Consider the following 257,778-nt stretch of genomic DNA (forward strand, 5'->3'; position numbering starts at 1 on the left):
ACAGTGGCCAACCAGATGGCTGTGGGAAGCCTGCAAGGAGGACCTGAGAGATACCTGAATTTCGGGTTGCGTATTGATTCAGGGAATTTGAATTACATTGGTTCCCATTAAAAGTGAACCAAGCAGTCTTCCCTAGGGAGATGGAGCCAGCCTAGCTGATGGGAGGCAAACTCCCACAGAAGAAGCCCTTAGCGCAGCCTTTGCCAACCTGAAGACATCCAGAGGTTTTGGACTACAATAACTATCATCCCCAGTTAGCACACGCTGGTTGGGGTTGTAGTCCAAATCATAGCTTTAGAGAGGGTTGAACTGGAGCTCACAGCCTCCCAAGGACGATTTTCCTCTTGCGTTTCCTTGGAGCTTTCAAAGGGAAAGGCTGGATCTTTGTTTTCAAAGCCAATGCCCATATCCCCAGTTGGAACCCTGAATATCTCCAAGCATCCAAGTCATTCATTGAACCAAGAAGGGCCCAAACTCCATCTAACCTCAACGAGATTGTCTTTATTTGCCACCGGTAAATAAATAAAATAAAATCAATAAAAAAATAATAAAAGCCGCCACCCCCCCCCCGCCAAAGAAGCCCCAAACCAGATCCATGCGTCATCAACCACAGGAAAGAGAGAAAAGAGAGAAAGAGAGAGAAAGAGAAAGAAGAATTCTGTTTGCTTTATTATGTAGAAATAATGGCATCACGGAGTGTTTTCCCAGGCCACTGAGTTTGCAGGCCGCAGTGCTCCCCCACCTCCCAAACCCACAAGGAGAAGAGAGAAAATGAACAAAAATGACAACTGAGAGAGAGAGTTGAGGCCTCTTTGCTTATGGGATTATAACTCTCCTGAAGTCTTGATGACATGGAAAAGAGTCACGTTGTAGATGACCTGGTGGCCATTGTTCCACGTATAGAGGACCCTCTCCCGGGGGTTGTAGTCCAACATGGATATGTGGGAATACTGATTGTGGAAGGGAATATCTGTGTACTCATAGCTAGAAGTGTTTGTGTAGTAGGCAAAATAGATCTTAGCCCCAGCCAGGTGTGAATTGGTCACATAGAGGGTCCCGCAGATGATGAAGGATTCACCTGCACTCCGCTTGGGGTAGCCGGTGTCCCAGCTACGGAGAATCTCCAGCGTGACAGGGTCCATCCTGCTTACTACGATGTTGCCAGCATTCTGGTTGGTGGTGTAGACTGCCCAGAGCCCATTCTCATCCACCATGAAGTCGATGTCTGAGAAGCCACCCCAGGAGTAGGGGAAGGTGTTGTTGTAGCCAGCGGTGTTGAGGCTGCGCTGCACGACCACGCTCCGCGAACGGAAATGGTACTTCACCACTATGTTGCTCTGGTACTTGTTGTAGTAGAGGGACCCATTGAAGACCACATGGCCGGTGCCAGCCCAGGGATGAGGCAGCAGGTGCTGGACAAAGTTTTGGCCTGTGATGAAGTCATTGAGTGTACGGTATTCCAGGACACGACGGCCTTTGTAGTAGCCATCCATGTACCAGACCTAAGGAAGAGAACAAGGGGCATTAGAATGGGCCCTGATGAGATTACTCTGTACCAGGTCACTTCAGTGTAGCTATAGGAAGAACAGGTATTTTGAGGTCCAAAGCTGAAAATCTAAATGGAAAAAAGAGAGCATCATCTACCCCACTTAAATTTCCAGCCCAGACCCTAAGATCTTCACCAGAAGCCCTTCTCTGTGTGTCCCACCCAAGGGAGATGCGCAAGAAGAGGCCTTTCTAGTGGTGGCCCTTGTTGGAAGAAAGCAGGCACATTTCCTTTTCTTAAGCTTCTAGTTAATGCATGTGTTGCTTTAAATGACCAGAGGGCACTGTAATCTCTCTATTTAATTTGACTCCTAATTTATTAATGAATGGGGGTCTTGAGGTGCAGCTGGCCAATTGGAGAGTCCCGCTAGCCACATGCACTGGAACCTTCTCCCTTTCAGCAGCTCATTAGGTGGGGTGGGGGTGGGGGAGTCAGAGGAAGGGCGTCCTGCAAGGGCTTCTGCCTCCCCTTCCCTAATTCCTCAGACCCCAAAGGGGCAGCTCGCAAGAGGTGCCCTGCTCTGCTCTGCCCACTTCAGCATCAAAGATGGGGTGCGGAAGATGTCTTGCGCCATCCCGAGCAGGCTCGTTTGGATGTTCTGAACCAAAAGCAGAGCAGGTAGAATTTAGGAGGAGTTGCATTTCTGAATTCAGGATTTTGCCCCATCAACACCCTTTCTGGGTTGGCCTTTCAGGCAGAAAGATAACAAAGTCCCTTTAATCCAGCTGTTCATTGGACTGGGGTGGTTGGAGGCGCAGGTATGGGTGGGGGCAAGGACAAGTCTCCCCACCCTGCGGTAGTGGTTACTTGAAAAATGGACGCTTTTCACATGCCGTCCACAATTAAGTAATCAATTGGAAATTAGAAGCTAAGGTTCGAAAGCGAAAGCCACCCAAAGGGGCAGGCAAAAATGCCATCCATGCCGCTGTTAAAAGACTTAAAGGATGGTGTCGATCTCCTTCCAGGGTTCTAAGTGTTAATACGCTCTTGAAAAGCTCTTTATTAATTGGTTTCATCAGAAACACTTGTAAACACCATGTCATCCAAAAATTCACATTTCACATAACAACATGTGGCTGTGCTTATGTGGTCATTGGTGACTGCCTACCTGGATGTAGTCCACTTTTCTTCAGCTTTTGGGTGTTTTGAGAGCCAGACTTAGGGCACACTTCAAGCACACCAGCAAGAGCCATGGCAGTGCCAGAGGGAGGAAATTGCCCCAGCCCCAAGGATACAGCCCTTCCCCAATTGGCTCCTCAATTGCTAGACTCCTGTCCTTAATGCATACTATTATTTTTTCTTTGCAAAATCATAACATTCGGGCTACAACTTAAAGATAAATGTAAAGGGACCCCTGACCATTAGGTCCAGTCGTGACCGACTCTGGGGTTGTGGCGCTCATCTCGCTTTACTGGCCGAAGGAGCCAGCGTACAGCTTCCAGGTTATGTGGCCAGCAGGCCAGAGCAACGCACAGAAACGCCGTTTCCCTTCCCGCCAGAGTGGTACCTATTTATCTATTTGCACTTTGACGTGCTTTCGAACTGCTAGGTTGGCAGGAGCTGGGACCGAGTAATGGGAGCTCACCCTGTCGTGGGGATTTGAACTGCCGACCTTCTGATTGGCAAGTCCTAGGCTCTGTGGTTTAAACCACAGCGCCACAACTTGTCTACCTGTAAATAAAATTTGCCCTTCTGAGCCCCTCATTTTTCTGGTATGGCCACTGGCAGCAGCACCCATCATTTTCTAGTATTATTGTTAGTATTATCATCTTAGAGAAGAGGAAGAAAGTGAATAAAATATTGGGGGGCAGGTAAGCCTCACCCTGCATAATCGATCACATGATGTGGTGCATGCACACCATTTGAATGGCAATGCCCATCAATTTTAGATGGCTTGGCTGCCTCAAATATTTTAGGGGGGGGGGCTGAAGAGTTGGCTCCTATGGCCTACATCCCCCCCATCCTTAAATTTTGCAGTGCAGTCTCCAGCCAAATATGTACAAAAATGCATCATTTAGCAGAAAGTGTGCATAAAAATGCTTATGGATTAGCAAAAAGAATACATCAAATGCATTAGACTGCTAGCAGAGATGGGTACTGTTTATTACACAAAAGTTGCATGCTAAAATGTGTATATTAGAAAAGGCTCTAAAAGCACTAAAAGGCTCATGAATTTTCATGAGTACTTTTTAAATGTGAAGAACATAACTGAAGAATGCAGTAGGTGAGAGACCCAAATGGCCAGAGGTGCCTGTTCCTAAAGCAATGTATTCCCTGAATGCAGCAGGTGAGGGAAGAGGCTGGGAGCACGGCCTTTGCATGGGGAGCTGCACAGAAGGTGCCCCCAGGCACAAAGGAGGAAACCCTTCATTGCACTTCTGTACTTCTGTACAGCAGCTGTGTAGAAGAAAGAATTTCGATACATGCAGCTTTTCATGAAAGGTTGAGAAAAACTGCTAGAACTGCCACACTTGGGCCAGTTGAAGGATCAGAAGTGTTTTGCAACAATAGCAAATGGGAAGCAAAGCTGCAGACAGCACACAAACAGTTAAAACTTCAGCTCCACCCCTTGGGGAACCAGATTAGTAAGAAGCCTGGAAGGCAGAGCATTGCTGCTCAATGCTTTGCAATCCTGTGGTTGTTGCACACTTCTAGTATCTGCAATCATTCCCCTGGTTCCTTCTTCACACTCCACCCTCTTGTTCTATCTTTCTCTGCACTGCTTCCACAGGGTACCTTGAGCAGTTCTTAGTGTCAGAAAGTTCTTCCTGAAGTTTTGTCAGAATCTCATTTTTTGTAACTTGAAGCCATTGGTTCAAGTCCTACCTTCCAGAGAAGGAGCAAACAAGCTTGCTCCATATAACAGCCCTTGAGATATTGGAAGATGGCTCTCATATCTCCTCTCAGTCTCCTCTTATCCAGGCTAAACATATCCAGCTCCCTCAACTGTTCCTCATAAGCCTTAATCATTTTGTTTGCTCTCCTCTGGACACCTTCCAGCTTGTCAACATCCCTCTAAAATTGTGGTGCCCAGAATTGGACACAGTATTCCAAGTGTGGTCTGACCATGGCAGATGGCAGAAGAGAGTGGGGCTATGACTTCCTTTGATATGGACACTAGACTTCTGTTGATGCAGCCTAGAATAGTGTTAGCTCTTTTTTTGCTGCTGCATCACACTGCTGACTCATGCTAAGCTTGTGGTCCACCAAGACCCCTAGATCCTTTCCACATGTACTACTGATATCTGCTCTAAGATTTTGTTGCACCCTGTGCGCAGACCATTTCACTTGAAAAGGCCCTGGGCATTGTGCAGACCCAGATCAAGGCCTTCTTTCTCTCCCTCTGATCCCCAGAGGGTGCATGAGATTGCTCCAGCACAGGACACTGGTGCACCTGTGGAGCAAGCTCCTCCTTCCAGATAGGATACTCAACTACCCTTGGTGCCACATGCAAGATGGCAACCATCTCTGAAATGTGACCTCTGGGCAGTCAGCACAAGCGCTGATCACAAGCCGAGTCACCCCAGTGTAGATCTCTGACATCCTGGGATGGAGCTCATAGTCACAATGCAGGATGGGGAATGTGCAGGAGAGAACAGGTTCTGCTTAACCCTCTCTTTGCTTGCCGAGTCTTTCACTGTAGCTTGCCTTCATAGCTCTCTCTGTGTTTTCCCTTCGGAGAATAAGCTTGTGGTGGGAGATGGTGAAAAATAACCTGGTAGCAAGGGTTGCAAGGGGCAGTTAGCTAGTGGGACCCAATGGCAGTCTCCTGCAAATGCCCTTTGCCTTCTGCATCACAGCAACTTGGCAAGCACTTTTGAAGCCCAAGCAGTACATCCTCCCAATCTCAGCTCATTGTCAGCTGCACAATTGGTCCAGACCATTAACATGCTCATCATCAGCTCTCACAGGCCCTGACCAGATGCCAGATTGGAGAGCTCCACTGTTTGCTTCAAACATTGGCAAAGGAGACAGGAAGCCTTGAGTGTATAAACTTTGCCGGAGGCTTCTTTGCTCTCTGCCTAACACGGGGGCTCAGCAGAGCAGCCCCAGGGATCTGTGCCTTTCTCTTCCCCTTTCATTCTTCTTTAAACAATTAAGCCCATTTGATGGAGCAGCTGACATCTCCCTGCATCGGATTAGCTGTGTTTGGTGCCTAAACTGGATCCCTCCCCCTCCCCTCCTCTCTTTCTCTCCAAAGCTCAGGGCTACCTTTTGAAATTTAAAATATAATTCACTCAAAAGGAAAGGCATAGTGGGAGGGGGAGAGATACAGCCAGACATATAACACGCAGGCTTTCCAAGTCCCCTGGAGCCAACTGTCAACTAGAAAGAAGACACTGAGAAAGTTTGCATTATCACCAGAAGTTAATCGGATGGGACTGAAGACTGAGAGTGCAAAAACTATGGTTTGCAGCTTGATCATTTGACTTGATCATTAAAATTAGCCTCCTCAGCTCCCACCTCCCTCAGATAAAGCCACTTCCGGGCCTGCCCCAAGGAGGTGGTGTTGCGGGCATCACGCCCTTCCCCACGTGAGCGGGGGCTGGTTTCAGCCCCCGCGAGAGCAGGGGAATCCCATCCGGCCACGCCTCCCGGCCAGCCAATCGGCTGGCTGGAGGGGGCGTGGCTTGCCCTATTTAGGGCCGGAGCGGAGGGGGCTCGCCCTCTCTTCTCCGGCTAGCCCCGCGTTTCTCCGACGACCAGCTGATCGCCCGTCGTTACCACGTGGAAGCCTTGCAGGAGCCCTTCGGAGCGCGCCTTTGCAGCAATCGGGAAACCATCTCAGCAGGCATCAGCCTTGGGAAGCGGTTACCGCTGCTTTTCTCCCTAGCGAAATCACTCTCAAGGAAGTCTTTACTCCCTATCTGCTTGCGTGCTCCATCGCACAGCAAGTCAAAAAGAGCTGAAATCGTCTGGGGGGAGGGTTTCTGCTCGCAGATCTCCGGCAGCTACAGGAAGGATCGCTCGTCGTGTCGGCAGCCCTCCGCAAGTCGGGGCAAGTTCAGCGCATCTGTGGTTCCTGCAAGGTCGCCGCTGCGGCGAGGTACGCTTCCGCCTTTATCCCCACGTGTCCGCTCCGCTTCAGCAGCCGCCGGCCAGCTGATTGATTCCTCGAGCAGCCTCCCTCCTGTGGTTATTCTCGGCAGCCTCCCCCTGGCAATTTCTCCTTCTGCAATTTCCTCCATCTCTCCAGCTCCGTTGCGATTCCCGGGAACGGGTTTTCACCGGATCAGGTTGTATCTGCTTCAGTTTGCTAGGGGCTTAGCTGCTGGTATTAGGAGGGGGGTCCGTAGCCTGTTGCAGGGGTATTTCCCCGTTGTCCCGGGTGCTCCTTCTCACTGTGAGTTTTCGCCTTGGGAGCAGTCACATTTGGGGGTTGCTGGCTGGTCTTTGGAAGGGGGGTCCGTTGCCTGTTGTTGCTTAGGGAGCGGTTGCTTTTGGGGTTGCTGGCTTTCGCTTCTCAGGGCTGCAACTGGGGGAGCCTACGCCGTTGCTAGGCAACGGGATAGCTTTGCGGCCGCCATTTTGGGTGACCACGTGGCCCTTCTGGCGGCGGCCATATTGGGTGAGGCACGACACGTGGGGGAAATAAGCCTCCTTTGTGCCTAATAGCTATTCAAAGTAGGCAAGGCTTTGGTAGAAGGGCTGGCCTGTTAGATCCATTGCTTTAGGGCAACAGCCTGTGGTGATTGATCAACAGGAATTAGGTTGACTTTGCTACCACGTTTAAACATAATTAAATTAATCGACAGTACTATTTAAAGTGCTTGAAGTGGGAAACAATTTATTCGAGGTACTTGGTTGTGATCTATTATTTCATTATTATTGTTTTCTTCAGTTCTTATTGGTTTTTTCCAGCATTTCATTCACAAGGCACCTCATCTCCTTTAAATAATAATTTAATAGTTTAATTCAACTCAGGCGAGCCACCTCCGAGCGTTTATTGATATTCTAATTTGATTCTAATTTAGCGCAGGGGGATCTCATTAGCAAGTTAAAGAGTGTATCAATTTGGCTGGTTGGTTTAAATTCGGAAAGATTCATAGGGATTTAATTGCATAACTGAATTAATTGCTGGGATTTTAACTGCATAAGGTGCTGCATAAATTAAGGTTCTGCATAAGGTAGGGGCCATTGTAATTACGGTTATTGCTTCTTTAAGGTCAGTTCATATTAATTTGGTGATTGCTTGAAATTCATTCGGTGAACCAGGTGCAACAGCAGTTTAAGTAAAGTGCTTTAGCATCTCACGGTCATACTCAACATATAGATATATTAACTTGATTAGGTGCTTGCATTGAAAATCAACTCATTTGGCTTTCACAAGACAATTTACCTACCTGCTCTAATTTAAATAGAAGTCAAGGATATAAGAAGCAGGAGCCTTAAGTTCCAATATTTTTCATTGCTTTACTTGCTCTTAACGATTTCCAATCGCGACATAGTTGCAATCTATCTATTCGTCAATACATTGAAAAACAAATAAATAAATAGTATACATATATAGTAAAGCGCTCTTTGGTGGGTACCCAGGGAAGACAGTTCTGAGCAATTGGGTTGAGTGCGGACAATACTGAGCTAAAGTCATTGTCTGGTGTTACTGGTGTGCACAGTATTGAACAGGAGTGGTTGGGTGTGTTAACTATCATTCCATTAAGGTTTGCTAGTGCAGACGATACCGAGCTACGCGCATTGGCCGTACTACGTGGTTGGTTTCTCATTGATCAAGATAAGCAAGCATCTAGATCGCATCATGTCCGGTCAAGGTAACCAAGTAAACTCCACCGCGGCTGGAGGGCCTCAGGGGAATCTCGAGGAGCCCCAACCTTTCATAATCCCAAGTAACCCTCAAGCCTTGGCAGATTTTTTCACAGCATTTCAAGATTTCTATAGGCATAGATCTGCAGGACAAGGGGCAGCGACACCGGCAGCTCAAGTGACAGCGGCACCAGGACTGGCGCCAGGGGCACCATCGACAGCGGCACCGGTGGTGGCGGTACCTGTGGCCGAGGCACCAAGAGCGTTCACACAGGATTTCATTCCAGACACACAACTTAACGAGGTGCAACTTCCCGGCACTTCCGCAGCCGCGGTGGCAGCGCTGAAAGCAGCCAAGGAGTCAGCACCACGACCCAAAAGGAATACCCGGGCACAGTCAACCGGCCCAGGCAAGGCAAAAGGGGCCCCGAGGGGAGGCAAAAAGGGTAAGGCTTGCGTTCATTGTCCTGGGGCTACTAATCTGCAAAAGGATCCAGGCGTTCCAAGTCTCTTTCAGAGCCCACCGCTGCAGTCAGCACCAGCCGAGGGTGCCTCAAGTTCTTCTTCCGATGAGGAAGCCCAGGGGACGCAAGCAGCGCAGGCGGTAGCCGCTCCGGATCAAGCCATTCCTGAGAGCCACTCGGGGAAGAGGAAAGAGAAGAGGAAGCACACCTCAAAGAAGAAGAAGAAGTGCAGGCATTCGGATTCAGAAGATGATTCAGGTACCTCTTCTTCTTCCGATTCAGACAGCGATGCTCCTAGGGTGGAGTACTGGGGCCACGGGGAGGACGTTATGGGCCTTCCTTTATGGGTGCATGAGAGGAGGGCCAATTCCTACAGGAAATCCTTTAACGGGACCCTCGAGTGGAGGGATGGCGCATTGCTGCAGGATGTTAAAACGTCCACTAATCTCTCTACTGATTTTATCGTAGGCTCTCATTTATCTCCGAGAAAGAGGAATAAGATCCTCAGTGGTGAATTTATAGATATTTTCAGACTGATACCACCAGCTAAGCTTATGGGTAGAGGGGAGAAAAAACACAAGTATGGTAATCGCAAGTACAGGACACCCAGACCCGAACGTACTTTTGACAACTGGCTTGACGGGTTCCAGGTGTTTATGGGCGTCGTCAGCGCGGCTTATCCGAAGCGGGCGATGCATTTGGTTGCGTATTTGGCTCATGTCAGGAGGGCGCGGGATTTAGCGGGGGATGTTGCTGCCCTAAATTATGATGAAGATTTCCGCAGAAATGCATCACAGCTGTCTTCCACGCGCTGGGACCTGAGGGACCAGAATTACTGGTCAGAACACGTGGGTCCCTTCGTTGAAAAGAAGCCCCAGGATTCGTCAAGAGCTTGGAAGACCGCTCCAAAGCAGAGGCGGCTGTGCTGGGAGTACAACAAGGGGGTTTGTGCACGGGCTGTCTGTAAGTACAGCCACGAGTGCGAAAAATGCCTCGGTAACCACCCGGCCACTGCCTGCACCAAAGGAAGGCAGCCCTTTCGGGGTGGGAGAGGCGCCTATAACCAGGGACCGAGAGGTGGCCATGGGGCACCATTTGGACCCCACGGTGGCAGACAGTAATTTCAGCCTGGGCTTAGCCTGGTCCCCTATCAAGTTGTCCCCGCTAAAAAACCTCTTAGACCTTTACCCTAACAAGACAGCAGCACGATACCTATGGGAGGGCTTTAGTATCGGTTTCAGGATCCCAGTAGCCTATCCCCCCAATTCAAGCGATCCTCCAAACCAAAAATCGGTGAGGGAAATGCCCGAGGTTGCCCAAAAGAAAATTAGTAAGGAAATAAAAGCAGGAAGGGTAGCCGGCCCCTTTTTAGTACCCCCAATTGAAGGACTCCATATATCCCCGCTAGGCATAGTCCCCCAAAAAACGCCCGGTGAGTATCGCATGATCCACAACCTCTCTTACCCAAAAGGGGGGTCCGTCAATGATGCAATACCACAGGAACTCTGCACAGTTAGATATGCCACTTTTGACCAAGCTGTACAGCTCATACGCAAGTTCGGTAAAGGTGCACTGCTGGCAAAATGTGACATTGAGTCGGCCTTTAGACTCTTGCCAGTTCATCCGGAAGATTTCCGGTGGCTTGGATTCAAATTTGAGGGGGCGTATTTTGTAGACAAAGCAATGCCCATGGGCTGCTCTGTGGCCTGCGCAGCCTTTGAGGCATTCAGCACCTTCCTGGACTGGGCGCTTCGCTTTAGAACCGGCGCCGAGGGCGTGTCGCACTACCTGGACGACTTTATCCTCGTGGCCAATAGCAGGGTTAAGTGCTCAGAGCTCCTTGAAGCCTTCATATCACTAGCAGGAGAATTGGGGGTTCCTCTGGCCGCCGACAAAACTGAGGGTCCGGCTACGACCATGGTTTACTTAGGTATCGAGTTGGACACTGTCGCTCAGACCTCAAAACTTCCCAAGGAAAAACTCATCGCGCTTGGCGACTTGATTCGCCAGCTGCTCCCCCTAAGAAAAGTTACACTCAGGCAAATCCAGTCACTGTTAGGCCACTTAAATTTTGCTTGCCGCGTGGTTTCCCCTGGCCGCCCATTTTGTGGCCGCCTTGCGAAGTTGTCAGCAGGGCTGCGTTCCCCTCACCATAGGGTACGGCTATCTAAGGAAGTGAAATCCGACCTGGAGGTCTGGTTGAAGTTCTTGCAGAACTACAACGGCATTTCTTTATGGCAGGACAACCTGTCACTGCAGGTTGACTTCCAGGTCCATTCGGATGCGTCGGGCTCACAGGGGTTTGGCGTTTACTTTAGGGGCCAATGGTGTGCTCAGCGCTGGCCCGCAGACTGGCAAGGGGGCCCCATTACCAGAGATTTAACATTCCTGGAATTCTTTCCGATAGTAGTGGCGGTGCACCTGTGGCCGGAAACCTTTAGTAACCATAGGGTGTGCTTCCACACCGACAATCAGGCCGTGGTGGCAGTACTCTCCAGGCAGGCCGCGCGGTCACCAAGGGTAGGCGTCCTCCTGCGTTCCTTCGTTCTCCGGTGTTTAGAGCTCAACATCCACTTCTCTGCAAAATTTGTGCCTGGTGTAAATAATGACATCGCGGATGCCCTATCTCGCTTTCAGATGGACCGCTTCCGCTCGTTGGCACCGGATGCACAGCTTCTGCCGCAGCCATTCCCGGAACATCTGTGGAGTCTTGGGGACCTGAGGCATGGGGACCAGAGGCCTGGGAGCCAGAAGTGATTCAGGGAGTAATGGCCTCATTGGCACCTTCCACTTTGAGATCGTATAAGAAGGCTTGGTCAGATTTTTTAAAATTCCGTGACAAAACCCGAACCACCAAGGGCAATGCCCCTCCCGTCAAGCCTGAGGTGCTATCTTACCTAGTTTACCTAAGACGCTTGGGCCGCGCCCCCAGAACCCTCAACCTTCAAGCCGCAGCAATTTCATTCTTTTACAAGGCGGTATTTTCCACTGACCCTTGTGACGATTTTGTTATACGAAGGACTTTAGAGGGTTGGCGCAGGCTACAGCCCCCAAACTGCGATACAAGAAGGCCGATATCATTCGACATCCTTTCCCAAATCCATAAAAAATTGCGTGCATTATGCTGGTCAAAGTACGAGGCCCGCCTATTTTCAGCAGCGTATTCCATTGCCTTTTTCGGAGCGCTGCGCGTAGGTGAGGTAGTTTATGAAGCAGGTTGGCACGGTTCCTCCCGGGGCTTGCTTTTAAGTGATGTTACCCTGTCACGGGAGGACCTGGTAATACGAATACGCAGCTCCAAAACAGACCAGCACGGGAGGGGGGCTCTGGTTCAGCTGATGGCCACAGCCAGGCCTGGCCCATGTCCAGTAAAAGACACGAGGCGCTTCTTATCCCTGAGGGTCACCTCGGCAGGGCCTCTATTGATTCACGCAGATGGTTTACCTTTGACGCGTCACCAGTTCACGCGGGTCATGCGCTTAGCGCTAGCAGCATGCGGCATCCCCGCAGCAGAATTTGCAGCACACTCCTTCAGGATTGGAGCAGCCACCACGGCAATGCACCTGGGTCTTACAACAGAAAGGATTAGGGATTTAGGTCGTTGGAAGTCTGATGCGTACAAACGTTACTTGAGAAAGAATTTGTGATAGTGATTGACCATGGCCTTTTATCTCAATTTCCTACAGGTGACATGGGGGCGCGCGTCTGGATTATCGGGCACAGTATTGTGCATTGGGCCAGGGTCCGCGCCATTAATTCCGGTCTCGGGCCATGCCTGGGCTTCCCACCTGACATCACCATTTCCTGGGTCTCCCGGAGGGGAATGCGCTGGGCCGAGATGCTTCCGGCAGTTATGGCCAGAGCGGCAGTAGAGGGCCCCCCAGACGCTTTACTTATACAATTAGGGGAAAACGACCTAGCCTACAGGAAGGCAATTGATTTGCAGTGGCACATTTTTAGCGACTTCGAGGAGCTGAAGGCAGCTTACCCGAATGTCACAATTATTTGGGCCTCGCTGATGGAGAGGCGGGTTTGGAGAGATTGCAGGTGCCCGATAGCTATAAATAGGGCTAGGAAAGCCTTGGATCGGGCGGTGGCGCGTAGAGTGGCAGCCCTGGGGGGGATGGTCATTGGCCACCCAGGCATTCGTTTCAACCTTGAGGCCCTCTACCGGTATGATGGCGTGCATCTTTCGGATGCTGGTAATGATGTTTGGCTGATGGATATTGCTAAGGGGATAAGGGAGTGGATTCAGGCATGAGAGTATTGGCGGCGAGCGGCTGCTCGGTGGCGGTAGGCATTGGTAAGAAGGGGTTAAGAGGATGTGTGTGGGGGAGGAACGCCATCACCTCCCCCCAGTGAACGAAGGGTGGTCCGTTAGAGGACTCCGGGGGGGCGTGGCCCTGTCCGAAGCCTATGGAGGTGTGGGCCAAAGGCACGCCCCAGAGCGGTGACCCGGGGGAGCTCTTAGCCGACGTGCCTCAGCGGGAGACTCCCCCGATCAGTGTTAACCCTTCACCGTGTCTCCAGCAAATGGGCTGGAGCCGGATAGTCGTTAGGACCAATGCCTAAGCCAATGCCTCTCATTCCTGAATTCAATAAAGTTGTGGCCTAATTCGCCCAATTAACCTTAATCATGGTGTCTCGTGTGTTTATTTATCTTGGTGGGGGGCGGGAACTCGCCACGCAAAGCCACTTCCGGGCCTGCCCCAAGGAGGTGGTGTTGCGGGCATCACGCCCTTCCCCACGTGAGCGGGGGCTGGTTTCAGCCCCCGCGAGAGCAGGGGAATCCCATCCGGCCACGCCTCCCGGCCAGCCAATCGGCTGGCTGGAGGGGGCGTGGCTTGCCCTATTTAGGGCCGGAGCGGAGGGGGCTCGCCCTCTCTTCTCCGGCTAGCCCCGCGTTTCCCCACCCTCCCTCCCTTTAGTTGGGATTTAGGTAGGCTGACTTTGCTATGGGCTTCGGCCTGTCGCCGCAAGGGGCATGGTAGGAATTTTTCCCAATCGGCACTTTCCAGCCTTTTGGTTTTTCGCCTACCTCGTAGCAACTCGTCACAACTCTTCGGCATTGGCGGTAGGCATTGGTAAGAAGGGGTTAAGAGGATGTGTGGGGGGGAGGAACGCCATCACCTCCCCCCAGTGAACGAAGGGTGGTCCGTTAGAGGACTCCGGGGGGGCGTGGCCCTGTCCGAAGCCTATGGAGGTGTGGGCCAAAGGCACGCCCCAGAGCGGTGACCCGGGGGAGCTCTTAGCCGACGTGCCTCAGCGGGAGACTCCCCCGATCAGTGTTAACCCTTCACCGTGTCTCCAGCAAATGGGCTGGAGCCGGATAGTCGTTAGGACCAATGCCTAAGCCAATGCCTCTCATTCCTGAATTCAATAAAGTTGTGGCCTAATTCGCCCAATTAACCTTAATCATGGTGTCTCGTGTGTTTATTTATCTTGGTGGGGGGCGGGAACTCGCCATGCAACTGCTGGGGATCCACCAGTGTTAATTCCTCCCCTGTGATCCTAATGCTAGGTCAATGAACCACCATTTTAAATTCCCCATAATGCCCTGGAGCAACCTTTCCCAACCTGGTGCCCTCCAGGTGTTGCTGGACTCCAACTCTTATCAGTCCTAGCCGCCCTGCTCAATGGCCATGAATGCTGGGAGTTGTAGTCCAACAACAGCTGGAAGGCATGAGGTTGGAAAAGACTGCTCTGGAGCACCACTTGCTTCAGGGGCACTGTGGGAAATTTTAAATGGTGTCTCAGAGACATCTACTGCAGTTGATAGTGGCAAGGGGCCCACCGATGTTGGAGGGGGTCCAACAGGAGCACTTGCTGAGAGTCCCCTGAAACCTGGAGCTATTGTTTAACTGTTACATATGTCAGGTTTTAGAATAGTGTTCCTGGTGGAAATATCTCAAGAGAGAGCTGGTTAAATCCAAAGAGGCTATGTAGGGTAGTAGACAATGTGGCCAGCTCTGCCTAAGGGGAAACCCTTTTCAAATTCCAGTTCAACCAGGAATCCAGTCTCTCATGTAACTTCCCAGTTACTGATCACATTTCTATCTTGCCTTCTCCTTCCAAGGACTGGTGTATCCTCTTAGTTTAGACTATCTTGACATTCCAGTTCTGGGGCCTCATTTGTGACTCATCTGGGTGATAAGAACATACAAAGAGTCCTGCTGGATCAGGCCGATAACCCACCTAATCCAGCATCCTGTTCTCACAGTGGCCAACCAGATACCAGTGGGAAACCCACAAGCAGAATTTGAGCACATCAGCATTCTCTTCTCCTGTGGTTTCCAGTAGCTAGTATTTACAAGGTGTCCCCTTCATGCTAGGGTATCTACACTGCCAAGACAGACATGAATTTGAGATGGCAGTGGAAGTTGGACACGAAGCCTAGATTCCATGTGATCCCTAGCCTATGTCCATGTCTAAAGTGATCTGGGCTACTGGCCACAACTCAGCCATTGCAGCCATGGGAGATCTGTCTTCATGAATTCCAACATGCATTGGTCCAGGACATAAGTCCCCTACCAACCAGTCTATGGGTAGACTGCCCAGTCAGCTATATGGTTAGCCTGTCCTTGTGCAGAATACCTGCAATGTTCTTGGTGATAATCTATAAATCTATAAAATCATGTGATACAACCCTTTTTGGAGCATGCCATTCTAGAATACAGAGAACCAGCATCTCTTGGAGAAAGCTAGTCTGGATTCCTTCATCCTCACACCCTGGAATCCCGGGGCTGCCAACCTGTATTATTAGGCCCATGGGTACATTTTATTTTTGAGCAAGTGCCATGGCTACTACTCACTCTGGTCACTTCTAATTCCCATCCCCAGATCAGAAAAGAGAGAAAGTGTGCACAAACACATCACTTTTCCAATGGATCTGGGAAAAAGTCATATCCAGAAGAATTAATCTGAGTCTTGAAAAAGCACATAGAGCTGAAACTGGAAGTGGGGAAGGTTGTCACTCTTCCAACTTTCACCTTCAGCTCTATGTACTTTTCAAGAGAAAAATGGTAACCAAGCTGACCACCTCATAGCCATGAGGGCAATGTGTGGCTTGGGGGCTCAAGGTCCCATTGGGCCAAATGGGGTGCTGCTCCACCAGTTTGCAGCCAATCCTGGAGGTGGCACTGACTGTCAGCTTCTACTTCCTTTGTCTCAGCTGGGAGGAGGATGGAGACAAACTAGAATTAGTTGGCTCTGCCCATTACTGGTTTTGCCTACTGTTGGTTCTGCCCAACCAATAACAATGGGCACCAGCCACCAATGCATACATACGTCCCCCCCCCAGCCCCACTGCTTGTATTGAATCAGATGATTGGGCTATCAAGCCCATTCTGTTACCTATGTTCTATTAACTGAAGATACCAAGTCTGTGAATGCTGCTTGTAAACTCTGGCCAAGTAACTCATTCATCATGGGCTTTCTGCCATCCAAATCTTGTCTCCCACTTGTTTCCCTCTGCTTTATCATGCCAAAAAGCTCAACTGCAAAGACTGAGTAAACATATCCCAACCTTTATGGATGATTTATGCTTGTATTATTAAATGTTTTCTCTCCTTTAATTTACAGAGTTAAAACACATTTTCACTCTTTTTCTGCTGATCAAACGCTCGAGTAGTTTTTAATAACTGAAGAAGCATTGTGATAGCAAGAGGTGGGCAAGACTGATTTCACACTTGGAGGATGATCAAGCGAAGTTCGCCTCCTTGGTCTCTTCTGCAGAGCTGGGGTGGAAGGGAAGGGAGCCTGTTTAGATTTCTTCTCAATAAATCATTTTTCTATGGAGCCACAGGACTTTGCCAAGTCCTTGAAAACTGGGAATATGTGATCCTGCAAAAGTTTATAAGGGCTTGTATTGACTGAAATTGACATCAAGCCTCGGTTAACATAGGAGCCCATGAAAGAGAAGTCTCCAAGTGATTGTAGCAGTTAGAGCAGGGGTCAGCAAACTTTTTCAGCAGGGGACCGGTCCCTCTGTTCCTCAGACCTTGTGGGGTGGCTGGACTATATTTTTTTTGGGGGGGGGGAATGAATGAATTTATATGCCCCATAAATAACCCAGAGGTACCGTACATTTTAAATAAAAGGACACATTCTACTCATGTAAAAACACACTGATTCCCAGACTGTCCAAGGGTTGGATTTAGGCAGTGATTGGGCCAGATCGGGCCCCCTCCAAAATCTCGTAGACTCACGAGAGTGTCCGAGAGGCACAAACAGGGCAGGAAGAGAAGGTGGGGGTTTTCCTGTCGGGGAAAAAGGGGGCAACTGTGCTTTCTGAGGATGACGGAGATTAGCGGAACTCCGAATGGGACCTTTTGATTTGACTAAGAAATCTGGAATAATTAACTGCTGGAGTTGTCTTGTGTGTGTGGGAAAGACCCAAGCCACTGCAAAAAGTTTCCAGTTTAAATGCTGCAAGGGATGGTATATTTTTAATTCTGCAAATCCAGTGCTATAAATCTCACGTGAAACTGGAGAGACAAATTAAGTTTCAGCAGATAAATTAAATTTCAAATTCAGCGGAAAATCTTTTACTCATAATTTTCATTATACTCAATTTACTATAAATCTCATGATAAATGATGACACTAAGATTGTGGTCCTGCCCTATCTCCTAGAGGAGCACAGGGACAGCCACACAACATCACTTAATCGGCTTCACATACATGAGGGTTTAAAAACAATGCATCTCTCTCCTATGCTTAGGCTTCTTATTACCAGACTAATTTCCAACCGTTAACATTTCTGCTATCCCATTTTTCAATTTTTGCCTACAATAGGGATTCTGAACTTCCTAGGGACCACATTGGCCACTTTCAAACCCGTACATTTCTCACAGAGCATCAATTAAGCTGAACTGCAAAACCAATGTAAATTAAGTTATAAAAGATGCTGACTTAGTCATCCCATACTTTTGTTGGAAAACTGTGTGTGTTTGTTTAAACAGCCAGCTTCTCTGTCAGCTTTTGGTGTGACCAGGAAAAAGAGCTAGGGGTCCCTTTACCTTTATCTTTTAGACAGGAGGAAGCTCTGTTTTCCAGGCCACTCCCAAACCCTCTTTTACAAAAAGGTTGATAATTGGGGATGCATTGGGAAGGTGGAAAGATAAGAGATAATCCTCTGACTACTCAACAGATTGTATAAATCTTTCACCTTTTCAGTTGAGATAAGATCTCAATCCAGCCCAATACCTCCACTGCTGAGCCACTAGGCCATTTCCCCCTCTCAATTTATGTCCGCACCATACATTTAAAGCACATTTATACCATAGCTCCCCAACAAAAAATTCTGAACTGTAGTTTGCTCCTCACCTCACAGAGTGTTTGTTGTGAGGGAGGAAGGGAAAAGGAGATTGTTAGCCGCTTTGAGACTCCTTAGGGTAGTGATAAAGCGGGATATCAAATCCAAACTCTTCTTCTTCATTGAGTTATAATTTGCATCACCCTTATCAGACCACAAATTCCAGGATGGGGGTGGGGAACCAAGGGTGTTAGTAATTTAAATCCTGGACGCTGTAGTTTATACCTCACAGAGCTATGATTCACAGCACCCTTAAACTACAGGTCCCAAACTACAGGTCCCAGGATTTTTGGGCAGGGAAGAAGAAGAAGAGGAGGAGGAGGAGGAGGACTTTGGATTTGATATCCCGCTTTCTCACTACCCAAAGGAGTCTCAAAGTGGCTAACAATCTCCTTTCCCTTCCTCCCCCACAACAAACACCCTGTGAGGTGAGTGGGGCTGAGAGACTTCAGAGAAGTGTGACTGACCCAAGGTCACCCAGCAGCTGCATGTGGAGGAGCGGGGAATCGAACCCGGTTCACCAGATTACGAGACTACTGCTCTTAACCACTACACCACAGGGGGAACCAGGCCTGTACAAGTGGCATAAAAGTGCTTTACATATACGGTGCGGCTGTGACTCCAGCCCACCACCAGAATAATTTGAGGAACAGAAAAGGAAAGGGGTTCTGGGCCAGTTGAGATTACTGTCAGAAGTAATAGAGCATAATACTCCCATACCCCACCTCTAAGTCCAAGTCCAATGTCAAGTGGTGGTATAAGAATTTTAAGGTCTTAGATATGTAATAAATGTTCATAAATGTACCAAGCAAACACGTACATAAATATATAAACCACATGTCTGAAGCAGCACAGGAAGACAGTCCTGAAACCATTTTGACTCCCAAGCTAACCAAATGTTTCTCTGCAAGGAGGGAGGAGGTGAAAAAACCGTCCTTGTTGCAGGAATTGGGTAATCACCATTTCAAAGGAATGGGCAGACTACCACAAAAGGCAATCAGATAAGGCATTATCAGATAACCTGGCAGACAGGAAAAACAACAACATTCAAATTTCTGCTGTAGACCGCCTTTTCTGTGATGTAGGTATGATGTATGGAGGGGTGGTCTTGAGCTCCAGGACAGGGAATTTAAAATGTCTATATAAGGGCAAGCCCACCTTTGTTCTGGGTCCTCCTCCTTTCCTGCGTGTGAGGGGAGCACCCGGTTGCAACAGATCAATAAAGATCAGGCTTACGAGCTGCTTTGCTTCTCAATATTCTCTGGTTGGTCTCTTTTATTTTCTCCTACCGATAGGGAACCCATGTAAGGACTCTATATAGGCTCTTGGATACCCCATAAGGGGAAAAGGGCAGATTTTGTTTACAACAGTGGCAAGAGTTCTCCTTCTCTCTTCTAAGATGTTAGGAGGATAGGAAGCTGCTTTATGCAGAGTCAGACCATTGGTCCATTTAGCTCAGTATAGTCCACACTGACTGGCAGCAGCATTCAGGATTTCAGGCTGGGAATCTCGCTCAGCCTTTCCTGGAGTTGCTGAGGCTCAAACCTCCAATCTTGGACACGCAAAGCTGATGCTCTACCCCTGAGCCACACCCCTTCCCCTGTTCATTAGCACCATTTTCTCCCCTCTGCCTTTTGCTAATCTTTTATCCTACAATCCGGACAGATGCCTTTATGCCATGTGTTTGGTACAGTCTCAAAACTTAGAAGGTTTTGTGCTCATTTAGTCAGGTTTCACTCATTAAAATCAAATAACCTGGAGAAATTCTGTGAGTTTAGTCTAATTTATATTTGTGCTAGGTTTAAACAAAACATTAACCTTCTGGGTTGTGGGCTGTTGACGTACAAGCCAGCAACCTCACTTACGAGCCTCTCCAGAGTCTCCTGAGAGCAATTCATCCTTGATTCTAAATAAGTGAGCCTAGGGGAATTTTGTCTCTCATGCACTCACCCGGCTGTCAGAGCTTGGGGCCATGGTGTCCGTCATCCAAGAGCCAAATCTGGAGCCTGATGCCCGGATGGTGATGGGGTTGCTTACCCCTGTAAGCTTTCCACACCCTGAAGTACAAAACAGAGAGGGATGAGAGGCTTAGAGGACATGTGAGAAGGGAAAAGCTGGAAGCAGGTCTCATTGGCCAAGGAAAAACAATGTGGCCCACCAGGAAGATTTTTGTCTTGAGACCCGAGTTCAGATTCCTCTTTGGCTATGGGATCCCTGGGCAGCCCTGGACAAATCACTGTTCTTTTGTGAAGGGACAAAAGTTTGTTTGTTTGGGCCCAATTGCAGTGCCACCCCCAACCCCCCGTGCAGTGGCTAAATGTGAATGATTAATAAACTCAAGCAGGCAGTCGTCTGGATTAGAAAAGGCCACAACTTTATTGATTACAAATATAGATGGATTTTTGGCTCAGGCATTGGGTGTATATCCATTCCAGCCCCCACAAGGGGGGGGGGATATTTAATTTTAAAAGGTTAAGGGAACTCAGTTCCCCTGAGTTTCTGCTCAAAAAATCCCCTGAGCCTTACTTCAGCACTGATATTACTGCATGATCAACACTGTTGGCTTAACTTGAACAAAACATTTTTTTTTCCAATTTAGAAAACCACAGCCTCTCAAAGTTGAATTCCAAAAGCATTCAGAATTCTTCAGTGCCATATCTGAATGAGTTCAATATGTCCAGACTGTGCACTGTATGCTCTGTGATAATTCAGCTCTCGGTTAAGCAACCATACCACTGAATCAGCAGCAGAACCCACAGGCCGCAAATGAAGATGCACATTTGCCCTGCGGATTCTCTTCCACCCATTTTCCCAGCACTTTGCAGTAATGCAGTAAACGTGAGATGCATTGCAAGCTGGATGTGTGGCGACTCTTCTGAATTGCCCCTCTGATAAGTGCACCCTGGTGATATTCTGACATCTCTGCATCTTTTATTTTCTGTTCAGCACAGCAGTAAGGCCCACATGACACCCAGATTATTATTCGCAAGGTATCAGCAGTGCAGCAAAACAGTCTGAGCTCACGAGCCCAAGAGAGCTCACGGCAGCTGCTGCCTGGAAAAGAAAAACATATGGTGTAGCAGCTAATAGAGGCAAGAATTTGCTCCAGATACCCCCATGGGTTGCATTTAGATTTCAGCACACAGAACTGGCTTTGCCCTTTATAAAGGTTCTATCAACATTACCCACATTACATCTGGCTCAAACATGCAGCATCAGTATGTGGTACAGCCCTTCCTGGGCTGCTCCACTTCCAAGTGCAGCTGGAGGAGTTCCTTCACGGGAAGAACTTCCTGCCCAGGGAGAGAGAAGGTTTTAACCTAGATTTCTCCCTGGCATCTCTTCACGAGTGGGAAATTTATACCTGCGGGGGAACATTCAGATGTATGATTTCCTCATTTTCTGCCATAAGTGAGCTTCTGAGGCTGGGGTACTCTCTGTCATGAGCCCCATATGAAAGTGTCATGAAGGAGGTAGTCTGATCCTGAGGAATAATGGGTGGAGATCAGAGAGGTGGAGTCCTACTGGAATGGAGGAAGTGTTGGCAAGACCCAAAGAAATCCAGGAAATGGATTGGCAGCAGTGTGTAATATGATGAGCTTGATCCAGCCAGTTGGGGTAGCAGAGGATTGTTCTGCTCTGGTGCAACTGGACACCCCTAGTCTGATCCCTCCTGACATAGAACTGCCCCCAGTGCCTCCCCCTGTCAGGGATGAGCCCCCTTCCGAGAAGGAGTTCAGAGGCTGAGCTGTTCCACCTCATGAATAGACCTTACAAGCTCAGCCCACTCAGAGAAGTACCTGTTTCCCTGCCCAGTCTTGGGGCACAGGTTGTTGCCATGCTAAGTGCCATGTCTTCCTCTCCTTCAAATAGAAGGTGCAGCCAGCATATTGCTTGTTGGCAGGGGCGTAGCATGGGGGTGAGGGAGGCTGTGGTCCTGGGTGCAGAATTCTGAGGAGGCACAACCTGGCACCCCCACGACAGGCTCCCTTTGCCAAGGCCACATGACTGCCACCTTCCAGAGCTGCGGGTAGGTGAGCTGTGCTGGGCCAGGCCTTTGGGGCTGTGGTGGCATCCCCTTCTCCTAACAGGCAAAGGGATGTTCCACCCCAGGGGGAACTCCTGCTGGCTGGAGCCCTGACATTTCCTGGCCTGCACCAGTTCTTCCCCAGGGTCTCCGTCCCAGTATGTGTCCTTCGGTGAAGTGCACACCTCACAGAGGGAGCACAGAGAGGAGAGCTGTCTGCTTGCCCAGGACCCACCAGCACCAGCCCACACACTACATGGCCAGGAAAGGTGGCCAGGGAAGAGCTGCACTTGGTGCCTCAGCCTGCTCTCTGGGTCCCTCCTCTTAGACCTGCTGTAGCTGCTAAGCCCACCAAGGAGCACCAGCTGCTACTCCTGCTGGGAGCTCACTGAGCTGAGAGGGCAAACGTGGCCACTGGCAGGCAATCTCCATGAGAAGCAGCCACTGAAGGTGCAGCCAAGTCTGCATGTTGCCTCCCGAACAATGCCTGCAAGGGGGTTAGGAGCCGCAATCCTTGCCCTGCCATGGGTGCTGCCAACACATGCTACACCACTGCCTGTTGGATCAACAACTCAGCATACACCTAGCCAAGTACCTAATCCTCTTGCGCACCTGGTATACCTTGTAACCATGCCTTGCTCATGTACCTGCACTGATTTAAGCATTAAAGTCTCTGGCAGAAACTGAGCTGGGAGTTTGAGTTCTATGTCTGGTGGTGAGAGCCTAGATGCCCTCCCATCCAATGACAGGCTTTTGCTCATCTGGGTGTAGCCTTCCACTTCAGGTCTTGGTTGCTCAGGTGCAAAGGGAGGACCAGTTTTCCTCCAACATTTAGCCAAAAGCAGTGCAAGGAACAGGCAACTCTGCAGACACAAAAAATGGCTCCAAAAAGGTTTGCCAGGTGGTATCCGATGCTGACAACAAGTGAGGAGGGGAGAGGAGGTGGAGGAGGCACAGAAAATACCTCCATTGCTCTGGCTGGTAGGGAAGTGGATTGATACATGCTGTGCTTAGTTCATCTTTATTAAATGCATTTGCCGTCCTCTCGATCGCTGGGGTGCACTCCTGTTGTCTGCTATTTGGCTTGATTGCAGGCTGTGAAATTCAGGCTTAGGAGAAAATGCACTTGGCTGATGCTTCCGTTTTCAGCCAGGTGTCTTTTCTCTCCCCTTTGCTCTTTATATTGTTACAGATGTATGTGTTATCATTCTCCTAGTGTTAGAGTTTTCCGAGCTTACAATAGGGCATTACTTTATTCAAGCTTGTAAAGTGTCATTGCACAATGACTGCTTTAACAACATCTATAATAACAGAGCCTGAGTTTTCCTACCTCAACTCTGCTGCAAGGCAGAGAGAGGAAGCGGTCAGCCACATGCAGCTCAGAGCTGGCGAGCTCTCAGTCTGCTTAATCTGTCAACCAGATAATCAGCTCACAAACAAATCTGTGTGCAAAGTGCTGTCAAAGTGCCTTCATTTTCTCCAGATTCCAGGATCCCAGTTCAAAGCTATGCTCTCCTCTGACTGAATTTTCCCTCCAGGGAAAATCAGGCAAATACCTTGAATGTGCCTGAACAGATCTAATTGCCAGTTCCTGTGGGGCAATCTGTATGTCTTGCCAGAATCTGAGGTTGATAAAATGTCAGTATCTCAGGATGTGGTGCTTTACCTCTCTCAGCTCTGTCTTTTGGATGTTCCAACTCTAAAGCCAGGGGAAGTTAATAACATTCCCTAAGGAAATCTACCTTCCACACTCAGTTCTGTGAGGGACTTTTGCATGCAGACTGCAATGCAGATATGGCAGGGAAGAAGTACTTTCACCCTTCAATCTTTGACTTGGACAGTGGCTCCTCATTGGCAAGATGGTATGGGAAAGTTCTATCAACAGACAATGGAGCCTCCATTTTCAGGAATAGTATGCCTCTGAGGACTAGATGCTGAATACAAAGGAAAGCAGGGGGCTATTGTCCTCATCCCCTGTTTGAAAGTTTTACAGAAGCACTTGATTGGCTACTGTTAGAAAGAGGGTGCTGGACCAGGCAGACATTTTGCCTAAACTAGCAGGGGAAGTTCTTCAGACATATTGGCATGGGAAAGATTAAAATGGCCACTACTCTCTTGCTGAGACAATCTAAGCTGCCATTTCTTTCTTAGCCACAATAGGAAGCATGAGCAACAACTATCCTTTGTCTTACAAACAAGAGCAATTCTATGGTACGGTTGGGGGCAGCTCTCCCAGAGTGGCAAAGGCATTAGAACATTGTTCCTCAGCCTGAACTCCCTGGACGTTGTTGAACTAAAACTCCCATCATCCCCATCCTCATCCTCATCCATCATCCCCATCCTTGAGGTTGAAAGCACTGCTCCTGAGCAAGGATGAAGACCCAATTGGTCTTCAGAGGTTGTTGGCTTTCACCCACCATCACCCAGCCAACTTAGGCAATGGTCAGTTTTAGTCCAACAATGTCTGCAGGAGCCCAAGTTCCCAAACTCTGAAATAACAGGCAAAAAGAGGATTGAATACATCTACCACCTCACTTAGAGGGTGGCTTGTGAATCAGTCCACAGAGGAAGAGAGAAGAGGACCCACAAAAGTACCCACCTAGCTTCTGCATGCAAGCATGCAAGCGAGCTTCCAGGACCAGCACACGCTGTTGGAGCTCCTCGTAATCATAGGCTCCCATCTCTTCCTGGATCTGCAGCAAGCTGCCCGAAAGGTTCCTCACTTCTTCTTTCAGCTGCATGATGGTGCGGGTGTCTGACTTGTACTGGTCCAGCACAGGGATAAGTGGCATCAGCTCTGCCATTTTGTCCTTTAGTTCCTGCCGGTGGGGAAATGACAAATCAGAGGGGAAATAAAAGGACACTAGCAAAGGGCTTTGGAACCTGTGGCCCTCCAGGTGATGCTGGTATACAACATCCCATAATGACCATCTCTGGCAATTGGCCATGCTGGTTGGGGCTGGTGGGAGTTGGAATGCAGCAGCTGGAGAGCAGCAGGTTTCCCATTCCTACCCTAGCAAACCAGTCATTGGCATTCTGCTACCATGCAAGGGCTGCAGGACCTTAGGACCACCCCTCTTTTCACACCATGCCATGTGAGAGAAGCAAAGGTAAAGGTAAAGGGACCCCTGACCATTAGGTCCAATCGTGCCTGACTCTGGGGTTGCGGCGCTCATCTCGCTTTATTGGCTGAGGGAGCTGGCGTACAGCTTCCGGGTCATGTGGCCAGCATGACTAAGCCGCTTCTGGCAAACCAGAGCAGCGCACGGAAACGCCGTTTACCTTCCCGCAGGAGTGGTACCTATTTATCTACTTGCACTTTGACGTGCTTTCGAACTGCTAGGTTGGCAGGAGCAGGGACCGAGCAACGGGAGCTCACCCTGTCGTGGGGATTCAAACCGCCGACCTTCTGATCGGCAAGTCCTAGGCTCTGTGGTTTAACCCACAGTGCCACCCATGTCCCTGAGAGCAGCAAAGCATCTGATAAATTCCTGCAATTACCCAGAAACTAACTGGCTGAGATAAGTGAGACCTTTTGGTTTAATTCACCTACTTGCCTGTGCAGCATTAGTTCAGAACATTGAGATATCATGAATGAAATCTGGTATGAATTTCCAGGAAGCAATTCTGTGCTCAAGGAAAGAACATTTATTGAAAAAAGCAAGCACATGAACTAATGTCATATCTAGCTTGAAGATTAAAGAATTTATTGATTTTTATTTAAATCATTTATTGCTGACTTTACAGATGGAAGGCTTCCAGAATGGCCTACAAATCAATAAATAATAATGCAGCTCCTGCTTTCAGGCTTACAATCTAGAAGACATGGCAGAAAAGGAAATGGGGAGGGGGAGGGAAGAGGAATGATGTTGGAATGAGAGCTTGTGGGCATTTTCAGGACACCGTTCTTCATCATGTGATATTTCCCTTGAGCATTCAAAGGCACAGAGACTTGTTTTGATTGTTTATGACACAATTCTTTGAAGGTTTAACACCAAGTTTATTTAGTATCAATTCTCCAGTCAGAACAACAACAGGAAAATATCAAAAGAGCAGATTAAAACATTGACAAAATAACAACCAACAGAGAGTTAGACAGTATTAGAATTCTACAAGTATTCCCAAGGAAATGTAAGCAGCAGTGATCAGACAGCTGACAAAACAAGAAAATTTTCAATAAATGGCAGAATACAAAAAATGAGGGAGACAATCTGACCTCCCAGGACCTTCCACTTACTAGACACCACTGCAGAAAAGTTGATCTCCATTATGCATCCTATTTTGCAATGTGATCCATGAAATCTCTCAGACATGTTATTTTCTAGTTTAAACTAGAGAAAGATCCAAGGTAAAACATCATGTTTTATGAAACACAAAAATCCAGAAAAAGAGGTGCCAGAACTTGTTCTCTTAGAATGGCAATGACACTCACCTGAGAGGTGCCAGAACTGAGTTTTGGCTGGGGAAAAAAAAAAAAGCCCTGCAGAATACTAACTTTTGTCAGCGCATCTCAGATTAATCCTTGTTCATATTCATTGATTGAATTATGATTCAGCAGCTAATTCCTGCCTAAAAGAAGTGTATACATAGCATACAAAATAAAACTGTAGCAAACTGCTGTAATTGAGGAACTGCAGTGCCATAAAGCAGGACTGCTGAAAAAGGCAATAAGATACAAAAAGTCCTTGCCTGTATATGGAGGCCTACCTCACAATGGATAGGCAGTCTTAAGTGAAGAATGGAGGCTTGGCTTCTCTTCTCTGTGCTCAGCAGTGACAATCACTGGGTCTTCCAACCTAACCATCTTCATGGGATTCTGTGAGTCTATAATAAGATAATCCTGAGTTCTTCAGACAAAGTGTGGACTACAAATGGGAATCCCTGGATCTAGGCAAAACTCACCTGTGGAATAGTTATGCATATGATAATCACAGAATCATAGAAGTGTAGAGTTGGAAGAGACCATGAGGACCATCTAACCCAACACCTTGCCCAATGTGGGGCTCGAACCCACAACCCTGAGATTAAGAATCTCATGCTCTACTGACTGAGAAGGTTCCCAGCAAAGCGCTGTTCAATGGGCTTCCTTACCTACAATGGTAGACCCCAACCCTGGGATTCATGGGGGAAGGAGTTATTTGTTGGTGCTTGCAGCTCCAGCCAGCACCCTGCCTCCTAGAAGGACACTGCTTGAGGTGAGTAACTGTCATCACTATAAAGTATTTAGGTAGCAGTAGCCATTCCTCCCCTCATCCTGTTCTGTAGGCTCTTAGAAGAAAGGGATAGAGTCAGGGGTTGGCAAAGCTTACTGGGCATGGGCTGGATCACTCCTGCGGAGATATCCATGGGCCGGACCAGCACAGCACAACGCCAGAAATCGCGTCTGCGCCTGCCCAGATGCTGGAAATCGTGCCTGCGCAGAAGCGATTTCTGGTGCCGCGGACATGTGCAGACATGATTTCCGGCAACTGGGCATGTGCAGAATCCATTTCCAGAGCAGCGGAAGAGAGTCCCTGTGCCGCACTGGTTTAGCACAGCACGCAGGGACTTGCCGAGTGGGTTTGGGGGCAGGTCATGGGCCAGCTAAGCGACCCTCATTGGCCGCTTCTAGCCCATGGGCCTTATGTTGCCAACCTCTGGGATAGAGTCAGGCCACATCTCTTTAAGCAAGGGTCAGGGAAGTCAGAACCATGGGCAGCTCATAGTGGCCCTATTGCCACCTATAGCATCTACTGTACGATATCATCTCAGTAAAGAGCAGAAGCCTTGTCTAACCTGAAAAGATCTCACCTTTTTGTAGGAGCTGGCTCTGTTTTTAAAAAGGCTCTTGCTTGATTTTGTATCCTCTGGCTTCTGCAAGGCTGAGGAAGTGCTGTTGATGACTCCTGAGACGAAAGAAAGGGATCCTTCTTCTGGCAGGGAGGCCATGGGAGAAGGTACTAATAGATCTTCCTTGGATGAACCAGCCTGTACCTTGCTCTCCTCTGAGTCTTCCTTGCTATATTGGGTCCTAGGGGGTGTGTGAGAGGAAGTTGACACAACATCTGGGCCATTGTGTGGGAGTGGGAAATGAGTGCCCCTTTTTTGTGGCAATGGCCATTTCACCTCAAAATAGCCAAGAAGATGAGTCATCTTCCAAGACAAGCAGAGGCTTGACAACCATATGTCAGGAGTGCTCTGATGGTGTTTCCTGCTTGGCAGGGGGTTGGACTCGATGGCCCTTGTGGTCTCTTCCAACTCTATGATTCTATGATTCTATGATTCTATGACACAGTTGAAAACAGAAATGGTGCCTGGAAGCCTAGGAATATGTCAGCAGTGGACCTTTCTGGGGCTTCAGCAACTGCCTGGAGATACCAGGCACTGACAACATCCCTAAATTTGTGTGCTACAAAACAGTAGTATATCATCAGCTAGTTTCTCTTTCCATTCAAGCACAGAAACACTGGATTGCTCTCTTTCACCTTCCCCTAATGAAGATCAAAGGCTTCCTATCTTGTTTACCACAGGCCTGTTAATGATGACAGAACTCCTGGAATATGGTTAGGGACTCATAAATATGCACAAGGCATATTTTGCCTTCCAGATTCAAAATCAATAATAATGCTTATGCTAACTCTGGTTCATTCCAAGCACTTTAAAAACACTACCTAATTCCTCACTATAGCCCCAAATAACACCCCTCATTATTTGGGATAGTGAGCAAGACCTAAGCAAGGAAAGCTGCACCCACAGTTTGAAGGAGGGGGGAACCCAGCCCATTACAAAGGTTTGGTATGGGAATCTTGTAGATGTTTACCAAGAGAGAGCAAGCTTCCTCCTGTGGACAGATGCTCCATGCCATCAAGAGCTACATCATACACACTCTAAACATAACAGAATAGCCCTGCTGGACAGGTCGGAAGCTCACCAAGTCCAGTATCCCATGGGAAGCCCAGAAGCAGAATCTGAATGCAATGGTACTCTTCTCGCCATTCTCAGCAATACTCCCTCTGACGCTGGAAGTAGGACATAGCTAACATGGGTAGTAAACAAGCTGGTTCTAGATAAGGCTCAGTTCCCCACCCCTGCCAGGATGAGAGGTGGCAAGTATCTGGAGCAGAGGGGTCAGATGACTGGAGGCATACACAGCCAAAAGGCTTCTCAAAAGAATGTGGTGGCCAGGCTGAGAACCACTCTAGATGTAGCTTATGGAGGACTTTTCACACTTTCCTTCATTGCCCTCTCAGGTGCCATACCTGCCTTTCTTCCTTCTTGCTGTATGTAGCCAACAGCAGCCGCTTTAGAAAGAGGAAGGAATATTTACATTAGGAAAAGGGCAAAGGGAGAAACACTGTTTCCCAGAGCACCCCCAACTTTCAAAGCAACCACAAGGGGCTACAAACTAGTAAAAAAAAAGAGAGAGAGAGAAAGGAGGGTGCAGGAACAGAACAAAAACCCATAGAAAATCAGAAGTGCAGTGTGACATATCCACTTTGGTTCTAAGAGAGTGCAGCAGATCTTAGAGTTGTATAAACAGGCAGCACCATGGAATTGGCTCTCTGGAATCACATGCTTGCCAAGAGAAAGAGGACTCTGGCCTGCAGTGTGAGTCTCCCAGCACTTTCCTTCTTCAGTCAGATGTCCTTGTGGTGAAGCGAGAACTTGCAGGGCAGATCCCAAAATTCTGCCAGTGGAATGCTCCATGATTCCAAAGAGTACAGGCAGGAGCCCCTCTTGAAGGTGGGTGACCTTTGGGTGATAAAAGTCCCAGTGAGAGGCTAGGAAGAGACATGTACAAGGACATTCTTACAGACCCATTTTGAGAATGTGTGGCAGGAGCCACAGGAACATAAGGAAAGGCTTATCTAACCCAGCATGCTGTTCTCACAGCAGCTAACCAGAGGCCCATGGGAAGCCCAGAAGCAGGGCATGAGCATGATAGCAATAACTGCACATCAGAGAATCCTTTGGGATTCTTTGAAATATTGTTTCAAAAGCCCTTGGACTGCCAATGTAGGTTTGCTAGGAACCCTCCTGAAAGTCAAATGACTTTCTTAGGAAGGAAAGCAAGAACATAGAAAGTTGGTCTTGTATTGAATTAGACAGTTGCTCCATCTAGTATAGCACTGCCTACTCTGGCAGTGGCTCTCCAGGATTTTAGAGGGTGGTCCTTCCCAGTCCCACCTGCAGATTCCAAGCAGGGGTTCTGCAGCTGAGCTATGGCTCTTACTTAATTAGTGTTAATTACATGATTTACTGACGGTTTCCAATCCTTAACCCCACCCTGAGTACATAAACCTGAAATCCAGGATGACACCCCATATTTTTCCTCAGCCCACAAATGTTAACACTTTCCCTGCCCACTTTTAACGGAACAAAAGGTACGATGGGCTGGAGAAGTGAACTTTCACCAGCTCAAGAAATCATTGCCTGGCACAGGCTGCTAGTAGTGGCAGAACATAATAGCTAGAGAAGCGTTTGCATTGGGAATTAAAAGAGGCCTGTGAAAATATGAATAGGAACATAGGAATCTTCCTTACACTGAGTCAAAGCCTTGTCCATCTAGCTCAGCATTGTCTACACTGACTGGCAGCAGGCTTCTGCAGGGCTTCAGGCATTCCCAGCCCTACCTGGAGATGCCATCGGGGATTGAACCTGGGACCGTCTGTGTGCAAGGCAGATGTTCTGCTTCTGGGCCACAGTCCTTCCTCAACAGAGTGGGCAATGTAGAGAAGCAGCTCTCTCCCTTTCTTATAACCATTGAATATGAGAAGGGTCACCTTGGTGGAAGGACCAGGTGGAAATGGAGCCAGGCTTCCTGCCTCACAAGCCTGCCCACCTGCAGCATATTAAGACACTGCACAGAAAGCCTCATGCTGGTGGTTGCCTTCACAGTTCAAGCAGGTCGACATCCAAAGGTGAGACACAATGCAGGTGCCAGTGCTGCTGGCCTTTGGCAATCCTTGCGTCATCTTCTGGGCTCCCTGAACTTTAAAGGCCAGATCTTACTTGCTGGGGAGGGCCAGCTGTGTGCAGCCGATGGCAAGCTGAGAGACTTAAAGGTGGGAGCGAAATTGCTGCTGCATTTTTTATGACCCTGGCTGAGAGTGAAAGTGTGTTTGTGAAAGAGAGGGGGGAGGGGGGAGGGGTCATGAACAAACAGCAGCAAGGAAGGTGGAACCTTTGGAAGAGAAAGTGTAGGGGATGTGGAGAAGGCGGGGGAAATGGCTGAGCTTGCTGACATTTGCACATAAAGCAAGGAGAAGAGGGCTCCAAATGAAAAAATGGTGAGGGAGGGTTGGAATGCTGAAAAGAATGAGGGCAATAAATATGGTGGGGGTGCATGCAGTGCAGTGAAGCAGGAAGCACAGAATGTGTTGGAAGTTGCAGAGGATGGCATAAGAAAGAGAACATGCAAGTTAGCTGGGAAATCTTGGGTTGTTGCTGACGCAAAATATGGTGTGTGTGTGTGTGTGTGTACAAAGAACCGGATATCAACTGCTACACTTACTGAACAGTGCTGGCTCCAGGGTTTTGTTAGTTCCGTAGACTGAGACACTCTCCATGGAGCGTCTTAATCTGGAGCAGGTTGGTGGAGCAAACATAATTCTCTCAAAAGGCCCCTGACCTCCTTGGGATAACAGGCCCTTTGGCAGCTACTGAGCCCTGGCAAGGATCACTAAAGATGGAACCACTGCTTGAAATAAAAACAGATAGAGCAAGCCTTGTGTGGGCTCTCCTTACATCACTCTTAGAGCTTTTCTCTCTCTAAAATTCCGGCTGGTTGAAGTGGTGAATCTTTCCCTGCAGTTACTTAAATCTGCAGTTGAGGATGGAGGAAACTGTGTGCAGTATTTTGAATGCTTCTCTGTGTTATGTGTCAGGGACTACTGGGGCTAGAACTGGGGGACTTTGGTTCTGTTTGCAGCATCCCCACGTGGTGAGCTTTTGGAACTGCAGCTTGGAACAACTTTTTGGGGGTGGTTGGAGTACGAACTCTCAAGCTTTCGTCTGGCCCCACCCTGGCTAATGGGGTGCTCCTAGGCAGGAAGGGCTATCAAATGCCTCCCATTTGGGCCTGAGCAACAAGGTCTCCCTGGCTTTACTGCATTCCTCAGCTCCCATATGATAGCTGCTTATAGGTCAGCCCTGATCCAGAACACACACACACACACACACCCCAATATGCAAGCAAGAAGGCTATGCTGGGTGCTTCCTCCTGTCCTGCTGGCTTTGGTATGCAGCATATGGCAGCAGAGTCTGGTAACTCTTTGCCAAGGGACAGCAAGCCCCCCACCCCCCACCCCCGGCCAGGCTTTTGTTCGAGGAAACTTAAAATTTGTGATTCGCCCCCAGTTGCAGCCTAACATGGTGCAGTCTAGGAAAAGCTTTAACACTTGACTCTTTTGAATGTATAAATTGCACTTTTATTAACTGATTTTAATTTTGTTCTTACTGAGAAGCTGCAAAAAGTAAGGTGGGAACCCTTTAAAGAGCAGAACAGTATCCTGTTTTTCTATTAGTGACCCCCACATCAAATGCTAACATTGGCAAAGTAGGCTCTACTCTACCTGATCTCAGGGTGCTTCTGTTTATGGCAAGTGGGTGTCCAGACTAGCATTACCCCACCCCCAAATATGTCCCATAACATACCAACATTACCTGGTTCTCCCTTCCCATGTCACGTCCCCAATTAATGCCACTCTTCCATATCTGTTTTTGTTCTCAGGAAGGTAATACCAAACCAAAAATACAATAAAGGCAGATGGGTCTTGAACCAGGAGCTTCATGGTCTCAGGCAGCAGCCTAGCCTAGCCTATTATCCAGAAGTGTATGCATTCAGTATCTTCCGCTGGCTGCATTCCAGATCCCCTGGAGCTGAATACTCAGTCCAGATCTGATTCAAGATATGAGAAGCCAGGCTCTGACACTTACTATAGCTCAGCAGAGCATATGATGGTCCCATGTCCAACCCATTGGCATATCCACTTTAAGAAAAAGATCCAAAAGCAGGTAATGTGAAAAACCACTTCCTGTGCCCCTGGGCAGCTGCTGCCAGCCAGAATAGACAATACTGAACCAGGTGGATATAAGAGGATGACCTGGTACACAGCAGCTTCCTTGTGATATTTGGGAGCCTGCACTCAAAGTGAAGATCTTTGCTCCTTGTGCACAAGGACATGTAGTTAGTTGCTGGTTTGCTCTGGGAGAGGTTCAACATTCAGCAAGCAGCTGCCACGCCTAGCCCAGGATGGGTGTACTTGTGAAGAAGCACTCAAGCCTATTTTTCCAAGAAGCAGGCTGACCCATCTACCAGGCAGTGTATCGACCTGGGCATAAGTGCTCCAGTCTGCCACTTGACATAGGACAGAGACAGATAATGGGCTAAAGGATCCAGGCTAGCATTCATAATGGCATATTTGAAGTGTTTGTTCTGCATCACTTTTACTATTAGTAGCCAGCAGGGACATCGCTTGTGTGTGGAACGCAAGCTTTACTAGCAGAAGGTCCCTGGTTCAATCCCTGGCATCTCCAGGTAGGGCTGTGGAAAAGGCTCCTGTCCACCGTGAAGAGCCACTGCCTGTCAGCATACTGTAGACAATATTGAGCTAGATGGGTCAACTGGTCTGACTGTGTATAACCCTGCTTCCTAAATTCCCACATTCCTACAGTGGAACAGTCTCCCTTGGGAGGTGGTGGGTTCTCCTTCCTTGGAGCCTTTTAAGCAGAGGCTCGATGGCCATCTGTCATGGGTGCTTTGGCTGAGATTCCTGCGCTGCAGCGGGTTGGACTAGATGACCCTTGGGGTCCCTTCCAACTCTACAGTTCTATGATTCCTAGTGAAAATGGTGTGTAACCTGTGGAAGTGCTGGGCCCTAAAAATGAGCTCAGGAAGAGGACAAGAGTGAACAACAGGATAGTTTTTTTGGGGGGGGAGAGAATGCAGGAAAATATAATTATTATTATTAATTGCTTTAAAAGGAATACCTATTCTTGGGTAGAAAAAAAAGACTCTCTGGCTATACACGTGTGCTCTCAAAAGGAATGGATGGCACAATAGCTGACAACATAAAATGATGAAAAATGGAGTAAACTGAGTAGAAATTTCAGTCAACTTTCTTTCCTCTCAGATACCACACAATGCTGGAGGGGCAAAGGGATAAGCTGACCCATTCACTCTGCCAACCCCAGAACAGTAGTCTATTTTCTAAACAATTTAGTGATTCCCCCTTGCCCAGGGCAAACAGAGAGCATAACAATGAAAAAAAACTGGAGCATGTCTGCCATACACGAAAAAGACACTGGAGAAATGAAACTGCCTACAATATAAGCAAGCAATGAAAGCTGTATGGTTTAGAATTGTTTGGGAATGATTTATTTTTTATACATGTTAAAAAGAAAACTAAGTTATAATATAAAGAAAACAGAATTAAAGAAATAAGGATATTAAGTGTATTAGGTTTAGTGGATTTTAGAAGAGATAGGATGCTTGAATAAATGTACAAAAAATAAGTCATAATCAGAAAAAGGCAGGACCAGCAGCCCAGTGCTGCAGCGTATTCTGCTGACTTCTCAATAGGTGGTCTTCTTTATTCAGGGGTCCAGGCAGCCATGCCCTTGTTCACAATACTTCTTTCCCCCCACCCTCCTTTTTTTAGCCTTTGGTTTCTATCTGACAAGCACCATATTGAGACTGGGATGGCTTGCTGTTGTGGGGTTGGTTTGTTTGCTGGAGGAGGGTTGTCTAAACACTTTCAGATGGATTCCCCAGCACTCATAAGCACTCATAAGAACACCCAAAGAGCCCAGCTGGATCAGGCCAATGGCCCACCTAGTCCAGCATCCTGTTCTCACAGTGGCTGACCATTGTCCATTGGAAGCCCACACATAGGACCCAGGGCAACCATGCTCTCCCCACCAGTTAATTCCTAGCCACTGGTATTCAGACTGTGGAGGCAGAAAACTCTAATACTTCCTTCTTGCTTCTTAGTTGCTTCATTTTGGCTCCAATTCTGCTGGCACCCAGCGCCTGTGTTTGCTATTAAAGGGAGTGATTCACTGCAATGTTCATTTCTTTTGGCATATGTTGATGAAAGACTATCTATTTAAAGATAAGTAATGGAATTCTAAGATGGCTACTGCTCCAGGAGTCACAGACACCAAATACTGGAGACAAATGAATATACCAACTGCCAAAGAATTGCTGTAGTTTACTTTCAGCCAAAAACTATAAGCCGATCTCGCTCTTAAATAATGATTAAAAACTTTATGCTAATATCTTAGCAAAGACTAAAAATTGTATTAAATGACATAATCCACCAAGATCAAGCAGGCTTTCTTCCTGACCAACATATGAAAGACAACATAAGGAATATAATAGACATAATAGAATACCTGGAGGCCAGGAATGACAAGCAAGCAGCTTTGATGTTTATTGATACGGAGAAGGCAAATGACAATATCTCATGGACTTTTATGAAAAAGACTATGGAAAGGATGGAATTTGGAGGATCATTTCTTAAAGGAATAGGCGCTATATACTCTGAGCAGAAAGCCATGCTGATTGTTAATAATGTACTGACTGAAAAATGTGATATTACTAAAGGAACTAGACAGGGTTGTCCCCTGTCACCATTATTGTTTATTTTACTCCTAGAAGTCCTTACAAGAACTTTAAGAGCAAAAGAAGGAGTGAAAGGAATTTTGTTGGGGAACAGAGAATATAAATTGAAAGTCTTTGTGGAAGATCTTGTAATAACATTTGGAGAACCTTTGACTAGCGTACCAAAGGCACTAGAAAGGATTCAGGAGTTTGGACAAGTTGCTGGTTTTAAACTTAATAAGACAAAGCCATAATGTTGGTTAAAAATATGACAGTACAATGAAAATAATTGTTACATCAGATCACAGAAAAAGTGTGGGAGAGTCCTTGCCAGATCTGAAGTTATATTATGAAGCATCCTGCCTTTGCTGGCTTTGGGACTGGATTTTGTTAAAAGAAACAGATCTGTTGGATCTGGAAGGACAAGATAATAGGTTTGGGTGGCACGCATATTTATGGTATGAAAAAACAAGAGTGCATAACGGATTCTTGAACCGCCTGGTAAGAAAAACAATCTATGAGGTATGGGATAGATACAAAAATCTGTTGGAGCGGAGAACACCATGGTGTGTCAGGGATCAGGTTGGGGAGTACTACTCTGATGAGTGGTGGGAACCCCCCTCTCCCCCTGCTCAGAACCAGGATCCTGGGGCTCCACAGAAGCAGGAGAGTAGTATTGACCTAGAACAATGGTTTACTGAGAGACACAGTTCGGAGGATGGGAGTTGGGCAGAATTGGGAGGCAAACAAAAGAGGCAGAACAGAAGGAGAGAGAGTTAACCAAATCTCCCTCACTGGAAGTGCACATGTGAAAAGGATCTAGGAGTCTTGGTTGACCACAAACTTGACATGAGCCAACAGTGTGACACGGCAGTTAAAAAGCCAATGCAATTCTGGGCTGCATCAATAGGAGTATAGCATCTAGATCAAGGGAAGTAATAGTGCCACTGTATTCTGCTCTGGTCAGACCTCACCTGGAGTACTGTGTCCAGTTCTGGGCACCACAATTCAAGAAGGACACTGACAAACTGGAACGTGTCCAGAGGAGGGCAACCAAAATGGTCAAAGGCCTGGAAACGATGCCTTATGAGGAACGGCTAAGGGAGCTGGGCATGTTTAGCCTGGAGAAGAGGAGGTTAAGGGGTGATATGATAGCCATGTTCAAATATATAAAAGGATGTCACATAGAGGAGGGAGAAAGGTTGTTTTCTGCTGCTCCAGAGAAGCAGACACGGAGCAATGGATCCAAACTACAAGAAAGAAGATTCCACCTAAACATTAGGAAGAACTTCCTGACAGTAAGAGCTGTTCGACAGTGGAATTTGCTGCCAAGGAGTGTGGTGGAGTCTCCTTGACAACCATATGTCAGGAGTGCTCTGATGGTGTTTCCTGCTTGGCAGGGGGTTGGACTCGATGGCCCTTGTGGTCTCTTCCAACTCTATGATTCTAAGTTAGGTTTATGTTATGATCTAACATGTATCATACCTTATTATGCTCCCTAATAAATATTTTTCCAATTCAAAAAGGCAGAACTTGGAGGGGGGGATGATAAAAATTATGTGTGGATATCTTTAAAGTACTCACTATACTTTAAGGTGAACCATTTGGCATGATGCTTCCACTTCCATGTTTACGTGGAATGAATCTGCTTTTAATACTGAAAATGGAAACATCTTCCACTGCTTTATGCTTGTGCCAATGTGGAAGAGTGACATGGGCTGGATAGAAGCATAGAATCATTCCATGGAAGAGTTGGAAGGGACCCTGAGGGTTCTCTAGTCCAACCCCCTGCAATGCAGGAATCTCAACTGAAGCACCCATGACAGACGGCTCTCCAACCTCTGCTAAAAACCTCCAATGAAGGAAAGTCTATAACCTCCCAAGCGAGTCTGTTCCACTGTCAAACAGCTCTTACTGTCGGGGTTATAAAACCTCTTTGAATAGTATCATTGTGTAGGTTGTTATTTCAACATCAGAGGCCCCCTTGACTTAAAGTGTCCTGTTAAATGCTTGTTAGTACATGAGAGCTAATTAGGATCCTAACAGCTTGATACTGTGGAACATCTGCCCAATGGCTTCATCTCCACCTCAACCTGCCAGAAACTGCTCCACTTACAGTCAGCTTGGGTCAGAGGTCATTCCTGCGATCTCAGTGGCAAATGGCAGCCATGACCCAGTGTGTTGGCAGGTCAGAAAGGCTCCATCCATTCTACCGTAATTAGACTAGCAACGCCAAGCCAGCATTGCTATGCAGGGGGCAAGGGGCGGAGGCTGAGTTTGGGCACATCCAGTGGAAGGAAGTCAGTGATTACTGGCAATGCCTAGGGAAGGGGTAGCTGGCCTCAGTTTCCAAGAAGAATTGTGGAACAAAAAGATCAACACCAAACAAAGACAATAATGGGAGTTAAAGAGCAAATAAATTGGGGTGAACAAAAAAGGGGGAGAAATCCAGTTCTCTGAAGCAAGAAAGCTAAATTAAAAGTAAAGCAAATTCTACAAAGAGAAAGGCAAAGCATGTGGAAATTGTCAGAGGTGAAAAGGGCCATCCTCCAAATGCAAATGGTGTCAGGTTCAATCCCTGGTGTATCCAAGTAGGGTTGTGAAGGACTCTTGCTTTCAAAGATGGAGAGCTGCTGGTAGTCAGTGTCAACTGTATTGAACTAGGTGAACCAATTGCCTAACTTGGTGTAAGGCAGTTCTTGTGTCCCTAAGAGATAGGGGAAATGGAAATGTTTGAGCTAAGAACAATATTTATACCTTTAGGTGTGTGAAGAGAATGGGGTATGAAAATATGGCATGCAGGTGGATGGATTGCAAGAGCAAAGGTGTGGGCAACCTCACATTCTGGTTATTGCTTCCTCTTTTGCTAAGCAGATATGAATTATCTACCTCAAGCCATGGCTATAAGTTATTTGTTGCATTAAAAGATAATAATCCAGTTGTGGGGTGGGCACTAGGTCCACTGCCCCACTCCACTTTGAGCACTGAGTAAATATGATTCTTAGGTAAATATATCACAGAACAATTAAAAAAAAACCTTCTGAGTTCAGAGAACTGAGATGTTAATGGAGTGGTGGGGGTTGGGGAGAGGGATGTGTTGCATGTGCCAACCAAACTGGAGCGTTAGCTGTGCCTCAGGGCATAGTGATGAGAAATGACCTTGGGGTGAAAAAGTCATGCAAAAATATACAGTGCTTTTCACTGTGTGTGTGTGTGTGTGTGTGTGTGTGTGTGTGTGGTAGGTGGGAATAGAGTCTTATTTTGAAAGGCCAGGCTCCATATCTGGCTATCCAAGTGGAATATGTTTTCCCAGGCACCTGGGAAAGAAAGAAGAGGCAAAGATAATGAGAGTACCTAGTATCATCAAGAACGTAAGCCCTGCACTGCTGAGAAGCACAGGAAGCTGCCAGCTTAGACAGTGTCAGACTATTGTTCCATCGAGCCTAGTACTGTGTACAATGACCAGCAACAGCTCTCAAATTTCAGACAGGGATCTCTCCCAGCTCTACCTGGAGCAGCCGAATTGTACCCAGGACCTTCTGCATGCAAAGCAGATGTTGTACCACTGAGCTATAGCCTTTCCAAAGGTCTACTCATCTAGGATCCAGTTCCCAACTATGACTAACCAAAAGGTTGGGAGGCTCCAAAGCAGTTATGGCCTTTCCTTCTTGTTCATCCCCAGTTTGCAGACATCTTGCCTTGGAGCATGATGGGTCCAATAGGCTATCATGAATGTTGGCCTTCAACAGACTGATCCTCTTTTTCTTTTTTTTAAGCCAAAGACCATCACACCCAGTGTCAGGAGTCTGGCTACCATGTAGCCATGGGGAACAGAATATGGTTCCACTGATGTCAACATGGATGGGTCAGTAGAATCCACCTGAACAACAGTTTCATGGGACTAGACCTTGGGCTGGGTCAGCATAGTTGGGCACCTGCTGAGACACACAACCTTCTGCCTAGGGATCCTTTGCCCTCCTCCTCCTCCTCCTCCTCCTCCTTGCTTTTGCTACCTATCTATCAGCATGTGAGCTGTGCCAAGACCAAGGAGAGAGAGCAGCAGCCTTGCCCTCTCCTTCTATATAGGTGGAAGTGCAAATCAGACCTAGGGGGAAAGGACAAACAATGGGCAGTGTTGAGCAATGGTAAGGAGGTGAGCCCAGGGAGGTGCCTGGACCAAGGGCATCTTAACCAGTTTCCCCCACCAAAACTGGAGCCAACACTTGGTGAAGTAGCACTCAGGCTCAAGGGGAAAGCCTGTAGCTTAATGGGTATAGCACCTGCTCTGCATGTAGAAGGTCTCAGGTTCAATCCCCAGCATCCTGGGAGAGAGTTGGGAGAGAACCTTACCAGAAATCCTGGAGAGCCACTACTAGCCAGTGTAGCCAACACTGAACTAAATGAATGAATGACATGGCTCAGTATAAGGTAGCTCCCTATGTTCCTGAGGATAGGAAGATAGAAAGTGAAAGCAGCAGAGGGAGTAGGTTAATGATGTCTAGGTAGAAAGGATGACCCTGAAGTAAAAGATAATAAGTCACTGAAGCAGCATAAGCTAGAACTTCAGTGCAGGCTGAGCTGGCAAAAGGAGTTTATATAGGTTTAGAGACCAAACAAAAGGCTGAGCTGGGCATCAATCAGGCACTGAAAAAACCAGTTGAGGAACTGGAGAAAGGTCAGAAGACACTCTTGCTGACCAGGTCTCCACTCTTGAGGTGACTTTGTTCAGAGAACCAAAGCCACTATCTTTATAAACATAATGGGCTCCAAGCTCTGGGGCCCAAGAAACCGGTACATTTCCCCCCACGGAGCTCGGCTTCATCAACGTGGCCCACTGGTCAAGGGCTAGCCCTGAACTGATCATAACCCAGCATGCGCCTGGACCTATCAAATGTTGGCACATGGATCTAGAAGGGAATCATAGACCCCAGCAGGCCAGCTGTCTAATCAAGAGACCTTCCAAGGGGCCACCCCCATCCCAGCTGTCTCTGGGATGGCATGGCATTCTCTGGCTCACTGCTGCACTCTCAAACATGCACACACACCAGAGGCCCATTATTCTCAGCAAAATGTCTCTAATCACTCTGGCTGGGGTTGAAAAATTACCAAGAAAGGTAATTGAATGGCAAAGGGCCCAGAATATGGATGGCCTGGGCTCATTTATCAGGAGCACCAATTCCTCCTCACAGGTGCCTGGAGGGAGGCAAAGGAGGCTTGTTGATTCGCTTGGTTTTTTAATTGCAAATGTGATACTCCTCTGGCTGATTCATGAGTTACGTCTGCGAACAGAGAGTACCAAGAGCAACCAGCTCCAAGGCAAAGCAATCAGTTCCCTGGCTCACCTTCTGCAGCATATGCCCTGACTCTGGGGAAAGGCCAACGTGAAATTGCTGCCGCCAAGGAAAAATGCTAGTTGCTTCTAAAAGACCCAGAAACAGTCAGTAACCACTTCTGGTGTTATTCAACCACTTCATATCTTTCAGGTGGGCATTTGAAGAAGAAGAGGAGGAGGAGGAGGAGGAGGAGGAGGAGGAGTTTGGATTTGATATCCTGCTTTATCACTACCCAAAGGAGTCTCAAAGCGGCTAACATTCTCCTTTCCCTTCCTCCCCCACAACAAACATTCTGTGAGGTGAGTGGGGCTGAGAGACTTCAAAGAAGTGTGACTAATTAAATGTGTAATGGGCAAACATGGCAAATGCATGTCTGCAAACAATCAAGGTACACTAATTGGAGAACAGTGACTGGCTACCATTCCCCCTCGAGCATGTGATCAGTGGTGAATGTGGGTTTTTCTCTGTATAATACACAGAGTAGTCCTATGGCTTGCTAAGCATCAGCCATGAGACACGATAGACACAGACTTGTTCAATAAGGCTGCCATAAGACTGCATAGGAAATTCTTTTGGGAGTGAGTCCCATTCAGCTCAATGGGATTTGCTTCTTAGTAGATGTGCAAAGAATTGCATTGTAAAGTGGTCTTTTTCTTTGCCACTGACATTGAGCATCCATGGGGAAGAAAATGAAAATTGGTTGGCTGATTTGCTGCACTGGCATACCTTGCCTCAACTTCCGTTTTATTATTTATTTATTTTTAATGTCTTTTTTTATTAAAGATTTATTGGTTTACAAAAGTATGTGCAATGTCTCTTTTTTACAAGTTACATTTTCTACAGATCAGTTTCATTTGCTGAGACAGCTGCCTTTATAGCTTGGCCTCACTGGACAACTTTTTACAGTCAGCTTTCCCAGAGTTCTGCTGTCCATGGTGCTGAAGTGCTCAAATAACTGTGGCCAGCATGGCTGTTACCCTTCTCAGGTTGTGGCTGGAGGTACAGCCTCATCATCAGCCCAAAGAAAGAGGTGTTATGGAACATATACATCTGAACATATTAACTTCCCAGCTGCCTCTATGCAAAGCACAAGTTTCTTTTAAATATTTATGTTATGTAAGGTTTATCTGATGATGTCACACTTGACAGTTCAATATGAACTTTACGAGCCACAATACAAACCTTACCAAGGAAACTGGCACAGGCAGTCTGGAGTCTTAGAGGGATAGCCTATGGCCGCTTTCCCCAACCTGTTGCCTGGGGTTGAAAAATTACCAGGAAAGGTAATTGAATGGCAAAGGGCCCAGAATATGGATGGCCTGGGCTGTGTGGCCCAGCAGAGCACATGCTTTTGCATCAGAAGGCCCCATTTTCAATCCTTGCTGTCAGGTGGGAAAGGCTCGTGCCTGAGACCAAAGAGAGCAGTTGAGAGTCATAATCTGTAATGCTAGACTAGATTAACCAAAGGTGTGGTTCTTAGGCATGAACTATGATCCTCAACCTTTACTTAAACAATAAGTTTCTAACATTTGTAAGACACAAGATGAGTCAAAATGCACAGATACTATTCTCCACATTGTAATGGTGATTTTTACCATTTCCCCAAAGTCCCAGATAGCCTTCCCTTCACAGCAACTTTCAAAACATGGTCCGTACCCATCTCTGCTGAGGATGTTCTAAAGACAGGGTGGTTTGTTTGTGGCTGGCTCATTCATTGCATCTCTTGCATTTCTTTTATTGTTGCACATCAAGGAAAACTCAAATCCTAGAATACTTTTGATAAAATACTTTGACACGGTGTTTCCTGAGCTTGCATTCCTTGACTAAGTGTATGCATGTGGCAATGGGACCCCGGAAGAGCCACTGGCCATCCAGGGGCGGAGCTTCATTTTTTATTTCTATCTATTTATGCATTGAGAGGTGTTTTTCTTTTCCATTTTGGATAAGTCACTCTACTTCTGCTTCTTCCCAAAAGAGATGGGGCCGGACTATTTTCCATCAGTGCTTTAATAGAAATCACCACTCCATTTCTGCCCTCTTCATTCTCTTTTAATCAATCACTTTATTATGACCATTTTGTGTAGCACTTGGTCATTCCCCCAAACTGCCACCTCACTCTCCAGCAGCTGCTGAGTAGGAACCATGCCCAGTTTGCCCCTCCCTCTTTTGCCATATTTCTTCTCACTGTCCCCTGATTTCCCAGCGGGGGTGCCTGGGCTGTACTCCTGATCCATTGGCTGGGTTACCAGCAGCCCCTGGGGCCCCACTGCCTACACACTGTGACTAAAACTAACCAAGCTGTTGGCTGCTGCTCTGATATTTAATCAATGCCTTGGCTGCTGCAGCTGTCAGGCTCAAGGCCACACAGCTCCTGCCTCTTTCCTTTGGCTACACTGTAATATAAAGCATATTTTGTGCTATTTTCACTATTATATGCACTGGTATGCATAGATATGCATTTATGTCCAGAGAATTGCATGGCAAATATTTGGAGAAGTGCAAATTTCAATGCATGCAATGCATGCAATGGAGTAGCCTCAGGTGGCTGTGAGACTGACATTTAGAAGACATCTGAAGGCAGCCCTGTTCAGGGAAGTTTTTAATGTGTGACATTTTAATGCATTTTTAATCTTTGTTGGAAGCTGCCCAGAGTGGCTGGGGAAACCCAGCCAGATGGGCAGGGTACAAATAAATTATTAATTATTATTATTATTATTATTATTATTATTACTACTACTACTACTACTACTACTACTACTACTACTATTATTATTAAAAGGTGTGTTTAATCCTTCTTCCACCTGATTTCCTACTCAAAATCATTCCCCTCCTAAGCTACAATGGAGAGGGGAATACATAATGTGCATTTTTGTTTTTGTTTTGTTTTGCTACTTAGTACCAATCTAACTGGGATGTGGGCGGTGCTGTGGTCTAAACCACAGAGCCTAGGGCTTGCCGATAGGAAGGTTGGTGGTTCGAATCCCCATGACAGGGTGAGCTCCCATTGCTCGGTCCCTGCTCCTGCCCACCTAGCAGTTCGAAAGCACGTCAAAGTGCAAGTAGATAAATAGGTACCGCTCCGGTGGGAAGGTAAACGGTGTTTCCTTGCAGTGCTCTGGTTTCACCAGAAGCGGCTTAGTCATGCTGGCCACATGACCTGGAAGCTGTATGCCGGCTCCCTTGACCTATAGAGTGAGATGACCACCGCAACCCCAGAGTCGTCCACGGCTGGACCTAATGGTCAGGGTTCCCTTTACCTTTACCAGTCTAACTAAAAAGGGAAGGCTGGAAGTTGAAGGCTGCAAGCTGAATTTATTCCTCTTTGTTATTTTATTCTTCCCCAATGGGAAAATTGCACCCCTCTGAATGTTCTTTGACTCCAACCCCCATCAGCCTCAGCCAGCATGGCCAATGGTAAGGGATGATGGGAGCTGTAGTCCACCAACTTTGGAAGGGCCACCCCTGCTTCCATCAGGCATATGTGATAAACACCATCCAACACCTTCTCATTCTCAACTGGCTTTCAAACAGCAACATTAGCAATTAAAATAATACTCTAGGAACCCACCAGCATCAGAAAACCAGTCCACAAACAACGTCCCTCCAGAGATAGTGACTATGTAGATCAGGAAGGACTTGGCCAAGCAGAAGAGTTACCTGGAAACTTTTGGCATTCAGATTTTTCTGACTCTCTGTGGCCACTTTCAGCCTGGAGTCCAGCCCCTTTATTAGCGACTCAGTATTGCGCACATACTGCAGGTCCCGGTAGGTCCGAAGGTCCAGCACCTCCATGGACTGGGAGATGTTTTGCACCTGCTCAATGAAAAAAAGGAAAAGAAACTTAAGACACACCACCTAAAGGATGTTCAGATTGCAGAGTATTATACATGGGAATAGATAGATGGAGGAGCTTGTGGTGGTGGAGGCAACCAGGGAGTGGGTCTTCTTCTTGAAGGTATCCCTGACATAAGAATCAGAAACCCGGGGTAGATATTTTGATTCCACGATGTTTCAAATATTAATGGTACTTAACCTTTAGAAAGATAGAATGCATCACTGACATTTTATAACATTTTAAAACCCCTGTGCTCTCTAGGCTATAAAGAAGAAACCCCATCTAACCCTGAAAGTGGCACAAATGGTCATTAAAGATGTTCTAGTTAGTATCAGGGTGTAAATCCAAACATCTCCTTGAAGCTTCCTGAGATAGCTCAGGGAAGAGGAGAAGTGAGAGACAGAAATGTCAACAACCCCGTCAAAGGTCTGGTTGCTAAGGAAACACTGATAAAGTAGGACATTTGAGACCCAAATGCCTGGGCACCTGGGGCACCCCAAGGTAATTGTGGGGGAGCAGATAGCAGTATGGAGCCATACATGTTTATCATCCCATGACCTGTAACTTTTCTTGATGTATGTAGAATAATGTTTGAGGTTTTAGGACTCTTTGTTTGCTGTGTTTTGAACTACAACATAAGCTTTCTTCTGATTTGCTTCTGGGCAGTCTTTTCTAACTGGTTCTGTTGAGCAACTGGTTGGCAAGGCTGACCTATTGCAATAGTTAATAAACCGGGTCCCTAACTGGATCTGCTATAATTCTCTTGGTTCTGTGTTTTATTTAAGAGGTGTCCCCTCAGCTGAGCCTCTAAAGAGGTCAGAATGGCTGACAAAAATTAGGGAGATTGCTTTGAATGCAAAACTAATGAGGTTTTCGTGTGTGCACACTTTTTAAAATCTAAGCAAAATGAGCAAGAAAATAAGTGTTTAGAAAATTGGTCCTTATTTATTAACTGCTGTAATGAAGATAACTACAATCATATCCAATCTTGTGTCTCTCCCTCAATTCCATACTTTAAAATATTATGGCCACAATCCTGTGGTCTTAAAAAGAAATCATCCCATATATTCTGTATTTTATGTTGCTGCTATGTTTTTAAAAGCAATTTGGGGTGCAAATGTTCAGGTGCCTCTGCTGGAACTTGCCGTTTCCAGCCATGAGGTCAACAATATGGCATATAGATGAGGGATGAGGGGACCTCCAAATCCTATTGGACTCCAATTCCCATCAGCCCCAGCCAGAATAGCCAGTGGCCAAAGATGATAGGAGCTGGAGTCCAGCAACATTTGGAGGGCCACAGGCCCCCATCCCCCAGCATCAATCAACAGACAGAATGTGTGAATATGAAAAGCAAAGGCAAGCCAGGTCCCTCTATCCAAGTATTCCTGAGCACCTCTGTCACATTACAGACTGCAATTGATTTACAGTCTTGGTTCGGCAGACATACAGTGGAGTCTTCTCTTCTGGGACTTGAGCTGGAACCGGCAGTCTGGTGCACCAGCTGGAATTCAAGCTCCTTTCCCCTGCTTTGCACCCATGAAATATGAATGATAATGTAACCAGGCTGAGTTGAATACTTATTAGAGTTGGGGCGGGGTAGAGAGGAAAGAGAAATAAGCTATCAAAGCTGATCTTTTAAAGTGAGGTGGCTGAGTAAGGCTGCCCTCGATGGGGGGGGGAGCCCTCTCTGTATGTAGCCTCATCCCATCCTGTATGTAGCCTTTAGGAGAGGGGCAACACACTCACATCTGATAGAGCTGTATCATGCACCAGTCCCTCTGGAGTCTGCTGATGAGGAAGGGGAACACGCTGGTCTCAAAAGCAAGCCAGCCACCACCCTGAAGTGTGAGGCTACCACTAAACCAGGAGCTGTGCATTAGTTCATCTTTTGTCCTGATATCATGTTCTGGGTTCCACCCAGATCAGTGTGCCCTACATTAGTGGTGGGGAGCCTGAAGCCCTCCAGCTGTGGTTGGACCACAACTCCCAACATCTCTGGCCACTGGTCAGCCTGGCTAGGGCTGATGGGAGTTGGAGGAGCCTACCAACTTCTGGAGGACCACAGGTTCCCCATCCCAGAGGTAAAACGTGAACCAAGCAACCTCCTTCCTCCCTAGATGAATACACCTCTCTTTACCTGAGATGTGTAGGGCCCCACTCTATTCACAACTGTTTCCAGCTTTTCTTGCAACCTGCTCTGGGATCTGCTGGTGAAGGGCTGGTAATAAATGTAATTAATAATGATATTGATGATGATGATGATGATGATAGATGGAGTCAGCCTAGTTGAGAGGAAGCAAACTTGAACAAAACCCCCTTAGGAAGGCAGATGTGTGCAGCAATGGGGTCTGCACTCTCTCAAGAAGGAGATTTTTCTCTTGTGCTTTTTTGGAGCTTTCAGCAATCTATAAAATTAGCAACCACATCACTTGTTATCCCAGCTGGATATCAGCTTCCACCACCCCTGACCACTGGCCATCCTGGGAGCTGGAATCCAGCAGCATCTGGTGGGCCACATGCTCCCCTCCCCTGATCTCCATCATTGGCTGCTGATGGCAGATGGTGTGGAAACTCAGAACATCACATCATGGCATGTGTGTGTTGCAGGTGGGGAGAGGCAAAGGCCCCATGGTGGGTATGATTCCCGCCTGTTACTGTGGCTGAGTGGTTAGAGAATAGCCCTATGCTGCTAGTGGTGTGTCCGAGTCCTGGGAGCTCCCTCTTTTTCCTCCGAGATGACTAGTCATACAAAAGGCAAGTGGAGTCATGCTTCTCCTTCCTCTTAGTGGAGCTCAAATTCATGCCTGCTGCTTCCCAACCCCACATCCTATGCAGGGAGCTGCTGTGGTCAGTGTGTAACTGTGGTTTGCCTTGTTGCCTGACCTGCTCCCTTGTCAAAGGATGGTTTTTCCTTGGGCTGTTTGTACTTTCTGTATGTCTCCTGCCCAAAGAATCTATGCAGCAGGTCTGCATTGTTTGGCTTCTCATTTCCCTACATGCAGTGCTTTTTTCTGGGGGGGGGACGCAGGGGGACGCATACCCCTAAACATTTTGTGAATCTTTGTACTTTGGTCCATTTACTGTATTTATTTTTCCAGATTTGAACTACAAAATGGTAATTTTCTTGAGTCAAAATGAGAGTACCCCTAAACATTTTTTAAAGAAAAGAAAGCACTGCCTACATGTATTTTGCTACACAATGGTGGTTGTGAGTGTCATAAAGGGACTCTTTCAGGAATGGGGCCATAGCTTTCTTTGCCACTGGGGCTGCAGTAGGGGCACTTAGGCATTGGAATGTGGGTTGTGCAATTCAGGTGTGCTGGGGGGGGGTCTTTATGGTCATGTGCCCACTGGCTCCAATCTCATGTCTGTGTTGTCACATGCAAAAACCCCAATTGGTGGGCTTTGACTACGTTTCTGTGGCTATCTCTGCTGATTGGGGATTTTCCTCTGTGCTTTCCCATCCTATCTCAGGCTGAGCATGTACAGGGTGCAGGAGCCATAATAATAATAATAATAATAATAATAATAATAATAATAATAATAATTTATTATTTATACCCCGCCCATCTGGCTGGGCCTCCCCAGCCACTCTGGGCGGCTTCCAAAAGAATATTAAAATACTATAATACATCAAACATTAAAAGCTTCCGGAAACAGGGCTGCCTTCAGATGTCTTCTAAAAGCCTGATAGTTGTTGTTCTCTTTGACATCTGGTGGGAGGGTGTTCCACAGGGTCTAAGGCATGCCCGTGGCTATGAGTTGGGCCAGACTTATTCAAGGACAGCCCCATGGAGGCCATGCTTTCCACGAAGTCCCGAGTGGCCCCTTGTAAGGTCGTGTCGGCATGGATGTTAAAATCCCCTAGGACAATCAAGCTAGGTGTCTCCAGGATAACATCTGCCATGACCTGAAGCAGCTCGGGCAGGGAATCCTTGGTGCAGCGGGGAGGTCGGTACACCAATAGGAATCCTGTACTGCCCCTATTGCCCAACTTCCAGAACATGCACTCAGAGAACTGGGTCTTCCCAATAGGATGCCTGGTGCAAACTAATGACTTCCTAAAAATCACTGCAACCCCCCCTCCCTGCCCACAAGGCCTGGGTTGCTGTGCGTAAGAGAAACCTGGTGGACAAGCAGCGGCAAGGACGGGCTTCATCCAACCAAGTCTCTGTCACACATGCCAGGTCAAATCCTCCATCCACAATCAGGTCGTGGATGGCAGTGGTTTTATTCATCATTGATCTGGCATTGCACAGCAACACTTTCAGGTCATGTGGGTTTCCCTTGTTGATTCCAGTATCCTTCCAGTCAGGACCAGACCTGGAGGCAGGGATAGTCCTCAGACAACAACTAAGCCTGCTTCCTCGGTAATGACATGGTCTGGTCTTAGCGTAACTCCTCCTCCTACCCATGATCACTGAGATCGGTTGTCCGAGTGCATCCCCCCCTGTGGAACCTGCCCTAGCCATTTTGTTTGCTGGGACCCACTCCCAGGCAGCCCTGACCCCAGGCCCTTAAAATCAAATTAAAGCCTATACAAAAAACAAACTAACAGAACAATAAAACTATAAAAACAAAAAACAAAGTTACAAACACAACATAATTAAATTAAACAAATTCCCACACCCAACTAAACACCCACCCCACCCCACACACCTGAGGCCTCCCTGGAGCCCCATAAGCTGCGGAGGTGAGTATGGGGCCCACCCCCAGGCCCAAGGTGGAGAATGGGCTTGCAGGGGGAGCAGTCCTCCCCACAAACTCACGGCAGAGCAGCAGCAGCAATGTCCCGAGGCCTCCTTGGAGCCTTATATGCTGAGGTGGAGTATGGGGCCCGCCCCCAGGCCCAAGGTGGAGAATGGGCTTGCAGGGGGAGCGGTCCTCCCCACAAACTCACGGCAGAGCGGCAGCATTCCACCAGTGTGGAGGTGCTGCATCTTCCCCACTGGGGTAATGTGAGTATAGGATTGCTAACCTCAATTCTCTTTTATAGCTTCCTCTAAAGAAGGTTGAGTGGTTACTTAGTGACAGGGGGAAAAGATCCTGTCATGATGAAAGTCATTAGGGGTGTGTGGTGTGGTGTGGTGTGTGTGTGTGTGTGTGTGTGTGTGTGTGTGTGTGTGTGTGTGTTAAAAAGCCTTCATTAAGCCAGCAGAGGGAGGCAATGCAAGGAAGAACACTCAAGACTGAAAGTAGGCCAAAAAAATCATTTAGAAGAAACTGGCCATCACTTTGTGATCCACTATCAGGGAGGGCAGCCACAAGTAAGCAATGTGGATTTTATGTGATCAAACTGTGATCAGAATCAATTTTGTGTATCTGCATATAAGAATTTACACTGTTTTATGCCTCTGGATCTAGGAGAGATGCAGACCCCTGAAGCCCTGACCCTCAGTCCTGTTTGCACATATGCACCCTAGGCATTGGCATCCAGTGTTGCCCACCATCTTGGCAAGCTGATCTCTGAAGATACAGATCCCAAACTCCCAAAATATTGTTTTGTAAAGAGCACAGTTTAGCAAGAATCTCCACAATCCTCAGCCTGAGCTCTCCTAGCAGCATGATTTCAGCAGCTTCCCTGATCTAAAGAAAGACATGTTCACATTCAGTGTAATCAGTGGGGAAATTAGTTATGTGACTGACCTAAGTCTCGTTGCTTTCGAATGGGACTGAACTGTGACTAATCTTCTCTAGATGGGGGCTAGGAAATCAAGTGACCTTGGAGATGCCAGCTTGAATAGGTTTGGCATTTTAAATTCCGACAAACAACAAAGTAATCTCCATGCTCCATTGTGACCTTCTGGTCTATGAAGTACTAAATCAATACTACTCCATTCACTTCCCCAAACAACAATTGATGGAGTCCCTCTTGCCATTCCACAATATGTCCAGACTCCACAGCTGCTTTCATTAGAGAATTTGCCAAAGGTGCTCACTGTTCTGCCAAAGGACAAGAGGCATCAAAATGGCAAGTCAGATCAGACACCTCCATATCTGACTCCTGCCAAGTTGTGCATGCTTTTGGAGGGGTTTGGCTTCTATTACCAGAGAATAATCTCATCTGTGGGACTTGGCCCAAAACATCAAAGGAAACCAGCTCCTCTGATAGGTTGGCAGATTTTGGGGTGTGATCTGCTGCATGCACTTCTGCAACTCCAAAACTAACTCAAATGTTTGAATGTCTTGGTTCTCTCACCTCCTGCTGGCATAGGTGAAGGAGGAAACCCAAACCCCTCTGATCCCCAAATAACCCAGGACTGTATTCCTCCCAAGCATCAGTTCCTTTCTCATCTCGTCACACGCGGCAGCACAATGTCCATAGCCCCAGGTTAAGAGTCGTTGCGTGGAGATATTTTGCAAATGCAATTTGCTTGCTCAATGGCTGTGTGTGGTGTCTCGGCTGGTGCGTCAGCCAACTGCACCAGTTCCAGCTGAACAAACAGCTAGCAGAGTTAGTTGCAGCAGTGTGGGCACGGATGAAATTCCTTGGCAGAAGACACACCTACTGTAGGTCTGGAGCCCAGATTTATGTAGAACATTGTCAAAACAGTTGCAAGTTCAGGGAAGTATTCCAACAGCAGTCCTTAGGTACTTATGCTTGCAAAAGCTCTTTTATCTGCCTGATATTGCAGCTTAGTTCCCATTTAAGTCATAGTTGTTCAGGGTTGGATTCAGCTAAATAGTTGCACTAGCAGGAACCAGCACAAGTCCCATTAATGCAATGGGGCATTTCCCCCTCTCATCTCCTCTCATCCCTCCACCCCACCCCAAATTGGCTTGGGGTGGGGTGGGAGAACCCCCAGAACACTGCTCAGGAGGAGAGGAGATCATTCTGACTGGCAAGCAGAAATGCTCGCATTGTTGGAACCATCAAATTTGTGTGATGTTGAATTCCATCCATGCATAAGTCAACAACACTGAGTTAATGTAAAAAACAAAAAACACCACCCTGAGGGTGAAACCAAGGCATAGGTTGTCTTAGTATTCAGTGCAAAGTGGATCACAGTGGCCTTACTGAAGCTAAGCAGCTCTAAGTCTGGTCAGTGCCCAGACAGGAGACTGCCCATCCATGCCACTTGAGGTCCATGATGGGAGAAGCACAGGAAATAAATGTAAGAAGGAAAGGAAAGGAGCTTCTTAGTACCACTTGGGAAAGTGTCCACAGATGCCTAAATGGGCCTCCCTACATCCCTTGGACCCTCACCACCTCCTTTCCTTCTCTCCTCTGACTCTCTTGTTTCTGAGTCAACTCTTCATTTCTTGGCTTACTATTTGGAGTGGATTTTGGCTACTTTGCAAGCCTTGCAACCTTAAGCATCATTTATTCCATTACACTCGGATACCAGCCCTCTCACCCTCTGCTGGGGTTGCAAAGCATATTTAGGGCAATTATGTAAACATTGTCAGGAACAGGCCTCCCTTAGCACATTCAGCATTCAAAAACGACACGTTCTCTCAACTTACTTCCAGCGATTATTTGCTTTATTCCACCACAAACACCCTAAATCACTCAAGTGCACCTTCCTATACCCAAACCAGGCACTTTCCTCCCCTTTCCCAGCTTTTTCAATTTCACCCAGCATAAACAGTAAAGTAATTTTATTTTGGGGGCTTTAAAGAGACTAGATTGCAGGTAGTGTTCTTTCGATGGTTATTTATTTATTAACATAGCCCCTGCTGGTACTTTATGGCTATGGCTGGGGCCTCTGAAGGGAGCTATTTAAGAGGCATTTTGCAGCATGTTGTAATAAAAGTTTAATCAGCTTCCAGCCTCCCTTTTCTTTCTTTCTTTCTTTCTTTCTTTCTTTCTTTCTTTCTTTCTTTCTTTCTTTCCATGCACACTTGTGTACAAAAAGCCAAGAGAGAAAGAGAGGAAACACAGCTTGCCCAAGGATCCCTTCTGTGATACAGACAGGAAACAAGCAGTCATTAAAACACACAAACAAATGTCTAAAGTAAGAACAACTTGAAAGTGACCTTGAAATCCATATTGGGGCAGAGGATAGGCTGGCCTGCTTGTTTTGTGTCCAAGCCTTTTTGGAGATGCTAAAACAAGCTTTATTTCAGCTGGGACTCCACACTCCCCCCCCCCAGCACCCGAGGCTATTTGATTGCCAAGGTGCCACCCAGAAAGTAAGAAAACCACATGTGTAGACAGAGCACCTGTCCCCAGTAAATGCTGCATCTGCAGATAGAGTCCCTCTTTCACAGAACAATTCAAGGTGCAAGAAACAGGGCTGAAGTTTGCGAAAAAGGTGAAATATCTGGGTGTAAATATGATCACAAAAAAAATGAATTTGTACAAAGATAACTATGAAAAGATATGGAAAGATCTTAAAAGAGATTTGGATATCTGGACAAGGTTGAAGCTATCTTTGTTGGGCCGAATTTCTGCAATAAAGATGAATGTATTGCCTAAGTTGTTACTTTTGTTCTAAGTACTTCCTATCATTGATAAGTTGAATTGTTTTAAGGAATGGCAAAAGGTATTATCAAAATTTATCTGGCAGGGGAAAACCCCAAAATTAAGTTTAAATTATTAACAGATGTGAAAGAGAGAGGGGGCTTCTCCCTGCCACATTTAAGGATTTATTTTAAAGCTGCAGCCTTTTGCTGGTTGAAAGAATGGTGTTTATTGGAAGATACAGATGGTTTAGATTTGGAAGGTTTTGATAATGTATTTGGTTGGCATGCATATTTATGGTATGACAAGATAAAAGCTCACAAAGGATTTAAAAATCATATCATTAGAAAATCTTTGAACAATGTTTGGATAAGATACAAGGTTTTGTTAGAAAGGAAAACCGCCAGGTGGATATCACCATTGGAAGCTAAGACCCATAAAAGTTTGAATATGAAAGAAAAGTTGAAGTATAATGATATTCTGATGGAAGTAGGGGACCAATTTAGATTAAAATCTTATGATCAGTTGAAAAATAAATTAGATGATTGGTTCCAGTACATCCAGATAAATGAAGTGTTTAAAATGGATAAGAAAACCTGATCTCGTTTTTTGACAGAATTACAAGCCTGGTAGATGAAGGGAACGCAGTGGATGTAGCCTACCTTGATTTCAGCAAGGCATTCGACAAGGTGCCCCATGATATTCTTGTAAAGAAGCTGGTAAAATGCGGTCTTGACTATGCTACCACTCAGTGGATTTGTAACTGGCTGACTGACCAAACCCAAAGGGTGCTCATCAATGGTTCCTCTTCATCCTGGAGAAGAGTGACTAGTGGGGTGCCACAGGGTTCTGTCTTGGGCCCGGTCTTATTCAACATCTTTATCAACGACTTGGATGATGGACTGGGCATCCTGATCAAATTTGCAGATGACACCAAACTGGGAGGGGTGGCTAACACCCCAGAGGACAGGATCACACTTCAAAACGACCTTGACAGATTAGAGAACTGGGCCAAAACAAACAAGATGAACTTTAACAGGGAAAAATGTAAAGTATTGCACTTGTGCAAAAAAAAATGAGAGGCACAAATACAAGATGGGGGACACCTGGCTTGAGAGCAGTACATGTGAAAAGGATCTAGGAGTCTTGGTTGACCACAAACTTGACATGAGTCAACAGTGTGACGCGGCAGGTAAAAAAGCCAATGCAATTCTGGGCTGCATCAATAGGAGTATAGCATCTAGATCAAGGGAAGTAATAGTGCCACTGTATTCTGCTCTGGTCAGACCTCACCTGGAGTACTGTGTCCAGTTCTGGGCACCATAATTCAAGAAGGACACTGACAAACTGGAACGTGTCCAGAGGAGGGCAACCAAAATGGTCAAAGGCCTGGAAACGATGCCTTATGAGGAACGGCTAAGGGAGCTGGGCATGTTTAGCCTGGAGAAGAGGAGGTTAAGGGGTGATATGATAGCCATGTTCAAATATATAAAAGGATGTCACATAGAGGAGGGAGAAAGGTTGTTTTCTGCTGCTCCAGAGAAGCGGACATGGAGCAATGGATCCAAACTACAAGAAAGAAGATTCCACCTAAACATTAGGAAGAACTTCCTGACAGTAAGAGCTGTTTGACAGTGGAATTTGCTGCCAAGGAGTGTGGTGGAGTCTCCTACTTTGGAGGTCTTTAGGCAGAGGCTTGACAACCATATGTCAGGAGTGCTCTGATGGTGTTTCCTGCTTGGCAGGGGGTTGGACTCGATGGCCCTTGTGGTCTCTTCCAACTCTATGATTTTATGATTCTATTCTAAGATTCTATGAAAATTGGTTTTCAAACAGAGAAATCCAAACTGGAAACGGAATTATTAGATCAAAAAACCTATCTAAGATGTATAACTTATTTCTGGAATGGCATATGAAAGATGAACAAGTGAAATCTGTAATGATTGAATGGGCCAGGGATGTGGGGCACAATATCATGATGGTGGATTGGGAGAAATTGTGGGAAAAGGGAATCAAATTTACAGCTTGTAATGTATTAAGAGAAAAATTGATGAAAATGATGTACAGGAGGTATTTAACACCAGTGAAGCTAGCAAAAATGTATCATACTCATGATAATAAATGCTGGAAATATAGAGAAAAAGAAGGAACCTTTTACCACATGTGGTGGACATGTTCTAAGGTAAAAGGCTTCTGGGAAATGATTTATAATGAATTGAAAAAAGTGTTGAAAAACACATTAAAAAACCAGAAACCTTTTTACTTGGTATAGTGGGGGATGAAATCCCCAAAAAGGATATTACTTTTTTTTCTGTATGCCACAACAGCTGTGAGAATATTGTTAGCGAAGAATTGGGAGAAACAAGATTTACCAACTGTCGAAGAATGGCAGATGAAGACTCTGAGACCAGAGAAAAGAGATGGTGGAAGAAGACTTGAAGAAGTTTAAGAAATATTTGCAAAAATATGTTAATATTTAAATCTTAAAATAGCTTTGGAAGTGGATATAGGTTGTAGGGTTAGAAGTAGAAGATAGGGTATTTTAAAATAGTATTATTTGTAAGTGATAAAATGTGAAGTTATTTTAAGTGTGATTTAAAAAAAAAAGAGGGTTAGAAATTATGATATATGTAAACTGCTAAAGATGAAACAAAATGAAAATCAGATAGGAGGGACTTGGGGAAGCCCACTTAACAATGTTTAGAAAAATAAGGATATGACAAGAATTTGTTTGTATTGTTTGTTTTTCTGTTTGTGTTCTTTATTTGTGTTATAAAATGAATAAAAAAATTGAAAAGAAAAGAAACTCTTGTCGTCTTTCCAGCTGGCACCCTGTCTTAAGGCCATCAGCCCCAGGTGGAGCTTCTCAGAGCTGGTTTTGGTTCTTGTTCCTTGGGAGTCACTGTATCGCTTTGGAAAAATACCATCACCCTGGGCCCTAGCAGCTTTAGGAGGTCATTGCCTCCCCTCTTGCATTCCTGCCTCCGGTGATTGGTCCCTGACCCAATCCGTGTCCATGTGGGAGCTGGTGCAGTTTACCCCAGTGATGGCTAGCCCCAGTGGCCCAAACCACGCCAACCCCAGTAAGCTAACCTAGGGCCCCTTGACCATAATCAAGTCTAACTGCTGCTTCTGCCCTTGATATTGTACATTGAAGGTTCCCACCCCCATTGTGGGGACTTTGCATTTTTGGAAGTACCAGAGGGTGAATGGGGCCAGCCTAAGCTTGGGGCCACCGCTGAGACACAATTTCCTTAATCTCTGTGCCAAGATTATGGACAGGGTTGAGCCTGTATCAAGCTCTATGCGGCTTGGGGCTCCCTCTATCTGTACCTTAATGTAATTTTTTTTTTTGCATTGGAATGAGGTAACTAGTATACCTGACGGTCTGTGATCTCCATTGAGTTGCCTTGGTGTGTTGGACCGTGGGGCCTGGGACTCTTGGGTCAGCCATCTGATGTGAGGCATTGGCCAGGCCGGGCACAACACACCCGGGCGATGTGTCCCGCTTTTCTGCATTGTCGGCATTTTGTGTTGCGGAAACGGCAAGTCCTCCACTAATGGCTCTCATCACAGCTTGTGCAGTTCTCCTCTTCCGTCCGAGGCTGTTGTGGTGGATATGCAGCTTGTGTGTGCCGCTGCACTCAGTGTACATCCTCCCTGTTGGATTCTGAGTCGTCGGTGAGGTCCTTGTGGTGGACCCTTGGTTGGGACGACGAGTTCGGCAAGAATCCTTGCACTGACCTCTCGGCAGCTTCAGTTGCCAGGGCCTCCTTTGGGTGACCTGGAACATCAGGTCCTTCTTGGCACAAAGGTGCCACTGCAGCGTCTCGTCCCTCAGGCCACTGATGAGGCAGTCGCGGAGCATGTTCTCCGGCTCTGTGAAGTTGCAGAGCCGGGCAGCCTGGTGGAGGGAGGTCACATACCCCGTTATTCTCCGGGGGTCTGCGGCTTTGCTTAGAAGGCGTTGCGACATGCTACCACTGAGGGCTGTGGCGAGAAGTGCCCCTTCAGCTGTTCCATTATCATGTTGTAGGGAATGGTCACAATATTTGCGGGTGCAAGGAGAACTTGGACGATCTCGAACATTTCTTCTCCACAGATGCTGAATAATGTCGCCCACTTCTTGGCTACATCAGTGACGTCCTTTGCCTTCAGGAGGAACTGGAAATGGGTGGAGTATCCTTCCCAGTATCCTGAGGCTGGGCTGAATGACGTGAAGCTGCTGTCTGTTGCCATTCTGGGTCCTTGGGTCCCAGTAGCCTGGATGCATGGTGCAATGCAGCGGTGTTGCCAGTGGCGGCTGCGGTGCGGTGTGCGGACAGCTCAGCGGGATCCCACCTTTGTTGCCAGTGAAATATACTTGGAGTCGCATAGTGATTTCATGCTCTTTATTGCAGATCGTAAAACAGTGAATGGATTTCCCCCCAAACCTCAAGCTTTACATACATTATTTACACAATGCGTCCTGTCTGATTGGATGATTCTGCTTCCCTCCTGGAGCCTGATTGGGCTGCTCCTGCAGGCCAATCAGGTTGTTGCATTCTAGGATCCTGCCTGCCTATTGGTCTAGGATCCAAGCTTAGTACATAACAACTTCCCTTTCTTGTCCGCAGACTTGGGCAGCCAAACACTGTCTATGTGCAGCCCATAGGCCAGCCTGATTCAGAAGAGGTCAGAGGGCTTCTGCACATCAGACCAATCATTTTAATGAGTGGGGAGATGGCAAAAATCCTCCTCAGATGATTTGCATAGATCAGCCAAGGGTGTTGTTGCTGTGTGTGTCCCATGTGTATACGTGAGATTGTGTGTGTAGGAAAGTGGGGCCGTCACACCCACTGCTATCATGCAGCCCCCAGAAGATTGGCCAAGGGCGAATGCAGTCTTCAGACCAAAAACTAAAATTAAAATTAGCTCGTCCAGCTCTATTGCTGGTCCCTGTCATGAGGCTCGGCCTCAAGCAACGGATTTTGGGTGCTGCTACAGGGCAGCAAGCTGTGATTAAATTTAATTTAACTCTGATCACCTGCACATGCCACTCATTCTGCTACATAAAATGTAACGATTTTGTGTTGTAAAAGTGATGTTTAAAGAGGCACAGAGTGTGATGGAAATAAATGGCTTTTTAAAAAAGGAGGGCGGTGTCTGTTTTCGTAAGGCTGAGTTGTCGAGGAAGAGACATCATTTGTGTTTTCTGCCTCTTGCACCCAAATGGTCTGGGCCAGCCGTGGGGACTTCTCTGTGTAAACAAGAGGTGAGGACTGAGGGGACTGAGGACATAAACCTTGAATCATCATCGGCATTTATGGCATCCTGATGGTATAAACAAGCCAGGGTGACCCACCTGCACTATTCCTCTGAATTGGTAGCAGCTCAAGCTGAGCTCTCTGCTGTGCAGATCTATGAAGAAGGCAGCTTCTGACCCATCCCTCTTCCCTTCCAGGTATTTCAATCATCGCCAAGGTCAAGCAGTGACCTCACTGTCACCTGAGCCCTGCTGGTGCTCAAGGGAAGATTTATAGCTATGTTATGCTGCATCATCAGGAGGCACGTTTTTCTCACTACTCCCTGCTATGAAGAAATGCCTCTCTGACTTTCTCCAAGGAGGGCTGTGCATGTCATCTCAAATGATTTCTCTTGGGCTAGACAAGAGCCAACTGCACACTGCTGCCTTTTGCTCAGGCTTGATCTTCTACCACAACCACTACTCACACCTGAGAGGAGGAGTTATTAGAGAGTATTTCTCTCATCAGTACCAAAATGCAGCAGACGACAAAGGAAGGGTCCGTACCTGGCGCCTTCAAGCAAATAGATAACCTGTGACTCTCCAGCTGCTGCTGAACTCCAATCTCAGCCAGCAAGGCCAATGGCCAGACGTGATTGGAGCTGCAGTCCTGCGACATCTGGAGGGCTGCAGGTTCTCCACCTCTGAAATCTGGCAAGATGTGTGTCTTCAGAAGGGGTGGCCTCACCTGAAAATTTCATTCAATTCTACCCTAAATGTTACAGAACTTCACTTTTTTAAAAATGCAAAGGTGACCAGCAAAAATGCCCCTGGGCCTATTTGCCTGTAATATGGCAAGAGCAAATATGCCTGCAAACGTCATCCACTTCTGTCAAAAGAAAATAAAACATATAGCTGCTTTTTTATCTCCTGATAGTAAATAGTGAGGAGAGAACACTTACAACCCTTGGGTAAAATCAGGCAGCCTGTGAAAGTCCATAGCAGCCTCTCCCAGTTCCTACTAATCTAAATAAAGTATTCCAAAAGGATCTCCTGCTCTTGCCCTGCTCTATATGAAATGTCTTCTCTGTTACTTCTCTTTTCCTGAAGATAACTTGCTTTAAACCAAAGCATTTGCATCCACAATAATTAAAATGAATATTTTGTCATGATTTCACTGAGGGAAATAGGAGTGGCAGGGGCAGGAAAGAAAAGGGTTGTATGCTATTGTATAGGTCAGGAACAAACAAATTAGAAGAAAATAAAAAGAAAATATGTTACAGGGAGAGAACAAAGTATTGGATGTATTGACATTCAGCACAGAGAGTGTGTGGAAAGCGGAGGAAGTGGCTGCAGAGAACACGGCACAGCTCTTTTTATGATGAAGCTAACACGTACAAATTGAAAGGGAGGAAGAGAAACAAGGTGTGCATTAATGGGAAAATAGAATCACTTTTGTTATTCCCTGATATCTTAGCTACAGCCAGAAGGCTCCTTCAGATAGGACACTTCTGGCTATTATGTGAAATAAGGCCTGACGTGTGAGAGTGAGACATTTCACCAAATTATGATTTATTGTTGTGGGGTGGGGTGAATATGTATGTATGATTGTATGTATGTATGTATGTATTTGTGTACACACACACATGATAATAATCAAAGGAATAATTTGGCTGGTGTGCAAGCTGCACCCTCTCCTAGGGAAGGGGAAAACTTGCCACAGTCTTCCAGACTGTCTCCCTCACTTCCAAACTAGACTCCTGCAAATGCCAGGGCTGTTTGTGAGAAGCATTTGGCGGGAGTATAGTAGGAATATAGCTGGTCCCTCCCAAACACAGCAGTGAGATTGTGTAGCAGGACTTGCTACTCTATGAGACACTGCACCTAGGTACACCAGGCACAATTAAAATGTTAGGCCTTTAATGGTCTGGGTCCAGGATAACTAAAGTACTGACTACTCCTATATGCTGAGATCATTGTGAAGGGCTCTCTTCCTCTTACAAGCCAGTGTGGTGTAGTGGTTAGAGTGTTATACTAGGAGCAGGGAGACCAGGGTTCAAATCCCCGCTCAGCATGAAGATCCCTGGGTGACCTTGGGCCAGTCACAGCCTCTCAGCCTAACCAATCTAGCAGGGTTGTTGTGCACTCCACCTTGAGCTCCGTGAAGGTGAGATATGAATGCAATGAATAGAAGCTCCTCTGTTAGATGGGTAGAAAAAGGTGGCAGAAACAGGAGACATAATGCGAGTGATGCTTAGGGTCAGGAATATTCTCTCCAGAAAAGCCCATCTAGACCCTTTCCTTTTAGACACCAAATGAAAGCAATTCTAATTTAAGAAGAAAAGGGGGAACAATAACTCCAGGAAGCTGTTCTACAGTTTTGCATTTGCATGATTTGCTTATTTCTTTATTAATCTCAGCTAGCATAATTAATGGTCAGTGATTATGGCAGTTGGAGTCCAGCAACACCTGTAGGGCCACAGGTTCCTCACCCTTGCTGTACACACTTACCTCGCAAGGTCCTGCTGAACTCAATAGAATCATAGAATTGTAGCATTGGAAGGGACCATGAGGGTTGTCTAGTCCAAGCCTCTGCAATGCAGGAATCTTTTGCCCAATATGGGGCTTGAACCCACAACCCTAAGATATATGGTTACTTACTTCTGAGTACTTGACCTGCAGAGAATTGTGCTGTTTCATTTGCTGCAGCAACAGGAAATCCATGTGGCACCTTAAAGACTAGACACCACTTAGTATAATTCGTCTTTTGACTAATTAAAAAGATGCTTCAGTTAATCAGGTAGCAGGTTTTTAAAAACACTGCCACCTTTAATTTAAGTATTTAGTACCTTCTTAGAATGTACCTTCTTAGAAGAGGCATTTCTCCTCCTTAGGAACAAGGGAAGAAGTTGCCTTTTACAAGGTCTGACCACTAGCTCATCTAGTCTAGTATTCTCTACACCAGTGGGGGGGGGGGGAACGACGACGGACTTTGACCCTCTAGATAGATGTACCTGGATAACAACTCCCACCAGCCCCTGCAGTTATGGCCAATGACCTAGAATCATAGAATCATAGAATCATAGAGTTGGAAGAGACCACAAGGGCCATCGAGTCCAACCCCCTGCCAAGCAGGAAACACCTGGGATGATGGGAGTTGTAGTTCAATAACTTCAGGAAGGCTCCCCAAGCCTACTTTCCACTGACTGCCAGTAGACCTCCAAGGTTTCAGGCAGGCTCTTTTCCAGCCCTTACCTGGAGATGCTGGTGCTGAACATGGACCTTCTTCAGACAAAGCATAGGCTGTTCCACTAAGCTACGGACAATCCTTTCTCTCTCTCAGGAGGCAGTGACTTTTCTGAGATGCTGCCTTCTGCACATATATGCACATAATCTAAAGCACAAAGCTTGTGTCCCCCCCTTTAGAACAATGGCTTTATTCATAGGCAAATGAATGCAGATGGAGGCCATTAAAACTCATCAATGAATCAACTGAGATCTCTTAGAGTTATAAACTAACTACGGTACGTGCTAAAAGTTTAAAACAAATGATGAAATACAAAAATGGGGAAAAGAAAAGGCAATACCAGAGGGACCTAATATGTTTTCTTGGGGCAGTGGGGGAGGGGGGGAGGAGAGGGCAGAAAAATCTTTGAGAAAAACAGGTCTCTCCGGTACTGATAATCTGTGGTGGGGGCATTGCAGGCTCGTGATAATAAATATTTGTTTGTTTGTTTATTCATACATACCCCGCCCATCCGGCTTGGTTTCCCCAGCTGGACGGGACTGGACTGGGTTGTCACTGGGGTACGGGGAGTCTTCAGCTTTGCTGCCTGGAAGATCACAATCCTTGCTCTTTGAAGATCACTACAATTTCCTTCCTTAAGACCAACCACATTCAGAGGTCCATGAAAGGCTTCTGCATTAATCTGCAACCACTGCATTTGCTTGCTATGACCACAGTCCCAAGAAAGCTCAATAGACACACAGGAGAGCCAAGGGCTTAGGCTGCAAGATCTACCCTACAGACCCCTCCATTCCCCCCCCCCCCAATTAGGGCAAGCTGAGACATTCATTCCAGGCAATGAATCAGGACAAGTGGTGACTGGTGCTCCCTACCCAACCTCACTACAGGACTAACCACTGCTGCTGTTTGGTCCTCCACTGACAATCCATGTGCTGGCTGCTCTCTGCTACCCCAATGTCCCCCTCCAGGGAAGGATCCTTTCTTAGATCAAGGCATTGTAAGGCGAGCTGGCCCTGGAGAATCTCCATGCCACTGACTCACTACTGTGGCATACACTCTTTAAATATCTGTCACTATAGCAAAGTGGTCACAGAGATTTCTGAGGCCATTCACCCCAGTTGCTCCAGTGCCTCAGTCTGGCAAAGAACTCTACAAACACAGGGTCCTTCCTCAGATCAAGGTGTGAGGGAGATCCTGCAGGCTGTGCCCATGATCCTTAACTATTGGGCATGCTTGCTGGACGCTGATGGGAGCAGGTGTACAGCAACACCTGGAGGAACACAGGTTGCCCACCCTTGCCTTAGAGCATGAGCTGGACAAACAAGCTCCAATTGGACACTTCATACAACTATCCCTGAGTTAGGCCCGGCCCCTGCAGTTGTCATACACACAAGAATTCTGAAGAGCTGTCCTTTGGAGTTGCAGCTGTCCCTCCTTCTGCCTTCCAATACACTGTGATGTGAGTCTGGTTTAAAACACTAGGAATCAGGCTGAGATTACAACCAGCATTAAAAACTATCAATAAAAGCCAGGATAAAGCCAATGTGCCGTATCCAGGGCTTTGTGAGCCATAAAGGGTTTTAAAAGGCAATTTAGTGGGGGGGGGGGGAAATAGGTATATTTAAGACAAATCCTATGTTTCTCATAAAACAGGGAGGGAGGGAGAGGGTTGGCACGAAATAGCTCAAAGAATTGGCTATTTGGAAGTCACCATGTCTCCTTGCTTTCTATGCCTCCACTCTAAACTCAATTCTTTCTGGATCAATAAAAACATATGAAAATGGAATCAAAATAGCTAGAGGTGCTTGTGGGGATAAGAACTAACACCCTTCCCTGTTAAGGATGAAAATTAATTCTAACAACACCATCCTGAAAAGAAAAGAAAACCACTCCCAGAATGTATTTTCCTAAATAGTTAGCTAACTGGATACCAAATACCCAGATTACAGTGTACAAGGATCACAATAAATGCAATATAAAAAGCAACATTAAAACCACAAAATTCTCAAACTCACAGACCTTGATTCACTAGCAAAAAAACAAAATAAAAAACAGGCCAGCAATTGCATCAATCCGTAAAGGCCAGACAGAACAAGTTTGCCCTCAGCAGAAGTTGAAGAGGCATCAGCAGGGGGGACAAGTGTACCTTTGGTTACGACTGCCATATTTCAAACACTGAAAAATCTGGACAGAAAAGTTGTTGAGCTTTTTTTTGCAAAACCCCAGAGAAGGCCGTACAACGTTTAACCGGCCCACTGTGCTAAACCGGCATCGTGTGGGGGCTCCAGAAATCGCTTCTGCGCATGTCCAGATACAGAAAATTGCTTCAGTGCAGGCGCGATTTCTGGCATTTGGCCATGCACAGAAGCGATTTCCAGCACCGCAGACACGCACAGACATGATTTTCGGTGTCGCGCTGCGCCAGTTCGGCCCACGGAGGATCTCCGTGGGACTGATCCGGACCATACCCAGTAAGCCTTGCTGACCCCTGCCCTACAACAAGTCACTGAAGCCATGGCTGTAGCTGGGACTCTCAGCAGGGCCTATCTAGGCACATTTGAAAGAGGTGTGTCATCTACCTGTGCAATATAAACAGTGCTGGGGAAATGGTGTGCTTGCAAACAGTCATGCCCAAAAGGATGGTGGGAAGTATTTCATTTCTCCCTCAAGACATTGTAGAAAGAAACAGAGCAGGTCTGGGCAACCTATCAGCTGCAGCTGGACTACAACCCCCATCATTCCTGAGAGTTGACCATGCTGGCTAGGGCTGATGGGAGTTGGAGTCAAGTTATTCCTCTTGTCCAGTTTCTGTTTGCATCTGACTTTGCCATCCCTAGGAGCCCTTCCATCCTTGACATTTGAAGCCTTTTCTTCACTCTGTCCAATTAAAAAGGAAAGGGAAACCTGCAGGTCAGACCAAACCTCATTAGAAGTGTCACTTGCTGGAACTGAGGATGCTGAATGTGTTGTTTTCTGAAAACTCTGTAGGCCCTGCTCTCAAATGGCTCCAAATCTATTTGCCCACTCTGATAATTTACAGCCAAGGAAACAGCAGCAGCAAGTAAGGTGGTATTGAGGCATCTGATCAAGATCTGCATTTTAAAATGAGCTTAAAAATATATATATATTTGTAAATGTTTTGTGTCTCTCATGCCAGGCAGAAACCAGCTGGGTGCTTTGGCAGATGTTTATCTTCCTAAACAGGGCCCCACTGATCTATAAGCAGGAGACGAGCACTTCAGGGTTGTAAAAGGAAATTACAGGCTGGGAGCAAAAGGTCACACTGACCATACAAATTACAGAATACAATCAAGCTGCAAAGACACAATTAAGAGTTGGTAAATAGTAAGTTTTATTGTTTAACAGAAGACTCAAGCCATATTTTCATAAGGTTAAAAAGGGCAAGAGCTAATGGGAACAGCAGCTGGCTGGGAAAACCGAAGAGGCTTCTCTCTGAAGTTGCTTCTGGAAACTGTTTTTATTAAATTCCTTCTCTTTGAAAAGGCCTTTCCTAAAAATCTATCTATGTTATGTATGAAATATATTGGCTTAAATGTAAGTATGCAAAGGATTTAGAAAGTAAGAAATGTTAGATTCTTATGTTAGCTTCTTATTTCATTGATGGTGTGTGAGAAGGTGAACCCAAGATCTCTGTTTAAGATAAAAATTAAAAACCATGCACCATCTGTTTTAGCCATCTGTTTTGGAGTGAATAGGGTAATAGGGCCGCAGGGGCCAAAGGTTATCTGGTAATTAAGGTGCCTGGTCGAGGCAAATGTAAGATATATGGCTACTTGTTTGCCATTTATAGATAGAAGGAAATATAGCTCTTTGTCTCCCATAAAAGGTAATAGGAAATGGGTGTATCTTTTATGATTGGTTCTAGCAAACAGCCAATAGGAATTTCAACCAGGCTGATTGGACAGAGGCAGCCAAAGGAGGAGCAAGGGGGCTGGGCTGAGGGAATATAAGTGCTGGCCATCAGGGCTGAAGTGGGCAGAGCTTTGGTAACTATATACCACTGTGTCTCTCATTTATTTGTCTGACAAATAAATTATTATTTTAATTTCTCTATTGCTGCGTTGAATATTTCATTCCAGCTAAGCGTTAACCACAAGCAGGGTGCTCCAGTATGTGGGCAGGAAGTCCAATTTTTCAACCCACCAGGAGACGATAATCTCCAGGCTGCCATTACTCTTCTTTCCTGATCCCTCAGTGTCCCTCCAGCATTCATGGCTGTCCACAGCTCTTTTTCCTGCCTCAACTACAACCTCCTCACCGGAGTAGTTAATTAAATATCAAATGTTTCTAAATGGCAGGAGCAAAGAATACATTTGCGGCGTGAGGGGGTTGGGGAGAAAGGATCATTTATACATTTGTTTGTGACTCACACTGGCCTTGCTGCCCAATCCAGGCAGGATGTCCTTGGCTTCCCAGCTGGAAATGGAAACAGCAATGCATAACCCTTTGCAACAAAAGGCTGAGATAAAACAAATAAATATCAAGTGCAAGAGTTTTCCACTCAGAGCATCTAAAGGTCATTGTTTCAAAAGTGCATTTTCGCAATGCACTCTTTGCCACTTGCTTGCAATTCAGAACTTTGGGGGAGGTAAAGAGGTGGGGGGGGATGGGACGGCTGGGCAGGGGTGCCTCATTCTCCCTGCTTCCCTCCCCTTCTCAAGAATATTTTATGTATGTGTGCATGTACATGCAGACTCAAACAAAGGCTGAGTGATGTCATAAGGCAGAGTTTCCCATGATGCCACAGGGTTGCCAACATTTGGAAGTCTGAAACCTGACAAGAGGGTTGAACTTGAGAGTCTGTCTCAGTACAGCTATATATTTATTTATAAAAATAGTTATATACCATTCATTAAAAAAACATCAGAGCAGTTTACATAAAACCATACCATTAAAACCACATAAAAATGTTAAAATCAGGGATCAGCTAGCTATTATGAAAGATGTATTCTTAATTGCCTCTGTAATAGTGATAGAATAGAAAAGCTTTCTTCTTTTTTTTTGCAAATTAAATTTTTATTGATTTTCAGTACACATGCATACATACATGCCCCAAAGGATGTAAATTTCATGTTTACATTCCATAGTTCTTGCCACGCATCAAAATCAATATTATGGCCGAAATCAATAGCCCATTTAACCATAGCTTCCTTTATCTCTTCGTCTTTCGTATACCAATCCAATAATAAATTGTATGTTTTTGATAATAATTTATTTTTACCTTCTAGAATATCAGTATTAAATTTAGATTTCTTATCCTCGAATCCCTTTTTCCTTTTATCTTCTTTTAGTAGATCATTAACTTGGTGATATTGTAACCACCCTGTATATAAATTCTCTACCTCTTTATACGGTTTGAGTTTTATATCTTGATCTGTCTTTTTGATTAGTTCTTCATAAGTAGCTTTTTTCCCTTCCATATTAACTTTTTTGATAGTTAAAACTTCTATTGGTGAAATCCACCAAGGGGTTTTCCTTTCCAATAGGTCTTTGTTTCTTTCCCAAACTTGAAATATTAATCAGTTATATGGTTTAGAAAACCCTTGTGAATTTTCACCTTCTCATACCATAGGTACGAGTGCCACCCGTACCTATTATCAAAACCTTCTAAGTCTAAGAGATCGGTGTTTTCTAATTTTATCCAGTCTTTCACCCATGTTAAACAAGCTGCTTCGTAGTATAGACTCAGTTCTGGCAGGGAAAAACCTCCTCTTTCTTTTTTATCCACCAAGATTTTCATTTTTATTCTCGGTTTTTCCCCCTGCCAGACGAATCTTACTAATGTTTTTTGCCATTCTTTAAGTTGTTTTAGCCCTTTAATTACTGGAATAGTTTGGAATAGAAATAACATTCTGGGCAAAACATTCATTTTAATCATGGATTTTCTCCCCAAGAATGACAACTTTAATCTATCCCATATTTCTAGGTCCTTTTTAATACCCCTCCATGTTGCCTCATAATTGTCTTTGTATAAATTTATATTTTTTGCTGTAATCCATACTCCTAAGTATTTAACTTTCTTAACTGCTGTAATTCCAGATCTTTGTTGTAGTTCCTCTATCTCTTCCTTGGTCATGTTCTTTGTCAGCATTTTGGTCTTATTCTTGTTAAGTTTGAGTCCCGCCACCTTGCCGAATTCTTCTAGTCTCTGTAAGGCTTCTTGTAAACTCTTCTTTGGCTCTTCTAATGTTAATACTAGATCATCTGTGAATGCTTTAATTTTGTACTCTTTACTTCCTACCTTGATCCCTTTCACTTCTGATGCTTCTCTTAGCCTCTTGTTAAAAACCTCTAATACTGTTATGAATAACAGGGGAGACAGGGGGCAACCCTGTCTAGTCCCTTTAGCGATATCAAAAGGTTCCGATATATTGCTATTTATTATGAGTTTGGCTTTTTGATCTTGATATATGGCTTCAATTCCTTTTCCAAACCCTTCTCCAACCCCCATTGCTTTTAGATTTTCTTTCATAAATCTCCAGGAGATGTTATCGAATGCTTTTTCGGCATCGATAAATATCAATGCCGCTTGCTTGTCTATCGTATTCTCTAAATATTCAATAATGTCCATGACATTTCTTACATTATCTTTCAGTTGTCTTCCCGGAAGAAAGCCTGCTTGATCTTTGTGAATTTTCCCATTTAAAAGTCTTTTTAATCTTTCCGCCAATACATCAGCAAATATTTTGTAGTCGTTATTTAACAAGGAGATGGGTCTGTAGTTTTTAACTTCTAAGCCATCTGCATCTTTTTTTGGGATCAAGGTAATGTAAGCTTCCTTCCACGTGGCTGGGATTTTCCCTTCTTTTAAGAAGTTATTCATGACCTCGCATAACACTGGGACTATTTGGTCACATAATGTTTTATAATATTTAGATGAAATGCCACCTGGCCCCAGAGCCTTTCCCATTTTCATTTTTTTTTATTGTTTTCCGAATTTCTTGTTCTGTAATTGTCTGATTTAATTGTTCTCTTTCATCTTCCGTAATCTGTTGCAATTGGTATTTTTCCAAATATTCTTCTATTCTATTATCTGTCTCTTTCTCTTTTCTATATAATTCTTTATAATATTTCTGAAACATCTTTCTTATCTCTTTGGGGCCTTCCACTATCTTTTCTCCATCCCTTATTCTACCTATTATATTTTGTTTTTTCCTTTCCTTTAATTGTCAAGCCAAATACTTCCCAATTTTGTTAGCTGATTCGAAATTTTCCCCCCTCATTTTAATTCTCCATTCTACTTCTTGATTCACCACCATGGAAAATTGGGCCTGTAGCATCTTTATGTTTTGTTTTATTGTTTCATAACAAATTAAATAACGAATTAAGGTTAAATAACGAATTAAGATTCCAAGTAAAGCTGTTACCACTAAAGGAATGCAGCTAAAGGAGTACAGCAATAAATCTCCAGAATTCGTGTGCTGTGAGGAGGAAAAGGAATCCATTCCGGCGGTAAGGGGAAACAACGTATAAAGGAAGGCTGAGAGAGGAGAAAAAGTAAGAAAGTAGCCACCAAGTGGGTATTGCTGAGAGTCCTTGGATACAAAGTAAAACTGTTCTGAGGCAAAGTGTTGTTTGGAAGATAAAGACAAGTATAAAAGTAAAATAGAAACCTCTATTTCAGGAGGGGAAGGAGATTAAGGACTATGATACATTAATGGCTGAAATAAGGAAATAAGGAAGGAATTTAAACACAACGAAGTGTATATTGAGAAAAAATTAATGGAAGTACAGGATACTTTGGACAAGAAATTGGAGGGGTGGTAGGAGAGCTGACAGGGAAAGTAAAAGATCTAACAGTAAAATCTAAAGCTCTTGAGGACTCAATGAAGAAAGTGCAGAAAGAATTGAAGGAGACTAAGAGGGAAATGGATAGGATTAGAGTAGAGGTAAAGGAGATAAATAAATCACAGGAAGAGATACTGGATAGTATGGGGATGGTGGAAATGAAAATGAAACAGGCCAATTTGAAATTTAGGGGGATCCCTGAGGAGGCAAATGAGAACATAAGAATTAAACTGATTAAGGAACTAGCAAATTGGATGGATGTGAGGGAGGAGGATATAGGATTTACCATAGCAAATGTCTTTCGAATAAAAGTAAAATCCACCAAAGCTAGAGGGGAAAAGCTCCCAGGGGATGTGTTAGTGATGTTTAACTCTTTGGATATGAGGAACGAAATATTGAGGTTAAACTACAACAAAAAGCTGTGTATAGGTGGGAGAGTAATTATCGTATTCAAAGAGATTCCATTGAGGCTTCTTCGAAGGAGAGACATTTATAAGCAGTTAGTAAACCAGCTAAAGAAAAATGTAATCCAGTACAGATGGGAATTCCCAGAAGGGGTATCATTCTATTATAAAGACAAGAGATTCAAACTATCTAGTCCTCAGGAACTGGAGAAATTTGCCAGAAGGTATGACAAAGAATTGGGAAGGACAGAGGGGGGGGAGTTAGGGGGGGACAGACAGGAGGAGACGGAGGCAAGAGGAGGAGAAGAGGAGGAAGAAAAGGAAGCAGATGAAGGAGAAGAGTCTAGCAACAAAGACTTTTAAAGTTAATTTAGACCTGACAACTAATTAACAATGGCTTTGAGAATACTGTCATGGAATGTGAATGGACTTAATAATAAAAATAATAGAAATCAAATTGCACAGGTGTTAATTAAAAAAAATCTTTACATAACATGTTTGCAAGAAACACATGTTGCAAGAAAACATAAAAGAGTTCTAAGTAATAAAAAATTAGGAATGGATTTCGTTGCCTCAGATAAGAACAAAAAAAGAGGAGTGGTAATATATATAAAAGAAAAATATGACCCCAAATTAATTTATAAAGATGAAGAGGGGAGAGTGATAATAGTACAAATCACTTTCCAAGGGGAGAAAATAAATATTGTTGGGATCTATGCTCCTAATGATAACAAATCAACCTTTTACTCAACATTGGGAGACAAGTTGTTAGAATTGATGGACCAACATCTGATACTGATGGGGAATTTCAACGGAGTGACTATATCGGACTTGGACAGATCAACAAGGAAAAAAGAAACGAATGTAGGCAAACTACCTAAAACCTTTTTTGAATTGGTGAATAATATGGGACTAATTGACATATGGAGATTCAAAAATCCTACAACAAAACAGTTCACCTTTTTCTCAAACCCAAATCAAAGTTGGGGAAGAATAGATCACATTTAGATCTCGAAAGAATTAATTATGAGAGCTAAGAAAGCGGAAATTCTTCCACAAACATTATCTGATCACAACCCGGTCTATATGGAGTTAAGAGGAAAAGACCCCACAACCATCAGATGGAGAATGAATGAGAACTTGTTCAATGATCAGAAGATAATAAACAGGGCGAAAGAGACAATTGAGGAATACTTTAAATATAATTTGAATAAAGGAACACCCATAGAAATAGTCTGGGACGCAAGTAAAGCAGTTATGAGGGGTTTTTTTAATTCAGAAAAACAGCCACTTAAGAAAGGGAAGAGAGAGAAAGAAAGAAGAAATCTTGATACACCTCATGGAGAGCGAGAGACAGTTAACAATTAAACCAGAAGATGAAAGAATAGAAAAGCTTTCAGCAGGCCAGAGATATGAAGGTCCAGGGGTATGGAACCAGGGAAGAGATGATGGTGGGTTTTAAAAATATATATACTTTATATATTAAAAATATATTTTGAGCGATTAGTGAGATTTTTTAAAAGCACTTTTCAGTTCTCTACTTACTTCTCTGCTGCTAACTTCTGGACCAGGGCCATTCACTGCCAGCCGTGTCCTAGTTGTGCCTTCAGTTGCTGCCATGGGGAGGAAGGGTCAGCTCAGCTAGGCTAGCACAGCTGCACACTCAGGGAAAACCATCAAGTCTGTAGGTGTGCCAGACCAACAGATAGCGCTAATATAACTTACCATCCTGAAGTGCCAAACACAGACCCTCCAAGTGTCCCTATATTTCAGGGACGTCCCTGATTTAGAGGAGCCATCCCAGTTTCTGATTTGATCCTGGAATGTCCCACTTTTTCTTAGGATATCCCTATTTTCCTTGGAGAAACGTTGGAGTTATCCGACACCTGAGCTGTCTGAAGGCAATCCTGTATCGGAAAGTTTTTTAATGTTTAATGTTTTATTATGTTTTTATATAGGTTGGAAGCTGCCCAGAGTGGCTGGGGCAACCCAGTAAGATGCATGAGGTATAAATAGTAAAATTATCATTATAGAAAGGGACTTCCCTATTTTCATCAGAGAAATGTTGGAGGGTTTGCAGACAGGAGTCTTGGAACCAAAGCCTGATACTTGACTTCTCTACCCCCTGCAGAAAGAAGTGAAAACTCACAGAGCATAGACAGCAGGCACATCATACCGCACAGAGATTAGTAACCATCTCCACATCTTGTAGCGGTTGATTCTGTGACTGCAGCAGCCTGATTTGTGGGATGCTGTCACTAAAGGCAAATCTACACCACAAGATGCTTCAACAGAGACCTGTAGTGCTGCAAGGAAACCAGTCTAATTTGCAGCACCCTCACCAAAATACAGTCTTGGGGGAGTCAGAGACAGCAAAACAGGTATAAGTATAAAGCAGACTTAGGTTTATATGGTGCAGATCTACGAAAAATAGGCACTTCATTTTGTTTTCCTGCATAAAATTCCCAGCCATTGGGTGACAATATTACTGTACCATCTTGGCTGTTGCAATTTTCAGTGCAAATGATCGATAGGACTCAAGAGTAATAGTGCCCTTAGCACCCAATAGATCAGTGTGATTTGTCTCATATCGTGACCTGCAAATGCAGACCATAAAGCCAAACCTCTGCTGAGAAATGGAGCTCCTTTCCAATCTCAGTTCCATTAAGGGGGAGGGGACCCAGAGCACCCCCAAGCAACACTGCCAACTGATGGCCGCTTAAGTGTCTCTTGTGGAGCTCAGAGAGAGCAAACAAAATTGGAGACTCCACTGACCAGCTGTTGCCTCTTCTGTGCTTTCAGTCATGTTAACACATTCTGAGCTGCAAGGCAAGACCCATATGCTGGGGTTGCCTAGCCAGGCTCTTGCTATGCCACTTTGCCATATCGACTGGACCATAGAAGAAGCAAGTAGCAAATGCTGCCATACCCTCCAAGTGCCCCTATTGTACAGCAACAGTCCCAGAATTGCAAAAGCTACCCTGGCTTCTGATTTGATCCTGGAATGACCCTATTTCCCCCACCAGGGCCACCACCACCAAGTTTGAGGATGAGGAGGAGCCGGCACTTGTCCTGAGCAGCTGCAGCTGCAGGGGAGCACCTCATTGCCTCTCCTGGGCCCCTCCCACTGGCCTCCTCCCTTGGGCAGCTCATAGCTGCTGCTGGGGAGCAGGCAAGGAGGAGGAGAGGCTGCTGAGGCCCAGCCCTGCTTGATGCGCTGGCTTTGAGCTATAGGCAGAGGGCAGGGCCACCCTGGGCGAGCAGAGTGGAGCACAAGGAGTCCTGATTTTTAAAAATCAAAGATCTGCTTGCCCCTTTCTATATATTGGTGTGTGTTTTTCCTTTTGTAAATCTGCCAGAGAACAGAACAGAACAGAATAGAATAGTTCCAGTTACAGATAGGTAGCCGTGTTGGTCTGCCATAGTCAAAACAAAAAAATTCCTTCTAGTAGCACCTTAAAGACCAACTAAGTTAGTTCTTGGTATGAGCTTACTTGTGCAAGCACACTTCTTCAGATACGTATCTGAAGAAGTGTGGTATCTGAAGAAGTGTGCTTGCACACGAAAGCTCATACCAAGAACTAACTTAGTTGGTCTTTAAGGTGCTACTAGAAAGAATAGAATAGAATAGGGATGAATGGATTTTTTCAGGATGGTGGATGGCATGTGTGCTGTGTCCCATTGGTGAAGTGGTGGCACTACTCTCCCTTCTTCTGAAGGAAATGCTCTGCAGTGGCTGGTGTGTGTTTGTGTGGAAAGGACGAAAATGATGGGTCAAGGAGGGTCAGTTGCAGGGGAGTGAGAAATGTTGGAGGGTATGTGCTGCTGAAAGGTAATCAGTGGTGCTCATTGTGAGTAAGTAGTAGCTAGATCTGTGCAACAAGAGGCAGCTCTTGCAAACAAGGGGAAATGCGGGGGGGGGGGATGCGAGCAGGAAAAACTTTATTTCATAGCATTTATATACCACTTGATTGTAAAAGGAAACCTTCTAAGTGGTTTACGAAAGGATAAAAGGTAGGAAAAGGTGAAGGACCCCTGGACTGTTAAGTCCAGCCAAAGGTGACTATGGAGTGTGGGGCTCATCTTGCTTCAGGCCGAGGGGGCCAGTGTTTGTCCACAGACAGCTTTCCGTGTCATGAGGCCAGCAGGACAGAACCGCATACCTGTGATGCAGCTAAATAATTATAGACTCTGGAGTTAATGGACCTACCAGGGATTATTTTGCAGCATGTTTATTTGCCTACTTTTGTTGCAGCCACTATGCATTCTCCCCACCCCCACCCCCACCCCCCACATCCCAAAATGATGCTGTATCATGGTCATGCATCTGGAAACAGAAGTATTTTGAAGTGATTGCCATTGTCTACAAAAGCAATAAACTTCAAATTAAACATAAAATGTGAAAGAGCTGATCACATTCCTAAATGGTAAGGGGTGAATTTTGGTGCATTCCAAAAACTTCCAATTATGGCCATGTATTTTTTGGGTGGGGGCATGTAGACCACCCCTAGTTTAGACCCAGTCCAAACTTATGAGCTGTCTTACAGTGTCTTTTATACCAGAACTCTCCCTATTTTTTGTAATTGTGGAGATTTTTGGAGGGGGGAATGGCAAGTTTTAAAAACTGTTTATTAAGTTGCATTTTGAATGGTTGTAACCTGCCCTGGAACTTTAGGGAGAAGGGCAGGTAATAAATCAAAATCACCACCACAATCACGTCAGTTCCATCCAGATGTTGTTCGACTCCACTCCAGGTCTGTCGTCACCAGCTAAGATGGGCAATGATCAGGGATTCTGGGAGCTGTATTTAGGGAGGGGAGGGGAACTGTTTGGTTGATGTTTTCATGAAAATCTACCAAATGTGCACTACTCAAATCAAGATACAAGTCAAAACATAGCTATCCTTTGAAATTTGCACTTCCCTGAATTTTGGCATGAAGTTCTCCAACCAAAATTAAAACAAAATAAATGCATATAGTATGCATCCCTCATTTGATTTCTTGACAAATTTACAATGGGCCTCACAACCACAAATGCTGCTTGCACTGCATTCCATATATACTTAGCAAGGGATATGGACTTAACAGTCCTTGCAATCTTCCCTCTGTTCCTCCCCACACCTGTTCCACCAACCTCTCTTCTAAACTTGAATCCTTAAGTTCATGCTTCATTTCTTCTAGCTTCTCCTCAGTGTCAAACGTGGGCAGGTCTATTAAATCCCACCCTACTGTCCCAAAGTCCTCTTCCAAAAACTGTGAGGGCTAGAAACCTACGTTATAAAACACACACAAGCATTCCCAGGTTTCTTATCAACAGCTAGCATGTAAATGTGCCAAGTGGGTCCCTTGTTTCCCATCCCTGCCCCCATTTTGAAGCTTTCAGAAGCCATGTGAAAGCTGAGCTTGGCAGACTCTTTTTGCCTGCAACTCCTTTGTGGGGGGCTTCTAGTAATTGCAATTGTAAATTGATGTGATTCTTATTTGGCTAATAAATACTTTATTTGCACGTGCGAAGTCAATAAGAAGCCGTCTTCTCTTTGTAATAAGATTTTAACACAATTAATCTGGAGGAGGGGGATTTACTGCTCATCCTGCCATGTGGAGGCTCCATGTGGAGCAATAAAGGCACCATTTGCATCTCATTAAGCAGAAGAAGGTGAGACAGAGGAAGCCTCCTCCCTGGAATCCTAAGAAGCGGAGCTGTCTTGGAGAAGAAAGCACAGCTAACAGAAGGATCAAAGTCTCCGGCTTCCAATTAAATGTTGCAAGAGCAAAGGGCTGTGGGGGAAATGCAGTAATTAAAAGTTGTTTTGAGGGGGGTAGGAAACAGACCTTGTACCTAAATGAGAGCCCAAACCTGAGATTTACCCCTTTCTTCCTTGTTTTAGCAGTCTATGCGTTCTGATGCACAAAGGGCAACGCTGTGACCCCTCAAGCTCTGTTTTGGAATGAATCCTACAATAGAATGGAAATGAACCCCAGCCAGACTCAAAGGTTTGGCTGAGGACCCAAATGTATGATTGGTGTGGAGGAAGGGGACAAGGAGACTCCCCCTTTCTCAACTCCCTCTTGCTTAATACAATGTATCCAATGATGCTGACTGTTGGGAGACAAAAAACAAAGCACTTCTTGTTGCAGCGGGTAGGTAAACTATAGAATTTGCTCCGGCAAGATATCATGATGACCATGAATTGGGATGGCTTTAAATGAGGATTAGAGGAAGGAAGAACAGGCTATTAGTGGCTGACAGCCATGGTGGCTGTGTTAGTCTCCCTCCGCTGTTGGAGCAGTAGGTAGCTTCGTGGTGAATGTCCTGGGAAAAGAGAAGTGTTCTGTGTTCGCTCCTTTCTCAACCAAAATGGGCACAATTCCTGCAGCATCTGTTGGCACTGCTTGAGGAATTTGATATTTGTGAAGCCCTATACAAACTGCTGCACCTCCTGGACTACTGTGGAGGCTGGAATTTGGAAGATACCGTATTTTTTGCACCATAACACTCACTTTTTTCCTCCTAAAAAGTAAGGGGAAATGTCTGTGTGTGTTATGGAGGGAATGCCTACGGATTTTCCTCCTCTAAAAACTATGTGCGTGTTATGGTCGGGTGCATGTTATAGAGCGAAAAATACGGTAGTTATCCTTCAAAGTTACCGTAACACTTCTCCAAATTCTGTGATACAGTTCTCAGCTCAACTTGCACCTTTGAAATAAAATACATTGAGAAATAAGGGGGGGGGTTGAAATACGCTTTCAAAACCTCTTATGTAAATGTGGATTTTCTTCTTTGTTCATTATTATTTTTTTAAAGCATAGATTAATGTAGATATATAACCAAAAGACTTGGTCTTATATATGATATTGGCAGCATGAATAGGAATTGCAACTCAATAGGAAGCATCCCAAAATCTTACACAGTGCGCTTGGTTCCACTGTCTCTGGAATATAGCTATAATGGAGAAAATAACACATAATTTGTGATAAGGACTAGAACCTGAAGATGCTTTTTATATGATTTGGCATTCTTTTATGAAATATATAGCAGAACCATCATTTTCAAGATGGACCCATGTCACAAGCTTGGCAAATGTGGAACTAGACTTGATAATCTGGTGATGTTGATAGTCATTACTTGGACTTTGGGTTTTTTTTTAACCCAAGTGCAACTGTATTAATTCTATGTGCCTATTTTGCAGTTTTGTTTTTCCATCTTTTAATTTTCACCTGTTGTTATAATTTTTTGTTTTAAATTCTGTTTAAATATTTGTATTAAATACATTATAGAATGAATTTTAAAAAAAACTTTACCAAAAAATTAAGGGAATGGGACAGAAAAGACTGATGAATGAACACCTGCAAAAGTGACATGCTGCAGAAACAGTTGGATCTATTCCTCCATCCCAATCAGCATCTGCAATAGGTCTAGAGCAGTCCCCACCAGCACCCCAAATTAAAAATACATCACTTACTTTTTCCATCAGCTGCCGTAGTTGTCGGCTGCGCAGGTCCCTGGAGCATGTGCCCTGGACAGGGATGACAGCCGTGCACAGACATTTGCCGTCGGGGGCCTGAGCTGAAGTGTAGACCTGCCAGCCTTCATCGGGGCTCTGGAAGAGAGTCTGCAAAGAGAAAGAAGCATAGAGCACTCAGCAACATGGTCAGGGCTTCTGGCCTTGCTCCTAATCCCAATACCTGCAGATGGAGGAGACACCAGTATATTTGCACTACACATTGAAACCAGTTTCAGAATTACAGGAAGTCCTCACAGCAAGCACTACTGGATTCTCTTGCAGGGGTGGGCAGACAGTCAAACCCAACTGAAAGGGGTTTTAAAGAGGTGTTGTCTTTGTGCTGAAGATCTTCATGGGAGAACAAAGGCTCAAAATCCTGGAAATTGCTTTGAGTTTCATTTGTGGGCAGGGAACACAAATCTAATAAATAAACAAATAGGCTTTTCAGCAGGCATAGGAGTTTAGTGCAAATGAGGCAGAGAAAGAAAGGCAAGATGTCATGTGCCTAGGCAAGTTCTCTTGCCCGAAGTTGAGATGGTATTCTAGTTTACTACATGTACACTCTTTGACTTGGGTCATATCTATATATGCAGCAGAATAATGTGGGGCTGAGAGATTTGTTTCTCTCTCGCTTGCTCTCTTTGCAAAGAATGAGGAAGATTTAAAAATGTGCCTTTTCTTGAAGTGGTACAGTTCATTCCACCATCCCATCCTGCTCCAGGTGTGTATCTCGCTCCACAGTCTTGAAAGGGTCTTACATTGGAAACCCCACAGTAAGCCCTTGTCACCATCTCAGATTGGGCTGTCACATAGGGAACACAATGGAAGAAAGGGAGACTTGGAGCAGTCCTCTGCACACACACACACACACAAACACACACACTGCTCATCCATTGACATGAGCCAACAGTGTGACGCGGCAGCTAAAAAAGCCAATGCAATTCTGGGCTGCATCAATAGGAGTATAGCATCTAGATCAAGGGAAGTAATAGTGCCACTGTATTCTGCTCTGGTCAGACCTCACCTGGAGTACTGTGTCCAGTTCTGGGCACCACAGTTCAAGAAGGACACTGACAAACTGGAACGTGTCCAGAGGAGGGCAACCAAAATGGTCAAAGGCCTGGAAACGATGCCTTATGAGGAACGGCTAAGGGAGCTGGGCATGTTTAGCCTGGAGAAGAGGAGGTTAAGGGGTGATATGATAGCCATGTTCAAATATATAAAAGGATGTCACATAGAGAAGGGAGAAAGGTTGTTTTCTGCTGCTCCAGAGAAGCAGACACGGAGCAATGGATCCAAACTACAAGAAAGAAGATTCCACCTAAACATTAGGAAGAACTTCCTGACAGTAAGAGCTGTTTGACAGTGGAATTTGCTGCCAAGGAGTGTGGTGGAGTCTCCTACTTTGGAGGTCTTTAAGCAGAGGCTTGACAACCATATGTCAGGAGTGCTCTGATGGTGTTTCCTGCTTGGCAGGGGGTTAGACTCGATGGCCCTTGTGGTCTCTTCTAACTCTATGATTCTATGAAGAAGCCAATCACCATTTTCCAAACCATTTCACAGGGGTCGTTCTGAGGATGAAAACTTTATATTTCCATGAATGCTACCTTGATCTCTTTGAAGGTAATTCAGGATATGAATGCAATTAATTAATTAGACAACAATATACAATAATTATTAATTATTCCTGAATAGTGTAGTAACTTAATAATATATAGTAATATAATTCACTAGGTGTAACCATCAGGAATTATGTTAATTTGCTTACAAACAACCTGGAGGGACACAGCTGAGAATAAGAAAGGTTTTATCTATTGATTAGGAAATGTAAAGAAATACACTACACATAGCCTCCATCCCAAGTTTGAAACCAGCCTCCCCCAACTTAGTGTCCTACAGATGTTGCTGGGACTCCCTCCACCCCTGAAAATTTGGCCATGGAGGCCATGGGGCTGAAGGCATCTTAAGAGAGAAAGCTCTAGAAAACAGCCTGAGAAACAGAGTCAGGGCTTATCCTGCTTCCTTGGAGTTCCCATGAAAAAGAAGCCACCAGAGAGACTGGAGATGCCAAGATCTGCCAATACAACAGCCTGTGGAAAAGATTTGCTGCTTTGTCTCTCCTCATCTTCCCCAGCCTGACTCCTGCCCACACAGCATCTCTGTAAATATTTGCTGGCTTTTTTAAGAGTTAGCATTGGCTGTTGTCATTGTGTGCATGCACAGACACACTTCCCCACAAAACTTGCAAAACTGTGAGATGCAGGCAAGTCTGGGAGATCTTTAATACAAAATAAAAAACAGACAGTTATCAAATTATGCTAATGTGCTGCTTACAGTTCAACAAGAATACATCATGATTCTTAGGGGTGTACAGTTCCCCCCTCTATTTTGTAAGTCCATTTGTTTCCATTATTAAAAACTTCACTCATTTCATTATTCAGCCATTAAAAGCATATTTGTTTCAGCATTTATTTGTTCATGTTCAGTTCCATTTCCCCCTTTCTTTGTTGTTATTGTTTTATGTGGCGGCAGCAGTAATGCTTACAGTGGTACCTCAGGTTAAGTACTTAATTCATTCTGGAGGTCCGTTCTTAACCTGAAACTGTTCTTAACCTGAGGCACCACTTTAGCTAATGGGGCCTCCTGCTGCCGTTGCACTGCCGGAGCACGATTTCTGTTCTCATCCTGAAGCAAAGTTCTTAACCCGAGGTACTATTTCTGGGTTAGCAGAGTCTGTAACCTGAAGCGTATGTAACCCGAGGTACCACTGTATTTTGGTGGCTCCCTCCCTCCCATAAGCCACTGTCTTCTTTTCCCAGAATGCCACAGATATTAAGAACATAAAAAGAGCCCTGCTGGATCAGGCCCATCTAGTCCTCACAGTGGCCAGCCAGGTGCTTGTGGGAAGCCCACAATGGAGAGCAAGAGCAGTCTCCCCACTTGTGATTCTTCAGCAACTGGCATTCAGAGGCAGATGGCCTCAGACCAGGGAGGTGGGATACAGCCAGCATAGCTAGTGGTCACTGGCAGACTTATTGACCATGAATTTGCCCAACCTGTTTTTGAAGTTATCCAAGTTTTGGATAGGTATGATTGCATGAGTGATTTCCATAGTTGACTATGCATTGTGGGGCAAACTACTTCCCTCTATCTCTCCTGGGTCTTCCAACAGTCAGCCTCATTGGATGGCTCTTAGTAGAGAGAGATATGAGAGAGAGATATGAGAGAGAGATATGAGAGAGAGAGAGAGAGAGAGAGAGAGAGAGAGAGAGAGAGAGAGACTATCCAGTTTCTCCACACTTTTCTGTTGCTCTGGGGCATTCTCGCAAAAAAAGTGGCACTTGCCGCTAAAAAATGGAAGCTCTCACTGGTGGACACCATTCTCCTCCCAGGGAATGGTCTAAAATGACACACAGAGGCAACATGATTGCTGACTTCACATTATGTCTCACAGCCAAGGATTGTCATTTGTTTTGCTCCCAACCAGCCACTATCTGTAGCCAAAGTTTCTTCTTGGCTTACTGATCATGGTTTGTTAGAGTGAAATGAACCATGATCCTGGGTTCAGATGCAATGCTGGTTTGAGCAAAACAGCCCTGACAGGTGTGCTCACGGTGCTCTGACAGGTGTGCAGATGTTGAGCTCTCAAATTTCAGCAGCGCCCACTTCCGGAGACGGCACCATCAGCAATGGCGGATTCCCTCTAGTCTTGAGGGAGTAGCTCTGCAGAAATTGGGTCTTGCCGCTACGGCGAAGCGGGGACCCCTTCGAAACTCACAGGCGGGTGAAGCCTGTGATCGTGGGACTCAGCAGGCACCCTTAGCGCCCCCCCCAATTTGTGAGGGAACTCTGTAAAGAGCTCCGGAGCGAAACGGGGAGTCTGGCGCGGTGCTGAGAGCCAACTGCTTCTTCTGTGGAGTGAAGCCGCGCAGCTGTTGCCGGAGAGCGCCGACCTTTTTCCTGTGACAATTCGGCTAATAAACAACTACCCATGAGTAGGTTAAACTCGAAGACTGGGATATTTAAAGAAAAAAAGGACAAATTTGGCACTGAAGCGGGAAGGCGTAAACAGGAAGTCCTTCTTCCGCTTTCTGTAAATAGATCAAAGCAAAGACTGTCTAAGCTAAGACCCTGAAAATTGTTTGAATAAAGACTTAAATTTCAACATCAATTAAAGAGAACTCCCTCCCTAAGGTGCGGGAGAGGGGAGGGAGAAGGGGAAGCATCTTTGCCCGCAAAAAAAAGAAGAAGAAGAGAGAAAGGGGATAAAGACCACCACTTAACGCCTGGGAATGGACTGTCAAGGGATAATGGATGCCACATTGTGAATCGCACTGTTAAAGGATAATGCAACTATTTGACAGCTAACTCTGCAAGAGAGATACTTGTTTTGAAGGGTCTCTCCGGACTTGAAACTGTTGCTGGTTTGGCTAAGGGGGGGATCTTTGAAAGTTGGAAAAGTTATTTTATTGTTACAAGTTTGGACTGCTACTGTGTCCCCCTAGAGGAACTTTGAAATTGTTACAACTGGCCAGGGAATTTTCCATCCTAAACAGGCTAAGGGGAATTTTCCATTACAAAACAAGCAACCGTGGGATTGACCTTGATCTGTTGATAAAGTGTTATGGCAGACTTGACTCAGGAAAAAACAACAAGATCGGGTAAAATTAGACTGCAACAGCGTAGACCGTCAGCAACTGGCCTTCCTGCCCCATCAGGGGAAGATCCAGCCCAGGTGACGCCTAAAGGAATGGCTTCTGAAGGGGGCCTAGCTTTAGCACTAGACAAAATTTTTGAGTCTTTGGAAAAATTAAGCAAACAGGTTGCTGAAGCGACAACTAAAATTGATCAAAACACGTCAAGCATCAATAACTTGGGGCAGAAGGTGAACTCAAATACAGAATCTATTGAGAAACTGCTGCAGGAATCTACTTTGAACCGAAAAACAGCTGAGGAAGCCAAGGAAAAAGCATTGGCTGTAGAGGAAAAGATACCACCGATTTGCAGGCAGCTTGAGGACCACAAGTCTTTGCTGTCTATGACTGAATTGAAAGAAAAACAAATAAATTTAAGGATTAGGGCTGTACCTGAACTTGAGAAGGACAGTTTGATTGACTTTCTTACACAAGAATTTGCAGACTTTTGGAATTTAGATTCAGACAAGTTGGATTTCAAGATAGTAAGTGCTTTCAGACTTGGAAGGGGGGGGGAGAAAGAACAGGGTGAGAGACTGTTTGATTACCCTCCGATCAAGAGAGGAGAGAGACAGAATATTGAGTCTGCACTTTCAGAAGACATTGGAAATATGTGAAGCAAGAGTGGAGATATTTAAGGACATCCCTAAACATCTTTTGGATCTTAGGTCTAACTACAGAGACCTAGTGCCCCTGCTAAGAGGAAACAGAACCATCTTTAGGTGGGAATTCCCTCAAGGCCTATCTTTTACCTTTAAAGGGAAAAAGTTCAAAATAAGATCAGTGGAAGATAAAGAAAAATTTCTGAAAGAACACCAAGAAGACCTGCAAAAAGAAGCCGAAGAAGAGCTAAGAGCCTTAAAACCAGGAATACGAGACATAGTACCACTACCTTTGGGATTGGACAAGTTAGAGAAGGCGATACCACCGACAGAACAAGAACAACTACTTGGTGCAGTTGGAGGAAAGTAAAATAAATACATCATGTCCCTGCAACTGTTAAGTTGGAATATTCATGGATTTAATTCCCCGGAGAAAAGGAAAAAAAGTCTTTCATTTATTGAAAAAGGAACAATTGGACTTGATTTGTTCGCAGGAAACACATGTGATAAGGCTTCATAGGAAAGTATTGATTAATAAAAGATTGGGTCAAGAATTCATTTCATCGGACAAGGTTAAAAAGAGAGGAGTAGTAATTTATGCCAAAGAAAGCCTATCACCGAAATTTGTCTTCAAAGATGACCAAGGAAGATATGTGGCAATTGAAATCCAAACACAAGGAGAAAAATTTTTGATAGTAGGAGTATATGCACCAAATGAGGGGAAATCTGAATTTTTTAAGAAGTTGCATGAGACATTGTTAGACTATATGGATTACAACATTATCATGATGGGAGATATGAATGGAGTGTTATCTACAAATATGGACAAGTCGCAGAGACAGGTAGTTACTAAAGATGGCAGACTAACAAAAACCTTTTTTGAGATGACTGACAATAAGGACTTGATTGACATATGAAGAATAAAGAACCCCTTGGGTAGAGAGGGGACTTTCTTCTCTGAAGCCAAATTGACATGGACAAGAATTGACCAAATCTGGATAACTAGAGGACTGGCACCTAAGACTCGAAAAGTGGAAATTTGCCCTAAAACCTGCTCCGACCATAACACTGTGAAAATGGAGATCAAACTAACACCTGCTGGTTCCTTTAGATGGAGGATGAATGACACCTTGTTTAGAGATCAAGAAGTTACCAAGAAGGCCCAAAAAACCTTGAGAGACTATTTTGAGATAAATATGAACACTATCTTTGAAAAAAGAGTAATCTGGGACGCAAGTAAAGCAGTTATGAGGGGGTTTCTTATTCAACAGAATGCAATAAAGAAGAGAACTCAAAATGAGAAAAAAGATAAAATTTTGGAAAAAATAAAAGAGGCTGAGAAGAAACTGAGAGCGAAACCAAAGTCACAAGAGATTCTGAGAGAAATAAAATTATACCAACTTCAATATATGAAGATGATGAATCAGGAAATAGAATGGAAAATTAAACAGATGAGACAAAGGTCATTTGAATCAGCCAATAAATGTGGAAAACTGTTAGCTTGGCAAATGAGAAAAAGACAAAAACACAACACCATCACCAACTTGGAAGTGGAAGGAAAGAACATCCAGAATCCAGTGGAAATTAGAAAGTGCTTCCAGAGGTATTTTAAACAGTTATATTCACAAGGGCCACAGAAAGAGTTTGATTTAGACCAATTTTTAAAAATAAATGGACTTCAAAAATTCTCTCAAGAAAATAAGTTAATCTTGAACTACAAAATAACAGAACAGGAGGTGGAAGGTGCCATTCAGAACATGTAGTTGGGCAAATCTCCAGGGCCGGATGGTTTAACCTCAAAATATTATAGATCCTTGAAGGACTGGATAATACAACCACTAAAGGATATATACAGGTGGTACATGACACCAGTCAAGCTTCCAAAAATCTATCATCTGCCCGATAATAAATGTTGGAAATGTAAAGAAACTGAAGGTTTCTTTCACCTTTGGTGGACGTGCCCAAGGATTAAGGCTTTCTGGGAGATGATATATAATGAATTGAAAAAGGTATTTAAATATACCTTCTTGAAGAAACCAGAGGCCTTTCTCCTGGGCATAGTCGGCCAATTGGTGCCAAAGAAAGATAGAACTTTTTTAATGTATGCCACAACAGCAGCAAGAATACTCATTGCAAAGTACTGGAAGACACAAGACCTACCCACTCTGGAAGAATGGCAGATGAAGGTGATGGACTATATGGAACTGGCGGAAATGACTGGCAGAATCCGAGACCAGGGAGAAGAGTCGTGGAAGAAGATTGGAAGAAATTTAAAGACTATCTTCAGAAATATTGTAAAATTAATGAATGTTAGAATGACTTTGGATAGAAACTAAGTGGTCTTTAGCAGTAATGCTATAAGAGAATACGAGAAGATGGTTATTAATAGGTAAAAACTTAATGTTATAATATTTTAAAATTGAAGATTAAGATGATTGAAGAGGGGAGGGATTTGCTGAATTAAAAATTTGAATTGGAATACAGAAAAGGGAGGCGTGAGGAGGTCCGGGAAATAAGCAATTGAAAATATGTGATGGAAAGACTGAATTGTTTTTAACTATTTTTATTTTGTATTTTTCTTTTTTTTCTTTTTTTGTAATTTTTTGAAAATCTCAATAAATATTTATAAAAACAAACAAACAAATTTCAGCAGCGCCCTGTGCAATGCTAAAATTTTACATCCCCCACCTCCCATGCTCCATTGCTATAGCATTGCTTTAACACCCCCTGCAGTGTGTGCCCAGTGCAGCCACACTAGTTGTGCTACCCTAAAACCATCTCTGCTCATGGTAAAGTCTTCCCTGTGGCTTGCTGTGGCATGGAAGCTGGGTGAGTGAAGAGATGCCCTGCTGGGGTTGAGATACAATCCCAGTTTTCCAGCCACTGCTGAAATCAGCTGATCAGAATCAAGCATTATTTCTTATCTGCCCCCTTCTTCCCTTCTTTTCGTTTCTTGGTCACATGGGAGTGTGACAGAACATTGGGAACTCTTGTATGTAGCTAGATCCTGGAAACATAGGTTACTGTCTGCTTGTTTGACTAAGACAAGGAGGAAAAACTCTCTGGCCCAGTGCCTCTTGACCATTAAAGTGCTGTCTCTGTGTCCAAATGCCTTAGGGCTCTGGGACCATAACCCTGGGGTTATAGGCCACAAGAGCAGACCTGTCACACTGACTCCATCCCAAGTCTGCACTGCCTGCCCTCTTTCCCTCTTTCCCACGATGCCACCTCCCTCTTCCCAACCCACACAAACACAATGTGTTTCTAAAATTCACTTGATTCCTTTCTTTCCCCAACTAAATATGGAGCGGCAAATGCTATTTTTAGTCCCCGCTTGCCCTGGGACATGCCGAACGCACGTAATGAGTTGTGGCGTGACCTATTCTGTCCTTTCCTGTTATGTCACGAAGCTTCATCACCCATTTGGCTGTCTTCTCTCTTCCCCCGCCCCATCCCATTTCAGTTTCTTAAAGAGGCGCCTGCTAAGAAATTGGAGGGAAAGGCTGCAAGAGAGAAAGGAAGCCCCACAGAGCACCATTCCCAGGCAAACAAGCCACAGCCAGATAGTCTATACTCTTTCAGAGTCCATCAGTCCCTTCTTTCCACCAACCACATCATGCAAGAAAATTGAGAAAGCCTCTTGGGAAACAGAGCAGAAGGAGCAGCCCTTAACAGAGTGGAGGGTGGACGGAGAATGCAAAGTAGGTCAGACCCGTGTTAGCCAGCCTCATGCTCTCTCCTTCTGGATGTGGCACGGCAACCCGCCCATAATTTACATTCAGCACATTAGAGATCATCAGCGAGTGATACCATGCCAAGTCTTCCTATGACTTCTCAGTAGATCAACCAAATTTGAGTGATACCAAAATGCCAGCTGAAGAGTTTGTGCCTCCCCCGCCCCCACCTAAAGCAAGTAGCTAGTCCTCCTGGGTGTAGTGGGGTCCTCAGGGCAGGACTCTGAGGCAGGAATCCAGGACCCTGCTTAGCGGAATGAGCAGGAGGGCCCCCAAATGCTGCAAGGCTTGAAGTAAGCGAAATAATCACACAGTACGATCAAAAGCGGAAGCGGGTGAAGCATAAGACCATTAAGTCCAGATCTAAAATCACCTACTGTAACTGGACCACTGCATGATAGCAGAAACAGCACTCCAAAATATGTGGGCAGAGATGGTAGAGCTGTACAAGAAAAGTGTAGAGAGGATGAGCAGCAGATTTATTTAATTTTTAAACCCCAAACAAAACACCTCATGCTAACCTGAAGCCAGGACCATGATTGCCTGAAAATATTAAACTTGCCCTGAATTGCTTTCTAGAATATAGGCAGGTAAATCTTCCAAGATATTGTGTAATAGTTAGCAAAGAATTAAAACTCTATATGTACTTTGTGTACGAACTTAGTCAGTGGGTGGGTAAAGGTCTGTGATATTTTCCAGTTGCTGCACCTCAACCAGTCTCCCCAAAACCTGGTCCAAATGTGAGGTCTGGTTGTGGGATGAGGCACACCCTCTGACCCCTCTTCTTCCTTGCATACCTACATACTGCTCCATTCAGTTTTGGTGTTGATGTGTACACCTGTCGCCAAGCTGGATGTCTGCAAAACGTGACGTGAAGGCTGGCAACATCAACCCTGCCATTAGGAATCCCTTGCAAGACGACAGCAGTGCCTGGAAACAGTCAGCTCCTGCACCCGGAGCAGTGACCAGAAGAGATAGGACTGCTGGGAGGAGCACAGAGAGAAGAAACGCCCTGGTGCATCAGCACAGCTGGACACCTTCATCCGCCCCAGCTGCAACAAAACATGTCTCTCCCATATCAGTCTCTACAGACACAGCAGGTGCCTTAACCCTCCAACCGTTTGACTTCACCCCCAAAGGCACACTCTTCTGCTGTCTCCGAGACAGAGGATGCCAACAATGATCCTCTTTTCAAGCCATCTAGTTGGTGGCCATCATTGCCTCCTGGGGGAGCAAGTTCTATAGTTTAACTTGGCACAACATGAAGGACTTTCTTTTATCTGTCTTGAATCTTCCAGTATTCAGCTTCACTGGATGATCTGTAAGTTACATTTTTATGTTTAGAGATGGATGGGTTTCCTTTATAGGGTTTCCTTTTTAAAGGAGGTAGAATTGTAACAAAACAAAATGAGTAGATGCTCCAATTGCCCCCCGCCCATTTGTGGGTCTATGTTTGTAGAGCTATATTTTAAAAACTTAGAACTTTAAATAGCAGCCTGGAACTTAAGATTACAGTGAAAGTTTTTTCTTGCTTTAATAAATATTTCATAAGTGTGAAAATAAGAAATTCCACTTTGAGCCTTAGAAAGGCATACTTCTTTTTTTATTCTTTTGGTTTGGGCATAGAAAATAAATTGTTTACTGGGGGGGAAAGCAAACAAACTTGAGAGTGGCTGTTAATGTATTGTTTGCTGTAGGGGTATTGTGGGTTGGGTGAATAATAGGTTTTAAGTAGTTGTGGTTCTTTTTGCAAAGGCAGGTTTTTCTTTCTCCTTTCACCTGTGCTTCTGTATTTGTGAAGATAAAAGTAAAATCAAAAGCACTGAATTGAGAATACGTTACACCCTTTAACTTGCACCCACCCACACAGCAAAGCAGCTCATAACAGTTGAGGCTCTTCTGCATCTTCATTCCCACCAAAACCTTCCTACGGACTCAGTCATGCTGCCTGCAGGATTATCCCAAGACACGCGTGTTTTTCTTGCTTTTGCTGCATGCTCTTTCATTTCCCTGTGCAAACCCCCATTATTACAGGCGAGGGGGGATACATGAAGGTGGCCATTGTCCCAAAGGGTGCCTGTAGGTGTCTGGTGATCCTTCCCTGACTGCTTGAGGCAGATCCAGCCTCTATGGAATGCAAAAAAAAAGAAAGAATCTGGTTTTACTGCCTCCTGCATACCAGATGGAATGTCTTCTTGTACGGGCATTGGGGACAGCGACCCTGCTCATGAACCACATTCTCCAAATTCCCAGTTTCCATTTTTAAAAAGAGTAATTTTCCAGCATTTGTAGGCCCTAAACACATACAGGCACTGTTCTTTGTTTTTCATGTGAAAAATCAGCCTGCTCATCCATTTCAGGACTGTATTATACTTTTCCGCCACTGCACTCCAGAAAGGTTCTTGCAGATGCCCATGTGCCCTCATGATATCACCAAACTCCAGCTCCCTGCTAGAAATGGCCCATGAGCAGGGATTATGGGGCTTGCAGTTAAACGATATCTGAAGGTTTTCATGTTGGCAGCCCTAGTTGCAAATACAGTTCAGAGCCCCACAAGGAGGCTGTTTCAGGGGCAAATGACTGGCAAGGAAATGGTTAATCACCCACTGACCATCCTCCCCCCCAGTCCTCCCAGGCCCCTTGGCAGCAGGGAAGGGGGCCATTAGGGCAGTCCATTAGGACAAATACAACACTGTCCCACCACCCACCCTCAGGCTGCCCTCCAGCCAGCCTGTCAGCATTGTCTTCCTCAGGTCGCAGAACTCACCAAGGGAGTGGGTGCAGGCATGTACCCAGTGCTTTCCCCCTAAAAAATGTTTAGGGGTACTCTCCTTTTCCTACTCATATTGAAATACTGCCCCTCAATGAGGCCAAACTTAGATTTGCAAAATGTTTAGGGGTATGCATCCCCCTGCATCCCCCCAGAAAAAAGCACTGGAGGTACCTAAGGGTTGGTCAGGTTGGCCCCTGCTGAGGCACATAGAGACCTATAAGCTCAGCTAACTAGCCAGGCTAGAGGCCTTGTGCCTTATCTTGTGCTAGGAGCAGCTTTACTCCCAAGGTTGTAAACACATTCCTAAGCGTCTGCATATGAAAGGAGACATGCCTTGCTGTTCTGAGATGTACCTTCAAATGTCCTAACCCAGGGGTCTGCAACCCGCGGCTCCAGAGCCGCATGCGGCTCTTTTACATCTTTGCTGCGGCTCCGGGGCGGATACTAGCGAGGGGAGGAGGCGCATTGTGCGCCCCGACACTCCCCACTGTGGCGGGCACTGTACTGGCTGTGACGTCGCATGGGGGCGGTGCGTGCGTTAGTCACGCACCGTCCCGACGTCACCTTCCCGCCCGCTGTCAGATCGTGGCTCCGGAGATATATTTGTTTTAAATGTCGCAATGGTTTTGCGGCTCCCAGTTGTTGTTGTTTCTTCGGAAACGGGTCCAAGTGGCTCTTTTTGTCTTAAAGGTTGCAGACCCCTGTCCTAACCCCTCAGATAGAAAGGAATGCAAAGAGATCATGTGCAGCGTGGGGGGAGGCTTAGAGAGAGTTCTTTGTTCGCTTGCTCAATCAATAGGTACTGAAGGAAAGACCATACATGGTATAATTAGTATTGTGTTGTTGAGGCATCAGGCATAAGCCTGCATTTTATTAATGTTTGATCAGGGCTTGTATATTAAAGAGAGAGCTTAAAGATTTTCAAATGTTTCATGCCAGGCAAGAAGGCCAGCTGTTTAGAGAACCTTGGCAGTGTTTTCCTCCTAGACAAGGGGCCCCCTTGATTTATAGCAGAAAACAATTCTCAAAGTCGTAAAAGCTGGAATTACAGACTGAGTGAGGACACTGACCCTACATGTTACAGAAGATAACAAAGGCAGAGATAAATATAATTAGGAATGAGTAAATAGTAAAATAATACCAATGTGCCTCCCAGTAAAATGAGCCAGATCTTCTTTCCAAGGTTAAAGACCAAATGGAGAAGCATCTAGCTGGCAGAAAGAAAGCATTTTTGGGAAGTCTTTTTTTAAAGCTGTTTCTTTCTTAAACTGAGAAAGTTAAAGGGCAATAAATGTTGGGAAGAGCTAATGGGGAAAGCAGCTGGCTGAAGGGGGGGGTGTAAACTGAAGAGGCTTCTTTTGAAACTGCTTTTTACTGAGTTCCTTTTTACTGAGTTCCTTTTTCTACAAAGGCCTTTTTCCTTTTAAGAGGCTACCTGTGTTGTGTATTAAGTGTATTGGCATAGATGTAATTATGCAAAGGATTTAAGAAATGTTAGATTCTTATTTCATATAGTTGTAAGAGTTGTATTTATCCTGAAATTTAAGTCAGCCACCAGCTTAGCCCCCCCTGCCAGACAGGAAGACGCCATCCAAGCAGTCCTGATATATAGCTGTCAGACATTTGTTTAGAAACCTTCAAATGAAGGAGATCTTTCAATGTTGATGTGAAACTCAAGATCCTTGACATATGTTTAAGATAAAAATTTAAGATTAACCATTTGTTTTAGAAGGCAATAGGGCAAGGAGGGCAAGAGGTGAGCTGGTAATTAAGATTCCTTGTTGAGACACATGTAAGATATATTACTACTTATTTGTCATTTATAGATGTAACAATATATAGCTCTTTGTGTTCCATATAAGGACAGGAGGATATGGGTGTATCTTTTAGGATTGGTTATAGCAATCAGCCAATAGGAAATCCAACCAGGCTGATTGGACAGAGGCAGCCAAAGGAGGAGCAAAGGGGGCTGGATTAAGGGAATATAAGTGCTGGCCATAATGGCAGGAGGCCAGGCCAGAGCTTGGTAACCATATACCACTGTGCCTCTCATTTATTTGTCTGACAAATAAATAATTATTTTAATTTCTCTATTGCTGCGTTGAATATTTCATTCCAGCTAAGCGTTAACCACAAGCAGGGTGCTACATTGTAACTTTAGATTGGAGGAAGTTTATGCATGTGTATTGCTTTAATAGATAGCAGCTATGTATACTAGGAAGGCCCCACCCTTCTGGGGCTTTGCTCAGCTTTTGGAGAGTGATCCCACTGAGCCCTTAATAATAAACACCCTTGGTTTTCTCACTGCCATGTGGAGATTTCCTTCAGCCTCAAAGGTTGGTTTTTGCTACACTGCCAAGGGTGCAGGCCCCAAAGGGTGCAAAGATCGCACCTCTCCACTCTGGCTTGGAGTGGCTAGGAGCCTGTCCACCCATCTGCACACTCCCTGGGTGTGTGGCCAACATCTGCTGCTCTGGGTGGCCAACATCTGCCTGTTGGACGTGTGTGTGTGTGTTTGCTGAAACAGTTCTTTGACAAGGGCGCAAGGGAGCCTAGGTATGCCTCTGGGTGGATGGGGACAAAATTCGAATTCCTAGTGGCTCCACCTACTGTTGGCCTCCATGCCACTCTGATGGTCTGTCCTGTCCTGGCTACGCTTTCTGTCACTCCTCATTTTCTCTTTACCCCAAACTTTTCTATTGTGGCCTGTCTAGCTGTACCTTTGTCCCTAAGTAGTTGTCACACAGGCAATCCATGGCAGACTTTCCCAAAGTAACATTCTTGTTGTAGTTGCAGAGAAGGTGGGTTTGGAGGAGTCACACACACACCAGATCTGAATCCTCACTTCTCAAGGCTGCCTTAAGAAGACAAAAATTACTCCCAGAGATTCAATTGGATCACATAAATCTCCTGAGCACAGACGACATTGTCTCCCTTGGACTGGTTCAGGCATGCAGGGACAACATCCAATCCATCATTGTATGAACCATCTTCACCGTAAAACAACTGTGATACAGGAAATAGGGAACATAGAAAGCTGCCTTCTGTGGAGTCCCTGGTCCTTCCGGCTCAGGACTGCTGATGCATGACGTGGGGGAATCTTGTTCAGCCCAAGGGCCACATGCCACTGCTTTGTGGGGCCAGAGGCAAAAGTAGGCAGACCAGGGAATGCAAATGTACCCTTTGTCCAGTAGACTCGTCTCTACACACACTCACAGAGACCTCTCTATCCTATCCTCCTCCCTCCTCTCCTCACTGCATGTTTAATTGGGGTTTAAAGCCCTCATTAAACATGGGACAGTTCTGTTTGGGGCCAGATATGGATCGGCCCCATAATGATCCAAGCTGGCTTGTGGTTGCTATATCAGCCCCTAGATCAGGGGGCTGAGCACAGCCCTACCCCTAGGCACAAGGGGTTCACACCCACCCACCCCTCACATTTTAAAGTCGTAGTGGAGGGGTTCGGCTGGCTAGCCCCATCCACCACTGGTATTTGGCAACCAATGGTTGTCCAACCTCTACTCCATGCTGGCAAAATGCATTGCGAGAAAATATTAATTTTTGGAATTCTACGACAGCCAAAACCATTGCAGCCCTGTTCTCTATGAAAAAAATGCTGCAAACAAGACCATACTTTTTTTTTCTTTTTTAAAAACCTCCAGTCCATTTATTTTCACATATGCTAATGCCAAATGTTGATTTTGCTGCAGGAGCACGGACACTCGGCAGAAGGGACGTTTGTCAAAAGCTGGCAGTGTGTTCTCGCTGTTCTTCCAGGCACGTCGGCGGAGGGAGGAAATATTGCCTTTGTTGTGAAAGCTCTCCCCTGCCCGCTCCCCCTCCCTGGCCAGACTCTCTTTTGACACCACAAGATGTGCAGATTCCATCCCTTGCTTTTCAGAGCTTGGAGCTTATCAATTATGGAGGATGCGGCAAAAATGCCCACATTCCTTGGAGAGGAAACAGCAAGGTCTGGGAATCTGGGATGGTGTCATAGCTGGAGTATTACTTTTACCAGGGCTCTAGAATCAGGTTCAAATCCCAACTTGCCCAGGAAGCTTATTTTGTTGCCCCCGGCACACCAGTCACCACTTCTCAGCCCAGCCAGATTTGATATGAGGATTGGGAGCTACACCTCCATATGCGCTACTTTGAGATCCTTGGTGAGCTAAAAGTTGTGGGGTGGACTGGATGACCTGCAGGGGACCTTCTCATCCAGTGATTCTATGAACAACGGGGCCTAGACAGCCCCAGCCAGCACAGCCAATGGTCACAGGTGATTTGTGAGTTGTAGTCCAGCAACATCTGGAGGCTGCACCTTTGCCTAAGCTCGGCCTGTATAACTGTAAGCAAACCCAAGTATAAAAAGGAAAAACAACTGCCAAGAAATATCCAGGGCTCTGTTTCCAAATGGAAACAAAATCTGGGTGAGTGCTGCACCCCAGGAACATCTCACTGGTCACAGAATAGAGGAGAGCTGCAACAACATAACTACATGAGAGAGCACAGTCTGCAAGGGAAGGGGACACCCTAGTCTCCTTCAGTGGAACTGTTTGTGGGATAGCTGAAATACAGGCAGCAGTTCATTTCTTAAAAATCCTTTCGACTGTGTTGAGAACATGACACACATTACATGAAACTTAGCATGCAGAATATCACACTGCTTGGGGAATTCATGAAATGTAAATATCTGCAAGATTGAGGGCAGGATCTGGTCTGTGCCCTGTGCAGGGCAGCATAGATACAGACCCCGGGTACCAGCGCAACTCAGTGACGCAGTGGCCTTGTACCATCTCTGCTGAGAGGCATCATGACTCTGAACACCAGCTGAAACAAATTACAGGGGGACAAATGTAAGGTTCTGCACTTAGGGAGGAAGAACCAGATGCACAAATCATAGAATCATAGAATAGAATCATAGACTCATAGAGTTGGAAGAGACCACAAGGGCCATCAAGTCCAACCCCCTGCCAAGCAGGAAACACCATCAGAGCACTCCTGACATATGGTTGTCAAGCCTCTGCTTAAAGACCTCCAAAGTAGGAGACTCCACCACACTCCTTGGCAGCAAATTCCACTGTCAAACAGCTCTTACTGTCAGGAAGTTCTTCCTAATGTTTAGGTGGAATCTTCTTTCTTGTAGTTTGGATCCATTGCTCCGTGTCCGCTTCTCTGGAGCAGCAGAAAACAACCTATCTCCCTCCTCTATGTGGCATCCTTTTATATATTTGAACATGGCTATCATATCACCCCTTAACCTCCTCTTCTCCAGGCTAAACATGCCCAGCTCCCTTAGCCGTTCCTCATAAGGCATCGTTTCCAGGCCTTTGACCATTTTGGTTGCCCTCCTCTGGACACGTTCCAGTTTGTCAGTGTCCTTCTTGAATTGTGGTGCCCAGAACTGGACACAGTACTCCAGGTGAGGTCTGACCAGAGCAGAATACAGTGGCACTATTACTTCCCTTGATCGAGATGCTATACTCCTATTGATGCAGCCCAGAATTGCATTGGCTTTTTTAGCTGCCGCGTCACACTGTTGGCTCATGTCAAGTTTGTGGTCAACCAAGACTCCTAGATCCTTTTCACATGTACTGCTCTCAAGCCAGGTGTCACCCATCTTGTATTTGTGCCTCTCATTTTTTTTGCCCAAGTGCAATACTTTACATTTCTCCCTGTTAAAGTTCATCTTGTTTGTTTTATAAGGCGGGGGACACCTGGCTTACTAGCAGTACATGTGACAAGTATCTAGGGGTCTTGGTGAACCAAAAGCTTAAAATGTGTCAACAGTGTGATACAGCAGCAAAAAATGTCAATGCTATTCTTTTTTATAATAATTTTTATTAATTTTAACATATAAATTATAATACATACCACAAAACTTCACCACTTATACAATCTTTTTTTGCACTTCCATCAGTACCTCTGATCAGCCTCCATTTTAACTACTTCTTGTGCATTTCTTAAATTCATATTGCCTTTAATTATCATAACTAACCATCCTCCCCTTTATCCATTTTTGCAATAGTTCCAATAATCCCCCTCACAAAACTTCTTGCAAACCTACAAACGTAGTCTGATCATCACATTTGCTTTTCAAATAGTCTGTAAATTTACACCAGTCTTCTGTGAATTTCTGGTCCCTCAGATTTCGAATCCTTCCTGTTAGTTTATCTAGTTCTGCATAGTCCATTAATTTCATCCTCCAAAATGTCAATGCTATTCTAGGCTGCAGCAAGTAGTAGTCCTGTTGTATTCTGCCTTGATCAGATCACACCTGGAGTATTGCATCCAATTTTGGGCACCACAATTTTAGACGGATCATGTTGACAAGCTGGAACATGTACAGAAGAGGGGAACCAAGATGTTCAAAGGTATGGAAAGCAAGCCTGATAAGGAAGAGTTGAAGGAGCTGGGTATGTTTATCCTGGACAGGAGGAGGCTGAGAGGAGTTGTGATAGCCATCATCCAATATCTCAAAGGCTGTCCAATGGAAGAGTGAATAAGCTTAATTTTTTCTTGCTCTGGAGGGTAGGATTGAAACCAATGGCTTCAAGTTACAAAAAAGGAGATTCTGACTAAACATCAGGAATAACTTTCTGACAGTAAGAGCTGTTAGACACAGTCTCTCAGGGGAGGTTGTAGACTCTCCTTTGGAGGTTTGTAAGCAGAGGTTGGATGGGCACCTGTCATGGATGCTTTAGCTGAGATTCCTGCATCGCAGGGGGTCGGTCTAGATGACCCCTGGGGTCCCTTCCAAGTCTAAAATTCTTTGATTCTGTGGTTCCTCTGGTTGGCCCCTGTGAGAACAGGATGCTGGACAAGATAGATCCATGCTCTTATGACAGTAACATGGGACAGGAAGGAAGGGTGCTGACGGGGAAAGAATAATCTTTTTGGTTTTTTACTCCGGCCTGAGGAGGTGGTCAATGTTCACATGTGCTGAATGGCGAAGCCAATCTAGAAGCGCCTTCACTGCATTAAATCATTGTTGAGGAACCCCAACCCTCCAAGTTCCTCTCCCTGGTCCTTGGAACTATTCCCAGGCCAAAACCCACCCTGGCCATGCGTCACACCCTGCAAGTTTTTGCCCTGGCTGCAATGTGTCCTTGGACGGTTCCTCATTGCCTGTATGGGTGAGAGAGAGATTTGTGTGAGTGTGTCCAGAAACTACCCTCCTGTACAAAGGTCATTTACATCCATTGCTCCACCCCCTTTTGCCTCTGACCCCACCCACCACTGTCATGTGACCCTTGGAAGGTTGCCCAGAAGAGAATGCAGCATCCAAAGCTGGACAAGTTTGCCCACCTCTGGATTACGACTAACACATTCTTTACCCCTCCAGGAGAAAAGCTCTGGGGAAATCAACCTGATTCAGTAAATCTGCAATGAAGATCAGTGTAAATCGAGGTGATTAGCTGCCGCTCTCTCTCCAGGATGCTGCTGACAAACCTCTAGCCATACAACACCCTCATTTGATGTGAATTGGCCATCCTAGCTCTTAACAGCATGCACAATGGAGCCAGTTCACACATTCAGCTGTTGCTTACCTCCCAAGGTAACTGAATGAGAAGGCAGAAACCCAAGGCAAGAGAGTCGACTATGTATTCATTCCAACTGCAGGTAAGCAGATTGCCACTATAAAAAAAAAATCCCTGAAAGTAAATAGCAATCACAGTCCAGCTATCTGCTTGCTCTGCTGGTTTTCTACTTGCAGGGAGGTTTCTGTGTTTGCTTGCTCAATAATATGTGGCAGCTGAATGGACAGTCCATTCTACCACTTCAGGTCTCTTGCAACTCATTCTGCTACATGTGGCGACCAGGCCCAAATACTGAGTGATCGAGTGATGTATAATCAAAGTGAGGCATCTAATCTGTACAAGGAAAGAGTTCCAAATGGCCACTTTCTTCTCTTGTAACAGTTACTGGAATTAATGTTATATATTTGATTGTGGGCACCCAAGTACATAGGCACTTGCTGGCTCATCAGAATTTCCTGCTGGTGTGGAAGAATTGAAAACATTTTCTTTCCACCCCTGCAAACTGGCAAATTCCCAAATCAGATTTCTCTGTGTGTGTAGAATCCTGTACATGCGAAAGTCGCAAAGAACAAACACTGGCTTATCTATAATCATCGCTTCTAACACACACACAGAGGGAAGGGGGGCCTCTGATGATTCCAGCTTGGCTCTGAAGTATAAGGGCAAAAATCTCTTGGAAGGCAAATTCCTTTGCTAGTAAAATATTAGTTGCTTTCAAAAGGTGCAAGCCCTCGAATTTCCCTTGTGGCATTTTTTAATGCTTTTGTAGGAGAAGGTAGCAGTTTCATACACTCAAATCTTTTCTGGCACATAAACCACAAATGGCCTGAGGGCAACCAGTTATGAGCAAAGAAATTTTTTGAATCAAACTCCCAATCGCTTCTCCCCCCCCCCACTTTCTCTCCACTGTTTTACATTAATAATATTGATAAGCTACACAAATCACATTCTCAGAAGCATCAACTACAAATGATTCAGGACAGAACTTCATATGAAGCAGGCATGGCCAGGTTTTCAGGGCTAACAAGGGGTCGGGGGGCAGCTGCAGGGAAGACTGGCAGCCGGGAGGAGTGATTTACTCTTCCCATACTTTCCTACAAGCTACCCCTCACCCCCAAAAAATTCTCTGTTAGGTTCACAAGACTAGAAATAGGACCCCTGAAACAAGGAATTGGGGTGGGAAACAGACAAGGAGGGCATTCAACAAGGGGAAATTTTAGGGTACAGAGTGGATTAAGAGCCCACCCCACCCCAGTGCCCCACTGACTGATGCCTACTCCATGCTACATTTATGCCAGAATGAGGAAGTTCTGCGCTGAAGTTCACATGCAATTGTGGCTGTCAAGTGATAAGCTACTTTGGTTGATCAATTATCTTAAAAATTTAAAACTGCACAATATCAGCATAAGCTGCTTATTCAGGTCCTGGGAGGAACTGCAAGATTAGTTAGCTGCTGAATTATCAAAAGTTAACCACTCATTACTAGTAAGCTAATTTAAGAAAGAAAGAAGTTTTTCTCTACAGTGGTACCTCTGGTTACGTACTTAATCGTTCTGGAGGTCCGTTCTTAACCTGAAACTGTTCTTAACCTGAAGCACCACTTTAGCTAACGGGGGCTCCTACTGCTGCTGCGCCGCCAGAGCACGATTTCTGTTCTCAACCTGAAGCACTATTTCTGGGTTAGCAGAACCTGTATCCTGAATCTGTATCCTGAAGCATATCTAACCCAAGGTACCCCTGTATTGCAGTAACTCACCAGAAGCAAAATAGCCTTAACAAACATGATAAATTGTGCCTTATTCAGTAACGCATCAAAACCATTAGATTCCAGCGCATGTATCAGTGCTGTTTATTCCGAGACATATGTTCCAATTATTAGGCCAGTGATACACATTGAAATGGAAATGTTTATCTAAAAAGTGTGTAGTTTTAATAAAAACATCAAAACCAAAAGAGCCTTAACAACAATTGTGCCCTGTGCCCTGAACCAAACTAGTCACCACCAATATCACCACCATCAAATAAATAAAGTCGGGTAAGTAATACACCAGAACCAAAACAGTCACAGCCGGCGCCACAGCGTGTCTTTAACTTGCAGCCATGCCATCACCAATCAATCAGTCCAAGGATACAATCATCCATGGTTAGCTATCTTGTGGAGCTCCCATCAATTTCAGCATCACAGACAACTCTGAGGCAAGGTAAGCTGCAGCAGCGATACACCCAGCATAGTTTGCTCCTTTCGGGACCCCCTTCCGCAATCCACAAACCAGCAATTTGTGCCATTTCCCTCAGCCTTGACATGGAAGATGCAGCCAGTAGATGGAGAAACCTTGGAGTTGGCATGGCCTGTCAAAAGCCAGCTAAGTTATAACAAGAAAAGTGCTGGCATGAGATTGGCAACTAGAGAGAGAAAGGCAGGAGATCAAGGAGCTGTGTTTATCCTAATTTCCATCACCATATGCTTCTCTGGAACAATTTCAAATTCCAAAAGGAATCTATGAGGGATGGAGTAGTGGGGAATAGGATACTTTTATAGGCTACCAGCTGCTTACATTACTGTGTCAGCCATAAATCCACACTCCTCATGTCAACAGTGTCATGGAAACAGTGTGTGCATTTCAGAATCGGTGGTATGGCGAGAAGAGCATTGTGAAAGACTGGTCCAATCTCCAGCCTCCACATTCAGAAGGAATGCCGCCTATGAGTAAGGCTGGGCAGCAGCCATTCAAAGTGGAGGCTACGCCATGGCAACCCAGCTCTAGCTCCACCCACATATACTGTGATGTCATGTTAGCATGTCATGAAGGTGGCACATGCTGAGGATGGGTGGGGTTTGCTGAGGCACAACTCTGCCCCATGAGATGTGGTGCAGTGGCTTCCCAATCCAAAGGCCCTGGGCAGGATCTAACCATGACAAGAGAATTTCCCCACCCTGATAGGTCCACTCAATACTTCTGAATTTCTAGTATCAACACTCTTTCACCCTTGAGGAAAGCACAGCTCAGTAGTAGAAAAGCACAGCCCTGAACAGGGCTGCCTTCAGGTGTCTTCTGAATGTCAGATAGTTGTTTATTGTTTTGACATCTGATGGGAGGGCGTTCCACAGGGAGGGCGCCACTACCGAGAAGGCCCTCTGCCTGGTTCCCTGTAACTTGGCTTCTCGCAATGAGGGAACCGCCAGAAGGCCCTCGGCGCTGGACCTCAGGGTCCGGGCAGAATGATGGGGGTGGAGACGCTCCTTCAGGTATACTGGGCCGAGGCTGTTTAGGGCTTTAAAGGTCAACACCAACACTTTGAATTGTGCTCGGAAACGTGCTGGGAGCCAATGTAGGTCTTTCAAGACCGGTGTTATGTGGTCTCAGCGGCCGCCCCCAGTCACCAGTGCCGCATTCTGGATTAGCTGAAGTTTCCGAGTCACCTTCAAAGGTAGCCCCACGTAGAGCGCATTGCAGTAGTCCAAGCGGGAAATAACTAGAGCATGCACCACTCTGGCGAGACAGTCCACGGGCAGGTAGGGTCTCAGCCTGCGTACCAGGTGGAGTTGGTAGACAGCTGCCCTGGATACAGAATTGACCTGCGCCTCCATGGACATCTGTGAGTCCAAAATGACTCCCAGGCTATGCACCTGGTCCTTCAGGGGCACAGTTACCCTATTCAGGACCAGGGAGTCCTTCACACCAGCCCGCCCCTGTCCCCCAAAAACAGTACTTCTGTCTTGTCAGGATTCAACTTCAATCCATTAGCCGCCATCCATCCTCCAACCGCCTCCAGGCACTCACACAGGACCTTCACCGCCTTCACTGGTTCTGAAAGAGAGGTAGAGCTGGGTATCATCTGCATATTGGTGGACACCCAGTCCAAACCCCCTGATGATCTCTCCCAGCAGCTTCATATAGATGTTAAAAAGCATGGGGGAGAGGACGGAACCCTGAGGCACTCTGAAAGAAGTCAGGGGTGTCAGACCTTGCCATACCCTACCCAGTTATGCAGAGGTAGAAGGGAGACAGGCTAAAGCCGGATCTGTGCTGGTTGACGCATGGTAACATTAAGGTCTCTAGGGTGCCATTGCATTCCTGATGCAACCATTCAGAGGGCTATGAGACAGGTGCTTCCCTGCACCCGCACCCCCAAGCTGACCAGAATGCCTCCCCCTTCCTGCACTGGAGATGGTGGTTGGGAGGGACCCTCCCAGGTTGGGAGGGACAGAGGCTGCATTTATGTCTTCAGGAGGAGCCCTGAGTCTTTAAATGTGTCACTGATTGGGACCCAATTAATTTGGATGACCAGCGCTTGTCCTATAAACACTTATTTTGTTTTTTAATTAAGCGCTTCCAAGTTCAACAGGGGAAGAGGGGGAACTTCCACCTATCCATCAATAGAGCTTTTTGCCCTGGTCAAGCAAGGGACCCCTACAGGCATATCCAAGTGTCAATGAGGAACACAAGACTCTTTTAGTCTCCCTCTGAACTGTGGCTGCAGCTCACCTCCTGCAGTGAAGCATGACCAGAGCTGGATCCAGGTCATGGATTTTATTTTGCTGTAGAATTAGGCGGGATCCCTGGGTCTGTCATATCCCTTCCCAGAGAACCCTCTGTTGTGAGAAAGTCTAGCTAGATGGAGCACATGTCTGATTTAGCCCGACAATGTCTACTGTGTTTCCCATGCAAAATTCATAGCCAGGAATGGGCCAATTATGTTCCCACTGAGTCCCATTGGGCTGCATTGCCTTTTGGTTGGTTTCCTTCAGCATGGAAAATCGAGAGGGATGTGTGTGTGAGAGAGCTATTCCACCTTTTTGACATTCACCCACTGATTTATTCACCCCATATGCTGGTGCTTCTCCACCGAAGCGCTTAGCATTTCCATGGGTAATTCATAATTATTAATTATGAAAATCAAGAGCAGAGTCATCCGCTGCATACAGCCAGGCAAAGATAAACGACCTGATCTCTTCTTATAAGGCCAGGGCGATATGTTGTTTTTGCAGAGACTGGCTTTAACTTCATGTTTCGCTTTGGAGGGAAAAGGGGATTTATTGGACACACTGCTGGATAATACAGTCTGAATGCAGCTGCACAATGAATCTTAAATTAAATGAGGAGTGGAAAGCGAGGTGGGCCTGAGAACAAGGCGACACAACATGTATTATGGCAGAGCAGAGTGCCCTATAGCAAAATTGCTCCTCTGAAAATCACAATTTATTATTTAGTGGGTACACTTGTATCCAGTTCTTCTTCCAGAAGAACACACAACAGCTTACATATGGTAATAGCCTGGGCTGCCATCTACTCCCAAATGCAAATGGTTACTATTCCAAAACAAAGCAGCAGCCCTACAAGGAAAGAATGATGAAACAGATTCAAACCACACTCAAAACAGAATTAAATCAGGACAGGACAAAGCAAATCTCCACTCAATTAGCCAGTGTCAATCCTGAAATCAAGTGGCTAATAACTGTTCATTTACAGGCCCTTGGATGTGGTTCCACAATATTTTTAATCATTATTACTAGGGGCTGCCCTAGTGAGTCACCCCACTCACTAACTCCACCTACCCATGGAACCCTTTGTCAACTGCCCTGAAACCACAGCTGACCTCCCCCACTCTCTTAGCCCCTTTCAGATCACCCCTCCCTCTCCCCCTGCAGCTCACCTCTCTCCCCACTCTTTCTTAAAGGAGGGGAGGTGCTTCACAGAGTAACGCCTCCCCACCTCCCTCACACCTCTCTGTTGAGCCCTTGTCCTATCACACCCCAAAGACCCAACCCAAAGAGATCATGTCCTTTGGGATCACCCCTGTCAGCAGCACAGCCCCCATCCCTCGTATCCACGCAGCCCCCAGAACCAGGGCAAGAGGGGCTGGTTTGGGTCGTGTCCTGAGCTCCTGGGGACTGGCAATTTGGCAACAAGGTGGGGGGGACAGGTACACAAGGATGGGGGGTTTAAGGAATGTGAGGGAACGGGGGTCAGCATGGGGCCGGAAAGTGGGTTTGGTGGGGTGTAGGCAGTTTGGCAGGCAATGCAGCAGCCCCTAGTTTTTTGTGGAGGAGGAATTCACATCTTAAAGGTTTTGAGTTCTGCTGGATTTTGCCCACCAATCTGAGATGTTACAAGATTCAATAGCTTATAAAGACCCCAAGCAGATTTGGCACTTGCATTTGTAGGAAATCTATAAAACTTTATATTCTGCCACAATTCCATTTCAATGCTCCTTCAGATCTCAGCTCAGCCAGAGCTGCACTGGGTGTTCAGCACTTCCATCTGGGTTGCACTCTGCAATAGTGACAGAATCAAAATGGGGAGAGAAGCCAGAGGCAGAGAAAATGTGAACTGAAAAAGACAAGGCAGAGACCAAGCAACAGAAAGGAAGAAAAATGAAGTAAATTGCCCTCCTTCAGCCTTGACTTCCCATCTATAAAATGGGAATAATAGATTGCTTTCCTTATATGGTAAATATGAGTTTGAATTACATAAGAAAATTAAATGTGTTTTCAAACTGCTGTAGAGGTAGCCAATAGTCAGTTCCACTTAAATTTTGCTTTTGAAGGTGGACATCTATGATTTAATTTAGAAGTATCTGCATAACAAACCAATGTATTAGTTGGGCAGCTGTGCTTGTTCAGGGCACACAACTCCCTAATTCAGGATGGAAATCTTATTTTAAAGAACACTGGGCTCACCTGTACTTTAAATGGATTCTCAGCCCTGCAGAAACAGACATGATTACTCTATAAACCCAATTAAGGATGTTATTAAACCTGTTACCACTGCACATTAAAGTCATATTAAGAATGCAGAGATATTAAGGTTGGGTGCCTTATATGAATGAAGTCATTCCATCTACACTGCTGAAAATCATTAGGTGAGGGAATTCCCTCCAGTTCATGCTAGATCACTTTACATTCTGAATGGGTACAGAGTGTGCCAAGTCATTTCAACTGCACATTAACAGAGGGCTTGGGTGCCAGTGAGCATTATAGAATTAAGTCTTTTAATCCTGCAGCAGGAACAAGGAGAGTGGTGGTGGTGAGAATCTAATTAGGAATAAGATACCTTTAAAAAAAATGTGGCCAGGCCTGGGTTGTTGATTACTTGATAGAATTTTGCACATCAATATCAGATCACTGACTGAGTGATGTATTTGCATCGTTAATACTGGAAGCTTATAAACCTATACCTGTTGGGTTAAACCCAGGAACAGATTTATCAGGAGATTCTGGGCAAGTTGAATAATTACAGAACCACATTTCAGGACCTTTTCACTCAACAGCTGTTAACAGCTGTCAACCCCTAAAAGCAGAATGGGGAAACCTATGCGCCAAGCACTTCGAACATGCCTATTTACTCAGCTTTGCAAACCACAAGACACAGTGTGATATTTAAGCATTTGCCTGGTAGCTGCCATGTGCAATAAGGATTTGTATGCAGGTGAGTGAGTGGGCTAGAGTACTCTATCCTTCCTCCCTGCCCAGTATAGAAACCTAGCTGGCTACTAGAGGATGGAATACCCATCCTCAGCACCAGTGTTAAAAACTGAGATATGAAAGCTAGGCACTAAATGGCACCTCAGTTATGGGTGCAACAACAGAATGTCTAGGTGCACATTTTTATAACAAGAATACAAAGCTGAAAATGAATGAACTGCAGCTAAAATATTATGTTCATTCCAGGACTTTTACCCATAAAATATTATGTTCATTCCAGAAATTGTGGAAAAAGGGAATCAAATTTACAGCTTGTAATGTATTAAGAGAAAAATTGATGAAAATGATGTACAGATGGTATTTAACACCAGTGAAGTTAGCAAAAATGTATCATACTCATGATAATAAATGCTGGAAATGTAGAGAAAAAGAAGGAACCTTTTACCATATGTGGTGGATGTGCCCCAAGCTAAAAGACTTCTGAGAAAGGATTTATAATGAATTGAAAAAAGTGTTGAAAAACACATTTAGTAAAAAACCAGAAGCCTTTTTACTTGGTATAGTGGGGGATGAAATCCCCTAAAAGGGGGGACTTCCAGGTTGGTGCCTCCGGCAATGGCGGATTTCCTCTGACCGGGAGGAATCTGCTCCGTGGAAATTTGGGTCTGGCCACCACGGCGAAGGCGGAGACCCATAAAAATCACAGGCAGGAGAAGCCTGTGAACATGGGATTCGGCGGGCACCTTTTGCGCCTCCCCTACTCGCGGGGAAACCCAGTTTCGGGGATCTGGAGCGACATGGGGTGAGCGGCGCGGTGCTTTGAATCATCTGCTTCTTCCACAGAGCGAAGCCGCATAGCTGTTGCCGGAGAGCATTGACTTTTTCCTGTGGACAATTTGACTCCAAAGGAATTACCCGTGAGTAGAGCTGAGACAGGAGAATCGGATTTTAAACATTTAATTTGGCATCGAAACGGGGAGGTTCAAAACAGGAAGTCCGCCTTCCCTATTTGTAAACAGACTGAGGCAAGGGGGCTGTAGGCTGAAGTCTTGGAAAGCCTTTTGTAAAAGTCTAAATTTCCCTCGGTAAAGAGCATAAAACCCCCCTTGGAGGCAGGAGAAGGGGGGGGGGAGTTGTGGACTGAGTATGCCTGCAGGAGAGAGTGAAGGGAGTTAAAATACCGCCGCTCTGACCCTGGAAACGGGCTGCCAGTAGGACTGACATTTTGGAATGTTCATTGATAGCACTTAGAATGTTCCTTGACAGCTAGCAAAGTAAGAGAAATACATTGTTTCTATTGTCTCCGGCTGCTTCTAAAAAGGAGTAAAAAGTAACTGAAATCTGAAACTAGCTTTGGATTGTATGAGTTGCGTTTAAAGGGGACATTGTTGACTATTATAAATAGAAACTGTTTCCCCCTAGTGGAAGTCTCTGAAATTGGTTACTTTATAAGAGCTGGGCTAGGTGGATTTCCAGCTGCAAGATAAAAATTGTGAGACTCTGAGATTGACCTTGAATCTCTCAAGTGTTATGGCAAATGGAAAGGAAAAAACAGATGAAATGTCGACAGAAGAGGCCTTAGTGGTCGCATTAGTGAAAATAAACGACTCGCTGGAACAGCTTCACAGGAAAACAGACAATCTGGGACAAATGGTGAACACCAACACAGAAACCATCCAGAGATTGATACAGGAATTTACATTGACACGGCAAACTGCGGATGAAGTCAGGGAGAAAACCCTTGCTGCTGAATGTAAAACAATACAACTGGAGTGTGAGAGAGCCCCATCCATTCAAAGGCAACTCGATGTGACATCTGTTATGATGGAACTTAAAGAAAAACAGATGAATTTGAGGACCGGAGCCCTACCTGAATTGGGAAAGGAAAGCTTGACAGAGCTTCAGGAGGAGACAGGACTAACATCGGTTGAGAAAGAGAGGCTTTTGAGGGTCAGTATGACTGCCAAAAATGTGAATTTATTTAAGGGTAACTGTGAAGGACGTTGGATTGAAGAGAAGGGGGATTGGGAAATATGGACAAATCTGAAGTTGCTATTGTTGGGCCAAGCTGTTGTGGTGGGGATGAGAGTTGCTGTGTTGCCGGGGATGTTGCTTTTGTTCCAAATAGTGCAAGTTTTGGATGGGATGGATTGTTTCAGGAGGTGGCAGAGGGATGTTTCTGGATTTGTTTGGCAGGGCAGGAAGCCTCGAGTAAAATTTAAGATATTGACGGATGCTAAAGAAGGAGGTGGACCTGCCCTGCCAGACCCCTAAACTTTGTTGTGAACCATCTGCTTTTTGCTGGCTGAGAGAATGGTTGTCTCTTGGAAGCACTGAAGTGTTGGATAATGGCAGATGAAGTTGATGGACTAGATGGAATTGGCGGAAAAGACTGGCAAGATCCGAGACCAGGGAGAAGAGTCGGTGGAAGAAGACTGGGAAAAGTTTAAAGATTATTTATAGAAATATTGTAAAATTAATGAATGTTAGAAGAATGTTGGAATGAAGTTATATGGCTTCAGTAGAAATGTTATAAGGAATTAAGTATAAATAGATTAATAGAGTATTAAAGGAAAATAAGGTTAAAATGTGTTAAGATAATTATAGGATAGAAAACGGGGAAGATGGAAAGGAATTGCTGAAATAATTAATAGAAGTGGAATACAAAAAGGGAGGTGTGAGGAGGCCGTGGAAATATGTGAAAGAAAGATAAGATATTGGAAGTTTCTTTTTTTTCTTCTCTCTTTTGATGTGTTTTTAAATTGTTTTTGTTTTGTTTTGTTAATTTTTATGTAGTGTTTTTGTATTGTAATGTACTGTTTTTTCTTTGTTTTTTCTGTAAGTGTTTAAATTGTTGTAAAAGGAATAAATATTATTATTTTTTAAAAAAGAAATCCCCTAAAAGGATGTTGCTTTTTTTCTGTATGCCACAACAGCTGCGAGAATATTGTTAGCGAAGACTTGGAAGAAACAAGATCGAAGAATGGCAGATGAATGAAGAATGGCAGAACAAGATCGAAGAATGGCAGATGAAGATGATGGACTATATAGAACTTGCTGAACTGACCGGGAGACTCCGAGACCAGAGAAAAGAGACGGTGGAAGAAGTAGGGTTAGAAGTAGGGTTAGAAGTAGAAGATAGGGTATTTTAAAATAGTTTTATTTGTAAGTGATAAAATGTGAAGTTATTTTAAGTATGATTAAAAAAAATGGTTAGAAGTAATGATATATGTAAACTGCTAAAGATGAAGTAAAATGAAAATCAGATAGGTGGGACTTGGGGAAGCCAACTAACAATGTTTAGAAAAATAAGGATATGACAAGAATTTGTTCGTATTGTCTTTTCTGTCTGTGTTTTTTATTTGTGTTATAAAACGAATAATTTATTTTTGAAAAAAAATATAATGTTCATTTTCTACATGAACATAACTCCCATCAGCCCCAGCCAAGGGATATTGGGAGTTATCATAGAATTGCAGAATTGGAAGGGACCCCAAGGGTTATCTAATCTGACCCTCTGCAAAGCAGGAATCTCAGCTAAAGCATCCATGACAGATGGCCACCCAACCTCTGCTTAAAAACCTCCAAGGAATGAGAGTCTAAAACCTACCAAGGGAGACTGTTCCACTGTCAAACAGCTCTTACTTCCTGATGTTTAGTAGGAGTCTTCTTTCTTGTAACTTGAAGCCATTGTTTTGAGTCCTACCCTCCAGAGCATGAGAAAACAAGCTTATTCCTCCTTCCATGTGACAGCCCTTGAGATATTTGAAGATGGCTATCATATCTCCTGTCAGTGTCCTCCTGTCCAGAGTAAACATACCGAGCTCCTTCAACTGTTCCTCATAAGGCTTTTCTAAGTTAAACATACCCAGCTCTGTCAAGCGCTCCTCATAAGTCTTGGGTCGCAGACCCTTGGTCATCTTGGTTACCCTCCTCTGCCCATGTTCCAGCTTGTCAACATCCTTATTAAATTGTGGTGCCCAGAATTGGACACAAGGGGCAACAATCCCATGGTCAAAGAAATGCATCCCAGGTCCACTCGCCATCATATCCATCCAGAAAGTTCGGGTAACAGGTGGTGGGAAAGACCTAGGGACCTATTAGGCTAGATGGGATAAAAAGTTTGACCTGGTAGGTCTCTATGAAAGCATGTGAAATAGACCTTATGAAACTACAGAAGGCAGATTGGGAGTCACATAGGAGTGCCAGCAGTCAGATGGTGTGGCTCGGATGTCCTTCATTGCACCTTGCCCCTCTCCCCATGAAGAGGAAAGGAAGATCATCTGAGCCTGCAATCCTATGCTCACTTTCTTGGGAATACAGAAGGAGTCACTTTTTCAAAGTACACATCCACAGAATTTCACTGTTAATTTGCACAAGTTACGCAGGCTATATAATACTGCCTCTCTCAGTGCAGAATTTATTTTCAGTGAAGGATATACTGCTCTAGGGACATCCTCCCCCCAAAAGTAGGCACACATTGCATTATGCCTATTTCATTGCTTGTACCAATTTCAAATGGGTTAATTTTCTTTCTGCCAATCAACACTCCAGCGTTCATGGCCCACCTCCCACTCTGAGAACCAGTCACTAAGAGAAGTCAATACCATGCAATATTATTTTTTTGAAAACTATTTTTATTTCATTTCAAAAGGAGTATAAAAACACACAGGTATAAAAAACACACAGGTATAAAAACACACTAGGGATAAATAACCCTATGTAAGGCAAAGTGGTGGGTGACACTTGAGACACCCATGTACACAAATTGTCTAGTATAATAAATGGGAAGGGTGCTGATACTGACAAAACACCAGGAAGTCTCCCATTATTAAAAATCAATGCTTATGGAGATGGTAAGACCAAAATAGTAGCTCAAAGTCTGGAGGAAAAAGAATATATGGCTCTAATGGTGGATATTTCCAGTTTAACAGCTGCTGAAAGGAATATAATAAGTGTCTTGTGGGGCACTTGTTGGAGGTCCACAGTAAAAACAAACAAACAAACAAACAAACAAACAGATCTGAGCTAGTTGGGGGTCCGGAGGTATAATCTGGGACACCATGGGGGGAAAGTCTCCTGGAACATTCCCCCTCCCCCAAGGCCTTTACCACCATTTTAAAGTTCTTAGAAGGTTCCTCAGTAAGACTTGGTCAGAATTCAATGCCCTTTCCAGCTGAATTGTCACACTGGGTGCTCCTGATGGGCCATTCTGATCTCAATATTGCTCAAGCCAATGAATTCCCTTTGCAAGCAATTTCCTGCCAACACACAGACAAAGCAGCCTTGCCAAGTTCCTTTCTCCTTTTCTTTCCTTTCTCCTCTTGATGCAGTTATGATGACCCCTGTCAAATGAGAATTGGATGGGAACTTGTTTTTTATTGGTATCGATGTGTATCTGCTTGCCTGCCTGCCTGCCTGCCCGCGCATAGATGTATCAGAGCCAACATGCATAAATCTATGCACCAGACATCCTTAGCTCTAAAGATAGCTTATCTACCTGGAAAAACAATATCTCATAATAATGATCACTTAAGAAATACAGATCTGATGCACTGAGCAGTATCATTCATTTATTGCTATGACAGATAAAATTAATATCATGCACAGTCATCAAATACATATGTCAGGAATGACAGCTTACTGTCTGTCACTCCTAGGTTTTTAAAGAACACTGCACTGTCCTTTCTATTATCTACTAATGTATTACACCAATTCCACTTTGATTGATGAGCCGGAGGATCCCACAATGGAGATTAAGCAGGCTTGCCAAACAATGCCATTGCGGTTCACTGTCCAGCAGAATCGGCTCCCTTGGCTCAGCGTTGTTCTCAGTGCAACAGGTAGCAGATGACGATGAGGGGAAAGAGCATCAATGTACGTGTGCGTGTTGCATAAAGCAGTCAGCACTGAGTGTAATGGAAATCAGCATCAGTTGTTTCTATTACCTGCATATGCTATGCAACTCTCACATATTTGAATGTGCTTTCCTATTTAGTCACTGGGAAAAGCAAGGATTTAAGCATGGGGCAGCAGTGCTGCCTTCTGACCATTGGTAATCTCACCCAGCCTCCTCTCTAGCTTGAGCAATCCCATCAAAAATTGTTTACATGTATTTCCAACATTTAGAGAGCTAAAAACTTGTGTCTGTGTTTTTTTATAATATAAAAACAATGATTCTAGATTGTTAGAGATGCTGATTCTAGAGATCATAGAATCATAGAATCATAGAGTTGGAAGAGACCACAAGGGCCATCGAGTCCAACCCCCTGCCGAGATGCTGAATTCAGTTCACATTGCCAAATTATGTGCTTGCACAACCCTGCCCAGGATGCTTAACGCATTCAACAAAATAACTTACAAAAGAGAATGGGGAAGGGGTAATTAACAGCAGCCAATAACCTGCAATCAAAGCAGAAATGTTAGTCTACCAAGACTACGGCCAGGGAGGACAGCTCCTCATTCACAGGTACAAGAACTCTCCTTTCCTTCCACGCTAACTGTTAAATGGTTACTAGATCCCCTGCTTTGAAATGAACAAGTAGAATAGACTCTGTCCTAACTAAGAATGTCCTAACTAAGAATGCAACTAGCCTAGGATTCTGAGGGTTGATTGATCTGTGGAGATCATACCGACACAGGCAATAACTGTTTGCTTAAGCATCTCAGCTAAACTCATGCCAGTTTCAGGACTGCAGACATTTCTGAAGAAGCTGGATGTGTAGCTGGATGTGCATAACAGATTCCTCTAGCCTTCAACTCATGGCAAATTTATCTGGAATCCTTATAACAACCCTGAAAGTTAGGTCAAGATTGCCCCCATAATGTAGATGGAGGGGAGAGAGGGATATTTTATTTATTGATACACAGTGAGATTATGGTGAACATGAGATTTGAACCACAGATCTCCTCACTCACTCACTCACTCACTCACTCACTCAAATCTACTTACCGGTAACTACTACAGATTAAACTTCCTCCTGCCTAAGCTCATTCCCCCCCCCCTTTTGCAAAGCAGCCACCTGGAGAGATGCAGAGGGGGGCTCCAGCAGAGGCCTTAACACACTTCTTCAATGTAGAACCACATCACCCATTTGTTTTGCCATTGCTACTGTACTCTTGCTGCTTCTGCCAAACTGTATCCATGACCCACAGTCACTTGTCAGCTGCTGTTAGACTCTTGTGGGCGGTTTCTGAATAAGGCTGTGTGCAGCCAGCTCAGAAAGCCCATTCTGTCTCCCTTACCGGCTTGTGAGTGAGAGCAGGAGAGAGAGAGGCAATTGCAAAGAAGCCCTGCTTAGCTGCTAAGTGGCGAAAAAGAGCTCCTCTCGCCAGGAGAAAGGACTTGCCCATCTCTCCCTGTCCCCAGCCGCAGTAGCACTTACATGGTCCTTAGAAAACTGATATACCACTTCCAACCCCCAGTGCCATCAGCACCAGCTTCCTTGTCGCAGCTGTATCAGATGGAAGAGGCTGCAGCTCAGTGGGAAAGCACATATTCTGCAGGCAGGAGGTCCCAGGTTCAATCCCTGGCATCTCCGGGGGCGTGGGAAACTTGCAGCCCTCTAGATGTGGTTGGACTCCACTCCTCATCAGCACAGCTAGTGGCCAGGGATGAAGGAGCCGCAGTCCAGTAACATCCGGAGAGCACCCTGTTGTACACCCTGCTCCTGATGTAAGCGGCAGATAGACCAGGGAGCAAGGAGTGGAGAAAATCCCTCTCTGCCTGGGACCCAGAGCAGACACTACGGGATGAGATGCTGCTTCCTAAGTTCTCATCCTGCAAATATATTTGTTGCGAAACTTGGATTTTCTTGGCACACAGTTTCTACAGAGAGATTCCCCTGACTGGCACATGGCCTTATCTATACTTCTTCATTCATGCCTTGTTACCCTTGCCTCTTCCATTCCCCTCTTCTTTCTGTTATCTGCTCACCTAATCCTTTGCCCCCCCCCCCTGCTGACTGTCAACATTTTATACCGTAAGCTCATTGGGGTAGGGAGTTACCTTATTTTTTCCTTGTAATTCTCACTAAAGTCCCATGTTTGCTGCATGAGCTATGAAGAACAAATCAACAAAGAAAATACAAACAAAAACAAAACCCCACCCTAAATACTCTGGGAGAGAATTTCAGTCCACCTGAATATTGCATAAGAAGCTTCAAAGTTCTCCTTCTCAATAAATTCACTTCTAGTGGACATATGGAACAGGAGGAAGCAGAGCAGGAGTCCATACACAGATCCAATTGCATAAATCAAGACCTAAACAGAAGCGACACGTTCCTCTCCCATTATGAAGACTGAGTGAGCCACTAGCCATTCTGCACACCCTTCCCTGCCATTTAAATTTGCATCATAGGCCCACTGGGAGTCAACGCTCTGCTTTGCACCGCTTACTGTCAGCTGTTCTGAGGCAACATCCCAAGAAGGGAGGGCTCAGGGATAAAGGATATGCTTTGCATGAATAAGGCTGCTGGTTCAGATAAGGAATCAAGGCAGCAAAACTGGGAAGCCCTTCCTTTTTTTTTTCTTCAAAAAAGGACAGAACTTTTTTTATGTATGCTACAACAGCAGCAAGAATACTCATCGCAAAGTACTGGAAGACACAAGATCTACCCACTCTGGAAGAATGGCAGATGAAAGTGATGGACTATATGACACTGGCTGAGATGACTGGCAGAATCCGCGATCAGGGGAAGGAGACGGCGGAAGAAGAATGGAAGAAATTTAAAATCTATCTTAAGGACTATTATAAACTTGCTGAATGTTAGAATGTCGAGGTTTGAGTAAGAAAGGGTTACAGCGATATAAGACTAGATTGAAGGAAAGATTAAGAGGACAGAGGACTGACAGACATATTTAGAGTTGCTAAAAACTTTTGGATATTGGGATGCAGAAAGGGGAGGTATGGGGAAGTCCGAGAAACACGGTTTATGAAAAAAAAGGTTATGAAATTATATGTGTTTGTATGTCCTTATATATGTTTGTATTGTCTTAAATTTTTTTGTAAAACCAATAAAAAATTTATATATAAAAAACAACAACTGGGAAGCCCTTGGGTCAGAACATTGGAAAGCTGCTACCAGACAGAGTTGTCATAATCAGCCTGGATTGGGGTGGAGAACTCCTGAGCGTCACCTTCCCTTAACAAGCCATTTTTGGGGAGCTGCATGCCAGCAGTGGGAGGGGCCGGAGCCACAAGTGGGTGGGATTTGTAGGACTGCAGGGTCACACAGCACCCTCTTGCATTCTCTCCGGTTCCTCTAGATTGTTGGGTTTGGGGGAGGTGCCTGCTGCATTATGTCATTGACGCGTATCTGAAGAAGTGTGCTTGCACACGAAAGCTCATACCTAGAACTAACTTAGTTGGTCTTTAAGGTGCTACTGGAAGGAATTTTCTATTTTGACTATGGCAGACCAACACAGCTACCTATCTGTAACTGTCATTGACGCAGTTAGACTGCATTGGTGGTGGATTTATAGTGGGCTGCTCAATATGATTCCGCCTTATTAGTTGTTCTGTGATGCTTCCCCAATGTCACGACATTATTGCTTCCTGGATGGGCACTCCTGTGCTACAGTGCAACAGAAGCAGGAGAACAACAACCCTGGAATGGTCATGGTGTGGAAAGTTACAGGATTTCAGCAGGAAGCTACAGGGCATGCACTGAATGGCAATGCAGCAGTACATGGGCCCTAAATCACGCACAGTATTGAAAGTGGGATCATGTATATCCCCCTGATATTGTTATGAATGTATAATATATAAGAGACATGTGGAGGATCTCTCTCTCTCTCTCTCACACACACACACACACACACAGAGAGAGAGAGAGAGAGAGAGAGAGAGAGAGAGAGAAAGAAAGAAAGAAAGAAAGAAAGAAAGAAAGAAAGAAAGAAAGAAAGAAGAGGCAGCAATCCCAGAAAGGTAGCCCAGAGAACAAGAGTGGGCCCCTGGCATCTGCAATTAGGCCAGGGCCTGGAGCTTGCCCACCACTGGCTAGGCAGACCAGTGTGACTCGGTATAACAGCACTTATAGTGGTATAACATACAGAAGTTGAAGTCCCTAGAATATCAGTTTATTTGAAAAGGTGCTACCACACAGTTCAAATTGGGAGACACAGAACAGACTCCTTGAATCTGCCCTTTCCAATCACTGTAGTATATTCAGACTCTGTCTGTTCTGCCACACTTCCACTAGCAATGGCGGGCCATGGCATCTCAAATTACAGCAGCACCCTGTCTGATGCCAAAATTCGGCACCCCCTGCCTCCTGCACTCCATTTCTAAATCGAAGTGGCGGCATCCGCCGTGGTGCCTCAAAGGATCAGTGCCCAGCGCTCCCCTAAATTGGCCTCCAGCTTGTGGCCAGCCCCAGACCCTACAGCATCTCCTGCCCTTGAGGCCTCTGAGGTTGTCCACCAAACACTTTCTAAGGAGCCCTTCCTGCCCCATGGCTCAGTGTCCTCCTCTTCTTGCACCTACTCTTCCTCTTAAGTTCCTGTGCACCACTCTACTGACCTCTCAGGAGCTCTTCCCACTCACTTTGCTACCCTCAGTCTGCCACATACAATCCTTCCTAGGCCTGGGGCCACCAACCTTATCTTCCCTCTGAAGAGCTGAACAGCAGCCTTTCCAGTGGACAGCTGCTTCCTCCCCTGAACCCTTGGAATGTTTTGGACATTCTGTGACATCACACCAGGCTAGCCAGTCTGAGGCAGAGACTCCATTGCCACAATGTATGTCTGTGTGTGTGTGTGTGTGTGTGTGCGCACATCAACACACACACAGTGACATTGCAAGCCTGGCCCTTCCCTGCCCCCGCTTCCTCCTCTGATCTCATGTTTCATAGGGTAATTTAATCCACTTCCCCTGAAAATAGGCCACTTTCCCTCAGTAATGTTTCCTCTGTTTAACAAAGAAGGTGGAAATCAGTCTGGTTCTTTCGGTTGTTATGCCCCCTCCCTCCTCCCGCAGGCAGAGATGCTCCACAGCTCTGAGTGAAGTCAACTGGAAATAGAGAGAGGAAGAGACATAGAGAGAGAACGCATTACTTCCCCTCTGCCCACCCCAACCTCTCCAGCAGTAGGGAAATGGAGGAAAAAATAATACCAAAAGGTCATTTTCCTGATGTATGGATGTGCACAGTGGGCTGCAGGGCCCCCGGAAGGCAGCTGAGAAATAGTAATCTCTCTCTCTCTCTCTCTCTCTCTCTCTCTCTCTCCCATTTGATTTCTGGCTGCAATGCGCATGTTTGCAGAACCGAAAAGCGACTGGAACCTGGTGGACTGAAAAAGCCCTAAAGGGAGACTCGTAAAGGAAGAAGATTGGACATGATATAATTGCTATTATTCTTATTTACCAGAGGGTTGCAGGCTCGGTTGCTTCTGTAACGTGGAACTAACCATGTTATGAAATCGGATTTCAGAAAACAATAAAAACCATCACTTTGCCCCCACTGTGCTGTAATGTATACGGATCTCTGAGCAGAGGCAGGTTCAAGTCCCAGGCTCCAACCCATTGGATGGCCTCAGGAGGAAAGCACTCCTTGCTCAGCCTGGAAGAAAATGCTAGGTGTTAGCCACTCATTTAAGGCCTCTGTTAGTACAATAGGGGGTGATTGCCATGGGCTGAGAAGGGCTTCAAAGGAGCGGATTGGACAAATGCATAGGAAAAAGTCTGTCCATGGGCTGCAAACCTCAATGGCCAGCATGCACCCTTCTAGGTTCAGAGGTAGCAAAGTCAGCCGACCTATAATTCCCACATCATTGTTTGGCAAGGACAGAGCAACCCCACAGAGAAAACCAGCTGAAGAGAAAAGCAGGAGGTGGGAGAAGATGAGAGCTGACGTGGTGTAGTGGTTAGAGTGCCAGGCTAGGACCTGGAAGACCAGGGTTCAAATCCCCACTCAGCCACAAAGCTCACTGCCTTTCAGCCCAACCTCCCTCACAGGGTTGTTGTGGGAATTAAATGTATGTCCCCTTGCGCTCCTTGCAGGAAAAGGTGAGATATAAATGCAATTAAAAATAATAGCAATAAATTAATAACTCAAATGTCTGGCTGCCATTTTCAGCAGCAGTAGTCACAAATCACGTGTCACCTCTATGTCTGCCTCTAGTGAGGCCCCAAGGCTACCTGGGGTCAAATCCAACTTGGGAGAGTCCATGGGAAAATAAGGTCTCAGTTCCTCATCTGTGAGATGGGGGGGGGGAGGATCTGCCATAGGGCCCCACTCGTATACCTTTCCAGATGCTGGAAAGGTTGGGAAGAGAAACTCTCTCAGGTGTATATTCAGAGCATGTCAAAGGTGAGAAGTGAACTTGATAAGCACATATAAAAGACGGTTGCTGTAGGTTCAGTGCCTCTGTTTGTCTGGAAGAGTCTATCAAGCACTCCTTCAGAATTTCCTTCAGGCTTGTGACGGGTGCCTGGCAAGACATCATCAGTGCCGCTCTCCCTTTACCCACAAATGGAAGCCTATTCAAGCTGCAAGCACAATCAGATGGCTCAAACAAGCAAGTCAAGTCACATGAACAAAATGTTTTTGAAAACACACCACCTTTCCAGCTGGTGGCATAGCTAAAGTCTGTTCTGCATAAACTTCTTCTGCAAAGACTTCTCATAAATTAATATTCAGGTGGTATTTGACATGGACTGATAGGATGCAAAGGAGTGGTGGGAGGTACCAGTTGGGGAACCCCCAAGGGAACCCCGCGGGGAAGAAGGTTCAGAGCCAGGGGACTGGTGATGGGAAGATGATACCTGGTCAGAGGGAGAAGGTGGGGCAGACTGGGAGGAGGAGGAAGTGTCAGAAGCTGAAGAGGCAACAGGGTTTAGTGAGCAGGAAGAGGCTGTGGCAGAGAGCAGTCCAGAGGCAGAAACAGAGGCTGGAGATGAGGGGCCACTAGAGGCAGAGATGAGACAGGCTGCTGAGGAAGCCAGGGATCTCCTCCTCCTTCTATGACCAGTTACCCCCCCCCATGTCTCCTAGAACACAGAGAGGAATGAAGAGTGCAGAGCATAGAGAAACAAGATGAAGGAGCCTCAGGCTTCTGGGGAAGGATCCAGGGGAGGAGAAGACTTAAGGAACTCTGGGAAGACAGGGACCTTTATTCCTTGCAACTGCCTCTTTGGGGCAAGAGCTACTGGGAAGAGTTCCCATACTCATACTTCATTCTTTGAATGAAGAGTTAACCACACTGACATCTTGTGAGTTATTGCTGACCTGACCCAGACACCCACCCTGACCAAATGGGTGGAGCAACAAATGGAAATTCTACCTTTGTACAGTAAGCTAGTTTCTGCGCACATCCCTCTCCGTCCTCCATCCAAACAAGCAAAAGGCAAGACCATAATTCAGGGACACATTCCAGCCAGGCCAAAACACATCTGGCCCCCAGGCCTGTCGTTCCCCACACCTGGATTGTGTGATGTCTTTATGTGAAAGGGTGCTTTTGTGTCCAATCTACTCCACAGACCTTTTCACTGGGCCCTCTGGCAGCTTTAGGACCTCTGCCATCTTTCCTACCTCACCCTCCACTGGAGACAGACATGCTCCCCTTGCTGTTGCATCGAAGTACTTTCATCCCAAAGACATTAATGGGTGGGTCTGTTCTGAGTATGACTAGCATGAGACATCACCGGAGAGTACCAGGTTGCAGAGCCCTTAGCCAGGTGGATGGCAAGTGGACAGGAAGGGTGCTTAACCAGCTTGTTCTAGTGCACATGATAGTGCCACTGCAGCAGATCCTTACACATACTCATGGGATTGGGATGCCAGCCAAATAATGGAATAGGGCAAAGGGGACTGACTCACATTTGGAATGCCTCTCACATATCCTGCAATTCCCTTTGCTTCTGTGGGCAGGGCAGACCCACCAGCCTTTTCAACCTTTCTGCATTAGATCTAAAGCATCTTTCCTCACTGGTTTGGACCCTTTCCAACCACCCCCTCTTTAACAGAGCACAGCTGCCCAGACTATGACCCTAGACCGCCAGTGAGGCCTGATCAATACAAAGCAGAAAGGCTCTAATAATACACCCAGTGTCATTTTTACTTAACTGTGTTGTTGGCAAAAGGGAGAAATGGAGGGGGGGGATAAAAAAGCAAAATCCAAACAGACCGTGACCCACATGACAAATGACATGTTCCAGGGTGATCTGTCCCATGAGGCTCTTTTCTGCCATCTCTCTTTACAGCAAGGGATGTGACTGGAGGCTGTAACATGATTTGACAGCGACATGGAAACACAAGGGGTTTTCGAGGAAAGCCAGATACTCTTGAGACAGATGAGGGCTGCAATAGTACATATATTTCCAAGAGCACTTGGAAGAGCACATATATATTAGCACTTGGGAATCATTCAGCCAACTTAGGTTCCTGTATATTACCACCATACATTAATATAACACTCTTGCTTTAAGGGGTGCACCATACCCCCCTCCAGCTACTCCCCTTCTTGTTCACCTCAGAGTGTGATAGAAACATAGCTTAGCAATATGAGCAAACTTGAGGTGAAGCAGTCCCCCCCCCCCAATCCTCTGGAATGTCTCAAGAGGGTGAGGTCAGAAGCATCCACTTCCAGGTTTCAACCTAACAGTGCTTTGCCATTACATCTAACAAGGACAAACTGTCATTTAAGCCACAGTTTATTGAATCAAATCCCAAGGAGACAATGCTTTCTGATCCTGACATGTTCTAATAAACCATAATTTAAAGTAACCACAGCTCTTAAATTCAGAGGTAATGAACTGTGGCTAGTTTAAACAAAGATTTGGATACTCTCAATCTCCTCCTCTGATGGGAACCCAGATTGGAATAGATATCAATAATCCATGCCATCTAAGATTGCTTGCAGCTGCCCCACCAAATCTCTCTCCACCAGCTTCCTCCAAAAGTGGGCATTTGCAACTGGTCAATAGTTATTCCAACCCAGGGCTGATTTCTTTAGAAGTGGTCACACCAACACCCATTTCAATGTAGCAGGAACCACCCCCTTGCACACTGAAGTTTTGGTCACACTCTGGACCCAACCCTCTGCTAGATTTAATTAGCCAGGCAGGACAGAGGGATTGCCACCAGCACCTTGTCCACATCAGCAAACTGCATAAACAGAAACCATTCCCACAGCACATCACTGACTCTGGCATTGCGTACTTCATCTGGAACTGCAACAACTGCAGCGTCAAGGTCCCTCTATCCCTCTTATAGCTCCCTGTCTATAGTGTTACCACCTGAACACCTCTGCAACTGCAGCAGGTAACAAATCAACCCTGGATCTTCTTCACATGCCACCCCCTCTCCCGTCATCCACTTGCCCCTCTCACATTCCAAGCACACCCTCAGGTTGAGGGAGAGGGGCAGGTGCTGGGAATGTAAGGGGGAGGATGGAATAACATATTTAACCCAGTACAGCCTTTGATCTCCAGGAGCTCTCTTGTCTTTGCCACTTGTGTGACATGAGACTCCATTCAAGAGTCTTAACAGGAGATTCTGGAGACTGGGCATGGGACATCTGGCATGCAGAGCATGGGGTGTACCACCCAGCTATGACCTGTTCCCAAAAGAAGCATGGCTGCTTTATCTCCCATTACTTTGGGAGATTTAAAAAGTTTACATCTCAGCAGGAAACCTGTTGCTACCAAATGATGGCCACCAACTTGGATGCATGGCTTTAAAGGTAACTGCTAGCCAAGATCACTATGTTTTCCTCTCTCTGTTGGAGACAGCATGCCTCTGCATACCAATTGCTGGGAATCACAAGTGCTGTTTGACCTCAGATCCTGCTTGCAGGTTTTCCTATGGGACATCTTGTTGACCAGTGTGAGAATGGGAAGCTGGACTAGGTGGACCATGGGCCTGATCCAGCAGGCTCTTCTTAGGCTCTTATGTAACCACGCAGTGTGGAGAAGATCTTGCAAGTTCACTGAAGATATATATGTCAAAGCCTGAAAGCTTAAGGGGTAGGGAGGGAATTATTTTGCAGTGGGTCGCAGCAAAAATGCATAGCCTAGCAGCTTTCCTCCTCCTCCTCTAACTCTGCTTGGCTGTGAGCTCCATTATTACATGAAGCACACACCACACAGGGTCTTGTGTTATCTGTCACCTGGTTATTAGATGGAGCTGCCAGCTCCAGTCTCAGGAGCAACAGAAAGAAAGAAAGGAAATCGCTGACGCCAGTCCAGGTGATGGATTGAGGCATCAAGTGCTGCCCCCACGCCCTCCCGAGCTCCTGCTGAGACCTCTCCTTCTCTGTTACTGTTTGTCTGCTTTCCTCAGCAGCTTTCCCTTGGAAAAAATAACAACCACCACTATCTGAATGCCCCAATTTACTTAATACAAAGTGAATTTCAAAGCTGGGTAGTAAATTCACAGGCCAAACAGCTCTCCCTATAAGCAGGGTCAATTAAGCTTAAACGACCCCTGAAAGGTATTTATCCTTTTTTAAAATTATGACAACCACTTCTCCTCTTTGGTAATTTGCCTTCTCCTCCACCCTCTTCACAGTGTTAGCAAATTCTCTTTGGGTGGAAACCAGAAGACATTCTAAAGCAGAGGAAGCCAATGTGGTGCCTTCTAGGTGTTGTTCCTTCTTCCCTCATCTCTGACCACTAGGCATGCTGGCTGTATCTGATGGAAGTTCAAGTCCAACAACAGCTGGAGGACCACAGGCTACCCACCCCCATTCTAAATGATGGTGGAAGTGGTTTGAATGACAATTCGCTGCATTATCAGGCAATTGTTTTGAGAGCAGAGGATGCTGTTTTCAGACCACTTTTGCCACATTCTAGCATGTTTTATTTTCTCTCCAGCTCTACAGATTGGGCTCATTGTGCCTCACCATTTAAAAGCTGGAGGGTTTTCACCTTGTCTCAATAAACCATCTATCCAGCCTCTTCTTCTTCTTTTTTTACTGAACAATAATTCTACCCTGATTGGTGAGGGTTAGGAGAGAACCCTGTCTGAAACCTTGGAGAGCTGCTCTCTGTTAGTGTGGAATATCCCGAGAGCTAGACAGTCTGACTCAGTCTCAGGCATCTTCACATATTCCTGTCCCTGGACATTAGCCAAGCTGGGTGGGGATGATCAGAGTTGGAGTCCACAAACATCTGGAACACCACAGGTTTTCCCTCCCCAGACTTAGCAGCTTGCTTGGGGAAGATGCACCTTTCTAAATCCCAAAAACTCAAGTAGAAGGGAAATGGTCCTTTCCATAGGTGTGCATGTGACACAGGACTGAGTTAGAGCCACTTCATCCATCACATCTGTTGGTGCTCACACAAAAGAAGCAAACGCATTAAGCACATACCTAAAAATATAAATATGACAAAGGCTTCACAGGTCCCACTCATCAGGAACACCTCAACTGGCTGTGGCGCATGAACAGTGCAGCAATCATGGATCTCCCTCTGGGTAGCGCAGGGATGGGAAATCAGTAGCTCTCCTCAGGTTGCTGGACTACAACACCCATCATCCCTAACTGTTGGCTATAAAGGCTAGAGCTGTTGGAAGTTGGAGGCTTAACCGCATCTTGAGGGTCACACCCTGGCATTGCATTTGAAATAACTCTTTAGGATGGTAGCGAACAGCTGGCTTTGTGGGACGTCAGTCACATAGAGGAATGAACACATGTGAGTGTGAGAACCGAGTGTTGTTGTTTTTTAAAAATTGTAACTATGTTGAGTAAAGAATCAAGTGGAGGATACATGGGGGTGGGAGAAGAGCAAAAGCCTCGCATGGGTATTAGGACTTGGGGCTGCCTCATGCGGCTTAATTTCACCAGATGCAAGGCAACTAACACACTGAAAGTTGAGTAATGCACTTCCCTGCACCCGCTGTGAGCTGGCAGCCATTTCTCTGAGCACAGCTGCTGGGGTGGGAGTGAGCCTGGAGATAGCTTCTGGCTCTCTGCACACACAGTCTGGTACACATTAACCTCTCTCTTCACCGACATGTACCAGGGCACATAACGGCAGGAAGAAATTCAGCAGTGCAAACTGACCCTACCAGATTTCCCATGGAGAGAAAGCTGCTACTACCACTACCACCAGAAACAGAGTGGGGCAGAGAAAGACAGGAGACTAAGAGGCCTGCAGTCTGGTGTCATCTCTGAGTGGCCAAAAGGACCGGGGGAAAGTAGAAGGGACCACACACTGCAGACGACATGGGACAGCTGCCAGCAAACTGTACCTCTGTGGCTAGTGCACCCCCCCCCAATGTGCATGAGCATTTCTGCAGTGTAGCAGGATGAGTTTCCCCATCTTCACCACCCAGTGCAGGGGTCTGCAACCCGCGGCTCCGGAGCCGCATGTGGCTCTTTTACATCTTTGCTGCTGAATAATTTTCATGATTATTATTATTTAATCACAAATTGCTACAGAGCTGTGGAGAGGTGAATTTGGGGAAGGGCCATAGCTCAGTGGCGCAGCACCTGCCTTGCCAACAGAATGTCCCAGGCTCAATCCCCAGCATCTCCAGGTAGGGTTGGGAGAGCTTCCTGCCTGAAACCCTAGAGAGCTGCTACCATCCAATTTAGACAATGCTGACCTCGATGGAGCAATGGTCTGGCTCAGTATAAGCCAGCTTCCTGTGTTCCCAAAAGACTGGAACAATGAGAAACTTGGAGAACGGACACTGGCGCATCCTTCCATACTGAGTCTCCATACTGCCTCCATTCTGCCCTAAGTTTTTCAGGATGCTAAATTTTTGGAGACCACCAAGGATTTACTGCATATAGCCAGCCTTGCAGATTTCACACTTAAAAAGCAAGCTGGAAACTCAGATGTCAATGAGCATGGGGTCCCTTTTCAAGCCTCACTCCATATGCAGTTAGACTCAAACCCCAATCCTGGCATAGCTCAGTTGGTAGAACATGAGAGGTTGTGGATTTGAGAACGCGTTGGGCAAAAGATTGCTGCATTGCAGGGGTTGGACTCACTGGTGGAGGAAGAGGGGGGCAGGGGGAGTGCACTGCCCCCGGCACCACGATCCCAGTGGAGTGCCATTGCGGCTGCACCTGCCCTGCACTGGATGCCACGCCCCCACTGGTGGCACATCTCACCCCCAGGATCTGCGCCAGCCACCCCCCCGCCTACTCCCCGCCCCTGGTGCCAGAGCATGGAGCCCCGCCACTGGTTGGACTAGTTGACCCTTGTGGTTCCTTCCAATTCTATGATTCCAACTCCCATCAGTCCTACTCAGCATGACCAAGCATCAATCATGATGGGAGCTTGCAGTCTCACAACATTTGGAAAGCCACCACTACCCCATCTCAGGTTAGAGCACCAGAACTCTACCAGTGAGCAACCCAATCTTTCATCACTAATACCAGCAGCTGTTTTGAAGGCAGCTATTAATCTTTGCAGGAAGGGCATGTAGGGACAATACTTTCCCAGCCACTGGCTTACCATGTGGAGATTATATATTCAACACCCCCCCCTTTCCCAGAGATCCTTTTGCTTTGCTGATGCTGTTTAGCCAGATGTCCCCAGGCATAGATTCTCCTTCCCCTGCCAGCCACCAGAAATAGTGGCTCCATCTTTTGCCACTACCAGTTCTAAGGAAATAAAGCACTCGTTTCCATAAAGGATACTAGCTCTGAACAGTGGGGGGAAATCAATGGAGCATTGAGGAAGAATTGTTAATTCCCCCTTTCATTAGCAAAGAGCTCCCTTGTAAGCTCCCATTTAAATCCCATTTGGGAGGTGTAGGAGGGAGACGTGCGGCTCACAGATTGGATTACGCTCTACTTAGTGCAACACAGTGGCTCATTCCTCATGAGACCTCTGTCTGGGAGTTTGCACAATCCCATTGCAGATTGTGTCTGCCTGGTCCATTGGTGGACGCCTGGTTGACAGAACATCATCTCAGTTACTCAGTGAGTGTAAATGGTGTCAATCAAGTCCACTTTCTAAACTTAATGTTCAGTATACCTGAGAGGGCCACTTTCCACTTTTGAGCTAATAAAGTTCTTGCTGCCATCGTGGCGTACATAAATAGTCTTTTGATCTACATTAGCAATTTCCTATCCCATCAAACCCAGCAAAAGTGCTTCTGGCTTTTGGGGGAAGGTATATCTAAACATCTTTTTAAACTCATTATAGATCAATTCCCAGAATGCTTTTACTTTATCACAAGCCCACCACATATGGTAAAAATCTCCGTCTTTTTCTTTTGACTCCATTTGAGGATCTCTCCCTCATTTTGACGATCTCTCCCTCATTTTGAGGATCTCTCCCTCATTTTGACTCCATTTGAGGATCTCTCCCTCATTACAGTCGATCAGGTATATGAAGACGAGCAGCAAAGTCAGTCCTCAGGGAATGTGCAGGCGACCTTGGAACGGACAGCTCACGGAAGAACCCTGACCAAACCTAAGAGGAGGCGTGTAGTGGTGATAGGGGATTCCCTACTGAGGGGAACAGAAGCAGTGATCTGTGGGCCTGACAAGATGTCTCGGGAAGTGTGCTGTCTCCCCGGGGCTAAGATCCAAGATGTAACTGAACGACTGCAAGGAATCATAAAACCCACTGACAAATACCCCTTCTTCTTGGTTCATGTGGGAACCAATGACACTGCAAGCAATAGCCTCCAGAAGATCAAAAGAGACTACGAGGCTCTGGGCAGGAAATTGAAGCAATTAAATGCACAAATTGTCATCTCATCTGTCCTCCCAGTTGAACGACGTGGCCCAGGGAGAGAGGGAAAAATAGTGGAAGTGAACAGCTGGCTTCGCAAATGGTGTAAACAGGAACAGTTTGGATTCTTAGATCACGGACTGCAGTTTCTTGAAGATGGACTTCTGGCAAGCGATGGGCTGCACCTCACAATGGTTGGGAGAAATGTTTTTGCCAAAAATCTCAGAAACCTCATCAGGAGGGCTTTAAACTGACTAATGTGGGGGAGGGAGACAGTGCTCCTGAAGGTAGGAGTCTATCAATTGATGAAGATGATCATCCAAATGTCATAGACCAAATGGAGCAAACAGCACGCAGACCTAGTGGTGGGAGGAAAAAATCCTTAAATAAGAGACACAGGGGAATGATTAATGGACTTCAATGTCTGTACACTAATGCGCAAAGCATGGGAAATAAACAAGATGAGCTTGAGCTCTTGGTACAGCAAACTAAATATGACATAATAGGCATCACTGAAACCTGGTGGGATAAGTCCCACGATTGGAATGTAATAATGGAGGGATACAATCTATTTCAGAGAAACAGACCAGACAAGAAAGGAGGAGGAGTGGCGTTATATGTCAGGGATGTGTATACCTGTGAAGAGATCCAAGATTTAGAACCTCAAAGCCAAAGTGAGAGCATTTGGGTCAAAATTAAGGGAGAGAAGAATAACAGTGACCTCATTGTGGGAGTTTACTATAGATCCCCAAGCCAAACGGAGGACATAGATGATGCCTTCCTGAAACAGATGGCCAAGCATGCAAAAGGAAGGGAGATAGTAGTAATGGGGGACTTCAATTACCCGGATATTTGTTGGATGTCAAACTCAGCCAAGAGCGTAAGGTCAAACAGATTCCTCACTGGCCTTGCAGACAACTTCATTGTCCAGAAAGTGGGAGAAGCAACAAGAGGAACAGCCATTTTAGATCTGGTCCTAACCAATGTTGATGACCTGGTTAGTGGGGTAGAAGTGGAAGGATCATTAGGCGCGAGTGATCATGCTCTTCTGAAGTTTACTATACAGCGGAAAGGAGCAGCCCAGCATACTAGGACTCAATTTCTTGACTTTAAGAAAGCTGACTTCATAAAACTTAGGGAAGTGCTGGGTGAGATCCCATGGACAGTAATACTAAAAGGAAAGGGAGTTCATGATGGCTGGGAGTTTGTTAAGAGGGAGATAGTAAAAGCACAACGTCAGGCAATACCAATGAGACGGAAACATGGAAGGTGCCTAAAGAAGCCAGGGTGGCTATCTAAAGAACTTTTAACTGAGTTAAGATTAAAAAAGGATGTGTACAAAAAATGGAAAGGGGGGGAAACCACCAAAGAGGAATTCAAACAAATAGCCAGCACGTGTAGACACAAAGTCAGAAAAGCTAAAGCACAGAATGAACTCAGGCTTGCTAGAGAGGTTAAAAGCAACAAAAAAGGCTTTTATGGGTATGTTCGTAGCAAAAGGAAGAACAAAGAAACAGTGGGGTCACTCAGAGGAGAAGATGGTGAAATGCAAACAGGGGACACAGAAAGGGCTGAACTCTTCAATGCCTTCTTTGCCTCAGTCTTCTCCAATAAAGAAAACAATGCCCAACCTGAAGAATTTGGAGCAAATGATTCAGCAAAGGAAACACAGCCCAGAATAACTAAGGAGATAGTACAAGAATACTTGGCTAGTTTAGATGTATTCAAGTCTCCAGGGCCAGATGAACTGCATCCAAGAGTATTAAAAGAACTGGCAGATGTGATCTCAGAACCACTGGCAGTCATCTTTGAGAATTCCTGGAGAACAGGCAAAGTCCCGGCAGACTGGAGGAGGGCAAATGTTGTCCCTATTTTCAAAAAGGGGGAAAGAGAGGACCCAAATAATTACCACCCAGTCAGTCTGACATCAATACCAGGGAAGATTCTGGAGCAGATCATTAAGCAAACAGTCTGTGAGCACCTAGAAAGGAATGCTGTGATCACCAATAGTCAGCATGGATTTCTGAAAAATAAGTCATGTCAGACTAACCTGATCTCGTTTTTTGACACAATTACACGCCTGGTAGATGAAGGGAACGCAGTGGATGTAGCCTACCTTGATTTCAGCAAGGCATTTGACAAGGTGCCCAATGATATTCTTGTAAAGAAGATGGTAAAATGCGGTCTTGACTATGCTACCACTCAGTGGATTTGTAACTGGCTGACTGACTGACCGAACCCAAAGGGTGCTCATCAATGGTTCCTCTTCATCCTGGAGAAGAGTGACTAGTGGGGTGCCACAGGGTTCTGTCTTGGGCCCGGTCTTATTCAACATCTTTATCAACGACTTGGATGATGGACTCAAGGGCATCCTGATCAAATTTTCAGATGACAACAAACTGGGAGGGCTGGCTAACACCCCAGAGGACAGGATCACACTTCAAAATGACCTTGACAGATTAGAGAACTGGGCCAAAACAAACAAGATGAATTTTAACACAGAGAAATGTAAAGTATTGCACTTGGGCAAAAAAATGAGAGGCACAAATACAAGATGGGGGACACCTGGCTTGAGAGCAGTACATGTGAAAAGGATCTAGGAGTCTTGGTTGACCACAAACTTGACATAAGCCAACAGTGTGATGCAGCAGCTAAAAAAGCCAATGCAATTCTGGGCTGCATCAATAGGAGTATAGCATCTAGATCAAGGGAAGTAATAGTGCCACTGTATTCTGCTCTGGTCAGACCTCACCTGGAGTACTGTGTCCAGTTCTGGGCACCACAGTTCAAGAAGGACACTGCCAAACTGGAAGGTGTCCAGAGGAGGGCAACCAAAATGGTCAAAGGCCCGGAAACGATGCCTTATGAGGAACGGCTAAGGGAGCTGGGCATGTTTAGCCTGGAGAAGAGGAGGTTAAGGGGTGATATGATAGCCATGTTCAAATATATAAAAGGATGCCACATAGAGGAGGGAGAAAAGTTGTTTTCTGCTGCTCCAGAGAAGCGGACACGGAGCAATGGATCCAAACTACAAGAAAGAAGATTCCACCTAAACATTAGGAAGAACTTCCTGACAGTAAGAGCTGTTCGACAGTGGAATTTGCTGCAAGGAGTGTGGTGGAGTCTCCTGCTTTGGAGGTCTTTAAGCAGAGGCTTGACAACCATATGTCAGGAGTGCTCTGATGGTGTTTCCTGCTTGGCAGGGGGTTGGATTCGATGGCCCTTGTGGTCTCTTCCAACTCTATGAGTCTATGATTCTATGATTCTTTACATTTCCAACATAATTTGTTCCTCATCCTATGCATTTTGGCCAACTTCACTGGTGTTAAATACCACCTATACATAATTTTCATTACATTCTCTTTTAAGGCCGTGCAAGCTGTAGATTTTAAACTTTCATTCCACAATTTTGACCAAGATTCAAACTCGATATTATACCCAAAATCAATAGCCCATTTTATCATAACTTCTTTAGTCTCTTCATCTTTTGTATACCATTCCAACAACAGATTATACATCTTTGATAGAAATTTAACTTTGCCCTCCAACAATTCAGTTTGAAATAACAGATTTTTATATGTGTCCTCTACAGCCTAGGCATCTTTCATGAGGTTAGTTGGCATGGGTGCTAAAAAGGTGGCTGATGGGCTGGATCTAGCCCCTGAAGCAGCTTCATACCTTCTTGCTTTGGAGTAAGCGCAATCCAATCAATCAATCAATCATTTTATTTGTATGCTGCCTTTCTAAAGTTAAAAACATGCACATAAATCTTAAGATCCAAAATAAAGATACAAGAAATTAACACAAACAGCACAACCGCAACAAAACCCCTAAACAACACCCCAGCCCAAGAACTGCCAGAGCTCTCAGAGATGAGTACAACACTCCTCATTCAGGGACTCAGGAAGGTGTACTAAATACTCTCCGCTAAACCTTTCAAAACCTCAGAGGAGCTATGGGTGGTCTCAGTTATTGTTAGAGAGATGTGGAGCTGCCACCATTTATTGTTTCTTTCTCTCCCCTCCCTGGTAAAACATCTAGGATTCTCAGGACAAGTATTATGAAATGATATGAGGTTACTATGTGTCTCCCACTCCCACTCCCAACCCACCTCACACCACTGACAGCATACCCGCCAACATTTCTCTGATGAAAATAGGGACGTACAATTCCATCATGATAATTTTACTATTTATACCCCACACATCTTATTGGGTTGCCCCAGGTACTCTGGGTAGCTTCAAACATATACAAAAACATTTTTTTTAAAAAAATCAAACATTAAAAAACCCCTTCCCTATACAGGAATGCCTTCAGACAGCTCGGGGGTTGGATAACTGCATACTCTTCCAACATTTCTCCAAGTAAAACAGGGACATTCCAAGGAAAACTGGGGCATTCTGGGATCAAATCAGAAAATGGGATGGCTTCTTTAAATCAGGGACACCCCTGGAAAATAGGGACACTTGAAGAGTCTGTGGTAGTTTCACTAATGTCACCCACTCCCGCCCAAAAAGAGGGGAGAAGATTTGTGACAGCCAGGGGTGCCAACTTGAATAAAATAGGGAGCAGGTAAGCCCCACCCCACATAATCAATCACAAGACACCTTGCACACACACACCATTTGAATGGCAATGCCCATCAACTTTGGAGGGCCCAGCCCCCTCAAATATTTCATTGGGCAGGGGGTCTGAAGGGACTTTGGCCTCTAAGAGTTGGCCTCTATGGTGGCAGCTATAGGTATCTTGCAGTGTTTAGTTCTATCCAAGTTTTCAGAATTGACCCCTTCACTCATTCACTGAACATCTTGAAGATAGATCTTGAAAATATCAAACCACAAACATCTGAATATATATATGGGCAAGACACAGCAATAGTCTCTTCCTTACACATATTTCAGCAGCTGGAGAATCTCAAATAAACAACCTAGCCCAGGTTGGTGGCTAATTTAAATGAAGCTTTGGGAAAGAGACACGGGCTGACATTTGCCTGAGTTGTTTACTTAGCTCATCACATGTATGCTCATATGCATAAATATGCACACAGTGATTGCTGTTCACAGGGCAACAGGCTGCTGGCTAGCGTCTCTACCTTCCTCTTGGATCAGCCACCATCCCCTGAAGCTTCACATCCTGGTATCCCAACTGCTAGTGCCAACATCCAGTCTGCAATCTTGTGAATTACCTGGATAGAAGCTCCACTAATGGCAGGGACCAGACCTTACAAGGCAGTCTCCTAATGCTTTTGAGGGAAGGTAGAAGCATCGGCAGGGGGAAATTGGTAGGTAAGGAGGAGATTCATCACTCTTCACCCAAGGCTGGACCAAAATTCCCACCCCACTCCCTGTGTGAAAACAGGGGTGAATTTCCTTATGCCTTCTTGGGGTGGGAGAAATTTCTTCAACATTTCTTTTTAGGTGGTTGTGCTTACCTTAGTGGTTCAAAGCTGTAGAGAAGAAGTTGTTAAGCTATAGCCCTCTAGATGTTGCTGGACTCCAACTCTCATTATCCCTTGCTGGCTGGGGCTGATGGGAGCTGGAGTCCAACAACATTTGGAGGGGCACAGGTGTAGGGGAAATGTGGAAGACCATTGTAATTTCGAGAAGTTAGATGACATGTCTCTTTCCCTTTACATCCCCGGTTTTAAGTTTGCCGATTCATGCTGGTATAACTTGTTTTCCACACACCTGTGTCAGGAGGTTCCTGGGACTCCTGTGTTCTAAGTGCTAATTGGCTAGTGGGGAGGATACCCAGTTGCAGTGAATTGGGTTGGAGACTCTCAGCTGCTCCGCATTCCTGTTGAGTCACATTCCATGTCCCGGGTTGATCATGAGTGATGCTTGCTAACCAGGTGCAGTCAATCAAGTCAATCAAAGTTGACTATAAGAGCTGTAGGTTGAAGGGACTCAGAGAGCTTCTTCACAGGTTGAGGTACCAGATGCTAAGAGACTGTTGGCTGGGGTCTCTCTCACTGCTCTAACTGGAGCTCCGGGCAGCTTAAGGGGAGATTGTGTGTGACTTTTGTCCGGTATGCTGTGATTTGTGTTTTGTATGCCTGCTGCTATCTGTTAACCTTACACAAATAAAGCATTACTTATTCTTCATCCACTGGTGTGCTTATTGGCTCCAGATCTGGAAAGAACCCTGCCCTTGGCCGAACAACAGGTTAGGCACCTTTGTGCAGCAGAGTGAGCCGTGTGTAGATTTTTGCCAGCCACACTTGCTGAAATGCCTTGGGAGCAACATGTTGAAACATGGTGCAGTACTGCTACCAATGCAGTCAAAGAAATGTAGCCAGTAGAAAGATGCGGTGAGAGCCTTGCGTGGCTCTTTCAATATGTTCCTATAAAAGTAAGAAAAACTAGAACACACCTGCCCACTTCATAAGACTAAGTGAGTTAAGCAGCAACAGTCACCCAAAAATTACAGAGAAATTTATTTCCCTCCCTCAGTATTTCAGGAGAAGAAGAGGAGGAGGTTTGGATTTGATATCCCACTTCATCACTACCCGAAGGAGTCTCAAAGCGGCTAACATTCTCCTTTCCCTTCCTCCCCCACAACAAACACTCTGTGAGGTGAGTGGGGCTGAGAGACTTCAGAGAAGTGTGACTGGCCCAAGGTCACCCAGCAGCTGCATGTGGAGGAGTCTACCGCTCTTAACCACTATACCACACTGGAGGATTGTGTTTCGTCCTTATCCACTGAACAAATGCTTGAACAAGAACTTCTTTGCCATTTTGAGCATCCTTTCACCAGCCAGCTGATTTCCCCCCTCAGCCAGCTATTCCTACAAAAACTGTACGGAACCTGTCCCCATCTAATGCAAGAAGATGGTCCTCAGTTTGCTGAGTGCAAGATCTCCACTGAGGGAAAGAAAGCTAGCCAGGGAGTATGTGGTGTTTCTGTGTTCTGCCACCAATTCACGACATCTGTTCCTGGGATGGATCCTGCTGCCAATGTCATGTTTGCCAAAAGGTGGGGGTACCACCAATAGGAGAGCTTTTTTTTTTTTAAGACCCTTGTTGGATCCTTGGGCTGCAAAGCTAATTAGCACGGCCCAGGGGAAAGCGAGCGTCACTTTACAATAATTGGCTAATCATTAGTCACTGTAAAATCATTAATCACAACAGGGGAGCGTGTTGCTAATGCAGCTCTAAGAGGCATCATCATCAGCACTCTCATTTAATGGATGGCTCGGTTAATGGGGAACGGCAGGAGCCAGGAAACCCTACCTGGAGATGAGGATTCACATTCAGCTGAAGAGCAGTCAGTTTCACCTAAGCCAAAACTGTTAGTCACACTGCTGCCTAGATTGTGTGTTTGTGTGGCAGTTGGGACACATTTCAACTGCGGAAAGCCTAAAGCACCTGCAGTTATTCATTAAAAGAGGGGAAAGATTGGCAGGGTGGGCATGGCAGAGGATTATAAAATTATGTATCAACACCATCCATGCTACCTTCCCATAGTAAACCATGCCCAATGCAACTCACAGAACAAATATATTACATTAGATATAAGAGCAACATCCCCAAACAATGCATTAACCACTCATTCAGAACACATCAACAACATATAAACGGAGAATCAGCATTCCAATAGTCCCACCAAAATGCCTCACATTAATAATTTCAGCATTATGCTAATACCAGACAATTTACTGCATTGTGTTGTGAGATCATTTTTCACATCTTCTCCACATGCATAATATGTGAAGTCAGTGTCACCCAATGATATTGACTCTGAAATTCACAGAAAATTGGCTTCCAGGTGGAAAAATCAAAATTGGAAACAGAACTGTTAGATGCCAAAACCAAGATTTTGTCAAAGATGTATAACTTGCTGTTGAAATGGAATACTCAGGATGAAACGGTGAAATCTGCTATGATTAAATGGGCACAAGATGTTGGACATAACATAATGATGGCTGACTGGAAACAGTTATGGACCACAGGTATGAAGTTTACGGCATGTAATGCCTTAAGAGAGAATATTATGAAAATGATATACAGGTGGTACATGACACCAGTCAAGCTTGCAAAAATTTATCATTTGCCCGATAATAAATGTTGGAAATGTAAAGAAATTGAAGGTACATTCTTTCACCTTTGGTGGACGTGCCCAAGGATTAAGGCTTTCTGGGAGATGATCTATAATGAAATGAAAAAGGTATTTAAATATACCTTCCTGAAGAATCCAGAGGCCTTTCTCCTGGGCATGGTTGGCCAATTGGTCTTAAAGAAGGATACAACTTTTTTTATGTATGCCACAACAGCAGCAAGAATACTTATTGCAAAGTACTGGAAGACACAAGATCTACCCACCCTGGAAGAATGGCAGATGAAGGTGATGGACTATATGGAACTGGTGGAAATGACTGGCAGAATCCGAGACCAGGGAGAAGAGTCGGTGGAAGAAGATTGGAAGAAATTCAAAGACTATTTACAGAAATACTGCAAAATTAATGAATGCTAGAATGATGTCGGAATGAAGTTAAGTGGTTTTAGCAGCAATGTTACAAAGGAGTATGTAAAATGGATTGTTAACAGGCTAGAATCTAAAGTTATAATATATTAAGATAAAGGATTAAGATAAAAACAAAGAGGGAAAGGATTTGCTGAATTAACTAACTGAACTGGAATGCAAAAAAGGGAGGTGTGAGGAGGTCAGGGAAACAAGTAAATGAAAGACAAGACATGGAAAGATTGATTTGTTTTTAATTGATTTTATTTTTTGTATTTCCTTTTTTCCTTTTTCTTATTTTTGTAATCTTTTCTGAAACTTTAATAAATATCATTTTAAAAAAAATGAAATTCACTGCCATAAGGTGCAGTGAGAGCCACTAGCTCTCCTTAGCCCCAGCCATTGTGGCCATTGGTCAGGAAGGTTGGAAGGAGTGGTTCAGCCACATCTGGTGGACTCCTTGTTGGCTCCCCCTTTTTTAGATCCATTTTCCATGAATTTGTCTTAACAGATATTAACCAAGGGCAGTATACCTCTGAATAACCAACGCTCTTGCCGTTGTGCCCTGTTTGTGATTTTCGCAGAAGCATATGATTTGCCACAGCTGGAAATAGGATACTGGACTAGACAACCCATTCGTATCACCCAATAGAGGCCTTACGTTTCAGTCCCTCATCCCATACCCTTGCTGTGAAAAAGCAGTGTGGGGAATAAGAAGTGGATTGCTGGGACAAGAGACTATTGGCAACTCTCCTTTCTTACTTTGCATCTACTACTCCTTCCAGCTGCTCTGCCTCGCTTATGCCACAGGTCCCCACTTACATATTCTTGCTGCCTTTGATGGGCAGCAATGAAACTATATTCAAACAATGTCATTCAGCATCCATTTGACACAAATAATATTAAATGGTTATCATGAGTCAGGTTTCCCCAACATTGTACCCTCGAGATGTTGTTGGACTCCAGCTTCCAACAGCTCCAGCCAGCATTGCCAGTGGTTGTGGGTGATGGGATTTGTAGTCCCATCAGGTTCGGAAAGGCTGGTGTAGAATGTGGAATTTTTCAAATAAAGTCCACTTAATGCTTTTAATGCTTGATGTTTTATCATGTTTTTAATATTTTGTTGGGAGCCGCCCAGAGTGGCTGGAGCAACCCAGACAGATGGGTGGCATACAAATAATAAAATTTTTAATTACTACTACTACTAGTAGTATGTCAGGACGCAAGAGGTAATTAACAGAAGATTTATTGCATACAAGCAATTAGCCTCCGATCGCTCTCTCTGAGCAACCATCTATCACAATCATGTTGACTCTTCTGAAGAATACTTCCGGCTATTGCAGAATATCCTGAACCTCCTACCCTTACGTTTCTGGGGTCGTTGTCTGTCTCTGACTTTTTCCATTCGTCTAGTTCTGGGACTGACGGGGTCAGCTACCTCCCACTGAGGAAATTCTCTCCCTCTCTTGTGCCGTGAGTGACTGTAATTCCTCAGAGAGCTGGCTCCTATCCAGCCCACCTTTCCTGTGTTGATAAGCCACATTCCTGCCAGCTACAGAGGGAGGAGGCATCAGCCCACTGGTTCCAGCTGTCTGAGAAATCCTCAAGTCTCCCTGTTCTCCTTCTGCCTGCCTGCCTTCTAACTCAGGCTGCCCTTCTCGGTTTTGGGCTGTCATGTTCATGACATGCTACTACTACTACTGCTGCTGCTGCTGCTGCTGCTGCTTCTGTGGTGGCTGCCTTTTCCAATTGATGTCTTGTCCTCTGATTCCACAACCCTATCACACATTCACTGCTCACCAACACTGCCCTCTCATTGGCTCCCTCTTCCTGAGAGGCAGCTGCTGTGTTCCCTTAGATTTGTGGCCCTACTTGGCTTACATTCTTGTCTCCAGTCCTGATCAGCAGATGCTCTGAACAGCTCTCAGAGCCAGAGTTGCTTGGTATGATTAATGGAGCAGTCCTCTCAATAACTGAGGTCCATCATACGCCAGAATTCCTCTTTCTACACATAACACCTTCCTTGGAGATCCATGTCCACTTCAGATGCTAAACTCACAGCGAATTGTAAGTGAGCATCACCAACTGTGACCAAGTACAACAAACAGAATTAAATACATCAGTGCTAAGTACTTTAAGAGCACATTAATTTGTCTTGGGTAATCACGGGCAGCGGAGGAGAGGATAACAGACCCTATTAACAGCTACTAATTAAGGATGTTTTGCTGAAAGTTTCCATACATTGAAGGATGGAGAGCTTTTCTGGAAGATGTGTAGCTGTTAACATCCATCACACACATGTGGATCCAGTGACAAATCAGCTACTTTAGCACTCAAGTTATTTGAACTTTTTCTATTGTTAGGATGGGAGGGAATGGCCCTCTTCTCCACAACAAGTAACCATGGAAACACTTATTTCTCTCCCACATGCAAAATTCAAAAGGAAAAGTAGTTGAGGTTTGGTTGGCTGCTTTCACTTTCCAGCTTTCCAGCCTCACCGAAGATTCTATTGGGAGGGTGAGCCTGAGATTAAGTAGGAACAGTGGGAGAGGATCCCAGGGCAGCCCACTGCCTCCAGCTCAGAATTGTATGTATACAAGGCCAAAATGTGGTCAGACCAATTCTAGGGGATTAATCCCTGTGTGGTCTTTGTTGACAGCAAAGAATGCCTGATCCAATTGGAGTGATTACCCACTCCCATTCACCGGCCCACAATTGGCACTCGGATGTGCATTAGCTGCTTGATTAGTTACTCTTTTATGCTGGCTGAAGCATTTGCAGAGATTGCAGTCGACAGTTCCAGGAAATTATGTGGCTAGAGGGAGAGGGAGAGAGAAAATATTAAGATCTCCTATTTGTGTTAACCTGTGTAGGTGCTTCCTGCCCCTCTCCCCAGCAGTTTAGAGGTGGTACATCTGGTTAACTCTTTCCCTTTGCTTATAGCACTGAATAATATGAAACATGCCATTAAATATTTTAGCTGCACAGTCTAGTCCAGCTGCTAAAAAACCAAGAACAGTCCCAAGTAGAGAACCCTGCAATAATATCACCCTAGCGGTGGACTAGATGGGCCCTTGATCTAATTCAGCGGAGCTCTTCTCAGGCTCTTATGCAGTAGTTACCAGGCATTCATCAGAAATCCAAAAGCTATAATTTAAGCACATTTTTGAAAACTGGACTATGGGCAATCCTGCCTTCCACTTTTGCATTCCTGGGATTTCCCGGGCATTCAATACTCTCTTCTTTAAATGGGCATGAAGCTTCTCACCCTAGGTGAGTAGGTGCATAGTAGATTGCAGGGCTGTGTTTCATCTACAATAACCCCAAACCACGCCTAATTGCCCACATCATCATGGCCAACTAAAACTGCAAAAATCAGCTGCAATGCCATTTGATGTGAGTACATCCATTATAATGGCTCAGGTGGGAGATCAGTACTGCCTGATCAAACCTCATGCAATGTGACCTATAAAATGTTTTGAATAGTTTGCACTGGATAAAGAGTTCCAAAAATGCTTTCCTTAATAAAAGGTAATCAAGAGCAAGTTTGAGAAACTCAGAACTAATTCAATTCAATTATTTCTACTTTTTATGCACAAGTCAAGATAGATTGCCTTATTCATCATCTCAGTAACTTATATGGACCTTTTCAAATTTTCAAAAGTATTTTAAAGAAACATAACTATACTGTTTCTGAACTGCAGATGATCTCACTTATACTCTGTGTAGCTGCAGTCGGCATTACCAGCCCTACATTTCCCTAAGCTTGCTGTTCCTTTCAGCATCCATATTGTAAGAAATTGAATGAATAATAGCCAGTTTGTGCACACTGAGGGGCTATGCTATTTTCCACACAATAGTTGAGAGACTTGAAGATTCCCAATGGGTAGTCAGGCTTTATGAGGTCAGCATTACCTAGCTGTAAGGGCCACCCAAGTTTGAAATTCACATGCTTGGAACTTCACCATGAAGTTTGTTACCGTAAGTGCCACACTTTTAACATGGTGGGTTCTGGTACTGAGTACCCCTGAGTACCCCAGAATCAAAAACATTGAGAAAGAGCCTAATAAATGAAATACAGTCTCATCCATTCTTTTTCTCTTTGCCTCTGTTTGTCACCATACCCTAATTAAAGTGTATAAGATGGCAAACCAACAGCCCAATAGCAGAATTCAGCCACCCAAGCAACAGTGCGCCTGTCCCAGCCTTCTCTATCTTGCTGCCCTCCAAACAACAACAACAATTTATTTATACCCTGTCCATCTGGCTGGGTTGCCCCAGCCACTCTGGGCAGCTTCCAACATATATAAAAACATAATAAAACATCAAACATTAATAGCAACAATAACATTAATAGTCACAGTAACTTTAAAATAAACAACTTATATCAAATAAAGCAATAGTCAACAATCCATTAGAATCTAATGGTAAGCAGTCTACCATTCTCCCCAAGCAGTAGCCATGCTGGCTCAGGCTGATGAAGAGTTGTAGTCCAAAACACTGGGAAGACACAAGACTGGAGAAGGGTACTGTTAAGTCCACTGTTGCTTTGGCAGCAAGATTCTGCCCTCGGACTGCCAGTTAGCAATCACTACACCTAGAGATTCTGTGGTGGCAGCAGTAGCAGCCAAGAATTATCTTGCTGCAACTGGCTTGGCTGTCTGGTACTCACTGAGGAGCAGGGCAATCAAAAGGCTCTCTGGCTGGCTGCCCAGTATCTCATAGGGTTAGGAGTAAAATAAGACACGGTAACCCACACCTTGAGCTCTTGAATATGATAGTTATTCAAAAGGAACATGGAATACATTTCTGGCCAGCCATTTCATTTTGCTTTTCTTAAAAGCAAAAATGTTGCAGAGAGAAGTTTGGCCCTCTCCAAACCAATGCAATTTCCCACCTGGGTTGATGCAACTCATACACCAAATGCAGGTCATCTGTGCCCTAAAAACTACTACTGCAGTCAAGGGAAGTATGTTAGTCGAGATAAGATTGCTGAGCTAAGAAAAACTAGAAAGTAAAGTGCTGCTCTATCACTCACTCTCAGTTCCCCCCACTAAAAGTCACTTTGAACCACAACGTTGCTACAGAGGTGTCATGTTGTCTCACAATCTTACTGCCCCTAGAAAAGATTGGGTGCAAGACTGCATTGCATACCACAACCCTGCAGTCCTTAAGTTCAAGTTTAATGTTTTATTGTGTTTTTATATGTGTTGGAGGCCACCCAGAGTTGCTGGAGCAACCCAGTCAGATGAGCAGGTACAAATAAATTTATTATTATTATTATTATTATTATTATTATTATTATTATTATTATTATTAAAACCTCCAGAGAAATGAGATCTCTACACAGAAAACCAACATTTACCTGAAGCTGATTAACTGCCATGACCTTCAGATCAAACTTAAGCCCACTGCTGCTGTCCAAGGTGCTGCTCCAACTGTGATCCATTAGCAGCCCTTTCTGGCTTTATCAAAACATTTCATCTCACGCTCCAGTGGCTGGTGTGGTGGCTTTATTTTAAATTTGGGTGCAACACGCAGCATGTAACTCAATGTTTAGGAGGGTAGATCCATTAGGGAAGACGACAGCACAGAGGCTTTTTATAGCTTTAATGTGCAGCTGTTCTCACAGAGCTGGCATGGGTTGGCAGTGTAAATTCTTAAAGCGGAAGGGAAATTTTGCTGCTGGGGGCATTTATGAGCTGGCTGAAACCAGATGCACTAATAAAACTTTTGGCAGGAAAAGCGAACAAGCTGTCTTGGGGAGGGGCAGTGGGGAACTGATGGATGGAAGTGAAGGTGGAGAAATCCAAATGAGAAAGAAAACAATGCTTTGTTTTCATGTGCCAGTTCTGGACTGCCCAAAGAGGAAGGGCTATCTTACTTGCAAGAGAGCTACAGCAAGGTGCCAGGTGCTCCTTGGAAAGAGAAAACAACAGGAGATGCTTCTTGCATGGGACAAGTTGAAAGAGCTCAACTGTTTCTAAAAGGAGATATCTAAACCCTTGCCTTCCTAGAGATGACGTTTCCACATTGGGGACCCTTTGCCGAACATGCATTTGGGTCAGTTGTTATTGCACATCAGTCAGGGGGTAAAGTTCCCCAACCATAATTAGAGCCAATCTCTCCCTTGTGAATTAGTTTATTTGTGTTATATTTTTAAACTTAATTATCAATAATAAATCACAGTGAGTGGCACTATGGTCCAAACCACTGAGCCTAGGGCTTGCCAATCGGTAGGTCGGCGGTTCAAATCCTTGCAATGGGGTGAGCTCCCATTGCTCGGTCCCTACTCCTGCCAACCTAGCAGTTTGAAAGCATGTCAAAGTGCAAGTAGATAAATTGGTATCGCTCCGGCGGGAAGTTAAACGGTGTTTCTGTGTGCTGCTCTGGTTCGCCAGAAGCGGCTTAGTCATGCTGGCCACATGACCCAGAAGCTGTATGCCGGCTCCCTCGGCCAATAAAGCGAGATGAGCACCACAACCCCAGAGTCAGTCACGACTGGATCTAATGGTCAGGGGTCACTTAAACTAGAACTATGCCAGAATAGATCCACCAGAGCCAAAACAGAATAGGCATGGGTTCAGGTATTACCTCTCCCATACTACCATGTCTACTCTCAGATCAAGAGAAGAGGTCTTCTGTGTCAGTGACAACAAGAGACAGGGCCTTTTCAGGGTCTGCCTCAACACTTGGCCCATGAACTACCAGGTGCCCCACCCTCCCCAGCTATCTTACACAGGTTGACGGACACTTATTACAGTAGACCTTCATCTGTTAAGTACTTGATCTTTTCCCCTCTTTTTAAAATACTGTTGATTTTAAGAAAAGGAAAATTGTACAAACAGAAGAAGTCAAGAGCTGGAAGCATTTGCTTCAGCTGTACACATGAAGTGGGTAGGAACAGTAACTAGAACAAAAGGTACCTTAGGTTTCCAAGGTTATGTTTTATCTGTGATCCCTGCCTCTATTGCACTCTCCCCCCACCCCACATTTTTATTGAATGAGTTGTTTTATGATATTAAAGGATTGTAGTGCATGGGCACCAGGAGGACAGGAAAGAAATTTGTATATACTGTATTCTTCAGTCACAGGCAAATTGAAACAGAAGCCACACCAAACTGTTGAATGGGTTGACTCATTTTGTGCAACATGGCATCATGGGGGAAAGGGGAGGAAAGGCTAGCAGTTCCTCTACGTGAATTCTCCCCCTTGCCTTCTTTAATGGGTCATAATAGTTCTGCTGACCAAGGCTGTGTGCTGTCAGCTGATGGACAGAAGGAGAGTTTCATTCCTGCTGGGATCTGCTTTGCCAGTGCGTTCCCTGCAGGGAACTGGTGAGCAGACTCCAGCAGCAAGCAAGATCAAACCCTCTGCTCAACACCTGGTGAGTGGTAGGTTCAATCCAGCTCAGTTTGGCTGCATACACCTGTTCACCTACTGGAAACAAGCATGCAAAGCCAAAGTGCAGTGTGGGGTTCTTTGCAAAAGGGCTTTCAAAGAGCCCCTCACTGCCCTTTGAAGTCCCAACAGTTGAGGTGTCAAAGTGCAACATTACCTAGCATTACCTGTCAAATTTGGCCCTTGAGGGATAAGAAAGTGAAGATCTGGCCAGAAGAGGTTATCCATCCCTGCTATGGAACAAAAGCAGCCAAATATAGTCCCAGTGAGTTCAAGGGAAGGTACTGTATTAGATTAAATGAAGTTGTAATTTTTGCATGGGACACATGTGGGTGAAGAACACAGCTCACCCATATATTGGTATGCCTTTCAACCACCTCACTTATATAACCCTAAGGTACCATCATCTCCTGGGATGTTCAGTTTAGCATTAATTGGGATGCAAGTTTAATTCAGTTCAAATTACTTTTCTAAAAGCTTTGAAGCAAGCTCATTCAACAGTGAATTCAGCTTCAGCGTGAATACATTGAAGACATTCTGCACTTAATTTCTTGCTTGTAAAATTCACAGCTGTGTATTCAAGAAACAGATCATTATGTGGGAACAACTAATAATAATTGAGAATGCTTTCAAAGGATGTTCAAAATAAGCTAAAAAGTGTGTTCAGTGCGAAACAAGACTGCATTCAGAGGAAGAGCACTGGAAATCTTCTGGTTTACTCAGAGAGTGTGTTTTGTTTTTGCTCCAGCAACATTATGCTCAGTGGCTTCTAGCCTCTGCATCCTACATGACAAAACATTTCATACTTACTCCTTTAGTGAAAGTCTAACATTGATGCCCACAAAGAGAACTGAGGGGTGGGGCTCTATGGCCACAGGAATCTAGACTGAAACCACAGCTTGTATTTTCAGGGCCAGTCCAAAGCCTGCTGATTTCTGGGTTAGCTTTGGAAATGAACTGAAGTTGAGCATAGCACAATCTTGAATATCTCTAGGCTCTGCACTGCCCACATATACAGCATATTTTATCCCCCTTTCCACACAATCATTGTCTCTGAAAGCAGCTCACATCATCAGTTTATGTTTATTTTTATTTCTTAAGGGAAAGACAGGACCCCCTGCCATCAATGTTTTTACAAAGTGGGGGCAAGACATACATGGGAAAAGAGTGAAGGAAATAGGTAGGGGAGGGAGATAGATCTTTACAGCCAGAATGAAGCATTAAGACAGAAATGGGCATTTATGTCCTGTAACGGCCAGGCTGAACTTTTCTTATTGGTGTTCTTTCTTCAATAGCAATTGGTGGCTCTTGTTTCATTGGCCAATGGATGTGGGGCAGAGAGTCCTTTCCCCCTTACTCCTGCACTCCTAGGGCAATTGGAGAAAAGCATTTTTTCTAGCTAGGCAAGGGGGGAAATCAAGCTTCCTACAGCTTCTCCTTTTCTGGTCAATGGAAGGGGCCAGAATGGCCTCCTAGGTGCCATGATGTTCTTCCTGGGAGACGGGCAGAGTATCCCTCAGTGGTCTTTGGTCCTCTGTGCTGATGGAAGAGACCAAGACATGCTGCCCTTCAGCTCTGCAGTCCCCATTTCCCATGCCCATTTGCAGGGTATCACTGCCTCATCAGTATGCAAGAGGCTTGAAGCAGACAGGCGGAGGTGTAGCAAGGTGACTCTAGGACTCTTGCCCAAGAAGCAGGGAGCAACATTCAGCCCTCAGCCCAAAAAAGGTTCCCGACCCTTGTTCTAAACCAAAACTTTCAAGCTGACTTCAATACGATGTGTTCTAAACCATAATCATTAATTTAAAATGAATGTAAATGTGTTTCTTAATAAATAAAAAAATCAATGGAAGCTGAATTGCCTAAAGTGAATTCACTGTGGAATTAATGCAGTTTATTGGCATTCATGTTAACTCATCTGAATTCAAATTCATTCAGATTCAGAGTAGTTCCAGCACTGTTTGAATTTGATGCTGCCCAGAGGAAGCGCATTTGAATCTGAATGTTCATCAGAATGAGCCAGTCCTAAAATCTGAAACACAGATTTTTGCTTCAGCTCCTGCAGCAGATATGCTGTGTAACAATCAGGGGTACCAGCTTGAACAAAATATTGGGGGGGGGGGCAGGGAAGCCCTGCCCCACATAATTGGTCACATGACACAGCACACACACCATTTGAATGGCAATACCCATAAACTTTGCGGGGGCAGCCCCCTAAAATATTTTATTGGGGGACTGAAGGGATCTCAGCCCCTAAGAGTTGGCTCCTGTAGTAACAGTTGTTTTCTATGGTCCTTGACACTCAGCTGCTCTTCAGTAATATAGAATGTTTGGCTGCTGATAATGGCAGTCTCTAAAGCAGTCTTCACCAACCTGATGCCCTCCAGATGTTTTGGACTAAAACTCTCATCAGACCCAGCCTAGGATGGAAGTTGTTATCCAAAACATCTGGTGAAGGCTGCCCTAAAGTGTCAGATACAATACGATTAGGTACCTGCACCCCCAAAGCCTGGGCTAAGACATAAGAAGACCCCAGCTGCATCAGACCTATGGCCCATCCAGTCTCACACCCTGTTCTCACAGTGGCCGACCCAATGCCTATAGGGAGAACCCACAGGCAGGACCAGAGTGCAAGACCCTCTCCCCACTCAGAGTTCCTCATAACTGGTATTCAGAGGCAAAGTGCCTCAACAGTAGAGGTGGAACATACTGTAGACAGGGATTGCCCAACCTGATGGTTAAGAATGGAAAACTATCTAAAAAAACCCAAAAGCTACCATGGGTCCAGGAACCAAAGTGGAATAAACATCATTTAGACCAGAATTCAGAACTCAGCTCACTGTGTGGTCTTGAACACGTTAATATTTCAGGTAATGGAAGCCAGTATAGTATAGTAGGCCAAAAGTCGAGAAATGTAAATATCTCTTTTCCTGATAATTCTCTAAGTTTCCAGTCCTTTGCACACTTATCTGGGTATAATATGGGTATAATGAGCAGCCTCGATTATATAAGCTATCCATACTATGCTTTTCAGACTAATTCTATCCAAGTGGGATGTATATACAAATGTAGCATTTTTAAAAAATTAAAAACCCTTTAAAAATCCTTAATCCTTAATCCTGATGTTACTTCTGTGTTATGTTTGGATATCTCTTTTGAAATTGTTGATTTGTTTTTTCTTTTGGTTATTTAAGTGAAACTCAATAAAAAGAAATGAAAAAATAAAATAAAAATCCTTAAGATACACAAGATCAAAAATGAGTGGAACACAGTAAAATGAAACAAAACAGCCAAGTCAATCATAAAACACTTTCAGTAGTAGTAGTAGTAGTAGTAGTAGTAGTAGTAGTAGCAGCAGCAGCAGCAGCAATGTTTTAAACACCATCTTAAAAAATGAAAAGAGAGAAAGCATGCCAGTGCCCCTCCGAAGAGAATTCCACAAGCTGTGGTGTCACCACCGAGAAGACCCTTAGAATGTTGTTGTAACAAGATTTGTAAGTGAAGCACATTTAGCACTCTAAAATATTTACTGTTGTTTATTAGGAAAAGGTAAGGCCAGCCTAGCTCTCACATGGCTTACAATTAAAGACACCTATATATATATATCACAATCCCTAGTCCAGTGGGATTTATTCCCACATAAATGTGTACAGAACTGCAGCCTGTTTATGTATTAATTAATTTATAGAATTCATATCCTTCACTTCCTCCCAAAGGAACCTTGGGTAGCAAACAAATTCACAATTGAAAAACAACTGAAAAATGTAAAAGCAGAAACATGTTAAAAAACCAGTTCAAAAATTCTAAAAGTAATTAATTAAAAACATCTAAAAGCAGTTACTGACTATTGGCCCACCTGCTGCATAAAACAGTACTAAGCTGCAGGGCAGAAGCTCAGAGGTAGAGCATAAACTTCATGTGCAGAAGGTGCCGGGTTCAATCTCAGGCATCACCAGGTCGGACTGGGAGAGACCCTGGAGAGCTGCTGCCAGTCAGTGTGGACAATACTTAGCCAGATGGAACCCCTGGGCTGGCTTGGTCTAAGATGGCTTCCTACATCAAACATCTAATCCCTAGGACACACTTCTTGGAGGCACATTTCATTCTTACATAAAGCAAGGTTGGCTTTTAAGACTATTAAAGCCTAAGAGCTACAGCACCACCCCTCCAAAGAGAAACCTATGCTGCTTGGGGCATTCCTCCTCCAAGGGGAATAAATTCATCTGAGACTTTGCGTCAGGAGTCTTATTGGGGGCGGGGGGCTCCTTAGATCACAGAGGTGGTGTTCCAGCAATCATGACTTCACTTCAAAATGTGGTCAGTCACCCTGCTGCATTTAGAGAGCCTCCTGCACATGCTGCTGAGTGAAGCCCTGGCTTCTGACCCTCGACAGCAGCACTGGCAAATGGATCAAGCATTCTCACCTGATACAGGTATCAGGCAAAGGCCAGAGCAATGGCTCACAAAGAGCTGTAGCAAGTAGCTTCTTTGCTGGGCTGGATCAGAGGAGAAAATTTGTTTTTCCATGCAGCACACTCACCTGCCCTAGCATACAATAAGTGAGCTGCTGCCAGAGTATCTCAAGGAACATTTATAAACATTTTAAAATAATTGAAAAAAATATTGATGCATCAAATGTGGGTTACAGAACCTCTCCAGTTCCTGCCGCTATGACTAGCTCCTCATTGCAGGAGGCAGGTTCCCACCCTTATTACATACATAGTTCCTGGCAGATACTGTCATGAATCACTGCAATAGGGTAGGCACTCAAAACCCACTTCGTAATTCATTAGAGAACATTCTGAAGCAGGCTATTCCAAACTAATTCCCCCTTCAAATATCAGTGAATGGCTACCAGAAAGTAATGCTTTAATACTCATCAAAAATGACATGAAACTGTCATTAAAACAAAAACAAAAACATTTCTAAGGCTGTGATCTCAAGCACATTTACTGGGGATTTTTTCCATCAAAATTAAAAGGGATCCATAGGAATAAAAGCTGCTTGGAACAGATAGATGTGACAAGGTCTGTATTGTCTTCAAAACTATTCAGGCCCCTTGCTTAAATTTTATTTTAAAAGCTAACTGTTGATGTTGAAAAATAATATTTTGGCAGTTTAGCTTTGATATTCTGATATTGAATGTATGATTGCTTTGTTGGGACACAAGCATTTTAATTTGTTATCATAAGCCCTGTTGCCTAGACCGTTAATTTTATTTAGCTCATCTATCCTTTCATCTTTCCCAGTAGTGATGTATGGAAGTGAGAGCTGGACCATAAAGAAGGCTGATCGCCGAAGAATTGATGCTTTTGAATTGTGGTGCTGGAGGAGACTCTTGAGAGTCCCATGGACTGCAAGAAGATCAAACCTATCCATTCTTAAGGAAATCAGCCCTGAGTGCTCACTGGAAGGACAGGTCGTGAAGCTGAGGCTCCAATAATTTGGCCACCTCATGAGAAGAGAAGACTCCCTGGAAAAGACCCTGATGTTGGGAAAGATGGAGGGCACAAGGAGAAGCGGATGACAGAGGACGAGATGGTTGGACAGCGTTTTCGAAGCTACCAGCATGAGTTTGACCAAACTGCGGGAGGCAATGGAGGACAGAATTGCCTGGTGTGCTCTGGTCCATGGGGTCATGAAGAGTCGGACACGACTAAACAACTAAACAACAACAACAACAATCCTTTCATCATCTTTCTTTAGAGAGAGAGAGAGAGAGAGAGAGAGAGAGAATGTGCAATGCCACAGTTCACCATCTCGTAGCTCTGAGATGGTGCCTCTGAAAAAAATCAAGCCTAGATGTGGAAGGAGCTACAATTGTACAGGACAAGAGGATTAATTTCAAGCAACAAAGTATAATCAACAGTAGACTTCAGAACACAGTCTTATCAACACAAAAAACTTGATTAAGCTTAAAAATCGGTTGGTTACTTGATTAAGAGCCAGATGATTACATTTATGTATTGACAAAGATTCAGTAGCTGCCTCTGACCATATTGAAACCAACAAGATAGTTTTCATCCTGGCTACTTGCAAGAGAACAAATCCCAACACTTCCATTCTCAGAAACAAAGGAAGCTTCACTCATACAGAGCTGTATTGTCTAACAGAACTGTCCACATTATGGTAGTGCTGAATCCCTAAGCATGCAATGGTGCAGCAGCAAGGGAAGAGCACCAAACCTTTAGAACCATATTTTCATCAATAGCAGGGGATAGATGTCATCAGTTAGATTGAAAGGAAAGCTGGAAATTAACCTTATTGCACTCACAACTACAACTCCCTAACATTACAGGCTGAGACATATGCACCAGTTCATCACTAGGACAATGATATTATGATGGCTTTAATGCATGAACAGGCCATAAGAGATCTAGCAAAACACAGAACTCTTGTATCACTACAAGCATAGCTAAATAAGTGCAGACAGTCAGCTGTCAGCCACCAAATGATATTAAATCAAATCAAATAGTCGAGATGAAAGATACCATTCAATCCTAAATTGATACAGAATAACTGCTGTTCTCTTGCCTTCATATTACATCATTAACAGAAATAAGAATTTCTGTCCTCTTCCCCACCCCCACCCCTGCCACACGCCCTAGGATTACACTTTTACCACTTCCCCTATCCCTGGCTCCAACTAACCAACCACTATGGTCATGAGGGAAGGCATATGGAAGCTGCCTACAGAAGATCTATAGAAGCAATTCATGAAAATAAAACGCATGGGGTTCAGTACTTCACTCCTAAGACTGCGAGAGAACTCATGTTTGAATGCTCTAATCCTCCTCAAAATGTACGAGGAAGAAGTCTAAGCTAGAACCATTTTTCCTCCCATGGAAAAGGAGTTCTGAATGCAAAGGAGCATTGAAGCACACCCAAAAACCCACCTATATATATTATGGTGGCCTAGCCCTATTGTGCAGAGGGTGGAACAGTTCTATACCCTTTACAAGGTTTCATGATCAGCTCCTTGGGGAAGCTCCACAGCAAGAGAAGAAAGATCCATAGCAATCTCCGGGACCAGATGGACTGACTTCCAGATACTACAAATCGCTGAAGGAATGGCTGACTCAACCACTAAGAGAAGTTTGTAATGAGATCCTTGAGGGAAAAAGGGCACCTGAATCGTGGAAAGAGGCATATATTTCACTCATACCAAAGTCAGAGACTGAAAAGACCCAACTCAAGAACTACCGCCCAATATCACTCCTTAATGTGGATTACAAAATTTTTGCAGACATTTTGGCAAAAAGATTTAAAAGAGTCTTGATGGAGAAGATTCATAAGGACCAAGCAGGCTTTCTCCCTAAAAGACACCTGGCAGACAATGTAAGGAATGTAATAGACATTCTGGAAAAGCTAGAGGTGAATATAAACACTAAAGCAGTATTGATTTTTGTGGACGCGGAGAAAGCCTTTGACAATATTTCTTGGAGTTTTATGAGGAAGAATCTTCATGGGATGGGGGTAGGCCAGGGTTTTGAGAATGGTATGGCTGCAATATATTCTGAACAAAAAGCTAAACTGATTGTAAACAATGTTGTGACTGAGGAACTTAAGATAGAAAAAGGAACACGACAGGGGTGCCCGATTTCCCCATTACTTTTTATTTCAGTTCTGGAGGTGTTGCTGAACATGATAAGAAATGACCAGCAGGTCAAAGGTGTGCAGGTCGGAGCTAAACATTATAAGTTAAGAGCGTTTGCAGATGACCTAGTATTGACTTTGCAAGAGCCAAACACTAGTACGAAAAAGGTTTTAGAAATAATACAACAGTTTGGCCAGGTAGCTGGATTTAAGTTGAACAAGCAAAAAACTAAAGTTTTAGGGAAAAACTTAACAGATATGGAAAAGGAGAAATTTCAAGAGGAAACAGGTTTGACTGTGGTAAAGAAGGTGAAATACCTAGGGGTTTACTTAACATCTAAGAATGTGAATTTGTATAAGGACAACTATGAAAAATGTTGGTTAGAAATTAAAAAAGATCTAGAAATATGGTCAAATTTGAAATTGTCAATGTTAGGCCGAATTGCAGTAATTAAAATGAATGTATTGCCTAGAATGTTATTTTTGTTTCAGACCTTGCAGATTCTTGACAAGATGGAATGTTTTAAGAGGTGGCACAAAGACATTTCGAAATTTGTCTGGCAGGGCAAAAAGCCCCGAATTAAATTTAAGATATTGACAGATGCGAAAGAAAGAGGGGGTTTTGCCCTGCCGGACCTAAAATTGTACTATGAGGCAGCAGCTTTTTGCTGGCTGAAAGAATGGATGCTCCTCGAGAACACGGACATCTTGGATCTGGAAGGTTTTAATAATGCTTTTGGTTGGCATGCATATCTTTGGTATGATAAAGTTAACAGTGCCTTTAAAAATCATATTGTTAGAAAAGCATTGTTTAATGTTTGGATAAGATATAAAGATCTATTGGAAAATAAAACCCCTAGATGGGTGTCACCAGTGGAGGCTAAAGCAGTGAAGAAACTCAATATGGAGGTCGGATGGCCGAAGTATTGGGAAATTTTAGAACAGGATGGAGATAAGTTCAAACTACAAAGTCAGGAGAAATTGAAGCATAAAGTAGAAAATTGGTTCCAATATCGTCAAATAATGGAATTTTTTAAACAGGACAGGAAAATCGGTTTCCAGGTGGAAAAATCAAAATTAGAAACCGAACTGTTAGAACCCAATACTAAGAATTTATCTAGAATGTACAACTTGCTGTTGAAATGGAACACACAGGATGAAACAGTTAAATCGGCTATGATTAAGTGGGCTCAGGATGTTGGACATAACATTATGTCAGCTGACTGGGAATGGTTATGGAACACTGGTATTAAATTTACGGCATGTAATGCCTTAAAGGAAAACATCATGAAAATGGTATACAGGTGGTACATGACCCCAGTCAAGCTGGCAAAAATCTATCATTTGCCCGATAATAAATGTTGGAAGTGTAAAGAGACTGAAGGTACCTTTTATCACCTTTGGTGGACATGCCCGAAGAAGGCCTTCTGGGAAATGATCTACAATGAAATGAAAAAGGTACTTAAATGTACCTTTCCTAAAAAACCAGAGGCCTTTCTCTTGGGCATTGTCGGCCAATTGGCGACAAATAAAGATAGAATTTTTTTTATGTATGCCACAACAGCAGCAAGAATACTCATCGCAAAGTATTGGAAGACACAAGATTTACCCACTGTGGAAGAATGGCAGATGAAAGTGATGGACTATATGACACTGGCCGAGATGACAGGCAGAATCCGTGACCAACGAAAAGAGACGGTGGAAGAAGAGTGGAAAAAATTTAAAAGCTATCTTAAGGACTACTATAAACTTAATGAATGCTAAAATGTTGTGGTTTCCAGAAGCAAAAGGGTACAGGGATACAAGGCTAGACTATAAAAGAGGACTAAGATGATAGAGATTGGAAAGTAACAATTGGGAGTTGCTAGTTGAATTATGGACATTGGGATGCAGAGAGGGGGGGTATGGGGAAGTCCAAGAAAAGAGGTTTATGAAAATATGTTTGAAATTATACGTGTATGTTTGTCATTTTTAGTGTTTGTTTGTTTTTCTTAAAAATGTTGTAAAATCAATAAAAATTTTATAAAAAAAAAAAAGATCCATAGCAAAGGAGCACCACTGAGCCTTCTTTCTTCAATGCATGCTTGCATAGTTCCAATTTTGCCCGTAGTCAGTAAGCAAGAGGCTAAGAAGCTGCTCTAGAATGAAAACAGAGCACTTCCACATACAACACAGAAAACACCTTTGAATCGCTCACTATTTATGTGAGCGTGTGAATGGTAGATCCATCAAATGCAGAAGAACACACCAGTGGTTGGTTGGTTGGTTGGTTGGTTGGTTGGTTTGCTTGCTTGTTTGTTTGATCCGTCACATTCTAGAAGACCATGGAAGTTTTACAACCACATTATACACATGTGAAAGACAAAGGACAATTTTGATCAGAGTGAGGTTCGAGATGCAGTGCCAAAGCAATAAGAACCAGCACTACTTGAACTGACAAATGTGTACAGTGGTACCTCGGGTTACATACGCTTCAGCTTACATACGCTTCAGGTTACAGACCTCCGCTAATACTGCTTCAGGTTAAGAACTTTGCTTCAGGATGAGAACATCCGGCAGTGCGGCAGCAGCAGGAGGCCCCATTAGCTAAAGTAGTGCTTCAGGTTAAGAACAGTTTCAGGTTAAGAACAGACCTCCAGAACGAATTAAGTACTTAACCCGAGGTACCACTACATTTTACAATGAATGTCATATCTCAGTCTTGACTTAGTTGAAGTCAGATCCATGTAGGCAGGAAGGAAACATCAGGAGATGGACATTTTAAGTGGGTATGTTAGCTGCAGCCTACAGAGATGGAATGCAGTTGTGGTGGCATGGGGGGGGGTGCCAGTTGCCATAGAAGCTCCTTGGCAGAAATTCCTACATCCACTTGCTCCCAAACATTCATTTGCCACTTGCCAGATTCCACACACACTCAATAAAGAGTATTTTCTGTTTCACAACATCTACAGCCTTGCATACATGTCTTAATACCTGACATGTTCAATGTTGGGGGGGGGGCTTCCTTCTCCCAGCCCCTACATTTTGGGACGAGTGGAAAACTCATGTGCAACTGGCCCTACTAAATCCTACCCATCCCTTTCACAGAAGTGAGCAGGAATTGTGATTCTTATTAAGATTACATTTTCCTTAATTAAGTGGACATTTTACAACTCACTTTTTACAGGTAATTACTTTGTCATGCTGGGCAACTGCATTCACACACTTATCACCTCTGCTAAAAACCGACAAATCTGTAACAAAAATTAATGGAGCTCTGGAAACAGGCAGTGTCCACATGTACACACATAATCCCATGATCAATGTTTCCAGACTGGTCTTGCCTGCTGTGCCATTAAGCAATAATCACTAGAGGGACTTCAGCACAGGATCCAGCTCCACTAATAATTCTATATCAATGAATTAGTAGCTGAGCTGTGAGGGAGTCATTCTAATCGGTGCCCGTCCTTCAACTCCCTCATCTCTCCAGAGAAACCTGCCCAGTCCCAGACAACAAACCTGTTACTCCAATCAACAGCTCCTTTTTGAATATGAAAGAAGCCCTTTGTATGGATGTGTTTTAAAGATCATTCCAGCACTGCACTGATTTATCCAGGGAAAGGCAGCTCCAGGTTCGGGACATAGAATTTTTCTGCCCGGTTGCAAATGGGACACAAAGCTAGGGAAAATTCACACATGCACGCGCGCACAGACACAGAGAGGGAGAGGCAGACAGACAGAGACAGATGCAGACAGAGTCTTGTGGAAGCGTAGACTAGCACATTTATTGTAACACAAATTTCCCTGGAGAACTGTCCATCAAATGCGTCAGAAAATTCCAGGCAACGGAAGGCTTGATCGCATCAAAGAATAAAACATTTACTCCCCACCCCCACCCCGCGGTACTAACATCTGCTCTATACAGGAATTTGTATCTAAACATTTGCTAGACACTATTTAAGCTGACACCTATTTCTAAAAATGACTGTCTAGATTAGAAAAGGGAAAGATTGTCCCAGCCCAGCTGCAAGAACGTTCCCCTTCGCTGCAGGAACTTGAGAGGAGGACCAATATTTTCTTCCCGCACATACCCAAGAAAGCCTGCAGAGTCCACGACCCACGGGCTCTTCTGAACCAACTCTTCCCTCTTCTCATACACAAAGCAAGCGCTTCTCCTTTAAGAAAGGAGGAAAGTTTTCTAGTAGTAGAGAAATCTACTCAGACAAGCGTGAAAGGAATGGGGGCGGGAAGAAAAGTGGGGGGGGGGAGAGAAGAGTTCTTCTTTCTCCAGATTTAGCGTAAATACGGTAATCAAGCCAAATTAACCCCAAGGTGGACGTAAGGAAGCTACAGCGCCTTTGGAGTAAGTGCGGATGCTGGCGGCATCCTGGGACGATCTCGAGCTGAAGATCGTCCGTGCACACCCGAAAGCGGCCAGGCGACAAGCCTGGGAGGGACAGAGGGAGAAATTCGTCGCAGCTACTGCGATGCCGAAGCCCCAGTTTGGCTGGGAAGAGGGCTCTCCCTTTCCACTCAAGAAAGGAGCGGGGAACACCAAGGAGCCACAGAAGGTGGCATCTAGCCAGGATCTGGAGAGGGGCTGTTGAAAGGGGTGAGAAAAATTGCCTTGGCATCCTCCACTCCCCACGGTCAGTGGGAAGCGTCGTGGATGGGGTGGGGTGGATCTGGAGGAATAAACAAACACTTGAAGGAGCTGCGGGGCGGAGGAAAGAGGAAGCCAACCGTGGTCTGAGAGGAGAGGAAAGCGGGAGAAGATCGGTCTCGACTGGATAAGAGACTCTAGCGGCCCAAGCTGCAGCAAAGGCACGCAAGGCAGAAATCACGCAACCCTAGGCAGGATCATGCAAAGCGCGTTCGTTCAAGGAAATCTGGGTGTCTGCCCGAGCCCTTCAAGTCCGCCCACGCGAGCCAAATCTCCCGCGCGGAAACGTCCGGTGTCTTGAGCCCATCGGTGACTGGCATCCAGATAGGGATCCTGGAGGCCAGGGCGGGGAGGTGGTCTAGGTCACCCGGCGAAAGACCCGTTGGAAAGGCTGGAGTGTGGGTGTGACTGAACAGCGTCCGTCCAGGCACTCAACACTCCCTCAAAAATCTGCTGGTAAATAAGTTCTCTCTCCAGGGTTACACACACACACACACACACACACACACACACGCCCCGCGTCAGCACACTCAGAAGCAGGGATGGCTGGCCTAGAACAACCAGTAGACGCCCAACGCGGGATGGCAAGGGCCGGGGAGAAACGGGGACCCGGCGCCTGGAAAGCTCTTCCGCGGCGCGCGCCTTCCTCGCGGTGGGTAGAAGCTCCTCGCCGAGCAAACAGACGGGCAAGCGCGGAGCTGGCAGCTTTGTAGCTTATCGCAGCTCGTCGGGAGGGAGGAGAGGGACCCTCGCGAAAGCCTCGTCGGACGGGGTGGGGGTGACAGAGTCCCGGAATGGCAGTGTGCCCGTGCCCCGCCTCGCGCAACTAGATGAACTGGGATCCTCGACCCTCCAAGCCGGCCTCCCTATGGAGCTGCAAAGGCGCTAAGGGCGGCCCGCTGGGCTCCCGGGAAACGCGCGTTGGCAGCCTCGAAGGGGCGGCCGCGGGGCAGGCGAAGAAGAGGCGGACTCACGCTTCTCTCGGAAGTGCCGGCCTGGGAGATGGTGCCGTTGAGCCCCACGAGCGACGGCAGCGTCTGGGACATCCAATTGGTGACCATGGCCATGGTGCTGAGCACGGCGCCGATCTTGAGCAGCGGCACGGTCATGTCGCCCCCTGCCTCATGCCCCTCGCCCTCCGGCGAAGCCCGCGGCGCAGCCCGCCTCCCGGCTCATCTGCCCCGTCGGGCACGCGCCGGCCTCCACCCCGCTCTCCCTTCCTGGCCGGGCCGCGCGTCTCCGTCTGCCGAGGCGAAGGCGAGGAAGCAGCCGAGAAGCGGGGCGCTTCGCGCGCCCCTCCTTATAACAGCCCCGGCCTCTAGCAGCCGCTCTGACGTCACGCCGCCACTGGCCACAGGCCGGCTCAGTGGGGAGGGGGGAGCGCCCAGCGCAAATTAAAGGGAGGGTGCGCGTGGCTGGGGGCGGCGTGGGAGTAATTAGGCTTGAGGCTTGCACTTCGGGGTGCAGCCAGCTCCTGAGCCAAGCGGAGCTGCCCTCCTGCGCGCGCTTACTTCGGAGGAAACCTCCACCGAATGCACGCAGGTTTGTGTCCGCGCAAGCCATGCAATAGGAGCGGGGTGCCTGAAGAAACGCACAGCTCACAGAATAATAAGAGGGCAGGGCGGATAATCCGATTTCAGGATAATCCGCTCTCACCCCAACTCCTGCGCCAAACTAGCGCACTTCATTGCTCACTGGACAAGGTTTCCCCCTCTTCTCAGTTTGCAGACTCCACCACCTGCCTCCCTGCAAGGAATTATGGAGCTTCTCTCAGGCTGCGGGGGGGGGGGTGTGGCTGGGGGTGGATTAAATTAAACCTGCGTTCCTCTCCCGCGGTCGCTGCATATTACTCAGATAAGCGTTCCAAGTTCCAACTAAACTTTCCAGAAAAGTAGCCGTCTGTGGTAGCCAAGACAGCAAAGACTCTTGTGCCCCAAGAGACCACCTAAGGAAGAGCGCAGACGACGCGAACTCTAGCCGCCTGCCCATCTGCTCAACCAGAGCTCTTGCTGGCGTCAGCCACCCCTTCAGGGGTTCATCCGCCTGCTCATCATCTTCAAAGGTGATATGCTAGGCCGCCGTCTGCCAGCAGTCCCCTTCTGCAGCCTACCTGGAACAGACGCAGGTTAGCATCTGCAAAAAATGGACAGGTCTGATAGCAGAAAGGGAAATCATTTCAACTACCAGAGCACTCCGCAGCTGACCTTAAGGAGGCCAGGGCGTGAGCAAAGGCACTTAACAGTACTTCGAAGGGAAACTCCAGTGGGGAACTGCTGAATTACAATTGATCCAGCAATTCAATCGTGTCACCTGTGGCCTGAATCAAGATTACAGCTGTTGTTGCTGTTGTTGTTGCTTTTATTAGGCTACATGTGTTAATTATCTGTCACCACCATTGCTACTTTGCTAAGTGGGGTCACTGCAACTAATTTCTTTTCTGGGAATCATCACTGTCTGCTCATTTCACTTTCCCCACCCCTTTCGAAACCTATTCCTCTACATTCTTACAGCATGTAACTGCACAGTTGACAAGCTGGAACATGTGCAGAGGAGGGCAACCAAGATGATCGATGGTCTGACAACCAAGTCTTATGAATCTTACAAGAAAGGGGATTCCGACTAAACATCAGGAAGAACTTTCTGATAGTAAGAGCCATTTGACAATGGAGCTGTTTGACAGCAGGGGGTTGTAAAGGTTGGATGGTCATTTGTCATGGATGCTTTCATGGGTGTAGCGGGGGGGGCAGGGGGGAGCTGCCCCCTCCTAAATCAAGTAAAACAATAGAAATAGTTAACTGACCAATCATCTTGGTTCTGCCCTAACAAAAGTCCTGCCCCCCCACGAAGTCCTGCCCCCCACTAACAAAAATCCTAGCTATGTCCATGGATGCTCAGCCAGATGGGCGGGGTATAAATAATAAATTATTATTATTATTATTATTATTATTATTATTATTATTATTATTATTTAGCTGAGATTCCTGCATTTCAAGGGGTTGGACTAGATGACCCTTGGGTCCCTTCCAACTCTACAATTCTATGATTTTCATGAGATAGACAACAACAATTCCCACTATCACCACTATATGTATAATACATATGCTTGCCCGCTCAAGATTATACTTTCTGTATACAGTGAAGTGGGCTCTTGTCCACCAAAGCATATGCCATAATAAATGTGTTCCTTGTTGTCTTCCCAATAGTGTCAATTTCCAACACCAGAGATGCCCCGGCTCCACTTTTGCCAATGCTACTTCTATCACAAAAACTGATTCTCCCTGCTACTGTATCTTTAGATCACCCTGACAGTGCTATGCATGTTTACAGAGCAAGCCCCATTGGACTCAGTACATAGGGTGCAGACTGCAATACTATGCCCAGTTACAAGCCCGTGTAGCCAAGTGGTTAAATGGGTCTGTGCCCTTTGAACGCAGTGGGGCTTGCTTGTGAGTATCTGCAGCTGCATAATTCCAAATTACTCTCATGGAGGGGCTATTACTCAGTGGTACAGCATGAGATTTGCATGGCCAAGGTCTGAGGTTCAGACAGGTTCCTATCTGAAATTCTGGAGTCCCACTTCAAGCCAGTGTTGACAACACTGAGCAAGATGGACTAATGGTCTGTTTTAGTACAAGGCATTGTCCTCAGTTTCAGAAAGATGTAATTCAGAATAACTGCTCAAAAGGTTGCACATCTTCTACACACACAAACACCTGTATGCTTGGGTTAGGCATCCAGCAGTAGGCTAGGGCAGGGATAGCCAATGATGCTCTCCAGATGTTGTCAAGAATGATGAGAGTTGAGTCCAGCAAGAAGTCAACAACATCTGAAGGACACCACACAGGTTACCCCTTAGGGCAGGCATCCTCAAACTCGGCCCCCAGCTGTTTTGGAACTACAATTCCCATCATCCCTGACCACTGGTCCTGTTAGCTAGGGATGATGGGAGTTGTAGTCCCAAAACAGCTGGAGGGCCAAGTTTGGGGATGCCTGCCTTAGGGTGTGGGAGGAGTTTGCGTGCCTGGTTTGGTTTTTACTGCTGCATCAATATAGCACAGGTGCTCTGCTTTTGTTGTTTTTATCTGCCCCATGATTTGATATTGATGGAGGCAAAGATTTTAGTCTTGGAGGATTTCATGAAAAAAATGTATATCTGTTTGTAATTATTCAGGGGCAACTGGAAGCATCCTTTGTCAGTGATGTGGTGTTTTAGCACTAAACCAGGTGTAAAAAGCAATATCTACAAGCAAGGAGCATTGAAAAAGATCCATCTGCATTGATTGTGCTTCCTATGCTATGATTTTTTCCAATTTGCCAGATAGACCAGCTAGTATTTCTGTAGAGATTAGATGTATTATGTTGGTGCACTGAGCTATAACACAATCTTTTTGCAGATTTAAAGTAGAAATGGCCAACTTCCATCTGCTTATGAAATACTATATTCTACAAACCAATCTTCCCAAACCTCCCGATATTTTGGACTATAACTCCCTAGTTAACATGGCCAGTGGCCAGGGAACATGGGAGCTGTAGTTCCACAACATCCACAGGGCAGCAGGAAGCTTGCTCCTGATAGTGGGTCATAGACTACCCACAATGATGTCTTCACTGATAATGAAGATGGGGCCATCTAGCAGAACGAGTTATGGACCACATGTGCCCAAGCATAGCCATAGCATTATGCACAGCTATGCCCAAGGAGAGATACAGTGCTAATACCTAGACTGAAAACATTTCCCTCACCTTTTCCAACAAGTGGCGCTAGGCATCTCCCACCTTTTTAAAAAGCAAAAAACAAAACATAAATTGATTCAAATGTGGTTGAGTCTATCAGCTTTGGCCACCTCTGCCTTAAGAGTCTGGGCTATTGCAGATGTATTCTGCTTCTGCTTCTTTGGCGATCACTCGTAGCTGAGTAAGATTGTCTTCCATAAACATGGTTTTAAAAGTGAGTCCTTAAGTGACTGTGGAGGCCAATTCTGGATCCACAAGTCCGTCCACAGTGGGAACATTGGTTTCTGGACGAGAGTTAATCATGGTGTGGATTTGCCAAGCATGCCTTTCTCTTAGCACGTTTCTCCCTTGCGTCCTGAGTTTGAGTGTCTTCAAAGCCCATGACACCTTTGGTAAAGGCTGGTCTCCAACTGGAGCGCTCACAGGCCAGTGTTTCCCAGTTGTCAGTGTTTATATTACATTTTTTTTAGATTTGCCTTGAGACAGTCTTTAAACCTCTTTTGTTGAGCATTACGCTTTCCATTTTTACGTTCAGAATAGAGTAGTTGCTTTGGAAGACAATAATCAGGCATCTGCACATGACCAGTCCAACAAAGTTGATGTTGAAGAATCATTGCTTCAACACTGGTGATCTTTGCTTCCTCCAATACACTGGCATTAGTTTGCCTATCTTCCAAAGTAATGTGTAAAAATTTTCGGAGACATCATTGATGAAATCTTTCCAGGAGTTGGAGATGTCGTTTCACAAGCATACAGTAAGGTTGGTAGTACAATAGCTTTGTAAACAAGCATTTTGGTTTCCCTGTGAATGTCCCAGTCCTCAAACACTCTGCACTTCAATTGGGAGAAAGCCTCACTCGCAGAGCTCAGGCGATGCTGGATTTCAGCATCAATTTTGGCCCTTGTGGAAAGATAACTGCCTGCAACATGTTCTTAACCCAATAATAGTATATTAGTGGTGGATTGATTCTGTTCTACTAGTGCTGTGATGCTACACTGTTATGCGAGGTGCTATAGTGCAACAAAGGTTGGAACAAAAAAAAAACCAACCTCAGAACATTTGCAGTATGGAAAGTTATGGGATTTCAGCAGGAAGTTACACTGACTGGAAATGGAGCAGACCGATTTTCAAATGATAGATGAAGGAGTGTGAGGAGAGGCAGGATCATGGCAACAGAGTGTGAAGGAGGGGTGGGCGAGGTCATGGTGGCAGGCTCCACCCTACCAAAATGAGTGTTCAACTGAATATTAGAACTAGGCGGGCCAACTCCTAGGGGCAGAGATGTCTTGGGCCCCCTCAATATCTCCTGGCAGGGGGCTGGGCCCCCATGATGTTGAGGGAGTGGAGGAAGCTGAGCATGGTGTGCTTCAGTGGCTGGCTCCTCCGGAGTGCAAGAGAGGAATCTACGTCATGCTGACTTCTGCCCTTGACCTCCTCCCAATGATGCTATGTTGTGAATGCATTGCACACATGACATCACACGTGTGCACCGTGCACCTCCCCCCCCCCACCATTTTGGGCGCAAGACAGCACCTCTGGTTAGAACATAGCCTATGCAAGTATGACTATATGCATGTAGAGCTGTCTCCACATAATAAGGAAACATGGATCATACAGACAAAGGTTATATTTGCAGTTCAATTGAGCATGCAGGCTGATTCAACAATCCTGCTTACTCACACTCACTCCTTATGACTCCAGCCTACGCACATGTGAGCAAGGCTAGACCTGAAATGAGAGTGATGTGAAATAAACTTAGGAAGATGTTGAAGGGTTTGGAATGCGGGGTGGGAGGAAAGACACACATCTGGCCAATCAAAACTTTTCTCCAAGTGCCACCAACTTAGGTGTGAAAGTAAGGGACAGGGTGTCAGAACACAGCAGTGTGGAAGGGAGCCTTGATTAGTCTTAATGGAACATTCCCCAGTCTATTAGACAAAGCTCATAATCTTGGTGTAGGAGAACAATCCTCTGCAGAAATGCTGGTGAGAGGGTGCATGCACAACAATTGGGAAGTGATGGTGTTAGATGCCACCAACTCAAGGCAGACCACTGACATACAGCTGGAGCATTAGAAGTTGCCTTTTACTGATTCAGAGCATTGGACTACTAGGCTTATCAGGGATGGGGAATCTGTGGCATTCCAGATGTTGTTGAACTACAGGTACCATCGGACTACAGCTACCATCAACCCATAACCATTAGCCCTGCTGGCCAGGGCTGCGGAGGAGTTGAAGTCTAACAACCTCCGGAAGGTGCCATATTGACTGCCCCTGATCTACACTGACTGACAGTGGCTCTCCATCATTTTGGACATGAGTTTTCCCCAGCCCAAAGTGGAGATGTGAGGGATTGAATTTGGGTCCTTCTAAATGCAAAGTGTTTGCTCTGCCATGAAGCAATGTCCCTTCCCCAGCTGGCTACAGCTCTTCAGGTTCTCAGGCACAGTTCTTTCCCAGTCCAGCTGTAATCTTTCACCTGGAGATGCAAGATAATGAACATTGGACTTTATCATGAAATTCACGTGCACTGCCGTTGAGCTTTGACCCATCAGAGAATGGGAAAGTATGTGCCATTCTCTTAGATTTCAGAACACAAGAAGGTGAGATGATTCCACAACATGAAGTTGTGGGTTCTCAATGAAAATCACTGAGAAAGAGGCACATTTTCCAGTACTATTTAAATGTTTGTGTAAATCAGTGAGCCCTAGTTCAAGGGGCTTAGATTTAAAAACTAGCAGAAAGCCTAGTGGTATTTGAGCAATGGACCACATTGTCTAAGGTAGCTGCAGAGTCCTTTTCCTTGAAAGTTTTCAAAGAGAGAGAGAAGAAAGACCAGACTGGCATCTGCTAGAGTGGATTAAGAATACACACACACACACACACACACACACACACACACACACACACACACACATATATATATATATATATATATATATATATATATAATGGTGGCCCTTTCCTGGTCAGATATGAATTTCCCAGCAGTCCTGTTAGCTAAACATGTGGATTTTTCTACAGGACTGGGAGATGTACTGGCTTAGGGCAGTCAGTCAACAGCAGCAGAGGAAGTCCTAGTGTGGCAGAGGTGCTTACCTGACCTCCCAGCAGTTAAGTTGCTGTTGTTTACTGAGCAAGGTTAGTTGGTGGTGAGGTTGGTGTAGTGCAAGCATACCATCAGCACTCCTGTCAGTGTGTTTGCAGCACATCACTCTATCTACCACCTCACTCCTCACCCTTCCACTCCTGATAAGCTGCAGAAACTCACCTGCGAGAAGGTCAGGTAAATGCCTCTGGCCAGCTGTGCCAGCTTCTGCTGGTCAATGGGGCCCTTCAAAGAACCCCTAGATTCTGTAACATTTTACAGGAGATTCAGTACAGCAGTGAGCAACAAAACTGCAAATGAAAAACAGCAAGTTAAAATGTTATAATGGTGAATGAGGAAATTATGGCTCTGCAGCCATTCAAAACAGCTGGGACTCCTGCCTTAAGGGATGCAGATGGAAGGGCAGCAGAGTCCTCTAGTGGTGGCTGTCAAGATCCTAATTCATCTCTCCATTCAGAAAACGGTAATAGCTTTCTTCTTTGGACAAAAAGCTAGTGACTTCTCAATTTTCTCCTGATGCAGGACCCACCTTTTGCTCCAGCCTACAATATATCACAAACAGAGCAGGGCAGGACATCCATTGAAAACCAAACCAACCACAAAACGGGTGAAGCACCACTGCTGGGGACAAGAGAAGGGGGGGGGATATAGTTCAGAGATGGGGAACCTGTGACTTTCCAGATGACACTGAACTAGAACTTCCAGCACCCCGGCCATTGGCTATGCTGCTCGCAGCTGATGGGAGTTGTAGTCCAAAACATCAAGAGGGCACCAGTTTCCCCACTCATGCCACCCCCACCCATTTTCAAGGGGGTGGGGAGAATCCCTCCTCAAGTGCACACATCTAACTGGAAATACTGTGGTGGCTGCTGTCATGAGAGCATGACAAGAGCCATGCTGGATCAGGCCAAGGGCTCGTCTAGTCTACCATCCCATTCCAAAGTGGCCAACCAGATGCCTATGGGAAGTGTGCAAGCATGACCAGAGTGCAACAGCCCTCCCCCCTCTATAATTCCCAGCAACTGAAGTGGAGGTAGAACAAAGGCTGTCAACAAAGGCTACAATGGCTATCAGTGTCCATCTGTTGGCTTTCTGTCATCTATCAGTGTGACCATTCCATTTTCATTCCTGCCTCTTTCCACCTGCAGGCCTGTCAACCACAACCAGCCAAGTGGGAGAATGCCACCGGTTGCCCTGCTTGCCCATATCTAACACTGGTTGGCTGTTTATTTGAAATGTTATAAACTCATTACTGCTTTTACTAGACATCAGGAACAAACTATACCTATAAATAAAACCACCAATTAACATCTGTCTTTTGACTCTGTTGTTATATTGCTCTGTCAATAGAGGGATATCATGAAACTCCTAGAGAGAGAATTGATTGGAAATGTATTGATTGCAAATAGAATAATTTTAGAAAAATGCTAGTGAAGGGGGAGGGGATCCATATTGTGTCAAATACAATGGATAAAAAGAAATTTACACCCTTTAAGTGTCTGGAAGAGAAAAGAGCACTGGAAGTGTGTGTTCAGTCATTCTTCAGCAATATGATCCAATTTTCAAAAAATTCCATGATGTCTCTCTTTTTTAGCAGTGCTTTATTCTGCTTTTGATAATAATGAGAAATGCAAGGAAATCAGCCCTGAGTGCTCACTGGAAGGACAGATCCTGAAGGTGAGGCTCCAATACTTTGGCCACCTCATGAGAAGAGAAGACTCCCTGGAAAAAAACCCTGATGTTGGGAAAGATGGAGGGCACAAGGAGAAGGGGACGACAGAGGACGAGATGGTTGGACAGTGTTCTCAAAGCTACCAATATGAGTTTGACTAAACTACGGGAGGCAGTGGAAGACAGGCGTGCCTGGCATGCTCTGGTCCATGGGGTCACAAAGAGTCAGACACGACTAAATGACAACAACAACAATTGAGGCACTAAAGCTTGAGAGCATGGTAAGACAAGGTCAGGAGTCACGAGCAGCCAGATCTGTGCATGTCTTGTGCAACCTGATCACACCATGCCAGCAAGCAGAGAATCTGGGCTCTGGAACTGGATGCAGGCAAACACTTGAGGCAATGCCAGCAACACCTAGAAGAGTCTCAGAAGCCAAGGATATTCCTGTGCATGTATACCCGGGGCTAAGTCCCCTCAAGTTCAATGGAACCTTTTTTCAGGTGTGTGTATGCAACAAGAGTGGGACACCTTCCAGTGATAACCATGGCCAATTAATAGAGAGATATAGAGATGCTTAATTTGTATCATTTATACAAAGTGCAGAATCTAAATGGGATTTCATGCAATTTTAGTTATTTCTAATTTTTCTTCTAGTTTTGGTCGGCATGTGGAAGGGAGGGTAGCCATCATAAAACTTCATGGAGGATAAGGCTGCTTACTATGACAGCTCTGTCCTCCCTCTGAGAACCAGTTGCTGGGAAGCACAAGCGGGGAGTGAGAGGGGCTGCGGTGCTCAGGTCCTGTTTCCAGGCTTCCACATTGTCATCTGGCTTGTTCCAATGGGGCTCTTCTAATGTTCTTAAGAAGTGCTTTTCAAGGGCAAAAACAAAACCAACAACTCTGCAATAGATCTCAACTGAGTGGACTACATAAGAAAAATAAGCATGTGGTGTCCATTGATTCTAGAATAAAATGTTGTGCATACACAGCCTCTGTCTCTCACTTCTGAGATTTCCTTAGGCAATTCCTCCATAAATCTTCTGGAACGGTGAGGGCTAGAAACTTGGGTGTAACTTGTTTATTAAAGGGAGCCTAACGTTGTTAGGTAAACACTCAGTAGCATCTTTTTAATTTCCCCCTCCTCAGCTTATGTGGAATCACAGCATAAATATAACCTCTAGACATGCAATGAAAGGAGAGACCTGGGATCACAGAGAAAATGCCTCAACCTTGTCGAACATCCAGCCTCCTGAGTTAATTCAGACACAGCATGCAGAGTGACAGTCAAGAGCGATTTAAACAGATCTGGGAAGTCCTGTCGGGCAGACACATATAAGGTGCAAATGACATTAGATATGAGCAACTGAGATAAAAATGGTCTCCAATCAAAGCTAAAGTGCAATGGGGGGTGGGGGACCCTGAACCCAGAATCCCTAATTCATCACCACCATTCCCTCCAAGCAATGCAGCACAGTGAACAAATCAGAGGATTGGAATGCAGGTCTTGTATTGCCTTCCTTAAAGAAAGGTGATCGGTCGATAGGTTTCAATTATCAAGGAGCCAGACTCCTGTCAATAGCTGGAACAATTTTCATTGCAGCAAAACTTCTGCTGGGCAGGCAGAGAGTATAATCCAGGAGGTGGGACCTACAAATGGCTAGGGGGCCAGATACTGAAGTCTCCCTCCCTATGCAAACCAAGTGTGGCATGTAGACAGGACTGCCCATCTGCCCATTCCCTGATGTCGCAGCTGATCAGCTGATCTTAGGGGACTGGGAAGAACCATGCAGGAAGTTATACAAACCACTCGTGGCTCTTTGCAAGCCCTGACAATCAACTTTGCAAGTGATGATCCACGGACTGGCACCACCTGCAAATCCCTTTGACCCAGCTGCATCTTTACATGACATCAGGCGTAGGACAGGTGGGCGTGGCTTGGCCATATTGTCTGCTGGGCAAAATAGGGAGGCCCGGTGGAATTGGGCCCTCCAGCCAAAGGCTTCCCACCACTGGTGTAATCATATGCATCAGGATAGTCAACATGGCAACCTCAGATATTGTTGGACTGCAACTCCAATCAGCCCTAGGCAGCATGGCCAATTGTTAGAGAGGATAGATTTTGTAGGTCCAGGAGCTTTTCATTCACGCCCTTAGGTATTCACTTTGCACCACATCCTTAGAGCAAGCAGGGTATAGGACTGCAACCAATGGCCATCCAATGGGGCTTACCTGAGAGTGATTCAGTGTGATGTGATCAGGATGAGCTACACTAGATAATGCCAGGAAACAAGCTGGCTTTAGCATCTCCATCTGACAGTAGTTAATTACAAAAAAGGCTGAGTTCAACAAAGCTTGTTTTATGGCCTTTAATGATTTCTAACAAACCTTTGATTCTGTCTACAGGTCCAGTCTTTGGGAACCAAAGCATCCTTAGGGGTATCTAACATGGTGGAAAACTCTTCTCTTTGGATGCTTTTATTAAAAGTTCTATGCCTCCCTTGAATATAAACATCTGCAGGAAGAGGAATTCAACGTAGCACTATGGCAATAATGCCACCAGCACAAGCCTTTCAGCTTGCTGGGTAGAACAATCCCTCTCTCCTCCCTCCATGTGATGTTCTGGGGGTTCTCCTGACCCCTGACCCAATTTTGAGGAGTGCAGGGGAACACGGAGAGGGGAGGGGAAAGCCCCATTGAACTAGCACAAGTCTTTGTGCAGGCTTCTGCTAGCAGGACTAATTAACTGAATCCCAGCCTCATAATGCACAAAGAATAAAGAATAAAACTATACCATAACAAAAATGATAATAAAATCAAAGGGGCTGCAGATGGACAAAACAGCATAGTTTAAGGCCTGGGAAAATAAAGAGGTTTGTGCCCAGTGCCAAAAGTTTAATAGAGCATCAAGGTCATATCCAACTAAGTTTTATTCACAGTGGACCCATTGACATGAATGGACCTGAAAGATATCTCACCCCGTATAGACTCAGTCTATCTCTGCATTCTGCAAGTGAGGGCCTCCTACATCTTATCAGGAAGCACATTCCACACAAAGTTGAAGTCTTTAGCGTTGTGGCACCTGCCCTTTGGAATGCCATCCCCTTGAATATTAGAATATTGTCTTTTTGGCACCACAGAAGACCTGCCTCTTCTAACCAGCCCTTTAAGCTGAGATCATTCCCAGTCTGCATGTATCCTGGAATTGTTTTTAAGATGCTTTTAGCACTTGTTGTCTGCCACTCCTTGGGGAGCTCTTTGGGGAGGAAGGAAACTTTAAAATAAAATAGTCACACTTACCAATTTCAATGGGTCTATGCTGAGTAAGGCTGGCAGCGGATGCAACTCTCCACTTTGTGTTTCCCACGTGCCACTTCTCAAGGTGGCGTGCATGGTTATCCCCCTTTTTATCCTCACAACACCCCTATGAGGTAGGATAGGCCCAAGGTCACACCACAAGCTTCATGGCTGAGTGGAGATTTGAGCCCTGGTCTCCCAGGGGCTGGCCTGACAGTCAACTCACCACTCTTCTTGTCAGTGCCTGGGTGTATGGCTCTTCCCAGCCTCTTCCCCTGAGAGTCTGCAGGCAAGGAGCAAGATGCTTTCCAACTGAGCTAAATGGCTTGAGAGTGCAGGGCAGGGGTGAAACTAGACATTCTTTCACTTGGTCGAAGACCCATTTGGGCACTCCCCCCCCCCACATGCACATGCACATTTGTGTACACACACACATAGGCTGGGAGCCCTACTGGTGCCCCTCCAGTGGCTTCACCTGGGGCAAAAACCCCACCTAGTCCCCCTGTAGCTATGGCACTAGTGCAGGGCTCCCTGGGAAAGGACCATGGCCCAGTGGAAGAGCACATGCTTTCCATGCAGAGGATCCTTGCTCCATTCACTTTGTTGTTTGTTGTTGTTTAGTCGTTTAGTTGTGCCCGACTCTTCGTGACCCCATGGACCAGAGCATGCCAGGCACTCCTGTCTTCCACTGCCTCCCACAGTTTGGTCAAACCCATGCTGGTAGCTTCGAGAACACTGTCCAACCATCTCGTCCTCTGTTGTCCCCTTCTCCTTGTGCCCTCCATCTTTCCCAACATCAGGGTCTTTTCCAGGGAGACTTCTCTTCTCATGAGGTGGCCAAAGTCTTGGAGCCTCAGCTTCAGGATCTGTCCTTCCAGTGAGCACTCATGCCTGATTTCCTTCAGAATGGATAGTTTTGATCTTCTTGCAGTCCATGGGACTCTTAAAAGTCTCCTCCAGCACCAGTTACAGATAGGTAGCCGTGTTGGTCTGCCATAGTCAAAACAAAAAAATTCCTTCCAGTAGCACCTTAAAGACCAACTAAGTTAGTTCTTGGTATGAGCTTTCGTGTGCAAGCACACTTCTTCAGATACACTGAAACAGAAGTTGCCAGATCCTTCTATATAGTGAGAAGGTGGGGAGGGGTATTACTCAGAAGGGTGGTGGGAATGGGTGATTGGCAGATAGCTGAGATGAGCCTGTTGACGACTCTTAACGACTGCAATAGGTCTTACAGGAAAAAGCAAGGGGTGAGAAGGTGAGAAATGGCTTTGTCATGTATAATGAGATAAGAATCCAATGTCTTTGTTCAGGCCAGGTCTCTCCATGGTTTTAAGTTTGGTAATGAGTTGTAATTCAGCAGCTTCTCTTTCCAGTCTATTTCTGAAATTCCTTTGTAGTAAAACAGCTACATAATTCAAATTCTACATAATTCCTCCAGCACTATAATTCAAAAGCATCCATTCTTCAGTGATCACTTCCATACATCACTACTGGGAAAACCATAGCGTTAACGATATGGACCTTTGTTGGCAAGGTGATGTCTCTGCTTTTTAAGATGCTGTCTAGGTTTGTCATTGCTTTTCTCCCAAGAAGCAGGTGTCAGGAGTGCGTGCAGGAGCCGGGCCCTGTGACCAGTAGGGCTTCACAGGACTGCGGCCTTCCTAAGTTTGTTCTGGAGAGGCAAGGCGCGGCCGCACAGGTGAGGCCAATTGGTAACTCACTGTGCCTGGTGGCTAGAGCTGGGAAGGGATATAAGGTCAGCATTTCCCTTTGGCTCTTTGCCACAGCAACACATTTCCTGCCTTGCTGTGTTTGGCTTCTTGCTTCCTGATCCTCGGACCAATGACTTCATGACTCCTTGCTTCTCGACCCTCGAACCCTTGACTTCATGACTCCCTGCTTCCTGACCCTTGGACCCCTGGCTTCTGGACTCTCGTTCCTGCTCCCACCCCACCATCCTGCCCCCGGTCCTGACATCCTCAGCCTGGACTTTGATCACCAGACTGTGACAGCAGGCGTCTTTTAATTTTGTGACTGCTGTCACCGTCTGCAGTGATCATGCAGCCCAAGAAAGTAAAATCTCCCACTGCCTCCATTTCTTCCCCTTCTATTTGCCAGGAGGTGATGTGAACAGTAGCCATGATCTTAGGTTTTTAAAACTGTTTTTCACTAGAACCTTCAATGAAAAGGGTCAGACAATAGGTGGTGGGGCAAGACCTAGGCCGGAGACATGCCAGTTGCTGGATTTATTCTGTTGTTACTCTGGGGAGGTTACTAAAATATCTTGTGCCTGACTCTTTTGTGGCCACACTGATGAGCAGGTGAACTGAGCTTGGTACAGTAAGACTGAAGTGAGAGACAGAGGTGGCAGCAGGTGGGTGAGCAAAAGGAATGGAACAATGATTTAATGACCAAAGTGGCGAGATCTAGGATCTGCTGATCCCGTCATACTCCTAACTGAACAGTCACCACAAATCTTGGCTTCTCAAACTGTGCTGAGGCAGCAAAATGTGGATTCCTTTTCAAATCCAGAAAAACAAATAGTGCCATTCATCATTTTTTCTTTTTTAAAAAGCACACCACACCCCTCAATTTATCATGAAATAGCTATCAACACAGCCAGCACACATCACTGGAAACAACTGATTTGTCTAGCTTGGATTTTTATCAGCAAATGCAGGTATTTCACATGAAATAACCACCTGATGAATTAGCTCGGCTGCTGCAGAGCCTAAGAAAAGCCATAAAACAGAGCCATGGACCTGATCCAGCCAAAGTTAAGTACATCTAACTTCCTATCCCATGTACGTTTACCAAGAAGTAAGTCTTGCCAAGTTCAGTGGGGCTCAGTCCCAACTAAGCGAGCAGAGCACTCTGCCACAGAAATAAATACGACTTAAAAGTGCAACCTTTGGGTTGGATCATGAACCAGGACAAAATGGAATCATATAATGGGGTAGTTTTAACTGTGTTAGCACATGGAGTCAAAACATGGGCTTACTAAGCAAGCCAATGGAAAGTATCTTGGCCTCCTTGATTCTTAAGTGTTTTGCTTCAGATATAGAAGGGGAATTTAGCAGTAGCAGCAATTGGAAGTGTGCCAAAAGGATTTCTCTGGCTGCTCTATCGTGTCTGCAACCCTTTTGCTGCTTGAATGAATTGAACTTGCATCCCCATAATTGATAGCTGTATTGTGTTCATGCAGCTCAATGCTGCACAAGTTTCTTGGGTGGTAAACCTTGCTGTGCTCCTTGGAATTTACTCCCAAGTATGTGAGCATAAGATGGCTGCCTTAGCATAAGACACAGCTTAAATTGACCAGGGCATGTCTAGTTGAGTGTTGGAGACCAACACAGGTTAACCAAAGGGATTAAATGAATGGTTGCAATTACTTCACATTTTAAAATGTCTCAGTTAAATCTGAGAAGCAGCTCAGAATCTAAGAGCACTTGCCTTGCACACAGAAGACCCCATATTCAGTTGTGGCTCTATCAGTCTATTTGACACATACACACCCTTCTGCAGAATTTGAAATGCCATAGATCACATATTCTGGACAAATGCCCATCTTAACTAATAAGTGGGCTGGGCTTGAACCTGATGTTTGATCCTTGGGCAAGATGGACAATAGCAATAGATGGAAGCACCAATCAGGGAACTCAACCTGAGTTGACTTACATAGCTGCACTGCTCAGCCACTTCTGTCCTCCTGCAAAGAGGTTCTCATGAAGGTGCTCTTATCTAGCCCTCAAAGGAAAGCTTCCCAAGTCTAGACCATTGAGCCATAAAATGAAAGCAATAATCAAAGTACTGTATTATAAAATACATAAGACAATATTGTAGATAAAAATTAAATTTTATTTTTTTTTACCTGCACTGATGATAGTCATTGTTTGGATGGGGAGGCTTTTATCCATTTCCGCAGTCACACAATCAATCAATCAATCAATCAACCAATCAATCAATCAATCAGTAAATCAGTAGCTTAACTGGGTTCCACACAGTCACAAAAACAAATTAACCGAAAAAGCCTCAAAATAAAAAATGCAAAATAAATAGCCAAAACAAAAGCGCCAAACTTAATCCATTCCACAAGTCTGTTTGACTTCTGAAATGTTCGAAAACCAAGGCGCAGCTTCTGATTGGTGCAGGTGCCCCGGAAACAATAGCCAACTGCCACATCAGACATTCATCTTATGCAAAATGTTCAAAAACTGGAACACTTACTTCTGGGTTTTTGGCATTTGGTAACCAAGGCGTTTGAGAACCAAGGTAACACTGTACCCCGAAACTCCATTTACCCTTCCTCCAGCCAGGTATGAATAATTGCCCCAAACGCAATGTATTCTGCTCAATCAATTATTTTGCCAGCCATGTCTAGGCTGCCAACAAAAAGAAAGGCACAGGTAATATCACAATTTGTGCTCCTACAGGACTGGTGGTGAGCCTATGGCCCTCCAGGTGCTGTGGGACTCCAACATCCCTGGCCGCTGGCCATGCTGGTTCTGGGACTGATGGGAGTTGGCATCCAAAGTTGCCACTTATATGTTGCCCAGAGTATCAAGTTTTCCACAGTCCTTCAGTTATATGCAGTAACACCTGCAATGTTTACCCATACTAACCTGAATCCTATTGGTGTTTGCAATGTGATGGTTGTAGTCATCTAAGTTTTACTCAAAGTAGACCCACTGAAATTAAGGCCCCAAATTAACATTAATTTCAATCAGACTATTATGAGTAGAACTTACACGGAATACCTCCCACAGTGTTACATCCCACATGGAACATAATGCAACCTGCCAGTTACATGGGTAGAAGTGGGAGATTTTGCCAGGAGCAGTACAGAAGCAACCCTGGGAGGCAGGTTTCAGCCCTGGCACCTCTCTGGATGGTAAGGAGAGAAGGCACTAGCTCACTTGGTTCCGCCCTCTGTCCCTCCTTCCAGCAACCTACAGGGGGGGGGCAGCCCTCAATATTTTATTCAGATTGGTACCATTGGTAAGGAGCAATGAAGGACCCTTTTCTCTCGTTGGCACAGTCCAAGGTAGCTCTAGAAAATCTATCTGTCTCTTAAGATTCACAAACATTCTGCAAATTACTAAAGCAAAATCACTTGCATTTATAGGAATGCTCTTCCATTACGAAATGCAATCATGTTATATTATGTACTTGTACATTTCGTTGCCGTGACTTGTAACCCACCCTGAGACCTTATGATAAAAGTGTAGAAACTGTATAAACAAACAAATCATTGCAATGTGTGATGATACTCCCACCCCACATTTAATGCACAATCTGCTGTAGATTCAGCTGTCAGTTTTTACAGTTGTGTGATGGTATTTCTTTGTTATCCTATGGAATATGACAAAAAAACAAACAGAAACAAAACCCTTAAACATTTGGAGTTCTGCAGGACAGTACCATTAGTTATTGTGCAGTGTTTCTGATCTGGTGTCCAGGGAGCTATCAGATGAACTTTATTACGGTCACAGACCAGGATAAAAAACAAACATATAAATAAAATAGCAGTTAGGATTTTTTTAACTGATAAATGTTGGAGCAAATAAGGACAAAGAAATAAGCATAGGATAAAACATCTGAATAAAATACAAGCTTAAACACTGATAATGGATGGACAAAAACCTGATAATTAAAACAGATAAAAACTTAAAACAAATAAAAACATGCAGTTAAAACAACTGTAAGAGCGTAAGAACTAAAAGATTCACAGTTAAAACAACTATAAGAGGCTGCAGAGTAGAAGCCTCTGAAATAGAGGACACTCGCTGCATTAAAAACTGATGTTCAAATATGGTTAAAACAGACAATTAAAACAATGTATAACAATAAATTTAGATACAATGTACAACAATAAACTATCCCAGGGAGTTGACTCAGAGTCACCCATGGAACCGAGTTTGGGGATTTTCATGCCGGACTATTTTGAGTTGGGTGATGGCCTGCGTCTACAGATTTGCACACAGAATCTGGCGACCATCCAGGTCGTACTCAGAAATAAATGGGGCTATTTTATCCAACCCACAGCTTTATGGGCTTTTCAAGGGAGGTGGTTCAAAGTTGATTTAAGTAGCTTTAAAAGGGAGGGGAGGTTTAAAAGTCCACCTGACAGCTCCCAGAGTCCTTTACTGATAAATGCTGGCAGATATTTTCAAAGGTTGAGCCTTTTTATCAGGGTAATTTGATCATTAGATGGAACTGGATATTTGCCTGTTGAATGGTAGAGGGAAACTAGAGTATCTTGAATGAAAGTAGGATCCATTAACAGTTGTATGCTGCCATCCTGTGGATACAACTGGAACCTCGCCTGTTTTGATATATCATTACTTGGCACTTGGGGTGGATTCGACCTCAGCCCTCCAGGTGTTTTGAGACTACAATTCCCATCATCCCTCACCACTGGTCCTGCTAGCTACGGATCATGGGAGTTGTAGGCCAAAAACATCTGGAGGGTCGAGGTTGAGGAAGCCTGCTTTAGGACAATGAATACAATAAAGGCTTCATAGTTACAGAGCACATGTAGAGGTTGGGCACAGGCTTATTCCTTAGAGCAGGAACCCTGTAACTCTGGTCCTTATTAGTGCTGACTTCATTGCAGCACCTGATGGCTCACAAAGCAAATCTGGGCAGGAAAATAATGGGTCGGAGACTGCAATATGCTACAGTAAAATAATAAATAATAGAATGGAAATTAATGTATTTGATTGACAGATCACATTCCTTTTTCACAACTGATCAACTGCATTGCATCATTATTTTATTTAATATATTGCACAGCCCATGCTTCTCCAAAGGACTCTCAGTGTCGTCTATGTTTTGCCTGCTATCCATTTTAGCCTCACAACTATGGTCGATTAGGCTGAGATAAGCACTACACCAGATGGGCTCCACATATTCTCCCCCCTTGAGCCGTCTGATATTGTTTCCCACTGGCATGTCCTAGAGGCACAAAACATATACCCTGCATTAGAATCATAGAATCATAGAGTTGGAAGAGACCACAAGGGCCATCGAGTCCAACCCCCTGCCAAGCAGGAAACACCATCAGAGCATTCCTGACATATGGTTGTCAAGCCTCTGCTTAAAGACCTCCAAAGTAGGAGACTCCACCACACTCCTTGGCAGCAAATTCCACTGTCAAACAGCTCTTACTGTCAGGAAGTTCTTCCTAATGTTTAGGTGGAATCTTCTTTCTTGTAGTTTGGATCCATTGCTCCGTGTCCACTTCTCTGGAGCAGCAGAAAACAACCTTTCTCCCTCCTCTATGTGACATCCTTTTATATATTTGAACATGGCTATCATATCACCCCTTAACCTCCTCTTCTCCAGGCTAAACATGCCCAGCTCCCTTAGCCGTTCCTCATAAGGCATCGTTTCCAGGCCTTTGACCATTTTGGTTGCCCTCCTCTGGACATGTTCCAGTTTGTCAGTGTCCTTCTTGAACTGTGGTGCCCAGAACTGGACACAGTACTCCAGGTGAGGTCTGACCAGAGCAGAATACAGTGGCACTATTACTTCCCTTGATCTAGATGCTATACTCCTATTGATGCAGCCCAGAATTACATTGGCTTTTTTAGCCGCCGCGTCACACTGTTGGCTCATGTCAAGTTTGTAGTCAACCAAGACTCCTAGATCCTTTTCACATGTACTGCTCTCAAGCCAAGTGTTGTTCATGCACCCTGCACCAGCCCCTCTGTGAATCCTTCTGATGTGGTTCTGTATTTAGACGTTCTTGCTCTGATCTGATTTCCCCGTGGGTTGTGCTGTCCCGTTGCTTCCCCTTTCTTTCCTGTCAATCATCATTTGTTTTGGTTTGTTCCTCTTCCTGTCTTTCAGCATATCCTGACATCCCTTGAGGCTGTTTATTTCTGTAATGTCTCACTGAGGCTGTGCATGAAGAATGATGGCAGCTCCATCCGCTACTGAGATCCTGCACTGTCACTTCTTTGCAGGGATTGTCAGTAAAACTCTTTCCTTTAATAATTATATTATATAACGCAGTACTTTTTACTCAGTAAAGATTTTCTTTCCGTCTTTCTATATTGATTTATTGGTTTGTTTGTTTCTTGTCTGTATAGGATATTCTGTTTTTTAATGTTTGATGCTTTGTTGTGTTTTTATATATGCTGTGAGCCACCCAGAGCGGCTGGGGAAACCCAGCCAGATGGGTGGGATATAATAATAATAATAATAATAATAATAATAATAATAATAATAATAGTAAATAATAATAGTAGTAGTAGTAGTAGTAGTAGTAGTAGTAGTAAATAATAATAATAATAATAATAATAATAATAATAATAATAATAATAATAATAGTAATAGTAAATAATAATAATAATAATAATAATAATAATAATAATAATAATAATAATAATATTGTCCTCTTTTCTCAGGAACATTTGGCCCTTTCTCATGTTCTCATAAGAACAGCGTATTATCAAAGATGAAGGTGCAGCTCTTGCAAACTACAGTCCAAGAGTAGCACTTGAATGGTCAACCCCTCACTCAAGTGCAGAGATCCGCAAGAAGAGCATGAAACTGACAAGCTGTTCTTCTCATCCAGAGATAAAATCAGTGCTTTTTTCTGGGAGGACACAGGGGTACGCATACCTCTAAACATTTTGTGAATCTAAGTTTGGCCTCATTGAGGGGCAGTATTTCAATATAAGTAGGAAAATGAGAGTACCATTTTTTTAAGAAAAAAAAGCACTGGATAAAATTAACCACTAAGTTTCAATATTGCATCTATGGCAAAAGAGCTCCTCTAGATTCCCTGAAGGTAAATGGAAAGTCAGTTTTATACTCCTGAAAACAGGGAGTAGACAATGCACAGCATCTTGCTGAACCTGCAAGAATTGTTTGAAAAGAAGGCAAAGGCAAGAGAGGTAAAACTGGCAAGTCTTTCCCTTTACCTCACCAGGGAGTTGAATCCACTGTGGAATTTACAGTCAATCGTACCTCTAAAAGAGATGAGGAGCCTTTGAGCACAGTTGGAGCTTATGCACATTATCCCAAAGATGACATAGAACAAGATGGTGAAATTGGAAAAGAGATTCCACTCACCTCTGTGGCCCACTGGAAGCCACTTCAGTATAGAGGCACAATTGAGAACCTCTTCTCATTTTAACCACTCCTTGGCGGAGTGGCTTCATTGTGGCTGTAGATGTGAGAGGTAGGTCTTTTCAATTTAATCGTCTGCCCTTCAGAGCCTTTTCACATAATTCTCAAGAGTTTAAGCAAAATGTAGCACATTATCTAGTCTGCAGTCACAATGAAGACAAACCAGCAGGAACCCAATCGACTCTTGCAGGGAGAATCTGCAAGTTTAGCCCATAGAAAAAGAGGAGAGATCCTCCTGTAGACCAGGAACTGGTTAAGTAGCAGAAATAATAATGTTTTGCTGCTTCCAGCAAAATATTTTTTTAAAAAATGTCAAACATCAAAAACTTCCCTATACAGAGCTGTCTTCAGATGTCTTCTAAAAGTTGTGTAGTTCTTTATCTCCTTGACATCTGATGGGAGGGTGTTCCACAGGGAGGGTGCCACAACTGAGAAGGCCCTCTGCCTGGTTCTCTGTAACTTCACTTGTCACAGTGAGGAACCAACAGAAGACCCTCGGAGCTGGACCTCAGTGTCCGGATTGAACAGAGGGGGTGGAGACACTTCTTCAGGTATGCTGAAGCAGAGAGTGGGAATAAATGGACTGTTCTCCAAATGAAGAGAGGTAGACAGTGGAGTCCCCCCACCCCGAAGATCAGAATCAGGACTTGTGCTTTTTAACTTGCTCTAGAGCACGGGTAGGCAAACTAAGGCCCGGGGGTCAAATCCGGTCCAATCGCCTTCACACTCCGGCCTGCAGATGGTCCAGGAATCAGGGTGTTTCTACATGAGTAGAATGTGTGCTTTTATTTAAAATGCATCTCTGGATTATTTGTGGGGCATGGGGATTCATTCATATTCCCCCCCCCCCAAATATAGTCCAGTCCCCCACAAGGTCAGAGGGACAGTGGACCGGCCCCCTGCTGAAAATGTTTGCTGGCCCCTGCTCTAGAGTTAGTACTGAGCAGTGAGGTGGTCAAGTTTGCAGATGATACTAAATTGCTCAAGGTTGTTAAAACAAAAAAAAAGATTTTGAAGAGCTCCAAAAGGACCTTTCCAAATGGAGTAAACATGTGCTAAATGGGCAAATGCAATCTGATGTAGACAAGTGTAAAGCTATCCATGTCAGGGCGAAGCATCTGAAGTCCACATATCTGCTTCTGGGGTCTGAACTGGTGGTGATTGACCAGGAACGAGATCTTGGTGTCACAGTGGATACCTCAGTGAAGATGTTGAGCCAGTGGGTGGCAGCTGTGAAAAAGTCAAACTCCAGGCTAGAAATCAATAGGAAATGAATTGAAAATAAAACTGCCAATATCACGAATGTCATTATATAAATCTGTGTTGCGACTGCATTTGGAAAACTATGTACAATTATGTCTGCCGGATATCCTAGGGTTGGAAGAGGTCCAGAAAAGGGCAACTGAAATGATCAAGGGGGCGGAGCAATTCCCCTGTGAGAAAAAAGTTGCAACATCAGGGATTCTTTCGTTTAGGGAAAAATTGAGTAAGAGGTGACATTATAGAAACTTACAGAATTATGCATGGCATGGAGAAAATGGAGAGAGGAAAGTTTTTCTCACTGTCTTATAGCTCTAGAAATTGTGGGCCTTCAAGGAAACAGAAGTTGGAAGTTTCAGGACAGACACAAGAAAGTCCTTCATCGAGCAGCGCTTAGTTAAACTATGGAACTCCCTCCCACAGGAAGCAGCGATGACCACCAGCTTCAGGCTCCTGCAACTGAGTTTCTGGCTGTGTGCATGCCGTATGTTTAAAGCACATCGAAAACACGTGACCTCCCCCAAAGAATTCTGGGAACTGTGGTCTGTAAGGGTGCTGAGAATTGTGGCTCTGTGGGGAGCAAATTAGAGCTCCCAGGATTCTTCAGTGGAAAGATGTGGTGTGCACACAGCCACCCCTTCAAATACTGGGATGTTTCCCCCCTCTTTCTTTCCTAGGCATCCAGCAGTAAGGTTCCAGCACATGCTAACCACAGACAGGTGGCAGCATGATGCTGCATTTTGCAGAAATATTATTCCAAGTTATGCCCTGCTTCCCTCCGGCATGTTACAGACATAACTCCTCAGAAAGGTAGCAGTCTTCATGCACCTTCAGACCTTGCCCTGGAACCTCCAGCAGTGAAGCCTCCATGTTCAGAAGCCATTTATCTCTGATTACCAAATGTTCAGGACAAACAACTGGGCAGGGCTGTTGTGGACTTTGCACCTTTCATGCTAGCTTTCCAGAGGCATCAGACTGGCTGCCGTGGGGAAAGAGGAAGCTGGGCTTTCTTACTTTTTTGGACTGATGCAGGACTCGAGGCCTGTTAATATGCTTTCATCCACATCGTAAAGGCCATCTACACAAAACTAGAACTGAATCATTTTGTTAGGAGGGAAGAGGAATGGCAAGCAAACGAGTGTCCCTTTAAACTGCTTGCAAGAATGTGAATGTTATATTCTTCTAATTGGAGGCTGATTTCTGCCCCTGCAGTATTCTTGAGTGCGGGGGGCTTTGGGATTAGATCGTAGGAGGAAGGGAGAAGGAAAAGACAGATCAGCCAGTTAAATTCCACAAGTGTTGTGTTGTTGTTTTTTTGAACATCCTTCAAATTCAAGCTTGACAAGTGACATTGAAATGTTTCAAATGTCGAAAACTCACCACCTAAAAACTTTGCCCAGTTTTAAAATTCTGCAGCATTTCATTTTGGCTGTAGTCTAAATTCCTGTTGCAAGGCAGAACCATTCATTTGCAACTGAAAGCCCAGCAATCCTACAGGCAGAGGGCTGGAGTGCCACTCCTCTCTGGCAGATGTCTTATACAGGGGTTCTTGGGATCAGAGCAAAAAGCTTACTGTAGACATCAGCTCACAAGGACTTGGGAAGCTGCCTCATAGCAAGCCAGACCATTGCCCATCGAGTTCAGTACTGTCTACACTGACAGGCAGTGACTCTCCAGTGTAACCTTTCGCATGAAGGCAGATACTCTGCCAGAGAGCTGTGGCCTTTCTCAGCTCAGGCAACGTGAACTGTGCAAAAAGCAAATTTGGAGCAGAATTCTTTAATTTGTAATAGATCATGCAGCATGCAGCATGCTATGATGCTACTCTATTAAAATAATTTTATAAGGTGTGTGACTTTGTTTCTCAGTTTGATCCTTTTACATGGTTTTGTATGTATTGTTTTGACCAAACTGCGGGAGGCAGTGGAAGACAGGAGTGCCTGGCGTGCTTTGGTCCAGGGGGTCACGAAGAGACGGACATGACTAAACGACTAAACAACAACAAAGTATGTATTGTAGTATTTTATGCGTTGTGACATTGTTATTTTTATTGATTATGGTTTAGTAATTTATTGCAATTAAGAGTGAATTTCTGTTTAATTGTTATTTGCTGCTATTTAATTTTATTGTGTACTATTATGTTCTAGTGGATTATTCAACATTATTTGATAAAAGTTGTCTATGTTAAAGTTATGTTTTTATTATGACTTTTTATATTGGATCAGGTTGTTATAAGGTGTGTGAACTTTGTTGTATATTTTGTTGTTTTTTCAGCTTGTAAACTCTGCATAGTCATATAGAAAGGGTGGTATGCAAATTAGAAATGAAATAGAAATGAAACAGATAACTTATTTTATGTGTTTTGGAAAACTGAGCCATGCACTCAAACTAACAGACAGTAAGCTCAGGAGAGACAAAGGAGCATATTGAACGCAAAAAACACTTTAAGGATATTAACACACTCAATCAACATCTCATTTTACATTTGAAATAAATATGGCTGTAACAGATGTCAAACTGAGCCTAAAGGGGGAGTGTGCTTTGGGAATGTATCCAGGAGAACGTATTGACCCATTGAAAGCAATCAAATGTTTGGGCACACTCAATGACTAGTCCAGAAAGCAAATGCTGTCCTCAGTGATGTTTTCAAACAGCCATAGCTACGGGGAGGACGGGGGACAACCAGCTGTGTTTTTTTGCCCTGGGTGAGGGGTGCCTCTGTGTGCGTATGTATGCAAATATGTCCGTGAGGGTGCCAAGCTGGGTGTTTGACTGGGGTGAAATAAAACCTAATTTATAATGAATCCCAGATTAGTTTGTATCTCTTGGAGAAGGAGAAAGCTTGGGCAAGATATTGTCCATGACAGCATAAGACAGGTGATGAAAAAGGTACAATTAAGGGTTTTGGGTTTTGGTTTTGTTGCTGCTGTTGTTTAGTTGTGTCCGACTCTTCATGTCCCCCTGGACCAGAGCACGCCAGGAACTCCTGTCTTCCACTGCCTCCTGCGGTTTGGTCAAACTCATGCTGGTAGCTTCGAGAACACTGTCTAACCATCTTGTCCTCTGTCGTCCCCTTCTCCTTGTACCCTCCATCTTTCCCAACATCCGGGTCTTTTCCAGGGAGTCTTCTCTTCTCAGGAGGTGGCCAAAGTATTGGATCCTCAGCTTCAGGATCTGTCCTTCCAGTGAGCACTCAGGGCTGATTTCCTTCAGAATGGATAGGTTTGATCTATTTTCACTCCAGGAAGAAGAAATACTCTATGCAGGTCTGATAGACCCTATAGCCCACTATTTCACCAATGTTTTGAACTCAGGGTCCCCTTCCAAAGCTGCCCTACCTATTGAGCCCAACAGTTAAGAAAGTAGCAGAGAATCATTGCTCTGATTGAAATTAGAGTCAGAGAAGAATCTGCGGAGTCTCTGAGGTGAGTATCCCAAGCTCCTGAGACTCATCTCTCAGAGCTCAGATATGTGAGACTTCAAGAACATCAGTACATTACATGTGCAAAACGTGTAAGAGCGCTCAGTTTAGGGTTCTATATTTTTCTTTCACAAAAGCAGCCATGGCACAAAGAATGTTGCAGAAATGCAGTGGAGATTAGGGGTGCTTAACCCTTCAGCAGCTTGCCTTGTCCAAATCATCCTCCCAAAGCAGCCCCTGGAGATTCATGTTGAAGAAAGTGGTTGAGGATCATTTTGGATAAAAAAAATTGAAGGTGAAAAAGGGTCAAGCACTTCCTCCCCCTGCTGCTTCTCCACTCTAAATTCTCTGCTTCTGAATCTGTTTTTGTTTTGTTTTGTTTTTTAAGCATCAGGGCTCCTACATGAGTTTACCCTTTTTCCAACTTGAAAAGTTCATAGAGCTAAAGGAGGAAGTTGGAAAAGTGGTGCTCTTTCCCACTTCCTGTTTCAGCTCTATGTGCATTTCAAACCTCAGATTAGCACCCAAACAGCTGAATAGAAAGCAGAATGACCAAGAGGGTAGATGGGAAGAGGATCAGGGGAGAAAGTGAAGTGATTCCTTGTTCAGGAGCACTAAAATGTGGTGTGTATAAGGGAGTGGTTACATCAGCAATGAAGCAGCTCAGTCAAGGAGCTTATATGAGAGCTGGAAGCCACACACCTTCCTGGCTTCTTCCTGGCACTTCCACATGCTTCCCCCTCCTCCCAAGTAGCCTTATGTGCAGCTACTAGAGCACCTCAGCAGCAGCCCTGAAGCTTCTGCCTGGCTTGCCATGTCTTCTGCTTCTTGGTGATGGGTCAGTGTTGTTTTTGTTACCCCATGTAAAAACCATGAGGATCCGTATCTTGAATCAATGTTTCTGGTTTTTTTTCCAAGTGAATTTTTATTGTTTTCCTTACATATTCTTTTCCAACAAATTGTAATAGCACCATACATTCCCTTTGACTCTGCCGAGTCATGACCCCCCTCCTTCCCCACAACTGGTATATTTATTCTCTTTCCATCACACACATCATTCTCATATTAGTACTATTATACATTGGAGGTATTATGTCAATCCTGCTAGTGTCTTGACCTCTTTACAATTCTTCTTTATATATTCAATAAATTTACTCCAGTTATTTTGGTATCTTTGATCACCCTGGTCCCGGATCCTCCCTGACAGTTTGGCAAGTTCTGCATATTCTGTCAACTTCGCCTGCCACTCCTGTATAGTTGGTATATCTTGTACTTTCCATCTTTGGGCCAGAAGGGTCCTCGCGGCAGCTGTAGCATACATGAACAAATTTTGATCTTCTATTTTAATTTCTGTTCCTATTAAGCCTAATAGACATGCTTCCGGTCTTTTGGGGAAAGTATATCTAAATATTTTTTTGAGTTCATTATAAATTGATTCCCAATTTTTTTTTTACCTTATCACAGGTCCACCACATATGGAAATAGTCCCCATCTGCCTTTTTGCATTTCCAACACTTTCTTTCTTTTTTCCTATACATTTTAGCTAATTTTACTGGCGTATCTTGAATCAATGTTTCTGAGCTGCTGGCAAGCACCATATCTGGTGTGTGGGTGCGGGTGTGAACTATGGAAGGAATGTACACCTTAATTTGTTGTTGGCTTTTTGGAGTCTCCATGCAAAATCATGCAAATTCAAGAGGGTCAATGTTCATTGTACTGAATCAGACTTTTACTCAACCCCCTGGCAGTGGCCAGGGTGGTAGTGCCCCCTGACAGTCTCTCAAAATTCCAAAGGTGCCCAAGGGCCCCTAATGTTTGCCAATCTCTGAATGTTGCTTAAGATTTGATGTCATCTTACCATGTTCATTTATCACTAAGGATGCTAAGGATGTCATAGCTGAAATGGCTCCATTTAATGGACAGGCTTTAGCAAAATAGGCTAAATTGGTTTTTTTAAAGTACCTTACAAAAATGTAATCCTATGCATTTCCCAGAGAGGAAACATTTTCATTAACACTGTCATGCAAAAGAAATCCAGTCATCCAGTCTGTAGCCCTGAATGACTGGCTTCCTGTACCAAACACTGTTTGCCAGGAGAGCGTTCATGTCCCTAAGGATGCTCATCTGTCTTGTGTGTCTACATGAGCAGAAAATAATGCCCATGAGTGCACCTGTTGCAATGCCAGGTGAATGGTGGATGTCTGCTACAATAACTGTTTCCATGAAAGCTAAGGTGAAAATGTTTTGCAAATTAATACTGAGGGGCCTGGACATTTTGCAGGTACACCCCCCAAATTTCCAGTTCTCTCTTCATAACAATGAGAGTAGGTTCTGTTACTGAACTGAATAGCAGCAGGCAGGTAGAATGAAATGTTGAACCAGGATCTAGGATGCATAACAAGATACTAGTCCTGTTGAGGTGTTCACCTCCATGTGTTCTCAGAACACGAGGGGAAAGTAGCTTCCCTCCAGACTTTCCTGTGTTGAGGGGGCAGGGGAGATCTGCAGCGGGAATCTTCATGTGGCCAAACGCTGATCCTACAGGGTCTTGATCACACCTGGCATTCTAAGCACATTCAGCCCTCAGAAATTCTGCTCAATGTGCAAAGGGTCAAGACTGCAGTCAGCAGGGAGGGGGGCATGGGCGTGAGGGCCAGCTTCTCCCTCCATGCCTTTTGGGGATGCGTGGAGGTGAATACCTGAACAGGGCTAATGTTTCACACACACCCACACCCAAATCATATTTTCATGCATGCAGAGAGAGATCAAAATCACTCCTCTCTAGTAGCATGCTATGATGTTACAAGACAGCCACTAGAAACCCAAACTCTCCATTCTCATTCCACACAACCCCTGGAGAGAAACTGGCTGAGTTGCTAATCTCAGCCTGAGCCTCTGGTCTCCTCTTTTTTTTTATTGGCCAGCCCTTTAACATAATTACAGGGAATCTGCATGTAAATTGCTCATTAATTCAGGCACGTTTTGGCAGCATTTAGAATCAGAGAAACCTATTTGGAAACAACTCTCTGCAATAGCGGGATAAAGAAGAAGGGTTCTCCAAAGGGTGGCTGGAGCAGCAGTCTAACTGGGACTCACACAGCCAGGTCTCCTGGGAGGGGGGGCTAGTATACAATTTCCCTGCCCCCAGCTGGGTATGAGGTGGACGGGTGGAGGGCCCATTCCATTAAAAAGGAACAAGGCAGGCGCTTGCCAGCAAGAGAGAGGAGAAAGAGATATATCAAGCAGAGCATGAAGAGAATATGGCATTGGACACGGATTCCAAATGCAGCTATGTTTTTTAAAAATAACAAAAACAAAAAAAGAGCTCCTAGCCCCTGGGATTTGGAAGATGCATTGTTTGCAAAGCCTCATTAAATCTCACCAAGAAGAAGTTTGAGCCAAGAGGTCAAGGAACAGAGCTTCTCACCCTTCTCTATGCCTAGGAAAATAAATTATACAAAGCAGTTGAAAATGCAGAATAAACTATGTAACGCTAAGTCCAGTTAGGCAATGTGGGGAACAGGAGCCGGTCAGCTGACACTCAAAATGAGAATTCAAGGAATGCTGCAGGCACTCTCACCCAGCTCTATTCAAAGCAGGTGCGGCTCATGCATACGCCCAATGTGTTCACCATATTTTTGAGGGATGTAGTACACAGGCTGAGTTTTAAATTCGGCCACATGTACACAGCGGTGACCTATAAGGGGGGACATTGCCTCTGCACAGCCTTCCCAGTGGCAACAATGCTTGTTGGGACTGCAGCGAGGTGGGGCAGTGGTGGCAAAAGGTTGGTGGTGGCAGCAGGCACAGGCAGACCCACATCCGGCATGGCTGTCACACCGGTGCTTTGCCCTACCCTTGCCCCACTACCCTGCCCTGCCCCAGCCCAGTTCTAGTGAGTAGCAACACTATTGCAGCTGGGAAGGCAGTGCAGGGGTAGCATCCCAACTCGCATGCATGTACGTACATCATTCACACAAACATCAGCGCATGTACAGGAGAACATATAGACAGCCCTACTCTGTTGAACTGAAATGGGTGCTGCAAAATCAGGTCCCTCTAGGCTCCAGAAGATCCCTGATGACATAATCAGAGTTTACCAGGGCCTAGAGGAGGGAAGGGGAGGAAGTGGTCTCCCAAGGTGATGTTGGAACTCCAACTTCCATCAGTCCCAGGAAGCATGGCTGATGGTCAGATATAATGAGAGTTGTAGTCCAACTCTGAAGGGTGCCAGCTCCCCACCCCTGGCCTAGATGCCTCCAAGAAAGTCCAGATCATTTCAACCCCAAACTGAGGGCACTGCAGCTGATTCCACAAGCAATTGATTCCACAAATCTACCACCCAAGCCCAGTATTTCCAGAGTTCAGGACCATGGCACATCAGCTACAGATCTGCAGTGAAATCACAGATGGGTATCCAGATCCCTCCTTGCAACAAAACAAAGCCACAGGTGAGATTTCCCCATTGATTCCAGTTCAACCCCCCCTCCCCCCAAGCAACAGAGCTGGTCAAATGAAAGGGAACATTCAATGTACCCCCAAATGCTTTCTTGCCTTTAGGCAGGTTGAGTTCCAGAAAACAATCAAATCCTCATGGAAAATTCTAGCCCACCCATATAACTTTTCCTCCCCAGGAAAGGGAACATACAGCTACTAATTGCATAGTGCAATGTGGAGAGGGTGGAGCGAATGTGACACAGTGTGCTTTAATTTTCAGTGGTGAATCTTAAAACAATAGGCTGTTAAAAATGGAAGCTATAAAAAGGGGCATTACAATAATTGAATACCTCAGTTCTAAAGCAGTGAAGCTTTTTTCCTTTCCTTTTCCTGAAATGCTAAGCTGCAAAATGAGGGTAAAGATTCCATTCCATCAAACATCTGTCTGTGTAAAATGTAAACATCTGTCCATATGAGCTCTGGCCAAAAGAAGGCGCATCAGCCTTCACCAACCAGATGCTCATCAGATTTTTTGGACTACAACACCCATCAGTGCCTGCCAGCCCCAGCTGGCTGAGGCTGATGGGCAATGTAGTCCAGAATTCCTATAAGACAACAAAATGCCCCTGTTTTCATGCAGAATGTTGGAGGGTATGGGCATCAGGTTGGAAATGGCTGCCCTACATGAAACTGTGAGGCTCCAGAGCTAACTTTCTTCCACATGTACTTGCTAAGCCCTGTGGGCAAATTGTTCAAGCTAATATAAAACCCAACAGCACAAGTTTGCAGGGCAGCAGCTGAAGGAGGAGCAAAAGAGTTTTCTTGTGTGTGTGTGTTTCTTGTGGCTGATTAGCTGCTCTCCCTGTGCAAAGGTCAGAGGGGGCAGGGTTTCTGTTGAGTCAGGTGATTAGCTGTGGGAGGAGCTTATCAGAGCTTGCAGGGCAGCGGCGCACGCAGTTTGATCCATCTTTTAGATTTAGGGGAGCTAGTCTCAAACATTTGTTGGGGGAGACCTAGGCTTTTTTGGGGGGGGTTATTTGTCCTGTCTTCACGCTTTTTAAGATGGAGGACCACTGTAGCCACCCCCAACGACACGTTTTAAAGATGGAGGGTGAGGGAACAGCTGCAGTCGCCTGCGGTTCCTGAGCAAAGTTTGCCATCTTGCCAAAGGTTGCAGGCAGCTTTACCTACAGCAATTGTATGTTGATTGCGCTCTTAGAAGACAAAGTCCAGCAACTGAAGGAACGTGTAGCTACGCTCCAAAGAATTAGAGAGCTGGAGCTCTTCTTGGAAGCAACAGAGAACACCGTCTCCACCAAGGAGGAGACAGGGGACCCCCCTGAGAAGGAGGCTAGTTCACCAACACAGGTGCCAGATATATGGAGAAACGTGACTCAAAGAAGTGGGAGGCCCAGGGTTCACTCTGATTGTTTAGAAATACACAAGAGGAGGTTAAGGGGTGATATGATAGCCATGTTCAAATGTATAAAAGGATGTCATATAGAGGAAGGAGAAAGGTTGTTTTCTGCTGCTCCAGAGAAGCGGACACGGAGCAATGGATCCAAACTACAAGAAAGAAGATTCCACCTAAACATTCGGAAGAACTTCCTGACAGTAAGAGCTGTTCGACAGTGGAATTTGCTGCCAAGGGGTGTGGTGGAGTCTCCTACTTTGGAGGTCTTTAAGCAGAGGCTTGACAACCATATGTCAGGAGTGCTCTGATGGTGTTTCCTGCTTGGCAGGGGGTTGGACTGAATGGCCCTTGTGGTCTCTTCCAACTCTGTGATTCTATGATTCTAAGTTCATCCCGTGTATCCACTGCTATTAGGACTGGTGTTACCCCTTCCCCAAATCATCTCCAACGCTGTTCATCTGACAGAATGTGCCCTAGATTTTTGTACTCCTCTGCCCCTAACTCAACAGTTTTCTGTGCTACCATTAAAATGCTAACCAGCTGGAAAGAAAGTCAGGCAAGCACACAAGCCAGGGGTCTGCTCTCCCTGCAAAGCATTGTGGGTATACTAGAAGACTTGTCTCAGGCATGCTCACTTTCCCCCAGAGAAATTCCAGTGCTGTGGATTGGTGTTCTGCAACTGCAGCTTCTGTCTCTCATTTCTTTGCTCATGGATTAACAAAAGGGAGATCATTCTTGCCCAAAGCCCCACTGCTCAGAAGGGCAAAGTGGATCAGATACCTCAGTGACAACAGCTGAGGTTACAATTGCATGCACACTTGCTTACCTGGGAGTATGTGCTCCTGAACTGAGTGGGCCTGATATCTGAGCCAGGCATATGAAGGCTGACACTTATTGATTTTTCAAAGCACATCTCAGTCATGCTTCAAAACACACCATGTGGGAATCACCGGGTTATACATGAGCACCACAGAAACTTTCTCCTTTTCAGTGGTCTTCGGTTCCAGCCACTCAGGCCACTGGATTATAAACCTTCTGGGTGGGTTATAATAATTTTTAAATCTTCTAGGTGCTGCCTGGGGGAATCATCCTTCACTTTGCTGGAGGCAAAAGAGGCAGCTTGGTGCCTTCTGCTTCAGAAAATAATAATAATAATCTTTGAATTAAAATGTGCCGTGCCAAGGTGGCTGAAAGCTTGTTTATTCACAATGAAGGCCTCCTGACACTGCTGTCTGTCTATCTTTTTTTGCATAATTTTTTCCCACTTTAACATACACCAAAAAGAAAAAAACAAATATCCATCAACATGGATAAACAAAAGAAAATTGATACATCAAATCATAATCTCAAAATCTTTAAATAAAAATGGTCTTTTTCTATAGACCCGACTTCCTGTCCACTCGTTACAGTGGTACTTCAGATCAAGAACTTAATTCGTTCCGGAGGTCCATTCTTAACCTGAAACTGTTCTTAACCTGAGGTACCACTTTAGCTAATGGGGCCTCCCACTGCCACCATGCCACCACTGCGTGATTTCTGTTCTCACCCTGAAGCAAAGTTCTTAACCCGAGGTACTATTTCTGGATTAGTGGAGTCTGTAACTTGAAGTGTATGTAACCCGAGGTACCACTGTACTTCAATTTCTCATCATTTGTTCACTGCCATAACATAACATGTTTTGTTAGAGTTCAACCATCTTTAATCTATTTTAAGTTATCATATTTTTTGCTCTATAAGACTCACTTTTTCTCTCCTAAAAAGTAAGGGGAAATGTGTGTGCGTCTTATGGAGCGAATGCAGGCTGCGCAGCTATCCCAAAAGCCAGAACAGCAAGAGGGATTGCTGCTTTCACTGCACAGCGATCCCTCTTGCTGTTCTGGCTCCTGAGATTCATAATATTTTTTTTCTTGTTTTCCTCCTCCAAAAACTAAATGCATCTTGTGGTCTGGTGCGTCGTATAGAGCGAAAAATATGGTATACTTCATACTTGAAACTGCTACTGAAATTATTCAAAAGCTGCGACAGACTTTAAGCGACAATTGTTATTTTTCCCCATTTTGAGATAAATACCTGTTTTGGTTTATTTTTCAACAAGACAATTATCTAGTTCCGCATATTCAGCCAATTTTTGAATCCATTCTAATCTTGAGGGAACTTTATCACTCTTCCTATTTGCCGCAATGAGAACTCTTGCTGCGACCATAGCATATAGAAAGATCTCTCTTACCATTTTGGGAATGTCCAGATCTGTAATTCCCAAAAGGAAAGCTTCTGGGGTTTTTTTTTTATCAAAGGATATTTTTAGCATTTTTCCCCAGTTCTATATAGATATCTTCCCAGAACAGCTTGATTTCTTTACACTGCCACCACATGTGGAATAGAGTGCCTGGCTTTTCTTTACACCTCCAGTAATTACTTGGGACACTTCTATACATCTTAGAGAGTTTCCAAGGAGTTAAATACCACAGTTGTTGCATTTTAAGGAAGTTCTCATTTTAAGGAAGAGACACTGCTGTCTGTCACAGGACAAGTCTGGGAAGGGAGGAGAGGCGGTCAGAAACAAAATTACTCGTAGTGCTGAAGAAATTGTCTCCTTATGGAACAGAAAGTAAAAGTTTTGCAGGACTAGACTAGGTTAACTATGCCTAATGTATGTTCTCATCCAGTTTTCCAATGTTTTCAAGAAGACTGTCAGCTTGACCCACAAAAACCAGCTCCTTCCCAACAGGTGTGTGTGTGTGCATGCACACTTGAAGGCCCATACATAGCTCAGTGGGAGAGCACCTGCACTGCAAGCAGAAGGTCCCAGGTTCAATCCCTGGCATCTCCAGTATCTGAAATCCTGGATAGCCTCTGCCAGTCAATGCAGACCAGAGGTAGAGAACTGGCTCTGGCCAATATGCGCTGCCAGGGAATCCCACTTGCAAATTTAAAAAATGGGAGCTGCCTCTAAACTCCCAATCGTTCCTTTCAAGCTGCATCTGTCTCTGCCCCACACCTGAAATCATGTGTGGGGCAGGTGGCATGATTTGTGGGAGATGGCCTTGTGATGAGCCTGATTAGGGCTGCATGCCAACGGTCCCCCAACCTTGATGTGGATGATGCTGAGCCAGAAAAACCAATGGGTCTGATTCAGAATAAGGCAGATTCCTATGTTCCTAACAAAGGCCTTCCTCAATAAATGTGTGCTCGGTTCTTCAAATATATGGTGATATTGTACCTGCTCCTGGTCTCTGGGCAACAGACCACCTTCATACCTGTAGGGAAGGGAAGGGCTCCATCCTAATCTCCAGAAAATGGACTGGCCATTTGTATGATGTGCAGTGGTCACAAGAAGCACCAACGCAGCACATTTATATCCTTTCAAATCATCATCCACCCAAAGAGACTGTGAATCAAACTTACTGGCAAAGTTTGCTAGTAGTGAGATGACAATCTGGCAACCATTCCAGTAATACCCTGCCTGCAGTCACCTGCAGATTGTAGAAGATGGGTATGCACAAAGGAAATCCTTTTTCATAGCAAGTCTGTTTTAGCAAGTTTACAGGAAAATGATCAAGGTCTTTTCATGAGAAAGACGGTGGTGGGGCAGCAACTTGAGTTGGCTTGTCTTGGGCTGTCATGATGCATAGAAAGAGCTGTGGAAGTGCTCCTATGCCTCTGACATGCCCAGTCCCAAAGCAGATACACACCCTTCAAGAGCCACTGGCGCCCGGTTGACATTGCAAGACCTACAACAGCTGAGAGAGAATGTTCATTGTGGATCCCTCTAGTTTCAGTGGAAGAAACCTGGAAGCAGGTTTTCCAGGGATGACTGGGCCACTAAGGAAATGGAAAACAGGGGAGATGTGTTGGGGAGATGAAAGGAAGCATAGGACATTGATCTGGAACTAACAGAAGAAGCAAAATAGGAAGGTCAAAAGTTAGTTACGGTATATGCATACCACAAAGGAAGGAAGAATTATTGGGAGGATGTAGGCCTCTAGGAATACCTAGTTAGTGGGCAAACAGGGGGACACCAGCTAATTCCCACAAATGAAAGGATCTCCTTTCACTTCTCCCTCCCCATATCCCAGAACATCAGTAAAACCATAGGGGGAAAGGTCACCACCTGCATCCTCGTGAGTACTTCTTACCCCAAGGATATTCAGTTTTCCAAATCAGATTGCTCAGAAAGCATTCTTGGTGCTTACACAACTTTAAATGATGTTAGGATGCTATCTTCCAATCCATCACACCCACTCATGCTTATGAGAGACAAGCACCCTCCAATTCACAGTTTAGCCATAAGAAAAACCCAGAATAAGGTTCAATGGACCTTTGCAATACCATCTTGCCCATCCTCTAGATATCACATAATATTATCTGTACTAGCCCAAATTTAATATTTTAACACATATTGTTGAATGTATTTTCTCACAAAATATTCAGGCCAATGGGCCACCTAGCCCAGCACCTTGATGCCTACATGCAGGACATGAGTACAACAGCCCTCTCCCCATTCGGAATGACCAGCAACTGGGATTCAGAGGCAGGCTGCCTCCTGGCAGCAGAGGGGAGCACAGCCATTGTGACTGGCAGCCATTGATAGCCTTTTCCTCCATTACAATTGTTACAGAAATTATGGGGGGGGCACATCTTTAAAGTTGTTAAATGCTACAAATATTATGCCTGAATGTATCCTTTCGACTTGACAGCTCAGGGAAGATACCTAGCTTTATGAATCATATAAAATAAACCCCTTTGCCAAATTCCTCCATTCCATTTTTGCCCTTGGAAAAAGGACTCTTTCCCCTGCCACCTCCCCAAGCTTGAAGACATGTGTGCACACTTCCTACCCCAGGAAGTGCCCAGAGGTGACAATTGTTGGGCTCATTGTTCTCCAAGGGAAGCCAAAACTCATCACCAGACTTGTCTCAGGCTCCAGACATGCAAAGGAAGTTCTATTGTACTTTTGGGTGGTGGGTACTAAATACATGTTTGCCTATGCTAATCTTATACAGTGGTACCTTGGGTTAAGAACTGAATTCATTCTGGAGGTCCGTTCTTAACCTGAAACTGTTCTTAACCTGAGGTACCACTTTAGCTAATGGGGCCTTCCGCTGCTGCCCCACCACGCGATTTCTGTTCTCATCCTGAAGCAAAGTTCTTAACCTGAGGTATTATTTCTGGGTTAGCAGAGTCTGTAACCTGAAGCATCTGTAACCCGAGGTACCACTGTACTTGGGTGTTGCCCTGACATATCTGTCTATGCTAATCTTGTGCAACCGTCCCCTTTTGTGACATGTTAGTGATGTAGCAATGATATATTGATGATGCTGTGTGAACTGTATTCTGGGATATGGTGGGAATGTTTTAAAAGTCAACCCCATGCTCTGGGTTCACTCGCTGCTGTTGAATAAAGGATCAAAGTCTACTGACTGCTGTTTTGCTCCAAATTGCTTGGCTGAAATTTCCTTCTTTTACTGACTGCATGGACCCATGGGGGACTTGTACTCCGACAAGCTGGGCTGTTGAGTAGTCTCTCAACCCGGAATTTTCCTTAACAGATGGTACCCCATGTGGGGCTAGTGGTTCTCCTCTGTAGTTTGGCAGGAAATTTTGGATTTTCCAGCGCGCACCAGGCAAATTTAGCCCAGGCCATACTGCATAGGTGGTAACTAGCTGGCCTCAAAGGACCCAGCCAGAGAGCAAATGCAATATCCAGCCGGCTTGTTTCATTGATCCTGGGATTGCTAGGAAGACATGTGAGTATAGGTTAAAATCCAGTGCACTGGTGGGAGTGGGGTGGAAATTTCCTGGCAACCGAATTCTCTGCCCTCTTGCCTATTGTTCTTTCTTGACATTCTCTCGGTGAGAGAGCCTGTGGACCACCACTCAACTCAACAGGGGAGTTCTGAGCTCTATACCTTCTCTTAATCTCCAGCCAACCACCCCAAAGAGAGCCCGCATTAAGACGCAGAGGACCGGCTTCAAAACCCACCTCTATGCACGCTGTGCCATCTCTTTGAAAGCAAGGGGCTGGAAGTTCTGTTCTGTCCTCACCCCAGCCACACCAGTCGAGTCATGTAACACGCGTGTCGTGCGTGAACTCGCTTCTGAAGGCAAGGGGGGTGTTCTGATGTGAGATTTCTATCCAGGGAGCGCCTGAGCTGGCACCACGCTTCATGAATGTCCAGTAGGGTCCCTTTTCTCAAGTTTGTAATGATAGGTAGGAGGTTGCCAGGAGGGATAGCATGGCAGGAGCTAGGGGGACACGGCAGAGTGGAAAGGAAGCACCCATGGCATATGGAATAAGGGTGAGGGCTGAAGGTCTGGGGAGGAAACTAGATAGCTCAGGACTCGGGGCCAACCCTGTGAAAGGTCAGTCCATGAAAAAGTGTCAGATGAGTGGTTGGGACTTGTGTTCAGTTTTCAGAATCCTTGTAATTTGGTTTTCCTTTATGTTTTCCTTATCCTGGGCAGCTGCCCAAAGCGGGCCCTGAAAAGCAAGGGAGGAGCATGTGTCCCCTCAGCTGCACTCAGGGTAGATTCTTTGAAGGCAGGGAGCCAGGGGTCCTTTCCCTTTAGTTCTCTTAAAAAAAAGAAGAAATTAAAAAGCAACGCATATATAAAAGTGTACCCAGGCAACTAAGCGTTGTGAGCCCTGCCAGTTTGATTAACTGGTGGTGTCTGAAGAGGCAAGGATGCTCCTAAAACCCCTTCATGTAGGATCTCCTACTAACTTCACTTAATGAAACAAACAAGAAGCGAGCCAACTCCTTATGATAACCAATTCGGGATGGAAATATCTATGTTTACATGTTACATGGTGTCTGTTATGTGTGTTGTCTGTTATGTGTATGTGAGTCTGTTCTTTCTGTCCCTTGTATCTTGGTCATTTTGTTTTCCTTGTGTAACTTCAGTAAGCTTAAAAAGGCCAGAAGGAAAACCAAATAAATAATTATAATAATCCAGCCTGACCAGCAACTGGGATTCAGAGGCAGGCTGCCTCCTGGCAACAGAGGTAGAACACAGCCATTGTGACTGGCAGCCATTGACAGCCTTCTTTTCCTCCATTACAGTAATTTGTCTAATCATCTTCTAAAGCCACTACTTCTAGTGGGAGCCAATTTCAGAGTTTCACCATGTGCTGTGTGCACTTGTGGTGTGATGAAGTTGGTGTGAACCTAGTGCATGACCTACCTGTGGAATATGCAGGCCACCCCAGAGAATAATGCATCCTTTAGCAAGATGGTGCTCTCCATATGTTCTCCCCTTAGTCCCTGCTACATTCAGCTGGGCTGGCTATTGCTCATGGGATCTGTAGTCCAAAACATCTGGAAGTCACTATGCTAGTGAAGGGAACAAAACCCTCTCTTGCCCCAAGCATTTCTTCTTTCCTAAATTTCATCATTCAAACTGCTGAGCAAATGGAAGCCCAAGGCAGAAGCAGAAGCCTCTCCTTCAGTAGCCTCTCTTATCCAAGGGCAGGAGGAAGAACCCTTTGCCAAAATCTCATGGACTGCTTCCAAACAGCCACAGCAAGAGCAGCAAAGCTCTTGGCAGCCTCCTGAATATTCAGTAGGCAAAGCCAATGTGAAGAAAGGACTTGCAGCCCCCAGTGAATATTCAAGAAGCCAAGCTGTCTAATAAAAAACCGCCGGGCAAACTGAATAAAAGAAACTAAGTGTACCACCCACCTTCAATTGGCTTCCAAGAACAGAAGCACAGTTAAAACCAAGTTATGGAAGGGGGCGGGGGGACTTCAAAGTCTTTTCCTTGCTGGACAGCCAGGTTAAGTAAGGGATGCATCACAGAAGATAACAAACCAACATGGATATACCCACAGCCTGTAGCACATGCAGCAAACCTGCATATTTTTATGGGCTTAACGGTTATTAACTGATCCCAATCCATCAACTAAAGCTTTGCTCAATTGATCATTGGCGTCTGCTCTTACTCAGAGATGGCCAATTTTAAGTGGCAAGGTTCCATTACACAACAACAAGACAGGAGGCTCACCACTGAAAGAATGCTCAACAGGAATCCACATTTGTTGTTTAGTCGTGTCCGACTCTTCGTGGCCCCCATGGACCAGAGCACACCACGCACTTCTGTCCTCCACTGCCTCCCGCAGTTTGATCAAACTCATGCTGGTAGCTTCAAAGACACTATCCAACCATCTCATCCTCTGTCGTCCCCTTCTCCTTGTGCCCTCCATCTTTCCCAACATCAGGGTCTTTTCCAGGGAGTCTTCTCATGAGGTGGCCAAAGTTTTGGAGCCTCAACTTCACGATCTGTCCTTCCAGTGAGCACTCAGGGCTGATTTCCTTAAGAATGGATAGGTTTGATCTTCTTGCAGTCCATGGAACTCTCAAGAGTCTCCTCCAGCACCATAATTCAAAAGCATCAATTCTTCGGCGATCAGCCTTCTTTATGGTCCAGCTCTCACTTCCATACATCACTACTGGGAAAACCATGGCTTTTACTATACGGACCTTTGTTGGCAAGGTGATGTCTCTGCTTTTTAAGATGTTGTCTAGGTTTGCCATCAACTTTCTCCCAAGGAGCAGGCGTTTTTTAATTTTGTGACTGCTGTCACCATCTGCAGTGATCATGGAGCCCAAAAAAGTAAAATCTCTCACTGCCTTCATTTCTTCCCCTTCTATTTGCCAGGAGGTGATGGGCCCAGTGGCCATGATCTTCGTTTTTTTGATGTTGAACTTCAGACCATATTTTGCGCTCTCCTCTTTCACCCTCATTAAATGGTTCTTTAATTCCTCCTCACTTTCTGCCATCAATGTTGTGTCATCTGCATATCTGAGGTTGTTGATATTTCTTCCGGCGATCTTAATTCCGACTAGGGATTCATCCAGTCCAGCCTTTCGCATGATGAATTCTGCATATAAGTTAAATAAGCAGGGAGACAATATACAGCCTTGTCGTACTCCTTTCCCAATTTTGAACCAATCAGTTCTTCCATATCCAGTTCTAACTGTAGCTTCTTGTCCCACATAGAGATTTCTCGGGAGACAGATGAGGTAATCAGGCACTCCCATTTCTTTAAGAACTTGCCATAGTTTGCTGTGGTTGACACAGTCAAAGGCTTTTGCATAGTCAATGAAGCAGAAGTACCGTATTTTTCGCTCTATAACACGCACCCGACCATAACACGCATGTAGTTTTTAGAGGAGGAAAACAAGAAAAAAAAATATTCTAAACAAAAGAGTGGATGTATGATTTTTGTGGTTCATGCTGTGGCCACAGACATGTGATCTGACGGTGAGTTTGGGGTAGCCCAATGCAAAAATCCTGAGGATCCATGTGGATCCATGCTTTGTAACCACGTTTTTGCACCACTGCGGCCCCAGGCAACAGTGGGTGCGTGATTTTTTTGGTGCAAGCTGTAGCCATGGACATGCTATGTGATCTGCTGGTGAATTTGGGGTGACCCGTGTAAGCGGCTCCTCTCCTCTCATGCTTTGCTCCTTTAAAGCAAGCAGGCTCTCTGTCCCTCTCTCCTCCCCACTCAGCGGCTCTTCTCCCGCTTTGCTGTTTCAAAGCGAGCCACGGAGGAGGGAAGGAAGGGGAACCATGGATGCTCTGCTCACGACTGCAGCAGATGCCCCCGCCACCCGTAGGCATTCGCTCCATAACACGCACAGACATTTCCCCTTACTTTCTAGGAGGAAAAAAGTGAGTGTTATGGTGCAAAAAATACGGTAGATGTCTTTCTGGAACTCTCTAGCTTTCTCCATAATCCAGCACACGTTTGCAATTTGGTCTCTGGTTCCTCTGCCCCTTTGAAATCCAGCTTGTACTTCTGGAAGTTCTCGGTCCACATACTGCTTAAGCCTGTCTTGTAGAATTTTAAGCATAACCTTGCTAGCGTGTGAAATGAGTGCAATTGTGCGGTAGTTGGAACATTCTTTGGCACTGCCTTTCTTTGGGATTGGGATGTAGACTGATCTTCTCCAATCCTCTGGCCACTGCTGAGTTTTCCAAACTTGCTGGCATATTGAGTGTAGCACCTTGACAGCATCATCTTTTAAAATTTTAAATAGTTCAGCTGGAATACCATCACTTCCACTGGCCTTGTTATTTGCAGTGCTTTCTAAGGCCCATTTGACTTCACTCTCCAGGAAGTCTGGCTCAAGGTCAGCAACCACACTACCTGGGGTGTACGAGACATCCATATCTTTCTGGTATAGTTCCTCTGTGTATTCTTGCCACCTCTTCTTGATGTCTTCTGCTTCTGTTAGGTCCTTACCACTTTTGTCCTTTATTATGGTAATCCTTGTACTAAATGTTCCTTTCATATTTCCGATTTTCTTGAACAGATCTCTGGTTCTTCCCATTCTGTTGTTTTTCTCTATTTCTTTGCATTGCTCGTTTAAGAAGGCCTTCTTGTCTCTCCTTGCTATTCTTTGGAAATCTGCATTCAATTTCCTGTATCTTTCACTATCTCCCTCGCATTTTGCTTGCCTTCTCTCCCCCGCTATTTGTAAGGCCTCGTTGGACAGCCACTTTGCTTTCTTGCATTTCTTTTTCATTGGGATGGTTTTAGTTGCTGCCTCCTGTATAATGTTGCGAGCCTCCACCCATAGTTCTTCAGGCACTCTGTCCAGCAAATCTAAATCCTTAAACCTGTTCCTCACTTCCACTGTGTATTCATAAGGGATTTGGTTTAGATTGTATCTTACCGGCCCATTGTTTTTTCCTACTTTCTTCAGTTTAAGCTTGAATTTTGCTATAAGAAGCTGATGATCTGAGCCACGGTCAGCTCCAGGTCTTGTTTTTGCTGACTGTATAGAGCTTCTCCATCTTTGGCTGCAGAGAATATAATCAATCTGATTTCGATGTTGCCCATCTGGTGATGTCCATGTGTAGAGTCGTCTCTTGTGTTGTTGGAAAAGTGTGTTTGTGATGAACAGCTTGTTCTCTTGACAGAACTCTATTAGCCTTTGCCCTGCTTCGTTTTGATCTCCAAGGCCAAACTTGCCAGTTGTTCCTTTTATCTCTTGATTCCCTACTTTAGCATTCCAATCCCCTATAATGAGAAGAACATCCTTCTTTGGTGTCACTTCTATAAGGTCTTGTAAGTCTTCATAGAATTGGTCAATTTCAGTTTCTTCAGAAACTTCTTTTGAATCCACAAATTTATGTTTGCACAGTTAAAACTCCTATAGAATGTAGTGTTGGCCTCCAACTGTGAAAGCTTTAAAAGGGGATTAGACAAATTCATGGAGGATAAGGGTATCCATGGCTGCTAGCCACAATGGCTGTCTACTACCTTCACTGTCAGAGGTGCTATGCCTTGGAATCCCAGTTGCTGGGAATCACAGGTGGGGAGAGTGCTGTTGTGCTCAAGTCCTGCTTGAGAGCTTCACATGAACATCTGGTTGACCACTGTCACTGTGAGAACAGGATGCTGAAAGGAATTGAGACCGTCCAGAAGTTGTTGGACTCCGGATCCCATGAGCCTCAGTCCATATAGGCAATGGTCAGGGGTGATAATAGCTTTAGTTCAGCAACAACTGGAGGGCCACAGTTTTCCTCTTGCTTGCATGGGAGAAAATGGGGTGTTCTGGGGGTGGGGAGCTCATCACCTACAAGGTTAACTTAGTAAGAGATCACTGGACTGCATTACATATAGAGGAGAAAGTAACAGGCTGCAGCAGCAAGAGGGAACCCAAAACTAAGGGATGGATATGATGAGATTTCCACCCTCCCCATGTGTTTTGCTACTGTAGCCTCTTAAATCTGTCCCCATTCAATGGAGACTGAGAGCTGAAGTGGTTTTTCCCCCCAGTCTTCTGAACAGCAGGGGGTGGGGATTATCTTTCTGATTTAATCGGTGGTGCTTTTGAGAGAGCTCTCCATCTCTACTACAAATGCTTGTGGCTATTTCGCACATCAGAGATGAGCCTGGTTTTTACTACCAGATGCATGCTCAATACTGAGCTGCGGCCAATCACACACATTTGGTGATTGTACCTATGTAATGCATGCATCAGCATGCACACACCTGATACAGTCTCTTCCTTTTTATTTACACACTGAAGGATACACATTGAAAGCAGCATAGGTGGTACACCTGGAAGATCCTGACGCTTCGCCTGTGCCCAAACAGCTTCTTTACGTGAATTCATGGGAACGATTTAAGAATAGCCAAACAACTTCACCCCACCCTGCAACATACAAAAAGATGAAATCTTCTCCCAAAGCCCCACTCCAAACCTCATCTCCTGGCCATTATTTTAATCAGAGGAAACCTGTACAATGCCTTTCCAAAAAACAAAAACCAGGCTTGGGAAATACAATTCAGAACTCTAATGATTTCTCTCAAGAAGAAGAAGAAAACACAATGGATTGAATGGATTGAATAGAGACTCTGGCATTGTGAGTCACTCTATCAGTCTCTATAGCGTTTTGCTATTTAACCCACTATTGTCTCAAAAGTATTTGATGTGCTAATTAGAGCTGAAACACAGGGACCAAAGCAATGTTGCTTTCAGTGAACTATATACAGTGTGAATTGAGCCATGTTATCCCAGACCCATTCACTTACAATACCTATTTATTATTTTGGCTGGATTTTGGCTGTTGGAATAAAACAAAATGCAAAAGCAGGATTTTAATGTTCATTTTGAAAATGCTAATTTTCTCTCTGTGTTTTCTCATCCTCAGTCTTTGTAACATGATAGGTTAGAAATCTGAATGCAAAAGTTGTGTTTCCTTGAGGCAGACTTTGGGTTCAGTTAGTTGACTTTGTATCACCATTCTCAGTGATCAGAAGAGTGACCTTTGCTTCCTAATCCCTTGTGCAGAAAGGGAGATGATCTCAACCAAGCACAGCACAAAGCAGCCACTTCAAAAAAACAACCTTATGAATTACGAAAGGTACAGGCCCTACAATGAATCACTTTTCTAAGGTCATTAGAGACAGGTCACATGAATGTATTTAGTCACATTAGGATTGTGCTTCTATATTACCAACAAGTACATCAGACATCAGATTTTCTGTTAAGAATTAAAAGCTTCTTTAAAACTTCTTTAGGGAAGCTTTTAATGTTTAACAAACTACTGTATTTTAATATTTTGTTGGAAGCCACCCAGAGTGGCTGGGGAAACCCAGCCAGATGGGCGGGGTATAAATTTTATTATTATTATTATTATTATTATTATTATTATTATTATTATTATTATTTTCCTAATGGAAATGTTTTGATTAGGAAAGAAGTTTATTATAGGGGGGGAACCTCTGTAGTTTTCACATGAGATTAACACACATGTGTATTTTGCAGCATGCTGCTCCTGCCGCTGGGACCCCACAGCTTTGGGTGAGATCTTGCGGAGCTCTTGCGAGCTAGCTCAGAGCTTGCTCAAGACCTTGTGAGAGCTCCCCAAGATCTTGCCAGAAGCCACTGCTGCCAGGCAACCCCAGAAGCAAGGCTCGGGGCGGGTGCAAATTCCCATCTCACTGCAGGCTGCTCCTGCTGAGGACTGGAGGGTCTTCACAGAGACCCCTGTTCCCCTCACATAGCTACAATTTCAAGAGTTTCCTGGGAAGCAGGATTGACTGGTAAACTACTCTAGAAACTGTAGCTCTGTGAGGAGTGAACGTTTCTCCTTGGGGGGCAGAAATCACCGCAAAGGGCTGTTTGCTCTTCCTAGATAAGAACATATATATATGAAACTTTGCTCCCACTCTCTCAGCTCACTTCTGGGCTCATCTTTCATTTTGCACCAGGCTTTCAGGGGAAAAGGCAAAATCAGCACGGGAGGTGAGGGTGTTTCTATCTTTCTCTAAAACCTGGATGAAACCATCTTTCATGCCACACAAGCACAACCCTCCTTAGTTCATGTCAGCAGCCAACAGTCAAGTGTAAGGAAATCAAGAGATGTTCATGCCAGTGTGAACCAAGCTCAAGAATTAAATTTCACTGAGCTCAAACCAGAAGCCTTGGAAACAAGGCGAGGTTCTCTTCAGCCAAGACTCTGGTGACTATGAACAAAACACACTCCATCTTCTCTTTCTGCCTTCAGATCCCCACCACTAAGGTTAGCTCTCCAGTTGTCCTCCTATACCTGGTCACGTATCCTCATTTTGTCATGTATTGCTTTACTTCACTTCTTCTTCTTTCCTTCCACACTGTGGTTTAACACTGGACCTCTTAGTTAACCCATCCACAGAGCTGGGAGAGCTGTGGATGTTGTTGGACTCCAACTCTCATCAGCCTCAGCCAACATGGCCAATAGCCAGAGGTGATGGTGCTTGTCATCTGACAACATCTAAAAGGGTCACTGGTTGCTTACTCACTCCTGCCTGACAATATTTTGCAGTGTAGCAGCCTGCCTCTTTTGCCATGACAGCTGGACCTTGATTCTTCAGAGGCCTCAACACCATGCAACTTGACAATGAAATAAGATAATATGCATTTTACCCCAGCTGTGGGCACTACAGAACCTCATTTGGCAAGCTATAAATCTAAATATAAATAACACACCAACAATCCTACCACCAATCCCAATCCCAGTGCTAAGTCTACAGAAGACCCCCACATTTTCTCCACCATCCAAAATACAGCCAATCAGACAGAAAAGAGATGGGGCTTAACTCCCTCCACTTCACACCATCAACACAACTGGCCTCCATTATTAAAAACAAAACCTCTTTAAGTAAAAGTTAGGAACACATGCATATGTCTGACCTTTCTAAACACTGCAGGCTCTTTTACCTTGGGCAAAATCTATCTGACACCTGCTGTTTGCAGCTGCACTGAATAGAGTAGGGTTCATTCTTCTGAGAAACCAAAGCACGCTGGGCTGGTTGGAGGGTGTGAGGCTTAGCAGGCTAGGGTTCAAAACCAAAAGGCATAAGAGTGCCTCTAAGCACATGAAGTGTTTCATAAAAATACTAGCCACTGACTAACTGCATCCCACTTATACCTGTGTAGGATTAAAAGACAAGGCTCCCCCCAATGGTTTTCAGTCAAATCTTAAGAGCCCAGGGCCTGGATACGAATGGACTCCCTCAGAGGTCCACAGATTGTAACTGGCATGTGCAGCCAGTCACCGCTTTCTTTTGCACCTTCCTCTCTTTTCCTGGAAGCATTCCCAGCAGCGGCCAGTTGATTCCCACCCTTCCGCTGCACCAGGACTACTCACATTGGCAACTGCCGGGGCCCCAGCATAGTGCTCAGCCCCGGCACCTGGGCCTGTGAGCCCATTTTAAATTACCCACAATACACCCAGCAGAGTATTGCTCATTGGAGACCAGCATTTTAATTTCCCGTGATGTCCTGGAGCAATTATTCCTCAGGGACATTACAGTGAACTAAAATGATGGCTGGCCTGAAGCTACCTCAGAGATCCTAGTGCTGCTGCTTGTCAGCACCTCAGCCGGCAGTTTTGCCCTCCATGGAGACCCACGTTGTGGATCCCTTCCAGCTCTACAGTTCTATGATTCTATTATTTAAGTGGTATTGCATCAGGGCCACCTATACGGCACCCATAGGTGCAATGGTGCCCTTTAGAATTTCCCCGGTGCCTCTGAGTTCACCCCTCCCCATTCAAGCTTCCTGCCCCCTTGATCTTGAGGTGGTGCAAGTGGTTAAGTTACTCTCCCTTGAAAAGTGTGTATAGCCAAAGGAGGCAGTTGAAAGAGTGGTGCTCCTTCCCGCCTCCTCTTTCAACCAGATGACTTTTATCCAGATGCCTTGGGAAATGAATGTGTGCATGTGTGCATTTCCCCTCTCGTTCTCTTAGTGGTGGGTGGCGGGCAGAGAAGTGACCTGAGGGTCCCATGGCACTTGTTCAAAAATCCAAATGTGACCACAAGACTAAAAAGGTTGGCAACCCCTAATATACATGCTGCACAAACTATCAAGCTTTTAATTGTATTCGCTCTTGATATTTGCTGTTCTGTTAAATCCCTTACCATGCCTGCAGTTTACATCAGAAATTCATTACAGAGTGAAGAGGGGCCAGGTGATAGTCTATGACCACATTTTAATCATGGCTTAATTCAGCTACTGCTGTTTTTTTAGGGGAGCACTGGTATGGAGGTTTAAACACTGTAGTTTTTGCCTAATTTTGTAATGTTGGGAGAAAAGCAAGAGATGAGAAATTTGTTAATACACTGGAGTACATTGCAACTAGGAATCTGTTTATCAGTGGGCAGGGAACAGGGATGTTGCCCACAAATTTGACTTTGCTACTTTGTACATGTAGCACACATGGGTAGAATTTTGGTTTCAATTCTATTTTCAATTTCAAAACAAGATATACACACACACACACAAATTCACCCACCTATTCAAATCCTGTCAATTTTAAAATGAATTTAGTCTGCCACACTGTACTTTCAATACTGTCCAGGGGCATAGGGAGGGGGGTGCGGTCCGCCCTGGGTGTAATCCCTGAAGGAGTGACAAAATGGCACACTATGGGGGGGCATCAAATACCATGGGGCCTGACCTGTAGCGCTCCCGAGCCACGTGTCTCTCCTGGGAGTGACACGGTGGCTCGGGGCCCCACGCTGCCCCAAACGGCAACATGAGGCTGATGCCCACCTGGTGGACTCTGTGGGTGGCTTGCCCCGCTCCTGTCACTCCGGGTGCTGGAACAGCTAGCTACGCCCCAATACTGTTCATGGCATAATTGAGCCCCTAAAACTTTTCTGCATGGAATTTGGCTCACAAAGTCACACTACACCACAGATTCTAAAATTGTGATGCATTGGCTTTCTTTCAGCAGTTAGCATAAGAATGAAACCAAAGGGTTAAAAATAACTCAATGGTGTGTTTGCTTTAGGAAATGAAAACATTGAAATTTTGCAAGGTTTCATTGCTCATAAACATAACCACTTAAGTTTGTAGATTTTGCAATGGCCACCAGAATTTTGAGATCAGAATTCAAAAGTGAGAAAAACCCAATATTCAACTTGCATTCCTGTTGGTGTTTTAAATGGCAGTGTTCTCTTGATCCTCATGTCTGCTATAATATGGTTCACTTCTCTCTCACTCACTCATCCACCCACACAACACATTCCTGCTATAAGAACAAGTTTATTTTAAGAGCAAGTTTCTAGAACTCATTACTTACACTCTCTCTCTCTCTCTCTCTCTCTCTGTGTGTGTGTGTTTTAAAAAAGTCTGCCAACACAGCCCTCCTCCCTGAAGAAGGTGGATAGGACAATTATGCTCTTTCTCTTATCAAGGATGCCATTTTCTCTTATCAGGGATGAGGAAGCTGTGGTCCTCCACAGGCTGCTGGACAACTGCCACCATTCCTGACCATTGGTCATGTTGGCTGGGACTGATAGGAGCCACAGCCCACTGGCATCTAAGGGGCTAAAGGTTCCATGGCTTAAGTTGGCACAAAGACAATGGACTCCTTCACCTCCTCTCACCCAGGGTTAACAGCAGAAAGGGCTCTGCCAAAGTCATTTCCTTTTGTACCACAGCTGCTCACTCCCATGAACAAGAAACAGAGAAATTGATATAGGTTGCTAGGATGCTTAGAGGTAGAGTTTCAATGGTGGGTGAGAAGGGGTTAAAGAGCCATTTGACTACATCTCATTTCATATGGAAGTGAGTCAATGGGTAGAGCCAATGTGCTCAGCTCTTTGGCATCTGCTCAGTGGAACATATGGCTTCTGTTTACATTTATTTTATGAGTATTTTGATAGCAGTCTTCTATTTGTATCACTATGTACATATGGTCTTACTAAGTAATATATTGTCTCTGCTTATAAAGTCAGTGCTAACCAGGTCCCTATTTAACACCAAGAGACTGCAATGAAATAATGCAGGGATGAAGAACCTGTGGTCCTCTGGATGTTCCTGGATCCCAACTCCCATCATCTCCAGCCAACATGGCAAGTGGTCAAGGATGATGTGATTTGTAGTCCAACAACATTTGGAGGGCCCCAGGTTCTCTATCCCTGAAGTAAAGGACACAGAAGGGCAAACCAGGACTCATAAAAGTAGTTGACCAGCTATTTGATCCCACCTTTCAGATTTGGAGCTAGAGATGGACTGGTTTTAGTGAATGAAGCAATAGAAAATAGATTCCCTGATGAACCCTTTTCCAAGTCTTTGTCTAGTCACGCTTAAAGCATCTTGTAGATCTCATGCTGATCATGTATTCATAGCCATACTCAACAACGCTCTAGGTTTGTTTAATCTTTTTCCCCATTTGAGCCAGGGTTAGCCTCAAAATCAATTTCTAATAGCTCTGCTCCACTTTGGACTATGAAGAAGTCTTGGAATGCTTCTGAGCATGTGTAGAGCTAATGGAAGACCCACAAACAGCCTTCTTATATCTAGGGCTGCATGGTGAGCTTTTTTGGGGGGGATTTTTCTTTTGCTTTTTTGGGGGGGTGATCAGTCAGGACACAGGTGATTGGTCAGGACACAGCGATCAACCAGGAGCACCCCATGATCGACCTGTAGATCACAAGTGACTGGTTCGACATGCCTGTCAACATCTACCGGTACTTTAGATCAGTCACGCTTAAAATGAGTGTGAATGCCAGCCTTCTAGCACTTTGTGTGGGACCCTGTTGTGGGAGCATGAGCAATATGATAACATTTTTTCTGGAGCAGTGCTTGTTTTGCTCAATCACCATATTTGCCAAGGAAACTCAAGCACACCTGACTAAAAGCCCTTGAGAACCCCGGCCTATTGCAAAAGGGGGCAGTATGTTTTGAAGTACATCCAGTTCATTGGTGTCACTGGACAGGCTTTTTGGGCCCTCCCTGTTGGCCACATGAACTGAAAGCATGGCCTTGAAGAAGGGTGGGCAGACTTTAGGCATGCAGGATTGACTTTCTTGGTGGTTTTTTTTTACTAGAACCCCATCAACAGGACTACTGATCAGGAGGGATCAGATCTACATATAGGGTGGAATTCAGCTATCCAATGACATACATAGAACAAGGTTCACTCTTGCAACAGGACTTTCCACCTCCCCCAGTGTGCCTCCCACACTTCTTACATCTGCTCTGGAGAGTTGCAGGAAGCTGTAGCACAGGTTTAGTGGACATGCAGGGGCGAGGAGCCCCACTGCATGAACGGACCTTGTTCTGTGCACACATACCACATTTAGCCCTACACTGAATTCCACCCATAGACTTTAGGATCACATCACCACCTCTGAACACATGCTCAGAGCAGGAATGGATTTTCAGTGTCATAACAGGGCTCATAGTCTTTTCCAGTGGCGTGCAGTGAAATTTCCCATAGGGGAAATTAGTTAGGGCCAGAAGCGCCCGCTTACGAGGGTGGCGGGTCTGACATCACATGCGAGACATCACATTGTCCTGATGTCACATTGCAGCGTCCTGACATCACATGTGCGAGAATCGTGCCTCCCTCCCTGAGCTGGATAGAAGCTTCCCAGGCTTTGGGAAGGAGGCACTAAAGCTGGGCAGGGTTTGGGAAGATGGTGGGTGTGCTCTTTGGCCCCATCAGAGTATTGAGCCTCCCTCCCTAAGCCAGGCAGAAGCGTCTAATTTACTGGGAACATTTACGGGACTAGCCTAGTCCACTGACTGCACCCCACTGGCCTTTCCCCATAAAAAATCAATTTCTGGTTTCTCCCTCTGCTTCCTTCCCTTCAGCAGCCTAATGTTGCAGGCAATTCCTGATTCTCAAATTGAGGAACCCATCACAATTCATTTCTAAAGAATGCCAGGATGCCCTGGTTCACTGATGTAGCTGCATCCTTCATGGTGGCTGGTGCCCATTGAGACTGGTGGGGCAGAAGGCAGAGAAACCAAAAGTGGGCTCAGCCAGAGCCAATGATAGGCAGAGCCAACTGATTCTTCTTTTGTCCCCATCTTCCTCCTTCTCTAAGGAGGAATAAAAAAATTCCTTCCAATAGCACCTTAAAGACCAACTAAGTTAGTTCTTGGTATGAGCTTTCGTGTGCATGCACACTTCTTCAGATCTGAAGAAGTGTGCATGCACACGAAAGCTCATACCAAGAACTAACTTAGTTGGTCTTTAAGGTGCTATTGGAAGGAATTTTTTTATTTTGACTATGGCAGACCAACACGGCTACCTATCTAAGGAGGAAGAAGGTTATAATTAGAGCCATGCCTTGCCTGGTTGTAAGTAGATAGGAAGTGCTTCATCCACCCTAATGGACTGGCATCCCCTGGGAGCACACATATGTTCATCACAGCAGGACTGTCCCATTCAAAGAACCAACTTACACAAACGTTGACAGAAACAAATCAACTTTCTCAGCCATTGTGAATCAGTGTGTGGAACCACAGCTGCGAAATCTTCAACATGTGTCCTTCCAAGTAACTCACTCTCAGCATCCTGATTCCAACCACTTTCAGGAGTATCTCCCCCTTTTGGGGCAAGACTTGGGAAGAAACTTGTCCATGTTGTTGGCGTTAATGTGTTGGAGACCAGTAAAGACTTCAAGGCCACCTAAATCAACATCAAATTATTATCCTAAGTACAAATTGATGTTGGGAGGGGGGAGAAGAGGAGGAAATCCGATAGACTGGTTTGCATATAATGGTGTGTTTCAAGAAATAAGAGGGTCGCTTTTAGAATAAAACCACACTGACCCTAGAGCAGAACTTTGAGAGCCAGATCGAAAAGAAAATAAATATACATAGACAAACTCACAGCATGGATGGCAAGAGGACAGAAGCAGGAAAGTGTCTCATAGCATGGAGAGATGGAAAGGTGGGTGTGGACTCAGGACGGAGGCGGCGGGGAAAACTAAAATGGACAGCGTTGCGCACTAGTCTTGGGGCTTAAAATGCGAATAAATTAACTGGGTGTGGGATTTTTTTCTGCGAAGATCCGGTCAAATCACACACACACACACACACACACACACGAGCAAGACTCCGCCCCTTGACCCGTGTTTGGCACTCTTTCCGACTAAGGAGCAGGGGGTGACTTCAGCATCACCACCCTGACCCTCGCTGGGAGAGAAGGCGCCAACTCTGCTGCCTCAACTCGCGTCCCTCCCTCCACCAACCCCTTCTGGCCAGAGCAGCAGGCTCCGTTTGCGCCCTGCACCGAGGCGCGAGAGCAGAGCGCGCACCCACACGCGCACCCTTGGGCGCCACGACGGACTTTTACCTGAGCCGTCCTGGAGACAGCGATCGACAGCAAGAGCAGGTCTGCGAGGAAGCGCATCGTGCAGGAGCCCAGCCCAGCCCAGCTTCGCCTCGGGTGGGTGCCAGCCAGCCGACTCCCCCCGCCCGGCTCGCTCACTCAGCGGCTCGTCCGCATCCCCGCGCCAAAAAGGTAGCGGGGCCGCTGTCGCCAGACTCCAGCGCGCCCCAGGCGGGTGGACCGACGGCGCCCGCTGGCGCCCCCTTCTTCTCCCCCGGGCAGGGCGAAGGCGAGGGAAAGGCGGTGGCCGCCCGCCGCGGCGGCTGCTGTTGCTGCAGGGGACGGGGGGGGGGCGAGATCCGGCCAAAGGCAGCCAGGCAGGCTCCGCCTAGCGCTGGGCCAGCCAGGCAGCGCGCCCCGTGCGCTCCCACGGCCCCAGCGCCACCTCTCCGAACCGGCGAGGGGAAGGAGGCGAGGACGGCGGGGTGCCACCTTGAAGAGGGGGAGAAAGGGGGGGTCTCCGAGCCGATATCTCATTGGTCCTCTCAAGCCGACCGCCTGCCAATACCGAGCGCTTAGGGGGGCGCGGGGGAGCCCCTTCCCCAGGCTAATAGGGTAGGGAGACACTATGCTCGATATCACGACGGGATTCTCCGCTTAAGGGTGTTGGCCGGGGATATTCAACTCCCAGGGCGGATCCCTTACCCCAATGGCCCCTCTTTTCCATCTTTTAAAACATCTCTGACTCGAGAACGAATCTAACATAATGGCCACTTGTTTTTTGTTTTGTTTTTTAACTAGATCAGTAGAGTGGTCTGCAAATGGTCTGTTTTATTTTAATACATGTCTCGCTTAACCAGCCTTATTGGACCCTGGACGAAGCCAGGTGAACATAGAGGAAAACAGCGAGCAGACTCTATCCTGCTGCCATGCTTCAGCCACGCCGCGCAGGAAGCACGCTCTTCCGGGCAACTGAAATATACATTCCGGGTGCTTCCTGGAAGAGAGTCACCAGGGCCATTATTTTCCTCCCACTTGACCAGTTTCTCCAAAAATGTATGGGAGAAGTGGAAATTCTAACTGGTGCTGGCAATTTGGGGCACATTTGAAGGATCTCATGCCTAGCTCTGGATTAGTTTTTCTGAATTCTATTATGTATGATTACATGATAGAATTCCTGAGGACTATAGGAATTAGTAAAATTACAGCACAAGCCGATACCTGTCAACTCAAAAGTAAACCAAACTGAATCCAGCAGAAAGTACTCCCAAGGAAGTAGGTATAGAATTTCATTCTTAATTATCTCCTGAGTAAACCAGTGTAATCTCTTCTGGTTGTCCTGGATTGTAGCCCTGGTTTAGGATTGGGGAGGGGGCGGGTGTACCTAGGGTCTCAGCTTTAATAGTATGAAGGAATCCAAATCCCTTAATTTTCAAAGCTGAGTGGCTTGTTATTTATTGGTTATGGGTTAATTTTATTTATAGCTCACTTTTTTTGTCAGCAGCCAGTACTGACCTAACAAAAGAAATATGAAAGGCCCAGGCTTTCCCTGGTCCATAAACTCAGAGCCTGTTTTTACTGGATTGTTTTCCCTGAAATCCTGTTTTTGTATTTTTTTTTATGCTACTGCTTTATTGCTTTTATAGCTGTTTTTGTTTTAATGACATCAATTTTTATGTTGCACTGCTTAAAAGTTTGTTTAGATAATAAGCGGTTAACAAATGCTTTTAAAAAAGAATTAAAAAATAAAATACAAATCACAGCAAACCAAAGAAAGAGGATTTGATCTCACTCTCTTTCTCTCTCCATCTACAGCAGAGTTGGCTGGTGGTTGGTGATGGGGGGGGGGGTAGGGGCAAGTCAATCTAGGCAGGAGAGTGGGAAAAGCCTCACAATCTCACCCTTCCCTGCTGCTAAACCTCAGAATGGCAGGTTGCTAATGAGAATCCAGAAGGAGAGGAACCAAGTGGTGGCTGGACCAGGCAGGTGGGTGGGAATAGGCTTGTTCTGCTCTCTAAGCTGCAGAATGGTTAGCCACATAAAAAGGGAAGCCACAGGGATACTGGGAGAGGGTTGTCAGGCTGGGGAGATAATTCAGAGTGCATTCAAGTGGGAAGAGAAATGTAGGAGAGTCCTGCACTCCTAATTTTCAGTGGCCATACATTAAGCAACATAGAAATTAAATAATCAAAAATAATCAAATCAAAGGAGAGAGGGCTTCCTCTGTTTGCATTACCTGCCACACTCCTGATGACTCCATCCTGAAATGAAGTCACAGTTTGAATGCTACTGTTAGCTTCTGGAAATGTGTCTGTGCTGGTGGAAGCAAACAAACCAATATGGCTCCAGCTTCCCAATTAGTTAAAAGTCCAGCTCTTAACTGACTCCCTATTGCATAAATTAGTACATCTGTAAATATGCAAAATGTATTCTGAAAGGACAGATATGTTCCTGCTTGCCACAATACGCCCCCTCCCCCATGCACGTTTGGTTCAGTGGCCAGAAAAGAGAGCGAGGGAACCAATTGTTTTATAATTAGCAAAAGCCTCTCTACTTAGCAGACGAGGTCAGTTTTAAAACATGTGTGCACATGCATGTGTGATGTCCCATTTTCATACTTCAGTTCCTGGTTGCTACATCACATTTGCTAGTCTAAACATCCTTTGGAACCCTGACAACCCAACATTCTTCCCCACATGTTTTTACTTATTGTCTTTTGGTAGCGCTTGTACTACACATTTCGTATCACAAGAGAAAATGCATAATGGGAGGGTGTAAGAGATGAAGTGCCCTAAAGATCTGTATTGGAAGGGGACCCAAGCAATTTAACTTGTTCATAAGTGAATTGAAGTTGTGAATAGTGAGGTGACCATATTTGTTGATCATAACAAACAGGGTCATAAAAAGGGGGAAGATGAAAGAAAGAAAGAAAGAAAGAAAGAAAGAAAGAAAGAAAGAAAGAAAGACACTAAAAGAATTTCTCCAGACTGGGGAAATGGGCAATAAAGTTCCAAATTTTATTATTTTTATTTTATTTATTAAATTTGTATACTACCATATACCCACAGGTCTCAAGGCAGTTCACAGGATAAGATCACAATATAAAAACAAAACCATAGCAAATGTAGTTCAGTGTAAGTTAGCATAAAGTATCCCCCAAGGGTATCTGTGTTAGCCTCATGCAGCAAAAATAATCAGACAAGTACATTTGTTACAGCATGAGACTCAAGCCCACTTTGTCAGATGCATGAAATGAAATCTCACTATAAATTGCAATATCCTTAAACCATTTCAAGAACATGTCAGCCTTTCAAGACACTCTGCAACTAACTTTAAGGTGGCAATTCTGAAACTTCAGAGGAAGAACAGTGTGAAACAGATGAATTACAAGTCATCAAGTTCAGTGCCATCACTTGTTGGTTAAATCGAGACAAATGATTTTCCCCCACACTACATGTGCTGATTTAGCTCATCAGCGCCAGGATGGAAAGAACTGTGTGGCAAAGCATCTCCTCTGCATGCAGAAGATCCCAGGTTCAATCTCTCCAGGTAGATAAGGCTGGGACTGCTCCCTGCCTGAGACCCAGCAGAGCCAATGCCCACCAGTTCAGACAACACTGAGCTAGATGAACCAAATGTCTGACCAGCTTCCTGTGGGTGTTTCTGATATCTATGCTGTCTATGACTGTTCCTTGTGAATGACTCCCTGCCTCACAACAGGGGTTGATGCCATCATCTCAGCAAGTAATCTGCTACTGCAAAAAAGTTAAAGGTGTGCCAATTTAGCATATATTTAAGATCCAATTATCACCAATGGTAATTTTTGCATCTCATTGCCATTCAACTCCCACCTTACAATTTTCTCCTTTTTATATCTGCCAACTAAGATTTCACATAATGCATCTATTAAATTGAGCTTTAGTCCATGAAAGCTTATGCCATGATAATTTGGTTGGTCTTTAAGGTGCCACAAGACTTTGCAGTTGTGTTTACTGTAAAGTACTGCATGTTGGGACCAAAACTCTGAAATTCACATATACACTGATGAGGCCTGAGCTAGCAATCAATGACCAGGAAAGAGATCTTTGAGACATCATGGATAGCTGCTGTGAAAAGAATGAATTCCTTGCTAGGAATCACCAGGAAAAGGTTCAAAAACAAAACTACCAATTTTGTAAGGTAAAAAGGTAAAGGACCACTGGATGGTTAAGTCCAGTCAAAGGCTACTATGGGGTTGTGGTCCTCTTCTGGCTTTTCAGGCTGAGGGAGCCGTCGTTTCTCCACAGACAGCTTTCCTGGTCATGTGGATGGCATGACTAAACCGCTTCTGGCACAACGGAACACAGTGACAGAAACCAGATCGCATGGAAACGGCGTTTACCTTCCTGCTGCAGCAGTGCCTATTTATCTACTTGCACTGGCATGCTTTCGAACTGCTAGGTTGGCAGGAGCTGGGACAGAGCAATGGGAGCTCATCCCGTCACACGTATTCGAACCGCCGACCTTCCAGTTGGCAAGCCCAAGCAGCTCAGTGGTTTAGACCACAGCTCCACCACCTTTACTTACCAATTTTGTAATGCCATGTGGTGAAGGTAAGGGGGCATTTCCTTGCTTATTTTATTAACAAAACTCAACATCCTAAACCAATTCCACTGCCACACTTTGGTATTGCTTATACTCTTTGCACCCTACTCACCAATAACCCTGGTAATAGTGGGATAGTGACTGGTGGTACAAACCAGTCAAATTTAGTTACTGTATTTAACAAATATATTGATGTTTATATATTGCAAGTCACATAGCACACAAGCTTATGTGGTTATAGTACTGTCTCTTTTAATGAGTATACATTATGAGAACATTTTACTTAAATACAGCTTATTTTACTAAACTAAGACAGTTGTGAAGAACTTTATTAAAACTCTGTTGCCAGAGTGTTAACCCTAACCAACACCATAATGGAGGGCTTTTGCTGGAGCTTCTGTTTCAACTACTACTGATGTACTGAAGCGCAGGTCTGTTTTTGCTGCCCTGCCCTGGAATCTTCCTCTGATTCTCCCGCCAAACACCAGAGCCCAAGATTCCAAACTGCCTCTCACTTCTTCTCCATCACATCCTCCAGACACGTCCTCCCATTGTCTCTTCAACCTGAGGCAAGTGATCTGGACAACCAACAAATTTCAGATGCCAAGCTACTCTACCTTCCTCTCAGTCCTTCCTTCATCTGCTGTATTCTTCTTCTTCCAGCTGTTCACCATGAACACCAAGTACCAACAAACACAGATTCTTCTCCACCCTGGGCTGGCCCTGACTGACTAGCACCTGGCCATATATTCACTCCTTCTGATCCCTCTAGCTCAGTCCCAGCCAACCACACTCTCTAATGGAAAATTTGGAACCTGCAGCCACCAACCAGGACATCCTTCTTTTGAATACTGAGAGCTCTGTCTCCACTCCCCAGCTGTCAGTTGAGGTCGCCCAGTGACAGTTAAATCAACTTCCACCTGGCCAGACAAAAGACTTCCCCCAACAAACACATTGCAATGTACATTATAATACAAATGACCGAATACATTACAATACCAATTAGAACACAGTTTCAAATAAACAGGTTTTCTTCCCTCTTTCTTGAAAATTCATGGAGTGTGATCACACTAGTAATACATACTGTGCTTACTTCTGACCACTGCACCTCAAAAAGGATGCTGTAGAGTTTAGGAAAGTACAGCTAAGATAAGGGAAACCACAACAATCAAGGGGCACAAGAAGTCACCTGTGAGGGAAGCTTCCAGTATTGGAGGCTTTTTTGTTTAGAGGGGAAGGCAAATTGGGGGGGGGGGGATATGATAGAGGTTTGTAATATAATACAGGGTTGTTGTTAGGTTAAACAAAAACCTCTCTTTGTCTTAATATTAGTGTCCAGAGTCATCCAGTGAAGCTGAATGGTGGCTGATTGAGGACACAGACAGCGCCAAGGACAGCAGCTGGAGGAGGAGAGAACAGAAGGTGAACATAAGGGGGAGTCCTTTTCCCATCCCCTGGGCCCCTTGAGAAACTCAGCAAACCTGCTGTACCCAGAACTGGGTGTGGAGAAAGTGCTGAGGAAGTACTACCCACCTTGGGCTTATCCATAAAAAGCAAGTCTAGAGTGGGAGACTAGGGTGATGTCTACTGTTTCCAGGAACTCCTCTTCTTGTGAGATTTTTGGGGGGTGAGCTGAGAATTTGTTTGGATCCTGGGTGAGAACCCAGAGGCTGAAAGGGAGGGTGTGTTGGAGGGGAAATGAATTGATTCTGATTGTTGGGATGGTGGTCACTAATTTAGATTTGTGGAGGATTAGGCTATCAGTGGCTAATAGTCGGGATTACTATATTGCCTCTAGTCTCATGGTTAGCATGCCTCTTAATAATAGTTGCTGGGGATTATGAGCAACACCGTGCTAGTGCACTCAAATCCTGTTTGTGAGTTTCTGTTGTCCAGTTTGGTGTGGGAAACAGGATCTGGACTAGGTAGGCCTTTGCTTTGATCCAGCAGGACTCTTGCTATATTCTTACCAAGCATGCACATTGATGGTCTTGCCCTATTACTCTCAGTGACTGTAAGTCATGGGTAGCACACTTTTCATTAATCTCTAGACATTTGCATGCTTTTCTTTTTTTAAAAAAATGGTATTTATTAGAAGTTTAAAAATTACAGAAAAAAGAAGAAAAGAAAACAACAAAAAATTTAACAGGACATACATTACAATATATAAAAAGAAAAAACTTAAAAACAATACAACAATATAGCAAAAAAGAACAATAACATTAAAACACACATCCAATATTCCATATCATTATCTTTCATTTACTTGTTTCATTGGCCTCCTCACACCTCCCTTTTTGTATTCTAATTTAATTAATTGTTTCAGCAAATTCTTTCCATCTTTCTCAATTTTTGTTGTATAACAGTCTAACCTATTAATTAACTCAGCAAATCCTTTCCATCTTTCACTATATTCTGTCATTAAATTTACCTTAATTTATTTTAACCTTATCTTACCATAAGAAGCCTTAAAACTTAAAACTTAATACTTATTTATACATAACTCCTTATATCATTTCTACTAAAGCCAAATAGTTTCATTCCAACATTTTTCCTAACACTCATTAATTTTACACTAATTCTCAAAATAATTTTTTAAAAACTTTCTTCCAATCTTCATCCAACGTCTCTTCTTCCTGGTCTCAGGTTATGTCACTCCTTTCTATCCATTCCATCTAGTCCATCAACCTGGTGATCTTGTGTCCGAGGCTCTTAAGTCTTTTCCATGTCCCTTCTGCAGATCTTCTTCTTGTTTATACCTGCACTTTACTTTGTCTTTTGTTGATCTTTTTCTTAATTTCTTTCCTTTCTCATTGAGGAGTAGGTCTCGGGGAGACTCCAACCCAACAATATCTCCACACCCCCTCGACAGGTCAGCCCATTCTCCACAGTCAGCACTGTAATCCAGAAAGTATTTAAAAGCATGTTTCAAAGTCCCTCCAAAGTTAAGAGCCCCCACAACTCCAGACCCCCCTGGCCCAAAACCAAATCCCAAAAGCCAAAACATCCCTGCCCCTAGGGGGATCCAACCAACTTCCCGTCTCCAAGCCAAACAATGCTCCCTCTTTCCAAATCTGACTTTCTCCAGGTTCAGTCTTCAAAAACAGCAGCTTATGCTCCTGCAGGGCCTCAGGTCTCTCCATTTGTATTACTTGAGGTTCAACAACAACCTCCTCCATTATCTTCTGCACTTGCACTTGCACTTGCCCTGTCAAAACAGATTCCTGGGTTGGTTCCTGAATGGTTTCTATGTGAGTATTCACTGTTTGTCCAAAATTATTGACTGCAACAGTCATCAAATCCATCTTCTCATGCAGCTGCTCCAACAAAGCGCTTGTCTTGCAAAGGGCAAGCACCAAAACTTCTTCTAAACACATTCTTATCCAAGGTCAAATGTCTGGTCTCATGATCCTTAATCTCCACAGCTGTGAAATTCCCCAGATCGACTCCAGCAACAGTTTAACAAGCTCCCTCTAGAGGAGACAATTTCAATTTGTATCCATCTTTTGAAAGCAGGTCCAACAAAAGAAAATTACTTTCATTTTTCAAATACTTTGTTTCTTTTGGATGCAAAAGGCAACATTGGGATCAATATGTTTCTCTTTTTTAACTATCTGTCAAAAGACGTTCCATTCACAGTCAATGAACTTCCCCAAAAATTTCTGTCTCTGACACCCCGTTCCCAGGTTTGAGACGGTGGAAATTTATCTTTCTTTACTCTCTCTCCTGCAGGCTTAAACAATCTAAGATTCCCCCCCCCCCTTCTCCTGCTTCCAAGAGGGGATTTGGTGGTTTTAACTGAAGGAAATTTAGTCCTTTATATACAACTTTCCAGACTTTAGCTTGCAAAATTTTTGCTTCAATCTATTTACAAAAGCGGAAGGCGGACTTCCTGTTTAGAACCTTCCCGCTTCGGTGCCAAATTAAAATGTTTCGTAGTCCAATTTTCCATTCTACTCATGGGTACTTGTTTAGAGTCCAATTGTCCACAGGAAAAAGTCAGCGCTCTCCGGCAACGGCTGTGCGGCTTCACTCCATAAAAGTAGCGGTCGATTCAAAACACCGCGCCACTCACCCCACTTCGCTTCAGATCCCCGAAAAAGGGTTTCACTGCGAGTAGGGGAGGCACTCTTGGTGTCAGCCAAATCCCACGTTCCCAGGCTTCCTCCGCCTGGGATTTTTGAGGGGTCTCCGCCTTCGCCGCGGCGGCAAGACCCGATTTTCGCGGAGCGGGTTCCTCTCGGTCAGAGGAACTCTGCCATTGCCGATGGCGCTAACCCGGAAGTCCCGACATTTGCATGCTTTTCAATGCAGTGCTATTGTGTCAAATAATTTAAAACATCTGTTTAGTTCACATTATATCTTGAATGAGAGATCAAGCCTGCAGCAGGTCTTGAACTGGTGGCTAGAGGGCTGGTAATGAGTTTTCAGACTCTGGTGAAAGAGTGGAATTGCAAGGAGGTCAGCCATGCTAACAAGAAAGCCTTTATGCATCAGTGGAGCTGGTACTGAGAGGAATTGCCATGTCTTCTGGCCAGGTTCGGAGATCACAGGGGACTTGCTGTTAGCTCAGCTCCCTTGAACAACTTGTCTCTGTCTTTGAAGAGCTGCTGCTCTGTTTTGCGGCCTTTTGCAGAAGGGTGAGAGGGATGTCCCAGGAGAGAGTCCCCTGGAATCTGGTAAAGCAGAATCCTCTGGTCTGGAAGGACTCTTTTAGGAGACACTTCCTTCCTACCCATGACCTTAAGCCTTGCAGTGTTTCTCAACCTTGGGTCTCCAGATGTTGTTGGACTACAACTCCTATCATCCCTGAGCTCTGGCCTTGCTAGCTAGGGATAATGGGAGTTGTAGGCCAAAAACATCTGGGGACCCAAGGTTGATAAAGACTGCTTAAGGAAAGAGTAGGAGGGTGTTAGATGAAGTAAGGGACTGGCAAAGAGAATTTTTTAGGGATTAGGGGCAACTGATAGGAAGCGGAGGAGTAGCTGGAAATTCTCCAGCTTGGATTTGAATTGTGAGGTTTCTTTTTAAGAGACTTTGAAGTTTGTTTCTGAGCCTGACTTGGAAGAACTTTGCTGGCTCCCTTAGATGATCCTGAATTGAAGCACACTCCCATCTCCCACTCCAACAACATAAGCAGCTGCCATTGACCCATCTAGCTCAATACTGTCCACACTGACTGGAAGCAGCTGTTTCAGGCAGGGGTCTCTCCCAGCTGTACCTGGAGGTGGTGAGGCTTGAAACTGGATGCTTCTGTGTGAAAAGCAAATGCTCTGCCACTGAGACACAGCCCTTCCCTGCCCTTTGACTGGGCCAGCCCTGACAGCATGTTATGGAGGATTTTATCTCTGCAACAACAGAAGGCCACTGTCTTTTCAACGTTGAGAATCTAGTCTCTGCTGGAAAGGATGTTTGAGCTTGTGCTTTTGTCAAACCCAGGACCTTTCATATTCCAGATAAAAGGAGGGGTGGAAAGGGGGGGGGGAAGAATGTGTTCTTTGTTCTGCTGAGGGAAGGGAAATCACATGATTTTGTCTTTCCCCCGAACAATAGTTTGCTGGAGACAGCCCAGCAATTATCTTGTTAAAATGTACTGTGTGAGCCACCTCCGCTATGCTGAAGGTGTGCTCCTCAGAGAAGTGGGTGTGTGAGCAGCTGTTCCTCAGTGAAGCACAAGGCCCCAGAAGATTATCTTCCCACTGTCTTCAAGGCAGAGCATTGGCGATAATCAGCTTCCTCTTCACTTAAGTCCTCATTAGTCAATAGGTTTGGTGAGGGATGAGGAACTTATGGCCCTCCAGATATTGATGGACTCCAGTGTCCATCAGCCCCAGCCAGCACAGCCCATGGTGAGGGATGATGAGAACTATAACCCAACACATCCCAAGGGCCACACGTCCCCAATTCCTATTAAAAAAGAACTCACCCTAGTTCAGTTAGGGCGGCTTACCCCTTCGTGTATTCAGTTACAGATGGGTAGCCGTGTTGGTCTGCCATAGTCAAAATAAAAAAATTCCTTCCTGTAGCACCTTAAAGACCAACTAAGTTAGTTCTTGGTATAAGCCTGATGAGCCTGTTGACGACAGGACAAGAGTCGTCAACAGGCTCATCAGGCTCATCTCAGCTATCTGCCAATCTCCGATTCCCACCACCCTTCTGAGTAATACCCCTCCCCACCTTCTCTATATATAGAAGGATCTGGCAACTTCTGTTTCAGTGTATCTGAAGAAGTGTGCATGCACACGAAAGCTTATACCAAGAACTAACTTAGTTGGTCTTTAAGGTGCTACAGGAAGGAATTTTTTTATTTTCCCTTCGTGTATTCTTAGTGTGGGGCGTGTTAGGGAAGGAATAGTAACTTGGGTGGGGAACATGTTGTGCTCCTTCTGGGATGGCATGTCCACCTTTGTCCACCTTGAACTCAGCTCTCACCTGTGGCTCCTAGGAGCCTCTCACACATCAGCACTGGAAATTTTATTTTAAAGGGGTCTCTGGGTTGTATTCAACTATGTTTTACTCAGAGTAGATTAATTTAAATTAATGAACCTAAATGTTTCCCACCCTGCACTCAGCTCTCACCAGCATGCGACAGCCCACACCCCAGGAACAGCTTTGACTGGCTGGCTAAATCAGGTTTGGGTAGCCGATGGGTCTCAAACTCTCAGTGAGTTAGGGACTTTCCCTGCATGTGAACACAGGCTCCGGCGGATTGAGCAGACAAGACCAAGAGTGAGTCCAACAGTCAAGAAGATGGTTGTAGGGGGGACATGAGGAGCAGATGGGGCTTGCCAACCTGGGAAGATAGTCCTTGTAGGAGAAGGAAAACTCTGATCCTAAACCTTGTGGAATATCTTCAGGAGAAGAAAAGGCTGAGGAGTGAAGTCTACACAAATTTGGAATGCAAGTCCTGCAGCCAAGGTGGTGCACAAACAGATGGTTCTGCTTTCCTTTAGACCACATCAGTGAGGCCAGGGGGTGGGGATCTTGACACCTGGACAGCCCAGGCCCCCCATACACACTGCCCAGGTCTGTGTCCCAGGGAGGTCCCTTCAGTGCTGCTAACACAGTGGTTTGACTTCACCTCCCAGAAGCACGACTCCATTGTCTCTCAAGACAACAACAACCCCTTAGTAAATGTGCTTAGGATTCTAAACTTAATGCTTTTCCACTTTCATATGAACCCCTCATCTTTTACTGCCTGCATGCAAGAAGAATCCAAGAGGAATTCAACACTGCACTATGTAGAACATTCTACAGGGCAAATTTTTCAGCTTGCCAGAGGGAGCGATCCCTCCTCCCCTCATGTGCTCTTCTGGGGGTTCTCTTGACTCCCACCAGCCAATTTTGGGGAGGCTTGCAGGGAAAAGGGGGAAGCCCCATTGCACAAGCAGAAGACCTTGTGCAAGGCTTCCCCTGATGGTACCAGTTAGGACAATCCCGCCCTATGCAGTATAGTTGCCTACTGAGAATAACACTTCATTTATATGTTGAATTGGTCTCTATACCCTCAGAAGCTTATACCCGGGAGAGACAATACTTGACCCTCCATATGCTGTTGGAGTACAACTCCCATCGGCTGCAGCCAAAACAATAATGGTCAGAGATGATGGGAGCTGGTCCACCAACATTGGGAAGGTCACAGGTTCCCCATCCCTGAACTTGGTTAAAGGGCTCACACATAGAGCATGAGAAACTTCACTGGCTTAAAAATCCAGCAAGTTGCACTGCATGTGGCAACGCAGGTTCTGAAACCCAGTACCCAAGGACTAGGAACTAGTTCATCCATTTATGTCCATCACTGGATGACTGCAGGAGCAAGCAATGCCTCTCATGTCTAAGTAAATGGGCCATCACAGATGGAAATTGTGTATTGTCAAAGGAGCTATGATTTTTAATGGCATCAGTTCACACATTCTTTCCCTGTGTTGAATTTTAAATTGTCCCTCAAGGCAGAGATCTGTCCTACTGAACTCCGTTAAGGGCTGTGCATTGATAATAAACTAAATAATAAATTAAATATTAATGGTATTGATGGCCCACAGCCATCAAGTATGTGGTCACTGGGCTGAGAAATGTACAAGTGATGTACATGCATGTGTGAGCCAGCTTTAATCACCCCCACCCCCAAAAACACATTGGAGCAAGGCTTGCATTAGTGAAGGAGGGAGATGGGTTAAATTCTACTCCCTCTTGTCAATATTTTGGAAAGACATAATCTCTGCCACCAAATAAACCCATGCTCATATCTTTTACTTTGTCCTCCGAGTCCCCTTGCAGCTGTTAGCCATTATTCTTATGAGCGTAGTAAGCATTTATGATGCCATCCGGCCAGGCAGATAATTTTAAATGATTAGCATAACTCCAGCTGGAAAATTGGTCTCTGCCGCTACCACAAAATGAGCCACCCAGATGCAGCTACAGGTCCTTCCTGCACTGCACTGTCAGTTGGATACCAGGCTCCTTTTGTGTACATTGCAATATGTTCTTTTTCTTTTCTTGAAATACACGAGGAATTTCATTTTTCCATGGAAAATCTTGCCTTACTGTTCTAACTTCATTCAGATATTCCCAGTATTTCCTTTAGTCTGTCCTGAACCTTACAACATTCAGTTTCATTGGATGCCCCCCAAATCTAATATTATGAGAGAGGGAGAAAAGTATCTTCCTACCCACTTTATGCAAACCATGCACCATCTGACACGTCTCTCTCAGGCAGCATCCATTGCAGATCATGAAAGGACGGCGTCCTTTAAACACCTCACACTGGCCCAGGTATTGCCAAGTTGTTGAAAAGGGGAGGGAGAGAGGTAAAGTTAGAGCTGCTAAAATTCACATATTGATTTCAAATTGCTAGAGCTGGCTTGGTCAAATTATATTTGTCTAACGTAGGCTGGCCATAGAAAATGAGCTACCTCTGTGTGCCAGTATTATGGCTCTTACACTGGATCTTGTGTGAAGTTACATCTCCGTTAAAGTTAACATTGAACCATTTTTTGACTTTGTTGTTGTTGCTTTTAGTTTCTGTTCTGTGTTCTTTCCATTGTTCTTATGTAGACATAACAACAGTGAGCAAGAGGTTGATTCATATAAAAAAGAATGCTCTCTATACACAATTTTTGCCTTAGTAAAGCAATTTGTGGTATCCAGCTATTACATTCCTTATAATCAGGAATTAATATTCCCTTCTCACGTTGGGTTTCTCTTCAGAGTCCTCATGGTTGATCCTGCACATGGATCCTCCAAATAGTCGTCAGAGGCACCCCCAGATGTTTTTGGGAGATTGGCCCCAGCCAGTAATCATGGATGATGGGAGTTGTAGCCTAATAATGTCCAAAGACGCCAGGCTGACTACCCTTGCTCTAGATTGTTAATTGTGTGTTCAGACCCAGAAAACTCCCCCCTAAATAAATTCACACTTGACTCAAATTTTAGTTTTGGTTTTTGGCAGCATTTAGGCCACAACTTTATTGATTACAGAAAGTGAGTGGTTGCATAGGCTCTGGTTCGACTAGCTCTCTGCCATGCAGGTAGCGTTGACCCAGGCTTCCAGCATAGGTCAGCCAAGGGTGAACACCTGGATAAGCGAAAAGTCGGGAACGGACTATATCTGCCACCCAGATGTCCCCCTGAACTCTGGCATGGGCACAACCCCCTCTCAGGGGTTGACCAAACCATTTGAGTCCCTGGATTCCTTTAACGGAATACCTTTCACATAGGGATGGTGAGAGTGTTCTCCTATCCCTGTCACCTGAACCAGAGCCTATCCGCAACCTTACAAGTTGTGATGATTTGCTACGCAGCAGGCAAAACCCAAATGGCAATAGCCAATCAGCCAAGTGGGGGAAATTCCTGCCATACTGTGCTGGTCCCAGGGGGAGGTTACCGTGGGGTGAGGTCCAGGACCTGAGTCGAGGGTCGGCAGATAGTCCTCCACAGGCGAAGCGGGGTCCAGGGCGAGGAGCAGGGCAAGGACAGGAACTCTCGAGGAACAGGACAGGGTGCTGGCCGAAACAGCTCTTCAACGACGTTGCTCCCGCAACCTGGGACCGGGCTGACTGGCCTTTATCTTCTCTGAGGCCAGGGGCAGTCCCGGCCCCCAGGAGACCCGCCTCTCCTGGCCTTAAGGCGAGCACTCCTCCTGGGAGAAACCAGTTCCCTCCGCCTCTCTGCCCTGAACCTCTGCAGCTCAGGAGAGGCTGGACCCAGGGGGAGACTCACCTTCCCCTGACAGGGCTGGGAGAGGCGCACCTGTAGGCAATGGGTCCTCAATCACCTCCGGAGCCAGAGAGGATTCACCTGGTGCCTGCTCCTGAGGATCCGGCACAGGTGCAGGTGCTTCAGATCCAAGGTCCTGCCCCAGTTCAGTCGGCCCTGGAGGCGGGGACTCCTGTGCAGGCTGGGGTTCCTCCGGTTCAGCCTCTGAATCGGATTCCCAGGCCATCACACATACCCCTGTCCCAACAACAGACGACACAACGGCATAGCAAGGTCAAGTGCAAAAGCCCTAAAAGTAGGGAGAGGTGGGTGTTTGTTCTGAATACACACGCCGAAAGAGGAAGCTCGGGGTCACGTGCATGGGCATATATAGGTCCTTGATCCGTTTGGACTGTGCCCCATTGGCCAGATTAAACCCAGCATTGAGGGACCTACCAATCAGGTGTTGTGGCTGACCAATCTTAACCACCCACAATACAGGGGATCGGTTTCCAGGTCTCACCGCAACACGTGCCCTCTTTAATGGAGGACACGATCTCCATAAAAAGGGAGTTGTTGTGGTGGTTTATGAATCTTTTCCTATGAAGCACCTGAAACCGATTTCACAAGACAATAAAACATGCATAAAACAATTGCATATATAAAAAAACAATTTCAGAGCTAATATAGATACCATCTGGGATTAAAAAAATATACACTAAAATGGTGATTTGAAAAAAAAAAGAATTTCTTAAACAGACATAAAAAAGATAATAGGGATGGTGAATCTGTTACGTAGCAGGAGGGTGTGGAAAAATGGTTCAGGATGCTGAGCTAGAAACTATTTGTCAAATAGTTATAATAATGATAATTTATTATTTGCACCCCACCCATCTGACTGGGTTGCCCCAGCCACTCTGGGCAGCTTCCAGCAAATTTAAAAACATAGTAAAACATTGAAACTTAAAAGGCTTCCCTATACAGGGCTGCCTTCAGATGTTTCCTAAATGTTATATAATTATCTCCTTGACATCTATAGGAGGGTGTTCCACCAAGAAGGCCCTCTGCCTGGTTCCCTGTAACTTGGCTTCTCGCAGTGAGGGAACCGCCAGAAGACCCTCGGAGCTGCACATCAGTGTCTGGGCTGAACAATGGGGGTGGAGACACTCCTTGAGATATACTGGGCCGAGGCCATTTAGGGCTTTCAAGGTCAACACCAACACTTTGAATTGTGCTCGGAAACGTACTGGGAGCCAGTGTAGGTCTTTCAAGACTGGTGTTATATGGTCTCGGCAGCTGCTCCCAGTCAACAGTCTAGTTCCACCGGTGTGTTAGTTAGCCTGGGTGTGCAATATATTTCTTTAGTAAATGGTTCTGTGTGCGCGCGCACGCGTGCATAAGAGAGAGAGAGTTTGTGTAATGGATTAAGGCTATGGTGTGAGGGAGGGCAGGGGCGAAACAGGGTTTTGCAGCATGAGGAGGCACCTCTCTTTGGGGTGGGGGGCATGGGGGTGGCTCAGAGACCACAGTCAGTGGCAGTGGCTGACTGGAGGACTCCCAAGGAGAGGGGAGAGGAGAGGTGGCTGAGGGAACACTCCACAAGGGAGGTTGTTTGAAAAGGGGTGAGAGGCTCATACTCTCCAACATTTCTCTAATGAAAATAGGGATGTCCCATTCCATAATGATAATTTTAATATTTATACCTCACATATCTTACTGGGCTGCCCCAGCCACTCTGGGCAGCTTCCAACATTATATATGTAATAAAACCATTAAACTTTAAAAAACTTCCCTATACAGGATTGCCTTCAGATGGCTCAGGGGTTGGATAACTCCATACCCTCCAACATTTATCCAATGAAAATAGGAACATCCTAAGAAAAGCAGGACATTCTAGGATCAAATGAGAAACCAGGATGGCTTCTCTAAATCAGGGACATCCCTGGAAAATAGGGACACTTGGAGACTCGAGGCTGCCAGCTCTGCAAGTAAGGGGTGACATAACTGGGCTCCTGAGCGCCACAGGGTGCTACAGAAAGCATGTAGTTGGTCAAGGGAGCCGTGGGCTCAAAAAGGTTGAAAACCTCTGCCTTGCACCTTTATTAGTAGGAGATTATGCAGAAATGCAATGCGGCTGGCCAGGCCTTTTAGGTCACATCCGCATCTGGGCTTGCGCATTGTTTTTTGCACCCTCAGTGGGAGAGATGCTCAAGGTAGCCTTCGGAGAGTTTGCTTCCTTTAGAAGACAAAACTCCAAAAGTCTGTGGCATTTTATTTATTTATTTAAAGAAATCTATTTATTGTTTACGAATGTGCAGGTTGAAGAAGCCTTAGAGAGTGCAACAACAAAAACAAAAACCCAACCCAGCAGGTTGTGTTTATCAAAAGTCACTCTGAAATCCAAACACTGCTTCCAAAGTTTAACACTTAGGTAAGTGAACACATCAAAAGCACATCAAAGTGCAAGTAGATAAATAGGTACCGTAAACAGCGTTTCCGTGTGCTGCTCTGGTTCGCCAGAAGCAGCTTAGTCATGCTGGCCACATGACCCAGAAGCTGTATGCCGGCTCCCTCGGCCAATAAAGCAAGAAGAGCGCCGCAACCGCAGAGTCGGCCATGACTAGACCTAATGGTCAGGGGTCCCTTTACATTTTAAGTGAGCACTTTGGGAGGTGGAGGAGGGGAGAGAGACCTTTTTTCACCTACCATTCCTTTTAATCTATTTCACTTTTCTGTTGTGGCAATATGTTTTTAAAATGAACCTGGCTTTTGTTTTTGCTTCTTGTTGTTCCCCTCTTGTACAGCTGTGTTAATGATTTATTTGATATATTGCATCTGAAGTTTTTATCTCATTCTTTTAATGGTTTGAATCCAGAAGTCCCTGTGGGGACCCTTCAGGGGACCTAGAGGCAGGGGAGAATCTTTCTAAAAAAATAAAAATAAACACACATTTCTTTCAAATGTGCAAGGCACCATCCAACCACCGTAGGGACTCCACTCCAGATTTGTGTAGCATTTATTCCTTAGCCTTTTCTTCTCCCAGAGATATCGTACAAGGCAGTGGGCTACCCTCACCTGGTTTAGGTGGCCAGTTGAAGCTTTCCCAGGTTGTGGATGCTGTTTCACAGAGGCGCTTTTTTTGGCAAGGTGTTCTGGGAACAAGAAGGAGGAAGTGGGGAAGAACTCCATGTGGGGCTGGATGGAGGAGGCAGCACTGAGAGACTGGGTGTTGCTTTGGACCCAGGCTTGCTGCAGCTGTGAGAGTGCAATGTTCTGTAGCCCCTCCCATGGAAGGCTTCCAGGGGTAAATATGTGTGAATACACCATACTTCTAAGACACTGCAGACTCCAATGGAATCCTGGGTGAGCACCTGGAAGGCCCTGGAATCTTGCAGAGATTGGGGGTCACGGCTAAAATGGCCGCTGTTTCTTTAATGTGAATAAAGCTGGGTCAGCATGACTCAGCGGCTTGCAGCAGGCTGTATATATAGGTGAGAACTGTTGGTTTGGGTTGGCTGGTGTTTGGGTTGGTTGGTGCTGGTGTGTTTCAGTCGTGGTATTCAGTCGTGTTTTGCACAAAGACTTTTAATAAAACTCTGCAAGGATATTCCCGTGGACTCTTTTTGTGCCGACAAGGAGGCTGAGAAGATAAAGGGAGGTCAGAACCCTTTCCTTCTTTTTTTTTGCTTTTTTACAAACACTGACAGGTTATGGGCCCAGTGTTTCTGAGCATGTGCAGAGTGCAAAATGACTAACAGCATTTCAGCAAGGAGCTGGTGAGTCCTGGTGGTGTACGGAGACAGTGGCTGTTCGTTGGAGCAGTTGGTGGCAAGCTGTAACTGTCTGCAGTGACGCTGGAGCGGCTAGGATCTGAGGATCAAGAAAGCACTCAGCGTCGGCTACTGGAACAGTTTGAACTGCTAGAGGACCACAGTAGGCGACTCACAGAGCGGCTACACCTGTTGCAGAGCCAGGCGGGACCTGAGGGTCAACAGAGGCAGCAGCTAGAAGCCGGTGAGTGCCAGCCAGGACCATCCAGTTGGACTCTAAAGAGAGAGTCAGGAGAGATTGCTGGAGGCCCCACAGAAGGGGCTCAGCAAGCACCAGCAGAGATGGCAGATTTCCAGTCTTCCCAAGTTGTAAATATTGGGGGAGTCATCCCTTTGGAACTTCTCTCAGAGAGCAACTGGCTGAGTTGGTCAATTAAAATGCAGCAGTTGTTAAGGAGAGATGGACTATGGGACTGTGTTGAAACTGAGGTTTTGAGACGGGACTCTGCTGAGAAAAAACGGCTAGATGAAAGGGCCCGTGCCCAAATTATGCTGTGTTTGAGCAACTCTCAGTTATTGCATGTAGCAAATGCCAGCACAGCGTTTGAGTGCTGGAATTTATTAAGGGCAATGCATGTCAGAGAAACTGCTGGAACTATAATTTCTCTGACCAGAAGGCTGTTCAGGACTGTTATGAAAGAAGGTGAGAGTTTGGCAACTCATCTTCAAACGCTGAAATCTCTGTTTCTTCAACTACAACAGAGAGGTAAGCGTTATGATGAGACTGACCAAACCTACATTATCCTTTCAAGTTTGCCTGAAAGCTGGTTGCCTGTGATTAACAGCATGGAGAGTATGCGTCCACGAGATCTGACCCTTGAGTATGTGGTTGGCAGATTGACCGAAGAAGCAGAAAGAAGGTCAGATAGACAGGCTGAACTCCAAGAACGGAGGAGTTACAGCCAAGGGGGCCAGCAGCAGAATCTGCCAATGGAGCAACACCAAGGTTTGGACTTGGCCATGGCGGTGAGGAGATGCTATAGATGCAACCAACCCGGGCATCTCCAACGTCAATGCAGGGCAAGACTTCCAGGAGACGACATGGAGCAGAGACAGCAATCGACGCAGAAACGTAAGCAGAAGGGGTTCTCTTCAGAGAAGAAGAACACGCGTTCTGCTCAGTTTGTGTCTGCATTTTCTCGGGAGGAGAGGAAGATACCTCGAGGAACATGGTTGCTGGACTCTGGCAGCAGCAGGATTATCTGCAATAGTCGGGAGGACTTTAAGACCCTGGAGAAGCCAGCTGATGGAAAAGACTCAATCTATCTTGCTGATGGTCGTAGAAGCAAGATTGATGGCCAGGGAACATGTTTCCTGCAGTGCTTGAACACTACTCTACCAGAGACTCTGTTTGTCAGCAGTTTGGACTATTGTTTGCTGTCTGTAAGCTGTTTGATTAATGCAGGGTATAGTGTTAAGTTCACGCAGGATGGCTGTCTGATAAAGAATGGAACTCAGGTATGTGGCCATGCAAAGTTGGAAAATGGGTTATATGTAATGCAGAACAAGCCTGTTAAAGTAGCCCAGGTGGTTCAGGATAATTTGCCAGTTCATAAGGGGTGTGTACATCAACTGCACAGAAAACTGGGTCACGCCAATTTCCGTGTGCTTTCAGAAATGCAAAAGGTGTGCAAGAACCTAAAAGTAAATAGCTGTAACTGTTTCCTAGATTGCAATGTATGTAAAATGGCCAAATCTAAGAGGAAGCCTGTGGCTTCTAAAAGCGACAGAGTATCTAAAGAGGTTTTAGAACTTGTCCATTGTGACGTGATAGGCCCTTTTCCACAGAAGACTGAAGGGGGCGCCAGATATGCTTTTCTGGTAATAGATGACAAATCACGATTTAGTTGGCTGTTTTTGTTAAAGCAGAAATCTGAGTGTTTCCCCACATTCAGAGAATGGGTTGCCCAAGCTGAAAAGCTCTTCGCTCGGCCTGTTGTGCAGCTGCAAACAGATAGGGGCGGAGAATTTCTGAACAAACAATTTGGGGCATGGTTGCGACGTAAGGGGATCACTCACCGTTTGACTAACCCTTATAGCCCTGCTGAAAATGGTCTGTGTGAAAGACGTGGGGCTGTGATACAGTCAGTAAAGGACTGCCTGCTAGTGGATGCAGGATTGGGCCACAACCATAGGCTGTGGGGCGAGGCTTTTTTGACAGCGAACTTTTTGATTAATAGAACCTGGTCTAGCTCTATAAAAGATATTCCATATCGTGTGTTGTTTGGGAAAGAACCAGAATGGACAGTGCTCCATAACTGGGGTTCTTGGGCACATGTAAACATTCCCAAAGCTCAGCGCCAGAAAGGGGGCGCTAGAGCGCAGAAACTGCGGTTTGTGGGATATCAGTCCTATGGCAAAGGGTGGCATTTCAATTTACGCCCAGGACGCGTGGTTCTGTCACGAAGTGCAGACTTCGCTGACCAGGACAGATGGACTGCGATCCATGCCAACCCTGATTGCCTACTGCCCCTGCAAGTAAGAGAAGAGGCTTCTTCTCAGCCATTGGCAACACAGGAGCAGGATGAGGAGGAGGCACAGATCTCCCCAAAAGATGTGGCAATAGATAATACTTCTCTAGGGGAAGAGGAAGAAGAGCCAGAGATAAGGGGGGAAGAAGAAGTAGTTGTGCCTAGACGCTCCCAGCGTTCAAACAAGGGTGTACCTCCTCAGCGTTTGACCCTAGGAGGAGTGAGAGTATGCAATGTGAGTTGTGTGGAACCACAAAGTTATAATGAAGTCTTAGACTTACCCCCTGGGGAACGTGCTTTGTGGGAACAAGCTATGAAAGAAGAAATGGACTCTTTTAAACGTAACAAAGTGTTTGAGGTCATAATGCCGCCACCTGGTGGCAGAGTGGTATCATGCAAGTGGGTTTACAAAAGGAAAACCCTTGCATCTGGGGAACCACGTTTTCGAGCCAGATTAGTAGCCAGAGGGTTCACTCAGATTAAAGGGGAGAGTTATGATGAAGTGTTTTCTCCCACGGTAAAGAGTGAAACTTTTCGTTTAATGCTTTCCATTGCTGCTGTAAGACAACTAGCAGTGCACCATTTTGATGTTGATGCTGCATATCTGCATGCAAATTTAGACCATGAAGTGTTAATGAGACAACCCCCTGGGTTTGAAGAGGAGAATGGTGCAGTCTGGCGTTTGAGAAAGGCTGTTTACGGTCTCAAACAAAGTGGAAGGTGTTGGAACCAGTGTTTAAATGAAGCCCTTGTAAAACTTGGTTTTAAAAGGAGTGTGGCTGATCCATGCCTGTACACCAAGGGGTCAGGCAACAAATATCTAATGCTCTTAGTCTTTGTTGATGATTTGCTTGTAGCAGGGAGTTCCACAGATGAGATCCAGAAGCTCACAAGTCAACTGGAAAAGAGGTTTAAGCTTAAAGCCTTAGGGCCTGTAAGCAATTACTTGGGAGTAGAAGTAAGACAGGAAGCTGATGGAAGCTTCCTATTGAGCCAGAAAGAGAAAATTCTTCATTTAATAGAGCAGTTTGGCATGGAAAACTGCAAGCCAGTTCAGACTCCCATGACACCAGATTTCCCAAAGACACTGTGTGATGATGAATTTGATCAGCCTGAGTTGTATCACTCAAAAATAGGATCACTGCTGTATTTAAGCCAGTGGTCAAGGCCAGACATTGCATGTGCTACTAATGTTCTGAGCCAACGTGTATCTAAACCCAGTACTGCCGATTGGTGTGCTTTGAAAAGGCTTATCAGATATCTAAAGGGGACATTAAATGTATGTTTAAAGATATCTAGTACACAAGATGAAAAACTAGAAGTATTTGTTGATGCGGACTGGGGAAGCTGTGTAGCTACCAGAAAATCTACAAGTGGAATGGTTATGATGTTTGCCAATTCCATAATTGGATGGAGGTCAAAGAAACAAGGATTTGTTGCAACCTCATCCTGTGAGGCAGAATATGGGAGCCTATCGCTAGCATGCAATGAAATCATGTGGTTTATACAGATACTAAAAGATCTAGATTGTAAAGTTGATTTGCCTATCCAAGTGTATGAAGATAGCCAATCGTGCATTGCATTAGCAGGCTCGGAAATAATGAAATCCGCATCAAAACATATTGCTATCCGTCATGCGAATGTGAGAGATTGTGTACAGAATGGGGTAATCAAACTGGAGTACTGTCAATCACAAGATAATATTGCTGATTTGTTTACCAAGCCTTTGCCAGCAACATGCCATAATGAACTGATGACAAAACTGGGTTTATGTATATAATGTATTGTTGTATTGTTGTAATGTATGGTTTCTGTTGGGGTTTTTCGCATTTAAGAAACAGAAGGGGTGTCACGGCTAAAATGGCCGCTGTTTCTTTAATGTGAATAAAGCTGGGTCAGCATGACTCAGCGGCTTGCAGCAGGCTGTATATATAGGTGAGAACTGTTGGTTTGGGTTGGCTGGTGTTTGGGTTGGTTGGTGCTGGTGTGTTTCAGTCGTGGTATTCAGTCGTGTTTTGCACAAAGACTTTTAATAAAACTCTGCAAGGATATTCCCGTGGACTCTTTTTGTGCCGACAAGGAGGCTGAGAAGATAAAGGGAGGTCAGAACCCTTTCCTTCTTTTTTTTTGCTTTTTTACAAACACTGACAGGGGTGGCATGAAGCAATACAGAGTTCATTCTCAGCACTCTGAAATCATTCGAAGCAGCCACCCCAACACATCTGCAGTTCCAACAAGTCTTCCAGGAGAAGAAGCTGTTGCTTGCCAACAAGCACAGACTGAAACAATTCCCTCTTTGTAAACTCAGCACCACATGCTGGTCTGCCATTTTTATGGTGGCAGTTGTTTAAAAAAAGAAAAGAAAAGAAAGATCCCAGCAGAGTGTGTAGCTTTGAAAGCTCAATTAGCTCGGAAAGAAATAGCTCCAAATTAAAAGCTAGACTTGGGGATGAGATGGAAGTGAGATTGATGAGGGAGGTTATTGTTTCTTGCTGTTTGCCTGCATGAGCAGTAAAGGTGAAACTATAAAGGAGTACAATCCGTTGTGAAGCATCAGCAGACAAAATACAGGTGGCAGAAGTGTCAGTGTAACAAGGACTGGCAGAACTCAGCACCTCACATGCACCCTAAATTGAATTTTATTTTATTGTTTTACAGGAGGTCCCAAGTTCTCCCTTAAGTACATTATTAAAATCGTGGTGCATTTAACATGAATCCTGTACAGCAACTGTATTAGGGCTAAAGGTTGCCAGGTTGCAACCTGGAGATTGCTCCTTTCACTTTAAACAATTACAAGTTTATTGTTGCAAAATTTACATCCCATCAAGGTGGGTTTTAAAAGGTCCCAGGGCTACATGCCTACAAAACATCAGTTCACTCAGACACACATTAATAACATGCAAGGTATTTATACAGCAACAGCAGCATAATAAAAATCCATTGCAGAAATATTTCAGAGTCTTAAAAACAAAGCACCACAAGTGGTCTAGGCAGCAATGGGTAGCTGAAATGGAATGGCTTTTGCTTACCACCTAAATCAGGAGTGGTCAACATTTTTTGTATCAGGGGCTGCATTTCTTGGTGGGGGTGTACTCTGTGAGGGCCACAGCTGGCAGTGGGTGGAGCCAGAGCCCAAAGTGGGCAGGGTCACCTTTTTTCTACCACCCTCCATCTCTCTGACCGCCCCATGATATATATATAATATCTTCCTCCCCACTAGGAAGCTGCCAGGAGAGACATCATCACTCATTCTTACCAGAGATCAGATCATGCACAGAGGACTTTGAAATTAGGCCAAGGGCTGCCAGTGCTCACCCCTGAATCCCAAAGAGCACAACTGAATGGCCTTGTTAAGCTGCTCTGCAAAAGCAAATTCCGTAAGAAACAAGACAGTACCATTGAGAAGGTGGGAGATTGTCCCAAGCCTTCCTGAATCACCATCACTCATCTTCATCTCCAGAGAAGGCAGGGACTGAGTGAACCAGGAAGATTCTTCCTGTGGTGAAGCCATTTCAACAGGTCACAACCTGGCAGCTTCCTGGGGCTTTCAAATTATCCAAGGCCAATGTGTACTGAAGGAAGAAGAAATGAATTTCTTGCCTTGAAGATGGAGACAGATTGGCTAACTCAATGCAAATCAGGCCAAGTTCTGTATCTTATAAAGCATCTGTGGTATGTGTGCAGCCATAGTTTCATCAGGGACTTGGGGCTGGTCTCACTCAGCTCTGGAGAGAACGCTCTCTCCCTTGTGAGGAGTTACTATTTTACATGGCAAGCCTTAAAGGCAAGCGTTAAAGGCATAGCCTGACATTGGCCATCCAAAGTGTTCCTGCCCATTCTACCACCTAAGGATTTGTTCATCTTATTCTGCTGCTTGTGTAGGCCAGATCTCAGCCACAGGACCAGGACCAATGTGTAAGGAAGTGGGATTTACTGGATCAAGAAGCATAGCCTGACTTTTGGGGCACCGACTAAGGCATTTGCTTGGCCCAAGCTGCTACTGCTGCTTCTTTTTGCCAAAAAAAATCAAATTGCTCCTAATTAATTCTCCATCATATTAATTGTGAAATGAATGTGCCTTTCTTTGGACAGGATTAGAAATGGCTCCAGGCAGTAGTGCATGACAGCGCTGGGCCTGGAAACCAAACCCCACTAAGGATAACAGATTAAAGCCTCGTTATGCCAGATGGCAAGAGAACCACAAGGCATCACCCATCACAGCCAAGGAATGGAAGCCCCGCTTCTCCTGCCCTTCTCTGCTGCCTTTAGCCACTTAGATCTTACTCCCCATCCAGAAATGGAGATGGACTCAGTGGTGTATCTACTAGACATTGCTCCCATCCAAGAAACTTTGGGGACTTCCTTTGTTGCAGCCGCTGGGCTTTATTCCCCTCCTCAAACCCAGCAGCCCTGGCTCCCTATAGTGCTTTCCTTTCCCTTCTCAGAGGAGATATGTTAGCCCTTTCCAATGTCCAGTTTTGCTGATGGGGAGGAGGAGGAAAAACAAACAGCAGTGAAAAAGAAATATGGGCCACAGCTTGGCTACGTTGGGCAGTTGTTGCCAAGATCCCCTGATCCATAGGTGGTCCACAATCTGAAATAACAACAATGTTTGCTGGAGGGGGGGGGGTAACTTTCTAGTGCCCTTCCCTTACTGGCTACACCTTCCCTTCCTTTCCTCCCACTCCCCGCAGTTAAGACCAAGTTGCCTGATTCTGCTGCAATAGAAATCCAGAGGTGTTTGCTGGCTTCCTCCAAGGACAAACACAGTTTCTTGTGAAAGAAACCTCAGCTGCTGGTTAGTGCTGTTTACATATACTGTACTTTCCCACTGATGAATCCTTAAAAAAACAGAAATTGGTCCTACAAACAGATAAACTCAAGTGCATCCCTTCAGTTTAAAAACAAGCAAACACCAAAAGCCTTTATTTTTGCAGATTGTGGGTGCAAATAGATAAGCAGTACAGGGATGAAGATATCTCTCTTGAAATCTCAGCCAACAAAATTGTACATAAACTTTGCCTCCTTCATGTGCATTTTTGAGATCATAGGGTTTGGATTGTTTGTCGCTTTCCTCACCCCCCAGAAAAGCTGGGTGGTTTGCTTTGAAGGAGGAAGTTTCTAGTTCTCATGGTTATAAGCGGAAGTTATTTTTCTAATATAGTCATCTAACTGGGGCTTCCCAGTTCTAGAACTTCAGTAAATATTGCTTTTGCTAGTTGAGGTTTAAGAAGTTAAGCAGAATCCTTTGCCCAAAGAAAATACTGTTTTAGTCTCCATTGGCTTTAACAAACTTAAATTTTAAGCATGTATTTGTAGCCCTGAGGACTGATTGGGTTTCCCTTTTTCTCAGACTATTCAGTTCTGCACCTGACACCAGGCTTCCTCCTTGTGCAGTGCAAATCACAGACCTGCAAACAAATATGATACAGTTGCCAGGCTTTTCATTTTCCCTCTTTGAGCACATCTAGCCCCATTAGCCAGATGTGCTATTCAGAACTGTAAAGGAGGAGCTCCTCTGGCTTTCACTTTTCATCCAAACGCCACTGCAGCCAGTGACCAGTTTATCAATCAGTAAGGGGAAAGTGACAGCCTGGAGATTAATCTCCATCCTACTAACTTCGCTGCTGTAGAAGTAATGGCCTTGGGAGTCTCTCCAGCACTGAAGATGGAGCTGTCTCTGCCGGTGGAGGCAGCAGCTGCTGGGAACTGACAAGTTGATTTGTATGGATCATAATTTGAGCTGGAGAGAACAGCTCCCCTGCTCCCCCCTCCCCATTCGTCCCCAGCTGCTCCCATGCCTTTGAAAGGGAAATTGAGGCAGGAGGGTGGGGAATACGTATGGATTTCCCAGAGGAGAGGTGGCTGGGTCGAGTACCGTGGATAGCTCCTCAGTCCCAGAGTGGTGCTCTGCCCTGGATGGAAGCAGTAAAGATGTCGTGGTGGGGAAAAGGTCTTTCATTTCTCGTTTTTCATTCATTTCCCAATGACTGAGATTTACAGGCAGAGCAGTGTATGTGCACCCTGTGCCAAATAAAACACAAGTTCCACACCAAGGTGACCCATATTCTGTGACTGGAATACATAATGCAGAGCAAGGTGGTCTGTGTATGTGCTTATTTCGCAAAAGTTAGTCTGTTCCCTGAAAGTAGAACTTCAAGGCATTGAGAACAATGGGGATCTGGTCCCATTAGTTGGGATTAGAGGGCGCCCCTCTCAGCTGTCCATATGATGCTTCCTACAGGCTACAGGGACCTGCCCTTTCTGCCCAATTGCCTCTCCTTCCAGCCCCTCTTCACCAACCACCTAGCAGTTTCCAGGCAAGTATGCATGCAGTTGTTGTTGTTGTTTAGTCGTTTAATCGTGTCCGACTCTTCGTGACCCCATGGACCAGAGCATGCCAGGCACTCCTGTCTTCTACTGCCTCCCGCAGTTTGGTCAGACTCATGCTGGTAGCTTCGAGAACACTGTCCAACCATCTCGTCCTCTGCCATCCCCTTCTCCTTGTGCCCTCCATCTTTCCCAACATCAGGGTTTTTTCCAGAGAGTCTTCTCTTCTCATGAGGTGGCCAAAGTATTGGAGCCTCAGCTTCACGATCTGTCCTTCCGGTGAGCACTCAGGGCTGATTTCCTTAAGAATGGATCAGTTTGATCTTCTTGCAGTCCATAGGACTCTCAAGAGTCTCCTCCAGCACCATAATTCAAAAGCAAGCATTCTTTGGCGATCAGCCTTCTTGATTGTCCAGCTCTCACTTCCATACATCACTACTGGGAAAACCATGGCTTTAACTATACGAGCCTTTGTTGGCAAGGTGATGTGTCTGCTTTTTAAGATGCTGTCTAGGTTTGTCATTGCTTTTCTCCCAAGAAGCAGGCACCTTTTAATTTCGTGACTGCTGTCACCATCTGCAGTGATCATGGAGCCCAAGAAAGTAATATCTCTCACTGCCTCCATTTCTTCCCCTTCTAATTGCCAGGGGGTGATGGGACCAGTGGCCATGATCTTTTTTCTTCATTTCAATTGTTCCTAACCCATGTTTTTCGTCCTTCATTTCCAGTCCTTCTAGCAAAGGCAGCCACACCATACAAGACTAGAACCAGCTAGCATGGCGTAGGGCAGGAGTGGGAGAGATTTCTCCAGATGTTGTCCACAGTCCCACAGGGGTCATCAATCGGTTCAGGAGTGCATGCAGAAAATGAAGCACATTTGAAACACACTCCCCCCGCCTAATAAGTCTGGCTGTGGTAGTTTGTTAAGGGTTGCTGGGAATCATAACTGTGAGGAGTAAACTACAGTGTCCAGAAAGAATGTGTTTCAAATGCGCTTTAAAAGTACAGTGTGTATCCAGCTCAGGAGTACCAGTGTGGTGTAGTGGTTAGAGTGTTGGACTAGGCCTTGGGAGACCTGGGTTCAAATCCCCATTCAGCCATGAAGCTCACTGGAGCATACATCCCTCCCCTGCCAACCACCTGCCCCCCCCCATGTCTGCATGGAGGAACCCGGTTTCTTTTCATTTCTTAAGGAAGGACAAAGCATAGAAGGTTTTAAAAATTCTCTGCACGTTAGGAACTCAGGTGGTGTCATTTTGGGAAGCTCCTGAGTGAATTTATAACATTGCTGATGCCTGAAGGCAGGGGGGAGGGAAGCCCTGCAGAGATGGGAGGAAGAGATGCATGTCATCTGTTCCCCCCAATGTTTTGTGCAAAGGGAAACCCTGGAGGTTAGGGAATGAATAGTCCACATACATTTGCATAAGTAACAAAACATTTGGACTCTGGGCTGCTACCAGTACAATCATTTTATTTCATGGAGGAATACTATGTGTGGAATGGCAAAAATGAAAAATCTGTATGATTTTCTTGGGGGGGGCAGCAGTCTGCAAGCAAAACACTGAAGATGCTTCAAGCTTTTTACTAGAGCACTTTATTTATTTACAGGGACCATCTGCCATTTTTATAAGGTGATACAAATACATCAAGGACATTTTAACCACATCAGCATCACAGTCAAACTTTTGTTTGATTTATTTAAGCAACGGGATATGAACACTTGACACAGAATAGGGCCACCATGGGATTCTGTCTTGCCTGTGCACAGAGAAGAAACTGCCATGGGTGGTGTGCTTAGCACACTTGCAGAATTGTCCTCAATCCACTTCCAGGTACATCAGCAGCAGCCACACTGGTGATATGCCAGCTTCCTGCTCAGAGGCAGAATGCCACAGAATAATACCAGTTGCTGGGAAGCAGCAAAGGCAAAGTGCTGTGCACACAGGTCCTGCTTGTGAGCTTCTCGTAGGCACCTGGGCTCCCATCTGCATTTTACATTTAAAGCAGTACTGTATCATGCCACTTTAAACAGTCATGGTTTCCCCCCAAACTACCTTGAGGCTGTAGTTTGTTAAGGGTGCTGGTAGGAAGCCTCCTATTCCCGTCAGAGATACAGTTTTCAGAAGGACTTAACAACCATTCCTTATTCCCAAGGGACTCTGGGAAAGATAGCTGCCCCAGGTTCCTTCTTTCTCACCCCACCTCCATCCTGGGGCTTCAGACAGAGAAAGAACCCACAGTGATCACTCCATAAATAAAATAGAATTCCATCATCTCTCTTTGGGTCATACTATACATGACACTAGGGCTTATAGGAGCCAGCTCCTAGGGGCTGTGGGGGCTTTGGCTCCCACAATAAAATATTTCAGGGGGCTGGGCCCCCACAAAGTTTATGGGCATTCCCATTCAAATCATGTGTGTGCACTGCATCGTGGCTTACCTGGGCCCCCACAATATATTATTCAAGTTGGCACCCCTACTAGGGGTAGATTTCAATGTGTGACAAGACAATTGTTCCAGTGACAGAGACATTTCTGCTTGCTCCCCTCCCCTCCTGTGCTATTTTGGGGGTCCTCCCAACCCCCAAGAGAAGATTCCACAGGCTGGTGCACATGGGGGGAGGAGAGGGCAGAAAACCTCATTGCGCTAGTGGGATGCTCTGGCATTTACTTGCACCCCACCCCCTATTTGCTGCTACGCCTTTGTAATGCCTGCAGGTTCTCTGATCAGGAGGAGGAGGGGCAAGCTGGCAAGCATGCAGGAGTCAAGTGGATGCAGCAGTAATTATTGAACTCATTAACTTTAGAATTATTAACATAACTAGTTAATGAACAATTATCACAAATCAAACACAACCCATCCCAAAGCTCTCTTGAATACTTGGCAACAGTGAGTTTGTTGAATGGATGAATAAATATTGACAGTCAGCTGTTGTTAGTTAGTAGCAGTTTCTGTCACAGGTTCTTCCATCAGTTCATTTTTCCTCATTTCCTCTCTTTTTTACTTTCTTCTTCAGATCTCCATCTTCAGTTTCTTCTGAAGCACATGGAAGGTACACACAGGTAATAAACATGCAAAGCAACAATGGCAACCTTCCATCCTCCCAGTGTTGTTGGACTCCAATTCCCAAATTCCCAACAAACCCCTACCAGCACAGCTAAAGGTTAGGGGCGGTGGGAGCTGAAGTCCAGCAACATCTGGAGGGTCAAAGGTTCCCTGTCCCTGTTTTAAAGAAGCACAGCAGTGGTGGAAAGCGCCTGATGGGAAAACTAAGAAGGAATTACTCACGTAAACTCAGAATTGAAACTGCAGGTGCCCAAGAAGTTCCTGCCAAATATTATTTCTCCCAAGTATTATTTATTTACAAATCTATAATCAGCACCTGCATAAAAAATATAGCAAGGTGGGGTACAACATATAAGGATAAAATAACAAAAGATCCATAGGAGTATAAACAAGAACATTCATAAACATCAGTTTATCAGCTGTCAGGCCCTCCTTCCATTTTTTTGAGTGGGAAGTGAAGGTGGTTCCTTTCACTGTTGCTTTTCCACTTTCTCCCACTTTGTACCCTAACCATTTATTTAAGAGTCACGGTGACAGTTCACCTTCTGAACAAGCCAATTATTTAAAAAGCCCTTTCAGCTTTTACAAATGTAACTGCTCTCCTTGACCCATTTTCCTCACAGCTGCAGATGTTGTCCCCCTCCCTCCTAGATCAAATGGGATGTTTGTCTCTTTCTTTCTTTCTTTCTTTCTTTCTTTCTTTCTTTCTTTCTTTCTTTCTTTCTTTCTTTCTTTCCTTCCATATCCCCTTCCCATCCCCACTGACCAGGGTTTCTCTTTATTGCATAGGGGCTGATTTGTAAGATCTGATTCAGAAGGATCATCTGGACAATCCTAGTTCAGCCTAGAGCTGACACCTGCCCCCATAATGCCCCTGTGGGATGGCACTGGCCAATGTGGTGCCCTCCATGCTGGCCAGGGCAGATCAGAGTTGGAGTGCAACAGCCTCTTGAGGGAACCACATTGGCTACCGCTGCTCTGGGATCACAACCCAGGAGCATTCTTCAAATTCTGGTTTATTTACTCCTGGAGGAAGGAATCACAAGTGAAATATTGTGGTGCAAATATTTCTCTGAATGGAATAGGGGTTTTCTAACAACTCTCAGAACCCTTAACAAACTATATGACCCATGATTAGGGGAAAGCCATGACTGTTCATTTCTAGAGATATCCAAGAGCTCTAAATATGTGGCTTGTGGACAAAACACAGAAAGTTATAGGATTAAGCATGGAGTGTCTCCTTTTTCCAAAGCTGTGAGAGTATTTTCCCTTATACTAAAACTGCACACACAAGCTTTCCTTGGCCCATGGAGTATCTGCTAACCATCACTGTCATAAATATTAGTCTGGTGTGGGTGAAGTTCACAGTTCTCTAGAGAAATGCTGTGATCATAAATGGGCCAAGGTAATTAGTACAGTGTCTTGACTGAAATACCCTGGGAGTCAGATAAATAGGATTCTAGTCAGTCTCTCTTCTCACATATACACACCCCGAGCAATCAAATATTGTTTCAAGATCTTGACAAAATGAGACTCCAGGGCTGACCCAGGGCGTTTGGCTGCCTGAGGTGAGAGGCAAATGACACCCCCACCTCCAACTCAAGGGGCAAAGTAAGCAAGGCCAGCCCATCTGATCTGAGACAGAAAATCACCACAAAGACCTCTCCCTGGCACAATACTAAGAAGGAACACAGCTGACAGTCAGCTACCTGTGGCTGCAACCCACTTTGCCTAATAGCAGAGCTGACCCTGCAAGAGTCAAGATTTATCAGAGGCTTGAAGCACTAAAAGGAAGATGGAAGCAAAACTCTGGGTAAGTGGCTCCATTGTCAAACTGAACATTCCACGATGAAGTTTCTCCTAATATTCCACACAAATGCTCTCGATCCAGTCCTTCAGAGGCTCAAGGCCACCAACTGAATGGCATAGAACAATAGAATTGTGCAGTTGGGGGGACCCCAAGGGTCATTTATTTCAACCCCCTGCAATGCAGGAATCTCAACTAAAGCATCCATGACAGATGGCCACCCAACCTTTGGCTCAGAATGGAACAGAAGTGAAGTCCTACATGTTCCATCAGGCATGAAAGGAAGGTAGAATCATAGAATCATAGAGTTGGAAGAGACCACAAGGGCCATCGAGTCCAACCCCCTGCCAAGCAGGAAACACCATCAGAGCACTCCTGACATATGGTTGTCAAGCCTCTGCTTAAAGACCTCCAAAGTAGGAGACTCCACCACACTCCTTGGCAGCAAATTCCACTGTCGAACAGCTCTTACTGTCAGGAGGTTCTTCCTAATGTTTAGGTGGAATCTTCTTTCTTGTAGTTTGGATCCATTGCTCCATGTCCGCTTCTCTGGAGCAGCAGAAAACAACCTTTCTCCCTCCTCTATGTGACATCCTTTTATATATTTGAACATGGCTATCATATCACCCCTTAACCTCCTCTTCTCCAGGCTAAATATGCCCAGCTCCCTTAGCCGTTCCTCATAAGGCATCGTTTCCAGGCCTTTGACCATTTTGGTTGCCCTCCTCTGGACACGTTCCAGTTTGTCAGTGTCCTTCTTGAACTGTGGTGCCCAGAACTGGACACAGTACTCCAGGTGAGGTCTGACCAGAGCAGAATACAGTGGCACTATTACTTCCCTTGATCTAGATGCTATACTCCTATTGGTGCAGCGCAGAATTGCATTGGCTTTTTTAGCTGCCGCGTCACACTGTTGGCTCATGTCGAGTTTGTGGTCAACCAAGACTCCTAGATCCTTTTCACATGAATGGTTGTTTTATGATAACTTTAAAATGTTATAGTGGTTATATAATCAAACTGAACCATTTGTTGGGTTATCATGTTATGTTTTGAAATGATGCATTGATTTGCTTTTTTGTATTGTTGTGTGAGCCTCTTTGAGCATATTTATTTGGAAAGGTGGCATATAAATATACTTATATAATAAATAAATAAATTCTATCTGTTGTAATTGGATTTGAAATGACTCTCCCCAGCACGGAACCCATCATGGTTTCTTGAAGTCAATGAATGATGAACGTGCAGGCATGAACTGGCCCTTGTTTCTATCCAAGTCCCCCAAACACAGCAGTTTATCCCAGGTCATCAGATTGCCTTAAAACAGGGATAGGGAACCTGTGGCCCTCTAGATGCTACCACTGCAACTCCCATCTTCCCTGACTATTGACCATTCCAGCTGGAGCTGATGGGAGCTGAAGTCCAACATCTAGAGCAGGGTGGCCCAGCTTTTCATACCAAGTGGGCTGCAAGAGTACTTCAACACAGAACCTGCAGGTGGCACACTGCCTTGTCACGTGGGTGGAGGGAGTGAGGCTAAAAATTGACACCCATCCAGCCCTCACAAACCCAACTAAGTGAGGCACTGGGTTTTGGAAAAGAGGCACGAGGCTCTTGCAGGGTTCTAGAGTCCTCCCATCTCCTTCCAAAGCTGGGAAAGCCCTAACCTGGCTTTGGGAAGGAGTCAGGACTCTAGGACCCTGTCAGAGCCCTCATGCTTTCTTCCAAAAGCCCAGTGCCCCACTTACCTGCCTTTGGGAAGGCAGTACGAGGGTGTCAAATGTTGCTGAGGGCCACCAAAAAGGCCTCAAGGGACATATGTGGTCCTTAGGCCACATGCTGGACCACCCTGATCTAGAGGGCCACAGTTTCCCCACCCCTGACTTAAAAGAACAGCCAGCCCTGCAACAGTAGAGCTGCTGGTGCCTTTAGTGGTTGGTGCCTTCAAGCATTTTATAGAGTGAGAGAACTTTGGCAGGTGCCACTCTTTATGTCAGGGATTTGAAAGGGGATACCTTGTAAGTAGGTAAAGCAATATAAGAAGTGGCCTTAGGTCAAAGGACCTTGAGAAAGGTCTGCTTTTCTCCTCCTTGTGCGCTGCTAGGTTGGGAAGGTTTCCTTTTAATAGGTTGTCATGGCTCTGACTGAAGCCTGATGGACTCTGGCCTGCTGCTGAAATATCTGCTGCCACTTCCAATCTGTCTGCCCATTACTCAAGTGTCATGGCAATCACAGGAGATCTCCTGTCTGGGGCAGAGGTCTGAATCATTGTGTCTGGGATTGACGGAAATGCAGGTTTAGCCAGGGTGTCAAAGGAATAAACTGTGATGTCCGAAGAAGAAACAACCATGATAAGAGTGCAAAAGCAAGAAAAGAAATGGGATTTTGATTATTCCAGAATGACATATTTTCATGCAGCACTGCATCAGATTTGGGGGGCTTCACTCTCCATTGCAATCATCCTGAAGAGAGATCACCATGTGTGTCCTCAGGGCTAACAATTCTCGTGCAGCTTGTGACTGGCAGCTTGGAACTGTCTTCAAGCTTTGTGACTTTTTCTGTGTTTTTTTTTAAGGGAATGCACTGTAGCTTAGCAGTAGGGAGCACAAGATTTGCATGCAAAAGGTCCCTGGTTCAATTCATGGCATCTCCCAGTATAGCTGGCAAAGGCCCCAGGACAAACCTAGAAGAGTCACTGCCAGTCAGATGGACTAATGGGCTGACTTAGTATCAGTCAGATGCAGATGTTCTGATAGGTATGGACCTGTTCATTTGCAAGCTGCAGTGCCCCCTCCATTCCCCTCTGCTTGCAAAATCATGGCAAATGCTTAATTGCTCCCATTCCCACAGCCTAATTTTTATTTTATTTAAACAATTTACAAGGATACAATACACAAAATAAATATCAGTTAAAACTGTAAAATAAAGCTTCAATTAAAATGTCTGCTGGAATAATAAGAGGAAGTCTTCAGGGGACAACGGAATCTCAGTATATAGCAGGCCTGTCTGACCTCAGCTGGAAGGGAGTTCCATACAGTTGGGCCCATAATACTAAATGGCCCCTGGTGGAGGAGCCACGCATCTGATAGTGAATCCTGCCAAGACCTCAGTGATCAGGCAGGGATATGGGGGCTTAGGCAGTCCTTGATCAATACAAGAATATTGACATGACCCAGTTGCACAGGGGTAGCTGGCACAAACATTTGAGCACCCGAGTTATGTGCTGGTGATAGTCTGCTGCCATCAGCAGTCCAACCACAGTGCTTTGAACCAGCTGAAGCCTCTGCATTGAAGATATTTAACGTAGAGTTGGCATGCATCCATAATTTCTCATACATATCTGGAGTACTGCAGGTGGCAGCAGTGTTTGGCAGAAATCGGCAAAAATGTCTGGGAAAATCTGGACGTATGGCAACCCATGTCAGTTCCATAAAAATAGCTCAAAAACATAACATTTACTTTTCTGTTGTTCCTAGTGGTGGAAGGAAACAATCTGTACATGCTCACCAAATATATTCTTCTGTACCTAGCTTTAAGGGGAGCAGAAGAAGGAAGAGGCCCAGCCAGAATATATTTTATGGGAAACTGAAGTTCTGGGGCCTGAAGATGAAACTCTGAAGCTGATTCTTGTTGTGTTCTGAAGGCAAAAGTGACTTAACTAAAGAACGTTGTTCTATGCCTTCTCCCAAACAGTGGAATATACTGAGCAGCCTTTTAATTTCTTTTGGAAGAGAGAACGCAAGAGCTATAAATAATCTGTATACTGTTACAACCTTTATATAAAGGTTGGGGGGGGTTGCCCCTCCAGCAGACATCATACACACACACACACCGACTACCAAACTCAACACAATCACTCCTGCAAATGTCCCCGCAAAACACTTCATCACAGTTTTTTCCTATGTCTGTTCAAAGGGCCTCTGCTGCACATTACCAAATCCAACAATTCACTGATAAATGTATCTATGTACTGGCTCACTGGGAAAACTTTAGAAAGTCATATAAAAACACTCCAATATAGATTTGTGCCATTCCAACTTTGTTCTGTTCAGGAAGCGAATGGCTACCAAGGGGGGAGTCTGGGATGTGAGCAGCCATAATCCTCAAGCCTGAGACCACATACTCAGCAGCCTCTTGCACAAGAGATCATCACTGGCATCCGGGCAGTCAGACAGGCAGTCATCCCACAGACAATAGTCAGGAGAAAGGAGTGTGATTATCTTGACCAAGGAAACAGAAACTTGTAACTATTCTTTTGTATCACTTAATGGGTATGGGGGGGGGCAAGGGAGGGTTGGGGGCAAAACCTGATGAACCGGTTTCTGCCAGAGACCCCTCCCTGTTCGTGACATATGTATGCTGTATCTATGATGTATGCATGATGCTTCACCAGAGGTGTTTATGGGGGAAAGGGAATACTTATAAAAGAGGGAGCAGGGTTTCTTTCTGCTTCTTCCATGTGGTGGGTGGAAGTCCTGTTGCAACAGTCCTACAGACCAGGCCTACAGACTGCTGTTTTGCTCCTCTGTTCCTGGCTGGTGTCTTTGTCTGGCAATCCAAGTGAGCCCAAGGATTTTTCTATAACAGTACAGGTATTTGAACAATGTATAACATATGAAAAGGTTAAAGTCCACAAAGGTTTTTTGAATCATGTGGTAAGAAAACCGCTATACATGGTGTGGGCTAAATATAAGGACTTGTTAGAGCCTAAAACACCATGGTGGCTATCCCCGATAGAAGCATTCTCAGTCAAGAGGGGAAAAAACATGAAAGGTAATTGGGCAACTTACAAAGTTTTATTGGAAGAGAAGGAAAATAGGCTAAAACTTTAAAAAATTGAAGAAATTCAAACCCACTTAACAGACTGGCTAATTCAGACATTTAAAAAAGACAACCAGAAGGGCTTCTCCACAGAATTATCAAGATTCGGGAAAGAATTAATTCAAACTAAAGAAAAGTTACTCTCTAAAATGTGCAGACTCCTCCTAGCCTGGGAAGAAGTAAAATCGGTAATGGTCCAATGGGCCAAAGATTTTGGCTAACACATCCAATTGGAAGCATGGAAAATATTATGGAGGGAGGACTTGAAATTCACTGTGTGGCAGAATCCATGGCCAGGGGAAAGAGACGGCGGATGAAGATTGGAAGAAATTTAAAAATTATCTTAAGAAACATTGTAAAATTGAGGAATGCTAAAATTTTGAGGTTTTAGAAAAAAGGGATTACAGCAGTAAAAGATTAAGTTAAAGAGAAAGAGTAAGGAAAATATGATAAAATTAAGGGGTAGGATTTGCTGAAATTAATTCAGAAATTGGGATGCAGAAAGGGGAGGTATGGGGAAGTCGCTGAAATAAGGCTCAAGAAGAAAGGATTTGTAATTATACGTGTTTGTTTATGTGTGTGTTTGTTTGTGATGTGTAATGTTTGTTTGTATAAAAATTGTGAAAAACTAATAAAAATTTTATTAAAAAAATAAATGAAATTCACTGTGTACTACAATCTGAAAGAGAATTTCATGAAAATGCTTTACCATTGGTACCTTATACCTTCAAAACTGGCCAAAATGTATAAAACTAGGCCAAGCATTTGTTGGAGATGCAGAGAGGCGGAAGGCACTATGATCCACATGTGGGTGGACTTGTGAAAAAATAAGATAATTTTGGGATATAATATATAATGAGCTGCTGGGTATAATGAGTAATGACATTCCAAAAAGCCTAAGGAGAATGTGTACGTATGCAATAGCTGCAGCAAGAATCTTAATAGCAAAAGAATGGAAAGGGGAATCCATTCCTACTAAGTTGGACTGGCAGACGAAAATGCTAGAATACGCAGAGCTAGCAAGAATGACAGGAAGACTTAGAGATGTTACAGAACAAACATTTAATAGAGAATGGGATACTTACAGAGTATACCTAAAAGAACATTGTAAACATTTAAATTCTTTGGCAGGTTTGGATTGACCCCTGCATGACGGTAGGAAATTTTACAAAACCAATACAATAGAGACAATTTAGGAGAGACAATGGAAAGTGAGCAGTCGAAAATGTAACTTAGTTTTTTTTAAATTAATATTTTATTAAATTTTATCAATAAGAAAAATTCAGAAGACGTACAAAAACAAAGAAATACAAAGTCAAAATACAAAAATACAAACATTAAGCACAAAAGAGAAAAAAGAATAAAAAGAAAAACACATATAAAAAAGCAAAACTCCCTCTTTTTTGATTTCTCATCTTTAGTTAACTTATTTTCCTGACTTCCTCACGCCTCCCTTTTTTGTATCCCTTTTTAAAAAATTGGTTCAGCAAATTCATATCCAATTTAGTTTCTCTATTTATCAATCCCATCTTACATTTTACCTTATTGCTAGAACCCCTTAGATCAGTGTTTTTCAACCTTTTTTGGGAAAGGCACACTTGTTTCATGAAAAAAATCACGAGGCACACCACCACTGTGTGCGGAGAGGGAGAAGTCAGAGCCCCGCTGCTCTCTATGGGGAATTGGATGAGAGCGGACCGCCTGTCCGCTCTCATCCGATCCCATCCGATCTGATCCCCACCCAGGATGGATGGGAAATAGGGTGGACACAGTCCGGCGCCCGCCTAGTGGGCGAAAATTTGACTTTCGAATTTTTCAATTTTTCCCACGGCACAGCAGGCAACATCTCGCGGCACACTAGTGTGCCGCGGAACAGTGGTTGAAAAACACTGCCTTAGATTCATTTCAACGTCATCAGCATTCGAAAATTTTACAATGTTTCTGTAAATAAGTTTTAAATTTACTCCAGTCTTCTTCCACCGACTCTTCTCCCTGGTCTTGGATTCTGCCAGTCATTTCCACCATTTCCATATAGTCTATTAGTTGCATTTGCCATTCTTCCAGAGTGGGTAGGTCTTGTGTCTTCCAGTGCTTTGCCATGAGAATTCTTGCTGCAGCTGTAGCATACATAAAGAAAGTTCTGTCCTTCTTTAACACCGATTGGCCGACTATGCCCAGGAGAAAAGCCTCTGGTTTCTTCAGAAAGGTATATTTAAATACCTTTTTCATTTCATTATAGATTATTTCCCAGAAAGCCTTAATCCTTGGGCACGTCCACCAAAGGTGAAAGAATGTACCTTCAGTTTCCTTACATTTCCAACATTTATTGTCGGGCAAATGATATATTTTTGCAAGCTTGACTGGAGTCATGTACCACCTGTACATCATTTTCATAATATTCTCTCTTAAGGCATTACATGCCGTAAATTTAATCCCGGTGGTCCACAACTTCTCCCAGTCAGCAAACATAATATTATATCCTATGTCCTGTGCCCATTTTATCATTGCGGATTTTACCGTTTCTTCCTCAGTATTCCATTTCAGCAGCAGATTGTACATTCTTGATAGTATCGAAAATGTAACTTAGGAACCACATTGGGGTGATTGGAAGTCATAATGGAATCTGCCCCCCCCCCGGTAATATGTATCAAATTTGGATTGTTTTTGTCAATTGTTTTTCTTTGTAAAATTAATAAATCATTAAACAGAACAATGTATGGTTTGGGGTGGGGTGGGGTGGAGTAGGGGAAACCGCCATGGCCCATGGGAAGAGCCTGAGCTCCAGATCTCCTTCCCTTCTCCACCCCCACCTTTAAAAAAACCACATAAAAAAATGCTTGCAGAGCATATCGCCAAAGGCAGTGCCAGTAAGATGCCAGACACCCAACACTTTAATTTATTCAGAGATCTGCATTTCTGCCTATACAGTGGTACCTTGGGTTACATATGCTTCAGGTTACCTACGCTTCAGGTTACAGACTCCGCAAACCCAGAAATATTACCTCAGGTTAAGAACTTTGCTTCAGGATGAGAACAGAAACAGTGCTCCGGCAGCGCAGTGGCAGCAGGAGGCCCCATTAGCTAAAGAATAGTTTCAGGTTAAGTACGGACCTCCGGGACAAATTAAGTACTTAACCCGAAGTACCACTGTATGGATACATCTTCATATGCAAGTTTGTGCCAATATACTCTGAGTCATTTTGGTACCCACCAACACTCATGCCATGAGGGTGCAGGAGCAAGAACACAGACTGCACTAGTCGTAGAAGAGCAGCATCTTCTGCGCCATCTCAAGCCACAAAACTGCACTCAAAGACCCTTCTTCAGCCAACAGGCTCCAGCCTCCCTAGGATGGAATGCAACTTGCGCCCCATATCTTGGGAATAACCAACTGCCAATTAATGACCTTTTTTGCCCCATCAACAAGAAGATTGGCTGTCCCAAACCTAGAGAGGGTCATTCATCTCCATTTTGCACAAAAGAAGAGTGTGCCATAGAACCAGTGTGGTGTAGTGGTTAAGAGCGGTAGTCACGTAATCTGGGGAACGGGGTTCGCGTCTCCGCTCCTCCACCTGCAGCTGCTGGGTGACCTTGGGCCAGTCACACTTCTCTGAAGTCTCTCAGCCCCACTCACCTCACAGCGTGTTTGTTGTGGGGGAGAAAGGGAAAGGAGAATGTTAGCCGCTTTGAGACTCCTGAAGGGGAGTGAAAGGCGGGATATCAAATCCAAACTCTTCTTCTTCTTCTTCTTCTCTTGGGTGAGAAAAAACATGGGGGATAACTAGATTCAGTGTATCTCACAGAATAGGATTAGTGCAGTCTCATAAAGATTTTAGCAGAAGCTGTAAGATTATCCCCCTTTAGCAGGAGATATCAGTGTGGAAGCGTTAATATTTTGTTTTACACAAATCCAGAGGTGGCTGCGGAGTCTGGCTCACATTAACCATTTGCTAGCAAGCCTGTTCCCTGGCAGTCAAGGGGAGGGGTGGCAAACCTTGTGGTCTCCAGATGCAGAAGGGCTCCAGCTCTCATCATCCCTGACCACTGTCCATGCTGCCAAAGGCTAGTGGGAAATGGAGCTCAACAACATCTCGAGGACCACAGGTGCCCCATCCCTGGTCTGGAAGAACAGCTCATGACTAACACCCCCTTGTTCCAGACGCTTCCAAAAGAAGTTCATACAGGATAGAGGGAAATTACAGCAAATTTCTCAGACTGGATGAATGTCAACATTACCCCATTTTTTGACATTCATGGTTACATATATATACTTGGATTTTTAAGGGGAAACAGACCCCACCCCAACCCCCCCAGAAAATTCCCTGAAAATCTTCCAGATTTGTATTCACTGCATCCAAATACCCCTTGATAAGATAAAAACAGCACCTTAAAGGCTAACAGATTTATGATAGCATAAACTTTCATGGACTAGAATCCATCAGATTGAGTGGGCTCCAGTCCACAAAAAGCTTATGCTGTAATAAATCTGTTCATTCTGCTGTGACAGACTAAGGCTGCACTCCTAACCCCACTCAGCTGGGAGTAAGCCCCACTGAATTCAATGACTAATTTTAGAGTAGACATGGTTAGGCCTGCAGCCTAAGGCAGCTACTCCTCCAGAGGGTGATTTTTAAATTTATTAGCAAATGTTTCCACCTGGTTTCTGAGTGAGGAGGGTTTGCTCCCAGATTTATTTTATTTAATATAGGGCTGGGGAAACTTTTTCAGCCCAAGTCCACATTCTATTGTGGGCAAACTCTGTAGGGTTTGGGAACAAGCAAGTGGCAGCTGGGGCCACAGCCAAAAGTGGGGAGAGCAACAGAAGTGTCTTTTGCCTTCATACAGGAAGCTAGTGATGCAAAAGGCAGAGGCACACACACACACACACACAGAGAGAGAGAGAGAGAGAGAGAGAGAGAGAGAGAGAGAGAGAGAGAGAGAGATATTTTCCCTTTCTTGAGAATCTAGCCATTGATCTGTATGAAGAATAAGCAGCCTCCCCACACACTGCTTCTTGCCTTTTCATCAATGCAAAAGAATCACTTTGCCCATTTCCAATTCCTTGCTAAGTAGCAGAAGCACTGCCATCAGGTGTACAGAGAGGCAGTGGTATGGGTATGTGTGTGAATGTCTTTAACACACACACACACACACAGTTTCCTTCCCTTTTTGTTTAATTCTGCAAAGAATCACACCATGGCCTTTTCCTTTTAGATTTTGATTGCCCCAATGATTTCTCTATGTTCTTCCTGCATAGGCTGGGACCAAGAACAGAGAGATTCGTTTCCTGTGCCCATAACCAGTGGGGCTGAATCTCCAGGACTCCAGCAGGGATAAAGACACCCAAAAGAACTATGATGATCATTCTGACTGAATAAAATACAGTATAACCTGCACAGTTCTGATTTAAGCCCCAGGTGGATTTCATCCCAGTTGGAGTAGAACACCACTTGGGTACTCGATCTAAAATTAGACTCTGAGCGACAGGAAATCCACATCTACCTTGTGAAGAACTGACATTGTTTAATGTTTCTTCCTGCTAGGAACTTAGAATCATAGAATCATAGAGTTGGAATAGACCACAAGGGCCATTGAGTCCAACCCCCTGCCAAGCAGGAAACACCTGCCAAGCAGGAAACTTGCTCATCTTCCCTTTGTGTTTTGGGTCTCTAATCTGAAAGGAGTCTCTGGGTCTTAACAATGGATATATTCAAGAAGGTCTGGTCTTTTTGCTTTCCTTGTTCAAGGCTTTAATATCCCCAGACAATAAGCTAGTGCCTGTTCCTGCCATTGGACCACAGGAAGCTTAGAAGAGGAAGAGACCCTTCTGCATATTCATCAGGCCCCCAACAGTGGGTATGGGTCAGGGCTTGTTGGTCATCATCATCAGATTTCCTCCTCTGCACTAGGCTTCAAAATTCCATTTCGGGAACAAATCTGGTCTTTCAGATTTAGGCTAAGGTGTGGGAAAACAAATTTTAGGCACTTGATTTGTAAGAAAACACACAGACAGAAAATGACCACCTGCAAGCCTAGGTGCAGGTTAGTTATGAGGCACACCTGCCTACCTTGTTAGTGTCTTGTAGTCTTAGCTGAGCAAATTCTAGGCCTTTTGCATGTGTGAGAGAGGGAGGGTGGGAGGGAGAGAAGGGAACCATAATGCACTGTCAATGGCATTTAGTTTTCACAAAATGCTTTTGGGATCCACTATGTACATAAAGGAATAGGTGCAGAACACCTGGACACCTGATAGCCACAGCAGGGGAAGGAGAAGAGCGCTCCAGAGAAACCTCCTCCTTCTTTTACTGCTTCAACAGAAGTTATATAGAGCACTTTTCAAAATCTGCACGGGCTAATTTATAAGTACCAATGCAAGTGTAGAACTGAAACGTCCCAGAAGGCAAACTAACAAATTTCCCACGCAGATCAGCCCAGATAAATGCTTCCATTAGTTTGAATCGCACCATAAGTCACCCTGTGCCAACACTTCCTCTTCATTTTCCAATAGATCCTGTTTCAGATGAATTGAAGTCTCTTTCAGTGATGACCATTCAACTACCCACTATACAACTCTAGATAAAAGTAATCTTAAATTAATTTATTTTCCCCAAATTAATACTCTACCCAGTAACCCAGATCACCCACAAATTTCGTTTCTCCTCCCATTCATCAACCACCCAGAAGCATTTCAGTTACTTCAAAAAGAAAAACAATTGGGGACTAGACCCCACAAGCCCATCCTTAGCCCATTCTTGTACGCCACACCCCACCCAATTCCTTATATACTTTCAAGCATATCTTTATCGCCACAATAAGATCTGGTTTGGTCTACTTTTTATTGCTTGTATTCTCCTGGGTCCATCTGCAGAAGAGCAAAAGCATTCAGTCCAGGGGCCCAGCGGCGGAGCAAGCAAGTGGGGTGGGGCGAGCTGGGGCAGGATGGTCCACAAAGCGTCTGCCTCCTCCTATTCAGTCGCCCTACAGCTGGGGGAGAGGCAGTGGGCGGACTGTTTGGGCAGTGCGGAGCCTGCGGGTGCCCAAGCCACCGTGTCACTCCCAGGATAGACGCATGGCTCAGGCGCTCTGCAGGCCCCGTGGTGAGTGCCACCCAGCATTTTGTCACCCCTCTCAGTGCTGACACCCAGGGCAGCCGGCCCCCACCACACCCCCTTCCTTCACGCCTGCAGGGGCCTATACCGCATCTTCACTTGCTGAAAAAAGACTCTCTCTAATACTGCTCTTTATGGCCACCGCTGGCCTGTCTTTATTATGTCAAGAAGATAGGCAATCCGGGCTCCAGAACCATAAAACAAGCCACTCTGAAAGTCTGAAACAATCAGCTGCTGCAGGGTTGGTAGGAAAGGAGAATGAATTTGGGCTTCCTCTGGGCTGATCCGGGCAAAAGGTTCTCTTCTAAGCATGCTGCTAAATAATCCAGAAAGTCGCATCCATAAAAAAGTGCAATATTTATTAAGTGAAATATTTTATTACTACAGGGGAGGAGAAAAAAAATGTAGTGCAATACTTAATGAAAGGGAGGGTAGTTTCAGCAGGTGTCAGATTCCTTTCCTCACAGCTTGGTTTGTGTAGAATTACCAAAGCAGGCCGACAAATGTATTGTTCCATGAGAACCTTTGTGCAAAGAGTTCCAGAGGGCACTGACTGCATACAATCAAGGCTTCCCAAGCCTTGGGCAGTCTGAGAAGCCCATGTGTTCCCCATGTAAAGATTAGTCTAATTCAGAGAGACAGAAGGGTATATCCAACAAAGCTCTATGCCAAGTGGCCCCGTTGAAACAAATAGCAGTCCACAAATGACAGGGAGCACACACCACAGGGGCCTTCTGGTCTTCTGCCACTTAAGCCGCATTGGAAGGCATGGGAGCCCTGTGGTTTGTGCGCCCTGTCATTTGTGAACTGCTTCTCCTTTTTTAATCTTAACAGAGAGTTCCTGAGAAGCTATTATTATTGGTGGTTGGATGCTGGGAAGCTGTGTGCTGCTGGTGATGCAGTACTAAGTTCCCACATGGACAGAAGGCTCAGAAATCATCAGCATGCAAGAATGTTACCTGCTGCCTTCATCCTGCTCAGGAATACAAATTTCACTCGGCCCTTGGCTTTGGTTTGCACATTAATAGCCATTCCCACCCCCCACACACTTGCAGCTAGCGGAAGTTTTTGAATATTCAACGCCTGCCAGACTTTCCACTGCAAATGTTTGGGGAAGGTGATTGGCCTGTGAACTTGCACAGGTTTGGGAAAATGTGTTGAGCAAGCAACTTCTATTTTGGATGTGGGGAGGGGGGGAATCACCCTGAACAGTGCAGCTGAAAGATTTATGAAGGTCAGTCTTGATCTTTTCTTCCCCCATAATACAGGAACTATTCTCTGTCAGGACTGAGAATGGGACACAGGTGTCTGGGTGGCTTCTCTGCTTGCTAGCCCAGAGAGTGTTTCAAAGTCATGTTCAGAATCAGCCCATCTGAGGGGGTGGGGAGAAGAAGAAGAAGAAGAGTTTGGATTTGATATCCCGCTTTATCACTACCTGAAGGAGTCTCAAAGCAGCTAACATTCTCCTTTCCCTTCCTCCCCCACATCAAACACTCTGTGAGGTGAGTGGGGCTGAGAAATTTTAGAGAAGTGTGACTAGCCCAAGGTCACCCAGCAGCTGCATGTGGAGGAGCGGAGACGCAAACCCGGTTCACCAGATTACGAGTCTCTTAACCACTACACCACACTGGCCCACCAGAACTGTAGCATAGTGGTAGAGCACCTCTTTGGCATTTAAGAGGTCCTGGTTTCAGTGCCTGCCTGCTTAGAAAAACACACACATCCCAGCTGAATAAAGCTCTGGTAGCAAGTGATGTGATACTTTCTGCACCTGGAGAGCACTTGGAAGTTCCAGAAGGAAATACTGGGGCCACATTCACCCCATACACTTAAAGCATTATGATACCACTTTAAACAGTCGTGGCTTCCCTCAAAGAATTCTGGGAACTGTAGTTTATTAAGGATGCTGAGAGTTGTTAGGAGATGCCTATTCCCCTCACTCAGCTACAGTTCCCAGAGTGGCTGAACCATCAATCCCTCTTCCAAGGAGCTCTGGAAATTGTAGCTCTGTGAGCAGAATAGGGGCCTCCAAACATCTCTCAGCACCCATAACAAACTACAGCTCCCAGAATTACTTTTAAAAGAGGACTCAGTATTCTACTTATATTTGTATTTGTTGTAGCCCCTATTTTATTGTATTAAGAAAAACTTAAAATCTTATGGTAAACCCAGAATTCTTTGGGAAAGCCACGGCTGTGTAAAGTAGTATCAAAGAGCTCTTAATGAATGGTGTGAATGAGGCCTGGGATAGAAGACTTGATCTGGTTTAAGGCAGCTTCTGTTGTTCACAGCATCACTTGTGGAAGTTAGAGGTGTCTCTGTGTAATTGCACAGAATTCCCAATGCCAAATAATGGGTTCATATGGGTGGCATCTAACAGCACACCTATAACCTAACATTTAAAGCACTATTGCACCACTTTTGCAATCATGGCTTCTGAAAAAACAAACCAACATGGGAACTGTAGTTTGTCATGGTTGCTGGGAATTGTAGCTCTGTGAGAGGGTCTCCTAACGATTCTCAGCACTCTTAACTAACTACAGTTCCCAGGATTCTTTGTGGGAAGCTGTTAAGTGGTATGGGTAAAGAGACCCCTGACCATTAGGACCAGTCGTGACCGACTCTGGGGTTGCGTCGCTCATTTCGCTTTACTGGCCGAGGGAGCTTCCGGGTCATGTGGCCAGCATGACTAAGCCACTTCTGGCGAACCAGAGCAGTGCATGGAAACGCCATTTACCTTCCTGCCGGAGCGGTACTTATTTATCTACTTGTGCTTTGACATGCTTTCGAACTGCTAGGTTGGCAGGAGCAGGGACTGAGCAACAGGAGTTCACCCCGTCACGGGGATTCAAACTGCTGACCTTCCGATCGGCAAGGCTCTGTGGTTTAGACCACAGCACCCCCCACGTCCTGTTAAGTGGTATAAGAGTGCTTTAAATGCAGCTAGCTAACTCAAACAGTACATGCATTCTTTCTGGCTGTGTGAGCTAACCATAGCCTCGGGGCACATTATACATATGCTTAAGTATCATCTAAGGTTGCACCTTTGTAAGGCATCAGGGGTTCAAACTTGAATAAAATAGGGGTGGGGCGGCCCAGGTAAGTCCTGCCCTGCATCATCAATCACAAGACACAGTGCACACACACCATTTGAATGGTAATGCCTGTCAACTGAGGGGGGGGGCTCAAAAATTTTATTGGGGGGGGGGTGAAAGTACCTTGGCCCCTAGGAATTGACTCCTATGTAAGGCATTCACTCAGTCCAATGAGGGTGGCTGGCTTCATCTGGATCCAGTCTCTGAGTATATAAGTAAGGAGGCCTGAGGCTTGCCTAGGAAGCCACTTCTTTGTCAGTTCTCCCTCCCTCCCTACTTGGCTGGTATGTGTTGCCATGATAAGACCTGGCTATGGACTCTGTCAGTCACCAAATTCAGGACTGAGTTGGAATTTTCCCACTTGGCAAATTGGCTTCAGCCCTGTGGCTTTTGCCATCATAGCAATCATCACAACTCTGACAATTTAGGTACTGGATAGCCATAGTCTTGCATGGAGGGGAGGTTGTAGTCTCTGCCTGCTTCTCTGAAAAATGGGGTATCCCATTAAAGGGATCAAGGGTGATGCTTCTGTCCAGATGTCCAGGCGGGGGCAAGGATGACAGCACACCCCAGGAGCAATCCAGCGAGGGAGCCACTCCTTGATGTAGCTCAAGAACTCCTTCACTTCCGATTGACCCCAAATAAATATCCTTCCAGCAGGCCGGTCAGAAATGGTTGGTTCTACCCAATGCCTGTAGCCGATAATGTTGTCTTATTTGACCCAAATACTAGTTGTCATGTTTTATTATTCATTGGTTTTAAGGTGGTCTGTAGGATGGGGGCGCCTGGGCACACAAGGTGTCTCCCAAGGGAAAGAATGCTGCAAAACAGTAGCTCTTGTTGCAGAAGCATGGGGGGGGGGCGTCCTCTGGGGACAGGCTGTCATTGTGTGCCCTAAAATTAAATCCAACTTTAAGAGTGAAGCATATCTCTTTCAATACAGGAAAAAAACCCAACCATTGCGTCTCTGAACTAGCAGGAATTTGGGAAATGCTGCTTTAATTACTCTGTTGTACCCATAGCCAAGGGATGGCTCATGTAGGAATTCACTGAATTTTGATATTTGGGTCAAAAGTAGCACTGCAGGGTAGAAATATTCCACATCCCAACCTTCTTAATTTTTAAAGCATATTCACATTTTTCTGATTCTGAATGCTGCTCTCACTTCTGTTATCTGGTCTGCCATGGCGCCATTCATCCCCTGCTTTCTCTTTACTGCTTCTTTATTCTTCTTGCATGAGTCCTGGTCCCATCATGTGAATGGGAACATGTGGCAACAGACACATATAATCAGATCTAGTTAGGGGATGACTTCACTGAGGACAAATAAAGTCAGTTGAAGAGCTAGTGAGGACAATCTAAATGAAGGCAAATATCTTCTCCTCAAGCATTGGGTGTGGGGGAGCAGTATCTGCTGCTGCTGGAAGTGTTAATGAAATAGAGCGAGCACTTCCAGTTCAGATCTAGGAAGAATCCCATATGTGAATTAGCTGCTTCAGTAGCTCTTTCAAACATTCCTGGTTATTGATAGCTGATAAAATGGTGATTCCTTCCCCTTCTCTTTCTGTGAATGCCTATGTGGAATCAAAGTAGTACAGTGGATGGAGTGTTGCATTTGGACCAGAGATTTGTGTTCAAATCCACTCCCAATCCTGATGCTCAACCTGTGTGAGCCTGAGTAAGTCATCTCTCAGATTAGCCTACTTTATATGATGCAGAAATGAATAGGGTGACCTCCATGTACAATTCTCCTGTGACAGAAGATAATGATGGGTGCAATTATGGAAAATTATTCATATTAATGAGTATAGGGCTAGAGCAACCTCCCCCAAAGTATTGCCCTCCAGATGTTGATGTACTACAACATCCATCAATGCCAGCCAGCATAGCCAGTAGCCAGGGATGATGGGAACTGCAGTCCAACAACGCCTGAAAAGCCACAGGTTCTTTATCCCTGCACTAAGCCTTAGTAACTAAGAGGAGTCCTTGTGTGAGTGGATGTGGAAGTCAGGTCATGCTGCAGTCAATATTTATTTAAAATTTCAAGGGGGAAAGTGTCAGATTAGTTGCACAATGACAGTCCTTGCTTTGGAAAGACTATTTTAAAACACCCTTGTTCTATGCATGACTGGAGTGATCAGACACACAATTTAAAAAGCCCCTGATGTGCTTGGGGTCAGGTGTCATTTTTTAAAGGGAAGCATGTCATTATAAGTCATGATTTGATAGCACAGAAAGAGTCCGGTTTTTAAGGCTTTGCTTGAAAGGGAATCTCTCTCAGATATCCTTTGTCATACATGGCCAGGGTCACTTTAGATTGTGAATGGCAGGAGTAACCAGGTATCCTGAATGGAAACACTGGATGTTTTACCAGTTCCTTACCACTGATTTCCCCCTCCTCCCACCTGCATGAAAAGTTAAAGCTTATAGTCCTCTTCCAAGGTCATATAAATGAGGCTTTTTCTTAACTAGGTACTGTTAGGGGTTATGTATTGATGGACTGGACTAATAACCCCCACCATCCCCAAGTGGGTAAGTAGGTGGTGACCATTTTAGACTTATCCAATTGACATCTGATCACCTCTGCAGGGGTCCTTTTGGACCCAAAAGAAGGCGTAATGAGGCATAATGGGGGGTGGGATGAGGCATAATGGGTCACTCTTATGCACACTTCACTGACCAGGACCAGGAACAGAACCCCTGTGTGAAATGGTTGCTGCCTGTATATATAGCAGTTTGGGGTTGTTCAACTGGCAAGAGGAACCTGGGAAGGTAGAAACTGGAAAGAGGAACCTTGAGATGTAACTTGGAGGAAAAGATTGAACCCCCCTCCTGCAGACCTGATCCAAATTGGGTCACCCACAGATGCATCTGCTATTAACAAACACAAACTGTGGATAACATGAATCAACAGTGTGATGCAGCAGCAAAAAAGCTAATGCTATTCTAGGCTGCATCAACAGCAGTCTAGTGTCCAGATTAAGGGAAGTACCCATATTTTTCGCTCTATAACACACCCCCAACCATAACACGTACGTAGTTTTTAGAGGAGGAAAATCCGTAGGCATGCCACCCGTAGGCATTCCCTCCATAACACGCACAGACATTTCCCCTTACTTTTTAGGAGGAAAAAAGTGAGTGTTATGGTGCAAAAAATATGGCAATAGTACTGTTCTGCCTTCGTCAGACCACACCTGGAATACTGTGTCCAATTCTGGGCACCACAATTTAAGATGGGTGTTGACAAACTGGAAGGTGTGCAGAATAGTTGCACTTGAAGGAGCTGGGTATGTTTAGCTTGGATAAGAGGAGACTGAGAGGAGATAGGAAAGACATCTTCCAATATCTCAAGGGCTGTCACATGGAAGATGGAGCCAGCTTGTTTTCTCCTGCACTGGAGGGTAGGACACAAACCAATGGCTTCAAGTTACAAGATAGGAAATTCTGACTAAACGTCAGGAAGAACTTTCTGACAGTAAGAGCTGTTTGACAGGAGAATGGCATCCCAGGAGGTTGTGGACTCTCCTTCTTTGGAGATTTTAAGCAGAGGTTGGATGGCCATCTGTCATGGATGCTTTAGTGGATTTTCCTGCATTACAGGTGGTCGGACTAGATGACCCTTGGGGTCCCTTTCAATTCTACCATTCTATGATTCTATGCCCATAAGCCTCACTCCCAATTCTCTCACACATGATATCCACATACACACATTGTCCTGGCCAATCCCTGTGTTAAAAAGGGAAGATCTGCAAGTCCCTTCAATCCATGTTGCTTATATGCCAGAAGAACATTATGTCCAGTGAAGAATCCTGATTTTGTAAGTGTCCCAGATCACATGGAGATTTCTACCTGCATTCAAGGAAATGCAAATACAGGGATGTTTGGGGAGGCACTGGGCGTGGGTGCACCTCATCCGCATATACAATGTTCATGTGCTCAG

General features: G+C 45.1%; 1 protein-coding gene across 6 annotated transcripts; it reads right to left on the reverse strand.

Moving 5' to 3' along the window:
- Window positions 1-646: 646 nt before the first annotated feature.
- Window positions 647-206,875, reverse strand: OLFM2 (olfactomedin 2). 6 transcript variants are annotated; one of them, XM_083486703.1, is made up of 6 exons: window positions 206,559-206,875; window positions 77,421-77,570; window positions 44,690-44,848; window positions 24,714-24,933; window positions 20,038-20,144; window positions 647-1,502 (listed from the first exon to the last, which is right to left on the reverse strand). In XM_083486703.1, the coding sequence occupies exons 1-6, from the start codon at window positions 206,613-206,615 to the stop codon at window positions 825-827; spliced, it is 1,371 nt and encodes a 456-aa protein (XP_083342829.1). In that variant the 5' UTR covers window positions 206,616-206,875; the 3' UTR covers window positions 647-824. The 6 variants fall into 6 exon arrangements, with proteins under 6 accessions (XP_083342829.1, XP_083342831.1, XP_083342827.1 ...); XM_083486705.1 differs by lacking the exon at window positions 206,559-206,875 and adding an exon at window positions 169,459-169,553; XM_083486701.1 differs by lacking the exon at window positions 206,559-206,875 and adding an exon at window positions 153,941-154,302.
- Window positions 206,876-257,778: the final 50,903 nt, after the last annotated feature.

The sequence above is a fragment of the Podarcis liolepis genome (genome assembly GCF_965112155.1).
Source record: "Podarcis liolepis genome assembly, chromosome: 2".
Lineage (NCBI taxonomy): Eukaryota > Metazoa > Chordata > Lepidosauria > Squamata > Lacertidae > Podarcis > Podarcis liolepis.

What these genes read in the sequence shown, in the direction of transcription:
- OLFM2 (XM_083486701.1), bottom strand. Translation starts at nt 154,075, where the DNA reads ATGACCGTGCCGCTGCTCAAGATCGGCGCCGTGCTCAGCACCATGGCC. An exon ending in CCGGCACTTCCGAGAGAAGC is followed by an intron (nt 77,571 to 153,940) that starts GTGAGTCCGCCT and finishes TTCTCTTTGCAG; the next exon opens with ACTCTCTTCCAGAGCCCCGA. An exon ending in TGCTTGCATGCAGAAGCTAG is followed by an intron (nt 20,145 to 24,713) that starts GTGGGTACTTTT and finishes TTTGTACTTCAG; the next exon opens with GGTGTGGAAAGCTTACAGGG.